The sequence below is a fragment of the Athene noctua genome, chromosome 27 (assembly GCF_965140245.1).
Source record: "Athene noctua chromosome 27, bAthNoc1.hap1.1, whole genome shotgun sequence".
Taxonomy (NCBI): Eukaryota; Metazoa; Chordata; class Aves; order Strigiformes; family Strigidae; genus Athene; species Athene noctua.
The window spans coordinates 5176593-5462790 of NC_134063.1; the positions used below are offsets into that span (position 1 = coordinate 5176593).

Here is a 286198-nt window from a genome sequence, read left to right on the forward strand (position 1 = left end):
CTCCAATTTCATTTGCTCTTTGCAGCGAGGACCGGCACAGCCGGGGTGTACCACGCACATCCTGGAGCCTTGGAATCATTTATGCTTAATCACATCACTGGCACATCGCTCTATCGCATTCAGAAACCGCAAGTTAGAATGTAATTTCAGCAGTTTATGAGCACCAGTAAAAGGCTGCATCAGTGGGACTATTACGTGCAGATTTTTCAATGTGTTTGTAGTGCCTCAGCTGAGGATGTCCTGGAATAAAGCAGAGATGGAGAGCGTAAACCCACAGGTTATCTTCTGTGATAAAAGGAATCTGTGAGAAGCTTTGCAGTGCGAATTACACCAAGCTAAGTCAAAGTAGCAAGTGTTCCAGCTAGGAGGTTTTTGTGGGGCTGAGACCAGGTCTCTGCAGGTCCTCTGTTATCCCTCTTTGCCCTTTAGGCGCTTGTACGTGGCATCTGCTCTTTGCTTACGGTCCTTCACGGCTTTTCTGTGATCTAAAAGCTCAAGGACCAGCACGGTTTGCCTCTGACGGCCCAAGTCAGCCCCTACCTGGCCCTGAGCGATGTGACCTTTTTTCCCCAGATCACTGAGCACCTTGTTGTGGTTCCCTGTGGTACACCCAAAGCAGATGCCCCGACCCGTTCTGGCTCCAGGGAGCCACAGAGGTATTTCCCGGTGACCGGTGTGTCGGCTCCCTTCCTGAGCAGTGGGGGTTTCTCTGGGTGGGCAGATCAGGACACCTCAGATGGTTTTCCTGTGCCAGACTCATTCCCTGGAGCACCCCGGTGTGTCCATTGGTGAAGGACAGAGCCTCTGCTGCCTCTGTCCTCCCCTTGTGTGGGGAGCGGGAGGGAGCTGAACTGGTTACTGCTGCTACAGACTCGGCTTGAGTGTCTTCTCCTATATTTTAACTTTTTCATGGAGAGATGCAACGGAAATCAGGAGGCAAAGATGGCAATGGGATTTTCTGAGCATTTACACTTGTGTTCCTTGACCTTTGAAAGGAGCTGTGGTAAGACTGTCACCGCTGCTGTAGTGTCATGGTGGACTCAGTCTCACCGTAAGCCTTGTCCTTGTGCTGAGATTTCATTTTGGATTTGCTTCTCTAATTGCCTTCCTACTGTATTGGTTTGAGTTGGGGTTTTTTTTTTGGAAGATTTACTTAGTTCCCAGCTGTTGTTCCAATTCTCTTTGTCACTCACCTTCCCGTGCTCCGTGTGGCATTTATTCCTGATCTGGAAGGGGTTTGCATCTCAACACAGGGGAGGGTCACGCCAGCTCAGAAAAGAACAGAAATAAGAGACTGGAGAGCGGTGATGAGAGTGATTAATGTCACAGAGACAAGAATAGTAATGCTGAGGGTGCAGGAGACCAGGTAGGCATAGGGTGGAGGTAGGGAGGCTGATGAACAGAGCTTGCTTTTTTTTTTTTTTTCTCTCCTTTCTATACTTCCATGATAAAATAAAGTAAGCGTCAAAAATCAACATATTAATTAACATAAGGTTGATGAAAGGTGTCTGTGCTGTGTTGCGTGGCTGATCTGTAGAGCGCAGTGCTACAAATTATCTGAGTCCAGGAGATTATGATGAGTCAAAAATCATTACTATTCATATAACTGCCTGGAGGTACTCACGTACATGAGACATGATTATAAACCAGATTTTTTTTTTTTTCCTTTCTCCTTTTTTCCTGTGCCATCAGGGTTGTTGCTGTTTGATGTTTGTTTGGCTCCCCACCTGCTCCATCTATCATGTGGAATAACAACATTCCGAAGGTGATGTAATTCCCTGGGTTCACAGCTCACCTGATGTTTGATCACGGTTCTGTGCTGACTTGCTAATTTTTTTTTTTTTTTCCTCTCCTTTTCTTTAAGCTTGAGCCAAAATGCTGGTGGTGGTGTCATTGTAGTGGGAGAGATGGTTTGTGCTGGTACAGCCGATCTGTAGAGAGGAAGGAAAAAAAAAACTAAACCTGATACACGATGCTTCCACTGGCCTCCAAACCCTGTGTCATGGGCAGCCTTCCCCTGCTTAGCTCCTCCGTGTCTTAACGGGGACGAAGAGGGATGTTCAGTCCAGACTGAGCCTGCCCTTGAGTAGCAGCCACTGTCAGCACAGACCTACTAAAGACTACGGTTCAGCTTAGCAGGCTCAGCTGGACAAAGGTTTTTAAGTCTCACGTTGGCACTGAGAAGGCTGCTAAGATTTCTAATTTTGTTGTCGCCCCGTTGTGTTGCAGGTTACGGCAGCACAGGGCAGCGGAGGAGCTCTGAGCTGCTTCCTCTTGCTGGACTGTTCCCCTCGGCAGCGTGGCGAGGAGCCCTCCATCTGCCACGGCCCCGAGCTCCGAACGGGACCTTCGCCTTTCGCCACCGCCTGCTTTGGGTAAGTCTGTTTCTGCGCTGAGATTTTTTTTTTTTTTTTTTTTTTTTCCCCCCCCCCCCTTGCCTGCAGGCTTGGAGCCCTCATCCAGAGCCAGGACGGCACCTGGACAGGCTGAGCAGGGCAGGGGATGGATCTGCTCCTTTGGAAGCCACGGCCCCACGTCAGGGAAAGCCGGCACCTGTGGCTGGGATGAGCCTCACTCCTGGCTCCCCCCATGCCAGAGTCCTGCTGCTGAACGAGCAGGAAGCTTGTGCCTGTGCCACTGTGGCTCTTTGGCCCAAAGCTCTCCGAATGAGCTCGTTTCTTTACAGCCACGTTTGGCTTGTAAAGGTGGCCTGTTTTTAGAAGGAGCATGAGCACAGCAGAGGGAGAGCAACCTGCTACCTGGCCGTGGGCACCAGCCAAAGGGTTTCCGCAGTGGCTGCGTTCCACGGACCAACTGCTTCATTCCTTGCCCGCTCCTCCCAACAAAGAGGTTTGCAGTCAGGCCTTTCAGACAATCTTCCTTTAATACAAAGTCAATATATCTACATACACAGTGGTATGAAAACCACTTACTGTTTCAGTTTGAAATAACAGTGTGAAAGCAACAGCACTTTGCTCTCATACAAAGAAAAAAACCTCCCCCCTCCCCCCAACTTGTCCAGTAAGATTTTGCTGCAACATACTTAGAAATTTGGGCAACTTTCACACAAATAAGAATTAAAATCTTGAAGAAGCCTTTCGTTTCTTTTTTTTTTTTTTTTTTTTTTTTTCCTTTCAGTTAAAGACAGGAAATAGGTTGTTGTGGGGTTTTCTGGGTAGCACTTGATGGCCATGATTACCCCTTCTAGAAAAATAAAAAAAGGAAAAAGTCCCAGGCAAGCAGTGTTCAGGGCAGTGTGTCTTTTCCAAGACATGCTGTCCTTTTCTGCAAGAAAACTCCTTATCAGTCACATACACTTGCACGAGTGTTGTATCTACAACCCAGCGCACAGACAGACTTGGGCTGTTACCTACAAGACACCTTTGATGTTAAAAACCCCCCCTGTGTGCGCTGGCCTGTGCCACGGCTCCGCCGTCAGAATTTCTGTCTTCAGTCATCGTAAGACACTGGTGTTGGTGTTTAACCTCCCAGTTCAGCCCTGGCCCTGGCAGGAGCGGGCAGCACGGCCACGGCTGAAGGGGAGGGGGTTGGCACTGCTGCCATGTCCAGGCCTGCCTTCCGGAGACATGTGATATGTCTGCGATTTAAAACAAAAGAACCCAAAAAAAAAAAAAAAAAATCCAGAAAGGACGTTTTGTTCTTACATGAGCAAGTTAAACCTTTTAAATGGTAGAAAAGCAATATGTAGAAGTAGCAATTTGCACTGCATTTTTATATATCACAGCCATTACACGTAACATTTCTACAGTGAAAAAATAGACTGTCTTTGAACATAATATGAACAAATAAGCAAATTTTTCTTTTAAATTCATTGACTGATATTCTTTGTCTTTTTTTTTTAAAAAAAAGGAAAAAATACACTATTTAAAAAAAAGGTAATGTCACTTGTTACAGTTACATCGATACTTTAAAGAAAGCCACTCACAGTCTATGCCATTGAACGCATCTCACGTGATCTTTCCCCGTTATTTATACAGCTAGGGCATGTTCGTAGCTGTGCCAGTGAGCCTGGGGTGACGTGGTACCGGGACAGTCCTGACTCTCTCTGCCTGGCTCCCGGAGAGCCGCTGCGTTCAGCAGCAGTTGGTTATTGGAAATAAATTTCTCAAGGGTGCTTGTGGGGCTCCTCTCCGAGAGCTGCTCCCGGCGCGGGGGCTGGCACAGCTGCCTGCAGCAGCAGTGGGGTGGTGTGAATGTGCAAAGAGAAGGGGAAAGGGGCTGCCTTTTGTTACAGGGTGTCCCACCGCTGCTCTAATTAATGCCTTTGTGGTCGCTGGATGTGCTAAAGGGGGAACAGAACCAGCAGTCAGCGACCCCAGCCCAGGGGAGCTGCCAGCTCCACCCAACCCACCCGCGTGCGAGGGGAGGGGGCCACACCACACAGCCAGGGCGGGGTGTTGTTATCTCTTTCTCTATAATTTTAAATATCCTAAAAAATAAATTTTGGAATTAGAAGAAATGAGGAATGTTCCAAGTATTCAAAATGTGAGCTATAAAACCTCTCGCGTGGCAGGGGCGTTCGGTGAATGCTGTTTGCAAGGTGCCTGTAAGCCCAGAATCATCCCGATGTTGATACTGAGGTTGTTAAGACTCCAGCTAGAAGAACTCCTGACCCTAAGTTTGCCTAAGTGTTGAGATTTAATTCCTTTTCTGATCTTTTACAGAACACCTTCAATTCTGCAAGTGACTTCCTTTAAAGACTGCCAACTATATTAGTAAATAAACTGAACTCTAATGATGTAACCAAAGTCGGTTTCCTTCCCTTCTCCAGCGGTAACGTTTCGCAAGGTGTGTTTTAGCTTTTGGAGCTGTTTCATGATGTCCATACGTCGTCCACAGCAAACACCACTTGAGGTAACAAGAGCAGTTCACCACTTAAAGCAGTCCTTCAGCAATCTCCTGAGCTGCCTCTTCACGGTCCAGGTTACAACATGGAGTTCCTGAAGGGGTGTTCCTTTCGATCCTTCCCCCTGCTCCCCAATGCATTGTCCAGATGAAAAGGTACTTCTTCTGATTCAGTTTTGTAAGTTCAAGCACTCCTCCTGGGTCAAAAGAGGCCTTCCAGGACTTAAGTGGTTGGTAAAGTCTGCACAACGGATGGCTTTTTATGTTGCATAGTGATCAAAACTTCCCAGATACTCCAGAGCTGCCTGGTAACAGAACTGGTATTCATCCTGCAAACAGTAGAGAACCAGCTTCAGAGGTTTGAAAAAGCTCTTTAGGATCCCTGCCCTGCTTTCCAGTTAGGACATACCTGGGCAGGAATCATGCGCAGACTCTCTTTTATTCTCAGAGCGCCACAAACTCCAGGGAAAGGAAATCCCTTCCCTTTAGAGTCTGTGCATCTCAGACACCGACCATCCCACCCCAACCTGGCCGGCCCTGCAGCCAACCTTGGGCTGTGCTGAGGCAGGTGAGGCCCCCACACCTCAGAGGTGGGTGGAGATAAGAATCGGGGCTGGCAGACCGGGATGAAATCCCAGAGATTGAGACTTTATAATCCCAAAGATGAGACTTTATAACAAGAGGACTTTTTAAATATTTTTTTTTTCCCCATCAGCAGTGCAGCCTGGGCAGCCAAGGGACAGGCTGCAGCCCCCTAAATGGTGACAGAGGATGGGTTCCCCACTCCACCTCACCTCTGTTTGCACCATAGCAGGTCGTTGTGTTCGCAGCATCTTTACTGTCTGGAAAATATCTACAACACCCTCATAACGCATTCTCTCCAGGACGATACTCAATGTGATGAACACTCCAGTCCTGCCCACACCAGCACTGTAGAAATGGGAGGAAAAAAAAGGATATTAGTGTTCCAGTGCTTCTCTAAATGCTGAGGTTATGGTATGGTTGAGCTGTGTCTTATGAACAGAAACATGTTAGAGGTGGAGAGGCTCAGTCAGTCCTCCAGGAGGAGGGAAATAGTAAAACTGCCAGTATGTGACCCAGACAAATCTTTGAGAGTGGAATAATTAAAAAAAAAAAATTAAAAAAAAATCAAAATCTTTGGGTAGTAGTAAACAGCATCCAGTGTGAAAATTCCTAATATGTAATTGTTAGGCTTTTAAATTAATTTGAAGAATGCATTTATCCTCTCCTGCCTTGGGGTAGGGAGGTACAATTCTCACCATCAGCAAACACAACCCAGCAATGTCAGAGGAGTAGAACTGGGCTAAGATTGGTAAAAATACTTCTCATTCCACAGGTCAAACATTAACACTGTGGTTCCCATCTCCTTCAGCATTTCATATGTCTCCCCTGGATATACAGGGTCAAAGGCCTGGTGGGCAGTGCCCAGGTCTGAAGGGAGATGAATTTGGTTGGCAGAACCCTCCCCCTCCAGACACCCCCAAGAAATAGGTGTCTGCCAAGATGGGGTGGGAAAGGAGAGAAATAGATGTAGGATTTTAATTCTTTCTGCTCTTTTGCATCCTCAGATGATCAGATGTTGGCATTTGCGTGTGCGTACCTGCAGTGGACAGAGATGGGGCCATCCTGGCCAAACTGTTCCTTGGTCTTATGTACCTGTCCAATGAAATCGATAAAACCTTCTCCTGATTTTGGCACGCCTTGTTCTGGCCAGTCAGTGAACTGGAACTGACGAACAGTTCGTGACTGACCATCCTGGGGGAGAAAAATCGGGATATTGAAAACATCCTGTATTGGTGGTACGGAATACAAAAGGCAAACACCACCCCCACCCCCATTTTGTTGCTGTTCATTAAGGGGCATAAAAAGTTGAACCAACTTTGTGTTATAATCAAGAGAACATATATGTATATATAATCTAGATCTATAACGATGAAGCTGCTCAGGGTGCAGCTGAGATCTGTCAGCACAGCTCTGTACTCCTGGCAGGTGTGCTGAAAGCCCTGACCACTGCAAAGCCCGCACAGATGCAAAGGAACATTCAAGGTGAGGTTATGGCCTCTCTATCAATCTTGAAAAAAGAGTTGCCACAGTGTCAGAATTACAGCTGACAGAAAGATAAATCTTGTTCTACCAGGACTGATGAGGCATCTTCCTTCTCAACCTTGCAAATAGAATCATCTGGTTCTCCAATAATGGCAACCTCAAAAGCAGAGGACTCCTCTACTTTGAGAGTGAGGGTTACATTTGCTAAATAAATTTCAGAAGGTACCAAAATGTTCCTTCAGAGGAGAAATGTGACACTGAATCCAGGATGACTTGAGTGCGTGTGCCCCTGTGAGAGCGGTAAGGGCGGCTCTCAAAGCCAGAGGAGGAGTGGTTTTTTGTAGGGCACAGAGTATCCTTCTCAAGTCTGGGGGTTTATTTATTTATTAGCTCTTCAGGGAGATACTGTTTTCTGCTTTCATCTCATATACTGAAGATACATATATATATATATATATATATTTAAGATATACTGAAATACAATCTCTGTTTGTGTGCCCTGTGCCTCATCACAACTAAATTCTCCTCCACAGATGATAATCCCAGACTTTGACAGAGAAAGTGTTTACACCTTGGTCTTTCTTACAGGAGACAAACCACACCAAAGTCTTGTCTTAGGGAAGGTGGCTTCCCTATCCCCTGGGTTTGAATCCCTCCAGCCCCCCCAGCTACAGCCCTCGGGGGCAGAGCCTGCCCCTGCGCGGCGCCTGCTTACCCTGGCATCGGTGACCTTGAACTCTCGCAGGATGTACTGAGGCATGTTGTATTCTGCCATGGGATCGACTACAAAGTACTGGTAGCGGGCAGAGCGCTCCGCTGGCCAGTACTGATGGCACTTTTCCTGCCACGGAGGAAGAAAAGTCTCTGTTAGCCCCCGTGCTGCAGGCACCCCCACCCCGGGCTGCGTGCGGCGCAGACTTACCCGACCCATCTCGCGAAGCTTCGTCAGCATCACGACGATGGTGGAGTTGTTCTCCCACAGCATCCGCCAGAAATCCTCTGTGGTCTCTGCCAGGGGCCCTTGAGTGGCAATGTACGCCTTCTGCTGCCTGCAGGAGAGCCCAAACCCCAGGGGTGGGTCAAGAGGGGGTGGAGAAGTGCTGGGGCAGAAGCTTTGGGAAGCGCACGCCCAGGCTGGAGTAGGAGCACAAATGGAAATGGTGGGGAGGAACTGGAACAGTGCGAGGTCTAGAGGGGTGTTTGGTGCCAATGGTCAAAGCAATGTCAGTGGTGAAGCTTTCTCTAAATATCATTGAGAAAGAATCCAGATTGCTCTAGCCTGAAGCTCTATATTCCTGGAACTAGCATCCACGTTTTCTGGGCCTGGGCAGCACCAGGAATTGTCCTGCCCGGTGTGGTGGTGCCCCGGCCAGGGGCACCTGGAGGCGAGGAAGGTGCACGTGGGGCTGCTTTGTTCCAGGGGAGGGCTGCAGCTCCTCGGGCTGCAGCACATGGCATGTGTTGCCTGTGGGAAGCTGTCAGAATTGTAACATCCCCGAACCACAGAAGTAATAAAAAGGCTAATCTGTTTTTAGAAACCTCCCAACGGCAAAATCCACCCCTCACTGACACTCTATGTTTAGGACCTGCAGCTGGAGAAGGGTTTGGTTCGCTTCAAGGGATAAATGATTTTAAGACCGCAGAGAATAGAGCTCATCACAAGGCTGCAGCTGAGCCTGTGGGTGGGCTGCCGGCCATCAGCACGAGGACACTGGCCTCCAGCACCTCCCCACTGCAGCCAGGTGATGGGACAGAGCACAGACTGCAGGGTTAGGCCTAGCCCAGCCCTCAGGACGTGGCATCCCCGGGCTACCCCCATCCTCCCCGATGCAGCGAGGGCCCCGGCACCTGTAGCCATCGATGAAGCTGGCGTTGATGTAGTCCGACCCCTCCACTCCTCTGATGGGCTGGAGGCAGACCCGTGTCGTCTCGTATGGCATGATGTTGACAAGGCGATTCTTGAATTTGTTGCATGGGAGGTTGGCGCTGATGAACCTGGAGGTGTGGGCTTTGGAGTTGGCGAGTCGCTGAAGGCAAAAGCAGAGCCACAACCATTTGGTCAGCTTTTTATTTCTTTTTTCTTAAGCCCTAGGCCAACCCACTTAACTCGCCCTCCATGTTCCACCGCACAGTTCTGCCTGGTGCTCCCTCTTTTTTTTTTTTTGGGGGGTGGGGACAGAGTCTGAGACCATTCCCTAAGCAACAAGCTCAGAGGAAAAAAAAAAAAGTTTAAAAACCCAATCTAAGGAGTGAGCAAACTCAATCTCGATTTGAAATGACCAGACAAACCTCCTGCAGTGGCAGGTAGGTCTCCCCTGGGAACTGCAGTAGCATAAGGCAGAAAAGTAATTACTTCTCTAACGTGGAACCAAAAGAAGTTCCTATCAGCCTTATAAAGGCTTCCTGTCTGCTAACACAGACAGAGCAGGGCTCCTGTGAGGAACGCAGAGTGACCACTGTCCCCATCCAAGCACCCACCATTACCTTGAACTCCAGCTCCATGCCTGTCACGTGCTCCCCGACTTCAATCTGTGCCAGTTTCTGGATGTAGGTGTAGAGGTTCCTGGCTGGGACCTCCGTGTTGCCACAAGCAACAGCCTCAAGCAAGGCATCGTGTATAAAGCTGTACTGGTCTTCTGTCTGCACCATGTAATTGCGCTGTGACCTCATGAGCGTGACGTGCCCGTAAATGTCCACCGTCTTCTCATGTTTTATCCTCTCGAGCATGGCGTCGATCACAATGAAGCAGCCTGTCCGTCCAACGCCCGCACTGGGGGGAAAAAAATTTAAAAAAAAAAATGAAGTGATGGGACTACTCTGCCACTGAAGGAAGATAGTCCAGAAGGCCACCCACGAGTGAGGAGCTTTCCACTGCAGTAACACAGGGGAGAGACAGATGCACAAGGCAGACAGTGAACGCCAAAGGCACTTGGTGGCTGGGATGGACCCTGGGCCTTGTGAACGCGGCTACTGATGGACCGAGGCAAAGGAAATCTTGGCAAAGCAGCCAAACGTGTGCGTCCAGCTGTTTCAGAACTTTGTTGTATTAAAGGAACTGGTGCTGGTGAGCACTCACCTTGGTGTGTTGCTCTTGACAGTTTAAAAAAGTTGGAGGGTTTGGACAGTTGTACAACAGGCCCTGGAGGACAGCGGTGACATCAAAGCCACAGCAGCCCTGAGCCAGTGAGCACCGTGCTGCGCTAGGGCCACTAAAGCCTGTGCTGGGACCTAAAAAGCTGTTTGTCTGAACCCCACCTAGGCCAGTGCTGCCCTAACAGCTGCGAGAGGCTGCTGGGTCAGAGCCAGCAGAGGGAAAGGTCCCCTCATCTCCGGTGTCTGTCTGTACGCAGCAGCACTCAGGCTTAGCCCCAGAGTTTGCAGCATGCAGAGGTTTGCTTTGTTCAGCTCAGTTTAGCAAAAACTTCCCAGACCAAGTTTGGTCTAACGTCACCCGAGGACAGGATGGAAGATGAAAAGTTGCCTCTGGTGACGTGCCTATTGCCCCTTCATCCTGGTCTGCCCCGTTTCTGCTGCCTCTTCATCTGTGACATCCCCGGGACGGGAGCTCTCCTGGCAGACACACAACTATGACAATTCTAGGCAGGGGGCTCTAGGCTTGAACAAACGCCTGGCACAATCTAAGGGCTTAAAAAGCACGTTTAATCACTCAGATCTTTCAGCAGCTGAGAAACTACTGATGTTGTAATGAGTAACATGCGTCACCTCTTTTCCTAAATGTTTTTGTGCATCGAGGTAACATCAAACTTGTGTGTAATGGCATTTGTGAATCAGCAGGGCTCTGTGGGTCTGGGCATTGGCCGCTGCTAATAAAGGGTTTCCTTTTACTATTCCAGTGCAGTCCCTTTTTTCATAAAGCCCTCTTGAGCTCTTTTAATTAGACTACCTAACACCTGAACCAAGCAGGTGACTGAAGCTTTGGCAAGAATTTAGCAGCTGATTCGGGAGCCGGTTCCTGCGCATTGTGAGCTGACAGCTCCCTTTATTCATTTTCTGAGAAGTGCACGATAATTGCCATCTGCAAGGTTAGTGATAAGTTGCCCACTTACAAAGACTGTTTAAATGGCATCCTCTAGGAGAGGCAGGATTAGCTTCCCCCAGCAGCCTGTAAAATTCAGATCGCTTTCCTCAGTGCCGAGTAACCTGCAGGTTCCTCCACACCCTCCCGAGGAACACAGGGATTTATCTAAGTTGAGGCTGCAAGCATTCCTCGTCGGGTTGTAAATTGAATTAGGGAATGCAACCTACCCATAGGGGCCTTCAGTTTGTCATTATCAGAACGGCTGCAGCACTCAAACCCCCCCCCACCTCTTTCAATCACTGTCAGCTCTCCCTTTGACAGCCGATGCAGCTCTGCCTCCCAAACACCTGACGCAGCAACACCACGCAGCTTTCCAGGCCACACTCGATCTCTGTCCTTTCCCCTTGTGACAAAAAACAGCCCCTGCACACAGAACCAGACACTGGCACAGCACGGGGCGCTTTGCTTTTGCCATTGCTAACAAGATCCGAGTGATTTGGTGGAAACTAAACCACTCGTCTCAGGAAATTCTGCGCTCGGTGAAAATCCCAAATTTCCTCCTCAGCTGCTGCCTGGGGAATCCACTTCACAGGACTCGCTAGGAGACTGCAGGTCAATCAACTTCACCCTCAGCTTGTGCCTCCCTCGCAGGGGTTGGTACCTGCAGTGCACCACGATGGGACCAGCGTCGGGGGGGTTGCAGGTTTTCACCCGTCTCAGAAAAGCCAGGAAGGGGGTGGGATACTCGGGGACCCCGTGGTCAGGCCACGCCGTGAACTGGAACTGGCGGACCTCCCGCTTCTCACTGGAGCCGTTCTGCAAAGACAAGAGAGCACCAAGAGCAACGTGAGGTACCAGCACAGGGCCGGGGGCTGCCCGCCGGGGGCAGAAGAGGAGCGGGAGGAAGGTCACCTTGTGAAGGGAGAACGTTCGAACGCAGAACGTGGCCAGTTCGATGGTGTCGAGTAACGTCACTTGAATCATTCCATAGGTGTCTGTACCCCGGCCCGGCCAGTACTGGTCACACTTGATCTGGAAGACAGGAGGCATTGCTCAATGCTGGGGCAAACCCTGTGCCACGGGGGAAGCTCATTCCACAACTGCCCCGAGGTGGTTACAGGTGAAGCTGGCCGGGTCACAAAGGGGAGGGAAGGTGCAAAAGTCTTTCCAGAGCACCAGGACAGGGACAGACCCGCCTTGAAAAGCTCCGACTGACTAAGCACAGGCTTTGATGCACCACATCAATCATGGAGACAATAGATTGGAATGATCCTGAAGATTAGAGTGAATGTACTGGGGCTTGTTAAACAAGAGAACTGAATGTGAAACGTGCCACATGATTAACTCCGAGACAGACCTACAAAGCATGCAGTGGGATTGAGTGTCCTCTTCTCTTGGAGTTGCAAAGGAGGCTGCAGCTTTCCAGGGTGAATGGTTTGTTTTTTTAAAGGCAATGAATCACTGAACTTTCAGGGTGCTGGCAAAACAGGCAGAAATCCCCCACTGACATAAATGTGGGTTGCAGATCAAAGGGATTTGCTGTTTCCCAACCCTACCCTCCAATCCCCCAGGATTATGACTAACTAGTCATCCTTCTCGTGCATCTTACCCGTGATTTCTCCTCCAGCTTAGTCATCATAACAATAGTAGCTGAACGCTGCTCCCACACCATCCTCCAAAAGTCTCCAAAGGTCTCTGGCAGAGGCCCCTGCGTGGCGATGTATGCATTCTGCTTCCGGTAGCCATCAATGTAGTTGGCATTAATGTAATCGCTGCCCACAATTCCTGTACGAAACCAGCAAAAGCGAGTTAGTGAATCGCGCAGGACTTCAGAGTTGGAATCATGAGATCTCTGCAGGAACGTCAATAGAGATAATTCCCCTACAAAAACACCAGAGCCTCCATGGCTTGGTGGGTTAGGATCACAGCTCTTTGTGAGTCTTTCCCAGCTGAAGCTCCTGCCTCCAAGGTCTGCATTGCAGGGAGACAAATAACTTCTTGCAAAAATTAAAGAGACAGAATATCAAGCCTTGAAACCATGGTCTTCCAACTGGTGTTGCTAACAGGAGCAGAAGTCCTGGCCTAGGGCTCTTGCTTGACTGGTCTCAAATAGGACAAAACCAAGTGCTTTTTCCTGAATGCCCAGAGTAAATGCACCTGGTTGATGCACTGCACAGTCCATAGTCTAAGCCCAGGCAGTGAGCTACAGCTGGACAAAGTAAGGAATAAAACCAGGCTTGATTCAGCCAATAAAGGCTTTGAAATTGCAGGCTTTGACTTGTTTTAAATTGTCTGCTGTCCGTTTTAGGAGTGGGTTTTTTCTCCATTCGCCTGAGTTACAGGCTATTGAGTTACAGCTGCTTGCCTGTGTCCCTGCTTGAGGGGTTTGATACGAGTGGCAGGAGGTACTGCCAGAGTGAAGAGGGTGATTGGGACGTGGCAGGAGAAAACTGCTCTGAAGTTAAAATGGACACTGGCAAGCAGGGATGTTCAGGTTCAGCTTTCGAGAGCCTCCGAGATTGGCACAGAGGATCCGCGCTGGTTGGCGATTTGGCCTGTTCCTAATTACAGCAGAGCGGCTGGCAAGGTTGGCAGGTTCCTGCTAACCCATGATTAACTCGGTACAGAACGCTTAACTCCTGTCTCGAGGGGAGCCAAGGGTGGGGAGCAGCACCAATATGAAATTGGGTTGCTAGTCCTCAGCCTGCTGCAGCAATAGGCATTGCTGCTTCTGCTGGCGAGGTGCAATCCACGCTGAATTGCCTGCCAGTCCTCAAGGGTACTTGGTAATTTCAGCTGCTGGTAGAAATGGCTTTTGATTAAATTTCTGGAGGGTTCCCTGCCCCCATTCCTTCCCAATCTGAAATTTCAGGAGGGAAGGCGGCTGTGCAGCAGCAGCAGGAACGTGATCAAGGCTGAGCTTCCAGAATTAATCTCCTCTCCAGCCCCCTCGGGTCCACTCTGTAATTTAAAATGGTGGCCATGAGCTCCTGCAATGTTTCGCTGTGTGACAGGCCCAGTTACAGAGAAGTCACGGAATTAAAGCCACTACTTCTTCCCAACCAAGCAGATGGTGACAGTTTGCAGCCTTGACAAATCCAGATTTAAAACAAAGAGAAAGCAACAACTAATTCCTCCGACTCCTTTCATCTTCCAGCCCTCAGCATAAAATACAGCCTGGTAAGAAGGAACACACCAGCCAAGACATGTCAGAACCTCTCAGATGCTTGAAAATGAAACCTTGGCCCGTCATACTTGCACCACGGGTCCCTCCCAATGCCACCTGGGCAGAGCTGGGACTGCTGCCTGCATCCAGCCCTGTGCTTCTGTTTTCCTGAGAGCTGAGACCAGCCCGAAGTGTCCTTCATTCCTACAGTTGTGCTCTTCTCCTTTCCCTTGAATAACATGGCAACTTTTTAAAGACTTTTCTTTCCTTGGCTCATGCAATATTAATCTCAGAAGAAAACCAAGCCAGAACACAGTCATCTTCACAATGAGAAATGTTTAAAATCCTTTCATGGCAGACAAGACCAATCCAGATTTGTGCAGCTTTCTGGCAAATCACCATGATCTGTTGTTACTTCAGGAACAGTTCTTCCACTTCCCTGCATCCCTCAGAGTTACCTCAGCAAAGGGAGATTATTCTAGCAATTCCCTTGTCACAACTTCTAAATTAACCTTTCCATTCACCAGGGGGTTATTAGGACATCCCATATCCTCTCTGCTCAGATGATCAGCTCTTGGCAATGCTAGACTAGCCTTAAATGCTTTATCCCTACCGCACAGCCCCACACAACCCCAGACGATGAAACCTGACTATTATCTCAGCAGCAGCAACCAAAGCAGGTGCCCTGTTAAACTCCATCTCCTCTCCACCAAAAGCCCCTCTTATCCTAGTGTGCACCAGAGCAACTCTGTCAAGAGCCACGAGTTGTGAAATTTAATGTAAATTTTCTGACTGCACCACCACTCACATAGGAGGCTCAAGAAGCAATTTATGACCTACCAGGCTAACACTAACCCCTTCTTATTCTTGCCCTTTTAGGGGCCAGGACTGCAGCAGGAGCTGCACATCAAGTAATCTTCATGTCTGTACAACTCAGCAGCCACGTGTTTGCTATGTTGCTGACACATCTGTACAATCAGCCCTGTGCTTGCTTCTCATTCAGCCGCTGTACAGATACACTCCACACCCATTGCCACCCACTGCCCTGTTCCTGCTCTCTCTAAAGCACTATGTGGTCTGAATTCTTCCCGTTAGTCAGGAACATATCGAGCAGGGATCTCCAAGTAAAGGGAAGACAGTTTCTTGATAAACCAGCCCTTGAAATAAGATTGCAGCTCCAGGGAATATGTCAGTCACCCAAATTAAACAAATGCCTGGTTTACAGAGATATCTCCTTGCTAAACTCCCCGGGACATGCTAAGAGAAGAATATAAACAGGGAATAACCTAAGGGAGAAGAGCACGTGCAGTAGCACCAGCACTAAGGTGCAGGAGCAGAGATGCTACAGTACCTTCAATGGGCAGCAGGATGACACGCGAGTGGTCGTAGGCGATCACGTTCGCGTAACGGTTTTTGGGCTTGTTCACTTCGAGGTTGGAGTGCTCCCAGGTGAACTGCTGGCCAGGGTCGATGGACTGGAGGAATTGGGAAAGAAAACGCAAGAGTCAGGGAGGGGAAAAGCAGCAGATCAAGCTCTGAATACCTTGTTCTGCAGGGGACAGATGCTGGCTCGGGAGATCTGGGTGAGGAACGCAGCATTCGCCCTTTGCCTCCCTCAAGAACCGATCTCTGCCGTGAGCAGCCGCAGCCCGACGGCCCAGTGTGCTCCCAGCCCCCCTGCCCTGGCCCCCAGCGTGGTACCTGAGATAATTCCCCCTTTGGCACGATGCAGTGCAACCCGGTGGCAAAAGCATCAGTGCCATTTCAGGCTGCAACAGGGGATCGTACTTCTGCTGGGTTAGTTACAGCCCTGCGCTCCCAACCCTGACAAATGGCCGGCAATTGGGAGAGAACAACAGGAACAATCACATCAGGATGTATTTATGAAATGATGAAGAGGCTAAATCTGTGCATGGTTAAACTAAACAACGATTAAGAAGGCATAAATATACCAGTGTCTTGGTGAGCACTAATACCTGGGGAAGAAGATATTTAAGGTAGGACAAGGTTTATAACCACGTGTGCAAGCGGGACACGAAACATCAGGAGAAAACTTGCTGTTGTGGGCAGCAGGAGGGGACTGGGCTTCTCCACGAAGAGCAGAGATGACACGACTTGGGACCACAAAGACTCAGTGCTGAAGGTCTCCCAAGTGCAAAGCGGGAGAAAGCCCCAGGGGAGCCTGGCAGGGGCAGGCACCTGCCTGCTCCACAGGGCAGGACAAGTGCAGCTCCCTGGACAGAGAAGGGGTAAGGACCTTGGCCCTAAGAAACTGAATCGACATGGCTTTTCCCTAGAAGGGATGAAGGAGTCAACAATGCAATGCACTGGAGAGAAAAATCCTCTTTGCCTGTCCTGGTGATTTATGCCAGGTTTGGTGGTTGGTTTTTTTGGTGTTTTTTTTTTTTTCTTTTTATTTCTCTCTAAAGTCCAGCTGTCCCAGATATGGAAATTAGGTTAATTACGTTTACCTCTAAATCCTCAGCCAGAGAATTAAATAAAACAAGGGCTTAATTCCTTCATCATTTTGCGGAGCCCTAGGGGTTTGCCTCAATTGGAGGCTTGGCAGGAGCGTGCTGAGTTGCGTTTCCCATCGCTCCCTCTCCCTGCCCGACCCTCCTGGCTGGGGACACACACACACACACACAAGGTCCTGCAGATGCCTGCCTGGATTTGGCCCTTTGAGCTCGCAGGGGTCAGCCCTTACCAGGCCCCTGCTCCAGCTGCCCTCCCCTGCCCGTGCTGACCCCAGAGCCCCCGGGACAGAGCTCAGCTCCAGCGCTACAAAACCACCCGACACCAACGTCCTCCTGCACTCTCGCTGCGGAGCATTTCTAACTAATGGGTATTTATACTGTTGTAATGTGTCTGTTTGCTCTCTATCCCTCTAATCTCGCCTCGCATTCATTTCATTAGCGATGTTTGTTTAGCTCTGGCTCTCCCACTAGAGGAGGTTGTGCTGGAACGAAGCCAGGGCACTTGGGATATTGCATTATGCAAATCAGTCTTTGAAATCTGGATAGAGCAGATTAACAGGCTGCTGCTCCCCCCGTGCCCCAACGTGGGGTGAAAGACCCCAACAGAGCAAATGTGCCTTCTCCAATGTGCAAACCCCCCCTCCGTGGGTGCAGGGCTGGGAGTGCAGAGCTGCTTCACCATGCTGATGTTGGCATGCGTGAAAACATCCCAGAACCAGTGCTTTGTTCAGAAAATACCCCCTCGCTCTCTGCCTGCAAACAGCACTAGGCAGCCTAGACTAGTTATTAGTCTAAAAATATCAGGGTATTTGAACACCAACAAAAAAATTCAGTCCTATGTTCAGTGTGCGATGAAAGGCACCTGCACACCGCCAGCACACGGGAGCAGGTTTGGGCACACACAGAGCCCTTCCCCTCTGCTGCCACGGCTGCCACACCACACAGTGGCACTGGGAACCTGCCATGCTCTTCCCCGTCCCCCCCTCAGTCTGCCCTGGGACTGGCCTGACCCCTCAGCCCCGGCAAGGTGGGAATTGGGACAGTCTGGGGGAGTAATTTGAAATGCAAGTGCAGCAGCCACAGCTGGTCACCTGCAGGAGCCTCTTTCAGTGACCAAACATTAGCAGGAAGGAGAAAAATGAGAAAAAAAAAAACCTAGACAAGACAAGAAAGGCACAGATCATCCTGTTTTTCTCAGCGTTAGCTCCATGGCTGCTGCTGTCAGCTCTGGAGGACTTACTGTTCATTTTGTTTAACTTCAGCTATCTAAAACTGGGTATCACACTTCTTGGCTTGGTCTCCTCCATGTTCAGCAACAAGACACCCCTAAGGACAACTCCCCGTCCGTCTGTCTGGCAGACATCTTCTAGAAGAGCATTCCCCTCCACGAAGGGAGCTCAAACCCTGCCCCAAATCCCCACTCTTTGGACAGAAATGCCTCATGGAACAAGCCTCTTTTTTATCATCTAGAACTGAACCTAGCAAGGCACTGAGCAAGTACTTTATTTTCTGTATTTAATTTTCTACGGATAAATTGCTTTTTTATTTCAACTAACCAGATCCTTAAAACCAAGCTACGTTTATTTGGATGAGGGCCTGTCTGAATTGCCTAATTCCCTGCCTCTGCAAACCCGTGCACAGCACTCACTCTTGCTCATACCTCATACTCTTGGGACAATTTCAGGTTATCATTAGCTTTGAGATGCTCTGTGTGTTCAGCCAGCTCGGAAACGGGGATTGGTGGGTGGCTGAGCATACCTAAAAGACAAGACAGCAGGAAAAGAATCTCATTTAATAATAACTAAAATTCATAACCGTTGCGCATTTTATAAGAAAGAAGAAACAAGAAAAGAAAAAAAAAATTACAATGTAAGATCTGCAATGAAAGTAGGGAGGTTAGAAGAGAAGAATTCAGGGCTCGAAATTGTGTCCTTGGAAGTAAAAAATAAAAATCAAGGAAATAAATTAAAAAAAAACAGTAAAATGAGAGCGTTCCCATGATGGCCCCATTTTCAATGTGTAAATCAGAGCAAAACAAAAAGGAAAATCCAAAGAGCAGATGCATGTTAGCAATTCCAATAGTGGACTTAAAATGAGCAAACGCTGCCAGAGGAACCTACGCAGCAAATGTTACAGCACCCGCAATGATCATAAACAAACTCCAACACAAAAGAAGGGAAGGGGCAGGGATCCAGCCAACCATGGTGATGTGGGGCAGGGGAAGGGAATGCAGATGTGGGGAAGCAGGGGAGGCTTTTCAAGAATTATCCTTTGCACAACACTGGCTCTGAAAGCTTCTTGGTGAGCTCATGGACGCTGCGGTTTAACCTTCACCGCTCCAGGAGTGCGACCAGGTATGGAAAGTGTCAAGCACTGGCTCCTCTTCCTGCTGACGGCCAGCGGAGGACGCTCCTGCCGGAGCACAGCCCGCAGACACCAGCGCTGCGCTGCCCTCGCCCTCCCTTTCCCACCTACAGGGCAGGTGGTACCGACCCCATCGCAGCCCCCGCTGGGGAGGTCGATCCCTTTGTGATGGAGAAGCAAAAGATCCTCTTGCCCCTTCTCAGTCTGGGGGATGGGAAACAATTTGCTGGGGAGACCGATGCCTCATGACCCTGGTTCACCCGCTGTCCCTGCCATTCTCACCAACACTTAAGCTGTGCTCGTACTGAGGCTGACAGAACAGCCAGAGCACAGACTCGATCTTCTCGGAGCTGTGCTGGTAGCGGGAGGGCCACGCTGCACCAGACTGGTCGGACTGAAGGCACATCTCGGCCACGAACGGGGCTGAGCAGTGAAGGCAGACTCAGTTTTCAGTCTCACGCGTGATTTGTACGTCCTGCTCCGAGAGGGGCAGCTGGAGCTCTGGAAGGAGCAGGGATCCTTCCCGTCCTATCACCTCGAATAGCTACGCCACAAATCAAGGTGGAAAAGCGCTCCGTGCTTTGCTCATCTGCATTGGATTATGTTTTTCCAAAGGCTTCCCATGCTGTCTGTCAGCCGACCCCGCTACGGATGAGAGCGGCCAGGCGAGGACAGCAGCATGCCAAGAAGCCCTGGGCAGTGCCCCCAATGAGAAGGACAGGAGTGGAGAGGAGATGGAAGCCAGGGAGAATTTCGAGCCCCGTGGGTGTTGGTGTGTGACAAAGCAGCGGCGGTGGCAGCAGCATGGTCAGATACTCCGAAAACTCAGCACAGAGATGGCAAAGCAAGCATGACATCCTCAGTTTTACAGTGAATTCTAGAGAGATGCTGCTTCCCCCAGGCCTGGGGACAGGACGAGTCTGCCACAGAGTGGGCATTTGAGCCACCACTTCAACAGGTTTCTCCTAAGCTAACTAGACAGCTATTTTCAGCACAAGGAAGTCTGGCTGAAAATAGAAGCAGGGCAGGGAAAAGACCAAAAATATCTCACAAAAATAACCCTGAAGTATTCCAGAGGCTGCACTGGCTCCGTTCTGCTCTGCTGAGGACCAGGGCAGAAAGTCTCTCCCAGCTCATGGAGGTTCTTGTTTTCATGGAGGTTTTCATGGAGCTCATGAAAAGCTTCTTGTTAATCTTTTGCTGTCCCATAGCCCACTGCACCTGGAGAAGATTTCTCCTTTGCTTCCCACCCCAGACTGGAAGGTGGCTGCTGTCCACCCCAGCAATCGATGCAGACTGGGGGTGCTGGGAGGAACTGGTCCTCTCTCTGCCCATGTGGAACAGGAAGGCCACACTGGCTGAGATGCCACAGATTAGAGACCAAACCAAGTTAATAATATAAACACTCTTCTCCGTGTCTGTCCTTCTGCCTCTGAAAGCAAGGGCTGGAGAGGGCAGCAAACGTACCTTCAGCTGTAGCATTAGAGCAAAGCCAAACCCTACTCAGAACAACTTCTGACAACTCAATAAAGCATCTCCAGATCTCTGTGGGTCACCCCCTCACTGATTTCTTCCCCCCCTGGGCTGGGAGGCAGCCGGGCAGCTCTCGGCCCAGCTGCTATCACCTGACTCTGCTGCAAAAAGCCAGAGATTATTTGCTGAAGCGTGCTTAGAAACAGTGCTGTAAATGAAATCCCAAATGATGAACACGTAGGTTAAAAGGAAAAACAGCCACAATCAGAAAACCTAGTAATAACAAGCAAGCAAGCAAAAAAAACCCCAGATTCTCTTTGGCTTAGAAGTCATGGAGCAGTACGTGTCACTCTCTCTGAGCAAGTGGGCTGCATGGGAAAGGCCCACTGTGACAATCTGGAACGAGAAGTCACATTCCCCTTGAAGGCATTTCACAAGTTTCTTCATAAGGGCTCCAAGAAAAATCCTCAGCGTGACTGGCTCCTGAAAACCAGCTCTGTCTCTTTGCTGGGGAACATCCCGCCCCCACCTCCAACTCACTGCAAACAGACACTGCTGAGAGCACATGGGAACTTGCCCTGTTCTGCTGCTGCTAAAGTCACAAATCTCCTTGTCGGATCAATTTCTAGGGCTCTTTATAACAAAAGAAGAATGGAAATCTCTGCATCGATAAACATTTTCCTGGTCAAAGTGCCAAGTGCATGGGAGTTCCCATCAAGATCCAGGGGGAGTCTGATATGAAATGAGCCAGGAGTGGTACTTCCCAGCGCTGCTGGGTCAGCTGCAGCAGCGTCTCTTTTGTCTGCTTTAATTCAGTATCTCTGTTTTAGACAAGAGGGCAAACGGCTCAAAGGTTCCTCTGCTCAGTGGCCTCCTGGCTACCTGCAGGGCTGCCACTCAGGGAGACCTCCTGCAGCGGGGAGGGTGGCAGAGGGAGCGCTGCCGTGGGCCCGGGTTCGGCCAAGGATCAGGTTGGCTTGAAAAAAACCACAGAAAACCCCTCTGTTACAATAAGGGGGTTGAGGGGAGGTGGCAGGTGGGCTGGAACAGTATTGACAGGAGTATTCAATACCAAAGAGATCAATATTTGGATTAAACTATTCTGAAAAATATCCCAGCCCTCAAATCTCTGAGCACAAGCAGCATCTGGGATTCTTCATGTTTGTCAGCTGAAACCTCACATCTACCTCCCTGCCCAGCATTGGAAAAAAAAATAAAAATAAAAATCAAACCCAAAACCCACCCAGCAAAGCTGGGATCTTGGCTCCTAATGGGGATGAAGTCTTTTAGAGCCAGTCTCATCTAACATTTCAATCACTTGAATCTCTCTAATCTTATCACAAAAGACTTGATTCTCTGTGCACCAGCCAACTCGCCAGAAACGTCACCCTAACATCTGTTACATGGGCCAGAGCCCATTTATCCTTGCAAAATCACCACGGCTGGATGACACTCTGCATGAAACCCAGGGGGTGTGGAGATCATGGAGAGGCCTCTGGTCTTTGTGCTCCTGGAACAAGTTGATGCCAAGGAACAGACACCTGCCACAGATGGGGAACGGCCCTTTTCCTCGCCTGACATGAAAAGGTGCCTGTGTGGCTCTCTCCAAAGAGTGAGGGGATCGTCAGCTGCAGCTCTGGTTTTCCCTTTCCCCACGTTAGGAAGCAACAAACACAAAAGCACAGGCACGCACACACACAACGCTCACACACTGGTGCACAAAAGATTGCTTTCTGCCCGTGAGCAAGTACGAGGGACATTTAGCCAAGCTTCAGAAATGAAACACCTCCGACAATGGGGAGAAAAGGAAGCCTTGGAAACCCAGGTCTTTCTCCTGGGACAGCAAAAGAGACACAGAAGGACAGACAGCGTCCCACACTGCTACCAGGGGCTCTACTCTGCTGCTGCTGCTCCCCTTGTCTTGCAAAAGGCCTGTTATTTGATACTGTAAAACTGGAAGCGCGGTTCAGACAAACAGATGGCACAGAAAAGGGATGAGATGGGCAAACACTGCAGGAATACATAGATTTCAGAAACAAAAAAAAAAACCAAACCCAAAACAGGAACAAAACAGAATTGGAAAGGAAAGCGACAGAAGAGAAAAAAAATAATAATGAGGGGGAAAATGAAACCAACAGGAACAAAAACACACAGGAACTAACTTTCAAAGTCAAACTCAGGGTCACTGAGAGGGCTGCTCAGACCAGAATCTGCAGAAAACAGTAAAAAATAAATAAATAAAATATACACTTTTTAAAAAATTTCATGCTAATAAAAAAACCAAAAAACCAACATAAATCTAAAGAGGAAAAGAATGTTATTTTTTGTGCTGATTAGGCTAGGACAGGGTATCTGAGATGTCCTCTGCTTTCCCCTCTCTGAGCTGCACAGATGCTCACGCACACTCCCATTCCCACGTCCCCCACTCTTTTGTTGCTGGGGGCACGACAGAAACTCTCTGCTTGCTGGACTCTAGGTCACCTGGCTGGAGAAGAGCCTACAGGCCCTCTTTTAAACCACAATACATTTAATTCAAATGACTCTTAATTCAGACAACACCTACGGAGTCTTCCCCTGCAAACTGCACCACAGTCTCTCTCCATCATCACCAACACACTCCAAGCTCTGATTTTCCATCCACTTCCATTTTCACCCAACTGTTTGCAAAATTCTGTGGGAGGCAGGTGACCAACTCTTCCAAATCCTTTCAAACCTTTTACTGCTTTACAAACTATATAGCAGATTAAACTAGATAAACTCTTTGGCTAAACTTAAAAAGAAAAGATGGCAGCATCTTTCTGAAGTTAGACCGGACAAAGCCAGGCAGTCTTTGGAGATCTGCAGACCCTTGCCTAGCAGAGCCTTAATGGCAGGTTTGCATGTTTTAGCTACTTTTTACAGCCTCTTAGACCAAGAATTCAGAGGCAGAGCATGACCAAAACAGCAGGGTCAACAGAAGACAGACTCACTCATCCATCGATCACGTTAACTGAAGCTCACAAGCGCTCTTAGCTGACTCTGCTATCCTGTGGGGACAGGGAGAAATACCCAGTAAGGGAAACACATGAACCACCACTTCCAGCTGCTTCTCAGCACCCAGGCTAAGCTGGACGGCCACAATCTTTTATCTTTATTTCTATCTCAGTGTAGGTTTCACATGGGGGAGCGCAGCTCTTTCTGTTGGGTCTCACACCACCACCTGGAGCACCCAGAAGCCAACCAGAACACCCCCAAGGGGAGCTCCTGTTTGCACCCAGTATGTAACACTGAGCACACACAAATGCAAAATGCTGCTGAGCTGCAGTTAGGGACACTCAGAAGACCTCAAACACCTTCAGACTCTCCCGCAAGAGCACTGCTAAGTAAGGGCTGATTTAGGGACCTAACTGCTGCTGAACTGCTCTGCATTCAGTCCCTGCACGCTGATTTGAACCTGCACCCACTCCTCAGCTGAGATTCAGTTGTTTCTAAGCCTGGGTTGATACCAACAGGTTGTTTCTAGCTCTTTTTGATAAGAAGCCCTCAGCTCAGTGCTGCCTTTGTGCTTCCCCAAAGATCCCTGTCCTCTGGGTACCTACCGACTTGCCAAGCTCATCCTAAGTTAACTCAGACAACGCTAAGGACAGGACTGGGATGGGAAGGGGAAACAGGAGCTGCAGAAACATTACTAACAAGCACAAAACAGCAAAAAAATACAAACAAACTGAAAACAATAGCCAGCCCCCAAAAAGCACAATAAATTCCCTTCCAAATCCTCAAGCACCAGGAACTCGGAGGCGGAGGCGTGTGCCAGTGCGAAGGCACTGCTCAGCATCCCCAAGTGTCTGTCTGCGTGAGGACGTGCCCGGGCCGTGTCAGGGGTGGCTTGCAGAGGTGCCATGCAGGCAGCTTCGACATGCATGTACATGGGGACACACGTGTACAGGAAGGAGGGTGCAGCGAGCCTCTCTGCCCGGGGGTTAAGTGCAGTTACTCGCTTGCTCAGCAGCCGGTCGCAGCGACAGCACCTCGTCTGTGCGAAGCAACCAGCTGCCTTTCTCTCTCCACACAACCCCCGGGGCAGGCCTGGCTCCTACCAGGAGTGTTTCAGCACGTAGGCAGAAAGTGCCCGTTGCAGATGTGGCTGGAGCAGCACGTGCTGGGTAGCCTGCCACGCTTCGTCTCTCAGGGCGAGGCACAGGGCTGCGTGGCAGCATCAGTGGCCCAGCAAGTTCGGCACGGCCACGGCACTCCCAGCTGTGTGTTTAGCCCAGAATGCACCAATTTAGTTGGGTATCCAGGAAAGCCCTTCTTCCTGCCTTGCTAGCGATGGGTAGAGCCTGGGCAAGGCCCGTGAGGTTCCCAGCAAAGGTTTCTTTCAGCTTAGCATAGACAAGGCTTGAGGTTCCTCGGCTGTGTCCTAGGCCAGGCCTGGGTCCCCAAGGCAGCACTGCAGCAGCCTTCACGCAGGCAGGAGGGGGCTAAGGAAAGGGTAGTTGCTCTGCTCCTGCCTTCCTGGTGAGAAAGGCTGGTTAGCAGCCGGTTACCTGGGGTCTGGAAGTTGATGCGCCTCATTTCCACAGGGTCCTTAGGGTGGTGAGGGGTGATTTCAGCGTTGTTCAGGAGGCATTTTGTCCGTGGCTCTGAATCTTTCCGTTTGCTTTATAAAACAAACAAACAAAAACCAAAAACAAGAAGACAAAGCAGCTTAGCTCATGGGCCTTTTAGTCTTTTCAGCTGCTTGGGCCGTGTTCACACCTGAGCATAGTTCCCACTGAAATCTGGGCCAGATGCAGCCAAGGACTGAAGGTACATAAAATGCATCAGAAAAGGGATGGTGTTTGGAAGGTTTTGTCGGTGCTGTATTTGATGGGTTTACAATGGCCTGGCAGCCCCTCAGCAGCTTCCTGACAAGTTTGGAAGTTCCCCCTTTCTCCTAGCAGAAGTACAGACAGGCACAGGGAGCAGGTGAGGTGCTGTGAGCTCACACCTCAGCCTCCCTGCACAGACAAGCCTCCACTGAATTCTGCAGACCTCTGCAAGCAGAAACCTTCCAATTCCGGCCAAGCCATTTTCAGCCTGAAAGAACCAGAGCCAACATAATCATTTGGAAAAGTACAGAATCTCCTGGCCATGACCTTGGACATAAAGTACTGATATTGCTCTGTTGGCTTGTTTAGGAGCTCTCAGTGCCTTGCTGCAGCGAAGTCAGAGCAGTGGTTTTCAACCTTTTTTGATCTGCAGAACCCTAAAAATCTGGGTTCAAAAACCAGTGTAGACACATCATCTCCCACCACAGCTGTGCCTGCTGAGATCTGTCTCACCTCCTTGCCAGAAGCTGAAGCCCAATCCAACCTGCCAGCTGAGCTGTATATATAAGTGCTTCCTAATATATTTTGCTCAAAATGGGTTAGGTTAGCCAACGTAGTTAAAGTCTTTGCTGACCTGGCTCATTCTCCTTGAAAAGAATTTGGAAGCAAAGCCCAGTGCTGATCTGAAGATGTGATAACCTCTGGCAAGGGAACAGTGACAAACTGTTGGGAGCAGAACTTCTCCAGCAGGCAGAGAACATGCACCCACACCCTGAGGCTTGCAAATATTGTCCCAGCTCCTCTAGCAAGATGGCTGTAGAGCTCCTCACCTCTCCTGCTTGGGTTGTGCAGGAACCTCCAATAATATGCCTGCAGCAATAATGGCAATTACTTAGGCAGAGAGGAGGTTATTCAGTACATTTTTAGCTTTCTCTTAATGTCATTAATAGCTTAGAAGAAGTGGCGTGAGCCCTGCCAGCACTGCATGGGGCAGCATTTTGGAATTACACCACTTTGCAGTCTGGGAGTAGTTTATTTTTGCCTCAGTTCTGAAACTGCTGTTAATAGTTAATTGGCTAAACCCATCAGTTACTTCCAGTGAAAGCTCTTCCAGCCTTGGAAATGGTTTGAAGTAAGTCTCATTTTTGCAGTCATAAACGAACTCTGTTAGAAGTCCCTGGGTGATGGGGCAAGAGCAGCTTTTGCAATGGGGTGAGGACAGCTCAGCTGGTGAGATTCTGCTGCTAGTACGCCAGTGGCTCAGGGACAGCCTGTATGGAGCAGCCAGACATGGAGAAAACCTGCTTTCACCTCTGACTGCAACACAAATGGGTGTTTCTCTGCTCCATTAACCCAACATTTTATGAGCCGTTTACTGTCACTGCTGCTCAGCTTGAGAAAGGGCCATTATATTTAGGAACGGACAAGCAGGAAAAAGCTGGGCTTTCTTTGCTTTTTCTGCCCTGATTCAAACATGGTCCTGTGCCAGGCTGACACAGGGTTTCTGTCAGGACAAGTCTAATGGTAGGAACCGTATAACAAAGCCCCATCACCACAGACAGTAAACACAGCCTAACACACAGCAAGAAAGAACCTAAGGAAATGGCAAATCTGGAGCTCTTACCTGTCTGGCTTGCTGTCCAGGAAAGCAGTAAGTGGAGAGAAGACAAGACAAATGTTCAGGTTAGAAAGGACTTGCAGAGGAAAGGGGAAGCATTTGCTCAGCTCTAATCGTGGTAACATAGGTGGAAGTAGGACCAGCAAAGATTACCCATTTAGTGCTAATGAACGCCAAGAAGGACCACTTGAGTCCCTGACCCAGAGCACTGGTGTGCCCAGCAGCTTCACACATGCTGGGATGCACATAAGCAAACACACCTGAGCAGATGGAAGATGGAACAAGGTTAAGAGAGCTCCCTCCATCCTGGGTACTAGATGCCTCAGCTAAGGACACCTCCGCATTGGCCATAGCTGCCATCCTGCCTCTTTTCTTGATCCATTTTGCTCAGCATCTGCTCCCTCTCCTACCCTCTTCCACTGCACAGCATGGCCTGTGTGTGGTCAGGGGCCCTGTTCTTATCCATGTACCATGAGCTGCTCAGAAAGCCAAGAAAAAGGGAGAGATTTCCAGGGGTTGTTCCCTCCTCTCTCCTGTAGACTCACATTATACCCCTGCTCTCATCTCCCAGCTCCAGCTGCAAACCAGTCCGAGAACTATGGAGGTCTCTGCTGATCCACAGCACAAAGGTGCTTTCTCTGCACTGCCCTCACCGCACACACACACACAGAGCACAGAGAGGGAGCCCCAGGCTGCGGCTGTGAGCAGCTCCTCTGGAGGAGACAGGCACGAGACCTGACAAACTCACTGCACACATGCCACAACAGACAAGCACAGCTTTACTGAGAGGGCCGTGGATGGACTGTGAAGCAGCAAAGGCCTGCAACCCACTGCTGATCTCTCCTGTGCCAGCCAGACCCTCCCATTTCAGCATCTTGTGCCTCGGGCTCCTCTCTCTGGTGCTGATGGAAGGATTTGCCCTCAGCTGACAACAACAGGACCAAGGAGGAAATTCCCTTTAGGGGCTAGAGCTGGGGACATTCGGGATGGTCACAGATCTGGGTAAGAAGCATCTCTTACTTTTTGTAGAGTAGAATGGCAATGACAATGCAGATGATGAACACCACGGCCAGGACGGGCCCGATGACCCAGATCAGCCCTTCCTCTCCGTCAATGATCGGCTGCGGATCTGGGTTGTCCAGCTGGATGGGGTCGGAGAACGGGCTAGCAGCAAAGGTCTGGAAGACATGAAAGATGGTGGAGCACAGTTCAGAGATGGAATGGGAACTGAAAACAATGGGCAAACATACTGGATGCCACAAGAGAAACTGCGACAGAGGATGTGAGCTCCCTGCAGCAACAAACAAAATAATAACAGAGAAAATGACCCCTTCAACCTATAGAAAAAGCTTCTGTCTGTGAGCAATCATCTGACAGGTATCCTCCTCCAATGCTCCAGGCAAGACAGACCATTGAAAGATCCCATTCACATGAAGCTGTAGACTGCCTCGTGCCTGTGGCTCACCTAATCTTGTAGCCAGGAAAGCGCTTTTAGAAAACCAGTTGATTATGTCTCTGCTCCACCACATCCCTGAGCCCTCTCCACTGCCACAAACACTTTTTTCAAGCTCTCATGTAACCATCTGGATTTTGACAGTCACATGGGATTACAAAGAAAGAGGGAAGGGATTAAAACAAGAATTAATGCTTAGAAACAGTCTGGTCTGGCAATTGAAGAAAACCCAACTCTTACAATTAAATATAAATTAATAAAATGCAGTATGTCTCCTCCGCCCCTTCTGCAGTGAGCTGGGCTCTTGAGGAGAATCAGAGGCACATTCAAACCCATCAGAGTCCTAACTAATGTGCATTGCTTGCTTCTTCTCATGAGTACTATTATCTCACAGAATCGTCTAGGTTGGAAAAAACCTTGAAGATCATCCAGTCCAACCATTGACCTAACACTGACAGACCTCCCCACCCCAGGAAGGATGTGTTCCCATCTTACACAGAAACCACACAAACTAAAATGCACAGAGAACGGGCATGGCCTGGTTTGAGTAAAAAGTCCTGGACCCGACAAGAACAGGAGATCTGAACTCTGGGTCCTTGAGCTCTATCAGCTCAGCAAAACTGAAATACTGCTGCACACTTGGGAGCTGCTGTGAATCCAGGCTGTTGTGAGTGACTATGCAGTACCTTGTTCTAAAGCAGAAATTACCACAAGCTGCAGTAATCCGATTGAGAAACCCATTCAGAAGCGTGTCAGCCTAATCCTTTAATATCAAATATACAACTAAATATTTATTTGGGAAAAAACCCTCTGAAAACCCTTAATTTCAAATAGCTCCCTGCTACAACTCCATAGGGGGATTTAAAAACAACAAAGAATTAGACTGCTTCCTATTGTGCATGAGGGAGGAGGCAGGTAAATATTAAAACAGTTGTTTTCATAAAGCCAAAACAGCATCAGCACTGGTGTGGAAGTGGTAGAGAGCACAAGTAGTTTTCCATGAAGAAAAGCTCCCCTCTCTGCTTGGCGGGGAGCTGAGTGATGACCAGGATGTGCAACAAGCAGGATGTCCAGGGTCACTGCTCTAAGGAACGAAAGGACAGCCTTTACAAGAAATTACTCTTTGTAAAGGGGTTTGAACTAGGGATCTCTGAACTCAAGTGTAGTCCTGAGTGGAGAGTTCAGTGCTCCCCATTCTGGACTCAAATCTGGAGCCACAAGCGTAGCAAGTCCTGGCTGTGATGACTGGCAGAACGCAGCAGCAGCGCACAACTACTCGTGGCATCAGCCTGTCTGCTTGGAGAAGCACGTATGCTGCACGCAGACACGGGCACAAACAGCTCCAAGAGCTGCATGGAAGGTCTTTACAAAGAAAAAAAACAAAACTCAAGCTCTGGCATCTGGTGGGAGAGAGTTATGGAGAACGCCAGGAGAGCACCAGGGCTCTGGCAGCTCATGAGGGAGCAGCTGCTGTCTCCGGCTGGTAACGGGGACAGAGGGGCACAAGCATCTGAAGAGGGCAGGAGAAAGCAGGTAGCACTTACAGCCTCGGGTTCCTGGAGCACTGCCAGGATGAAGATGACATATTTCTGCCCTGGCTCCAGGGCTCTGTTCTCGAAGTTGTCGTAGTGCTTCATGTCCCCCAAGATGAAGTGGGAGGGGAGGGAGCGAAAACGGGCAGCAATGTAGGGCTTGGGGAAGTCCAGCTGTCGGGAGTGACGCAGACTTCGGCGTCGGAGCCTGGCAATGTCCTGAACGAGCTGGAGGAAGCAAAGGAACACTCTGAGACCTGATGCCTTCAGCACCATCAAGGGAGCAGGAAGGAAGGAGACCCAAACCATCCCACTCCTGGCCACACCTTAGCTACTCAGAACGTGGAGCACAGATACCCCAAACCACCCTTCTCAGGCTCTCTGGTCACCATTCAGCTCCTGCTCTCCCTCTACAGCTGCCCTCAGTTTCACCCACACTCACCTCCTCCAGGTCCATCTCCTCAGGGCTGCCCAAGGGGTTGAGAAACTGTCCTCCTCGGGACTTCCTTAGAGGCACCACCACAATGTAGTAAGCCCTAAGAGTTGGGAATAATCAGAATAGAAGGAATTAAATCTCCTTCTGCAAGCCACAGAAGGAAGTGCACACACTGATGTGGAAGGCCAGGTTTGCCCAAACAGCCCCACTGGCCCAACCCAGCAAAGCCCTTTATTTTTAATTTAGCAGTTATTGCAGCTCCTGGAACGAGCCTGGATTTAGTGGCAATAGTGGCAATCCCGTATGACATGTCTCCTTATTTACTCCCTTTGCATTTCTTTGGCACCCCCTGTTAGCTCTGGGAAGTGGCTCCAAAAGACAAGAGTCAGGCAAGGCCAAAAACAGAGGGAACAGACCCCCTGCCACCGCCCTTGCTGTGTGGACTCCAGCCCTCAGGGCTGACCCCCCCCAGCATAAACAGAGCACCCCACATCTGCAGTTTAACAGAAACCTACTGGACAGGCACAGAGCTCTTGACATCTGGGAGAATCACCACCACGTTGCCATCAGCATCAGGCTTGTGGGTCACCTCTGGCTTCTTTGATAACATGTCAGCAGCAGTCCAGGCTGCGACGTTCTGCTGCAAGCCACCCATGCTGTTGCCCCGGTTCATGAGAACAAAGTTGTAGAATGTGCGGGGTTTCAGGTTGGTGATGAGTTTCTTGGTGGTGCGGCCATCCACATCGACATTCAGCCCGTTGTATTGGATCTGTGAGAGGCCAAGAGGCAGCAAAGTTGTACCATGAGCAAGGCTGATACGGCTCAAGCAACCAAATTCCTTCCACCCTGTTGCTCTGGTTTGTAGAGAACACGGCTCTGCCCTGCTCCACCCAGCCCTGCCAGGGCTGGAGCAAACATAGGAGCAGGAGTCATCTGAGAGGGAAGCTGCCTCTCTCTTGTGCCCACTGCAAAAGAGGGTCCCCAGGCATAAGGCAGTCTTTGAGACTTCTCTGGGCAGAGAAATTTTTATCCGGGAATGGGTAAGTTGTGGTAACTCGCCTAGGGAGGCAATGACCTGGTATAGTAACCCAATGATTTGAATATAACCCAACAGCCCTGATTTTCAACCCAACCACTTGATCTAGTGATTAACCAATATCCGCCCATATCTGAGGCAGGAATCCAGAATTCGTGCCTTTTACAACCTCTTGTTCAAACCAACAGAGAAGACTCCCAGGAAACTGGGAAGGAACACGGTTCTGACTCCTCCATTCCACTTGCCTTGTATGGGGTGGGAGAGTTGTAATTCTCAGGAAACTCCCAGCTCAGAAGGACAGATGTCTTTGTCACCATCTTCACCTTGAAGTTTTTGGGTAAAACTGCTGAGAGAAGAGTGAGGAGGAAGGGGAGAAAGGAGAAGAAAAGGCAGCAGAGGGAAGGATGAGCAAGAAAGAGAAGGAAGAGAATGTCAGGCACTGGCAAAAGGGCCTGCCAGTTTGGGTCTGGCTGCTGCTGCAGGGATGGAAGGGCTTGCTCCCTCCTCCACACTTTGCTTGAGTTTTGCCAAGGTCCATCTCCCAGTGCTCCCTGTCCCCACGCCTAACCCCAGGGAGGGGTGAGGGAGGGTGCGTGGCTTTGCCCACACACTTATGGGTCTGGGTGGCTGCTGCAGGAACGAGGTGCTGGCTTTCTGAGCATGCTCAGGTGAGGAAACCCATCCCAGGTCACGTTTTGAGTTTTTTTTTGATTTTTCTGTTTTCTTTTGGCTGTTTGCAAAAGCTGAAGAAAATGCTCTTCCCACCTGTACAGCGACTGGCCCCCCGCTTCAGGTGCCAGTGAAAGAAGGGTGTCCGGACTTAACTTAGAAGAAAGTGGTAAAAGGGACTTACCTGGCACAAGGCAGAGAGGAGCTGAGGGACTGAGTGTGAAACCAGAGTGCTTTGCATTTACTCACGAGCCTGGCTGAGCCTGGCTTGACCTCTCCAGCTCTCTGCCTCCTGGCACCAGCCCCGGTTACAAGGAGAGAGAGGGAGGAGAAACCGGTAAGTCCTACCTTGATCCAGCTGGAACGTCCGATACTGGACGGTCGGGCTGTACGGCCCAGGGCCTTTACTGGTGTGAGCACGGATTTTAACATCATAGGCGGTGTTGGGTTTGAGGCCGTTGAGGGTGTACGAGTTCTCTGGGGAGGGGGGCAGGTCTTTTTCCAGCGGGTTGCCGGGAGAACCGGCCTCCCGGTAGGCCACGGTGTATTTGATGATGGCTCCATTCCTCTCAGCCAGCACGGGGGGGAGCCAGCCAAACTGGACCGACATGGAAGTGATGTTGCTCGCCTCGAGGATTTGGGGATAACCCTTGGGGATGTCTTCAGGGGTGGTGAGTTCCTGCACAGCTTCCTCCCCAAAGCCAGCCCGGCTTTTCACGGCCAGCTTGAAAACATACGTGGCGCCTTTGTGGATGCTGGGAGCCGTGTACTTATCCTCCAGGGCCGAGAACTCCAAGGTAGCCAGGGGGTCGACATCCTTGCGGCCAAACTGGAGGCGGTAGCCCATCACCTGGCCTTCCGCATCCAACGGAGGCTCCCATTTCACCAGAAGAGTGTTCTCCTCTGTTTGGTGCACAGACAGGATGGGCTTCCCTGGGACTGGGAGAGAAGAGAAACACCTTCAGTCAAACGTGGGACAGGGTGGCTGGTGAGGAGATGCAGAGACTCCAAAGCTGCAGCAACAGGTTTCTCAAATCAGTGGCAAGGTTTCAGCTCGACTCTGCGTACTTTAGCGTATCCCCTTGTGAAGCAAGCTGCTGCTGCCCACCCACGGGACAGGTGGATGGTCTCTATCAAGTTTAGGAAGCGAGGTGCACTGCCAACGTTGTCAGCTGTGAGGTACTGACACATTTCTGGATTTATTTTCTTCCCTTTCCTCAGGATGGGAAGGCGTGCACAGCTCCTCCCTTATCACTGGACCACACACCCTCCCACAGCTGGGAAGAGTCCTGACTCCCAGCCTCCTGTCCCAGTCACCTGAGCAGATGCTTCCCAGGGCGGGGAAGGAAAAACGCTGGACTCCCCCAAACTCCCTTCCTCTCTCTCCATTACACAGCACAGCTCAGGCAGAAAGAGACTGGAACAGATTGGCTCAGGCTGGGAAGTCCAGAGCAGCTGAAGGTGAAGTAATGAAGGATGGGCAGGGAAGTCTGGGCAGCCCCAGGTCCTGAGCAGCAGGCACGAGGCCAGCAAAGCGAGTCCGGCAGGCATCTGATCACCCAGTTGGGTACAGAAAAAAGGAAGCACACAGAGAGTGGAAAGAGCCCAAAATCTGTGCGAGGCAGAGGATAGGGAGAGCTGCTGCTTACTCTGTGCTGTTTCTCTCCTCTGGAGGAAGGGAAAAGATAGCTGGGTGTTGATATGTTTTCAGTTAGCTCCTTTCTTAACCTGTCAGCTAGTTCCTCCAGATCTGGGGGATGTTGCAGGAGCTCAGCAGTGCTGTGCCTCTGTCTAATGAGCCCTGGCACTGCCCGACTGCTAAGCAAGCCCACAGCCTCACTTAAACGACATGTGTACGCCCAGAGGTTCCTGAAACTGGAGAAACCAGAGCATTAATTCCAGCAGCTCATGCGTCATTTACACTCAGCTCCACTATTAGAGATCTAATTTCCCTCTCTCCGCCTTGGTGTTCTGATTGAACAGGAAGAAGAGAGAGAATGGAGTTCGGAGAGATCCCAGCCCACTCTCGCAGCACGAGCCTGGCTGAGGGTCGGTGGTTTGGAAAGCTGTAGTGTGGCTCATGAAGCGAGCAGGGGGGAGGGAAGGGCACTGCCTGTGTCAGGGATCCTGGCAGAGTCAAACTGGGGAAACCACTCTGCCTGCTGCATCGACTGACATCTGAACAGGGGAGTGAGGGGTTGTCTCTGACACAAATGCTTTATCCATTTCAAACTGCCACAGAATGTCTGGGGAGCAGGGCTGGGAGAGCCTCCCCTGGAAATGCCTAAGAAACACATTAAAGAGAAAAACAGTGCCACTACCTTTATGTTTCGTTTTTTATCACAAATGTTACTATAATCAGCTGAGCTTGAAAATATTACATTTGCACAACAAATACTCTTTGGAAGAAAGGTGAGAAGAAAGCCCTGGGAGGGGGGAAAGTGTTTTATTTTGCAATTGGTTTGGACAGTAAAGGAGAAAACTGGATGTATTACTGTATTTAAATTCAGCCCCTAGCCCTGAATGATAAAGAAAGAAATCTTTCCTCTCAGAAGGTATATAGACTCAACACTGCAAAGAAGATAAGAATGTTACAGAGCTATTTGAAAGATTTTTTTAAAAATAGCTATTTCGAGTTGGGGGAAATTGAGTTTTGGGTAATAGCTACTGTGCTGGAGAAAACATCCCTCTGTGACTGATCACCTGCACTGCAAATCCTAATGGGGAGAGATGAGGAAGGCTGACAAGAGAGAGTGACACGGGAGGGAAGCAGAGAGAAAGGCTCTGGGAGAGAAAAATGGAAAGTGTAAAGAGCCTCAGGAAGAAGGAAACGAGGAGAGCCAGGGAGCTAGTGAGAAGAAACATGGGCAAAGCCGCAGGGGGAAGGACAGGAGGGCGAGTGAAGGAAAAGGCTTCTGACAGCACACTGACACTACAAGGCGTGAGGACAGGAGCCTGGATGCTGACATCCAAACGTGCCCTGCTCTAACATCTGCAGGAGTTGGTGTCCTGGAAAGCAACCTTGTTCTTTTTTGTACTGTTCTCTTAACTAGGCAGGAGAGGCAAGAGGGGAGAGAAAGACTGAAATCCCATTCACTTGTCTGAACACAAGAACATAAAATGAGATGAAGATGTGAGTTAGGGCAGGGAAAAGGCAAGGGCAGTGGCAGCTCCAGCCCTGTTTGTTCCAGGCCAGGGCCCCTGAGCCCTCTCTGTCCTGTACATTCAGCTGAGTGTCTGTGCTGCCTCCAGAGCCGGAGCAGAGGTTTCCTGGTTAATTATGCAGTGCTGACCAAAGGCCTTGGATCCCTGCAGAGGCAGAGAGCAATGTTCTTCCAGAAGCAAGGGATGCTGTCAGTTTGTGTAGCAGCTATAGGCAGGGTGAAGATGACTGCCCCAAAACTAAGAAAAAAATACACAGAAAGCCAGGGTTGGGCTAGTCAGTAGACAAAGAAAAGAAATGAAAAGGGGAGAAAGCCATCATCTGACAGCAGGAACAGAAGAAAGAGCAGGAGTGAAATGGGGTGAGAGAAGGTAACCACAGTCCAACAAGAGATGGGCTGGACCAGGCACAATGCCAGGTCTCGGCATTGTGGTCTCCCTCCACTGCACAAAACCCTTCCCATACTGCGGAGGAGGGGTTCATCCACAAGAGCAGAAACCACAGGAAGGCAGATGCTGAGAGGACCGGTGGAACGGGTACCTCTCTTTTCTGCCTGCCACACAACTGTCTGGAGGAGCAAGGGATACCCCTGTTGCCCTTTGTCATTCCTGTGTTTAGGCCTGCCATCCTAGCTTGGCACCACATCCCCTGCACTGAGGCTGACAGATGCTTTGCCACGAAGAATAGGTCAAAGGGAGGAATGAATCTGGGTGGTATGTGCAGACAGAGCCCAGGTTCTAGAAATGCCAGTGAGGAAAGGTCAATATTGTCAGTACTTTTCCCTCTGCTAGTCCTGAGCAAAGAGAGGACATATATTCAGACACGATGCTAGAAGAGAATTGTGGGCAGTATAAGCCACCCCTCTCTGCCTGCTGCTTTTCAGATCTTTGCAAGTCAACACCATGACAGCAGACCTCTGGCTCTCCTGTTCCCCGGGGTACCTGTGTGCGCCAACCATCAAAGCTACACAGTCCCTCCACAGACCAGGCAGAGATTTTTACTTCTGGTGCACTGAAATTTATAGCACAAGAAATTACAAGTAATGAATTCATCCTCCGTGGCATTTCTGGGCGTGTCCGAGCTTTCTGCAGCACTGGGTAGAAAATTATGTCATTTAGTGAGGGTTATATGTGAGGAATGAGGGGGCTTCTGCCTTACTAGAAATAATTTTGTCTTCAGGGCAGCCTGGCATTTGTGGCAAATCTGTCCTTCATGGGATGAAAGAAGCTGAGTCTGGAGAAAGAGCTTCTTGGCTTTAGGGAAGTGGGGAACTCCAATGGTTCAGGAAAAGCCTCCTACCTGCACCCTTCGTGGTGACCACTTTCGGTTTGCTGCGAGCACCGTCTCCCTTCATGGTGTAGGCAGCTACGGTGATGGAATAGGCAGTCTCAGGCTGGAGCCCAGCAATGATCATTTCCTGTTTGTGAGATTCCAAAGGAGAATCATGTCAGTATTCAGGTCCATACACACGGGTAGATCTCTGCTCCTTGCAGGAGTCTCAGCCCTTTTCTAGCATGCAGGAACATTCACTGAATCTGAAACCACAAGACGCTCCCGGGCAACTGGTCAGATGTGGCAACTGGCAGGAGGATGAGAGCCCCGTTCCCTTAGTGAGAGGCCCACACACCCCGGCTGCAAAGAGTCCCTCTGTAAAGACAGCGTGTCTCTGCAGGGCCTGGGTCAAGGCACTCTCCTCCAGATCTACCTTTCACGCATTCCCTATCTCAACACAAACTGCTTCAGCCATCAAAACACTGTTGTGCTCTTCAAAGCGTTCCTCTTCACTATGCAGTCTCAGAGGAGGTCTCAACAGTTTTAGGGAGATTACATTTTTTTTTACCATTACCCCCCTCCCTTCTCTCCTCAGAGATATTTTTTAATGCCTTCATAATATTAAAGGGATTGCTTTAACGCCAAGTGCAAGACGACATTTTCTGCTCGTGTGCTAAAGCTCTCTGCTAAATCCCCAACACCCTCTTTCCTCCATCCTCTATCAGCCTCACCACACCTGGCTCCCAAGAGCTTTTGTTAGCAGACTGGCCTCAAGAATAGCCCTTCCCCATGAAGTATTCGGCCCTTCAAAGGGCTGTGTTGTAAAAGGAATACCCGTGCTAAATCAAACAGGATGAAAGCATATGCAGCAGGGTTTTCTCCAAGGCCCTGAAAAGGAGGGAGATGTGAATGTTCTGCATATTTTATGGCCGCCTTCTCCCCTCACCCCCCACTGCCCCTTTGTGCTTTCAATATTAAATCTCAGGGCAGCACTTCGGAAGAATTTGCTGGTCCTGAAAATATCTGTATTGCCCCCAAAGCTGAGCAGGGAGTGGAACAGCAGAATTTTGATCAGCAAGTGTGGAAGCCATCAGCTACAGAGAGAGCTCTGTCTTCCAGAGAAGTCAAGAAACCTATTCTGCTTTCACACATGCCACTGAGTTTTATTAAGATTTTAGGCAAGAGGCTTTGCCTTTCATGTGACTCAGTTTCTCCATCTGTAAAGGAGAGGCCCCTTACTTTTGTAGGGTATTTAGCAATCTCTAGGAGACATGAAAACATTCAGTTTAGTAGTGCATTATCTTGGGACCCTGCCATTTCAAGAAGGAAATGCCTTCTCCTACTGCTTTGTAGCTGTAAGATCATGAAAACCATTTAGCATTTTAGCAGAAGTAGCAAATGCTGAACAGCCAAGTTGATTTTAAGGTCTGCTTCAAAGGTAGAAAGGCCAATAGTCATTCAGTGCTTGGTATTAACAGGTATCTAAGAATCTTGGCCCTTTAAGGGCACAAGGCATTTGTTCATGCCCCGATAGGCGCTTTGATTACCCAGTGCTTTTCAGCCTATGTTTTTCAGACACAAGCCAGAGGTGCTTGCAGACCAGCTCATCTTTAAGCACGTGTTCAAGGTAGTCCCCAATTTTACGTCCCATCTGCTTCCCCCTGGAGGAGCAGCAGACTCAGCCTTCCCTCAGAGCCGGGGGGAAAACCCTGCAGGATTGCTGCGTGCTGACAAACTACACAATCACAGAGAGTTGCAGAGCAAAGTCAAGAGGGCGGGGACAATGCATGGGAACACCAACAACAGGCTTTAAAACAGGCACGCTGCAACTGCAAAAAAATAAAGGAAAAGGAAAATATCACACCACAACAGGAAGTGGGAGAAGGGAAGGGAGAACCAGGATGGGAGGATTTTTACTTTTTTTACTTACGTATTCAGCAGTGTCATCTGTTTCCCACTGGGCAGAGAACAAGAGAGGTTTTGCACATGAGAATACAAGAGGGGAAAGAAGGGAAAGACAGAGACACAGCATGAGGAAGGAGTCCCTGAGCAAGCAGCCACACAAGGTCAGAAGTTACCAGGCCAGCATGAAGGAAGAAGTAGAGTGGGAGAAATTAGTAGATTCCACTGTGGCCTTTGTCTGTCTTAAAAGACTTCCCAGACACAGGGAGGATGGGTGCTATTTAGTTCAGTGCTGGGACAGCAGTTCATACTCTTCCACAATAGCTATTGTCTGGGAGTGCAAATGAACTGCAGAAAGACAACATATACCTTGTCACAGAGACACTCATCTACTTTCTCCAGCATTACGTTGCTTGGGATGAGAGAAGGCGGCTGGAGCACCCACCCCCCTCAAACCTTCCACGGGAGGAGATCGGAGCAGGAGGCGAGTCCTTACCTGGGCATCAGCCAGCATGATATCCTTGATCTGGGGCAGCCCCCTGGCCTCGCCGTTCTCCATGCGGACATAGTGGACCTGGTAGCCACGAATCTGGCCATGCTGGCGGTTCTGGACTGGAGAGCGCCAGAACACTTGGATTGCAGTGGAGTTCAGGACCTCCACCTCCACTTTCCGAGGCGGCGCACTGGGCACTGCGAGGAAGGCAAGAAAGGACCCAGAGTCACTTTGGGGGGGTTTCTATCTGGAGCCTGTCACTTCCCTTCACCTCTGGGACATTCACACACTGAATCTACAGCCCTGAAAGGTGGGGGAGACTTCACAGTCAAGCTAGACACCCCATCATCTGCCACGGCCTTGACTCCGTGAAACAGGGAAGCAGTTCTGGGGGATCTAATCCAGATCTGGCTCGGAGATATGCATGGGAAGAGGTTCATCCCACAGTCCAGCCATTCTTCCACAGGCCTCTTTGCCCCCAGTTTGCTCAGATGGAAGAAACCATACAGTTCCAGAGCAGATTCTGAGGGCAGTGCCAATTCTAATGAGCCAGAAAAGCTCTGGTCCCGCCTGTGGGATGGACCACCTGGTCCTTGGGTGGAGAGGATGAGGAGGGGAACTCGCCCGTGGAGTGTCCTTGTCTCTCAGGCAGGACAGGTGGGTTGGTGGTTACAGCTGCTGCATAATCTCAGGACACAAACCAAGAGATGTCTTGGATGGAATTTGGGATGAATTTTTGAAATCACTATTATTAGTAATAATTAAGAATAATTATACAGCTTCATCTGCAAGAAAACCATACTTTCTCTGAGCAAGGCATTCTATCAGTTTGGCTGTGGGCAGATGCTCAGGGAAACAGGACCCACACTGGGGACAAACCTCTTGCTTTTTAAAAAATTCTTTTTACTGGGGAGGAAGAAGTTTGGGAGTTACTTATGTTATTTACTTGACCTATATTAATTGGGGGTCCTAGCTCACTCCCACAGTGAGGGTGCTCTCCCTTCATGCACACATTCACATTTCTTCCTGGTTTTATTTTACTGTAGAAATACCAGGAGAATTCAGGTCTTGTTCCTGTTTGTGCTAAAAGTTGCTGAGCTGGGCCACTGAACTGGAGTCTAAACTGCTTGTCGCTGAAGGTTTTTTGAAACTTTAACAGAGATTCCTCCTTTCTAACACTAACCGAAATTGTGACTTAAAGAGGAGCTAGTAACAAAGAATGTGTGGGAAGAACTCTTAGTATTTTAAAACACTTTCTGGCAGCAATCATCTCCTCTTCTCTGATTTCATTTCCTTGCTGCCTCAGCTGCTTCCTTGCTCAGTAAGAGTATCTTTTCAGGAAAAACCATGCAGAGGCTTGATATTTAAAAAAAATCCCTAGAAAGCTAAAAAATCCGCAACCCTAGAGGAGTGAAGGACAACCCTACAGACCCCATTTCTCAGAGGGGCTCGGGGAGGTGGCAGCAAAGGGCGTTGCACATCTTGGACCGGAGGCTGCGCTGAGACCCCCTTTGGGCTTTGCTCTTACACCACACGAGCCATGAGAAGGGACTCGACGTGTGTCCTCCCCAGCGCGGGAATAGCCCACTCCAGGGACACGTATTCACCAGGGGACTCAGGAGAAAACCAGAAAAAGTGCAATTACCATCTTCATCTGTCCGGACGATAACCGGCGAGCTCTCCGGGCCCGGCCCCACCTCCGTATGAGCCACGACAGTGATGCGATACTCTGTCCACTTCTCCAGGGACTCCAGTAGGATCTGACTGGTGGTTGGGGGGATATCATTCACCTCCTTAAGCTCCGTGTCCTCAGAGTCCAGCGCTCGATAGTAGACGCTGTAGCCAGCCAGGATGCCATTTTGGCTTTCAGCCGGAGGCGGCCGCCAACTTACCAGAATGGCGGTGGATCTGGTGCTGACGCATTTTACGTCTTGAGGGGGGGCAGACGGTTCTACGAGGGGGGAAAATTCAGGAAGGAAAGGGAAGAAGGGGGGAAAAAACAAAAGATGGGAAAGATAAAAAGAAAAAAAAAAGGAAAATGATAACAAAAAAATCTAAAATAAAACGTACAAAAATTTGGTTTAGGAAGATAAAATTAAAAAAGAAGAGAGCTTTTTGTTGTTGTCTTTTTTTTTTTTTTTTAAATGAAAAGAAAAAAAAGCCAACGGAAATGCAATGGGGCATTAAAACTGAAATGTTATAAAGCAAAGGACTAAAACAGCAAGCGGGCTAGCCAAGAGGGGTCCTGCTGCTTCTATTTAGTGTAGCTGGCACAAAACTAAGCCCCCAGCTTTACCCTATAAAAGACCTTTCCTTTAGCTCCTTGTTTTACAGGAGTCTGGCAAACCCTGCCCTGGCTGGTAAAGCACTTGTTTCCAAACTGCAGACTCTGGGATCTTGAATTTCTTTGAAGGGATCTGTTAAAAGTAAGTAAGAAAAGCAAATCTTTTGCCAGGAGGCTTATATTTAAGAGTCTGTACCTCCAGATGGAAGTTATTAGTTGTCCACAGACTGAAGGAGGTGAAAACCACGGTGGTAATGCCCAAGATATTGCCAAGAAGTGAGTCCACAGCGTGTTTAGGCAGGAGGGTTTTAGAGAAAAGACTTGCAAAGGAGAGAGGCAGTGGGTTTGACAATGTATTCAGGTACCCAGTGGGGTCTTCAGAAGTGGCAGCAGCTCTAACTCCCGTTGCACTCTCAAGGTATTTCTGAAAGCCCTGGGAGGACACCTTGGGAACTGTGGCCGTACGCAGCCGCATGTTCTCACGGTGGCAGCAGTCAACTGTCTAAGGGCTGATTTTCAGGAGACGGGGAAGGTGTAAACCACAGCTTTCTAGAGCAGGGCTGCTCACTTCGGTGTTTACTGAGCTGCAGTTGGTAATTTTTAGCACGGTCTGCTCAGTAGGAAGCAGGACGCTGACACCAGCTCCGTCAGACACTACGTGCCGGGGCGCACGCTGCCATGCCACGGCCGTGCCTTGAGATACAGGGAGAGCTGTGAGAAACACAGGCTTGCTGATGGACATGCCACGGGTCGGAGACCTTGGAGAAGTCCAGACAAAGAGCCTGCCACTTCTGTACCCCAACTGTAACCTGGTCACTTTGGGAGATCTTAGGCCAGACTTCTTTCAGTCACTAATTACAATCAATCAGCCCAGGTAAGCAGAGAGAGGGATACATTATCAAGGCAACTCTGCCAATCTAATCTCACCCGAAACAGTCAAACTGCAATAAAGAGCTCTTAGCACTCTGCGGACACTGCCAGAAACTGGGGTGTCCTTTTAAGCCCCCAAAGCATCATCTGCAAGAAGCACAGAGGTAGATAAATGCTGGTCACCATTTCTCATTTCTCTGTCGCTTTTTAATCAACAGAACACTCTTTTACAGAGGAATGATTTTTTTCAAACCTCTTACTCCCATCCCTGAGTCACAAACAGATGTTTAGGCGCAGCTTGCCTTGAGGACTCTGCTAAAACAAGTCACACTTTGCCAGGTTTGCACTGGAGTGAAAGCCACATGCTTTGTGTACGCCTCCATTAACAGAGGCGGGTTTCACAGGAAGGGTAAATACAGTTCTTACACTGCAGTGCTGAGCACTCTGTCCAGTAGGACATTTTGGGTGCTGTTATCCTACTTTAATGCGTTCTTGCTACATTTTGGCTGTAGTTAAAATGGCAGAATGAAACCCTTATCCTCAGAGATGCCACTGCAGAGGGTGATGATCCCTGGCCATGGCTAGCCACGCAAAATAATACAAACTATGTCAAACAAACAAAACCAAAAGGAAAAAACTGGAAAATAAACATAAATCAAGCCAGCAATTTGAAACAAAAAAACATCAGAAAGGAAATCGTAATAATAAAATAATACTGATATAAAAAGTGACTCCTTCCAGAACATTCCCAGTCTGTTTACCTACCTTCCACGCTTCAACTGCTAACTTATTAGACTTTCTTACAAGAGAACAAGAGAAACTGAGCTACGAGGCCAGACCAAGCTCCTGGTGGGTTTCTGCACATGACTGGCTTTTAAAATGCCACCCTGCCCCACTGCTAGCTCCCCCGACTGAGCTCCTGCCCCCCTGCCAGCAGAACCCTAGCTATTGCAGTAACAGCAATTTGGGACCCCAATCTATTCCCTTTTGCTAAGCCACCTGTACAGAGACCAGAGAGCAGGGCAGAAGATCCCCACTGACGGATTTCCCTTCTCCCTATAGCTCTCTCCATCTGCTGTGATTGATGCAGCACCATCTCCAGAAAGGAGGTGTGCTGCTCCTTCCCACAGCCCAGAAGCACCCCAAGTCTTTTTCAGGGCATAGAGGAAAAGACTCAACCCTCTTCCAGTGCCTGCCAGGAAGCTGTTCTGCTTCTTTTTCCTCCCCATCAGGGGCTGGCAGTATTAAAAGCCACCTTTCCTGCTTAGCAGTCCAGTCAAAGCCACCACGGCTGAGAAACCCACTGCAGAGAGGGTCTGACCTGACCTACCCTTTCCATCCTGCAACTCATTAAGAAAGCCCCAGTAAGCAGAGCCGGAGCTCCAGCTGGCACTTGGGTTCACTGTTTGCACTGGCAGCTGCTGCGTGGTCACGCTGGCTTGCTCACTCACCCTCTAGGCTCCAGCACAGGGACCTACGGAGAGGCCCTGGAGTGAGGCCTCCTTTTGGGATGGTTTGTACTTTCTCTGGTCAAAAAGGCAGTGGGGGGGGATGGGTGATGGGGGAGAAGGCCCAGATCCCACCCGGACCCCCTCCCCGTCACTCTCATCGACTACAGCACCTGGATGAAAACAGCCATCAAGTGCTGCCTGGCCATAGTGGAGACGCATCTGGGGAGTTCATGGCACTGTGAGTTTCCTTCACAATCCAGCCCAACCTGCGTGACCCTGGAGACGTGTGTGTGTGCACGGGGACAGCACCGAGGAGTGGGAGCTGTAGGCAGGAGGCGAAGTACCAAAGTACCAAGCAGCCCAAAGCAGGGGCCACGAGCCCACCTCTGCAACATGCCCCTTTGCTGGACAGGGAGGCACAGCACAGGCAAGAGCCCCCCCAGCCAGGAGATCATCATCTTTGTCTGCTGGCCTCAGTTTTCGCCAGGCAGACAGCTCTTTGGGAACCCCTCCCTGCCCTCCCACGGGCTCCAGGACATACGTGAGTGTGTGCAGATCCACGCACGTGTGTGTGAGCCTGCAGCAACAGGGTGGACTGTATTTGTGAATCCGCTTGAGACCAGCCAGTACTCACCTGAACTGCATCTTTTACATGCTTTAAAGTTGACTGTCCAAGCCACAAGAATGACCCTTACTGATCTTGTACAATACAATGTTTTTTAACCCTTTAGGTACCATAGACTTTGTATTAATTTTGTTCACTTCATAGACTGTGAGGAAGGGGGAAGGGAAGGAGAGCAGAGCTAATGGGTGGGGGAAACATCCTTTCTTAGGAAGGAACAGAGGGCAAGAAAGCCCCGTTGTTCCTCTACACCTGCACGTGCAGCCTCGTAGCACCCACCCTGACACCCCATCTGTTGACACATGCTTTGCACTCTGAAATTTTGGAGTAGGAGAGTTGCCAAGGAGCCCTGGGAAGGTCATGGCTAGTTAGAAAGGGCAAACCAGCTTCTTCCAACCATGAGATTCTGTTGTTTTGACAATCTACGTCTCTGGTACTTGAAGAGTTAAAACCCAGCTACTTCAAGAAGAAAAAGATACTTTACCTTTAGTTTAATGGATTTTACTTTGGTTATGATGCTCAGGAGGAGCCACCCTGACAGGGAGGTGAAGGGTGTTGTGCAGAAAAAGGTGTGCAATGCAGGGAGGGCTGCGGCATGCAGGCACATGCTTGCCAGCTGAGCTGGAGGGGGAGAGCACCGAACGCCTTGGCAGGCTGCAGGAGGACGAAGGAGGCTTTGCTGTTGCAGAGACAAGATGCCATCGTGGTGTGAAACCGCCCAGCAAGAGACAGACAGACAGAGAGCAGGGAGCTGGTTTCATCGGGCTGCGCGAGCATGCAGGCAGGCAAGCAGACAGCAGAAGAGAAAAGAAAGAAGAGCCATGGAGCGGGCCAAGGAGGAGCTGAATGGAAAAGGAGCTGCAGAGGGAAGACACAAAAGCCTGTCCCGAGCCAGAAGGTCTGTGAGCCGAAGGATGTCACCCGGACCAGGGAGAATTGACTCGTTCCTCCAACAGCCAGCCAGGAAAAAATGTTTCACCGTGTTACAGGACACTGACAGCTCCCAGCTGATGTTCTTAAGAGCATTAAATTAATGAAACTATCCCTATAAAAGCTGAGCTACAGAGAAATAAACCAGGCCTCATTCTGGGCAGGTGCCAAGTTAGAAAAAGCCCCAAAGCCTTCCCCTTTTCCCAGATCCCCTTCTCTTCACCCTTTAGGGAAAAATTTTCAGTGCCACTAATCTCTACTGTCATCAGCTCCCACATGCCTCCTCCAGCCTGTTTTTATCAAACCAAAAAGCACAAATCCCAGACCCTCTTTTCCTCCCATCCCCACAAATCTCAAGGAGGGAAATCCCTTGGAAAACAGAAGCAGAGTGTAAGTTTGACACTTATTTTTCAGGTCCTTTCAGTCCATTTTCCCCCACCCCACAGTGACGCTCCCTCTGACAGTACCATACTGGGATCAGAACCAGCAGATTTGCAGCAGTCAGGAAAGGATTTTCTTTCGATATGTAGAGAGAAGTTAAGAAAAAAAAAAAAAAAAGAAGGAAAAAAGGGGAAAAACATTTGAAAGAAAGAAGAAAACAAAATATCTTTGAATGGACTGGAGGCCTGAGAAAGCCCGAGTAAGGAATTCTGTCTATGCAGAAACAGACTCCTCTTTCTTCCCACTCCTGGGGGGAGAGAAAGAGAAGGAGAGAGACAGGGGAAAGAGAGAGGGAGACAGCAGGACGTGACAATTAAAACGGAAAGATGGGGCAGGCGCCCAGCCGAGAGCCCGCTGCTCTCTCTTGTTAAGGACTCTGAGAGATGGGAGCAGGCACTCTCTCTCCTCACACTGGTGACCAGAGCCATTTCTGAGTTAGTTCTGCTCCCGGCTACTCCAAACTGCAGCGGAGTGATTTAGTAGAGATGAGAGGAGACAGAAAACACAAAGAACAGCTGCCACAGCCACTCATGCAGTGAAAAAACACCTCATTTAAAAGCAAAGATCTGTGAAAAGCCCAGGTTGAAATATTGCCATCCAGGGTTATTGTCCCCAGGGCAACAGCGAAGGGAGACAATCCATTAAACTAAAACCAGCACATTTTGGTTGCATACGCTCCATCCTGGTGTCATTAATATCCCCCCCGCCAGCCTCCACATGACTCCTCTCTCCCGCTCTGCCGGAGCCCAAATGGGCCCGTTCCCAGTGCTTGCTGGGCCAGCAGGCCTTCCTCCCCGCGGCTACGAAGTCGCTCATGGAAAAGAGCGTTGAGGACTGCTTTCCCAAAGGCTGGTGAAAACGTTGGGACTTTTGATTAATCACCTTCCCTTCTCCTCTTCCTCCCGATTCCCCCACTGTCTCCCTGCTCCATTGCTTGTGCCCCCCTTCCGGAGAGCTGCTGCTCAGTTTCTGCTGGTGGATGGGCAAGCTGCTGCGGGCCGGCGGGGTGCTGTCCTCCCCCTGAGCATGCTCAGCACCAAGGGCCAGTGTGGCCCATCAACGAGGTCTTCACCGCTCCCCACCCCATCAAGTGGACGGTGCTATCTGGTCTCCCATCACCCCCCCAAAGCATGCACCAGCTCCACAATTCGTTGGCATCTGGGCTATCTGTGGCAGCGAAAAAGGAGAAGGCAGCAGGTCCCGAAGGCCCCCCCCGACCTCTGCCCTCCTCCCCGCAGAGGGAGCCCAGACGTGTGAAACGCTGCAGCACCGCCAACGTCCGCCCCACAGCTCCGTACCCCTGTGCCCACCATCTCTGGCTCCCTGACTGTCTTCCCCTCAGAGAAGGGTGGGAAAAGGAGAGACACCTACTAGACTGCAAGGTGCGCTCTCTGACCTCCGGGGTGAAGGCGCCCAGGCCCAGAGCCGAGCGGGCGGCCAGCCGGAAGACATACTCAGTGTTGGGCTTCAGTTCTTCCACGGTGAAGGAGGTCGTTGGCTCGAAGTTCTTCAGCACCTGAGATGGGCGAGGGGGAAGAAAAAAATAAAAACAAACAAAAAGGAGCAGAGGCGAACCCTGCCCAGAGACACCTGCCCTACTCCCCTCTCTCAGCCACCTTGGGGAACGGAGGGCCAGGATGCTCCTCGGGGCCCCAACCTTTTGCGCTGCTCCTCTCCGGACTCACCTCCCTGCTGTGGTCTCCTTCCTTATAGAGGAGCTCATACTTCACTATGATCTCCTGGCGGGGAGGGCTCCACGACAACACGATGCTTGTCTCCGTCTTGGCTTCTGCTCGGAAGTTCATCGGCTGCCCAGGAACTGACATAGAGAAGGAGCCGATGGGGCAGAGGAGGCAAGATGAGAGACAGGAGAAACCGCATTAATTTGGGTAATTAGAAGACTCCTACCCTGTTTTCTTTAAAGCCTGTGTGTGAAGAGCACATCAGCAGCAAAACACCACGCTCAGGCCCTTCCTATAAGGCAGTGGAGGGTTAAATCCCACTGCAGGACTCGAGCATGTCCAGAGTTACAAGAGATGGAAGAGTCCTACCGGATACTGGAAGTGCAGGATACAGCCTTTCCCACTAATCCCCAGTAATAAAAGAGTCTCAAAGTGGGAAGCCCATGAGCAGCCCATAGGGCTTCCTCATCAACACACCACGCCACAAGTAGAGCACCCAAAAGCAGGCTGGGTGACAACCTGCGATTGGACACCTTTTGTTCTCAGCTCAACACATCTGCTGTGACACTTAGGGCTTTGTTTTCCTCCCCTTTTAGAAAAAGGCAAAATAAGGCTCATTCCCCACGCATCTTCAAGAAGGTAGTTTCTGGGTACTTTGAGTTGAGCTTCACCACTGCCTGGGCAGTGAGTGTTTTTAGGTCTATTAAAGACTTTTAGAAGCTGGAAGCAGTAAGATAGCTTGCTTTGAAACACGGCACAGCAGAAATGGATTCTCTTTGCATAATTGCCTGCCTCACCCATTAAGCAACAACCTTTCTGAGAAAAAACAGATCAGAAATTATGCACCAGGCCCTCTGGCTCCAGCCACTGGACCGAGCGTCCTCATGGAAAATTATTTCTATTTTAACCAAATGGAACCAATAAAGAAAAAGATGCTCTGGTGCCACAGCAGCCACAGTTGGTTAATGCTATAAGCCAACACCTCTCCCTCCTGCAGCCCAGGTTAGTGACACAGATGCTCACCTCCTTGCTGTGTCTTAACCTGGATGGGGTCAGAGAGAGGCCCGTCTCCCACAGAGGTGAAGGCCAGGACCCGGACTGTGTAGGTTTCGTCCTCGAGAAGGCTGCCCACCGTGGTCAGGAGGCTGTCATCCACGTTGTGCTTCTGCCAGTTGCTAACGGGTTGATCAGGCTCCATGGTATAATAGACACGATAGCCACGGATCTGCCCATTGGGCTCCACCGGTTCCTCCCACTGGATAATCATGGTGGTGCTGCTCAGCATTCGTCCCTGCACGTTACGGGGGGCACTGGCAGGAGCTTGTTCCCCAGTGCGAGTGACCACTGACTCACTGGGAGGCCCCTGCCCGATGCTGTTGACTGCAGAGACCCAGATCTCGTACTCAGAGTTGGGGCTGAGCCCCCCAATACTGTAGCGCGTGGTGGTGATGTCCTCTTTGATCTGATATGGTCCATCCTGGCTTTTAGACTTGTATTCAATGACATAGTAGGACACAGGGTCTGGATTTCCAGAGTCCCAGGTGATGGTGATACTTGTGGCTGTCGTCTCTGTCACCACTGGCGTCCCAGGAGCCTTGGGGAGTGCTGAGAGAATCAGGAAGAACAGACATTTAAAAAAAACCCACATACGCTGAAATGGTGCCTAATTGGGGTAGTTAGGGCTGTAGGAGCCAGAGGCACAGCACCAATCACAGCGCGGCAGTTCAGCAAAGTGCCGCTGAAATATTATGAACCTAGTTAGACACTCTATTATCCTCCTTAAACTGCTCCATCAAAAGGAAAGTGTTCAGCTAAACATCTGGAATCATTAGCACAGGCTTCAGCTGCACATCCGCTGGCTCACACGGCAGTAAGGAAAAGCAGTTTCGCAGGAGCTCCTTTCTCACGTCACCAGATCTTCCGAAGCAGCGCGGGCAGCCCGGCTCCAGCACTGCTCAACCTCTCCGTGTTTAGTGTGCAGGTAACAGTACAGTGCAGACTGCGCTCTTCACAATTTAAAAACTAGAAATACTTGGAGTGCTTCCTCTCAAGCCACAAACGCGCATTAATATTCGTCTCCCCTGTCCCTCATCCAGCAGGCTACCTTTGGAGCTTGCTGGAGACTGCGTGCTAAATGTGAGACACCTTTAACAGCAAGCTTTATGTGTTCTCTTCACTACATGCTTTAGACCCTTTCCAGCCTCATCGTCTCTATACTTGAGCACCTCTAAGGCTCTAACTTCTCCTTTCATCTTCTGCCTGGGAAAGATTGCAGATGCTTATTCGCAGGAACATAAGGGGGAAGAGAACACAAATAAAATGACAAAAGGCAGAAGGTACCAGCAGGGCAAGATTACCCATCTGAGGAGACAGCGTAGTTGGAAGCAGAAGCAATGTATCTTACATAGCAGCTTTTTAAACTGATAGGATAAGATGGGAAAAAAGGGGAAGGAAGGAAATACTCAAGAAAATAAAAAGCACCTCAGTCCATTCCCAGGCATCCTTCTGCTAACATGTGAGCCCACTCCCTGTGCAAAAGCTCAGGATGAGCGTTATGTCGAGAGTCACTGGTCCCTGCTCGTTTCTGTTGTCAGACCTTCTTCAGTCAGATACACTGATACAACAGGATTCTTTTTCTTTAGCCCTCCCCTCCTCCAAAGCATTTCTCCTCCTCTCCCCCACCCGCCCGCATCCTCTCCCACCCCCTCTCTCCCCAGATCCCTCGTGGGCAATGCCATCACTCAGAGCAGACACCAGCTCATACAAAGAGCTCTACACTCACCCAACCACAGGGGCATCCTGCTTGGGTTTTAATACTCCCCTGCCGAGGACAGAATAGATTGAAGATTGCACCCGTGCTCCTCTTGGCAATTGCTAGCTGGAAGCTGGGGTTATTCCCCCTCTTGCTGAGGCAACAACGGCCACTAAGATGCTGGAACTAGGCTCTACTGCAAGGGCACACATGCCAGAGATCCTCAGGGCCGTGGCTGAATCTCCACCCTTGGAAGGGGATGGCATGCAGGCTTTAAGCCATCCAAGGCTCCTTGCAAACTGCCCAGCCAGCCTCATATCCCAGGACAGAAACAAGCATGCAGGGGTTTGAATTGCAGTTTTCTCCATAACAAACAGCTCAGTTGTTCTAAAGCGAGGACAGATCTCCAGCCAGCTTCCCCTTCGCTGTGGATTTCTGGGAGGGGGGGATCCCCAAAGGCACATGCACAGATCCCAGCACGTGGCACTCGTGGTGCGCAGGTTCGTTTTCTGCTCATGCTGACACACCTACAGGGGTACCTCCAGGCTTGCAACACCACGGACGTACAGACATGCAGTCAGGCACCCACATGCCCATCAGCCACGTTGCTCCTCCTCCCATGCGCGCACACACGCGCGCACACACACTCATGCACAACTCCATTTTTACATGCGTAACTGCATCCCCACGCTCCTCACGTGCACATCAGGCCCAGGCTCAGCCCATGCAGACGCACAGACACAAGCAGAAAGGGGTCCCCACACATCACACAATGACACCCCCACGCATGCACCGGTGACAGCTGACAGCCACGACCACGGCCCTACAAACGCTCCCGTGCGTCAGCGCGACACGTGCCCGCGTTGGCTCTGCCCACGTGCTCAGACTCTCCGACAGGACCGTGCAGCCACCACGTGCCCTGCACATCGACACACCCGTGCAAGCAGCTCGCACGCTTGTGCGTGCCCGCTCCTACAACCATGCAGCCGGGGAACCCACGCACTCGCTCACGCAGGCGTGCTCACACTCTCTTACATTTCACCGTGATCTGAGCAACGGCTTCTATGACTCCCAGACTGGACATGGCCACACACGTGTAGTTGGCTGAGTCCTTGACATCCGTGAGCTCCAAGACATTACGGCCCACGGGCATGTCATCTTCTGGCGTCAGGTCCTCTGCTCCCTGCATCCACTTGACGTATGGCATGGGCGAACCCACGGCCACGCAGGTGATGTTGACGTTGCCACCGGGCATGATTTCATGGCTGACAGGTAAGATGGAGAAGCGAGGGGCCACACGGCGAACTGTGGACGAGACGCACAGAGGTAACAAAAAAACAAAACAAAACAAAAACAAAACCAAAAGAAAACAAAAACAGAAAGAAAGAAAAGAAAAAAGAAGAAAAGGGAGAAAAAGAAAAAAGAGCAAAAGATAATTTAAATATAGATGGGGTTTGTCATCATTTATTTTCTTCCTTCATTAAAAACAAAACGAAAAACAAATAAATTAAAAAATCAAATAACAAAAACCAAAAAAATTAAACTTCAAATAAATTTTTACTTCACAAACAATATATAGAATATAGACATAAAAGCGATATTTCATAGCAACAGGGTTCCATTGATCAAGATTAGACCCATCACAGCACAGATAAATACACAAAAATTTATTAGCAATTTCTCATCTTTACTGGCAAGAGCTGGCATGGGGGGCGTCGAAAAATCTCCTCCACAGCCGCTGGGGCCCCCAGCTCCCCGCTCCGCGCCCCGGGAAACCTGCTCCTCCCCTTTTCCAGTGGAGTCCAACTCCCCTGTCCCCTTCTCCCACATCCAAACGAAACAGCCCCTCCACCACCACGGCCTGAAACGGTCCAGGTGCCTCCCCCGTCTCCGGAGAGGGGCCCCCTCCCACCGGCCGCTGCAGAGGTGGGGTGGTGGCGAGGAGAAGGCTGGGATGGAGATGGAAACTTCTCAAGATTTTGCCTTGTTGGACCCAGAGAATTCAACAAAGAGAGAAGTATCACATCCCCAAACGCCAGAGAGACACCACTTGAAAAGCAGAGGGTAAAAATGTGAGAGAGGGAGGAGAGGGAGTCCCCGGAGCGGGACAGAATTTAGTTAGTGTCTGCGTGTGAGAACCGTCCAGGGGGAGGCAGTCCCCCTGGAGCGAGAAAGAGTGTGGAAAAGATGAGAAACTCTAATGAAATTTTTGTGGTTTTCGGGTATAGAAACCCTAACGAAGCCTCTTTAAGATCTGACACGGTTCCATCGATAGATGCAGCTCTCAGAGTCACAAACATCATGCAAAATAGGTAAAAAAGAGAGAGAGAAAAAGATAGAAAGAGAGAGGAAAATGCAGAGAAATATTATTTATGGGCGGCTAGCAAATGCCCACATGGATACTGAATAGAAAGAGAGCGACAGAGAAAGAAAGGAAGACAAGGAGAAGGAGAACAAGGAGGGGAAGGGAGAAAGAAGAGAGAGAAAGAGAGGGGAGGGAGGGGGAAACCCACTTTAATGCTGCATACTTTTTCTAGCTGATGTGACCCAATGTGGTGGCTCACATTGTCACATCTCAGCCCTGGCGGAATAATAAATAGAATAGAATTAATAAGAAAAACAAGGTAATGAAACTTTAACGTTGAGAAAACAGTGACATGTTCTGTGCATCTCCTTAGCAGAGAGGTGGATGCAGCTTCCAGACCTTACACAGTAAGAACATGGACGCAAAGGGGAGGGTGCGGTTTCCTTGGCTCCATTTTCTGAACTAACTGGGCTGGCTGGCCGAGGTGGGGGCTCTTAGTTAGGGGTGAAAGCAGGAGAAAGGACAAAGGAGAAATGTTAAGTGGATCAGAGGGGCCTTGGGGAGGGAGCTGAGGGCAAGGTCCCATATCCCGCAAGCAAAGACAAAAGGATACGGACCCCGAGAAGTTGCAGGCACAGCAGCAGCCTAAGGAGAAAGGAGCGTGGGATTCCTTCAGCTTCAGAAACAGGTAGGGTGAGCGAGGGGGCAGGAGAGAGAGCAGTGCTGGGGGCCTGAAAAACATCTGTCCCTGCTGTACTATTCCCAGGCAACCTCTCTGAAAAATCAGTGGCAATCGTATCCATGCAAAAGCAATGCAAAGGCCGTCAGAGCTTAGCCTGCCGTCGCTCTTCCCAAGTCCTAGTGCCTTCCGATGTCCCCTGGAACTGATGTCTTGGGTTTTTCTAGTATTTATCTTCCAGCCCCCTTCCCTGCCTGCCGCTCAACATTACGGACCTCTTCAGATGGGAAGGGAGCTGCCAGGAGAGGCAGTGGCTGTTTTCCATTTAGTGGGACTTTTATTTGGTAAACGGAGGCCAAATAGAGCCCCTGCCTCCTCCTGCAAGCTGACAAGGAGATGTCGTCATGGAAAGGTGGGCTCTTCCCACTGTACTACCAGATCCTTTTCTGCACGGTTACCAGTACCCAGGAACCAGTACGGAGAGGCAAGGAAGAGAAGACTTCCAGATTTGCAGCATTAGGAGCTCAGAGATGTCAAAGGAGAATTCCTGCATGCATGGATTTGCAAAGAGCATGGATAGCATGTCCTCACCTCCAAGGTAGCTGGGGCAAGGACTGGAGTGTGGCAGGAGTGACTGCAAACTCACCTGGAAACTAGCACTAGTAGATGACTTTCTGCTTAGAGGAAGGTGTAAGGAGAGTACCGTGGTATTTGCACAACCTCAGGCACCAGCACTGGCTTGAGAGACCAGGCAACATGCTCCTTTCCCCCTCCTGTCACACTGCTATGGAAAACTTTTAGCTCTAGACACAAGGGTACGTCCCTGTTGCCTACTCCATCCTTCTTGCCACTGTCTGCTTCAGGAGGTACCGCATTTCAGAAAATGGAGCCACGTGAAGACCACACTGGTCACAATCTGAGACAACATGGAGAGAACTTGAAAAGAAACAAGTGGGGTCAACATGCAGACAGATCTGGGGTGGGGATGACTCTTTTGAGGAGGGGCTGATATGTAACCTTCTGGAGAGGGGAGGCAAGGTGGGAAGAGGTGAGGAGAAATGGGGAGACATATGCCGGACGAGATCCGGTCAGCAAACAGCATCAACAGCAACAAACAACGGCAGGTGGGATGCAAACACTGAGTTGTCATGGAAACAGAACAAGACAATTAATTCAAACCGAGGCTAATCACAAAGAAATAAAACTGAACTAAAAGAGAAAGATTAAAAAAAAAATAATAAAAAGGAAGAACAAACCAGAATTTAATAACTGAAAAGCATCATTTGATGTCTGGTGGAGCACTGAGAATCGGAGTCTGAAGGGAACAGACTGCTGCTGTCTGCATGGTTTTGGGCAGGGAAGGGAAGAGATCCACTCACAAAACACAAGCTCGGGGCCACGGAGCTGGAGCTGTGCAGAGCACGCTCACAAACAACTGCGAAGCAACTCTCCCCACCCTCCTCATAGCACCCAGGGGTTTAGGTCAGCTTGGTGGGGTCTCAGGGCAGCATTACTTTGTCTGGTTTATCAGCATTTGTCCCACTTAACTCATGGGAATCGACCAGCACATCTGGATGCCAGCCCAAAACAAGGCGCTTTCTGCGAAAAGGGATAATTTGGATGAGGGTTAGCAGCAGGCTAATGCAAGACCAAAATCAGGCAGTAGCACTTCTGCCGTGCATCCTGGTTTAAAAAAAGCTACACACTCCTGTGTGTGCACAAATATACAAACATCCACACACCAGTCTAGGACGTGAAAATAATTCCAACGTTAAATGCTGGAGAGCTCAGAGTGTCCCTAGATACATCCCTGCTATGGCTCAGGGCTGTGACAACTGCATTTACTGGAAGAGGAAATACTTATAGGGTTCATCTCTGGATACCAAGAACCATCACACTGCTGATTGTTTTAATTGCTGTACCACTCCGATTTGGCTGTTGACATGAGATCTGTCAAGCTGAGCATCTCTGGGTCAGTGTTTAGGTCAGGGCCTAGGAGAAGGAGAGCAGTGGTGGGAAGAAGGATTGAAGTGCAGCTAGAGACTGAATCAAGAACAATTTCAGCTCTGGGTCCAGCTGGGTTTCACACATTGCAGCTGAGTGAAATTTTACATGTGAAAAACGCAGCGAAGAGATTCCTTCCACCTTGCTATCCAATACATTCAAAGGACGAGAAAGAAAAGAAGAACTGTCCTCTCTGGAAAGGAAAGGTTGGGATGGGGGCATCAGGGCTCAACTTTATAGACACTTATCTAATACTTTTACCCATTTCTAGTTTCAAGAAGCACCTTCCCTGAGTTTCAGGGAAGTCTGGTTCCATGACAGCTTTGTCAGACCTGTTTTACGAAGCCAACCTTGCATGCATACACATATGTGCATGCTCCATGTGCATGTGCAACATCTCCCAATATACACACACAAGCAGGCACACACAAACACACATTTTTCAATGGCCAAAAAACTCTCAGGAGCTTTTTTCAAACAAGGATACAGCTTGTTATTGATAGAACCAGATTTTAGAACTGGAGCTGGACATCTGTGATGCAAGTCAAACTACTTCAGTGCAGAGAAGCCATTTCTTAAGTGCAGTTAGTTATGAGTCTGTTTAATATTGTCTGTTGGATAAGTATTTCAACGGGCAAATCTGCACCCCAAATTTGGCTCAACATAAGCTTCATTAGAAATGGAACAGATCCATAACTTTTCACACCCTTGTAAAGCCAATTGGTTTTGTTGCTGCTCACGGATGCAGAGATTAACCCAGTTTGTGTTCTGTGAGTGGCATTTTCGGTGCATTACTCTTTCCAACAAGAAGGTACCAATCAACATCACTAAAGTTCCCCACCACCACCACTCAGTTAAAAAGAGAGCTGGGGTCCACAAGGTGAGAGATGTTTTTGAAAGGGACAGATTTACAGACCTGATCGGAAGAGACACTGGGAGATCCAGGGTTGACTTTTGCAACACCAGAATCCATCCTTAAAATGTGTTCCCAGGACGCTGCTAGTGAAAGAAATCTGAGGACCAACCAACCAGTTTGTGCTGAGGAAACCCACTGATTCCACTTTTTAAGCCCCTTCCAGATTAGCTCAGGGAGAAAAATGTTGGAGAAGGAGTGAGGTGGGGAAAGGAGAACGTACTAGACAAGAACCCGTCACTTCAAACCCCGATTCACATTAAACCAACTAAAAGATAAACGTATTTTATATCTTAAAGAAGAAATTAATTGAAAAAGGAAACAAAAGAAAGTGAAGTGACTGGTTGAAAGCACCAAACAAAACCAAATGGTATTAAACATTTTGACACTCAGCAAGCTGCTGCTCCAAATGAGGTGAGAAGGCGGACATTATTGGCCATTTTGGTGAGACAGGAGTCATTCCGTCTTGCTCCAAAATGAGGAGGGGGTAGGGGAAAGGGTGCCAAAATAATGTGCAGCCTCTACATTATTAGTGAAGCTTAGATTACACCTGTCCTCCCCTCCCAAAAGGTGGTCCGTCCCTGCCCCTGTGCTGTCCGTGCAGCCGCCTCTGCCTTCTCCCTCTCCCATTCCAATTGCAAGTTCATTCCGCTGGGGCGAGACGCTGTTCGGGTTTGGATTTCCGACCTCCGTCCCTCCAGAGGACGAGATACTTCCCTCCTCATGCCCATCTCCTTCCTAATTTCCTTCACGGTAAATAAAAATAAATAAGTAAATAGGTAGATAAATAAAGAATGAGACCAAGGCTCGGATTTGGTCTGGAGGAAATCCATTACCTTCCCAATCATTGTTACTTTTCCACTTAAAAAAACACATTAGTTGAGTGACAGGCTGGCTGAACATCTCTGGTCTTTTGTAATTCCTTTTTTTTTTTTTTTTTTTCTCTGTAGCTTTTTACAGGATTGAATATAAAATAATCTGAACCCAATTGTTTTTTCAAGCAGCTCTGTAACATTAAACACAGGCTTTACGACTTTATTTTTGTGATTTTAATTTGACAAGGTGTAATCTAATTTTTTCCCCTAAAACAAAGAGAACAGCGATGCAAAAGGTGTAAGAGACACAGGCAGGCAGAGATTTCGAGATCAGTACAGCACAGTGTTCCTGCAAAGTGCCCTCTATAGAGAGATATTCATATATATATACATATATATACAGTTTTGATTTTTTTTTTTTTTTGGGGGGGTGGCTTTTTGTATCCATTTCCATTTCCTGATACCCTTGAGAAATCCTTCTGCAGAAACACAGCAAAGTTGTTTGTTTGCTTGTTTGCTTTTAAACTAGAATTTCAGAGCTGAGGACACCCCAAACACGGACAGGGCGCTCCCCCACCCATGGAAGTGCTAACACGCTTTAAAATTGGCACAGAACTCTCCCTCCCTGAACTCTAGCCCCTGGAAAATGACACTACAGGGGCAGCTGTACAAACTAGTGGTGGTTCTGCCTCCCTCCTTTTCCATTAAAGGATTTATCAATGCTAGTCTAAAAAGGTATTAAAATCCCTACGTTTTAAAATATCATTGTTTTGACCTTGTAGCTATTTGTTAAATCTATAGTGCAAGTGAAATGATTTCCTTCTAACCTCTAAATGGCATTGAAACCAAAAAGCTTAGCAACCATTCCACTTGCCTGTTGAGGGATGGGCTGAGCAACCAGCAGTTCTGGTTTGATGGTCAAATTACACACGAGCCAAACTGAACCCAAGAGCAGGCTACAGCCTAAATTATTTGTTAAATTAGTCACATTTTAATGTATTTTGAAGCTTTATTTCCTGAGGTCCTAGGCACACTATTTCTGCATTTTCTATGGGTTTTATTTTAATTGATTTCAATTAGTTTTGCTATTACGTGTTTAGCCCTGGCTTGTTTTCATCTTTGGTCTCTCAGTGAGTTGAGGTTTTCCAGAGAGCTTTGAAAAATATTTGAAATGTTCTCAGCAGGACCTGGGCTGCAGAACCTGATTCTGGGTGACTAAGCACTGCACTTGACTCCCACAGCAGAAGAGGCAAGGCCTAAGCAGGCACAGCGAGTGCACTGTGCTGTTTTAAATGCCTGCTGCACCGTTTAAAACTCCCTGGGCTTGAAAAAAGCAAAGCGACAAGGAGCTCGAGTGACGGGGAAAAAGGATTATCCCTGCAGCACCACAACTGCTGCCTTTTGTAACTCCTGACGGGGCACCACCATGTGAAATAGGGGAAAATTTTTAATTCTGGTAAATTCAACCATGACAATTTGCCCTGTGCCAACAGCAGCAGCTCGGCATCCTCAGAGGTTGCTAAAGCACAGCCCACACAGCTCTACGGTTCATTGTTCATTCTTCCTTTCCCTTTGTAATATGGAAGAGCACGCAGAGGCAGTCAGTCCTTACTCACAGCGCTCTATCTTGAGCCAAGCAGCTGGTTATTTGGATCAAAAGAGAGCAATCGAGGTGGAAGTCTGAAGCTTTCAAAATTAAGAGAGCTACAAAGCGCTCCATTTCAAGGGGGCAAAACAGCTGTGGCTGATCCTGGGCAAGCAGATGTATGCCCTCTCTGGGGGAAAGCCTGGACCCCGCACGTGTTGACTCACTGATGCTTGGAGAAAAATACTGTCAGGTATGAGCGATTCAACCTGGTTTTATCCACCGAAGTGGAGTAAGCATCACAGCACTTTTGGGCAAGACTCAAAGCCTCTTCAAAAGGGCAAAAATGTTTCCCCTTCCACTCTAGCCGAAAGAAGGCCATGCAGCTCTCTGCGTGGAAGCTACAAACCAACATTTGCTTTCTGATTAGCTATGAGAAGTGCCAGGCCCTCAAACCAGCCTCCCCTCTGCTGAGTAAGGCCTTGCTGCTGTGCAAGGGGAGGAGTGATGCTCTCAAACACCAGCAGTGAGACAGACATCTCTCGATCCACAGGACTTGGAATCTGTCCTTTCCTGCCAGTCGCTCTGGGCCAGAAGTTTGATAGTATTTGTGTCCCTAGGGATACAGAGAAGCCTCCAAAGAGACTTTTGAAAGCCAGATGAGTTGTATAGCTCCCCCAAAAAATCAGCATCCCCATCTTAAGGTGTGCTGACTTGTCCAACAGAACTGTGTCTTTCTTTTCACTGACTACAGGTGAAATCTGGACAACTGGCTCAGACCAGAAACTTTCATACACCCTAGGCTGGTGGCAGAATTCATCTTACCTACTTCTGATCTGCTTTTGTGGGTCTCCATAAAGATACTTCTGCATTTGACTTTGGAAATTCCCTGTCAGCAGACTCTGTTATTTTGGACCATGGCATGATCTGATCTGTAATAAGTCAAACCCTTAACCAATAATATCAAGGCCATGCCCATAACTTCTAGCAAACCATATGAGCTCTTTTAGCTAGGTATCAAGTCTCTATTTCCTCACCCAGTGTCATTCCAGCCTATCAAGACTACATCCAATTTAGCTTTAGTTTACTGTTGTTGATATTATTATTATTTTTATTGGCTCTTAAGGAAGAATTTAATCTTAAAACCTTCTCAGATCACAAGAGATTCTAGCAGCAGCAGTGCAGTTTGGACAGTTAGAAATACTTTAGAAAAGGTAAAATAAACAAAGAAAAAACAATGGTGTATAAATCCCTTTTTAATTGCACCTAAATCCTGAAACTCAAACTCCTATTCATGAAGGAAAATCCTGTAATTAGTAGTGATTATCACCTTTTAGTCCTAGGCAGGAGGGAGGTGGGATGGGAATACCTCATGTCAAATACTATTCCTTCTCTCTTGCTCTTTTTAAATAGAACAAGCCTTTTTTTTTTTTTTTTTTTTTTTTTTTCCCCTTTAAATAGAGCATTGGGGCTGGGGCATGTATTTGGCTATTGTTGGCATCACAGTTAGAAGAGCCACAGCTGGCCGCTTCAGAAAGACATTATCAACAGTGCAGCATTTCGGAGTGGTACCCTTGTATCTAAGGGGAGAGGGGGAGAGACTTGAAAGGGGGAAGGGGGAATACCAGCACTGAGGGTCCGAGCACTGAAATCTCAGCATTTTAAGAAAAAGAGAAAGACAGACAGAGAGAAAGAGAGAGATAGAGAAAGAAAGAGACAGATACTGTGTCAATACTGCACTGGATTTCTCAAAAATCACACAGCTTTAATACCTGTACACTAGGAAAGCCACTCCTTTGGTAGATTATTGAGTAGTGAGGACTGATGGGCAGAGGGAAATGCATAAACAGGGAAAGGAAGGGCATTCAATTCCGCAAAGGGCAAAAGCACCAAGCACCAATGGTACAACTAACACACTGCAAAAAACCCACCTGTTTACTATCCCATGTGGCTCACCCGCTCGGGATGCACACATGGGAGGCAACAGAAGCTTAATGGGGATAAACAGGGAGATGAGAAGAGGGAAAAGAGGCATTTTCAGCTAGGATGTAACTTGTCAGATTTCTTGTTGCTGTTCACAATAGAGATGCAGCTGCCAGATGTGTCCCGGCAGCCTCTTTTGTGTCTACCACTGCTGCACTTCTCTTTCCACGCTCCTTTAGAAAGGAGGGCTCTACCTCCTCTGGACCTGGCTGGTTTTTAAGGTGCCTGTAGCCAGGCAACAACGGTTCAGTGACAGGGAAGAGCGAGCATAAAGGGGGAGAGGCAGAGCCATGAGATCCAGGTACCCCTCTGCAGAGGGTGGCTGGTGGCTGCCCTTCATTTCCGACTCTGGAAGGACGAGGCACTCCCCTCCTGCAAGGGAATCTGCCAAGCTCTGCTGGTGAGACCAGGCGCTGCCTGATGATGGGGCTCTCCACGCACACATGGGTGCTCAAGGAGAGACAACTGCGTGTGATTCAGTAAGGCAGCAGGAAGATTTCTGTCTCTGCCCATCCCGGGCTGAGAGATCAGCTCCCACACGCAGTGTCTTCTGCGTTACTGGGGGGAAATGGCCTGTTGCCAGTGAGCAAGTTCTGCATTGCTAGGGAAGCCCTTCCGAGCAGGGATCAGGGTTTTTCTTTGTGTGCAGGATGTGGAACAAGAGCCACACCTCCAAGAAATATATAAATAATAACGTGACCCAGGGTCCGCTCTAACTCTTGGAACAACACCCTGGCTTCTTACCATCTTTTCCACTTCCCAGATCCCTCCCTCCCCCCAGAACAAAGGCTCGTCCCAAATAGCAGGGCTTCCATGGACAGGCGTTAGAGCTGTGTGACTCCTTTCCTCCTGGAGGGATTGAGGAGTTCAGTTACCACCGGGTGGGCAGGAACACTGGCTTCTCACAATGCGTTTGGAATAAACTACAGCACAGCATAACCAATCGAAACTGAAACAGGAAATCAAGAGAAAGCAAAAAACCCAACAGAACAAAAAATTTGGAAAGTAAATCCACTTCAAATAAACCAGAATTGTAAAAAAGAAAAAAAAAATTATACATATTTATATATAGAAAAAATAATTCATAATTAATTTAAAAAGTGGCATGCAAAGAAGATTGTTACATTCTCCTATCATGCATCAGGCCCAATGTCCAAACGGCAAGGTAACCATGACGACAAAAAAGTGCAAGAACTCAGCAACATTACCAAAGGATGCATAGAGAGGCCCACAATGCAACTCAACTCATCTCTGCAAGACCCGGGAACGGGCGGGTCTCGCTCATCTTAAAGATTTCTTGCTTTTTCTCTTTTTTTTTTTTTTTTAAATTTTTTTTTTTTTATTTTTTTCTCTTAAGAATGTAAAAATGTGGGTAAAGAAAGTAAAAAAGAAAAAAACCACACCAACCTTCTCGTAGCTCTGAGGGATGTTAAGGGGGTTTGATGCGGAACACAATGACATGAGGAGAAGAGAAAAATAGGGGAAACACAGAGAGAGTAAAAAAAGGCCTTCTCAAGGCTGTCAGCTGCAAATTGATTGTTTTTTTTTTTCTCTTAACCAAAATAAAAAGAAAGGAAAAAAAAATGAAGATAGTAACGACCCTCTTTCCTGCCTTCCTAACTTTCCCCCTCCCATCCAGCTAGGTACCTTTTGTTTAAGAACAACCAAGCTCGGTACAGAGGTCAGACTGTGAGCAATCCTAATTCAGAATGAGCACCCGGCAGAGGTGCCAACCCCAGAGAGGAGCTCTCACTTCTTTAAGTCCATCTGCTCTTTAGAGAAGGGGGAGTGGAACATGTACCAGGCAGAGAAGACCCGATACAAAGGAGATCCCAAGCTGGAAATCTGCTCCCCCAGCCCGTGCTCCCACCAGCCCCCACACCCGGTTCTGCTTCCACTAACTCCACAATGGGACTGAATAAGGAAAAAGAAATAATTAGAAGAAGAACAGAAAAGCAAAACAAAACCAAAACATTTCCTTGCAATGTTAAAACTTACAACTCCTATCCCAGGTGTTCTATAGAGACAAGCATGTTATGGGAGAAACAAGTCAATTGGAAACACAAGAGTGTTCAAGACTCTTTTAAAACAAAAAACGGGAAGAAAAATGTGCATGAACCTTCCCTCCCACCAAAGCAAATCCATTTCAGAATTTTTTTACCTTTCCACGATATTAACACACAAGAAACAAGGAATTAAAACAGCATGAAAAACACCCAAACCACAGGCCGAGCTTGCTTACACGGTGTTTTCTGCACTCTCTCGGCCGGCTAATGCTGGCTTTGTTTTTCAGGCAGGCCTCAGGTAGACACAGGCTAACGTGGATAGGAAGAGGGCTATCCACCTGGAGCCGACGCTTAGCCAGGTGTGGAGACAACCAACCCCATGGTTACAACCTTTGTCTCCTGGGTAGTTTCCGAGTGGCCAGAAAGGTAGAGGAAATTTAGAAATAAAATGAAAAATCCCCACATTTTTTCCTGTTTTTTTTTTTTTTTTTTTTTTTTTTTAAATGAACCCAAAATGTTCCAGCTAAGCTGTCTGCAAAGGATTTAGCCCTGAATTAATATCAGATCCAGATTTACATTCCCAAAAGAAGAATTTCGGAGCCCTGGTGACAGGGCAAATTTCAAACGCAATTTTCCAGCTGGCCACAAAAGGCTATTTAAAAATTTAGCTTGGAAACATTAAATTATTAAAAGCCTTCTCTCCATGTGCATGTGATTTAGTGAGCGTGAGACACGAGAGAGAGAGAAAGAGAGAGAGAAAGGAGTGCACACAGGAGCATGGCTCTGCATTTCACTGCAGAGTTAACGTGAGTGTAGGTGGGAGGCGCTTCCTCTGTCGATGGGATGGAAATGGGAACAGTTTGCTGGGATGTAACTTTTCTTTTTTCCTCCCAATAGCATTTTTCTTTTTTTTAAAAAAGCGAGAAGGACCAGCCCTGCTCTCTCATTACCAAAAGGGTTTTGCTGTGGAAAGATATTAAACCAAAGCTACACACAAAATATTACAGGTCAGAGAGATTAAAATAAAATAACAAAGAAAGCAGAAAGGCTGTTGCCCCACTGGGTGTGAGAACATCGAGGGGGCATCAAGCAGAAGCCAATCCCCCTGTCATCTGTTCCCCCTGCTACATGGGTGAAGGAATCTGTCACTGCGGCAGAGATGTCTGCTGGCCATCTCCAGCTTTCTGTGAGTCTGTGCCCACGGCCAGCGTTCATGCCCAAGGAACCAGTGACAAATTACTGCTGGCAAAGGGAAAACCAGCTGGGATTTAGGCGAGAAGTGAGAATGCACCCTCCTGTTGCAATCTGGTGAGATCCGGGGGACAGAGAGCTCAGTGGAGGGGGCTGAGAGGGTCCTCCCCTCCTCTCACACCCACACCAGTAGAACTGAGACCTTCCCACTTCCAGAGAGCAGGGATCCTTTGGGAGAAAATGGGATTATGGCCTCTTTGCAGCCAAAGCTGTTCACTCCCCTCTGGGCTCTGCAGGCTGATGCTGGCAGATTCTTGGGCACGCTATTTTGGGTGACACTTGACTTCACGGTGGGTGCCACAGCCTTGTGCTGCTGCTCTGCAACTCTGGCGTGGTGGCTGGAGCCACCAGCAATGGGGAGGAAGTCAGGGTGCACCAGGATCCAACCCATTAACACCAGTGCTTCCCCTGCGCTGAGGGACAGGCTCGAATCAAGCAGCTGGGACAAAGGAAGGCCATGGGGAGGGAGATATTTGCCAGCGTTGTGAGCCGATGCGCTCCCTACCTCTCACGTAAAGGTTAGCAGGGGAGGAGTAGCGCACTCCGGCGCTGTTGCTGGCGACGCATTCATACTTCCCCTGGTCTGTCTCCTCGCTGCTTTCAATCTGCAGGCCACCTGGGAGGAGAGAAGAAGACCGCAGCAAAGACACAATCATCACCATTTTTGTTTTGAAGAGAGAGCAACAGCGTCAGTGTTTTGCTTTTTCCTCCCCCTGGGCTAACACACAGCGGGGCACTGCCTGGGGGTCTTGGGCTGTGAGCTCTGGAAGCACCAAGCCCTCTGCTGCCGTCAGCTAATGTCTGTGCTCAGTGTTACAGCTGGACACGTACCCATCAGGAAGAGAAAATTTAATACCCCCCTCTACACTAAGTGTTACTCTCGGTACTGAAATGATCAGCCAAAGTACCACCTTTGTGGCTTCTGCAATGCAGGCGCTCTGCACCAGAACTCATGAAATCAACCTCAATAATCTATATTACTGGGATCCCCAGAAATCCATCAGAGGCAGTTGACTTTCCCTTGCTCGATTTGAAGCAGTCACCATAAAAGTGAAAGGCTTTGTCACCCAAATCCCTGGAGCATTTTTATCAGCGCTGCCTTTGTTTTGTGCCTAAATACCTGATTCACAGGAAGCCCAGGGAGATAAGTCAGTGTGAAAAGCACCTGACTGATAGGGAATACTCCCAAGGGAAAACCCTGTAAATACTGCATGGGAACTTCAAAATTGCCTGTGTGGTTTCCACTAACTGGGCCAAAAGGATTAAGGTTTTTCTTAAACCTGTACATTATTGCAGCCCACAAGAATACACCCAGAGTCCATACTAAACACTCCTGTAAGCAAACATGCAGAGATATGCAGCATGTAACTACATGGAAGAAAATTGCCTCATTTACCTCAGAAGGCTTCGTCCCTGCAAAACTCCAGTTAAAATACATACTACATAAATAATTCAAGAGGCTATCAAATGTTTTATGTATTAGAAGTACATGATTATACTACAGATACAGACAGAGCTCACATGTGGTAAGACTCTTAACTCCCATCTCTGGAAAAAAAACCTAAATATGAAAACCAAACAATTCCATCTCAGTGCAGTATTATTGATAAAATCTCAAGTGAGAAAAGTGCAAATGATATCATTGTTGGTTGCAGATACAGCCTCTTCAGGAAGGAAAAACCAATGTGTTCACATGAAGAGGACAAGGAGCTCATGTTCCTCTGTGTGTGCATGGGTGAAAAAGGATGCTGTGTGGGAAGACGTGAGGCTGTGAGAGTATTTATGACAGGGATGGGGTGTGATAGTGCAACTCCTGCCAGCATCCACTGTGCCTGGTAGCTCCCGAAGGCAGAACAGAGAACTAAAAAACAGAAAAACCCCACCCAAGCCACTAAACCAAATTGAATTCATTTCAAAAGGATCTGTGGGTATTTCAGCATAACAGGAGTTCGAAACCAAACAGACTGAAGCTTCACACTGAGACACCAGCTGAGCGTACTTCATACTGAATTACAGCTCGAGCATGCTCCGTTGCTGGAAAGCTCCACTTTGGTGGAGAGCTGGTCAGTGAGTTTTCCTAGAAATTTCTGTTCATTTGGACAAATCCGTGGGTTGCTTCCACTGGTTCCAGACAAATTTTTTTTTGTGTGTGTGGCTCATGAGCATTGCTTATCTGAGCGTACACAAGGGGAGACGAAGCCACACTGCAGAGCAGGAACAGAACCACGAACTGCAGGCAAGCAGCCTCGCCAGGGGAATACGGACTCACCCCTTTCATCTTGACTACTGCAGCTTTGCTGGTGAATGCAACGGTAGAAATTATACTGTAGAGAGGTCAATGAGTTTTCAGCACTTGTCGGGAGCCAATAGAGATGATGTGTGAAAAAGTAAATCTCACCTACAGCACCGCCTGTTGCTTTTACCAGCAGAGAATTACGGACTTTTAAATTTGCCAGTGTAGATAAAAACAAAGCAAGGTCTTCCAAGAGGTACACACAAAATTCCTGCTGACTTTCAATGACAGCTTGAGGTCTAGTATCTTTTTGGCTCCATTAAACGGACAGTGCAGAAGCTACTTACCACAGGTATCTTTCCCAGAGAAACCTAAGGGTAAGAGAGTGGGGAGGAAGGGGAAGGAAGGCTCTGAAGCCAAACAAATGAGTACGCAGAGATGGTAAGTGCTGAAGATCTGACTGAGCAAAGGATTGGAAAACTTTCATCATCATCAGTGGCTCAGGAGCACTTTGCAACAATCAGGAGAAGGTCCTAAGTATTTACCAAGCTTTGATAGCATTTCATGCTCAAGATAAACTTCAGTCCTTCACAGTCCTGGAGAGATTAGCTCTTAAAACTCTGCCATAAATCTGAGGCAGCACAGCCTGAGATGTTATTAGAATAACAGTATCAGTATTACCAAGTGCACCCAGCAAACAAAAAAGGACATTATAACCATATATAAAATAAAGACAGGTGTAAAAAAGAAATATCCAGAGGTGAAGCAGGACAAGAAAACATAACAACAACAACAAGAAGAATCTGTATTGAGCACAGGTCAATGAAACAGGAACTGAGTGGAGAGAAGTGTTTGGAGAGTGGGTGAGTGAGTGAGTTGGGGGTGTCTTACCTCGGATCGGTGTACCTTCTGCAAAGAAAACAAAGAAAATACGTGAAAAGACCATAAAACCCCAAATACCTGGACTGCCCGTGGGAAAAGGACCTGAGTCAAGGAAGACAGTTCCCAGTAGGAAACTTCCTGTTCTACCTCATCTTAAATTAAAGGGACAGACTGAAGAGGGCTTGGGGTACTTAAGGGGGGGATGCCCCTTTTAAAGCAGTCCAATTCAGCTGGCTGTTTACAGAGCCTCCATGGCACTTGGCTTGAAAAGTCTTAAGACTGGCTCCATTTTGTTGCTCAGAATGCAAAGAAAATCTTCAAGCTCTCAGCTAACATTACTGTTTGCTACTTGCAGAACATATGATGAACCTGCGTTTATCTCCATCTCTCCTGGGGAAGAGGGTGGGTATTATGGCCGTATTAGCCCAGACAGGGACAGGGTCATCCAGGTACCTTGCATCACATTAAGTGTTGCAGGTTTGATCCCACCTTTGCTAGCAAATTCCCAGTTTCAAACTTTAGTTACTGGCACAGATGTGCAAGGAATTCAACACATGACCTTATCAGGACCTTCAGGTATCCTTCAGCGGCTCCGTCCAGAGACTGAAGCCAGTGGCTCTGCACTGAAGAAGGCCCTGGCTACTGTATGAGTGCAAGGGCCACCTCATGGAACTGCTCTGGAGACCTCCCTGATGCCAGTGCAGGAGCGGGCTGTATGGAGAGAGAAGAGTCCTGCTGCACTTGCCTGTTGACTGCATCTCCCTTGGGTTATTTTTTTATTCAAACCCCCTCCAGTTGTCTCTAAGTGCCTAATGTAAGTCTCCTGCCTAGGCAGGTCTCACAGATGAGAGGAAGTGACATTGTGGCTGGTGAACAGGGCCACAGTCAATGGTAAAACCACTGTCCCCCCATTTGACCTCCTGAGGTTGCAACCATCTTCCTTTGAAAACACGGCAGGTCCTTTTGCTCACAGTGGCATTCAAACTTGTCACACAGCTTATCAAAGAAGGGGTTTTAGTTGGTTGTTTTTACCCCAATCCTGAGAACAGGGCAGATTCCGCAATTACAAGTATTGCCCCTTACTAGGGAGAAATGCAAGAGCTTCTCTGCAGTGGTTAACAACGCTGTCATTCTGCAGCACCTCCCAGCCAGAGCTTGCATAGCATATTCCATGATAAATATCAGCCTTACACTCCTTTTCCCCAGTGAGGTACAGCAGCATTATTACACCCACTTTACAGATGGGGAAACTGAGGTAGAGGTGAAGCAACTTGCCCAAGGTCACAGAGGGAAGTCTGTGGCGGAGGCAAGAACAGGAGTCAAAGCCTCCTGTGAGCCAATCTTCTGCCTTAACCACCAGAAAACCCCTTCCCTCCTTACCCTTCAGCCCTGCTCATCCTTCTTGTGCTGCGGTTCAATCCTCCATTTTCAGGATAGAAGGTAAAAATATACAGATACTGATTACAGTTCACCTTTATTTGTCAAAGGTGAGGGAAGAGAGGTATTATAGTGTTAGGATATTAGAATCTAGTTATATTCAGCTTCTAGTTAAGAGGTTAGGTTATCTGCTAGAGAAAAGTTAGCATCTAGTTAGGGTTAGGAACTAGCTAAGGTTAATAAAGCAGGCTGGTTAGCTATCAGGACAAAGGTTGGAGAGACAGCACTTGAAAGAGGTGGGAGGAGCATGTACTTGGGCAGATCTCCACACAGGAGACGGCAGAAAGGTTTTAAAAAGCGAGCGAGAGAGAGAGAGAGACTAAGCAGCAAAGGGTTATAGTTCAATTCAGTGGAAATAAAAACAGCCTCTGATACATCCTTCTGTCTCAGAACTGGAGTGAAAATCTGCCATCTGTGGCACAAATCTGGAACAAGGCTAATGGGAAGAGGGTAGAGAAGGGGAAGAGACCCCAACATCACCCACCTCTATAAAGCTTCTTTGGCCTTGGCCTAGGTTCACTCTAATTGACAGAGAAACACGCTGGAAGTTAAAGCTCTGTAAGCATAGATACAACAGCAACCGTTACCTTCTTGTGTCACTCTAGGTTAGTTATTCCCTGCTCCCTCTAAGCATTAGCGTTGCCCCTGGAAATCGGCTGTCAGCAGCTCTCGGAGACAGACTGTCTTGGAGACAGTGCTCTTGGAGAGCAAGATAAGCCAAGCAATGCCACCTTAGTCTTTCCAGTTCTAATTCTGGCACACGGGACACAGAGGTGAGGAGCAAAACATGTTTTGCAAGCTGCCCCACACCAGGGATGGAGGGGACAGAATTTGAATTGAAATGAGAATCAAGTAACTTGCAAGGAAAGAGCGGTTTGAACGGCGGCAGGGACACAGATGGTAGATTTTCACTATTGGAGTTTCACATCTAACCAGCTTCATATTCAATATAGGGGCAGCAGGATGGTGCTAGAAGAGGATCTGAAATAGATTAATAATTCTGAAGAACTCTGACAGGTCCTGTAAGATTTGATAGGGAGTTTGGGGAGGAGGTATCTGTGTTCAGTACCTGCCTTGCCTGGTGTCCCAACAGTGCATGAGCAAATGCACGAGCCTAACCACTCTCTGGGGCAGAATAAGGGCACCAGCTTTGCAGGAAAACTAAAGGAGGAAGAACTTATGTTGGACACTGACTTTCTGAGTGAAAAGCTGGTTTTGAGATGCATCCAAACTAGTCATACTGCCATCCACAGCCTCCCAGGATCTGGATGGAGATCTGCTTATTTAGGGCAAATTTTGAGGTTGCATGAGCCCAGCCAGCCAGCTCAGTGTTTAGCAGCAGAGGCAAAAGGCATCTTAAAGGACTTGCCTCTGGATTATAAAGGACCAAGATGGTGCCAGGCAGAACAGCACGTGCCAGGTGTCCCCCTCTGTCACAGAGGACAGGATCTGCTCTTCCACCATCCCTTCCTCCGGCTTCCCACACAGCAAGCTGCCTACGGATTCTCCAAGCCTTGAAAACAGGGAGAGGAGGACAGTCACCATTGCCATGGTAATGACAGAAAACACATCCCCACCTTCTGTCAGGCCACGTGTGAGAACATGTGTGTGCTTTGCTCCTCTCCCGAGGGCTGGAGAGAGCTTTCTATTCTAAACAAGCAAGCAATCATCAAGGGTCTTCTGCAATTTTAAAATGCCGGATCTTGGCTGACAGCTGCAATTGCTACATCTCTAACAAAAGGGGACTTGGCACACAGAGGAAATGTGATGTGAGTTCTGCAGACAGGCTCCTGGCTTCTCAAGGGACAGAGATGATCTGGAAGAGGGGGCCTTTTTCTTTTGCTTAACCCTTTCCCATAGCTGACGACCTGTGATTTTCAGCTTCAATCTGAAAACGTCGCACCCCCACCTCTCCCTTCTGAAAATGCCAATAACCCTGTTAGATGTGAAACTCCAAGACCTCCTGCAGGTGTGAACACAATTATCACAGTTCCAGGGTACAAGCTATTGTGTAATTGGGGAATTCCAGGACAACTGTTGCTAAGACACAAAAAAAAAATCTATCCAATGTTAGGAGGTTCATATTTAGCTGTTATCTCTTTATACAGATATATTAATTAGGATTATTATTGTTTTTGTAGCCTGCAATACCCCTGCAGAATTTCATTAAGAGGGAAGAATATCCCTACTGAAAGAGTTAGTAGAAGAAATGCATAGCATGCCTCTCAAGAAGCTGTTATAAGGGAATTAGTTTAAAGGGCAAGGGTTACAAATCTGGACATTAGCAGGTTTGGGGTTTTTTGGTTTGATTTTTTTTTTTTAATTGAACAAACTTACCAAAGGTCTCTGAATGTTAAAAAAAGTGAGGGGGGGGAAAAGAAAAAGAAGTTTGTTATAGCCGGTTATTTAGAAAACAGAAGACACACACAAGACACAAAAGGTTTTAGTGTTTCTATGATGTTAGGCGGCTGCAGGCTGCCTCCTGTTAATCCCCCCTAGGTGGCACGGCTGAGCAAAGGACATTGCCTCCTGCTTTAAATGTCCTGAGACTGCTTGCATCAGGGTTAAGCTAAAATATCCGTTTCTCTTCCACCACCAAGACCACTTAAACTCTTAGACAACCTGGGTCTCTAAGGCTGAGACGTTCACATGTATCTAAGGGAAGCAGGCGCCTAGACGGAGGTTCTTCCCATTCTCCTTTGACTGACAACTCAGCTTTTCATTCAGCCAAAACCCCCAAGCAGTAATAGATTTCCAATTGCTTGGGAAGTTCATCTGGAGATGGAAAGGAGAAGAAGTAATACTGGATAGAGAAAAGCTACTGTGGTTAATGACGTATCGCCTGTTTCTCAATTATACTGAAGACCCATAACATAAATGGGTCTCTGGGATGATGTGAGTATAATGACCATGGTCTCAGAGGTCCACTTATATTGCCAGCAAAACATTCAGTTTTAATATAAATGAGAACCAAATCTGGACACAGCTACCCAATTTTGCAAACCTCTGTGCACGACATCTCACTTGTACCTCTTAATGAGCTAATATGCATGTTTGCCACTAACTCATCTATTGATATAAATTCAGTTCTTAACACCCTCCCTAATAAAGCAGCACGGCTGCTGTCCTGAAGACTTCATTTCCAGGGTAGAATCCGGGTGACTGTCCTGTCCTGCTGCTCTCACAGCCTGTCCCAGTCTCCATCAGGGCTCAGTGTCTTCAGAGATAACATGGGCACTGGCTTCTGTGCTGAACCTGTTCGCACAAGGTGCAGCAATGAAGCTGGGATTTAGCACCAGGGTCACTCCCATTCACAGAGGGTTTGTCAGACACCCGTTAGCTGGGTGGAATTGTTAATCCCCAAGAACCTGGGCTGGAGTCATACGGATGACCTGTGGGTGAAAGACTGAAGCTCATTAGCCGTGTCCTGAAGCATCCAATGCCCTAATACACGCTAGTGCCACACTTCTGGCAGGAAAGTTTGTTTTCTGGAAAGACAAATTCTGACTTTAGCAGCACTTGCATCATCAGTGCTCAAACAGGCATCGCCCTGCACATCACACTCGGGTTACAAATACACACTTGAATCTGCCCTGCCTTGGTGTTTAAAACTCCTTTTCCACTGATCAAAATACGAACGCAGATGATCCTGATGCCAATATGTTCTGCATTTTCACAGGCTTGTGGATCACAGGACGTGCAAGTTTTGAAAGGCTATAAAAGCAGATGAAATAGGAGAACTCAAAGTCCTGACTGTCCAGGAACCTGCACTCCCTTTCACACAAGCAACAGGTTTCTACCCCTAAGGACAACAGGGATGCTTCAGGGTTTCACCATTTACTAATTCAAAGCAGCTCTAAATGACATTAATTCTCAGCAGGTATCTTCTGATTTATCAGAAAGGTCAAGAGTTCATGCTGAGGCTAACCAATTCACTGGAATAAAAATGCAGCGCTCAGGTGGCTTAAAAGAAAACACCAGATCAAACCCAGTTAAAGAGTATAAAGGCATTCTAGCAAGATGATAAATGTATTAAAAATAATCTGCCTGTGCATTACTCACACTTCAGATCATGGTCACAGAGCACGATATAATTCTAGTTTACCTCTCATTATTTATGCTGAGTGCTTTTATTTTTTTTTTTAATTTGCATTTGCCTCAGCTGTTATGATAAAACAAGGAGGTCAATCTCATCTGTGTTTGTGGGATTCAACAATCCATTCTAATTCAACAAAGCAGTTTAAGTATCTGCTTGTAAGTTTGCTTCACTGAGTAAGCATGCATTTATGCAGGTGTATAAAAGCTACACTGAACTGGAATTGTACTGAATCTTTTCCACTGGTGGCCCACAGAACTAAAAGTCTTTTTATAGAATCTTTGCCAAACAAGGCAAGAGAAAAACCAGGCCGTTACATTCTCTGATGTTAAGATCCAGCATTACAGTAGTTAGAACTGATTTCTTCAGAGCCAGCAGAAGTCTGGGCAGAAGCAGCCAGATATCACTTGACTGGCTGACTTGTAAAATGTTTAATATGAACAGAGCAACCCCAGTTGCTTCACTGAAGCCTCTGCTTTCCCATTGCCTGCAACAATGCCATTCTTTTGCCAAAAAAAGACTCTTGAAAATGCTCCATCTCTCTTGGCCAAAGGAATGTTCTGAGTAGCTGAAGTGACGCTAGTGCTTGCTAGGTCCAACCACACAGACACGTTTTCTCTAGGCTGGGTCAAAGCAGTCAGTCCAAGCAGTATTTGAAAACGATTATTTCTCAGGTTAGTTTTTGTCAGAAGGTAAAACTCCTAGAGCTTGTTTTGTATTTGCAGCTATCAGAGAGAAATTAGGGATTTTTTTCAAGTTGAGAAATGGAAGTGCTTTATCAGTATTAGTCAAAAACAAATATACCTGTGCTCTCACTGCACACACACACTCACACAGTGAACTGGCAGATTTAACAAGTATAAAAACAGCTCCTGAAACATGACTATTAAGAGATGTCACACTGACACACACACACACAAAACAACACACATAAAACAAACAAAAGAGACAGATGGACAAGCAGATGGGGAAAGACTGAAAACTGACAAGAGCCACGGTGCTGGGGTACATCTGTTCATGGAGATCCACTCCATGGGCAGTGCCGCTGAGCACCAATGGGTCACTCCGGAATGCTCACAACTGCTCTCCAGCGATGACTGCAGGGACTTGATGCCGGAGAGATCCTGCAAGAGCTGTTCTTCAGTGCCAGCTTTGAAAGGCTCAACTTACACCAACAGGATCATGTTTTGACAGTCAGAGGCTGCCTGAGCTGTGGACCCTATACCAGATGCATGTGGCCTAAAATGCCATGTCTGCTGTAGTGGTTTGCATTCTTCCTCACCCAGTTCTTGGTCTGAGGAAGAAACCCTCAGCTCCCATCCAGTCCCCAGTTCCCCCTGAGCACCATTATCCAGTGAACTAGTTACTGCGTCTCCTGGACAAGAACCAGCTTCCTTGCTGTGACTCCCTTTACGACAACTGGGCAGTAGGCAAGGCCAGGAGGATGGGTTGGAGGAGAAAATGCTCCAGCCACTCCCTGAGTAGGAACGTGAGTCCCAAACCCAAAGAAAATCTAATGCCCCAAATCCACACCAGTGGTGCCTGTGCCTATCAGCCCCCTCTTCTGCTTCAGAAACCTCTGAGCAGTCTCTTCACGCCTCTATCTAGGTCTCAATTCATCCAATCTCACGCAGAGACCTTACCTGATCTCAGTTGTTTTATTCTCCCATTGCTCGCGCTGGGGTCGACAGGCAGGAAATCTTTAAACCAAGTGATCTCTGGGTCCGGATTCCCACTGGCTGCACAGAGCATTGTGGCTGTTCGTGTCCGCTCCACCACTTTCAGCTGGGGCCCCATATCAATGTTTGGGAAGCCGGGAGGTAACTGGTCCTCTGGTGGTAGAGAACAAAACACAAGTGGTTAAACACATACTAGGGACTGGGGCAGCTGAAGGAGCTGTTCAAGGGAATACACCAAAGAAAGCATCAGGCAAATTTGCTGCCCGGCACTCTGGGCAATGCAATTTAAAACAAGGCTACAGTAAATGGCCCATAGATGGTTTGTGAAAACACATTATACAGTAAAATTTAACAGCTTGTCCATTTTGTGTGACTATTCTAAGGTCTCACAGGAAGATTCTACATTTAAATGCAATCTATTCAAACCCTTTGGGGCATGGGAGTAGTCATTTCAAAGTTTCTCCAGGTCTTGCGCTGAATCCCTGTCAGGTAAGTGACTTGCACTTACTGTTTAAAAGGAGGGGTTCATCTTCCTCCTCCAAACCCCACAGTACCAAACTGCACATGAGAAATAAAGAGACCACGTGAAAAGGCCTGTCAAAGACACTGTGGAAACTAGGACAGAAACGAGAGGAAAATATCATCCAGCTGTAGTTACCAGAGGGGACACACATAACAACAATAAGCCAAGTGCTGTCAGACAGGGTGTGATTTTAAAATTTATTAATTCAGAGTGCTGCTGCCCTAGAAGAAGAGGGACGTGGCACCAGCACCTAGAAGACAAGCTCAACTGAGCTTCCTGCTTCCTCTCAATCTTGCCTTTGCCTTCACTAATGAGGGCGAGGAGGGCAATCCTAACTGATGCTGACTAATTTGTGCTAACTAATATAAAACCCCAGTGCCTCCCCCATAATCTTTGTCACAACCTCCTAACTCAAGTGGAAGAGAGCTGTCTTACGCTGGCTGATACAGCTCCAGAACGTGGCATTTCTTTTTGCCAGAAAATCAGTCTTTGGGGGAGGGCAGCTGGAAGGAAGATGCCGGCACCAGGGTGAGACTTCAGAGGGACTCTCCATCATTTCAAATGAGGAGTGTTGAGGAATCGCAGCCTCAGGAATCTATGGCATTGAATCCACCCCAAAAGCAGGTGAGGGAACATAAAGGATTTTTAAAAGGTGGGTTGTAGAAAAAAGTAACATACATCACCATCAGCCCCCCACTGAAACCAAGGGCAGCTCTCACATGGCAGCAGAAATGAGCTGGAAACCTTTGCCTTGGTCGGGAAACATCCCGGCCAACTGCAAACACAACAAGAGCTCGTGCCCTACTGCTGGCGCGTTACGTATCGGAAGGAATGGAGCCAAACTACGTATGGTTGAACCCATGGTGGGTGGTGGAACAAGGCAGAAGAAACCCAGTGGCCTGGCTGTGGTGGGTGCCTTTTCCTGTAAGAGCAAAGCAGCGTCACCAGGTCCCAGTACTGCTCTACGTGAGCTCCAAACCCACATGGTTTGGGTAAGAGCTATTTCACACTGCCGTGCCTCATGTTCAACTTCTAAAAATCAATGAAATCATGAAGGCAGAGCTGAAGGTTTGTGTGATGCTCTGATACCTGAGGCCAAGAAACTCTTGTCTAATACTGTTATTAGCAGTGCGCAGCTACTGCGGAGAAGAAAAGGGTTTAAATGCCTCAATTGCGTGTTTAAAAACGTGCATTGTTTCCTTCCTCTGACCATTGTTGGAGAGTTATAAAGGATCTATTGTGACTCACTGGAGAGCGAAATGTATTAACCACACCTCTCCTCATCTATCAAAAGAATCTGACCACAAACAAAAACACGTTACCATTTTATAACTGCTGAAGTAATACAGATCTCCTAGTGTGGACAGACTTACAGCTGGATAAAGGCGAGACATTTTGGTGCATCTGAAGCACCTCTAAACCAGGATATTGCTTTCTAAATTAGAGACATAAACATCTTTTAACCAGGGACTCCAACCTTTTGAGATCTCAGTTCACCAGGCTGTGCTTGGGCGTTGTAGGAGTCTCCAAACAGTGTGTGCTCTCGCAGATCATGTGTGCTGCAAAACCCCAGCACCCTCCCCGCTAAAAAAAGTGAGCTCAGGACAGAGGGGCCCTGGGAATGGCTTTGCCTTTGCACAGCTTTCAGCCAGGCTTTTAACGTCTTCTCTTCCCTTCTGCTATTTAACCAGGCGGTGGTGTGTTGTTAAGGAGCCGCGGAGCTGCTGCCGCATTGGCTGCAGATGACATCATTATTGATTACTGCTTTTATCCTGCTCCCTGGTGATGCCACTCCACCTGGCTCAAACCCGTGTCCGTTAATTTCATCAACCAATTAATCCACAGAGAGAATAACCCTCCTGACTGCCAGGGTGGGTGTGTGAGTGTGTATGTGTGTGTGCACGTGTGAGTGTGTGTGTGTTGGGGGAGGCCTGGTACAACTATTATTACTGAGTGTTTCTAATTAAACAAAAATGTTAATCTTGCAGCACAATGTGCAGAATTCCTCTGAGTTTAATTAAAACAACTGCGACTAGAGGCGTGATCAGATTTGAGGATCAGATCAGCGGAGGAAGCATCTCAGAACATCACATATTGCACTGATTCAAGTGCTCAGATTTCCTTCCTGCCAGGAAAGTGAAACTGCCTTCATCCCCTAACAATTGGATTCCCTGTAATAACGCAATTACAACCTCAACTCAATCCCCACAAGACATGCACACACATGCCCTACCACCCTCCCCATCAATCCCCAAACATCACCCCAAACCTGTTACCAAAAAAATAAATGAGCAATGAGCTTGCGTTGTGAATGTGCTTTCGAAAAGCAGCCCAGGCAACCGCAAGAACAAAAGAACCAAGACACAAGCTGAAGATGCTTCAAGGGCACATCTGGGCAGCTGCCTGCTGTTGAAAATCGTGCTATCTTACGCAGGCAAATGTTTTCACGTGCTGCACTTATTAACAGAGCACCACAAACACCTTGTTCATACCTGCTCTTTGAGTTGTTTAAAGACACACACCCCCCCGACGCCAACGAAAAGCTGGTGAATTACCTCAAGGCCACTGAACAAAGTAGGGTGAAGAAGAATAGGGGAGGAGGGAGGCAGGGAGAGGAGAGTGTTCATTTATAATAAATCCTACCAGAGGACATGCCTTGTGCTGGGGGACACGCCTCGGACCAGCCTGGGCGCAGGCACTGACACACAGATGGTCAGACAGAGAAAGCAAAGGTCACCGGCTACAGCGAGGGAGACCCCGGTGCTCGCTGCCTCCTTGTCACTCTAGAAGGTGGCAGCTCAGTGTTTAGATAATTAGCTGTGCTGGAAATGAGGATGATAAAGAAAGATAAAGCGGGTGTTGCTGCTGCTCTTTTTCCCGCAGGGTGTGCACAGTCGTTTAATAATTTAGAGGAGAAGGAGGGTGTGAGCATGTACAGACGTGTTATGTACTGAATGCAGAAAGCCACAGCGAGGATGCTGCTGAAGTGAAGAAGAGGAGTCATTTTTTGCTCTTCTCTGGAGATATGCGGCCAAGCTCATGGATGCTGGCTGGTCTCTACGCAGCCAACTATCCTCACTTCAGGGTGGAAGAACCAAGAACACAGAGATGAAGCAGCTTGAGTGCCACCAGTTTTAAGCAGAATCAGGACCAAAATCCAGCACTCCTGAAGCTTATCCCCGTTCTTTTCATTAAATTTATGAACACTTACAGATGTCCCCTCTCTAGCAGGTGCCCTGGCATTGTGCACCTTGTGAAATTACATCAACAAGTTATTTCCATCAATGTGTATGTACCTGTGCCTTAGTTAACTGTTATTACAGAGCCAGAGATAATTTTTATACATGGAGTTGTCTCAGTAACATGTTCCGTCTGTTGATTCCATTTATTTTGATCTGAAAGTTTTACTATGAAAATAGCAATACCTAACAACGTCATAAAAAATTTCCAGGCTTATACGCAATAAATACACACTGAGATATGTGTGTTGGACCCCATAACAGTGCAGGTAATACACTGTCTTCCCTACAGTCATGTATCCTGATGTATCCTCCTTATAAAGGCATCTGAGTTTAAATTGCTTTGACATTATTCATAAGTTACAGAACTAATCTGCTTTCAACGTTGCCTGATTTTCAGGTCACTACAAAAAAAAAAAAAAAAGCAAAACAAGACAAGTTTGAAACAAGATTGCCAAGAATTTTTCAAGTGGCAAGGTAACATTTCAGAAGGGCCAGCTTCTCTTTAAGAAGAGCTCCTGTGGGACTCGATGATATCTGCTGAGCATCTAGGACTGATTTTTGTTTACCTTTTGCTGATCTAAAGCCAACAATTACAAAAAAACAACAAAACAGCAGGGATCTTGCTAGAACTTTATACATGCCCACACCAGATGTCCTCTTGGAGTAGGAAATGTGTGAGGAAAATTTCAGGCCAGAATTGTTAGAGAAATGCATGAACACTTCATAAAAAGACATCAACAGGGAATCACTAGGAAAAGAAGTTCTGAAAGTCTGCCCGTAGCAGCCTGAATCATACTCCAGTACTAAGTACCACAGACCTTACATGTCTAATAGCCAGTTTTCCTCAATTTTGCAGAGTGCAGCCATCATTAGGATAAGATAGCACCGGCCAGTATGTGGGCAGTGATGTATTGGGGCACAGTAAATTTTATTCCATTACATTTAAGTGGACCAAGCACCGGCTTTTATGGGATCATGCTGCATTTCCTAACGACTCACAGAGGGTAACCTCCATGGAACTCTATCAGCTTCACCAGAGCAAAGAACTAAGCCAGTCTGGGCTCTGCTTGAAACCCAGCTTGTGCCTCCCAGCAGGCAGAGAGTTGCGGAGAGGCTCCCCTGTGCTCTCAGCCCACTCAGCTGCTGACAGCACAGGACAATCCTTCGCAGCATGAGAATCTCTCTCAGGCTACTAAAGAAGCAGAGGGAAAGTATAACCTGTATACAAGAAACAACAATAATAATAAAAAAATATGTGTATCTTTCTTGGGAGCATGGAGCTTAAAGAAACTATACCAACTGGGAGCTGGGGTGCCTGTACCAACTAGCTTCCTTTCTGCCTAAGTTATAATGAAAAACAACAGCAGCTGGAGTCAACACTAACTGGAAAATGCTTCCTCCAACCACTTTCTTTGCTTTTCTTTGGGCTCTACAGGAATCAGGTTTGCAGGCACTACGTCTAGCCAGCTGTGGAAAGAACAGCAAGTCTCCACAGCCCTATCAAAACTCACCTCCCTTGAGAAGCAGAGCAGGAAGGACAAACAAGCCAGCAGAACTGGTGTTCAGAGACTTTGTGTAAGCTGAACGGTGTCCATCACAAGCTCTGCTTCTCAGAAGCTCCCAAAGGTTTCCTCTCCTGCAGCTTCCTGTTTTTAAGTGAATGCGTGTGGATTTCTATCAGGGTCTGATCCAGGAGTAGTCATGTGCATAAGCAGGATGGGGTTTACTCTCAATCCCTCCAGCAGCTGCATCTAGTAGGGAAGAATGTATTTTTTTTTTCTCTTCTGTTCATGAGACTGCTCTGGTGTTGAGGAAATCCTGTAACTGTTCACGCATGTGGATATGGTGAAGGTACACACATGTACGTCTAACTGCGATGACAACAGCACAGCCAACGGGCCGCAGAATTACTACAAAGCCCATCCTGCAGAGTTTGTAACAGCTGGGGCCCAGGTTTCCATACTCCGCAGCATGCCAAGGTAACAGCTTCTGCAAATGACAGCTCACATTCATCTCCAAGCTGTGGAGCAGCTCCCATCTTTATGTTAAGCATTAGTTCTGAAAGTGAGAGAAGAGAGACGGAAAGGAGGAGGAGGCCTTGCAAGGAAAGACAGAGAAAAGACAAACAGGAGAGTGGGTGAATGCAGAAGTGGGGAGGAAAAGGAGAGGAATAGATGCCAGCATGCTAACTTTGTCATTGTGGAGATCAGTGGATTTGTGCTTGGTCCTTTTAACTTTCCCAGCACTTCAAAATGCAGATAAAGAGGAGACAATCTTTTCTGTGTGAAAGCTAGGGAATGATTAAGGATGGCATAACTCCAACTGAGCATGGAAGGGGAGGATATGCTATAAAAACCTCTTCCTTGATGCTCTTCACAACGTCTTGGCCCAGGCCTGCAGCTAATTACTGCTCCCCCAGATTTAATGAACTGGGTACCCTAGGTGTTCTTGCACGGGCAGTTAACAAAGGTACCGAACAAGGCCCTGTTAGGCAAACAGAACAGGAGTGGCTTGTGAGAGCAGCACAACACAGGAGCAAAGCACACAGTGATAATGTTCTGGTGGGATCAGCAAAGTGCGTAATTAGTCAGGCGGTGGGGAGACGTAGCTCCTGTTCTGTCATCTGTCTCTCTAGCTGACATGTGGATGGTGCTGATACCGGAAAGAAGAGCTGCAAAAAGACATGTACAAAGAACCTTGGTCCCTAAGGACAGCCACTGAGCTCAGCTCGTCATTTCCCATACATTGCAGCTTTCTCTTGGTGGAGAGCGCCTTAAAAATGCTGTGGGAATCCAGGGGATTGGTCAGGGCAGCAGCTGGAGGACAACCTTCTCTCTTGCCACTGCTTGTAGCTAAATCAAGGGGTAGAAACTTTGAATAGGATTGCAGGGGCACTTCTCCCAAACTGTCACAGCTCCCAAGAAATATATGGGAATAAGTGTGAAGAACAAGGCTCCCAGCCCTCCGGGATAACCGCAGCTAGACACACTCTTGTCATAAAGCGCTGTTCCAATCTCCTGACAGATACATCCCACCACATACTGCTAACAGAAGGTTAAATGCCATGCCAGGCAAAGGAGCTACACAAAGATTTAAGTGCACCTACACAAATCTGTCAGGCATGACTGGACCACGGGCCTGCACGCTCAAAGGCAGCTAGCATCCTGACAACACAGAGCCCTGCAGCAGAAGGGATATTCCCTGCTACAAGGGGAGGTCAAGGGCTTTGCCATTTGCCCTTTATATCTGGTCTTTATTTACTGCTACACGTTGGAGATTTGCACACACATTTTGCTCTGCACTACTAAGGATGTGCTCACTGTCTGTTCAAACAAAAGGATTTAAGATGCTTTTGGAGGGAACACACTGAAATTGCTGAAGAAAAAGCAACCAGCATACAGGCGGAGCTTCCACTTGGCCTTATGAGGATCACACACTGCCTGGAGCACCTAAAACTCTTGTTAGCCATGCTCACTGAAGAAATAATGGCTCTTCCTGCAAGTACTCCTACTCAAAAGCCTGTGGCTTTTCTATAGCACCTCCTGCTGATGGCTTCATCAGTAGCCAATGCTCCCAAGCCAAACTCCCTTCAGGAGCTCTCAGGCAGTTATCCACCACAGCCTTTCTGCCAGGATCACTTCCATTGCCCTGTGGTCTGAACAGAGAACATCACGCATCTTTTCCCCTAAAATGGGTCAGTTTTAGCAAGCAGCCTAGCTTAGTGTTTCACACAGCGATTTTACAGATCTCCGGGGTAATAACAGTAAACATCCAGAGGCATCCACAGCAATAGCATATTGTTCCCTCCCCCACAGCAAGTTCAGAGAGCATATTTCAAACAGATGACATGAAGGAGGCATCCATGTAAACATCCTCTATAGTGGGGACAAGTGAAAACAAGAACCAGAACAAAATGAAGAGGGGAGCTGTTTTCTTGGAGAGTGCATGGAACAAAGGACCTCTGGAAAGAGGGAAGGTGCCCAGAAGGGCAAAACAGGTATCCTGCACAAGAAGAGACTGGTGCTACTACCAACTGCATGAAAGCCCAGGCAGATGCCCATTAAGTGATTAATCTCAGCCCATTAAGTGATTCCTTAATGAAGAATGGCTTCTTGGGTGTCTGGATCAATGGTGCCACATTTGAGGAGAACGACGGGGAGGTTTCTAGTCCTGCTCATAAACCTGGGAAAGGAATTTTTATTGGAAGAGAGGGAAGACTGTAGAGTCATAGGGTAATTCAGGTTGGAAGGAATCTCAGCACATCATCCAGTCAAACCTCCTAAAGTGGTCCAGTTTTAGCTTTGTTCCTTACATAGCAGTTTTATGACTTCCTGGGGTAATAACAGCAAACAGATCGGACAGGTCAGAACAAACCAAAAAAAAAGGAGGACACTGTGTCTTGGCCACACAATTTTTTAACAGCTTTCCCACTCATCTGACAGGAGAAGCTGAAGGGCCCCTTCTGCCCCGTGACGCTGACACGTGGCAGGCAGGCATGCTCTTTACCTCGGAGGACGGTGAGCTTGGCATGGACGGTGACCTCCCCATGAGGGTTCTGAGCAACACACTCGTAAATGTTCTCATCCCGGGGAGTCCGGAGGGGCTGGATCCTCAAAACAGCACCTGCACTTTCATCAAATTCAATTGTCTGGGGGATAAAGAGAAAGAGAGACACACACATAAGCAGAAGGTTCATTCCTGCTTCTAAAGGAGGCACCAGCATATACAAGCACGCACACTCCCACACTTCAGCAGCTGCCCCACGATCCCCTACACATAACTGACAAGGTTAACTTGTCTCTCCACTGACCTCAAGGTGACAGAGAACTGTCACACACCAAACCCTGCCTCCAACCACTGACCCACCAGAACTGCTACGTACATCTCAAACGCTCTGAAAGAATGAGCCACGGGGAAGGTGTCGGGGGGGGGTGGGGGGGTGGGTGTTCAGTGTACAACTCTCATGAAGGAAAAGGAAACAGACCAAGTGAGAAGAACAAAATAAAAACGAACCCCCGCCTTGTTCCTTCATCTGCACGGGCAGCTGACACCACAAAGCTCCTCTCAGCACACAGCTGCCTGGCAGGGCTGAGTCCCACAGCGAATTCCACAGGATGACCTCCCAGTCCTTGCTCCTCCACTCTCATTTCTATCTAAACAATGCCAATTGCTGGGGTCTGGTTGCCAGCAACTGTAATGCTTACTCCAGGCTGTCCCAGGGTTAAAATAATGAGCCATGGATGGGTATGAAAGGTGCATTTACAGAGCTGAAGTACCACAAGCTTAGTTGGGGTTTCTAAGGGAAGGAAGAAGGCAGCTTTATATTATATCCCAGGAGGGGAAAAAAACCAACAAAACAAAAGAAAAAACTCTAATAATGTAAGCGAGCCAAGTTCTCTCTTGCTTTGGAACAAACCCGGCTGTTGACATGGCCAAGAGCTTGCATTTCACTCCTGCTGTTAAAACTCCTCCCCTTCCAAAGCTCCCTTTATTATCGGGTTTGAGAATGGCCAAAGAAGAGCACTAGCTGCTTTGTGTCAGTCTCTCTCTCTTTATACAGACACAGTTTTCAAGGACATCTCTTACCTCAAACCTCTGAGAGTTCACTTTCTTCCCTTTCTTGTTCCAGGTGACCCGTGGCTTTGGGTCTCCAGTCGCTTGGCATACAAAGGAGGCCACCCCTCCTGACACACCAATTTGGTCCACAGGTTTTTTAATGAACACAGGAGGACCTTTAAGAAAAAAAGAAATATCATCATTAGTACAAGGAAAGACAAACTCTAATAATCACTGTTTGGAATTAATAGTAACATTATCACTGCTATTCTCTAATGATCCCAGATGAAATTAAATCTGTTGGCCTTTTAGGAACAGTCTTTACCTCCAGTTTACATATGAAGAAACTAAGCACTTAATGCTTAAGACCCTGATCCTACAAAGAGATTTCAATGCGATGATGTTGCAAAGCCTCTTTTACTTCTCAAAAGTGGACTCTTAAACTGTTTTATACAATTGCCTTTCCAAAGCCCATCTAATGATCATGATCAAAAGCTGGTAGAGCTGAAAACAACATCTAGGAACACTGAACTGCACTCCCCAGATCCTAGCAAATAACCAAAGCATCAAGGAATGGGGGGGATTTATAGGAACATACCCAAGGCAAGGGCACAGGGTGGGAGAAGGACCATGAAATAAATGAAGCAGGAACTTGGCACATAAGAGATCTTGAGGATGATGGTGTGATACAGGCTGATGCCTGTGGCTTTAGGATGTGAAACCTCCTTTGCTTGTAGCACCTCTGTTTTCATCTGCAAATCTCTCCTCTGGCCCTCATTGGTACATTTACACAGGAACAGGTATGCCATCCCTTGGAACAGGCAAGTTGACAGGATACAGCCCATAAAACAGGAGTTGTGATCATTTCAAAACCATCCGGTTGTCAAGATCAAGAGGATGGCAGCCATGTCTGCAGTATTCTCCTGCAGTTCCCCCTTCCTCTCTTCTCACCACCAGACATCTGAGAAAAACAAGGAGTTCGTGCTGCGGAAATGAGAAGCCAAAAGCTCCTCAAACTCCTCTCATAACCAGATGCTCAAAGGTGCAGTGATGCCTGAACAAACACACTCAGAGCCTGGGGCAGCATTTTAGCCAGCCTGGACCCAAAGGAACAACACTTGAGCTCGTAGCACCTCTCCCTCACCCCCTGCCTCTGATTTCCATCCACGTCTGCCTTCAAGAGCACCTCTGCAAGGAGGGGGGAGGATACTGGGATGGGCTTTCTGACCAAGGAAGGTGTCATGGGCCTTCTCACGAGAGGAAGATGAGGCCAGGAGTGCTCGTGCAGAGCCCATACTGCTTCTACCCTCAAGGGTATCCTCTTTCCATTGCTCTAACCTGTTTTCCCTGCAGTTTCCTCTCATCTAGTTAGTTTAAAATTTATTGAAATATTTAAATCACAAGGCCACAGCTGTGTTCAAATAAAATCATTCAGATCATAAAGTTGCCGTCTGTTATTCTTGAGAAAAGTAGACCACATGACTCTGAAATGTGTATATTTATATGTACATACTCAGAGTCTATAAAATAAGATGTAAACAGCCTACCAAAAAGCTTAAGAAGAGGGCAAATGGTACCTAGAGGAAGTCTCCAGGGTCTTTTAGGGGTCGAAAGACAAAAGGAAGCATTCTCCCCTTCCCTGCCTGGTGTGGCCAGCAGTATATAAATAAAAGCCACCGAGCAAGCTCATGTGATGCAATCAAGCATTTGTTTCCATGCTGGAGGTAAGTACTATTTGCTGGAGCTGTTTACGTCCCACCGAATGCTGTGTGTACAAAGCATCGGATTTATAAATATCCAAATCTATATTTAGAGGTCAGAGTTTTCTTTGCAATGTTACAGCTAAAGGTTATCAAGCAAGTCCCACTGGAGGTACTGGCACTGGGGGATCTGTCTTCCATTTGAGAAAAGCAAAACAAAACTCTACTTCAGGCTAAAATATAAATGCTCACTCTGCCCGCAACCTGACTTCCTTCCTCTCTTCTCCTCAGTTCAATATCTGAAGAGTTTGCAGAAGTCAATTCTGAAGGTACAGCCAAAACCATCCAGGGCTTTTAAGAACACTTTATTGATGCAAGTTCATTTCCTAAAATAAAAGCCCCTAATAATCCTTAATGTCACATATACATTTAAATGGGTGCAGGCAGTATGACGAGAGCACAGCTGAGGAGAAAAATAAGGTTCTATTTCTGTCCTGAAGAAAGGGACAGTGCTCTAAAAAATAGTGAACTTGGAGTCATTGCTCAGCATCCCTTTTTGGGGACCTCTGTTGACTCAGTGTGTGGTAAGAGGGAAGCTGAGCTGCTCTGGGAACACTGCTTTCCTGAGCTCACTGCAATGCTGAACTGCCTACGATAAACTCACTCCTAGCGAGAGACAAAAGAAAAGAAACCAAACACAAATCCCTCTCAATCTATTCGATTTTGCTACTCACTTGGAAAATTCGTGAAAATCAAAGCTAAATTGTTGATTTTAAAATTGCCCAAGCCTCTGAGCTCCAGACTTTTGATTCTTCCCCTCTGCCAAACCACCCATTGCGCTCCCCACCTATGCACCCCTAGTCACTGCAGCACTTGTCACTCCAGCCCACGCCAACCGCAGAACAACCCTCTCCCCTCTGGGAAAGAGAAAGCCAGCGCTATCGCAGGCAAGGTGGTGATGATACAAAGCTGAAACAAATTCCTACGTGCTGCGTAGGACTGCCACAGCTCTGCCGTGCCAGGTCCAGCTCGCGGAGAAACATGCAGTTAAGAGTTCAGTCTTCAGCTCTGCAAATCGCTTTGAAAGACTCCAAAAGCAGGAACGAGGTGCCATGTGAAAGTGAAACACTATCAGCCCACTCAGAGGGGCTTATGTGTTTCCTCTCATTTGCCAAGATTACAGGACCTCCGTTTTAAATAAGTAAATAACAATCAGAGACAGGCATTTTCCAGATGACATACTTGCAATCCAAGAGATTTTATATCACTTCGTGGAGAGCTGAGAACAAGTCAGTCTTGGAAAGACTGAGTTTGAGTTCCATCTAGGTCCCATGGTCAGAAGAGGTTTTTCTTTTTCCCTTTTCTCTGCATGCAAAGTAGCAGAACATGTTTTTTTTTTTTCAGTATCAAAACAGGAATGGAAAAACCTGGAGCTTAAAAGAATTTTCCTACTACAAGAGGCTTCCTGCGGGGTCAGGGTCTCCGGAGAGAAGGCTGAAAAGACCAGATGGCTGCTGTGTACCTGTGATTCTTCTCTACAGCTTAATGGAAAGCCATCAAGTCAAACCAAACCTTTCACTCCTGCCCACCGCCTACGCACTTCCCAAAAGCAACAGCCGGGGCAGGCGACACGCTGGACAGTTGCCACAGACTGTAAGGAAGAGACACATATTCACCATCCATTCCGTGCTCTGTAATTGCACCCGCAAAGACGATCAGCACACACATTGTCTGCCCTCCGACCTAACCTCTGCCACCCGTTCCAGACAGCTCTGCTCCTGCCCTGCGTCCCCGACTGCTGCTGAGGGCAGCTGATGGGACAATGCACTCACCCTCCCGGTCACCCCTATGGAGGCAACCTCCAGTCGGCTTCGCTTCCCAAAGCACAGGCCTAGAGAAAGATGGCTGGTGCCAGCATCTGTTCAGAAGGGACATGATGCACATTTGCTGTTAGGATTTTTTGAATTCTAAGGCAGGTTTTGAGAGGATGCTGCGAGGTGATAAGGGTGCGGGCTCCTACTCATCCCCCGAGGCTCACACACGCACACACACACACAGGAGGAGCACAGTGTGACATCAGCCAATGTAAAAGGGCTGCACACCAAGGCAGCTTTCCTCGCAGAAGAGGAAAATGCTGCTGCCTCACCTCTCCCTCCTTCCTTCTTTCATGTGACACCAAAGCAGAAAAAGTTCTTCAACTGCAGTCATGTAAAAAAAAAAAAAACAAAAAACAACCAACATCTCCCTGCTAATGATACGCAGATGACAAACAGTCTGAGAAGCTTTATGGCAAGGAAGCTTGAAAGATGTAAGAGTGGGGAAAAGGAGGGGACATCTCGCCCTTTAAACCCAAATGTCCCTCAGGAACTGCTGCCATGGTGAATAGCGGGTGATGGACGAGGAGCGAGAGCGACAGGCCAGCCACCATATGCCTGTCCGAAACATCAAAAGCCAAAGACAGAGAGAAGGATAGAGAACCCAGAGGTGGTTTGAGGGGTGGGAGAGAGGCAGGAGCTTGAACAGGCTTAACATATCTGAGCTGACAGCTGAAGGAGACTGGGGTGCAGGGGGGAGAAAAAGAAAAAGCACAGTTACGGACTTGTGCCATGGATCCTTCTTCCTTGCCTCCAAGGAAGCAAGCCTGGTCTCCAGGCTGAGATGGCTGTCCCTCCTGCCAGCACTGCAGGCGGGCTTCTGGAGGGACAAGGCCGGGGTACATTTAGCCTTCACAGACCACAGGGTAGGAGCAGCTTCCTCTACACTACCTCACTATGCTCCAGCCACAAAATGGGAAAGACAGCCTCAAAAGTTGAGGGGAAAGCTCTCACCAGATCAGCTAAGGCAGTCCCTGGCAGTGCAGAGGGCTGTGTAAAACCAGCATGGCAGCTGCCAGCCCAGTTCCCAGCTCTCCAGGTAGTTTCAGAGAACGCCAGCCTGAGTTAGCCCAAACGGGGAGGAAGGAAAGAGGTGGGTCCCAGTGGGGAAATATTGACTTCCCTGGGCCTTCCTGAGAGAAAATTGATTCTCAAAGCATTTTGTGCCAGCCTGCCAGATCAATACCCTGACATCCTCTCAGCCGCCCTCAGCCAAAACGCGGTGGTGCTGGCTCAGGAATACGGGACAATTTGGGAATGGGGTTGGCCAACAAGAGCAGACTGAAGGCAGCACCCCACCTCTCCAGCCTGGGCTGCAGGAGCACACGCACATGGCCACAACTTGCCCGACATCGTGGAGCTCTTGAGGTAAATCCCTCAGCCCGCCAGGCACAGGACCGCCAGCACACAGCCCTCCACCTCTCCGCCATGGGGGAAGAGAAGATCACACACACTTTGCTGCCAAAATGGCTGAGAGACCTAACTGTGACCTAAATTGCTCCTCCCTCCTGAGCTACAGCCTGCCAGCTTTGGGGCAGGCCCTAGGCAGAAAGGGGCTCCCACAGGGAGAGGGACAACATGTCCACCTTGTCCCCTTCTACCCACTCCCACAGGGGAGGCCTGGAGGCTCCACTGCCATAGTAACAGCCTGTCTCTCCCCCACAGGCTCTAAGGGAAAGGCCAGAGGATGGTTCCTGACCACGTTACTGTATTATCTGCCCCAGTTTTGGGAGGGGATGGCAGTGTGTGTGTGAGCTATCCCTCCACCCTGCAGGCTCTCCCTGAGGGGGCTGCAGAGAGGTGCCTCCACATCTCTGCTTCCTCCTGACACCCCCCAGCCCTCTCCCCTCACCCCCAGCCCCACAGCGGGGACCTGCTGCTGATTTTAGATGGCAAAATTTCACCTCTGTACTTTAACACCCCCACTTCTGCAGCCCACTCCTGCCACCCCCAGGAAAGCTCCTCAACAATGGACCACAAATAAAGACAAATCACTTATTCTTTCATCTGGCCCCAGCACAGAGAGCAGCGTGAGCCTGGCTGAAAGGGCCCCTCGCCCACAGCAGCAGCAATCCATGGAAACAAAAGAAAGCCAGCTACAAAACGTGTATTTTAAAAGGTTTTGCTTCCATTTTTGGTGTCCCCGGTTCCTGCTGTCAGCGCTCTGGTGGAGGCCCACGCATCGGTCCCGCTGACCGTGGCGACGGCACACGAGGAGCCGGGTTTCAGCTCCCCCATCACTGGTGAATAAACACTGATTATCCCCAGCCTGGGGAGCGGAGGGGGCTCGCTGCTGTACGCACTGTACCTGAGACCCACCGCGGAAACTAAAGCAAAAGCAAGAGCACAGCAGGCAGGCCGTTTTCTTGCCGTTCCCCCAGCTCAGCACAGCCTCCCGAAACGCGGACGGCAGCCGTCCTTTTGCCCACTGCTCCTGGTTGACCTTCAATAAACATCCCTGTGGTGCTGAGCCGGACATTTCCCTGCGGAGCTGCCCACCGGGAGAGTGTGCCCATGCTGCAAGAGAGATTAAGCCAATGACAATCTTTATCCTAGCTCAGAAATACCAAACAGATCAAAATTCACCTTTTTTTGTGCATATATACACACACACGCATACATGCAACTCTACCCTTCAAGAACACAGGCAAAAGATGAGACCATTAAGCCACTCATGGTCAATGTTATTTTGCTGTGAGTGTTAGTGCACCCCGATTTGCTCACCCAGGCTCCAGATGATTCCCATAATCAGGATTCAGATTTCTGGCTCTGACGCAAATTCGGCTGACCTTGGGCACTCACCCTTCCCTGCACCTCAGTCTGCCGCACACAGCGCAGAGGTGACAATCCTCATTTCTCACACCTGCCTGCCTGCCTGTCTTGGTCTAGACACTACAAGCAATTTGGAGCAAAGGATGGGCTTGGAACAGATCTGTTCAGCACTCACCACCCTAGGTGGTATTGCACACAACTACAGCCTCTAAATACTGTAATACAAACAGAAGAAAATAACCACCAAAAAACCACTAGAGGCCAAATTCTGAGATCTTCTCCCACATGTACTTCTTGGTGGGAGAAAAAGGTAAAAAACAAAAGCCAGACAAAGTTTTGCAACCTTCCAATAACCAGCTTGTGTTAGCTTGGACATCTCTCTCCATTTCTCACACCCTACTAACTTCAAGAGCAACCAGGAAGGAATCCCATGGCATTCTCAGCGGCATGCCAAGGGTTAAACTCCTCTCTTTCTCCTCTTCCTCCTCCCCCTTCCCTTTGGTTTTTGGGCTAAAGCTTTCTGCTGATCTAGTGAAACTCCATCTCCGTTTTCCACAACTGCTGACAGGCTCACAATCCGAGAAGGAGCACAAGGTACTCCCCCAACTACAGCCCTGGGCAGTAGTGCTTTCATCTCCCCTCCTAAAAACCTCGCCAGGAATGCGAGATCTGGGTCCGGCCGTGTACCGGAGTGTTTGTTTGCTGGTTCAGGAAATGTGTTTTACACACATGTGCTGCTGCGGTCTGCCTGCGTGCAGCAGATCCATGCCCTGTGTTTGAGGGATGGGGACGGGAGTGCTGAGCAGTGGGTGGGGACAGCCTGGGAGGCACAGCCAGAGGAGCAGAGGAACGGCTTTGTCACACCAATGAAGGGGGGAGCTAAAGACGAGAGCAGAGGGTAGAAAGGATGGGAAAATCAGTGGGGATAAGGAGAGAAAAGACCAAGAGGGAGAACGCAAGAGAACTGGAGCACGATGGAGAGGAGGGAGGTGTTCAGAGCCAGAGCAGGGAAGTGAAGATTAGATAGAGGAGACAAACCACGGAGCAGATGAAAACAGGAGAGAGCAGCCAAATTTGAGACAGATGGAGAGTGGGGAGCAAGAATGCGATGTTTGGAATGGGTACGTATTTCAAAGCAGCGGCATTAGGGAGCGGGGGAGCTTGCAAGAGGGGTAGAGGCAAGAAAGATGGCTCCGTAATTTACATTTTTCTTCATGAGAGGAGTGAGAGCTGCAAACTGGAAGCAGGACTGATGCAGGCTGTGGGGAGGGTCTCTATGGAGACATCCAACAAGACTGAAAACACCCCTTGGAAAGGTCCTGCAGAGACTGTGGTCCCCTTGAAATCCAGGGTTTTACTGACAGATTTTGCACTTTTTTTCCCCAGGGCTGTTTCTCAGTGCCTCACAAATAAAATTAAAATGAGGGTTTTTCTGACAGAACAAACAAACAGGGAGTGAATTATATTCCATTTCCCCGTCAATAACTTCTCCCCAACCCAGTCGTCTTATCATCATAAAAAGTCCATTAAGCAGTAATTGGGGAGGCAGTAGAACGCTGGGCTGGTCCATGAAACAGAAGCACGCTCGCTCCCCAACTGGCCTTTTCTGGGAAGGTAGACAGGATAATTATAGGCTTCAGACAGAGACTTCCTCTTACTGTCAGCAGCTCTTGGCTCCCTTCAGGGAGATGGGACTGGCAAGGTTGGGGAAAGGAGGGTAAAAAAAGATCGAGGACGTTTTTTTAGAAGTGAAATGCTATTCCCCTGCTGCTGATCCACCAAAGCCCTCACCTGACTCAGAAAAGCTGGGCTGTAGGCAGGTGAATGCAGGCTTTTCCCCCGTTGGACACAGGGGAATGTCACTTGAAAGATTACTCCTTCTGCTTTCTTCTAAGGCCCCAGGGAAGGAAGGACAGCAGTGAAGGATGCAACCCAGCACAGGATTTAACATAAGCAGCAAATGGTCGAGAAAGATTAAGAACTCATTTCATATACCTTTACTACACTGGCTGTCCAACAACCCCAACACCCGCTCCTTTCTGACGCCCGCCTGAGCTGCCAGCTCCCACCTTTCCCCTCAGCCAGGATGAGGCAGCAGCCCCTTCATAGCTAGCACCATGCCAAGCTGTTCTTGCCATGAAGCTTGTAATTTTGGGGATCTGGCACATCCGTGCAGCCTTCAGGCTCCTATTTGCAATGCACTTCGATACAGACCCTTTGGAAGAGGAGGTACCAGCCTGCAGCAGTATAGGCAGGATGGGACTGAGGCTACCAAAGATCTATTCCTAGTTCTGACACCCAAGGTGAGAAAAACTACATTATCCTGCCTGCTGGAGGGGAAGCAAAATCCCTCCTTCTGGTCTATTTAAACTGCTGGTTTTCAGGGATGGGACTGTGCCTTATTGCATGGGAAGAGCAGCTAGTAGGAAGTCACCCAGTTCCAGCAGGACTCCTCCAGGCCACCATCATACACCTGTAGGGATGGAAAGGATCCACCTCTCTCCATAGCACAGAGGGTGTTTGTCACAGATCAGCCCCAGCCCCAGTGATGGGCACCCTGATACAGCCAAGGAAAACATTCTAACTGTGACTGATGCACATGTATGGGGCACACTGTAATGATGCACATACACAGTAAGCAAACTACTCTACAGGACAGGACAGAGAGCTGTCTCTGTTCTACAGCGAGTGGGATGCTACCCTGGACCTTCTTCTGCCCTCCCTCCCTAACACAGGAAAACTGCTATCTGGGGCCTCACGCCACATACTGTGCACACACCAGAAATTACCCACCCTGTGAGAGCTGCGGCATGGTGGAAGCCCGGAGCACCACGTGGGCTTTAGTTTAATGAATGAGAAATAGGGGATTAACACTGGGGGTGAAGGGATCTGTATTTTGGGTGTAAAGGACAGCAAACATGGCAGGCAGCTGGTGCCCAGCATCAGAACAGGACTCTGCACATAAGGCAAGAAAGGATGGAGAAGAGGCAGCATTTAGCAGTGTATGGAGTATGTGCATGAGGGAAGGTGATAGAGAAAATACAAGATGGTGTTTGCTTTTCAACACATTCTGTGGCCCCTCTCCACGTGCCTCAGTTTCCCTACCTCCCTTCTCTTACCAATTCCTATGGAGAGCATTTCAGGTGTAGGAACCACTGCTCTTTCTGCTTACTGCCTGCACCCAGCACAGGGCAGTTCAACCCTCGCTCCCCAGTACAAAGCAAACTGGGGGGCAAAGGAGCAAGGAGGTGGTAATACAGATGGACCTCTGGCCAGGATTCTCATTCACCTTCTGGCACTACAACACAATACCAGGAAGAAAGTTGCTCCTTGTGACCAGCAAGAGCTGAGGCAGACAGGCAATGCTGTCATGTAAGATGGCAGCCCCGGGATCAGCTGCTGAAGGGCCAGCAAGCACAGGAGCACATGCAGCCTCAGCAACGTGGCAGGCCAGGACCCTGGGGGTACACAAGTGCTTTCAATCAACTGTAACAACATCTCATTTCATATTTGTCCACAAGTCCTATAACAAGCCATAATAACCCAGAGCAGAGCAAGAGCAAGAAACTCAAGGAGCTATCCTGGCAATTTAATGAGGGCCCCTTGTCCATCAATGTCATGACAGCAATCCCAGATTGTTTGCGTCAGAAACTTAAGGCAGAGCTCTCCCTCCCCTTGCCATGTTGCTAGAATAGCTTCTACTCATCGATACTGGCATCCTGGAGAAGCTCAATTCACCCCCTACCTAGAAGAGACACAGCTAAAAATGACTTGGCTCTTTACTCAACTTCTGCTGCTCTGTTTGAGCCACTAAAGAATCAGAGTCTATGGGGGATATCAGAACACGAAAAACCACCTCCTATGGGACACGCCTAAAAGAAGAAAAAGCTGAATGAACAAGGATCCCAACTCCCGGGGGGCCATGCCATCTTAATACAGCCCAGCAAAGGTCCTGAGCCACTGAAAAGTGACAGCAGAGTCAGCAGCAATGGGAAAAACAAACTGCTACAAGCTTCTGCATCTCATGGTCTTTCAGAGAAAGCACATAGCTAGTAGAAGCCTCAAGGATGTGATCAGGGAGATCAGTCCTGATTCTTGATTTAGTGATATGACAAAGACTTTTGCAAAAGGTAAACACATAGTGAGGTCCCCTGCCTTGCATCGCCCCCTCGGAAGGGGCTGCAGCACTACAGCAGATGAATGATCCCAGTCAAGGTTTGCTAGGTCATACACGCACGTAGGGATCATTTGGGGATGGAAGGCACAACAGATAAATAAAATATCACCTGATGAAACTCTGCTCTTTTACTCCTGTAAATAAAAGCTATATTACTTCCACTTACTTGCTGTTGTCTGCTTCCTTCTTTCAGGCAAGAGAGGAAGTCTCCTGGTCTACAGGGAAAGGGCAAGGTACAATTCCTAGTGCACAGAATTTTGGGTATTTTCAAAAGCTTGTTACATCATTCCTATCTGACCTCTGGTAAGAGACTTCAGCCCACATTTTCCATGGAACAAAAGGAGATTCTGGGTATAGAGAAGCTTGAAACACCTTACCCTGGGTCTTTACAGCATATTGTGAGCATGCAGTGCTTATCAGTATTGGGACTGAGATGTCAAGCAAGCTCAAGATGGGAGATCTTGAAAACAAGAAACCAAGACCTAATAAAGCCATGACTAATGGATGAATACAACCTTTAACAATCATGAACTTCGACTCCTACCACATGAGTCATTACAATTTTTGTCTCTGAACCACAATACTCATCATTCAGATTTGTAGTGGGCACATCAACACAAAAGAAGCGAAAAAAGGAGAATCCAACAACAGTGCTGAGAACTGACAGCAGTGGGAACCTAATAACAAATTCAGCTTTGGGATAACCAGAGATTCAGTGAGCCAGAAAAACAGTGCAATCCACGAGCAAGAGAGAAATGGAAGCACGGAAAACAGCAAGGACCCCTTAAATTCTTCTATCAGAAACTGATGGAGGAAGGTGAACTTTTTTTTTTTTTTTCTCTAAGAGGACAGGTTTCTGTTTGGTTTTCAACACCTGCCAAGAGATGCAAAGGATGGCTTCTTATCAGAAGGCTGCAATGCAGCCCCTCCAGGCACCAGGGCAGAAGATGCCTTCCCCGTTTGGGTGAAGACAGTCCCTCAAGTGGCAGCTACGGGAATTAACCACAATTAGCAGATCTTATAAGGAAAGGAGAGTACCACAGCATTCATAAAGAAAAAAAACCCCAACACACACACACCGAAAAGCCTCAAAGCCAAACAGATCCTACCTACAGAGACAGACAAAGAATAACGAGAACTGAAGGATCTTCCTGGCTCTCTGGGTGATCACATGAGAGCGAGTCTCAAGGTGATCTTTAATAGCTGAACTGAAAAAAAACCCGACACCAGCTTTTCAGAAATTCATTCAAACAAATCAAAGTCCAGGCTAAAGATTTGTAAGTGCTGGCACTCTTAACAGCATGCTCAGACTAATTTATGAATAAATCCATGAGTTCTAACGGAGGTAAGGGAGGAAGAGGACATAGTCAAATTAATTTGACTTTATTAATTAAAAAAACCACCAAGTTTCATCACCCCACCACTCTTTTGAGGTTGTGTGAGAGCGGGGGGAAGTTATGCTCATTAATTATGCAGAAAATGCAAAACTATCATCCTCTGAATGAGTTTAAAATAAGGAGAAACCCTTTCAGAATGGGGAGAAATTACTCCCCAAGGCAGCTGAAATTTCTCTTGCAACTTCAAAGGACAATAAATTATTCAAATCGCTCGCGCCACTCCGCACGCTCTCTCACTCTCTCCCCTTCTCAATTTTATGCTCCTGAGTCAATTAAAGGTATGGAGGACTCAGAGAAACTTTGCAGAATGCTAAACCAGTTGCAGTTCCTTCTATTTATTTTTTTCTTTTTTAAAGCTTTGCTTTTCGTCTCAGCCTCAAAAGGAAACAAAAATGATTCTCTGCATTACAGATGAAACTAGCGGCATTGGTTTTAAGCAAGCTCGTATGAAACAGCAATGTTTCATGTCTGCAGCAACCAAGATGGGACATGCTAAAAATTCTCTATGCAACGATACCATGAAAACAGGTCAATCCATACTCCTTCATGTCAACTGTTTAATCATCCCTTGCAATATTCCCTTTCAAAGTCTTAGCAGTAGACATCCAAAATATATTTATAATGCTCTCTCCTGGCAGTCTGCAGGTCTAGGTTAGCTGTGATCTCTTCCATAGTCACGCTGGTATCTGCTGTGCCCTTGGACTGAAGAGGCGGCTCCTCTGCCAAACTGTAACATGACTATTTAGCGTTTGCAGTGTGAGAACCCCGAACCAAGATTAATTACAGCAGACAACAACACAGCAAGAGAAGCCTTTCCTCAAAAAAGCAAATCTAGACAAGCAAAAAGAGGGTAGGAGGGTTGAGAAGGTGCAGTCACAGATCGAGGCTGGTCCCAACTCCTGTTCCAGTGCCCAGCCCACAGCCCCTACGATGGTTAGCTCCACCACATGCAGCAGGTAGCATGAAACGTGACTATTTTAATGAACTTTAACAATCAAAGAAAATTAAAGGCAGCTGCAGTGCAGGAACATCACAGCTTTCTAAGGTGGGAACTGGGACCAGTTATGTTGCAAGAGAACATCCTTGACTGGAGGGGAAGAGTGGCACAGAGTAAATAAACTGTTCTTTGGAGATTGTGTCTCACAGGCCAATTCGAGCCCAGATTCCATCCCACGCACGCTGAAGAACGACATTCCTCTGGTCGGCGTCCTTGAAAAACACTCTGCTTGCCTTCTAAGAATAATATTGGGCTTGCCAGGCCACAAAAAGGGTGGGAATACCCTCACAGATTCCCTTTAGTGACCCAGGAGATTTGTATCTAGTTGGTCTTGAAAAGACACAACCACCGAGGCTGTGCCAGATAGAGGAAAAGCTGATGTGACCCAGAGCCTTCGTGAGACACCAGAAAGATCCTGTCCTTCCTGGCAGCATATACAAGAACTGTCTGAGTAAAAAGGACACCCAAGGGGAAAGTCACAAAGAAATAAGTACTGGCTTCTCAGCCTAACGCAAAGTAGAAGCTCCAGTTTTGGCACCCAGGTATGGTGAAGACATTTTCTCTATCACAAATACTGTATAAATGACGTTTTCGCATAAGCCCCTTGTTTACACAACAAACAGATGCTCCTTTCCCCTAACTTAGCCATCTAATGAAGCTGAGCAGCAAGAAGCTCTGGTTGGGAAAAGATCCTTCACCAGGAGACACCCATGACTGGGTCCCAAACACCCGTGGCTGCTGCTGTCCCCAGGTGCTCCTCAGCAGAGATTAATCTAATAAGGATTCACAGTGTGGGGCACAGCTGAGACCTGGGAGGTGACAGCCCCTCCACCCCCAAGGAAGCTCTTTCAAAAGATGATTTATTTCTTCTCCAGGTCCTATAGAAGACACAAACTTTCCAATCTGAGGTATCGAAAAAAAAAAGACCAAAAAAGGAAAAAAAAAAGGAGATACGTCACTCAATCCAGGCAGGCAAGGTTTAATTTAATCAGGCACTTAAACAAGGTGACACAGAAGCTTAATTCGGTGTCCTTGAGTGGAACAACATCTAGTCCAGAAGCCTCAGCAACCGCAGGCTGTATTGCAGCTGGCAGACAGAGAAGGCAGCAAAGGAAAGGGCAGTTCAGAAACAAGGACAGCGAGGTGTCTGCTTGCCCACAGAGGCAACTGGTGCACGGCAAACACAGGCAGCAAGGGAGCGGGGGGAGCCAAGCAGGGATCTCTGCCTCTGGGAGGACACAATTCAGACGCTGCCTCCTCCAGCACACTGTTGGACTCCACTCCCTGAAGGAACAATGTGCAACACCAAGTAGAAACTATCACCTACGAACTGACTACACAACCTCCTATATGTTCCTGCCTTAACTTCTGCTGCCCCTCCAGCCCACACACACCGAGGGGAAAAAGCCCTTCTGTGGCATCCCCCCAGCTCCGCATCCCCCAGCAGGTACACGCTCACGTACCCGAATTGCTCGTGGGGCAAATTCAGCCTCGCCACATTTCAACATCTTCTCTCTCTCGGGACAGCGCTGCTGCGTTGTCACAAATCAGTCTCAACCACTGAGAAATAAATAAATGGAGCGGCTTTCTCCCACGGTGGGGAAAGATTCACTCCCAAGTGATGTCGCCTCAACACGTCGATCAAGCCCTAAGATGGAGCCCCCTCAATTTTTACTACCATCTTATCTGACAACTGCTGTCTTGGCCAACAACTGATCACAGCTCGGACCTCCGGAGCTAAAAGCTGCGAGCTCTGCTGCAGAGACTAATCCTCTGCGGGTGAGAGCACGGGAGGGACCGTTCCGAGGAGCCAGCTACATCCGTAAGTCGCTGTGATCTGGATCTCAGCGAGACAAGCCGTGCAGCCAGCCACCAGCTCCTCCATCTCATGGCACGGAGCACACACGTTCCACACAACTTTTTTAATTGCTCCAGCTCCCAAAACACAGCGTCACTTTGTGAGGCCGAACATGAACCGACACGAGCTCCTCTCCCAGCCCACCGCACACATTTTCCATCCTCTCCACAAGCCCCACACGCGTGGTGCAACCCTTGCTGCCATCTGCTGCCAGCCTCCACGGATGCACCGCAGCTCACGGAGCACGAGAGCCCCCCGCACACGTGTGCCCGGCGTGAATTACTGTGTTCTGCAAATTAACGATGGAGCAAGGGCAATTAAAAGGGAAGAAAGCCAGGGTAATGCATCATAAAAGGGGCTTTATTCTTTTATTTTGTCAATTGCAATTTAGATTTAATTATTTATGGTAATACTTCAGAGTGTGCTAGTAAGCGTTCTATAACGTGATTTATAAAAGGAAGGAAACCTAAGTAATAAGTAAGGCTCACTACTTCATCTGCTATTAAATCTCTGCCGGGGCGGAGAGAGCCACACACCAGCCTTCTGTGTATGCAAAGTACCAATTAGCAAAGCGCTATTGTAAAACGCAAAGGTTTAATCAATGGGAAAAATCCACTTGAAAACAGCGAGCATGCTGATTTCAGTTATAAAAATTACCACATTTCTATACAGTAAGTGGCTTTTTATCCGCAACTGAGGAGCACTTAAAGTGGGCACGTAATTCCTTCGGGTAGTGCAGGAGGGCAGGAGTACCTGACCACTGCCCTATGCCCCAGCCAAATGCAGCTGCACTCTGTGGGCAGGAAAACATCCTGTCCAGCTACAGGCAGCGAAACCAGACCGACTTTGAGTAGGCACAAAATGAGATGGTTTAAGGTTCTCACTGCAGAGATTTTATGACTCGGGCTGGGTGCATGACCGGGAAACAGCAAGGCTTGGTCCTGTGCCCAGGTACGTCAGCAATTTGGGAAACTATTCCCCTCCCTGGACCCATATCCAGACCTCATCTGTCTGTGCTGTCTGGTTTTCTATCAGCTCTAAGGGGCATGAGACCTGCCTCTTCAGCTGGGCAGCACACCAGGACACAGCTCTTGGGGAAGGCCTCCCCCAACTCACTGCAGTAATGCCGATGCATGTTACTCGTACAACCAGCTGAATCCTTAACAAAATGATAATACATTCCATTTAATGAGAGGCCACTGAAAATAATCATGGAGTTAGCAATTTCCAGTTCTGTGGCTGCCCTTGACCACACAGAAGAAACAAAGGAAGTGTCCATATGCAACTGAAGAAAAAGAGAAGAAACAGGTCTGCTTTATACCTTTCAATTATTATCCTCTTCAGCTTCACAAGGAAGAACAGCAGGCAGAAAGCAGTGTGGTGCTTTGGTTTTTTAATTTAAATAGCAGTTTCCTTTAAATAGAATGTTCCTGCCACAGAAAGATTTAAATCACTGACTGAGATCAATTAGCCTAGGAAACAAGGGAAGTATTTTAATGGTCCTTTGATTGCAGAGGCCGCAGCTCCTCCAGCGCTGCACTGGAAGAGGAGGCAAGTTCAAGTTTTCAGCCCCACACTTTGCTGCAAGGGGAGCCATGCCCCTGCGAAGCTGGGAGGGTGGTGGCCTCCCCGGGCCAGCGTCCCAGTGGTTTCCCACCTGTGATGTGGGTTTCCCACCACGGCAGGGACAGCACCCCGGCACTGCCCCGCATCGCCCACCCTGGGGGCTGCGAGGCCTTGGCAGCCCCCCTGGTGAATTAGGGCAGGAAATCGGGTCAGCGTCGTGGCAAGCGCCAGCCAAATGGAAGCTGGCCAAGGGATTACGTGAGAGGCAGAGTGACAGAGCCCAGGGCCATCTGATGGGAGAGGACATTGTCAGAACAGAGTGACAGCTCCTCACACGGTCTCTGCAGTTGTGACAGACAAAGCTGTTTGTTTGCTGTTTGCATGCCTCAGTGGGGAGCACTGCAGACCAGCTCGGATGCTGCTGTCTGGGCTGGCGCAGGCCAGGCCTCTCCTGGCAGAGTTCAGCAGCCCCTCCAAAACCAGGAGCGATCAACTCGTCATCACTAGGCAAACAGCACCAGCCACGGAGTTCAAACAACTGATGGGTAACAGGGAGCATCCCCAAGGGCAGACAGGTCAGGGAGATGCCGACATGCTCTACAGGCTGGGAGAAGAGACAACGCCTGGTCCAACTTCATCTGCACATCAAGCAGATAAGAGCAGCCCTGCCTCATACACCGAGTCCTGCAACATGCAAAGCTCCTGTATGTACATCTGTGAGCAGCAAGAGGAAGAAAAGCACAAAACCTCACAGTTCTGGATCCAAGGACACTGCAGAGCTCCAGGAGAGAGAAACTTGGCTGCTAGCAGCAAGGTGTCTGCTGAGCAGTGACAGATTTCAGCAGGCCTTGGGCCACACAGTTGGTGCCTTCTGTGTCTGATGAGCATCAGCCCTTCCTGAGGGCACGTTTCTACCAGAAGTGCTTCGTAGCAATCAAGACAGCATGTGGGATCTCCCAGCTCTGCTGGAATCTCTGAGCAAATCTTGCCCCACAGAAGTCAGGGACAGACAAGATGCTCTTTCCTTTCCAGGAAAACCAAAACCACAGAAAAACTGAAGACGCACAGCCATGATTCTGAGAAGCCTTGACTCTGCAGAGTGCCTGCTCCCGGCGGGGAGCACGCAGGGCTTGCTGTACAACAGAAAACAGGACCCCAGTTTTCACAGGCACTCAGACATCACAGCAGATGAATCAGGGCTCTACTCATGCAGAGAGGCACCTGTACACACACGAACTCTCCATTTGCGCCTGCAAAGCTGCCTTGCTTGCTTTGAAAACAAGAGGACAAAGGGATCTGGCCAGGAATGTTACAGCAAACCAGTTGTAAGAATGGGACCCTGAGGCCCTGACACTGGGTTTTCCACTGTAAGCCCCCCTTCCCCTCCTGACTTTACTGCACAAAGAACCAGGAATGGAGATGTCTGCTTGCAGTCTCCTGCTTTTGCAGGAGCCAGCACAGGCAGCAGCCTACATCCCACCAGTTGCCCGCTTCCACAAGCCAACAAGGCCACCCTGAGCCCAGGGGGAACACAGCAGCTGGCTTCAACCATCTACCCTGGGTGCTTATAAAGAACCCACAAGAGCGTGGGCTGCAACATCCAAGTAGGACCCTGGATAAATACTCGAGAAAAAGCCTCGTGCCAGGCTCCTTGCTGCCAAACACCACACTGCTCCTGCTGAAGACAGGCAGCTCAGACTGAAGCTTGGCTATGTCTTTATGAACACCAGCAGCACCGTCTGAGGTACAGACTGACCCACAGCTACACACCAAAATAGTGGCCCTACAGTGAACGTCTCAGAGCCCAGCTCACTTCCTGGGCTTATTAAATGGAAAAGAACAAAAGGAAACATTATCTTTCTGCACATGAACGTTTCTCCCCGCAAAGAGGGGCTAAGCATGAACCAAACAAAACTCAGGACTGAAGCAAGGGCAAATATATCCCCATTGCCTACTGCAGAGAAGAGAGAAAGCACTGTTCAAAAAAAGTCTCCCAGCAACAAAAGGCTGAGGATCCATTCAATCCCTGGTGACCGCGTCATCTTAATAAACGCTGATAACGAAGCGATTACGTTAAAAGCTGTCAAGGGCTACGCTGACCAGAGCAGCCCTCTCACCAGCTTCAAGCAGCTTTGCTGGGGAGGAAAAAAAAAAAGTCATAATTCAATGAGCTTGGAAGAGTCTATTCCCCACTGATCCCAAGTGATCAGCCTTCATGTCGAAGGAACATTACATTCAAGCCGCTGAAGATTTTCACTTTTTTTTTTTCTTCTTCTTTCCCTTTTCATTTTTTAAAGCACGAATTGAAAGGCAGCAAAGATAAAAACTGTGTTAAACTGAAACTGGTTCACTCAGGGGAAGGAGAAACATAATACTCTTTCTTCAGATGCTGTTTTGAATCCAGCCCCAGCAAGTAACATGACAACGGTCACCAGTGTCTGACAGATGCCTGAAAAGCAAGAGCAGGAGAGGACAATATGGGCAAGCTGGGTGGAGATGGGGCTGGGAGAAGGGGGAGGAAGGCTCCAGCAAGAGCTGTCAGGCAGTTCCCTCCCCTTCTCTCCAGCTCTTTGGCAGTCTTAGGGGCAACCTGAGATTCAAAGCAGGCTGCGAGAACCTGGCTGGTCTATGTCTCTCTAAGACAGGACTGGGAACAACAGGAGGCACTGGTGGAAAGCTAAAGATGTCAGAGAATTAAGACACATGATCAGGTACTGAACACTTCTTTAACACTAAAAAGGAGAGGGGATATTTTGCTGGCTCTAAGCATTAAAGCCTGCTCCTGCCGTCCTTCTCCAGGGAAGGTGAAGCATGGGTGAAAAAAAAAGAGCAGGGGAACAGCAGAGTCACTTACTTTCAGCTAAGCAGCCTATCAGCAGCACGGAGAGGAGGTTCACGAGGGAGACCAGCGAAGACATCCCAGGGCTGGGAAGGATCCTCATCCTCTGCAATGGCCTTCAGCCCCAGCTGGGAAGGCTCTGGGTCAGCAGGACTCACAGATTCTCCCCAGCGTTGTCAGCACCTGCGGATGCACAGAGGTGAAGGGGAGAGCACTTAGAGAGAGGAAGGAGGGCAGCCGACGTCGCAGAGGGAGGGGGCAGCCAAACAGAGCCCGGAGAGGCAGCGGGGTCCTGAGAAAGCGATTGCTGTGCACGGTCCCTGCGGGGAGGCCAGGCAGCCCTTGGCCTTGATGCCATGGAGGACACAGCCAGCTCCATCGCCAAGAGGGCTGGTGGGGGCACGAGGCCAGCCTGCTCCAGCCTCCCTGCCTCGGCAGGTAATGGCGAATTTCTGTGCCCGCGCTCACACAAAGGGAAGGAAGGGCGCAAGAAAGAGAAGTGTAATCGGGAGGCACCAACTGCGCAGAGCCCGTGTTTAAAGTTTAATGCCCGTTGGCTTCTCTCCCCTCCCCAACACGGGAGGAAGGCAGCGCTGGCCCAGCAGCACACGAGCAATGAGGTGTGAAGGGATCTGACCCGACAGGGCTCTGGGACCCTCTTAAAGGGCTATTTTTCCACAAAAACAGAGGGCAGGCAATGAAAAACTGAAACCTCACACATGAAAAACCCACGGAGGAAGAAAAAAAATCCCCCAGAGAGGGAAGATGAAGCAGGAGACGTTTCCCCTGTGTCCCCTTTTGTCTGCTGAGGATCCGTGCAGTTAGGCGAGGGACTTCTTTCCTCCCAGGCAGGCTTTGTGTAGCAGCACTCACCTCAACACGGCAAGCCTGAGCCTCAGCCCTGGAGTAAGTGTAAGTGTCCCAGAGCCCCTCTTGCAAAGTCAAATGCACGCTGGCGAGTCTCCCACTATGGCTGGGACTACAGCAGCTGTTCTGCATGTCTGAGAGGCCCTGCCCTGCTTGGTGCCTCAGTTTCCCCACCTGCAGCACACAGAAGAACCGAATTACTGAGCTAACACAAAACTAGAAACCTGAGACAGGGGGTACCACAGTTGATCCTGACAGACCAAAACACACAGCGATCTAACACAACCTCCAAAGGACGCAGGAGAGATTTTCTCCTGATCACTTCTGCCCTGGACGTGGCAGACCGTGGCTGCAGGACAGCACCAGTGTATTACACAGCTGCTCCAGGGGAGAGCAAGCTCAGCACCAGCCTGCTCCCCTTGCCCTGCCGGCACATTTCCATGGAGACAACTCCTGGCTCCAAACAGAGCTGCCTGCTTACGGCTTTATCCTGATCCCTTTGCAAAGCTGGAATGGCATTAAGGGAGCTGTATTCTGAGCAACTACCGCAGTCCTGTGTGTCAACACCGGTAAATGCTTCCTTCAGTAATAGAGGCGAGCTTTGCCCCAGAAGGGCTGAAAATAAGAGTGAAAACTGCAGCCACCACCTCCTCGTCGGGTTGGCAGCTAAGAGGTTCCTCCATCAGACAGACTCCGAGCACCAGAATAATGGGCCAGAGTTGTGTGAAGGATACGTTCAGATCTGTACAGATTCCTTCCCGCTATCAGTTACCCCAATTAAAAATCAAAACCAGGGTTTAACAGTTTTGGAGAAAAGCCAGGTAGGAGATATTGTACAGTGATCAAAGGCTTTAAAAGGACTAAGGGGATAGTGAGGTTGCTTAAGCTTTCTGATACACATCATCAGGGTATGAGACCATCGGGACAGGCAGTGTTAAGGGGCATTTTAATCTTTTTCTGTCCCATTAACTCTCCAAGGCTGAACTGCACAGAATTAAAGGAAAGCCAGGATAAACAAGAAGTCCCCATATGTACTTGGCCCTAAAGAGCAACTTTTCAGAGAGAAGCTTTGGACTTGCACTTTGAGGATTAGAAAGCCTCTGCTGTGTGCTCTGTACCAGCCTAGATCCATCATGCTTCAGTGCTGGCTGGCGAAAACCAAGCATAAATACCGATACTCTCACAAAAAAAGAGAAAAAATTCTGGATTAAACCACTGGGAATCTCTTCAAATGTTTGCTCTAGACGCACTTAAGAGAAACACACAGAGACTCCAGCCAGACTTAACGTGGGGTTCGCAGGGTTCCAGGGCGCAAAACAACGCGTTGGGGTTTCTTTTGTTGTCAGAGGCAAGCAGAGACCGGGAACATTATGAATAGCTGTGATAGTAACTGTTAATTAAACTGGGGATGTGGTATCAATGCCAGCACAACAAATGGAACCAAGTTGCTGTTCGCTGCCTCTCCCTTCTCCCTGCTTCAGTCATGCAGCACCTCGTTCCCAGCAGCGAGGCTGGAGGGGGAGTGGGCAGGAGTCAGCGAGTGCAAGCATCCTCCCAGCCATTTTAGTTCTCTATATTAAAAAAAACCCCAGGGCTAGCTCAGCCAGCATTTCAGAAACTCTTGTTTTTCTTTATCAGAGCAATACCCTCCCACAGTCCCAGTAAATGCCACAAAACATCTCCTTGAGCCTCGTCTGCTCTGCAAATGTGGCACCAGTGACCTTCCACAGCTCGGAGCAGCCCAGAGGCTGCGCTGCCCTGCACAGAACGTCCCCAAAGTCCCCCCAGCGATGGAGCTGAAGGCAGGCACATCAAGGAAATATGTTCCACCTCCTCCAAAGAGAGGAGCCTGGTAGCTCTGCTCTCCCACATCTAGCAAAGCTTTTCATGCCATTTAATGGGCTCCCATAGGGGAGGTCTTGTCCCACATCTGGTGTGGCTTTTCATGCCATCTAATGAGCTCCGATAGAGAAGGTCTGGTAAAAGGGATACAGCAACAGCTCCAAGATTAGAGAAGGAAATGCCAGAGGGTGACACTTCCGCTCCGGTGCTAATGTGCTTTCCGAGCCCTTGACGGAGACAGAAAGTGCTGGCAGAGATATTAGGACATGTCAGCTTCAATCCAGCAACTCATCCTTCAGAGCAGGTACGTCACTGGCCGTCTCCCCCTGGATAGGGGATTTTCAGGTCAGCAAGATGTGCACCCACCTGGTTCCCCTGCGAATATAAAGGAGAGACTGGGACAGGAGTATGCTCTCCTTTCTTGGTAGCACCCTGGCAATAGGGAGACTGGAAACAGACTCTTACCCACTGCACGATTCCTGCCTACAATGCAGAACACGCAACATTTAGAAACCCAGCTACCATGCAACAAGGCTCTCCTGCCCTCCCGACAGTGCTGAATTCCAGTGGGAATTGCTTTGATGAATGCTCAAATCACAAGGGTTTCGTCCCCCATCCTCTCCCCTCCTCTGCATGGGCACAGCTTACCTTGTCTATGCTCTTCAAAGCAGGTCTGCATCACTCCTGCCTGTCTGCCGAGCACCCAGCCAAGCTCCTGGCACCACACAAGTAAACATAATGGCAGTTTTCCTGCGCTGCTTCACGGACCTGCAAACCCTCACTAAATTCTCTGGCACAGGATCTCCTGCAACACAAGCAAACCACCTAATAGACCTCAATCCCTGCTAAAGAATGCAATTAAGTGAAGCCATGGCCCCCAGTGGGGTCAGATTTGTGCTAGATACGGCCACATTTCAGGAATAAGATTAATTCTTACAGTAAAAGAGCTCCTGTAAGGCACTTGTGCCTAAAACTCTTGTGCACTGCCTGATCTCTAAGTCTGTACTTGTGTGCATCTTGTGAGCGCTGAGCACATGATCGTGAAAAGCATCATTAAAAATAATAAAACTGAGAACTGTTTGCAAGAAGCAGCCTCCCACTGTGGCTCCTCCAGCCAGCTCTGAGCTAGGGATCTCCGGGGACCCAAGGGTGTTAGGCACAAAGGGTAAAATGCTCAGAAGCACCTACATTTCTTAAGAGCTTAAGTTCCATTGAGAGTCAAAGGGACTTAACCTAAGCCGCTAAGATGCTTTTGAAGATTTTCCTCCCAGCAACTCCCATTTCAGAGGGTGCTGGACACCTAACTCCCTTAAGCTACTTTGGGTATCTGAGGGGATATAGGAGGGAGGGGGCTTTATCTCAGACCAGACTGGCTAGCTTGGTCCCCTCTGCTTAAAGGGGGAGCCTGTGGGAAATGCTGCTAGAAACAAGTTACAGACATTGGGATGGGTCAGAGCTATGCAGGTATTTTGCCACACGTTACTTTTTCTCAGGCCCCACGGAGCCAGTGATCAAAACGTTTGCTCCGCATTTAAAGAAAAATCCAGGAGGGAGGGATCACGCCTTCATTTCAGATTCACCAGAACATAACATAACTTGAAAAAATTCCACAAAAAAAGCATTTGGACTTCTCTTCTGTTTCACCTACATACGAAAAGGAGAAGAGCGATTTTAAAGAAACTCTCTGCAAAAAGTTCCACACAGATCTAGCAGATGATTAAACATCTTCATTTTCAGTAGCTGCTGCGGGAGAATTACTCCCATTAGACATATCAATCGAAGCAAACACCTTGCAGGCAGAGGGCTGCACTGAGGTCTCTTTTCCTTCCAGCAGCACTGCCTCAGTTTGTGCTGTGTATTAACAAAGGTCAGTGGGTCACTTCATTTCCTCCCAGCAACCTCTTTAAAGAAAGAAAGAAAAGCTTTTAGCACAACCACTAGCTCATTTGTCACCTCCCCTGGGGAGGGGAGAGATGAAATTTAAATTTGCCACCCCACATCTATCTTGATCCTATCTAAGACCCTGCCCTCGGCAAACCCAACCCCACCAGGGCTGGGATGGGGATGCCAGAGCTGGTGGCTCGTTTGATGTGGGCAGCTGCCTGCTTGGACCTGGCCCAGGACCCCTCCAACCGTGGGAGCCTCCCCGTGGGTGCTGGGGAGCGAGGAGATGCCAACGTGCAATGTGACAGCCCATGTGGCCTGTGCCTCCACACTCAGGATTCTCTGCTGGCAAGTATTAGCCTCTTTTCCTGGGGAAACAGCGCATGAAGACGTGAGCTTCAAAGTATGTGTTTCTGACACTCATTCCCCCTCCCCAGCCACTAACAGGCTGACTGGCCAAGGCCTATTTAACAGTGGGGGAGAGGCTGCAGCCATTGCAGTTCCCTATCAGGCACCTGAAAGCCAGTGCCAGGGCAGGGTGGGAGATGCTGCTGATGCCTCTGCTCAAAAAGCAGCCACCCGACCTCAAATCCTGGTTAGGCAGGAGAGCCCCCAAGGAACATCACCCAGAGAGCCGGGTGGGCACACAACAGCCTTGTTGCTGCTGCTCACAGGGTTAGCTCAGGGGAGAGAAAAACCAAAACAAACCTTCCAGCCACAAAAGCAAAATGTTAAAAGTCCGAGTGAGACTCAGTGCCAGAACCGTGCCCATCCTTGCCCCACACCAGGGAACGCTCTGCAGACCTCCCCGTGCCTGCTGAATCACGCTCACCAGACCAGCAAAGCCCCCAAAATGACTTTGCCTCTGAGCTGCTTTATCTCAGCAAAGACACCCCAGAGACCTGGGAGCCTGCTGCTGCTCAGAGGACCAGGCACATGGACTGCGGTGCTCCCGTCTCCCACGGGACCCACCTTCCCCACAGCGCTTCAACACACCTCAATAAAACAAATACAATCCCCGTCCACCACCAAAGCTCATCTCAAGACTAACTGGTAGCTTTAGGTGCCCAGCTCCAAGCGCTGTGCAGAAAGGACTGATCTCAAAAGACGCACAATCCCAACCAAAAAATGAGGTGTCAAATTATTTCCAAGTCAGCCCCTTCCCCTCCAAAGCTGCTGGACACAGTTTCTCTCTGTGCTCGAACACAACTCCCCATCCCACTTCAAAACACAGGCCATGGTCCTGGCAAACACAATTAGAGCTGCCAGTAGAGATCCTTCAGAGCTAAGCATGACTGTTTATCTATCAGGGAGTTACTTAGATCTTAAAAAAAATATTTACAAGAAAGAGGCAGAGTATTATCTTCCACAGGGAAACAAACACAGATGGAGAAAAAAGAGCTTTGATCAGGACTGTCTTGGTCCTATATGCTGCTTTTCATCCCCAGATCTCCAAGTGCTTTAATATGACATTATCATCCCTTTTTACAATGTGGGAAACCAGAAGAAACTGCACACTAAGACAGGGCTCTGAGCACGAAGTCATACTGTCTCTCACTGTGTTTGCACACATACACATACTTTTTTTTTTCTTCCTATGGCATTTCTGGTCGTCCCGTGCGTACAAAGTGCCCAGCACCACCCCCAAGCAATAGGCACAAGGGGCATTTTGGGACGCAGCAGCGTGTCTGTTGCAAGAGATGCTACTCCCTGCCTGGGGGCACGATGGCATGGTGAGGGTTAAGCCGTGGTCACTACAGGAGAAATGAGACAGGAGAGCTCTGAATTGTCAGGAGAAATTAATTTCCCCCCACCATGTTCCCTGCAGTGACAGCTCTGACAAGCGGTGATGTATCTGCGGCGGCTGGGAAGTGTTCAGCAGGTGCAGCGCAGCACGGACAGGGGCAGAGGGGACATCGCCACAGCCAAAGGCAACCAGCAGCGAGAGGAGGAAGAGGAGGAGGAGGAGGAAGCAGAGCTCCTCTGGCTGGGCTGCAGCCCCGTTAAGCCCAAGACCACACATGCTATGGGGTGCTGCAGCTACAGAGCAGGGGGGACCCCGAAGGACCACCCCTGCTGCAGTGAAGACAGAGCAAAAAGTCTGTGCTGGTGGCAGCACCATGACATCGCCAGTGAGGGGGAGGCAATGCTGGAGCGACCAGAAATCCCGGGAGCATCCTTCTGGGCCCAGCGCAGAGCTTCTCCTCTGCCTCTGTGCAGGCAGGGCAGGAGCTGCGCCCTCCCCCGGGATGCACAAAGGCGTGAGGCAGGGAAGAATCTGACCCGGGTCCGTTTCCCTCTGCCCCCATCCCCTTCCCCTCGCTCACACGCAAACACAGAGCATCCTTCAGCATCTACCAACAAACCATGGCAGACCTCTGCTGAGCGCCTGACAGCATCAGCGATTGTCAACAACTACATTTCCTTGTGGTTCAGGGTAATACTGTTTCTTTTTTCAGGCCTTTGAGCTTTTTTTATTTATTTAGGAAGTCATTCATCATTAGCCCCAGCTTAGCTGCCTGACAGACTGGGAGCTCCTTGGGGCACAGACTGCATCTCGTCTCCGTGCTCGCCACGCGCACGCCGACAGCGCTGGGTAAATAATCGTCCGTCAGCCTCATCTCACAGCACACCAGCCAGCCTCCGCAAGGGGAATAAACACGATCTTCTGCCAGAAAATAACGCTAAAGAAAAAAATCACCAACATCCCCCTCCCAAAGCACCCGCACCCCAAGCCTGGGAGCCGCGCAGACGGGTGATGCTGGGTTACTGCAACGTGCTCAAGACGTGGGAAAACACGGGGCAGCAAAGGAGCACACACCCAGCACCAAACCACTCTGGCCTTTGGGATGCTGGGCACACCACCAACTAAGATGATTATGTGATTTTAAAAAATACTCAGATCTTTTCTTTCTTTGGCCCAGTGTTTTCAGCAGGTAAGGATTACTGACCAAGTTTGAAGAAAAGGAATATATGCCCACTTCTGACCTACAGCAAATGCACCAGCCTGCAGTTCCTTCCTGTACACACCATCCCCTGCAAGAGATGACATCTTTTACAGTCATGATGGTCACTAGCAACATGCAGGTCTGTGTCCTGTTACACAAGTCCTTGCTCCAAAATTCTTGCCCTGGCAGGAGCACTGACACCTCTCCCTGTCACAGCCACGCCTTCTCCGACCTGAGCAACACAGTCATAATCATCATCGGACCTTTTCCAAGTCAGAGATATGAAGTACCACTCAAACACAGCAGAAGAAAAAATTAAAAAAAAAAAAAAAGAAAAGAAAAGAAAACTCAGCAAAGAGCCCAACCAAACAACAGCTCACCACCAGCAAAACTGCAACAGCTTCTCTCATGTCTGGAGTCCAAGCTAAGAAAAAGCATTTTTCCACCCCAGATCAAGTGAAGGTTCAGATCAGTGCTCCACCTTCCTGGGAAGGAAAGACTGCCTGGACCCAGATCTGTGTGTGCTGAGCGAAGAACATACGAGAAAAACACTGAACAATGAGGAATCAGTGCTTTTCTGACTTGCAGCATGGCATGAAGATGACCTGTACTGGGAAGAGCCCATCCAAGTGGCCCCCGTCCCTCCGAGCCGGTTAGTCCCTCCAGCTTTGCTCCCCTCACACCACATACCAACTTGGATGCTGCCGTGTTTTGCGACCTCCTTCACCTTTCAAACCGCTTACCCCCTCCGCCAAGTCTACACAGGGACTCCCCTTTGCTGTTAGCTGCAGGAGGGAGTGATGGTCTCCCTCTTCACCCCAAAACCCCTGTGCAAGCAGGGGGGTCAAACCCCGTTCCTGGGGCTGACAATGCTGCTTCTCGCTGACAGAAACCTCCCTGGCCTTCCTCCAGCTCCTACAGAGTTTTCTGCTGCCCTCCGAGGGCAACTTAAGCTGCTTTCTCACAAGACAGGTAGCTGTTGCTGAGGAGTCTTGTGCAAACCCTCCCCTGGGGACAACCAGTGGGTTCCCAGCCCCAAGACCATGGGGGGGGGGGGGCACTCACTGCCCTGCAGAGGTCTGTCCATCACTCCAGGGCAGGATGTGGCCAAGTGATGGAACCTGCCCACCTACTGCTGCTATGAGTTTTGTGTCCAAGCAAATCATTTTTCCCCAGCCTTCAGTCCAAGCAGAAGACAAAAAAGAGATGAAAAATCAGAAGGAAAGAAGAAAGTTAAAGAGAAGTTGATTAGGCACATGGGGTACTTTATCAGTTCCAGTTCAGAGTCATGTCACCAGCCCACTCGCAAGAACACCCTTCTCACTACAGACACCTGCTGATCGATTGCCTCCATTTGTTATCCTCGTCAGCGCCCAGGCTCCTCGGAGCTCTTTGTGAACCCCACACCGAGCACCCAGAGGGTGATGGCAGGACCCTCTGGGTACTCCCATGCGAGCTTACCACCCAGTGCAGGCACCTCTGCCAGCAGCATCGCCCCAGGGAGGGGAGCACCAACACCCCCGGCTTCATCCACATTTTGCAAGACTCCCTTTTTTTCCCCAGGTAGACACAATCCTCAATGATACGAGCTAAGATAGAAATAACCCCAGAAATCCCCAAACCACACCACACCACACCCCCCTCAGCTCAAAAACAAACCCCAAAACTCTCCCCAAATGGAAAACTCTGGAGAAATTCAGCTCATCACTGCAGACCCAGGCAAGGACCCTGCTCTCTCACCCTCCACTAACCCAGAGAGGCTCCCATTGTGTGACATGAAGTTGGTCTGGATTTATACTAAGACAGAGGAAAACTTAAGCCCCTGATTATCATTTTTAAGAGTCCCCCATGTCCAAGATATAGACAGGGACTGTCCTTGCTTTCTCATTCTCAAAGAGGCGGTTAAACCCCAGAGGCTGGAACAGCTCAAGCCCACATACAAGCAAGCCAAAAGCCTTGAGAAACAAAAATGCATTTCTTAGGGAAGAAATACATTTCCTTCTATGGCCTGTACACGACACGGCCACTCTCGTCTGCGCATCCCCGGGCAGCCAGGCTGGGAGATGACACGGCAGAGCTGCGGTCCCTGTGGAAGGACAGAGCCACCTGCACACACTCCGCTTATCAGCAAAACGCAAATGAGAGGAAGGAAAAGTAGCGAAGCAAACACACAAAGTTTAGCCTAATTACTATTTGGCAGTAAATGAAAATCATTGTGGCAACAGCGCAGCTGATGACCTGTTTTGTTTCCTCATACCCCATGAAAAAGGTTGAGTTGTGCTTCAATTAGGAAGGGTTTGAAGCAGCGGTGGAAACAGAAGGGTGAGTTTGGCTGCTCTGAGCTCCAGCCCAGCAGATCCCCCAGCAGCGAGGCCAGGGATCCTGAGCCTAGTAAGGCAGACAGAGCCTTGTCTTCCTTTGTCCGTACCATAGAGCTGGCTTTGCTGCCATGGCTTGCATCTTGCTGATTAGTGACCAGCAAGTAAAGCTTATCAAGGTTATCAGTAAGTGCTGTCCTCCCCGGGTTTTGCAGCAGTCTACTCGAGCCCTGCATGGGAGGATGTTCACCCAACCTCTGTGCACTGGGGACCCTCCACCCTGCCACAAGGATCCATCGCTGGCCAGCATACAGGGCAATGTGGCTTCCACAGCCACCAGCCCATCGATGCCTCCAGACATGTTTTTTCCACGCCAGGATCAAGCACACTGCAATCAAGACCAAGGCAAAGGCAGAGTGCAGCCCTTGGGCTCTGCGGGCACAGCGATGCTGTTTCTGGCCCTCACCTCTCTCTAGCTCAACCTGCCTTTTCCTTCAGTATCTCTCCCCCCACCATTTCCTTGCCAGACACTCCAGCCCTGCCAGCCAACACAGGGGGTTAAACTCCATAAAGAGGATTTGGTTTTGAGCTTGCAAGACAGAAGATGAGCAAATCCCTTTCCTTGCTCTGGCAGGAATCCTGCGTCTCAGACCCACCAGTCAGGGGAGATTAAGAAAGAAGGAGAGAAACTAAAAAAAACCCATCCATCACTCGCTGCCATGATCTCATCTGAATTTAAGAGCTAAGCTGGGAGGATGCTAGGTCACTGCTTGGGCTGGTAGAGCCCTGCAGACCAGCAGACACCAGAGCAGACTGGACAGTCTTAGGCTGCAGTGCTCAAGGTCAGCAACAGGGCTAGGAAGCTGTGCCCACGCTCCGTGCTTGCTTTCCCTTTGATTTAATTCTGGTCTGTCTGTCTAGGGAAGACTCTGGCTCCTGTCACAACTCTGTAGAGAGCCCCAGCTCTAGCTGGTGTCTCCAGGAGTTACCTTAATGCACTGAATGAAGCCCCACAAAACGCCCCAGCGGGCAGCAACACCCGAGTGGTGCAAACCAGGAACGCTTCCTAGCTGAGCAGCTTGGCCAGGCAGGGCTTTGCTGCAATTCTCATCTTCCATATGAGATGCAAAATTAAAAGGCTGCTAAATAAGCAGAAACAGAGAGTAACATCATCCTCGCGATACTCCAGCTCCTGCCTGACAGCCTGATCTCGCCCTGCTGGCTTACTTCTATTAAATATTATTTTCCTCCCTTTCTGCTCTGAGCAGCTGTAGCAGCGCGGTCCTGCCGGGCTAACAGTCATCCCACCCCAGAGGTAGCTGCATTTCATTGGTTAAGATAAAGCAACCCATACACAGCCTGTCCACACCAGGGAAGCATCAGAGGCAGCTTAAAACATTTATAGGCATTCAGAGATTGATCATATCCCTCCTACAGCAGGCTGTAGGAAAGAAGCTTGCGAGAGGACCCTGGGAGAACCTACCCATTACCCAGGATTCAAAAAGATTCCACATGATAAGCACGTCATCTTATATTTTACTTTAAACCAACATAAGGGGTTTTTTTGACAAGCTGGTGAGATCATCTAGGTGTCTTTTGTTACCAGTCAATCATCACAAAGATCAGGCAAAGAGATTTTTCAGAGCAGGCTGGCTGAGTACCCACGACAATGTTTTTGTAATGCCGAGCAGTGCAGATGCACCCCCCCCCCCCCCCCCCCCCCCGTTAGAAGTGGGCAATGAATTAAACATGCAATAGTATTTACTCGGCAGGTGAAGACCATGAGCATGTGACGGGGCTAAGCCTGGCCAGGGAGAAGGATGCTTTCTGTCCTCCATTTTCAGCAGGGCAAGGAAGAGCACTGCCTTATAAAAGCAGATTCTTTCACGCTGGATGCAGGAAGCTTTCCAGAGCCCACGACCCCTCTGCCCGCCCAGCCAGCACGAGCACTCGGTAATGACTTGTCCATCTTCAGAGGCACTGAGCCAAACAGGAACGGGTCCAACAACAAATCTCTCCTTCGGACACGCACAAGCCACCATATTGCAGAAAATGCTTTTATCCTTGCTACACCATCTGGAGTCCCTGGGAAATGCAACTTTTTTGTCCCCATCAATTACTGAAGGGAGAAATCTGCCGTCCCCTGAAAAGCAAAACTTTCTGCTTTCTCCCTGCACAAGGGGAGCAGAGATGGGTGAAACAGAGATGAGCCCCCTCTCACCACACTCGGGTTTTATAACACACCCCCCCCCCCTCTCTGCTTTTGGGAGCCGACCCACAGCCTCCCCCATCCCAGCTCGGAGCTGTCTGCACCACTCAGGGGTTCCACCCTGCTGGAAAACAAAGAGTTTCTTGCCCTTAAATTCCCTAAACCAAGAGGAGATGAGAATCCCCCATCCTATCCCTTTCACCAGAAGTGGGGGGCGGTGTGGACAGTCCAGAGGGGTGACATGGAGCATTTCCCAAGGGGAGGACATCGCGGGAGAGGCAGCGTGGGGCTGAGCCGGCAGCGGGGCCGCTGAACACCATCACTGCAGGGTTTTAAGGTGGCCAGGCATGCAACTGCCTCAAACAGCTTCCATACACAGGATGCTGCCTTGGGCCAGCAAGAGGGACTAATTGACCTCCCAACCTCCCTTCTGTCGTTACTTTCTATGATTTTACAACCTCTCTAAACGGTTCATTTATCCTGAGCGAATTGCTGCTGCATCCTGCTCATCAGCCCGTTGTGCAGCATCTTACTGTGGCCATGCGCTGCGAGGGCGAACCCAGTGCATGGACAGACATGGGGAAGAAAAACAGAGGTGGGAGGGGGTGCCCCAAATACCTCCTGCTGAAAAAAAAAGTGCTAAGAAGCATCTTAAATCCCTCAACTTCAGGCCCATTTGTTGGTCTGAATTAAAGCCCAGACCCTAAAGGCAATACCTTGCAGCCAGGGCAGCTCTTGCCTCGGAGGGGTCAGTGTTTCCAGCAACAAGGACACCAATTAAAGCTTGTAACGATGGAAGCCCAGGACCTTGCAGGACCCTGAGCAGCCTTCGCCTAGTGCTCTCTCTGCTAATAACCCGGTGCCACGGCCAAATGATGGGTGCTGGGCTGCCTTAAATATTTATGAGGATCGTAGATCACTCCTTTCCTCTCCGTAATGATCCCCCTACCCCTGCGAGTGCATTAAGGCAGAAAGGACTGGTCTCCTCCCGGCGCACCTCCAAGAGCATCCAAGAGCATCGGCACATCTCCGGAGCAGCAAGGCAGGGTGCCAGGGCGGGATTTTATTTTGTTTTTAAAGCCTCCCCCCAACCCTTTCCCACTACAGCCTCAGCTCGGGTTCTCTCGTTAATCTAATTGTTCTCCTAATGAAGATCTGCAATTCCTCAAACATTAATTACCAACGGCAGCAGCAGCAGCAGCTGTGGAACAAGAGCTCCCTGTTCCTAATAATATGCTTCACACTTTTGCCTGCCACAGCTCAATTTAGCTTTGCGTGATTTGGCTAGGGGGAGATAAATAATATTCCAGCTACGGGGCTCTGCAGACAACCCCAAGAGGAGGCAACGCTCTCCCCATGCCCGAGGTGCTCTGGAACATGGCAGGTCCTCGGCCAGCTGCTAATAAACCCCTTTTTTATTCCACCTGCAGCTCCAGCCTCTGGCCTGGGGCTGTTCCTCCATCTCGGCACCATCTCCATCCGTTGCAGCTTCTAGCAGGTGGAAAGAGCCCTGCAAACACCTGGACCCACGCCAGCTGGAAGCAAAGAGAGGTGCTACGTCCACCGTCCCCATCCCTACGCTACGCACCACGGTAGTGCAAATAAACCAGCAAGAAAGGGAGAGCACGGGTAGGGAGGAAAACAAACACCAGTAGGATGAGCTCAGGCGAGTGGGAATGAGTCAAGGGATGGAGGCAGAGAGAAGGTGGAGAGCAGCTGGAGGGAGGGCGAAGCTCAAGCCATTATTTGTTTCACTCACAGTAAAATGGAAAAATAAATGAACGGGAAGGGTAGTGGTGGTGGTGAAACTTGAGTACAATTGTGGGCCTGGGGGTAAAGGCTGGTGGTCGCAGGCAGCAGCAGGGACAGCTCGGGGGCTGCGGCACAGCTCCTGCCACCGCTGGGCTCGCATGGATGCGGGGGGTGTCCTGCACCCCCAGGACCCAGAGCAAGCTCCCATCGTGCCCACAAACCAGCAATGGCTTTGGCTACAGCTACTGGAGATGAAAGAAAAACCAAACACACACATCCAGAGCCGGCAACGATACTGTCACTGCATTTTGGGGGGCAGCTGATCTCTTCCACACCCCTCACCCACAGTGATCCGTAACGCAGTCGTGGAAAAACGCCGCCCATGTTCACTAAGGTCAACCTCCTCCAATCTCAGCAGCATTGTCACTGCTGGCCCAAGGGTGTGCGGGGGGAGCGGGTAGAAAGACGTGCCCAGGCAGAGGAGAGCTGCCAGCCGAGTCCCTTCTTACAAAAGAGACTCAAAACCATGGGTTAGGAGAAGCAGCTGGAACGACTGGAGCCAGCAAAAGCTGCAGCAAGCCCCTCTCGCCAGCACTGTGTAGCCAAAAATACACAAGGGGAACAAAACAACACACACACACAAAAAAAACCCACCCGAAAGAGTTTTCAGTGACAAAAGCAAACAAATAGATTTGTGAATAAATATTGATTTGACAGGAAGTCAGACAAACCCTTCCAAAAACACACACTGGCACGGGGTCCCTCTCCCAGCACGACGAGCGGCCGTCATCGTTCTATGGGTGCCTCTGCACGGTCGGCAGCTTGAACGGCTTTGCAGGAGTTTGGTTTCCAGGGGGCACCGGTCTCCCCTGTGCTGGGCATCACACACCAGCATTATCTTGAAAAATTTCAAGATATAAATGCACGGGCCAGGTGGCCGAGGAGCCTGCACTGGGCAAATCATGCAGCACAGTGTGCAAAAGACCCGCTAGTTGCCCCAATCTCTCGCTGGGAGGTGAGAGGTGGCCAGCTCTCTGGCACCATAGGCTCAGTTTGGGCTAAAGGAGTTAAATCTTTCCTTCAGCCAAAGCGCGGGGCTGAGTCAGAGACCCAGAGTCACGGGGGCAATGGGATGCTGCTTCACACTTGCTTTTTCCTGACCGCAAACACATCTGCACATACCCCGATCCTTCACGGACACACACACAGAGGCCTTTCATCCCAGGAAAACCCCCACAGCACTGTTGCTTTGCAAAAGTTAATTCATGTGCCCATACGGGGAATTTCAAGACTTGCTTTCCACTACAAAGCAGCATCTCCAAGGCAGAGATGGGCACTGTTTCACCAATAGCAACACTGGGATTGTGGGGTAAACTCCAGACCCAGCGCACAGCACAGACCTGCCCTTCCCCTGCCTCGCACAGCCCTTGGCATTGGGTTAGTGAACCTCCTGCTGAACCCCACTTTGCCTCTCGCAGCCCCCCAACAGCCACACCAGTGCAGCAGAAAGCACCAAGCACCAGCATCGCTCATCTTCGGTGGTTTCCCACTCGACTCCCAGCATCGCTCTGCTCACGGCATCCAACGGAGGGGTCAAGGTGGCAGATTTCACCTGATTCACCCCAGAATCATCATGCTAGGGGAAAGAAACCCCACCACTTTCAGGGGTTTTCAGGTCATTGCAAACTGGCTGGAGGTCAGCAGAAACACCCCGGACATGGTCTAGGTGCTGCATCCCAGAGCTCATCAGGCAGCAGTTGCGGCCGGCGCTTGGCAGACACGTGATTTCAGGGTGAGCATCTCAGCACGGATCCTGCACACCTCCAAAAAAAGGTTTTCTTTGTTCAGCTTCCTCCCAGCACAGCAAAGAAATCCCAGCCCCGTGAACGCCATGAGGGGCCGGTGACGCTGATCACAGCTTTCCTGCTCATTTCTTTTTCAATGAGTGAATTAGCAGGCAGCCAGCTGACTTGAACATCCCCTTATCTCTGCACCAAGCTCGCTGCCGAGGATTTGCATAATTTTAATCTTTCCCACCAATGAGCATGAAAAAATTAGTTTTCCACTATTTTATCTTCTATTTGTGTTCAATAAACAGAGCTGGCGGCTTTGCTCCAAGTATTTATACTGGGAACTGTGAGGAAGAAGGGGGGGGAAAAATCCCACATCTCCAGCACTGGGCCAGGTGGAGGGTTAAACTGGAGGAGGGAGGGTGGGGGAAGGCTCTGCAAAACTGCTTCACAAACTGCAGCTGGAGACAGATTCGAGAATGAAGCCCAAATTTCCTTATCCAACCCCAGTTGTTTTCTTCAGAGCCCCTTTGCTATCTCCCAGCCCCAACAGCCAGGCTTCCTCCCACCATCAAGGCCTTTGATTTTCCTCTCAAGCAAAGAGTTTTTGGACTCGCCCTGAATACAGGCTCTAGATCCCAAGAGCATCAGGACTCTGGGCAGTGGGAGGGAGGTGCCTGGACAATGAGGTCCCAGTTGGAGAAACCTCCCTGTCTCTTAGCAGGGAACCGTGCAAACATGGGGACAGGGTTACCTCATGTCCCTGCTCACGTTTCTGCACCTAACAAAGGTTTCGGCTCTCCCTGCTGCAGGTACTCAGCTCTGCAAGACCAGTCACGCTCAGCAGCACCCGGCAGATTCAAAGCGCTGCCCTTCACCGTCCTCCCGGGCGCGGGTGGCAGCAGCCCAACCTCACACCCTTCTCTTTGTTTGCAGGATCCTCCATCCAAATTGCTCATGCTTTGTGGAAGGAGGGAGGGGAGAGGGAACCACACAGAAAATCACGGCCGCCAACACAGAGCTTTGGGTGTTTTTAAATTTAACGCATTCTTTAAAAGAAAAGGACACACCAAAAATTAAGCTTGTCCGTATAAAAGAAAGGCACTTAAAAAGAAAAAGCTCCTGGTTTTGCCCTTTCTGCTGCAGAATGACAGCATCGTTTTTGGCAGCACAGAGTGGCGAGGGATGCACACCAAGCCCCATATCCCACACCCATCCACTTCTGGATTACACATCTGAAAGGAGGGAGGCTCTGGAGAACCAGAAAATGCAGAGAAAACTGAGGCTCTCCTCACATGTACCCCACTCCTGAGCAGGGTGGAAGGTACAAGCATGAAAACACATTTTAAATTTCTTCTCTCCTATGAAGCCCAGTGCAGGTCAGGGCACCCACCAGCTGGAAGCAGGGGCCAAATTTCCACCATCTCCAGTAAACCTGGTCCAGTCTCTGTGCCCAGGGAGGTCCCAACGAGACACCTCCAGAGGCAGGTTTGAGGGGAACTGCCCCCCAAACTGCAGGGACTAATGGCAGTGGGGTGGCTCACGGGACTTCTCCTCACCTATATTGGGCTGGGGGCCCCCTCAGACACTTGCTGCGGGGTCCCCCATAACACTGTGGAGAGGATGGGTGGGCAATGAGCCCGGGGCAAGGCTGGGTGCAGCCACCTCTCAGCAGGGCAATGCCTGGCAGCCTTGAGGAGCCGCCGGTTTCTCCCTCTCCCTCTGCCCAGCTCTTCCCTCTGATCCTGGCCTCCACACAGCCTCTCCCTGCTACCAGCTAATCTGCACCCAGAGGTGCAATTACCTTCCATACGTTCTCTATTTACGCTCTAGGAACCATATAATTTTCTAGACCAAAAACATAATTAAAGAGTTGGAGCTCCCTGGAACAGAGCCCTCTCTCCTGCCATCATTCTTATCTTCTCTAAAAATACCCCGGCACAGCAGCCCTGTGCCAAGGGTCAGCTCACAGCAGGGCTGAGCCGTGGAAAGAGGAACAGCCCAGCTGTGATGGGTGTCCTGCGAGGGGAATACACCCAAAAGTACCCACTTTGGCCCCTGAAAGGGGCTGCCCCAATGGAAACCCCGTGCTCTGCACCCAGCCCTGCTTTGCTGCAGTCGAGGCTCCAAGGGGTTGCCTATGCAAGGAAAGGTTAATTCAGATTTAACTTTTAATGCGGTTTATCTAACCAATTTTAAAGCCTTGGGCAGATAGACTAATTGAGAATTAAAGGGACTTTGATGATCATTGCTCTTCCAGCAGAACCAATCTGGGGTTGCATCCAGTTTATTCCAGAATAAACCCAGCCTTCCAGACGAGCTGCAAAGGCACATCTGCACCGGGGAATATCAGGTTCCAAAGACACTGGCTTTTCCCTGGACAACAACAAATCAAGCTGTGGCTGTGGTCTGGCATTTCAGACCTTTTCCAAGCAGGGAGTTTCCCAGGTGCAGGAGGAGGTGCTGGCCACGGGTCTCGGGCTCAGCTTGCTGCCCCTCCAGCCACCAGCACCAGCTACCAGGGAGCAAAGCACAGCTCTCGAGGTGAAGGAAACCTGGGGCGAGAGATGCGACCGGGGAACGGGAGGAACCCCAGCTCCACAAACACACTCCTGGCTCTGCACACTCACCCCCACACGCCTCCGACCTCCCCACGCTGCGTGCACCTGGCTGGCAACGGCACCCAAACAGCTTTGGTATTTGGCTGCGAGGGCTCAGTTAGGCTGGAGACTAAAGAAAGTGGGCAAAAGGCAGCCAGCACAGCAAAGCGCTCTAAGCCACGCATTTTGGGCCCATCAAGTTCCCCCAGAGATGCAAAGCACTTGGAATTTCTTTTGGCATTTTCCTCTGTCTGCAGCCACAGCGTTGTTCCAGCCCGAGGCTGAGCCCCCCAAAGCAGCTGGTGGCAGACAGCAGCCCTCAGCCACCCCAGTCCACGTCTGCACCACAGGCACTCGCACGCTCACGCCTCACCATCTTTAAACACGGGGATAATACCCTGCTCTGTAACAGAGCATCACAAAGCCCAATTCACAAAGCCCAGGACAGACCATGCTGTGGAAGCAGAAGCACTGTCAGCCCTCGCCATGCTCCTGCTCACATGCTCATTTTGGTTGAAAACAAGCTCAGAGGGGTTAATGACAGCCATACCCAAAAAAAGCCCCTTCAGACAGAGGATGTGCACCCACAAAGTGCCTGTGCACCCCAGGGAAGTGCCGTACAGACACATGCCAGAGGCAGCCATGTGGGTAGGAGCCAGCATCCACGCGGCAGTTGGGGGCTGAGGTGCCACGGCAAAGGGCAGGGTACAGGCCACGCTCTAACTTCTCCATGGAATAATGATCTCACATCCTTTATGCAGCTGAGCATGACCAAGGCCACGCAGCAGGGAAGTGGCAGAGCCATACATCCATCCCCCAGTTTCCCCAGCCCTCTCAGATCCTGCTGGCACAAGCCTCAAAGAAGATGAAGCTCCCACCCATGAAAGTGGTCAGTCCTTCCTTCCACCCCCAAAAAAGCAGCAGCACTGCAGCAGGGTGCACAGTGCCCAGCAGCTGTGGATAACCAGACCCACGCCTGCTCAGAGCAGGAGGATGGAGACATGCCGTGAGACCTGCTGCTCCCTGGGCCTCCCCTGCCCTCGTGCTCCCTGGGGAGAGCCCAAGACACCGCAGATGCACAGGCCGACAGACGCCGAGGCAGCACGGCCTCCACAGGAGTCAGGCGCTTTCCAAGAGGCGAGACGCAAAGAGAAACCCTCTCTGCTCATTAAACACAGCACCAACGAGCAAAGCGAGAGCTCGCAAAGCCCCGCCAGGGCCACGCACCCAGCATGCCCACCCCACCGAGCCGTGGCACGGCCAGCGGGGAGCTGGGAGCCGCTTCCCGGGCGGGCAGCTCTCCATCTGCCCGCTGGTCCTGCCCTGCTCAAGTCTGCACAGACACGCGGGCTAAAAGCTGGGCCCGGCTCCCCCGGCCAGAGCAGCTGCGCTGGGTCCCGTCCAGCCGTTCCTCTGCGATGGCTCGGGGTCGGTTGGCGGCAGACCCCGCTGGCTGCTGCTCCTTTCCAGCTCCAATTTGCTTCATCTGCTTCCTGCGTGCAAGGGCCGCATCCCCCAGCAAAACCAGACCCAAAACCCGACCACTCCCACCAGGGCTCTGGGGGAAGGAGTGGGGTCCCGCAGCTGCTGCGGCATCGCACGTGCGTGGGGAGGCGGAGGAACAAGAGCAATAACATGGGGGGGGGGGGGGGGGGGGAAGAGAAAAAAAAAATTAGAGAGAAGTGAAAACCAACTATGAAACAGCCCTAGGGGAGAATCACTCGCCCAGACTTGCTGTAATTACACTCCTACTGCCGAATACAAAGCTCTTGGCTCAGCCCTCTCATAAAACTGGGAGAAGGAAGGTGAAAGAAATTATTTTTTTTTAAATATCCTGAGGGGTCAAAACAACCTTTTAACTTGTCAACTAACAAGTTCAAACAGGACTGCAAGTATGCTTTCCATAGCTTCCAGGGAGAGACATTCAGACCAGTCATCTGAACTCAAGTCCTCCAGGCCTTTACGGGTTTTTCGACAGCCAGAAAAATCAAGGTAAAGGTATTGGCAATCTACCCCAAAACCACTTCCCGGCAGAAGCACCAGCCTGGACACAGCACTCCAGCACACGAAACAGAGCTGCTGAGCTCCAACCCCAGCTCCACCACCCCATGTCCTTGGGCAAATCACTCTGCCTTTCAGCGCACTGGTTTCCACATCCTTCCCTGTAATTATGCCCTTCATCGCCTGCTCTTGTTCTCTGCCTGCGTGTGCCGCACAACTGCCCTGCCAGCACAAAGCCACACGGCCCTGGCCCGGGAGGAAAGCTCTGCCATCCCCTCTCCCCCCGTTCACATGCACCTTTGCAAACGGTTCAGCCAAACCAATGCAAATCCCCAATAAAAACACTTACTTTGATTTAAGAAACCTGCTCCTCGCAAACTCAGGGCTGGCATGGTTTTAGCATGAGCTTGTTAGAGCATCGCCCAGAAGCCAAAGTACATACAGAGTTCCCATGAGCTAGGCAGTGAGTGAAAAGCCAAGGGACCCCACAAGTTTTGCCTTCACTTGTTAATTCTCATGAAAATCTAAGTCTGCTCTGATATAACCTTCTCCTGAGACTGCTCAGCCCATACACAGCCTCCAAGTAACAAGTAAGCCACCCAAAGGAGAAAAAAGCAGCATCCACAGAGCCTTCTGTGCTAACTTCAGTAAATACAGAGCTCCTCCAGTGCCCCTTGGCTTTGTGTGCCAGGTCTGTACATCAAGCCTGACACCCTACTGCTGCTGCTGACGAAACCAGCGGCAGAAAACCTTCTGAAAACTCACTTTTATTGCTTGAAGTGCTGGCAGCCCTCTCCCCGCTGGAGCAGTCCTCATCGTCATCCTTGAAGATGCCCTGATGGGGTCCAACACAAGGCAGGGGAGGTTTGAAAGTTCCTCCAGCACAGGGGAGGCTGAAGGATGCTCCTCTTCTTCCGACCTCAGGGTTATTTTACCCTTGAATACACCAAAGTAATCCTTCCCAGTCAGAGACTGGATGGGTCCACCAGAAGAAGGACAGAAGCTCCTGGAGGAAGGACCCTCCGGCTGCTGAGTCTGGAGGTGCCTCCCTTGAGAGCCCCAGCGGCGCTGCGCATCCCTGCTCTGGCACACCAGACCTCTGAAGGAGTCACTAGTTTGGCCTAAAGGCAATGGGTTTTATGGGTCTACCCTTGGTGCATCTGCAAGTCTGTGGGGATATGTTTTCAGCGCATCCAACAACCAATCTGATTTTCAGATTCCGAAGTGATTAGAGGAGGGATCTGATGAGGACTTTTCTGCGTTTGTTTTCTGTGTTTTTCAGCTTCGTACACAATATTTACAAGTGAAAAAAGGTATCTGAAGAAGCAGCTTAAAAACACGTGCATTTCTGTAAATCCTCCCACTTCCAAGATTGTATCAACAAAAGAAAGGAGGAGGAAGAAAAAACATAAATAGGAGTTTCGCACTGACAGGGTCCCTTTGAACAATTTTCAAAGAGCTCCACTACCAGTTTTCCTATTTGATTTTGTTTTTTTCAGAGTATCTAGTGTGTTCCTCCCTGTACCAAATGACTCCACCAGTTCAGGTCCCTTTTCTGAATTGCTCCTTGAAGCACGTCTGGGTCAGCAGGGTACCACGACAACCGCTTCAGATGTCTGCCCAGGACCATGGTTGTGCCAGGAGGTATCCCAAGGTTTGCTCAACGGACGAGGGATTGCACATTGACGCTAAAGATCCAGGAGTTATTCCCAGCACAGCCACAGATGTGCAGTGGCTGTTTCCCTACAATGCAGAGATTGTCCTCCACCAAGGACATCCAGCATGGAGGAGAGCTGAGCCTTTCTTCTGGGTGTGACCATGATGAGTGAAAGCAAGTCGAAATCTTGAGCATATACCAAATTTTGGCAATTATAGACATTTAAGGAATCCGAGCCTTTTTCTGGATGCCATAACCTTATTCTTAAACTATCATTTCCAGGTATTGACCTACTACACTCAGTGCTTGTAAGAACAGGTAAAGCAAGAGTCCCCAGACCCCATCACAATCAAGAGGCAGAGGCCATGGAGAGATGACTCCTTACAATCAGTCATCCACTCCTGAACCAAACAATTTGTACACATCAAAGCCAGGAAATCCTTCATTTAGTAACCCAATTCTAAAGCCAAGAATTTTATACACAATTTTTGTGGTGCCGGGGGGGGTCTGTTCCATGTTAAGGGCTTCGCCCCGCTGACAGCAGCCTGGCAGCTCCAGCCTCACCCCACCCAGCCAGACACAGTTCAAGACCATTTGGAAAAGAGCTGCTGTAGCACACATGCCCCTGTTCTAAGCAATGCTGAGTCGATACCACCATCCTCCCTCTTTGCAGGAAGCAAGCAGCCCTTAATTCTAGCTACTATGCAGCACAGACGGCTCTGGGCAGGGGTAATTGCAGGAAAAAAGCATCTGCTGTCTGATCTAAAGAACCCAGGTGTCCCTGGAGGTGCTACCTGCCATCCTCTGCTCAGCTACGTTTCTCCACCTCCAAGAGAAAACCAAGTGTGAAAAGAGGAAGGAAAGAGAAGGTTTGCTAAGCCCAGGATTTAGGACTTTGCAGAAAACAGAAGAGGCTGGGGCAAATCACCCAGCAGCCAGACCAAGGAAAGTAAGAAAGAAAAAGGCTTGTTTTCAGGGAAGCTCACTCCCAGCATGACTACACCAGAAGGTCCATGCCCTTCTCCCTCCTCCTGACACAACTTTCAAGACCCAGGTTCCTGTAATAGCTACAGATCTTCCTGTCCATCCTCAGAAAAAGAAAATAAAAATTAACCTGCACGAGAGGCAGCCCTGGGACCCACACAGCTGATGCTGCAAGTGACAGAAAAGTCCAAGGGACAATCAAGTTTCAGATTATGACGGGAAAGAAGAAGCGCATATACGCAAGCACAAACCGTAAATAAACGGGAAATAAATCCCATGGATATGGTGACAGCAGCCCCCAGACAGATCTTTACAAATTGCCTTTTACAAGTAAATAACATTATATCAGAGTTTATGGGCTTGCCTGAGATGGGCACGGCCAGTGCTGTAAATACTGCAACGGCATCGATTAGGCAAAAGGCAAAACCATACCGATCTTCTCGGTGCCCACAACACAGCACTGCTCTGCAACACAGAGGGAGATGGGGAAGAGGAAAGAAAGATGGTCCGGCCCCCCCAAGACAGTGGGAAGCACTGCTGGACAAGGGTGTTTTCCATCCTGCATCATGCCACAACACACATGAATCAGATCCCTACTTTACCCTTCCCGTGGTGAATGCACTGGCCAAATCATTCTGCCTCAGTTTCCCCCTGGTGCTAAATGAATAGAGAATGCTGAAGAGCTACTTCACAATACCAACTATCTAATTCAGTGAAGATGTTTAAGTGCCTTGAGATTTCTGAAGGAGCTGCTATAGGGAAGGCATTAATTTAAATATCTAGTGGCACAGAACATAATGCCAGGCAGATTTTCTTCCATTCTTTTATAATAGCTTAATAATCCACAAAATAGTTTCATTGTTAATACTCCTGTTGTGTATTTTATTAGGGCTTTTTAGGCTGTAAAGTAAGGTAAACACTCCACATTTCTCTAGCACCTACCAAAGCACTTCTCAGAAATAATTACTTAAGCCTCACAAACACCCGTGTGGGGGGACCCCTCCTATTGAGATACGAGTGCAACATCCCCCTTTTCACCCAAAGCCACCCAAGATACTCTGAGGTTAAACAGCAGCAAAATGCACTCTCCTCCCTCCTCCCCCAGACTCTCCTTACTCCTTACTGTCTCTCCTCTTTAAAGAGCCACCAATTCTTACAAAGAGAAGGAGCAGATTCCCTGACCCCATGGCTCTGCAGAGACAGGGGCTGCCCCTCGCCCGACGGTGTGGACAGGGCACCGACTCCTGACCCCTCGCAGACGGCTGCGGAGGAACCAGCCACGAGCAGACAGTGATATATCTTCTGTCGGGAGAGGAAGAAGACAGCAATTTATTTATTTTTTTTAAACTATGAAAACCCTGTGGCTATTAAAGACTGTCCAGACCCAGAGAAATCACAGCACGCATCCCCTCTGCCTTCTGTTCCCTGCGCCTGTAAGGCTGCCGATGCTCCTGTGGCTTTCCACCTCTCCAGCCCAGGGACACACCAACCCTGCACTCACTGCGGAGCTCCACAACGTTTTGCGTGTCTGCCATCACACTCGTCCCCATCCCAAAGATGCAGAATGGAAGGAGCAGAGGAGGCAGCAGCTTCTTCAAGCTCCTGGAGGATCCCTGAGGCCTAAGGGGGAGATGGAGGCTCAAGCACAAACCTCAGTTTAACACGCTGTTATTCTCCTTTTGGGTCAAGTTTTAGCTGTCTGTGCTTGCAAGCTGGGAGGTCCCATGTCTGATACAATACAGCCGAGAGGGTGGGATCTTCCAGGGCAGAGACAGGCTGAGCTAGTAAGGACAAAACAAAAGCTAGTGTACCATCAATTAGCAAACTATCCCGAAAAGCACAACGACACCAGTGCTGGAGCAGGAGAGGAATGAGAGATATTAAATTTGTAGGTAAATCTGAGCCTAAGACAGGAGAAAAAGAAAAAAAAAAAAAGAAACATGTCTTATTTGGTCCTCTTGGGGGGGAAAAAAAAATTTTTTTAAAAAAGAGTAGACTTCTAAGGTCTACACTGAAAACCACCCATCCCCCCAAGAAAATATACAGAAAGAAAAATGCAAGATCAGCCAGAGTTACTGATGGAGAGGCTCCAGGGTATAGCCAGTTATTGAAGTTTTGCAACATAAAGCTTAAATTTTTATATTTTTTTTAATTTTTTCTAGAAAAAGAGAGGAACAACGCAGCTCCTTCCTCAAAAGTTAACAACTGTGCGACATCATCTCTGCATTGTCTCCCTGTTTTATCGCCACAGTACAGCGCTGAGCAGATTCCACCCCAGGGCAGACTCAAAACCACAGGGCCATGGTTTCTAATTATACCCTCTATTCTCAGGGAAATGGTTTATTTATTAGCTCTTTGAGCTTCCCTTTCATTCATTCTCAGTCCCAGTCCCGGCAGCGAGGGGCTCTCGACAAGAGGAAATTTATTAGGTTTTCTCTATTCTCCACCTTCCCGGCTCTGTGCTCTCCCACCCAGCCTCTCCCTCCTCTCCCCATTCAGCATTACAGGCAGTCTCATCACTTTTAATTCAATAACTCGCAGTATAATTACTCCGTAATAACACTATTATCTTAACATTTACTCAGCAGCTGTGATCCCCTTACAGCAAGGCGAGGAGGGAGAGGAGAAGGGATTCTCCGGGGAGCAACGATGGGGAGAGACGCCTTTCCTGCAGGAGACCCAAAAATAAACCCCAGCCGGAGATGGAGATGCTGCGGCAAGGAGTAAGAGAGCTGGGTGAGTGACGAGGAGCTGTGCCTGCAGCCCTGCCCGAGTCCGTCCATTTTATCTCCCTTTCATCAGAATCTGGCAGGTTTTGCACGCGGAGGAGAGAGACCGCAGGAACGTTGCGTACGCAGCAGCCCCGGGTCTGCAATACCATGAAAGCCATTTAAGCAAACACTGAGCTTCATAACCTCCCCCAAAAAGCCCTGCCAGTCGGTAAAGGAACTAAAAATGGGACTAGGCAGTAGCGAAAGGCCTACAACTGTTCTCAATGCTATAGGAAAAAAGATCGTCTCCTGTAAAAGTCTTCTATTTATATACAAATATTTACCGCTTACACATTATCTCAGCTAGCACTTGCTACAAAGACTGGGTTTCATTTTCACTCCAGCAACCCCTCAGAAAAAGGGTTTCCACATTTCACAACAGTACATTCGGGAAACAGGGTAAGAAATTCCTCTAAAGCCATAGACTAAAACTCAAATACCTTGTGCAGCAAATGAGGCAAGGAATAGCCTATTAAATATCAGACACAACCAACTCCAAAAGCTTGCCTAGAAAGGCAGAATTTCAACCTACAAGCCTTACCTAGCCCTTACAAAGAGCTTGGGTGTTGGCACCTTTTGCCTCCTTGCTGCGGTTTTATTTTCTATGATATTTAAACAAACAAGCCCACTGCATATTTAGGCAGAAATGTTCCTACATGCACCATAGAAAGAGCAAGTTACTACAGCCCCTGCTTAAGCCAGCACAATTTTGAAGCCTGCGAGGTAAGGTCAGGTTCATGCAGATATCAGATCCTGAAATCACACCCGAAACTTGGTGCGAATACCAGCGTTAAAGAATAATTCACACTATAATGTATCTGTTTCATACACATGCTGCGGCAAAGGGGTAAACACAGTTTATTTTGATTGATTATCCATCGTGTAATGCAGAGCTATAATTCCATCAAGCCATCAAAGCGATTCTGCAATTATATAAATCATGGGAGGAACGTGCGAAAGGTTTGTCGTTAGAAACTCAAAACGGAATTTCCTCATATTATATTGCTGCATATTGGCATGTTTTTTAATAATACAGTCAGATTATTTTGGTTTCAAATTTGTTTACATGCCTCTCTCATATACCAATTCACTGGTTACTGCCGATGACAGATCCCATCAACATTTAGTAAGACATTTTATGCTTCTTCCACTCTACAGAAAATTTCCAAAGCAAACTAAGACTGAAATGCAGACGGTGTGATGAAAATCACACCCTGTGCCATATAACCCAAACCCTTAGAAATGGTTGAAGCTCAGTAATTTCAACCATGTGTAATTCACACGGAAGAGACTTCCTACTTTCAGCTGGGATATGATGAAAGATGCTACAGGGAGCCCTTGATACAGCTCAGGTTTCATTATTTATAACGTTATCTAAACCCTTTACTACTGAATAGATCTTGAGTGTGGACATAATTATATGTATACGCATTATCGTAATTGAATCTACAATAAAGTAAATAATACAGTTTATGACACATTATTCAGACATTGTTATCGAGCTTTTACACCTATTTAGTTTAAATTTAGTAGAAATGACAACCCCAAGCTCTTGTACATTCCCGATGGAAGCAGCTGCTTTAGGAGGTTTAACTCTGTATACTCCCTCCTCGTTCCTCTCCTACGTGAGTGCGATCCCAAGCACTGGGGCAGAGGAGAGCCCTTGCAGAATTCCCCGAAGCTCATCCTCTTCCAGCCCAGAAGAGGAGCAAATCCCAAAAGCTGAGCAAAAGGCACCAAACTGGTGTCAGTGGGCTCTGACCTGACCGTATCTGCTCATCTCAGCTGCAGAGACCATCCCTCTCTGAGATACACCCCAGTTAAAAGAAAATCGTTACAGATTTGTAAGAGTTGATGGCAAAACTCTCCTCGTCTTCAATGACAGCAGATTTCGTCTCACTGCTCAGCTCTCCCAGCCCAGCAGGGAACTGCACAAGGAAAACACCACTGAAGTCACTGATTATTTGCCTTTGTGTTTTTTTCTTTAAAGATTAAAATAAATCCAACCACTCTGCTTGAATTGCTGGCCCTAAATCAGTATTCATAATCTGTCTTTTAGAGGTTTTTTGGGGGAAAAAAGGAAAGAAAAAGCCATGCTGAGCCGTGTACTGAAAAGCCACCCAAGATAAACCAAACAAGCACTAAACATTGTGCCATTAAGTGAGAAAAGACTACAACTTTGATGTGACACTTGGCTGTTTGCTGGCACTATAAACTACTGCACACTAAAAAAGTTTGTTAAATGCTCCATAAACTTTAACGCATTGCTGAAACACTTCAAACCAAGAATTTTATTTGGCTATCCACAAAACCGTGCTTCATAACAGGCAAAGAACAGCAAATGCATATTTTTCCCTAGAAATTACAGGCATGCTTTAAGTTCTAGAGTTCAAAAAAGTGATATTAATAAAGACAGATTTAAGAAATCCCTGAGAAGAAAGCACCCACGCCACGTTTGCTTTAGGAGGACAGCTGAAGCCTCAAACAGTGATCGAGTCTTTGGGGTTCATCCCTCCTCTAGTACCTCTGACCTTTATATTTTGAGAAACAACTGACTCCTGGGCATCAGGCAGCACCAGGAGAGCAGCAAAGCAGTAGAAGAGCTCTGCAAATCACGAGGAAAATGGCAGAGTGAAGTCCACGCTTCATCTCGTCTATGTATTTGCCTAGACTTGCATTTCCAAAGCTGTTCCGGGAGATCTAAAGCAGGGTACCAGCCAAGAAGCAAAACTAATCTTTTTTTTAAAAAAATCCCCAAGCGTTTTAATATTAATGTTCGTTCCTTGCCACAAAAACTGTGTCTTTTGCATGATTTTGCCATTTTTTCCCCAAAAGCAGGAGGGAAGACAATCAACTCCCCAAAGGGGCAAAGAGGTGTGAAGCACCACATGAGCCACCCAGAACTCCCATCACCTTGATCTCCACCTAAATTTCACACTGGACCTGAGACACTTCCCAAAGGAATTTTTTGTCCAATGAAACTTGCTGAAAACCCTAAAATCCACCAGCTGGCTTAAGCATCATTGGCTTTGCATAAAACCTAAAGCCACTTTTAACATGTCACTCATCTTCCCTATTAAGCCTAATGGAACCTGTGTGCTGCGCTTAGGGACAGACACGGATTGGAACAAGTTGCCCAGAGGCAGAGAGAGACCAATATCAAACCTACACCCTGCACCCCTGAACTTGCACATCGAGATCACGGATGCAGGGGACAGAGGAGGACACAGCCACACATCCTCCTTGCCCAGCCCCCTACAACATCCCCAAGCACGCCGGCTGTTGCTACGGGTTTACAGCAAGCAGTTACTCCAGCGCTGGCACAAGGGAGAAGCAAGGATAGAAATTCATTTTGAATCACAACTATACCTGGGGCTAAATCATTTGGATGGTGCGATTTACACATTCCCACCTCTCAGGGCAGTGCATAAAGCACAGCGCAGGCCCATCACTCATTTCAGGATATTGCTCTGGAACGTGCTGTCAAGTGAGTGTTTCATGGCACACGGGTGAGGCTTGCTGCGAGGAACAGGGCGCACTCAGCAAGTAGCACTCGGTGCTTGGTGCGACGCTCCACCTTCCGTAAGAGAAATGGACTCCTGATAATGGACTACAATTCCTTCCCCTCCAGGAAGGCAGCGCTGCAACCATCAAACACGTCAGGCTGGAGGCAATGGTGATTCATCTAGTCCAGCACACCGTCGCCGGCAGCACCCAAAAGCAGACGCTTCAGAGGAATTACCTGTCTGGGTGAAGCTTTTTCCTAGCTCCAAGCCACCACTGCTTGGCAGAGGACCTGAAGCAGGACTGGATCAGTCCAGTGGGGCAGGGACCACAGAGAAGCGCTTGCCCTATGGCACCCTGCAGCATCCAAGACACCAAATCCACTAACGCTGGAGAAAAAGCGGCAAATAACGATGTTTCCACTCCTCGACGTGTACTCAATGCACCAGGTACCAGGCGTGGATGGCAGGAAAGCACTCCAGGGAGAACAGGACCTGTCCAATACTGCAACAGAGGGGCTGGGGAGACCGGGACCTTCCTGGCTACTGGGGCCCATCTCCAGCAGGAGTTAGCCCGCCTGAACTTCTGCAAGCTTTCCTCCTGCCTGCATGCTTGGGGCTGTGGCCTTCAGCCCCAGCACAAACACCAGGTTTTGGTTAGTGAAATAATTCTTTGAATTTGAGCAGCTCCCATTTCACAGAACAACACAGCTGTTCGCTTCCCTGCTTGCATTTTTACAGTGAGTTCTTCCCTTCTCTCCCCCTCCCCCACATTTTTCTGCCTGTTGCTCCTAAAGTTCAAATAAACACATTTTCAGGATGGTAGTTGTAACTTTATCCCTTTTTTTTTTTCATTTTCCTTTTTTCAGATCAGGGTGTTAAGGCTTTCTGACTTCAGGAACCTTGAAGACACAAGACTTGCCGCACTGCCATGGCCCTTAGCCACCACTTTGTTCAACATAGAGAATAAATCAAAATTCAAAAGGCAGTTTAATAGCCCCGACATGGCTACAGCAACACAAGGAAAGACAAAAGATCCCCCAGTCCAAAACTTCCAGCACCTCTCAGGTCTCTCATGCTTTGCAGTACCTCTCTCATCTCAGTTCCAAAGTCCTTCATTACAATTGAATTTCCTGCTCCTGCCCACCTCCAATTTTCTCAATTTCTGCTGGAAAGGGGGAAAAAAAAAAACCCTCACCCACGAGGGTTTATTTTACAACGCAAGCACAGAGCTCCCTGCCTGGCTGGGGCTGTACCTCTGCTGCACATTGCCCACGTCTGGCAGGTGGAAAGGAGCTGCGTGCGAGGTGGCTGCACATCCCTCCCCACGCCAAACAAATCCAGCCCTGAACAAAACCGATGTTTATGACACACGTGTGAGCACGTGTAGCCCCAAAACATGAATCAAATGCCCGAACGTGCCTCCTGGAGAGTGGATCTCCCTGCAGCAGCATTTCCAGGAGGCAAAGCCAGCAGACATTAAATCTCCTGGGCAGTTTTTACACGTGGATTTGATCCTCAAACACGGCGCTGGTCAGGGATTGGATTTCACTGTGGCTGTTCCCTGAGGTCCCCATTTCAGCCAGTTCCTGGTGGCCGTCGCCGCTACGCAAACCCTCCTGCTCCTACAGCAGACAAGGGACAGGGTATTTCCACTCACAGACACTCGCTGTCACAGAGAGCTCCTGGAATGCGTGATGCATCCTGGTGATATCCCCAGGCTGGTCCTACCCCACGCAAAAATAGCGATTTTCCCCTTCCCAGGCAAGAGTGTGCTGAAGTATCTGCCCTCAGGAGAGGCTTTTAAAAATCAGGATTTTCTTTCCTACTCCTTCACTCAAGGAGATAAGGGGCAGAAGATATCCCACATCCCCCTCCTCCAGCTCCAGTGGCTGCCGATCCCCAGCACAGACCATTTGGTGACCACGGGGAAAGACATACGGGCAGGGACATGCAAACCACCCAGATCCTGCAACAGAGCACAGAGAGAGGCTGCCGCTTGCCTCCTTAAGTAAAGTTTTAATTTAAGATGATCTCTGGGGAGAGAAGAAGGTTATTGAATCCATAGGAAGCAGCAGGGACTGAACCGAGTGACCCTGAGGCCAGGCACAAGCAACTGAGATTCCCAAGGGTTACAAAGCTGGGGGGACAGACCGGCACCAGATTTGCTGTGGATTTTTTTCATCCCCTGCTCTGGACGCACACACATTTCCCTTGTGCTGCCTTACAGAGCAAACAAATGTCACTTCTTTGGGAAAACTGTAAAGACTATTTTCTTCCCAACCCTTCTCCCTCTCTGAATCTTCCCCCCTTTGCAGCTTGCAGAAAAGTGCCCCTAATCCCCAAATTCTACCTGCAGCAAGAGCTGAAACCTTACCCATCCCCTCCCCCAGCCCTTCAACGGTACTAATCCATCAAATTCCCTGGCCTTGCAGCCCACCCCCAGGCCCGACAGCAGCAATCCTGGCACCAGATGTCCACTGACAAAGGCAGCGCCAAGCATCAAAAAGCAATCGCCCCATCACCCCTGTCCCGATGGGGCCCCTGGGCAAAAAGCGAGTTCAAAGCGCAACAACCCGCCTGTGCAGGCGAGCATCCTTCTGCTGCTGCACACCCTGGGCACCAGCGGGGCCACAGCAACAAAACCAAACCACATCGGAGCCCTCCGAAGGGTTACAATTCCCCCTCTTGGATCAGGGATTTAAAACAGGGGTCACTGACGGAAAATAAAAGGGATTTTATTTAAAAAAAATTAAATAAATCAAAACCTAAGCAAGACATCTGTGCTCTGTCCACACGACGGCTGAAGCAGCATTAGCAGCGACTTTGTTTAAATACGACTGTTGCAAACCTCTTCCCAGCATCCTCCTCATCGCCTGCCAGAAGGATTTTGCTAGCCAAACCACGCTCCAGATTAGCCATCTGGATTATCTGTATTTGCTAAACCCGACTGCAAGACCGGCCTTTAAGACAACACACCCATCTCCAGGGATTTGTTCACAGAAACAAAAGCAGAGAGGGGGATAATCTCCACTTCACATTCTCAGTAACTTTTAAAATCCACTGATTTTTTTCCCCTTTTTCTTCTGTTTGTGAGGGTTTGGTACTATTGCTTCCGGTATTAGGGCATGGTACTTACATCAGCCTCCTCTGTCAAGTCCCGCTGGGCAGTTTACAGTCTCAACTCCCATCCTTATTTCACAAATGCAATTTCAAGCTTTCCCACATTTCCCGTAGAGAAGCGGGAGAAGCAACATGCTGGCAGGCACAGACCGTCCTGACAGTGTACCGGAGGGACAGGCTGTGCATGCAAAACCCTGCCTGAAACCCATCCTGAAAAACCCCCGTGTTCACAGAGCCAGCCCAAGAGCAAAATCCAGCAGCGCCCTACCGAATGAGAGCAACGCCCCGTTTCTACAACTAATTAATTGCACCAATCTCCCCGGTTCTGCTTTTGAAACAGCTCCAGCTAATGGTTTCCCTGATCTGTACGGGCGCTGCAGGATGAGCATCTCTCCTCCCTCCCACCCCTGGCACCCTGCGCCGAGGGCACAGCCCCTGCCCTCCCCGGCCACCCGCGCTCCCACCTCCTCCACGACATGCGACAAATCCTCGCAAGGCTCGAGATGCCAAGGCTTGGGGGAAATCTGAACTGTCATTTTCCCTATTACACCCAGGTTTAGTGCTGCTGTTACAGCATCATTTTATTTATGGTATTACTTCTGTCATTATAATGATCCTACATAAATTCCACATACCGATTCCGTAACAATACTTGCTGCTATTATAATAATGATCCCATCTGAATGGCACAGGCATCATTATCAGAAAATCTGTTTGCAATAGAGAATCAACTGTAAAAAGAGGCATTACGCCCAAATGAACTATTTAAGAATTACCATAAACAGGGGGCTAGCCTCATTTCCCTTAGCTGCAAGGTGCTGCTTCCTGCCTTATTGTAAATAGACAGCAAGTCAAAATTAGCAGGGAAGTCATCCCGTGACTTGGGAGCCGACGCCGAAACAGAGCACCGTGTGGCTTCCTCGCATGAATAAAACCTACCTCCACACAGATTTTAATGAAGAATTTTTGCAACGCACTTACTAAGTGCTAATGAGAGCACTAATCAGTACATGGAGAAATTGAAACACACCCTTACAAACCCATAAAAGAGTTATCCATAAATAGAAAGGAAGGGCAGAACAGCTTCTTTAAAAACCCAAACTCACCCAAGCGCACGTGACCTCATACAAAATTAAGGTGGCAGTCACTTCAGAAATGACATGAGATGCACAGGAAAAATAAAGGTGTTGTAGGGTTCAGTTCAACAGACCTGCATCCCTGCAGCAGCCTGTGCACTTTCATAGCTCCCAGGTGCCTCCTGATTCAGAAGGTTTCACCTACCGCAACACTTACTACTCCTACAAAATAATTCTGGAAGGGCAGCTACTCCTTCAAAGAGAGCTTCTAACAGATGTTTTACCACCATCAGCATTTGAACAAACACCATGTCTCACACCTTTCCACAGTCCCTAATTTTACCAGTTCATTCTTCACACCTGCAAACGCAGCATGAAATAAATTCAAATGTAACAAGATTCCACTTCCCTGGTGCCACAGGACACGCTGCAATCTCTGTCGAGTCCGACAGCAAAGCCTTGTATGGGAATAAAATATACCTGGGGTTCAAAATCTCTTCAAACAGAGGGCAGAGGATGGCTTGAGGGGAGTGGTAGTGGGATGGAGTGCCTTTCATCTCCAGGTGACTGGTTAAAAATTCAGCCCAGGTGAGCAGCATCTACAAAGTCGTTACTACACAAGGGCTGCACAGAAGCCAGCATGAAATGAGTAAGTGGCTTCAATCCAGCTCTTTGCAGACCAGTGTCAGACAACTTGTCACTCCTACACCTGGCACTACGGGGCAGCCCCCAAAAAGGCACCGAGGATAGGATTGTGCAACCTCAATTTTCTCCTTTACACGTAGCCGGGCGACACCGGCACTGCTGGGTTTTTTTTGGCCTGTGCCCACACACAGCAGACAGGGACGCTCAAGCAGAAATCAGAGATACTGGGTCTATTCCTGGCATTGCCGCCGACCTGCCGCCAGAGCCTGGACAAGCCTCGCTACTGCTTCTGCCTCGTCTCTTTTTGGCCAAACAATTCAACCGGTGGCACTTCAGCGCTTTTCACTGGTCGACCCTAAAACACTTTACAGAAAGGAGTTATGCATGGCTCTTCCCATTTTACAGACAAGGAAGCTAGCAGATTGCCATTTCCCCAAGGCTGTTTTTCTGGCACGCTCCTTAGAGATTAAATCTAGTGAAATAGCTTTGCTGCACAAGAATCTGTACCCACAGGCCAGATTCAACAGCGAGGGTAAAGAGGGTGTTTGAAACTTGCTGTGATCAAGGTTAAGAAACATAATAAAACACCATATCCTGCTTTTCCAGCTCTGCAGGGTAATGAGGGATTTCCTCATATACCTGCTGCAACTGTCACCTTTGCAGGAATTTAGTACCTAATACTAAATTCACTGTCTTCACACTGAACCTTCAGACGGTTTATTTTGGTACCTCCACCACCCAAAAAAGCGATACACATCTCTTCCAAGTCAAAAGCATAATTGGGTCTTCTCTGGTTTCAACGCCTTTGAAAAATCACTGCTTTGTCTTTTGGCTGCAGGAGGAGGTTGCAGAGCAGTCGGACCCTGGAGCAGGAGCCCCAACACTCCCCCACTCCCTCGTTTCCACTCTTGACTGGCAGAAAGATTTGGAACAAGCACCCGCACTTCTCCTGGAGGTGATGTACCTCCTTCCACACTAAGGATCAACGACACGCTCCCAAGATGATAAAAGATACCGATACTTTCCCTTCTTCTTGGCAGGTTCCTGGAGCAATAACACAAAAAGGATGGCGAGCGTTATGGTTTTTACTCCAGGGATGAAAAGCGGAAGAGGGAAGCGCAGCCCCGGAGCTGCTGTCCTCTGTGCAGACCCCTCCTCCAGCTCAGTCCCAGGTGCAGGACCACCTCATTTAGCCGGCGCTGCTGTCTGAGCAAGCCTTACTCACCATCTTTGAGCCAACATCCCAACACACTCCTCCACCAGAAGTGAGAGGGCGGCCTGAAAGGCACCAATCAACTCCAGATGCTCATTATATTAGAGAAAACACTAATCCTGAAGAAACCGTTAAAATAGCTCGATTAGCTCAAATACAGATTCTTTACTTCCTCTTTTTTGGTGGGAAAAAAAACAACGAAGCCCCAACCAACAGTTTAAGTCTGTAAATAAATATTAGCCTTGTAAAATACCAGGGCTGACAAGCACCTCTGCAGCCAGAAACAGAGCAGCGGTGGATTACAGACACGCACCCGACGAACACTCAGCGAGTTACGAGAGAAGAAAAATTTCCCAGTACAGGTGGTTTGTTATTCTCAGAAAGTCTCTTTTCAGCAGATGTTCCTCTGTTCTGCGTGTGGTGATCCCAGTGCGCTTGAATTTGTGATTTCTCCTCCGCTAAGTGACGTTAGAAAAGGGAAATGAAAGGATAGCGAGATGCAGCTATACAAAGCATAGGCTAGAGAACCCTCTTTTTTTTTAAGAGATGAACCATAATGTTAATGTTTGAAACTGCTTTTCATATATAGTAATGATCAGCTTAATCTTTACATTTTTTTCCTTAACTGCGAGAGAGTTCTCCGCCAACGAACAATATAAATTTAAATCTAATTTCAAGTGTTCCTTTAACTGCCTTGAGTCAGACCAGCTGCTGCAAATTCAAAGTTAGAGCCTTGACGTAAAAGTTACCTGCAACATAAAAGTATTTTGCCTTTGCCAAAGTGAGAGAGAAATCATAAAGGGATAAAATATGGCTATTGCTCAGGAAAGTTCCAGCTACGCGGTTCCCGTAACAAAACGGAACATTTTTTCCCCTCTTATGTTTCTAAAATTATACATTTTAGACAAATCTGCATCTTGAACTTGAGCATAGTATAACGGCTAGGAAGCAAGTCCCATATAACCGAGAAAGCGAGTTATATTTTAATCCTAGGAGCCAAACACAGACGTTGTGCAATGTTTACAGTGAATAAATTTTGTACCTTACTCAAAAGCTCAGAGCCCGTGTCCTGCTCCGAGCTGTGGAGAGCATCGTGCAGGCGACTGCTACAGACCTGGGCTGCCTTTCACTCATTAAGAAATAAAAGGTATTTCTAATATGGAAAAAAAAAAAAATGTAGTAAAAAGGTCAATTTGGAGAAAAGGGTGAGCTGGAGAGCCGGCCCTTTGAGAGGCAGGAGAGCGCTCCCAGCACGAACAGGGGGGTGGGTGCTGGATGCGGATTTTACACTTTGTCTCTTGTTTTGCAGCAAAACGCTCCCGTGAGACACTGGCTGCAGAAAAAGGGGGAGAAGGAGGGGGAGAAAGAGGGGGAGAGGGGGTGTCCTCCCTTCCCAACTTCCGACCGCCCCCCCTCCAGCCAGCGTTCGCCCCTCTCCAGAGCAACGCTCCCCACCGCTCCGAGCTCGCAGATAAAGCCCGGCCGAGAAGAGCTGGACAGAACCGGGGGGTTCACCGCGTATCCCCCGCGGGAGCGGCGCGGCGGCCCCCCCTCACCCCGGCTCCCCCCCCGACCCGCAGGCCCGTCCCACACACGGCGCCGGGAGGGCCCGGCCGCGCTGGATGCTCCCCTGAGGAAGGTGCTACGGGGAGAAGGGGGGTGGTGGTGGTGGTGTTTGTTTCCCCTTCTTAAAAATGGGGGGAAAAAAATTAAATCTAAATCAAACCGACTGTCTCGAGCCTCCTTTCGGCGGCGGGGGGGCGCCCCGGGGGACGATGGCGCTTGGCGGGGCAGGGGCAGGCACTTACCGGGAGGGGAGCGGCCGTCCCACCCGCGCCGGCCTCGGCACGGCGGCCCGCGGCGCCTCCGGGCCCACGGGCGCCGCGACCCCGCCGAGGAGCCCGCCGCGGCCCGGGCGGAGGGAGGCGGAGCCGGGGCGGGGCCGCGGGGCCCGGCCCGGTCGGGGGGAGGCTCGGGGGGGCAGCGCGCCCGAGGGGGGCGGGAGGCCCCGGGCGGGGGAGCGCCGCGGCCCACCGGGCCTCGCCTGCGCCCCCTCAGCGCGCCCGGCCCCGGGTCACCCCGAGAGTTGCGGATTCCTCCCCCGGAGCCCCTGGAGCTGAGCTTTTGGGGTGCCCCCCCCCCCCAGCCTGGCCTCGGGGTCCGCCACCCCGCTCCCCCCATCTCCATCGTTAAGGGTCTCCCCAAAGTCCTGCCTGGCCCTTTGGGGTCCATCCCCTCACACACAGCCCCGTCCCCAGCTCACCCCGTTCTCCCCAAAATGAAACAGCAAAACCCTCCCTTGCCCCCCCCCGTGCCAGGGGAAGCACCGCTGCTCCCCCCAGCACCCCCCTGAATTCACCCGCACGGGGCAGCCCCTCGCTGGCAGCGCCTGCCCGAAGGGGAAACTGAGGCACCGCAGCCAGCACCACCACCCCCCCCAAACCCCTCCAGCCAGCAGCAGCCAGGCTCTTCCCTCAAGCTGAGCCCCCCCAGAACCCCAGACATGGGGGTTTGGGGGGGTTGTGGTGCTTTGAGTGGTCCTGTGCCAGGCCGGCACAGAGCCGAAAGCAAAGGGGTGCAGCTGGGATAACCCCCGCCTTGAGATTTTTGGCAATATAAAGCCCAACACCACTCATCAGGTCCTTGGGCCTGGCTCTAAGATCAAGATAAACTCTCCCCTCCAAAGACTTTAAAGAAAACCAACAAACCCAAAAAAACAAAACCCAACAACAAAAGCCACAACCTTCTTCATTTATTTTTCATGGAGCTCCACAGGCGTGCAAAGCTCTTGCAGCCATCTGTAAAGAGAGAAGGTAATTCCTAGCCTGAGGACTTTATAGTTTAAATAAGACATAAACGCAGGAAGAGAGGACAGGGAAGGGAAAGGCGAGAGGGGGTGTGCAACAAAAGGGTTTCTTCAGAGAGAGATTAGGATATCACGATTGCTACGTATACATCTTTACATTGAGTCCATATAGGATTTCAGAGTAGCTCCGTTCTCTCCGGGCAGGAACAAAACACTCTGTACTTGCTCTTTTCCAAATCATACCAAGAAGCTGGAACCAAACAAAACCCCCAAACAAACAAACAAAAAAAAAATCGCAACAACAAAATTCCTTCCCTCCCCTCCCCTCTCAATTTTGCTTAAGTTTTTATTTTTTTTCCACACAGATATTTTGCTTGTTTTTTTGGTTTTTTTTTTGAAAGCTTGGGGTTGAATATCCTCGGTCATTTGGGAATTCTCTGAGCCAAGGACCGTAGCAGGGCTGAACGCAGAGAGGCTCTTGGCAGGCCCCAGCGCGGAGAAGGCTGCGCTGGAGCATGTGCCTGGGAGAAGGGGGGGATGCGGGGGGCAAAGGAGGCCACATACATTTTTAGAAGAAAAAAATTAAAAAAAAAAAAAAAAAAAAAAGCACGTCACCAAAGCCTGCCTGGCGCGCACGCCAGCGCTGGGGGCTGGGAGCGGGGGAGCGCGGGGAGGAGAAAGCTGGGTGGATGGAAGTGAGGATCCAGATTGAAAACAGATGGGATTTTTCTTGCCAACCTGACATCCGAGACCGCGGGAGGCGGGGTAAAACTTCCCCTTCGGAGAGGCTGGCAGCCAAGAGATATGATGGGGGGGGGGGCGAAAAATCCCACTTTGGTTTAAAATCCCTTTTCACTCCCTCTCGCTGGGGCTCCCTGGACAGCAGAGAGAAGCCCGCTGGAGCTGTTTTAATACTTCGAGAGGTTTGATTTTACCATTAAGTGTCTGATTCATCTGTTCCTGCCTGCTGGAGCTAAGCCCAGCCTGGCAGTTAATACTTGGCCTAGGAGACATTTTAGGGGCATTTTGCACCCACTCGGATCTCTCTGCACATGCACACGAGGGAAACCCACATTTGTGCACAGAAATAACCCTGTGCACACCTCTGCTCTCCTGCTGTGGCCGGTGTCAACCTGCAGCCAAACATGGGCCACAACCTCCATCCAGGGACGAGCTGAGATGTGGCAAAGCCATGCTGGAGTGTGGCTGCAAAGATCCACGTTTCCACTTAAAGGAGGCACCATAAACCATTGGAAGACCTCAGATCTCTTGGTTCAGCCCCAGGCACCTGAGCAGGTAGCCTCCAGCAGCCCAAGCTGCCCAGGTTTTAAAAAGCTGCAAACAAATGGATGCAACAACCCCCGAAGTCTTTCTTAGTGGTGATTCACCCAGCAGTGAATTTGTGGCTGGTTTGGGGCAGGCCTGAAGCAGCTCCCACTCTGGGTCGTGCCTCCCGCTTTGCCCCTCCATCCACGCACCCCACGCTTCGCTGCGAGAGGAACCAGCGGGTGCAAATCCTAGAGAGGTGGCAGAGGGGTCCCCGGGGACACAGGGGCCACACGAGTCCCTGCGCTGAGTGCCGCGTTTTGGGATAAAGAATGCTGCAGGGCAGCAAAAGGCTCAGGGTGTGCACAAGCCACTACCCGACGTGGCATCAAGCGACTGGCAAAGCTGCCCCTCTGGCAGAGTGTCCCGGGCCTGGCTGGGACGTGGGGTCCACGTTTCCCCCCTCCCGGGATTTCACAGCTACTTTACAAACCAGAAACAAGAAGTTAATGGTGCGGGCTTGACCACATATTTTCCAGGGGCTCTGGGAGACCGGCTCTCCACAAGCCGGCTAACACACACTCTTTTCATTCAGAGCTTTAAATACCCAATTGTGTCTGTTTTCAGCACGCTCATTTTTAGCATTTTAATGATACGGTCCCCGGCTCTCACCCTCCTTGGATTGGCCACAGCATGGTGGGGTTGTTTTTTGTTGGGGTTTTTTTTCCCCCCCCTTCTTTTTAACAATCTTGCAGCGCAAGAGGGGAAAGGGAAGGGGGTTAGCAAGAGGTCACACATTTCTCCTAACCCAAGTGTTTTTCCAGCAGGCAGGGGGTCCTGCTGGGGACAAAGACAAACCAGCCCCTTCGGCTGCCTGTTGGCTGCGAGTGCTGCACCTTCCGCTGCGGGTCCCCAGCGCAGGCGCGGGACGGGCGCGCTGCCCTCCCCGGAGTGTTTTGGGAAGGTGCATGATCCAGACATGCTTCCCACGAGTGGCAGCGGGCAGCAGCACCCGTCCCCACGCCCCGGCACAGCCAAAACCTTGCGCAGCCCTAGAAGAAAGGGTTTGGGCTTTCCCACTGCAATTGCTTTTCCTTCTTCCCCCGTAGCCAGAAACTTCCCTGGGCCCCGTGGAGAGGATTTTGTTTGGCTGCACCACTCTGCAGCTGGGCAGAAGACCCCATCTGCAAGCAGGACCTGGCACGGAGTGTGGATCGCAGCACAGGCACAGCACCTGCTCCCTGCCCAGCTCCCCGAGTCGCGCTTGGGCACCCAGAGTGCCTGCACCCGCCTCATGTCCCCCCACTTGTGCCCTTGGCCTGTTAGAGCAGCTCTGTTTCTTCCACTGGAAAGCTCCCAAAAAGGCTTCAAGCATGTCAGAGCGCAGCTCAAAGACTCCACCGGGAATTACAGGGAGCCCTGAGACTCAGAAGGCACAACAGGACCCCCAGAGCCCCACATCTGGACATGGCAGAGCCACCCTGGATGTGGCACCGCACCGTGCCACCCCCCTGACACAAAGCAGCCATAAACCAATGTGGCAGCTACCACTTTCAAAAATCCAGCTGCAGAAAAAGCCCAGCTCGGCCACCACCTCCAGAGCCACTAGCTACCACTGCCCGCAGTGCCCGTTGGTCATGCCAACTGCCGACAGAGCTACGGAGGCAGCAGGAGACTCGCGGCTGCACCAGAGAGGAACCAAAGGTGCAGATCTTGCGCCGCGTCACCCCCATCCCTTCGCAAACATCCACGTCTCCCCCCTTCCCCAAGCACACCCAGCCCTACTTGCTTTTGCACGTGCCACTGTGACCCAGCTCGTGGCCCAGCCCAGCTCTGAGAGTTGTCCTCTCCGCTTGTCCCCCCCAACTCCACCTCAATATTCAGCATTCTCCCCACTCCCTCAGCCCTCCCAACACACCATGTCCCTGTTAACTGCCCTTCCCAGGGTGCTTCAACATCAGCCGCTCAGTGGATACTTTTTTTTTTTTCCGCCAAGTAATATCGAAATGATATTTATTAAATTTGCTCTCTAAGTCCCTCAATCTGCTCCATAATACAGTGAATCTGCGAGGTGGTTTCACTGATCCCGCCTCAATGAGACCAGATTAACGCAGATGATCCCAGCTTTGTGGCTCCCTCATCCCAGGGAGGGTCAGAGGTTGTGCAGAAAAGGCAAAACCCGTTGGCAGCGCCAGTGTGGCCGAGCCAGAGGAAATCATGTGGCCTCTAAAAATGATTTCCGAGGTTAATTCCAGGTGGGAAGGAGAGAGCACTCAGTGTGGACACACAGCAACTTTTAAGTCTTCGGAAAACCTGTTTGGCTGTTTATTTCAGCTTCTCTTGCTCTTATCTCCCTCCTTAAGCGCATTGATTGCACCTGCCCCCGCCCCACTCCCCAGCAAGAAGCCCATTAAATCTAAAGTTAGCTCCAGAAAGGTTCATCAGATCCATTATCTTTGCATTCAGCTAAATTATGAAAATCATTAAGATAAGGAAGCATGGAGCCTATTAGTTTCCTGGAGAGGATGCTTTACATTTTTTTCCTTCTGCTTCCACATTTAATTACCTTAAGTTTCACAGTATTTAATTCCATTTATTAAACCTTTAAAACATAAACCCAAAATATCAACAACAAAACCCACTGCTGGTCGCCTTTAGGAAGGGCACAGAGCCAGGGCATGGAGCAGCATCTGCCCTCCCCGTTCCCCTCCCCGCTCGGGTTGTGGAGAAGCCCCGATCCTGCATGGACACTTGCTGCTGAGATGGAGCTGTGCTCACACGGGATGCATCCATGAATTAAAAAATTAAGGACACGGCCTGGGCTCCATGCAAAGGGAAAGAGAGCAGCGCCAGCCCAGGGCCATCCTGTGGGCTCCCCCGAGCCAGGCTGGTCCCCAAGGCAGCTGCTAGGAGCTTTGCTGCAACCCTGAGGGGATGACAAAAAGCAGCAGGGTTGTGGGAACTCTGTTTTTTTTCTAAAATTGCAGGAGCACAGCTTAATCTTCAATGCCACCACACTCGGAAAGGCCCGGCGGGGACAGCACTCCCACAGGTACACACACAGGGATTCTTGCTCAGTTATTGGTGTTATTTTTTGGACAGATGCTATTTTAGGAAACTGATAGCAGCCTATGGAATCAGCAAAACCCCCACATGCTTCAAGCAAGGTCAATCTGAAGCATTAGCGTCTCTCTGGCTGCATTTTGCTTTCCCAGAGATGCTATTTAGCAATCTTGGTTACTATTAGAGCAGCATCTAAAACTCCCTTATCCTGTAATGCCGAACAAGCTGTAACCATCACACCAGGCTGTCTCTTTGCCATCTAAACAGGACAGAGACCAAAGAGTAAAAACAAACGCAGAGACACAGGCAGGGAGGAGCTCAGTGCAGGGTCACCCACCGTGCCACACGTGTAGGGGAAGGTGCCAAACCCAAGCCCAGCTGGTCCCCAAGCCTGGCTCACCGAGACCACGGCACAAGGGCTGCAGATCCACGTCCCTGCGAGCACTCAGTACCCTTCCCAAATACAGCATATCTCTAAACACCCCCTTGCAGGAGATCTCAACATTCTGACAATTCATGGACCAGTAAAACTTTTCCTGGGAAGCTGTGGACACTCATGGAGCCCCTTATGAGCTATTCATAGACCCTATTCCCCAGCACTTGCAAGGCACAATTTGCAAACACCGCTGCCCTCAAGGCCTGTCTCATCACGCATCCAAACAGGGCCCCCACAACTCCAAGCAGTGCAGTTTCTTCCCATCGACGTCTTTTACACGTTTAAACCTCAAACTTGGCCTGCATTTTGTATTTGGTTTTTAAATCAGGAATCACTCTGGAAAAGTAGCACCAGGAAGAAAAAAAAAACCAAAAACAACTTGCTAAAGTGTTCCCCAGCAGCATATCCACATACTTTAATATAAAAAAGCTGCTGTTAATTTAAAAAACAAATGTTTAAGCAATCAAGCATGTTTATTTAATTTGTCCTTTCTGTGCCAGGGAAGGCCCGAGCCGCTCGCAGTGCCTGCCACACGGCCTTATCGAGAGCATCCATGGCGACGTCCCCGCGAGCTGGGGTGGGAGCAGCTTGGAGCCCCAACACAACTCACCCTTTGGAGGGGAGGTCAGCTCCTCCCAGCCCTCAAGAGATGGTCCCTTGGGGTCGTCCAGCCTCAGACCCACCACCTTGAGATGAAAACAGACATCCAGAGCCTAAGGACAGGACTTCGGACTCAACCCATTGCTTGCTTTCAGCACGAACCAGATCATCTCTCTGTTCCTCCAAGAGCAGTGGAATTCTAGTTCATTTGCCATCACTGCAGACTAACGTATTTTCCATGAAAAAGGCCATGTATTGCTCTACTTATAAAGAAGGTGCAGGATGCATAGACAGGTACAGAGGAACCTGGAGCCCCAAAACTAACCCAGCTGGAAAGGGGCAGCTGCTGCCTCACCACAGTGAGACATCACTGATCTTTCCATCCATGGGCTCCCAGCAGCTTAAAAATACAACTTGCACTCTCTTGAAGTGCTCTGAACACAGATAAACTCTCAGTTTAAATATTCATTGGTGCCACGACAGGACCCACGAGCCATCCAGTAAGTGGGCTGGGAGTTTCAGCCACCATCATGGAGCACCTTCAGCTCAAGGGCCACTTTGTGCCGTCCGACGGCCACATTCCCCAGTTAACGCCAGCCATGGAGCCCACATCTCTTACAGCAAACAGTAAACTCCGAAGGGACTTTCCCCCCCTCTTTCCCAAAGCCTCACCAGCAGTGAGGTAAACCCAGATCTGCTCTCCACAGCCACCCACAAGCTGGGGCAGCCTGCAAAGGTTCATTAGCAGGAGGAGCTGCATTCCGCTGGCTTTGAACGTGAAAGCAGCCCAAAGGGGGGTATTTTGTGGGGGAGGAGAATATTCACCACAAAAAAACCCAAAACATGGAGCGGCAAACGCTGCCTTCAGCCTCCCTGATGCCAAAAGGACTTCTACGGACAAGGTTAAGGACAGACCGTTACCTAAACTGGGGGGCAGAAAGGTTTTTCTTCTCAAGTCATCTCTCAAGAAGCCTCTGTCCACTCAAGCTGCAGGATATGAGCGTTCACCTGCTCAGCTTTCCCTCTGGCCTCCACAGCGGCATATTTGGGGTTGGCTCTTACACTCATGGCTCTTTAACCTGCTGTTTACATCATTAATATTCCACCAAGGCAATGCAAGACACACAGAGTACTAAACCAGTAAATAAACAGCCCCATTTCCCAGCTGGACAAACCCTCCATCTCTCTTGACGCGAGCTCCTGCACCGTTATCATCTTTGGCATGAAATACCCCTGAAATAAACTGGCCTGGAGGAAAGTTTCAAGGAAACCCAACAGCAGCAGCTGGATGGCAGCCCCCAGAACTGCAATGAGCTGTGGATGTCCCTACTGCAAGGCTGTAGAGGGAGTATTTTGGATGCCACTGAACGGAGATAACACACTGGGTGCCCATGGGGGTTTGCCCTGCAGTGACGAGACCCAGACACGAGAACACTCCTTCATCCTTTCTACACCATTAGGAGGAAGAGGATGCTCCCATGATGCAGTGTTTTATTCTCAATGTCAGAAGCCAAATGGTTTTTTTGGTTAACCTTTGAAGGGCAAACACAGAGTAGCCAATAGCCCTAAGGAGCCAGGTAATGCTGGCTGCGTCTTTGAGCAAGTTATCATTACCCAAGGAAAGTTTGGTCTTCTCAAGTCCATGGTTGTGTGAAAACCTTATGAATTCACAATGAGGTGAGTCCTGAGCTCATGACAAAGGATAGCTCTGCGTGCGCCCATTTCACAGATGAGAATGTTCAGGAATGAACTGGAAAACCAACATTCCCATGATCTGCAGAAAAGCAGGGAACGGAGCCTGCTCCTGATCATCCTTCCTCCAACAACCACCTCCGCATGTGGTGGTCTCCACCAGGCACACACTAGGAGCAGTTTCTTCTGAAAAGACTCAAATTCACCAAGAAACAGGCAACAACCACAGGACAGCAACTCCATGGATAATCCAGATTTCTGGTCGAATCCAAAATACCTAAAAGGACGCAGTTCTCAGAGCACAGGCAAGTCCCCAGAGAGGTTGGAGCACCCCATGCCACTCTTCCCAACGCTGGAAAAGCTCACACCAGATTGCAAATCAGTATCTCCTTTCCCACCATGGCACCATCAGGATCAGCAACACCTTGGAGAGGGAGCAGGACTGCAGGACTGTGAGCGAGCCCGTCATAAGCAGGAACTCAATTTTGCCCATCATTATCGTTGGCTTTAACAAATAGCTTCTGGGGATGGCAGGTACTTTATTAATTTTTCCCCTGTGCAGCATGCAGGATGATTGAAGAAATCACTGGCCTGTTGATTTGTTTGCCTCCCTGGCCCAAAATAACTAGCTATTTATTTTTAAACAGCAGGATGCATCAAATCCTCAAGTCGAGACGATGGAGCTGGGAGGATGTGCCACACACATGGCACCCGCGCCCGGGCAGAGGGTTTCAGCCCCTTTCTTCACGTTGGGAAAAAGCCAGGTCCAAGTCTCCCACTTGCACTTCAGACACAGACAAACTGAATAAAGGGATTTTCCGCTCCATTGGGTTTCTTCTGGCAGCCACATTCCTAGTGATGCTGCTGGATTCGTTGCCCATCGTGCCTGAGCTTTGGTCTGTGTGAAGCCCAGGGAGGGTTTTGGGCACCTCAGCCTCAAATGCAGCCCCTGGCCTTCGCTGAGGGTGGGGGTGGATCTCGTGGGTGATGTTAGGACAGAAAAAACTGCAATGTGCACACTGGGAACCAAACAACCTTGGAAGGTACTTCTCCCTCTAACAGTTCTCTTGCAAAGCAAAGGCACGGGAGATACCAGGCACAGGCTTGTGCTGCAGCACCTTGCTGAGTCCTCCAACACCCTTCTAACACCTCAGCAAGACATTTGCCACATCCCTGAGCCCAGCTCGGGTACCCACATCCCCACTGCAGATGGAGCTCCTCTCCTGGCCAAGTGGTCGCAGTTGCTCATGCAGGACGATTCAGGGTTTGTGTTTCGTCCTCCCATGGGATTGCTCTGGGCGCACAGGCAATGCCCAAGGCAGCAGCTGATGCACGAGGACTCTGAGACTGAAAAACAGGTTAATCAGCCCTCGTGAGGAAACGCCACTGCTGTCAGCCAGGTGTTTTGGGGGTGATCTCCCGGTGGGGCCGCGCAGGCAGGAGGGAGCATCCAATCCAATGACATCCGCAGGACAGGATGTCCCCTCCACAGCTCTGCTTTGTAAAGACACCCCTGGGGTTCAGGGGAAGGAGTTTCTCAAGTCACACATCCCCAGCAGAAGTTACACAAGGCAGCTTTGATATCCCCATCCTGTAGGCCCCTACAGATGACCTTTTTTGTGTGTTTTTTTAAGCACCATCTCCATTCTTTGTGGTTACTGCGAGTGTTTTCCATATGAGCAGTGCTGGAGAGTCTTCCAGAGCCTGCAGCCATCCCACACTGGAGCCTGCTGAGCAGCCAAGTGAGACCTGCAAAACCCCAACACAGGCTGCGAGCTGCCACAAGGACCACGTGGGCAGGAAGGGATCTGCCAAGGACTTAGAACCACTGTTGGGGAAAAGCAAAGCTGAGAAAGGCGGTGCAGATGGAGGGGGCTGCAGCAGCAACGTGCCACGGCCAAGGGGACGCAGGGACTGAGAGCGAGAAAAGCCAGCTCCAGTGCTGCCAGCATCACCAGGCTGGTGCAGGGTCCCCAAAGTCCCAAGGCAGTGGTGGCTGGCTCCCCCCCACACACCCTCCCATCTGCTTCATGTAGAGCCTTTTTTTCTTTCTTTAGAAAAAAAGAAGGAAAGGAAGCGACTTCGCAATTCTCCAGGGACCCAGGACTCCTCGAGCCCATCCCCAGAGCAGGGTTAAACTGCATTAAGTCCAAACAGAGCCCGAAAGCAGAGGAAATGACCTCTCCCTGCACACACGCTTCCTCCCACTCCCCGGGGAGAGCAGAAGGGACCCCAGGGTGCATCTTCCACCTGCCTCACACACGCAGCACACACACGCCATACGCAGCATGCTCCCTAAAAGCAGGTCCCGTGCAATTGTCCACTGCACGTCAAATCATGCCCGGGCCAGTGCCTGCCTTCCCCCCGGAGACCGAGGCCTGTGCTCAGGGCAAACACGACGGCCTCGTGCCCAGGGCCGTGCACGCCGAGCCTGGCAGCGACACACAGCCGCAGGCAGCGCTGCCCCGTCCAAACAGGCCCGGGTGTGGGCTGCAGTCTGCGTGGTGCAGGCAGTGGCACTGATCTTGTTTTGCCACCGTAGCGTGCTGGGGTAAACCGGCACCTGGCAGCATCACCTAATGGATGGAGGCAGGTAAAGACTCTGCTTTCCTGGCTTGGGAGAGAGAAACAGCGATTGCCACCTCGACCAGGCTGGGCTGCAGCACCAGTAGCTCAGCTGTCCCACTCCTGATGCAAAGACCCATCTCTTCCAAGAAGACCTCCAGAAACGTGCAGCAAATATTACACACGGCTCCCTCCTCCTCCTCACGTCCCAGCCACGCTTTCCCTCCTGTTCCCACCCTGTCCATCAGCCGCCGGCTGGAGAGGGGCCCTGCCAGCTGACAGGTGAAGCTTCAGGTTAACAAATCCAATTTGTCGGACACAAAAAGCCAAAGGATTTCATTTCTGCTGGCTTTTTCTTTATGAAATTGCTCAGACATTCAAGACGTGAAATGTCACCGTGTCACTTGGTGGCAGCTGAGGGCACGAAGCTGGAAAGGTCAGAAGCTCTCCGAGAGCTACCCCTGCTCAGCTTGAAGGGAAGGGGGACGGGGCAACGTCAGCCCGTGCTTTCCCCACCTACAAGCCCAGTGCTCCCAGTCCCACGAGCTCTCAGCAGAGCACAGAGGGATGTTAATGACCAGTGTTGGAGCACAAGCACCCACTCGTGACTGCAACAAGCCCCTTTTGCTCTCCTTGGTGCCAAAACCCTCCATCACACTCCTCTCGACTGATGGTCCAGCTGGAACCATCGCATTGCCCTGAGCTTCCTCAGCTCGCTCTGAGCACCACAGGGAACAGAGGGCTCGTTCTGCTCCTGCGCTCACCCGAGGCAAAAAAAACCACAGCCACGATGCTTAGCCAAGCCCTCGCATCATCAACAAGCATGATGGCGGATCTGCCCTAACAGCCGAGAAAGGGCCACGCTGCCGGCTGCCCCACAACAGAGCGGAAAATCCATTGCTAATCTCTCCCCAGAGAAGAGTTCACACCCCTGAAGGGTTTGGTTGTAGGACAAGGCTTGCCCAGAGACCCAGCAGTGCCCCAGGCAGCTGCTTCTACCCAGGGGAACCAGAGCCTGGTTCCCAGGTGCCTCATAGCCCCTGGGATGCTGCTCCATTTTACTGCTGCCAGTAGAAGCAACAGTGAACAAACCCAAAGGGATTTTCCTAGGACTACTTGGGGCATCTGCCATTTGGGTAGGACACAGAAGCAGAGCCCATCAGTGTCCCACCAGGAGCAGGGAAAGCTCTGGCATGTGCCAGTGAACCACACAACAACCACCTTTGCTTCCCCCAAGCCGGGTCTCAGAGCAGGGATGTGGGAAGGGTTTCTGCTGCATTATCCCACAAGCGATGCGCAATACACCCTGTCCCCAAACCAGAGGGACCCAAAAGCTGCGTCAGCACAGCAGGAGCCAGTTGTAGAGGCCACGGGCAGTGTTCCCCACCGGGTCACACCGTGGGGCAGGGAGCGAGTGCTGCAGCTCCCAGGCACTCCTCCAGCTGGGAGGGAACCTGAGACCTCCCCAGCGGGTGAATTTACTGCTGGGAACATACAGTTACAGACCGGCCGATACCAGCCGTGAGGCAGAACAGGACACCCCGCGGCGCAGCGCCCAGCTATGCAAGTTATGAAAGCTCCTGAAAACAAAACCGGTTGGTGTCTGTCCCCAGGGCCAGAGCCACAGAACCCACCGCCAGCAGCTTCGACACAGACACTGCTCCAGTCGCGTGTTTAATTGCAGGAGGCTGGGGAGAAGATGAGCTGCTGCAGGTTTCTGTGCGTCAGCCCCAGCCTTATGTCAGGGATGTTGCTGCCCCAAAAGGCATCTCTGCTCACCCGCACCCACGGGGGTTCAACAGCTGCGGTCAGCTGCGGCATCTCCCATCCCTCTCACCAGGCCGCGGGATGCTCTAGGGACGCTGCACTGCTGATCAAAGTCTCAGGCTCAGTGCAATGCCTGAAGAGAAGCAGAGTGATGCAATGCAGGAAAGCAGGAGCCCACGCGGGGATTTCACAGTCCTGTCCCAAAATGTCAAACTCCCATCCCAAAGCGCAGCACGTACAGGTGGGAGATCAAAAGCTGCTTCTCACACTGCCCTACCACATTCTCCGGATGATTCCTGGTGCCAGCAGCGGGGACCGCTGGCCTCTCTGCTCAAGAAGATGCAGAGCAGGGGTTTTTGTCCAGTTTACCTCCACGGCACATGAGAAAAATCAACCAAGAGAAGCACTGCCAGGAGAAGCCCAATCCAGGCAGCAGTGGGCAGCCAGAACCCAGGAGTGGAGAACAGGGAGACACGACTTTGGTGAAGCCTGGCTAAGCAGCAGCCGCCTGCCCTGTGGCCAGTGCTGCAGCACTCGTGGAGGTCAGACGGAGCCTGGACTCTCCCGTGGCAGCAGGGAGCTCCCACTCCCACGGCACGGGGCTCCACCAAAGCTTCCACGCATCCTCCTGGGAGGGGGCGGCCGTGGCACAGAGCCCCGCCAGGAAAGTGGCACAGCCGGAGAGGGGGCAGCTGGCATGGAGCCGAGCAGCGGGGCTACCGGCCCCCTCCGCCGCCGAGCCATGCGGGCTGTTCCCGCACCCGGCGTCATCCCCCACGCACCCGTCTGCTGCCGCCCGCTCTCGCCACCTCATCCCATGCTGCCTGCCCCAGAGCCTCCCCAAAGCAGGAAAACCATCCCCGGAGGGGTGCTGCTTGGCAGCGATGTGGGTTTTCCCAGCTCTTGCCCAAAGCACACGTCGAGAGACTCGACAGAAAGCAAGCGTGCACTCACGGCATCAGCCAACTGCAAGCACAAGTGTGCCAAAGGCGACCTCTGTCCCGTGCTGTTCTGCTCCTGCACGAGAAGCCAAGAGATGAACGTACAGACAGAAAGGGACGGACAGACAGGACTCCATCCGACGCCACTGCTTTCAGCACTGCCTTATCAGAGGGCACTGAGAAAGCAGTACAGCCATGTTGTGACTTAAATAACCCCAAGTCTGGCAGTTATTTACGTTAGCAAGATTTCAGGATATGGGGGTTATTCCCTCCTAAAAGACTAATCAGAAAAGATGTGGTTTTAAAATAAAGCAACTTTCGAAGAACAATCCAAGTTGAAAGTCTTGCTTTAATTTTATTCTGAAGATTAAAGCACAGAGCTGAGCATTCTGGGGACCCACCATGAATCTGGCATCACAAGCTTCTCTGAAACTTCCTAGAAAAGCCTTCAGTCGAGTCACCTGTAAACGCTCCTCCGGAGAAGGTTTATAGGGCTGGGAGGAGAGCAAGGCTCTCTGGGACAAGCAGCACCTGAGACACTGCCAGCCAGCCCCTGCCTCGAGAGCATCTGTCCTGCAGCAGTCAGGACAGAGGATGAAAAATTGAGGCACAGACAGGGATAGGACTCGCTCAAGATGCTGGAGAAAGTCAAGGGTAAGCCAAGAACAAAGCATGGCGCTAGGAGATCCAGTTACGAGACAATGCAGCCTAATTACAGCCCAGCTCTGGGTGGTTTTTAAGAGCAAAATACAAGCCTACGTGCTCCGTGGGCCGAACCAGTGGGCTGGGGACAGTGGCTCTGGGGCACAGACCCCTCCGGGGCAGCCCTCTGCCTTGCTGCAGAGTGTTTTGCAGAAGGGCTCTGGGCAAGAGCTGAAGCACTTCTCCCCCAGCTTCCCACCTCCTCAGCACGCTCGGCACAGGCTGCGCCGGCAGCACGAAGCACTCAGGTGCACGACAAGCTCACCCCTTTGAGGAGGCACCTGAACACAGCGCAGACGTGACCTGTCTGCCCCTGCCACTTCACCAGTCCTGTTCCCCAGCTCCCCTAGACACACAGCAGAGACCCAAACCGTGTCACCCTCCCTCGATGAGGGGGGACAATCCAGTAACTACAGCACGGGATGAGGTGGGATGTCAGGGGACAATGTCCCTGGCGGGTCCTCACCCGCAGCTCCGTGCACACACCTAGATGAGGAAGACCCCTGCCAGCTGCAGGTGTGTTTACCTCTGGGCACAAAAACTGCATCTCCCATCTTCATCCCTTCCTTGCTGCTCCTCACCCAGCCCAAAATCCAGCTCCTTGCCAGCCCTTGCATGCTGCAGGCCCATGACACCCATCTGGGCACCCACTGAGCCCCCACAACCCACACAACACACTCCCCAAGGCAGCCGGGATGAACAGCTGCAAGGGCCATTAAATATTTTATGCACCGTCCTCTCTTATTTCTAAGAAACATTTCAGTTCCCTCCCACCTCCCTACATATCTCTCTTTTCAGAGCAGCCTTACACCTATTTTTAGGAGGTCAGGACACCTTGAGGCCGCTGGATGGGTGCTGTCCCCTGTGTCATCTCCAACAGGAGGAGGAGCAAAGGGATGCTTGTGCTGCCCTGCCAGGGCAGCTGCTCAGCCGGGGGATTTTCAAGCTGCTTTGTAGAAGGAGAGATGGATGGATAAAGCCTTGAAGCTGTAGTCCCGCTGTCTGCAGCTCGGGAGCAGATGCTGAGAGCACTGGAGGTCTGTGGTTGCTCTCAGAACCCAGACAGCCTCGCTGGGATCCCCTTACGGGACCACCAGCAAAGGCTTTAGGGCACGTAGTCCAAGAGCAGCCCCAGGGGTCAAAAACATCATCAGTGCTCCCACCCCGCAGCACCAGCCAGGCTTCTGCAGGTCAGACTACTAAAAATTGAGGACAGGGCTGCAGGTGGCTGGAGTTTTCTTCTCGTTCCTCCCCGAGGAAGTGGGATAACGTCGGAAGGACAGACAGTGACAATGGCTCATCCTCAGACCTCGTCGCCACCTCCTGCCCTGTGTCCAGCTCCACTCAGAGAATGACAGCAGGTTCATCCTCAGCCTTTGAGGGTGTCACGTTATGCTTTGGGTTCCTGGAAAAAATCAAATCTTCTTATCAGCATGGTGCAACAAGTCCTTCCAGGAAAAAGTGAGCAGGGAACTCACTCGGCTGTCCTTCTCAGGCTCTGAGCAAGTCTCAAAGCAGGGCCATCGGGCAGTGTCCAGCGATTCCAAATTCAGGGGAACTTTCCTCCTCCTGACAAGTTTTGCAGCAGGACAGAAATAGGCTGCGAGTCTCAGGCCCTAGACACCAGAGAGGAACAGAGGTGACAGGAAATCCCAAACCAGAGGAGAATTCAGCTTGTTCTGGGTCAAATGCAGAGCAGGAAGCAGAGGCACCAGCAGAGGTGCAGCCCAAGAGGTCAAGTCCATACAAGGCTTCTGGGAATTCACACTTCAATTCTGATGCCAAAGGTTGAAACCCCAGAAATGATCAGGAGCCGGCTCCCAAAAACCTCTGAGGTCTTGCCCAAAAGGGGCTCAGAGGACGATTAGCCAATGTCTCTCTGAAGCGGAGCAGTCTCGACGGCCACCAGCTCCCACCACTGCTCAGATGAAAAAAAAAATAAAATCCATCCTGGGCACAACGGATGTCACCTTCACTTTGGAGTGGGGAGCTGAGCTGAGCCAGGACACATGGATCCATGCGGCCATGCCAGATGGGGAGGGCAGAGGCACAGCTCCGGCAGTCAGAGCACTCCGTGAAACAGCAGCAGCCCTTCCTCAGCGGCAAAACCAATTAAGAGAGGAACAAGACGAGCAGCACTTTGATGGATGCTCCCCAGCTGCCGGCAGCACAGGGACACAAGAGGCCACCGTGCCGGGCGGGGAGCTGAGGCCATCATGGCCAAGCTGCATGACAGGGGGGCCGGGAAGGAGGGGAGCAGCACTGCTCGGGCCCCGAGCCCCCCAAATCAGCCCGCAATCATCGCACAGAGCCTGCTGATGCTGAACTGCTCCCAGGACTGGTGTGGGGTCCTCCACACTCCCATACTTGCTCTGGACGTCGCAGAGAGAAGAGTAAAACGGCTCATCTGGCCTGTACGTGGCACGTGCTTTGCCACACGCAGGGCCATCCCCACCCCGGCACCCCAGGAGAGCCGGTGTAGAGCTGCAGCCCCTTCTGCCAAAATCCAGCCAGGGCAGCAGCAGGGATTTACCCCTCGCAGGGTGGAAGAGGCACGGTGGGGGTTAAGATGCACTGGGGTGCTGCCCGAAAACCCCCAGCCACAGGCAGGGAGCAGGCAGGACAAGGGCTGCATTCAGGGATACCTTCAGAAATCCCTGGGCAAGAAAACACTTTTGGGTTCTAACAGGGACACCAGGTTACATCCAAACTGCCACCATTTTAGAGCCCTGAATAGAAACAGCCACACACAAATACCACCAATATACCTGGGAAAAAGAGATTTGTTTCTTGCTTTATTTATCAGCCAGGCAAGCGATTCTCCATGCACAGACAGGGGTGGGAGAGCAGGAATACATCCCCAAGACACCCTCTCCTGGCTCCAAAAATGTATTCGCTATCCCCAGGCGGCTTCTGGCAGGGTGGAGAGATCACTCTCCGATTAGAGATGTTTATCAGTAAGCTATAATGAAGGTGGGACACTGACACTGTGATGAATATTATATTTCAGGAAAATTTAAATGAAATGATCCATCATGCCCAGCAGAAGATCAGCAACACCTTCTGGCAAGCACCCGCACCAAGCGGAGCGGCTCCGCGACTGAGGCTCGGCTTCGGAGACCTGCAGTCACCTTGCCTCGCTGCTCCAGACGAAAAACAGCAGCGATAAAGAAAAGCACTTCACATTTCCAAGGGCACATAGTGAAGCAGCAACACTAACCGGCTCGCTTGCAAGACAGCTGCAGCCTTCTCCAGCACGGCAGCGAGACATCCCCCTCGCACAGGCTCCGCCGAGCATCGGGACAACCCACGTTTCATCTACTCGAGCGAGTTCAGGTCCTGGCGTTCAGCACATCCAGAAATAGAGTGCCCTCGGAAACAGGACGGCGTTCGTGCAGGATGCAGAGGGGAAGGGTTATGGAGCGGCTTTTCCCTTAAGTGAAATATTGCCACCGGCTCAATGGAAGCAGGAGGTTTGTCCCTCCTGGGAGGAAGCTATCAGAAACCACTCTCCCTCCGAGCGTGGCTAGCCCATGTTTTGCGACCTGTTGCATTTTGCAATTGGGCAGAACGTTGGCAGAACGCAAAACGACATTAGAAAGCAAGAGCGGGTGCGGCGGCGCGCAGGGCAGAGACACCAGAAACACTACAAGCTGCTGCAATCCAGACACGAATGCATTACACATTCATCTGAATTTTAAATACAGAGCATTATGACTGGCATCCTCACAACTGCCACAGCAGCCTCGGCACTACAGCTTTTATGGTAATTCTCAGGGAGTTACCCACAAGGCACTGCAGAGATTTTCTTGGCAGCCATCCTAAACTAATTTTTATAGGTTAGTGTACAGTTATACATAAACGTTTAAGAAAAATAAAATGGCGACTCAGAGGGAAGGAGCCAACTGGGAGGTTCCTGCATCACTTTGCTCGTGGCACATGATTGTCCAGTGCAAAATGTCACAGGGCCAAGGTCTGTGCCGCTGCCGGCCACCCCATGCCAGGGACTGTGGGACAGAAACACCAGTTGCTTGATGAACTGGTTTGCACTGGGCAAACCCTGTGCATCGTCCACCACGATACCCAGTCCTCTGCACTGCTTCTGCACCGGTACCCCTCTGCCCTTGGCAGGGTGTTCAGCTCAGGCAGGTCACGCCGAGGCAGGAGATGGCACTGCCACCACCTGCCCGCTCCCGGGTGGCCCTCGGGTGCCTGCCTGCAGGTGTGGGTGCTAGCCTGCGGCACTCAGCCCCCAGCCTCCCCTTCTCCCAGCTTACCCAGGGCGGGTCAAGTGCCCCTCCAGCTGCCTGGAAGGGACAGGAGCAATCCCAGGGGACAACAATTTGTTGGTGGAAAGCACAAGCATCCAGAGAAACACCTCTGATGTGCTTTGACACCAAATCCTCCCTGCCACCGTTCCTGCCTGCAAAGGGCCACCCCTCCATCCCAGGCACGTCCTCTCCCGCGAGGAGGAAAGGACGGTTTGGCCCCCACCTGCCCCCACCTCGGAGCTGCCAGCAGGACACAGCCCGGCCCATCACCTTTGCTTTTCACATATCCTGAGCCGCCCCGGTCAGGGGTGACATGGGAACTTCACGTGGCGACTGGAAACTGCTGCTCAGCTTCCAACTACCCTTTGCAGCCGACGGAGGGAAAGAGTCGAAGCCGCTGCCAGCAAGTGACAGCAACATGGTAAACAAAGGAAAGAAGCAGCAGGAGGGAAACCTTGATCAGTGCAAAGCCAGAAGCAGCACCCATCTATGTTTCACAGGTACCAGAGCAAACACTCGATGATGTAAGAGCTGATAATTGGTTTAAAAAAAATGAATCCTCAGTTCCTGCTGATTTTGCGTGCATGCACACGCATGTGAATTTGCAGCACAGCAAGCAGTCAGTCTGTCCATCTCTGCTGTCTTCACAAAAGCAAAATGGAGGGAAGCATGATCAAGACTTTTAAGGAAAGAACCTTTCACATTTAAACCATCTGCAGAATTACTCGTAACACTGATGTGGATACAGGGACACCACAAAGAAGAAAACAATTAAGCAACAGCTCAGAGGGAGAGATGGTGAGATGTAAGAAAAGCACCACAAAGAGACAACATACTGAATTTCAGACAGCTGCTATTTTCCCCGAGACAGGATTATTGCATTTTGAGAAGCCACCAGAAGCCAGCACACCGTGCCCTCCCTCTCCCTCCTGCTATTTGCGACCCCAGCTCGGTGGCTGCAAGCAAAGGGGATCGAGAGCACTTTGCCTCCCGTCTTGTGCCTTCTGCACCCAGAGCACGTGGTTACCCCACATAACCCCGCACTGCATCACGTGTCAACTGCCCACAGAGTTGAAAGGGGGGAAAAAAAACACCCTGAAAGCACCATTATGTAAAAATAGGGCATTTCTGAAGTTAGGACCTGGTGTATCTCAGGTCATCCCTCAATCAGGCGTGTGAATGCACCACCTCCCAGGAACACAGCAGCAAGCACCTGAGAGAGCAAACCATTCCTAAAGTCTGAGCAGACCAGCTTACCTGTTGTGCTCTTCGACTGGCTAACTAGGGGAGACTTGACACTCAGAAGCAGGACACCAGATGCCTTCCCACAGCCACGGCCCTGCAGACCACGTCTGAGATGCCCCAAGACTGATGCGGAGAGACGGCAGCAGGAGAGGCAGGGCCACAGGCACAGCACTCCCCACGTAGACTCACATGCAAATCCTTTGCTACTCAAACCTCAATGGGCTTAAAATCCCCTTGGAAAGAGACACCCTTGTGGCAAAGCACCCACAGGACCCACCACATGCTGCAAATCCATGTCTGCAGCTGCACCAGCCATGATCCGAGTCTCCTACCTGCAGCCGCGCTGCCCGCGTGCTCCCACCCACCTCCCAGATCACACCATTAAAAGCTGCTCGACGTTCAGGTTTTCTCCTCCATTAGGATGTCCCCAGGAAGGTGAGGGCATCTCACTTGCTTGAGAGGTCCCAGCCAAACTGCAATCCTCTGGTCTGATGTAAACCAGCACCATATAGAGCAATCACCTACAAAAGGAGGCTGTAAACAAGTGATTCAGCTGCTGCTTTGCAAAAACAGCCCCAACACCACAGCAGAATGAGACCTCAAGGAGCTGGGCAGAAACAGCCACAGGCTTCCAAACCTAAACCATCCCACAGCTCTGATTTAATCTGATTTATGCAAACGTAAAACCAATTTAGGTGTGCACATTGTATGAGTCGCCTGGCCCACTTTAATTTGATAGGTTTTTAAACCTGTTTAGACAAACTGAGATCTGCTTTCTAATCTAGAGCAGCTCTTAATTGTGCAAATGTTGCCAAGGAACTAGAGCATGGATGTTACAAGAGATGCTATTTGTATGACAACGCTCAAACTGCAACGCTCTGAGCTACAATAACGCATGGAAGAGGGCAATGCTGAGCACCACGTCTCTCTGCGCTGGCCACGTCCGTGCAGCAGAGCTCCGAAATTCCTCCAAAGCTTTCCAAAGCCAAGATGCACAAGCCCAGGTGAGTCCCAAATAGCCCAGGGCCACAGCAGGCAGGCTGGCTGCACTAGAATACAGTAAAGCCTGGCTTTTCTGGGATAGAAAACCCCAATGGGGCCAGCAAGTCCCAGGTGTAGGGAGAAATCCCAGTGTTGGGTCCTGGTGTGTGCCCCACTCCCATGAGCTGGGCTGTGGTCACCCTCATCATCACCCCTTTGTCTCCAGAGACGAAGCAGAGCATCCCTAAATGCCTCTGAAGATCTGCACCTCCTTTAAAAAGCTCCAGGGTGTGCTGCTCACAGGCATGCGTGGGAGCCACGCTCCTGCCCGCCAGAGCTGGTAGGAGGACAGGAGCCAAGAGGCTTCACAGATTTTTAAAAAAATAAATAAAGTTTAAAGAAACTCACACCTCCCAACCAGCTTCTTATCAAGGGATGTCAAGAAGGCAACGCAGGCTGAAAATTACTTTTTTGGGTGATGCTGGGACTGAACTGGGACACAACCATCTGAATCTCTGGGTACAGGACACGCAGGGCTGCAAGGGCTTGTTCAGACGAGCAGCAGCTCTTGCAATGGAAAAGCCAAACTCGACAAATTACTATGCCAAGACAATGATACCCAAGTTACAAAAAAAAAAACCTCCAAGAGAATTATGTTGGATCAGACCCAGAAGTCTGGAGGGTTTACAAGTTGAAGGATGAAGGGGAAAAAAAAAAAAAAAAAGACAATTTCCAGTTTCCTAGGCTGATGTTGAAGACGACAAAAAAGAAAAGAGTCAGACAAGTTATAAAGCAAGCAATCAGAAAGAGAGGACAGGATCAAAAAAAAAAAAGTCTAACGGGGCCCTCAGATTGTTCCAGCTTATTGTGTAATAAACTTCGCAGAAAGGAAGCTGGCCTCAGCTTTACTACTTCAGGGCTCACAAGTTTAAAATTGACAACATTTTTTTAAAAATAACACTGTTCTGTCATAGCCAGAAGCTTCACAGCCTGCCCAGCCTGACTATTCTCTTCAGCTTTCAAATATCAAAAAAAAAAAAAAAAAGTTCTGGAGATCCTGCCCAGAGTCACCAGCCCAGAGCAAAGCCCAGGACTCCTGACCCCGCTCCCACCGACCTCTGAGCTAGTGGCAGGAAGCAAAAAGCTTCACGAATGGAGGGAGCTGGGCCAAGGGAAGGGATTATTTGAAGTAGAAAGTTAGGCACATTTTTTACACTGTTGAAGCAATATTTAACCGAAATCATTTGCAAAATTTCCTTTTCTGAGGAGAGAGCTATGAATAATATGCATGTTCTTATCAACTCATATAAGAAGAATTTAAAGCTCAAAGTTCAGCAACTGTGGATTAAACTACTTAGCAGCACCTTTTTAATGCAACTGAATAACCTCTCTCCTTACCATAGGCTCGCACTGACTCGGGTTAGATCTGGCTTCACTTTATCTCGGTATCCTATACACGCAATTTTGTTATCTCTGCAATGCAAAAGAAAAACTGTTTTAGTTGGGAACAAGAGAGGGTTCAAATAAAATGCATACGCGGTGGCAGGCCACAGGCAACATCTCACTTCCATCACGGTGACTCGCCACCCACACAACCTCATCCGCCACGTGGAAAAGCGGATAAACAGTTCAACACGCGTTTACAACCTCGAGTTATTCTGCACCGAGGCGAGGAGCTGGGTGGGACCTTCACCCCCCTCCACGCCGGGCTCAAGCCGACGGAACCCTGGGGGCACGGCCATGCCGGGCACCGCAGCGGGCGTCCAGCCAACCTGCTGCCAGCCCAGCTGACCCACCGCTGCATTTAGGGACCCTGAAGCAGCCTCAGGCGGGACAGCCTCCCACCTCAAAGACAGCCTGGAGGCCTCTCAGTACGGCCCGTGGCATGCAGCTCTCCTGCGCTGCAAAAAACCACAAATACCCCCCCCTCCAGCCTCAGTTTCCCCAACGCGCAGCCACATCATCTCCTTGCTGTCCCAGCTGGCTGGACCTCAGGTGTCACTTCACCCTCATTGCCACCTCTCCCCCCAAAGCAGAATTAAGGGTCTAACAAGAACCCACCCTCCTGGAGAAAGAGCAAAGGCACATTTTCCCTCTTCTCCTTAGGCAACGTGTCGCACTGGTTATTGTTCAGCATCCAGACAACAGGCAGAGCAAACCCACTCCCCTCGGGGCAAGACGGAGGAGACACCCCTTTACCAAACTCCTACTTACAAAACCTGGTGAGCATCAGGGACTGGGAGGCACGAAGGACCTGACCCCATCCCGCCAGCGAGGCTGATGCCAGAAGACGACCACAAGAAGCCTCGAGGAGCTCCTGCCGCCCATCACCTCCATCACCCCACGCCCAAGTGTACCAACGGCCCTGCTGCAGGGGACCCCTCTCCCCCCCACGGGCAGCCGCCCCGTTACTCGGTGGCACGGCTTCAGCTGGAAGCTCCTCTCACATTACTCAAAGTATTTATGCCTTTTTCCCCATTTGAAATATGGGCCCTTACCACGCACAGGAAGGAGGAGGAGAGTGCCAGCAAACTCGTTAATTTATAAGCCAATCTGGCAGGGAACAATTAACAGCTTTCCCACTGCCAGGTTGGCAGAAGGAGGGGTGCCTTCCCCCCCGGGGGGGCAGGGGGGTCCCCGCCGCGGTACGCTCCCTGCCCTGCCGAATCCAGCCGCCGTCCTGCTCTGGACCCAGACACGACCTTTTTCACCCCCACCCACCCGAGAGGACAAACAGCCTCGTCCCCCACAGTGGGACCCCCTTCAGGTCACACCGCCAGCTCCCCCCAGCCCGGCACAGGCACACGATCCCCAAAAGACGCTTTATAGGGGAAAAAAATAATATATAAATCCCTAATATTTTGCTGCTGGGGACACAACACAGGTCCCTGCCTGAGCGGAGCTGCCGGGCAGCGCTGGCAGCCGGGAGCTGCGGGAGCGCCAGCGAGGAGCACCCCCTGCGAATTTAACCGGGGATTGTCCGGGGAGGGGACGGGAGGACACCCCCTCGCCCCCGCGGGGTCTCCAGTCTCGGAGGAAAGGCTGGAAACACCCCCCCCAACCAAAACCTCTTTTTCCTTCCAATAGCAACGAGCCCTTTTGCAGAAGCGAAGCCTCTCGGGGACTCAAAGCGGGCAAATACCCGAAGAGCAGAGATGTCCCCCACCCCCGGGGGGTACAGCACCCACCGAGAGGCACCACCCGTCCCCACAGCACCCAACACCCTTCCCACGGGTGTCACCTTTTCACCAGCATTATTTTTTTTCCCCTCGTTATCCCGTATCTACACCATTTGCTTCCCCGGGAGGGACTGGAACAGGATCCTCACAGTGAAACACAAACGCTATTAATTATTACTCTTGGGGTTTTTTTGGGGGGGTTGGGGGGTGTCACTATGTCACAAGTTTCGGCTTGGGGACACTGGGGCTCCAGGGCCAGCTCTCACCCGCCGCAGGATGGCCCCAGGGCTCAGGATTTCGGCTGAAATCCCCGAGGGTGGATGCAAAACGGCCGCCGGCTGCCAAGCCCAGGGGTCCCCGAGCCCAAGGGGGGGGTGTCCCTCGGTCCTCCTCGCGGGAGGAGGAGGCTTGGTGCCACCAAAAGCAGAGGAGGGGACCCCAACTCCAACGGGGGGATCTCGGGTAGTTTTGGGGTGACCCGGCTCCCTTCCTCGCTGCTGTCCCCGTCACCGGGCCACCGCACAGCCGCGGGGGGGAGCGGGGAGAACCCCCCTTCCCGGCTCCGGCGGTGTGGGGAGGACACGGCACCCCCGGGGCCAGCGGTGTTTGGGGTGGGGCGAGGGGGGCACCCCTGGGGGAGGAGGGTGGGGGACACACAGCACCCCGGAGGAGCCGGGGGGACACACAGCCGCGTCCCCAGGCTGCGGCATCGCTCCCGGGTCTCCTCCGGCACCCGCACCCCGGGGACGCTGCTCCGGGAGCGACAGCGGCTTCGGCACCGGCGCATCCCCGGCGCACACCGGGAAGGGGAGAAACCACCGAGGGGGGAACACGAGGCCCCCCCCACTGCCCCCGGTCGCCCCCCCCACCAGCGCGGGTGGTCCCACAGCGCGAAGGTGACGCCAGAGCACCCCAAATCCCAGCGCGGGGGTCAGCGCCCAGCGCCGAGCACCCACCCGTCCGGTGGGACCGCGGACGGGAAGGGGGACACGGGAGGGACACCGGGGGGGGACACGGGGGGGGGGGGGGGGCTCCGGGACGGGGCAAGGACCGGCACCGCACCCCAGGACCCCCCCCCCGGCTCCACCAGGGTCGGCTGCCCCCCCCAGCCGGTACCGGGGGTCGAGCGCGCCCCCTCCCTGCACCCCCGCTATAGCGCGGCTCCTTCCCCCCAGCGCAGCCCCCCCTCCCCGCACCCCTCCCATACGCCCCTGGGGACCCCCCCCGCTACAACGCGACACCCCTCGCCCCGAGGCAGGCAGCCTGCCCACACCCCTCCCAGACGCTCCCCGCTATAACCCCCCCCCAACACGAACCCCCTGCACCGCCCCTCCCGCCCAGCGCCGCTACACCGCGCCCCCCCCCAAACACCCACCCCCCCCTATAACGCGGCCCCTCCCCGGCGCAGCCCACCTCCCCCCCCGGTACAACGCGGCCCCTCGCTCCGCCGCGCCCCCCCCCGGTTACACCGCGCGCTCCTCGGTGCCCCCCACCTGCACCCGCGCGCCACAGAGCGGCCGCGCTGCGCCGCCCCCCCCCCTTCCCTTCCCCACCCACCGCCCCCCGCTATAGCGCGCCCCCGCCCGTACCTGCCGGCGCGGCCACCCGCTCCCATGCTGGCCGGCGGAGGGGCGCGGAAGGACCGCGGCCGCCTTCCTCCGCCTCCTCCGCCTCCTCCTCGCCGCCGCCCTCCTCCGCCTCCGCCTCCTCCCTCCGCCTCCGCCCGGCGGCTGCGCTGGGGCCGCGGCGCGGGGACACTGCGGCGCGAGCTCCCGCCCGCCGCCGGCCACTCGCACAGGTGATGTCATTCCCCGGCCGCCGCCGCCTGACGTCACCGCGGGGCGGACCCGCCCCCATCCCCTCCCCTCCCCTCCGCTGGGCGGGGGGGGGGGGCGAGGGGCGGTGACGTCACCGCGGAGGCGAGGGGCGGGGCCGCGCCTTAAAGACCCCGCGTGGCGCACGTGGGCGCGGAGCCGCGAAGGGACGCGGAGGGGCGGGCGTGGCCCTGGGGGCGTGGCCCTGGGGGCGTGGGCCGTTTCGATCGATTTCCCATCTTGATTATATTTCGCATTTGAGGGAATATTTGCAATATTCACTTTATTTGCCGCCACCGGGACATTTCTCATATCCAGCGTCTCTCCCTTGACGCATTCCCGATGTTGCATCAGTTTCCCGCAAAGCACGCGACGAGTATTACCAATACCCACCCAATTTCTCACACTCAACACGTTCCCCCTAGCGAATATACTCTATTCAATCTGCTTCTCGTATCTGATGTATTTGCCACATTTCATGTGATGCCAATATTCCATATATTCCCCATATTCCTGAATGCACGCTCCCGTGGAATATAGAGTTCATATATTTGACATTTCCCACCTTCAGAATATTCCTCATGTTCATTTCCCATATTTAAGATATATCCCATATTCAACATATTCCCCATATTTCATATATTCCTGATATTCCATCTATTTCCCGCTCTATCTCCCACATTTCATATATATTCTATATTTAATTTATTTCCCACCTTCAGATTATTCCTCATATTCATTTCCCATATTTAAGATATATCCCATATTCAACATATTCCCCATATTTCATATATTCCTGATATTCCATCTATTTCCCGCTCTATCTCCCACATTTCATATATATTCTATATTTAATTTATTTCCCACCTTCAGATTATTCCTCATATTCATTTCCCATATTTAAGATATATCCCATATTCAACATATTCCCCATATTTCATATATTCCTGATATTCCATCTATTTCCCACACTCCCACATTTAATATATATCCTATATTTACTTTATTTCCCACATTTAATACATTCCTAAAATTCAATATATTTCCCATACTATATATCCCATATTTAATATATTCCCCATATTCCATATATTTCCCATACTCAATATATATCCCATATTTAATCCATTTTCCATATTTAATACATTCCCCATATTCAATATCTTTCCCACACTCTAATATATCTCCCACATTTAATATATAACCTATATTTATTTCCCACTTTAATACATTCCTGAAATTCATTTCCCATACTCAATATATATCCCATATTTAACATATTCCCCATATTTCATATATTCCTGATATTCAATTTATTTCCCATACCCAATATATATCCCATATTTAATATATTTCCCATATTTAATATATTCCTGAGAGTCAATATATTCCTAATATTCAATATATTCCCCATATTTACTATATTCCTGATATTCAATATATTTCCCACACTCTAATATATCTCCCACATTTCATACATATTCTATATTTAATTTATTTCCCACAATTAATATATTCCCCATATTCAATATATTTCCCATTCTCAATATATATCCCATATTTAATCTTCCCCATATTTCATATATTCCTGATATTCAATATATTTCCCATACTCATTATATTCCCCATATTTAATATATTCCCCATACTCAATGTATTTCCCACATTTAAGGCCTTTCCCATACTTTTCCTATTTCCCACCCACCGCAGCTCCCGCCGGGACCGTTTGGCCCCACCCTGGTGGCTCTTTGCATTTTTAACCCCCCTGGTGCTCCTCGGAGCCTGCAATGCCCCATGATGCTCCCAGCCTTTGGTCACCAAGTGCAAAAATTGGGGGGGGGGGGGGGAAAAAAGCGAAAAAAAATGGCAAAAAAAAAGGGAAGGTTTGGGGAGAACTGGGCCAATGGCCGGCAGTTCATCGATCGCGGGAGGGTTTGGGCATTCTTCAAAGAGGGAAAAAAAAAAAAAAAAAAAGGAAGAAAAAAAAAAAAAAGAAAATTAGGAAGAAAGAAAGAAAAAGGCAATTGGAGGAAACATTTTTTTTATCATTTTCCTTTTCTGAAGCTCCTGAGCGTGCCGGGGCCCAAATCCATCCCGGCGGCGGAGCAGGCGGCCGCTCGCGCTGCGAGGGCAAACACCCGCTCCCCCATCTGCCTCTCCGTGAACTTTCCTTGATCCCCTCCTGCGCCTCCTAATACTGACCAAATGTCACCCGCACGCCGACTTTTAACCATTCTGGGGAAATCCGACAGAAAAATGGTATTTTTCCATTTCGCTCCGCTGCTCTGCCTCGGGGCGTGGGCACCGATACGGGATTTTGCCCGTTTTTCTGGATGATGAGAACCGCTTGCTGGTGGGCCAGGAGGCTGCTGTGGCTCTCAGGCCTTGGAGATAAAATTGTGGGTGTTAAACCTGCTCCGTTTTCCCGGATACACCAGGGAAACACCGTCACCTCCCAGCGCCGCTGTCAGAGGTGCGGGCGGAGGTGCCGCGCGAGCCGGGAGGGTGTCAGGCAGCGTGAGGAACCTTCACATTGTTGTGTTAAATTAATTTTCCTCTGCGAGAAAGGGGCTCGTTCCAAGAGAGGAGCCTGTAGAGGCCCAGAGAGCTCCATAGGAGACCACCAAGACCTGTAGGTGTCCATAGGCGTCCATATAGACCTGTAGGAGTCCATAAGAGCCCGAACAGATGCAGAGGGGGGTCTATAAGAGCCCAGAGGGGTCCATAGGAGCACCCAGAGATCCACAGCAACTCGTGGGGACCCACCTGACCCATAGAAGCCCATAGGAGCCTGTAGGGTCCCATGGTGGTCCCTAGGAGCCCATAGAGATCTGTAGGGTCCATAGAAGCCAATACCGATACATAGGGCTCTATGGTAGCCCAGAGGGACCCATAGGGGTCCATAGGATCTCGTGGGGACCCACAGAGACCCATAGGAGTCTGCAGGAGCCCATAGGGACCCATAGGACCCCACAGGGACCCTTAGGATCCCACAAAGATCCATAGGAGCCCATAGGAACCCATAGGACCCCACAGGGACTCTTAGGACCCCACAAAGCTCCATAGGAGCCCATATGGACCCACAGGGACCCACAGGGCCCCTTAGGATGCCACAAAGATCCATAGGAGCCCATAGGGACCCATAGGGCCCCACAGGGACCCTTAGGACCCCACAAAGATCCATAGGAGCCCACAGAGACCCTTAAGACCCCACAAAGATCCATAGGAGCCCATAGGGACCCATAGGGCCCCACAGGGACCCATAGGACCCCACAAAGATCCATAGGAGCCCATAGGGACACATAGGACGCTACAAGGTGCCCCCCATTCTACTGTGGGGTCCGGCCCCACCTCCTCATCTCCTGGAAGAGCCCCAGGCTCTGCCCCGGACACCTCTTCCCATCCTTTCCTGAAGCATCTCCTATAAAACAGGGATCGATTGTTTGATTTTCTTCTGCATCCGGGAAATATCAGCTTTCCCCATCAGCCCGAGTCCTTTCCAAACGGCTGCGGAGCCTGGTGGCAAACACCGTATCGCCACGGCTCCCGCGCCCTATCTGCTGCATCTATGCTCTTAATGGATGTATAATACTTTACAGTAATTTCCTCATTTGTCATGCAATCAAATCCTTTGATCAGACACGGGAGAAATGTAAATATCAATTATTAACCATCCCATTCTGGTCTTGCTTGACTGGATTTCTTTTTTATTATTATTTTTTTTTTTAGGAAGGAATTGATTTATTTGCAATTCAACCCTCCAACATATTTTTAATTAGGATGCTTACATTTCCCAGGTTGTATTTTTGAAGGGAGAGCGATTTGATCACCAGAGCAATCGATGCATCCATGTATATTTTATAGCTGAGAGACAGTTGTGAAGGAAAGTGTAAAATAAGTGGGGGGTTTAAAATCCTGTGCGTAGAGGGCTGCTATACCATGGTTTAAAATCTCACTGGCCAAATTTGCTGCTGTGCAGTCATTTATAGCCCTTCAAAGTGTGCAAAGCGTTGGCATGAAATGGAGAGGTGGCCAGGAAATTTCTGACAGAATATTTTTCCATCTGCAAATACTTTTTTTTTTTTTTTTTTTTTGAGAGTGAAGCATTTTGTATAAACAAGTTGCCTTAGGCAAAAACGGCTTTGGAAATAAAAATAATAACAAAAAAAAATTAGAAGAAGAGTGAAACTCAGCTACTTTCTTTTTGCCTTTCCATTTGGAAATGGGTTTCCACTCAAAGTTTGAGAAGTTTCTCGTGTATATACAGCCTGAAAAGTCAGGCTGGGGCTGAGACACACATTTCTCTTCGCATTTCGATATCCACACTCTCATGACATTTTCACTGGTGCCAGATTTGCAGGAGGTAATCCCCAACCTCCCCCCACCTCCCCCCCCAATCCCAAATTTGGCTTAAAATTCAGGAAACAGGGAGCATTCTCCTCTCAGCCAGGCTGTTTATTTGCTTTCTGGAGTTTTATTGAAGCTCCAAGAGTTGCATTTTGCAAGCTGTCTTCCTCCTGAAAGCGAGCAAGCTGCGCCTCTTCCTTAATCATCTGCTTTTGTTTGCTTGAAGGAAAATACCAAATATCTCATGACTTGCCATAGAGCCGTGGATGACTGCAAGGATGCGCAATTCCTGGGTGTCCTTGTGACTAACGGGTGAGTTTTCAGGTGCACGTGGAGCCTGCAGAGATATGCCCCCAAATCCTGCTTGATTTTTTTTTTTTTTTTTTTAATCGGTCGATCTGCGAAAACTGATGACATCTCACAAGCCCAGAGGTGGTCGGTGCAGAAAAGCTTCTGTGGCACCCCTGTGGTGTGACACAGTCACATCTTAATGTCATCTTCTCATCATGTTGTACCAAGACGTTGTGATCCGGCCCATGCAGACACATTTTGTGGGTCCTCTTGAGGCAGGAGATTCCTTTATCCTGTAAACCCAACACCCACATCTAAAGGAAATCAAAAGTTTGGCCTTGACTTTGACACTCAGTGTTTGTGCTGGAGCCAACTTTGCTCCCAACTTCTTTCCCAACCCATTTTTGTTTCCACTGGGTTTTAATTCATTTCAAAGCCAGGTGGAACGTGAGTCTGCTCCAGCAGCTGTAGCTGCCGTGCCCAGACACGGTCACCGGTGGGTTGTGAAAAAGGCTATTGAAGCCCCTTGATGGCACTTGAATTCAGTTCTTAAATTAAAGCTGGTAAAACAACAAGTTAAAGAGCAAGCAGAGTGTGTGATCAACGCCAGCTTGTCGCTGGTCCAAGGGGCAGGTGCCAACCCGTGAACCCCAACCCCTGGGAGCGGAGCCCCGGCTGTCGCTACCGCTTCTGGCAGATGCCGAGTGTGTTTGTACCTGCTTGGGAAGACATGCTGGGGGATAACCAAGTCTGTCATTTAGTTACATCTTCTGTTTAATTTCCATTTTCTTCCAGAGCAGATCAGTGGTTTCACTGGTCACCGGAGGAATTGGGCAGGGAACGACCAGGCCCCCAGTTTCCAGAGCCTGCCTTACACCCTCCTGGGGAAGGTCTCAGCGGCAGCTGAGAAATCACTCCAAAAAACTCATCCCAGGGTCTTCCTTCCTGAGGCAGAAACTCATCTCCAGATCTAACTTAAAGAGAGGTTCTCCATTGCTCCTGTCCCACCAGAAGCTGGCTGCTGCGAGGCTGTGATGGAGCAGCAGGAAGGGGTAAATCCGAGCTCACCGCTGCTGCCAGGAGGCTTTGCTCTAGCTTTGTGCTCTCTCCTTGCTCCAAAGTCCTGTTGTTGTTTTATTTATTTTTTTTTTTTTTTTTTTTATTCCCAGAGAAAACTGGTGAGGAATAAATTCCTCTATAATCACGGCGATGGAGGGAGTTCACGTGAACCCAACCCTCACAGGGCTGCACGCCGGCCCCAGCTTCGGCCCCCTCGCTGCCCAAACGCAATGGGGCTGCCAAGGTTGATAAGGAAAAAATGAAATTCCTGTGTTAAGCAAACAGAACTGGGGGATGCGCTGCCAGGCTCAGCCCTGCACCAAGGCTTGAGCAAAACTGCCCCTGCTCAAAGGCTCCCCAAAAACCATGTGTCCATGAGACATAAGAGGCAGCTCCCTGGGCTGCAGGAGCACATTTATGGCACAATTAGTGATCTGGGGTAATGCACAGTGGAGGCAAATGCCTTCCATCAAGGATTTTTGGGGGTGTGACGGTGCCTGGGGGCTGCAGGGTGGCATCTCAGGTGGAAGCAGGTGCAGGGTTTCACCCAGTGCCATCCCCAGACTGGTTTCCAGCAGCATTGCTGGTGCCTGGGGACCTCATTTGGGGTTAGAAGATGAGCACACATTGAACACGTAAGACACGCTTTGGCAGTGTCTGCTCCTGCAGAACAATAGTTACTCTTCATGTTAGTTCAGTTACAGATCAAATAATCTGAAAAATTCACAAGTGGCTGCGGATACAAATTAACTTAACAAAACATTTTGAAAACGTCGCAGTACTGGGGAGAATTCAAATGCGGCACGCACTGGCGGAAGAGAAAAGCCAAGTGTCTGCACCGGAGTCCTCCCCATCAACATTTTCCCCGCGTCAGATAACACAGAAAGCAGCTAAAGCTGGATGAAATATAATAATAATGCAGTCCAAGATGGAGCGATGCCATATGGAAGCCCAGGGAAGTTTTCACTGCTCTTTGCTCCACCGATGTTTTTCAGCTGTGTCATTGGTACTTTGCTTTATCAAGAACATTACGGGCTGAATTCTGTCTTTGCAGTGAAAAATGGCAGGCTGAATTTTGCTCTCTATTGCACCAAAGTCATTGGTGTTGCAGGAAGGTAAAGGACAGAGGTATTTGGCTTGTGGTCACCATTTCATAACTGCAGAGCAAAAGCTATAAAATCTTGATGAATCTTTTTAGCTTCCAAGCTTAAAAACGGCTCTTGGTGCTCCAGCCCAGCTCGAGTGCTTTGGATCAAGACAGCAGCATCCTCGTGCCCGGTGCTGATAGCAACTTGTTACACACAGAAAGCAATCTGTTGGGGAAATAAGCCACCAGCTGATTTCTCTCTGATTTCATTTCCAGGAGGGAGATTTCCAGCTCAGCTGCTCAGTGGGGCTGGAGTTCACCCTCTGCTCCACGGTCGCCGAATTGAGATGGGGTTTGGTGTGGGGAGAGGAGCCCGTGGGATAAATATGGAACAGGCTAAATAAGGAAAAGCTGCGTGGGATGCTGCAAACAGCCTCACTGTGAATGTAACCCACTCCGTATGTAAGGTCCAAACTCACACCCACGCTGCGTTTGGCTTTCCCCACCACGAGCCAAAGCTGATGTGAAACTGCACCGTGGCGGGTGTCCTCCCAGGGCGACTTCCCAAACATCAGCCAGACCCTGCCGGACCGATGAGGGAGGAGGGGAAAAGCAATGGCAGGAATTTTCCCTCCTTGCTGCAAATGAATTTGCCCTTTTGCAGTGGGAAGGGTGGCTGGGTGCTGGGGCGGGGGCTGCACAGAGGTGGCACATCATGGCTGGGCTGCCCTGGGCGGACGCAGACAGCGCTTTGGGGTGTCTTCTCCTGGCCCTGGGCTGGGTTTCCATCCATGAGTTATCCCCTCTTCTTCCACGTCCAGCTGCTAAACCAGGCTTTATCCTCACCTTCTGGCTTCCCATGGGTTTGCCCCCATGCCATACACACCTCCTCCAGCCCAACGCAGATGGATCCCTGCAGGCAGGGCTGACCCCCACCAGCCCTGCATCCCTTTCCCCACTGCACCCCAAACTCCTGCTCAGCACCAGCCACCCCCGTCCCACCTCACCTGGGCTTGGGGTCACCCCACGGAGCTGCCAACAAAAAAAACCCCCTTTGGACAGCAGGAGCCATCCCCACTACTGCTACCACCGTCACTGCAATCGCTCCTCCCCAGCCGGAGCAGGCAGCAGAGGCTTTTTGTCCAAATGAAATGAGAACAAAACTGGTTGGAATAGTGCGGCGAGATTAGTCATTAGTCATTTCACCTTCTTTGGGAGCCGCTGCTAATTGAGACACTCAAGCATTGCTGTCACCTGGAAGCTGACTCACCCTGGCCCCGGCACTCAGACCCCCTGTGCCGGCGGGGCTGTATTTATGGGTGTCACTCAGCCCGTCTCCGCTTTCAGTTTTGTCCTCGTGAGCTCTGGGAGGTAAAAGAGGGGCAAGACAAAAGAGACAAACAGCTTCATAAATTTCAATGGGCCATGGCAGAGCATCACGGTACGGCAGGACACAACCTGGGGCTGCTGAGCTGGAGGAACGCACGGGGAGGAGAGGGAATCCCTCTCTGCTCTCCTCGAGAATCCAGCCCTGAGGGCTGTTGTTAACCCACTGCCCTGCTTCTCTTGGCCAGGGAATTATGGCCAGTCGGTGCCTGGTATTTCTACAGCAGGAGGAGGGAGATGTCACCACGTTGGGTGCCTGGGCGCAGCCCTTCATCCTGGCTGTTTGCTGACTTTGCCATCTCCAGTTGTCCACGGCATTGCTGCCCACAGAGAGCAAAGCCTGAGGTTTGCTGCCAGTGAGCCTGGCAGGAGAGGTCCTGCTCTTCCGGCTCTCTGTTTGCAGCTGCGCCAGTGGGCACCCGGCATTGGCACCTTTTGTTGGCACCCATCGTTGGGTGCTGCACTTGCTGAGCCAGGGTCAGCCCCGGCGCCAGCCCTGCCGCAGGAGAATGGCAATGGGATGGTGATGCCCTCCCGGGGCCAGAGCCCTTCCCAGCCATGCTGGGGAGAGTCTGCAGGCTGGTGTCACCGTAGCTGGGACCGGAGAGAGCTCAGGGCTCGTGGCAAGAGGCATCAGGAGGAAAAGCTCGTGCACAATGCCAGGCTCGGGCACCCAGGCCAGAGTAGTGTCACCTCCCAAGAGGTGGCATCTGGCTGAGATGGCTGACGGGCACGAGCAAGCGATGCTTCACCGTCACCATCTCCAGTGCTCCTGGCCCAGCAAAGCTTCCTCGTGAAGCTGGTGACTCTTTGGGGAAAGGTCCTTCAGAAGGAAATGGAAAATGATGCCTGAAATATAGATGGGTGCATATGTGTGTGCGTGTGCTTATGTCCTGTAGGACCTAACAGGGGAATGACCCCTCCAGCGTCATCCTATGGGTAAAAAAATCTGGATCTGGCCCCAAGATGGCTCTTTGCAGGCCTGTGCCCCATTGGAGCATGTGAGTGTTTTCGGGAATTGCTGTGCTTGGGGCAGCGAGAGGAGCTTTTGTTTGGACTGGATTACATTATCCAGAATATAAAATAGAAAACAGTCTACTAAGGCTGAATGAAATGTGCCATATGGAACTCCGGTGATCTCTGTGCTGAACAAATGAGGTCTTAATGCTCTGCCTGTCCTCAAAGAGAAAAGAAAAATTTATGCTTCTTCCTTCCTTCCTTCCTTCCTTCCTTCCTTCCTTCCTTCCTTCCTTCCTTCCTTCCTTCCTTCCTTCCTCCCTCCCTCCCTCCCTTCCTTCCTTCCTTCCTTCCTTCCTTCCTTCCTTCCTTCCTTCCTTCCTTCCTTCCTTCCTTCCTCCCTTCCTCCCTCCCTTCCTCCCTTCCTTCCTTCCTTCCTTCCTTCCTTCCTTCCTTCCTTCCTTCCTTCCTTCCTTCCTTCCTTCCTTCCTTCCTTCCTTCCTCCCTCCCTCTCTTTTCCTGTTGTCCTCTCCCAAATGAGAGGTTGGTACCAAACTGCTGGAGATTTGGCACCGTGTCAGAGAAGCCCCCGGCCCCCGCAGCACAAGCCCTGGAAACAGGCACCAGCACATTCACACCCTGCAGCAGAGCGAAGGTTTCCCCATCCTGGAGGAAGTTCCCGCATCCCAGGGACCTGCAGGGTGGGAGACTGGACCAACCTCTTTGTAAACAGCTCTTTTTCTAATTGAGTTTCTCCCCCACACACGTCCCTGAAGCTTCACTCGCGCATGGGGGAAGTGGAGTTTAAATGGGAATCTCTGGCTTTTATTTGCCTGCCAGTGCAGGTGGGTGGGCGAGGCAGTTTGGAAGGATGTTTTCCTTTCGTTTTGCAGTCTCATTGGGCAGCTATATTTAGGTTAGTTTCTAATTTTCTGGGCTTAATTAATGAGCTGAAGTTTTCCCTCACAGGCACTTGAACAGCTTGGGAAGTTCAGCCTGATCACTGGGCAGGAAAAAAAATGTCTGTCCTCTCTGCCAGCGCTGGGAAGTGACCTGCAGATAACCTCGGTGGAAGCATCTCCACAAACTCACCAGGACAGGCCGGCCCCGACCCTCGGGCACCCTGTGCACAACATGGGCTGGCACACGCGGTGCCACACGCCGCAGCAACACGTGCTGCACCCGCCTACCCCCTGACACGGGGACGTGCTGCGCGTGTTCGTGGCATCCCTTGGGGTACCACTCACACCCATACAGGGATAAGCCATCACAGGCGTACACGATGCTTCCACTGGCTTATATGAGCCTACAGGCACCTATAGAGGTTTCACTCATTTTTTTTTCTCTCTCCCAAATAGGGCTCGGCTGCATCCTGGCTGCACATGCCCTGTGCTGGGTACAGGCAATCCCGCTTCACCCTGACACACGGCCCATGGTCATCGCTCTAATCATGGAAAAGGGTTTCAGAGGGCGGACGACTGTAAATCTTCCGAGTTTTAAGCCCCTTTCTCGCTTTGGGTTGCCACCTGGCTGCTTGCCAAATGGCTTGGCTGATTTTCCCACGGACGTGCCAGATGCTCTTGGAGCAACTCCGAAGGTGATTTGTCTGTATTACCTGGGCAGCTTTTGAGTATTTAACGAGGGTGCTGTTATAACCCGCTGTCAAATGCAATAGGGTGCTCAGGGAGGTGGATGCACCACCCAGCTCATCTCTGGGGTCACCTAGTCGGATCGGGACCGGGGAGCCTGACCAGAGCCCTCCCTGCCCTGTGCCCTGGGATTTTGGTTATTTTTTCCCAGCTGAGCTTTGCCTCGCAGGACCTGTGGGGTTAATGCTGCAGAGCTCCTGCCTGATGAGCGCTGTCAGACATGCTCATCTGTCCAGATGTGTCAGGGCTGAGCGGACCCACGTCTGCCAGATGTGTCCCTGCACCCCTCTACCACCGCGTCTTGTCAGGTGCACCGTGGTGGGGGGAGACTCGGGTGCTGTCCCTTGCACCCTGCATCACCCACCCACCCCTTGGACAGTCGTAAAGTCCCGGAGCAGCAAATGGGAGGCACGAGGCAGCCACAGAACTGCTGGAGCACAGAGTTTAGGGAGCTGGAGAGGAGAAATGTCCTTCCCCCAGGGGAAAATTGAGCTAAGAAAGAAGGAAATACAATCTGGAAAGGTTGTTGTCTGGGTTTTCTTAGTGTTTTTTTTTGTTTTGGTTTGGTTTTTTTTCTATTTTTTTTTTTCAGTAGCCTCCTTCTCTGGGGTTAACTAACAATAAATAGCACATTTTGATCTTGCTTTCCTCCTAGCCCCAACCAGAAGCACATTCTTCCTTGGCACCTACGTGCTCATTTACAGCAGCATAAAACTGGCGCAGAGAGAGCTCGGGCTGAGCCCTCCCTTGCTCTGTGCCGGCTGCCCTGCAGCTCTCACCCAGCAACAACTCACACTGGTCCCAGTTTGCTCATGGGGACGTAGCAGGGAGAGCTCTTGGCTGTGTTTCCCACACTGATAAAGCACCGGGCGCGGGGCATCAGGGTTAGAGAGGAGAGAGGAGAAATGACTGGAAACAAGGGGTTTTCTGCGTGACAAAGCTTAATGCCACAGATCTCCCAGCCCCTCATGTAAACACGCTTACTCCGCTTCGCTTCCCTCAGGACCGGCACTGTCTTAAAATAGATCTAGCTTAAAATATCACCTTGCCTAACCCCAAGCAAATGTGTAGGTTTTCTTTTCTAGCAATAAGGAGGTTTTTTGTTTCTGCTGAGAACTTATTCAGCTAGAACAAAGGACCAGGGAGAGAGGGGTGATGGCACTGCAGCTACAAAGCTGTTGGGTGGCCCCAGGCTGCCCTGCCTGAGCAATGGGCAGAGGCTGCAGCCACCCAGCCTCTTCTGGGCTGAAATCAGACAGATTTGTGGGCAAGGAGGGTGTTTCTGGCACAGAAGGTGCTATAGCAGTCAGGTGAAGGTGCTTAGAAGCAGCTGAGAGGGGAAATAAATAAAATAAAAGCATCAGTGGAAAGCAGGGCAATGGTAACAGGAGAGGAGGACATGGTGATCCCCTGGCACAGGCTGGGGAATGTGGTGCTGAAGCACCCAGGGGGCTGTTTCTCTCGTGCAGCTTTTAAATTTAATTTCCGAAGAGTGACTATGGTGCATGGGGGAGAAGAAGAGCAGAGCCAGATCCTCTGCGGGCTCCCATTTAGCCCAGCTCACACCCCAGTTCCATGCACCCACAGGGTCTTTCTCATCCCCCTTTCCCACGCGCGGTGGTGGGTGCAGTCACCCCCTCGTCCCCCCGCACCATCCAGCCTTGCACAGCACCCATATTTTTGGGGCTGTCCCTCCTCCCTGCCCAACTTCCAGTTCTAAAAAGAAGCTGAAATCGCTTTCTTGCTGGTTAAAGCCTTGAATTTGCTGATGCTGGTGCATCCCTTGATGGTGTGTGCCGTGATGTGCCGGGCAGCACCAGGCCCCCACCCTGGGGCACCCTCCCTGCCAGGTGGGAGAAATCCTGCACCCTGGGAGCTGCAAGCAGAGATCCAATACCTGCACCCTGAAACGGAGCCACCGGATGCCCTGGCCACAGAAAAAACCCCACATTTTATTAGGACTTTGTTTGTATTACATTTGGTTTTCCTTTTTTCCCTTCCCCGCCCCCCAGGCCCTTCCCTCACTGCCACATTTTGGCAGGATTAATTTGAGATAAAGTTACCCTGAGTGACGGCCTTTGCTTTTGTGTTCTCCTTGTCTATTTTCCGCCTCGCTAAACCTAGAAAAACTCCAGAGAAATTCTCCAGCTTCCAGCCTTGCCAGGGGGCCCCGGCTCAGCCGACACTCATCTGCCGTCTCCACGTTCAACCACGGGGAAAAAAAAAAAAAAAAAAACCACCTTCTGACAAGGGTTATTTTTATTTCTAATGAAAAGCGAAGCCTGCTGTGCACAGGTGGAGTGGGACGGATGACAGGCGCCGAGGTGTGCACATCAAAATGATTGAAGGCTCACATTTCCCAGGGGAATCTTTTATTTGGGGGGTGGGGAAGGACCCCCCCAAGCCCCTGGTGTTTGGTGGCTTTGTAGCAATAAAATATCATCTTTTTGTTTGGAAGAAGTGAGGGGTGGAGGGATCGTGGCAGGCAGCATCTCCCTGACGGTGCAGACCGAGGCTTTGGCTTGTGCTTTGCTCATGCCCTGAGTTGGCTCATGCCATGACAGATGCTCTGGGCTACACGGATGTAAATATGGGATTCAGGGTTAAAAAAATGCAAGATGCAAGAGGATGACACAAGGGCTGGGGCTCGGTGCCTCCTGCCAGCAGCAAGACCTGGCTGTCACCCCAGCGGGGTCCACGGTGGGTTTTCCTCCTTGATGCCAAGGTCTACCAGACACCCAGCTTGGCCTTGGTGGGGTCTAGGCAGGGGATGGTGACACGAGCTGGACCAGAGCTGCTGCCAACACACTCACCAGGCTCCATCCCATGAGTTCAGCCCATTATTGAGCTCCGTTATTACTTTTTTAACCTTTGCTTCTGGACTGGAGGTAATTATTTCTCCAGCAGGGTGGAGGTTATTAGCATAACTGCTCCCGTTGTTAGTTTAGATTAGTTTGGGATGGAGAATGGCAGATAGAAGCCTTTGCTCGGAAGATGGTGTGGTTATGAGCTGGAAAGGGCGGCTGGAGGAGAAGGCAGGAATAGTCTTGAGGCTGCCCTGGGCTGCTGGAGGGGACAGTCCCACTCCTTCCCATGGGGGTGGGTTTACGGTGAGATGTTGTCCTTATACAGAAACACAGACCCAGGGGACAAACCCCCTGTTTGCCAGGCTGCCGCGCTCACCCGCTCCCTGCCTTCAGACACGACGCCGTGCGGAGCTTCTCCCTGCAAGCCCTTGACTCCACCAAGCCAAGCTCCGGCTTCCTCGTGCACCCCGGGAAGGTTTTTCCAGGTCACTCCAGATTTACACCGCTGTGCCACAGAGCAGCCCCGGCGTGGGAGTCGGAGCGTGTTTGTTGACACTCTCCCACCTCTGAGCAGCATTATGCAGCTCCAGTAAATGCCCTTTCCATCTTGCTCTGATCATTAGCTGAGAGTATTCCGCTCCAGAGCTTTGCTATAATGAAAGGCACTGAACTTCGGGATCTCAATTAACTATAGCAAACGCTCTAGATCCTAGGAAAATACTTTGCTCAAATTATATTGCAATAATAATATGTACGTCCATTTACTCCTCTGGAGCAGAGCGGGCATGCGCCATGTATCTCAATTTTGCTTCTCTCTCATGTCGTTAGCTTGATCCGTACATCTCTTTCCCGCCCAATGCACAGAGTCATTCCTAATTCCTGGGCTCTTCTGCCACCTCACAGAACAAAATCAAACCCTAATGCCGCATGGCACTCCACCTCTCCCTGATAAATAAATTCCAGCTCTTAATGAATGATACCAAGTCATTATAATTAATAAACAGATGCAGGCACCCGGTCCTTTGGCTGCTAACTCCCTTATTTGCAAAGCTGTCACTCCAGCAGTTGAGATCTTCACAGCTGGAAGGTCACGCTCCAGGATTGGGGGGTAATTTGGGGAGGAGGGTGAAGCAGGATCTGCAGCTTTTAAATAAGCAAATGTTTCTTGTTGCGTGGCCAGGAAGGAAGCAGCGGTGGGGAAGTGTTTGGGCACCTGCCTGGTCCTCACCACCACCCCATCAGCCCATGGCAGGGGGTCCTGTGGGGGCAGGACCGGGCGATGAGTTTATTTTTCACAGATCTCTGTAGAAGTGGAGGGGGGGATTGCGGCTGCGTGGGATGTGATGTTGCCTGCGTGAACGGGGCCGACAGAGATGTGCTGGTGCCGTTATCCAGCCAAACACTGCTGCCTTCCCAATCTCGCCCAGCCTGCAGGAGTCTAATAAAACAAGTCCACATGTTACAAAATCAATTTCCTCTCTATTAATTTGGGTCTCTTAAGATTTATCATCATCTTTCATCACCAGATTAAAAGCAATTGGCAAAGTCTCAAATAACCTTTTAATTCTGAGCTGGGAGCCAAGATCCAGATACTCGGAGCCATGTCCTTTAGGGGGGCATTACCCGAATGGGATGGGGTCGGGCACCCCAATCCCAGCCCGGGGCACAGGCACATCCCTACCTGTCCTCCCCGTGGTGAGTCTCAGCATCGCTCTTGGTTGGAGCCAGGCAGTGGCTCATGATAGAATTAATTACAGTTCTTCCTCTGCCTTCAATCGAAGCCCCGCACTTTGATATTTATGTTCCCAGTTGTGGATTGTGGCCTTGATTCATTAAGATTTGCATAGTAATTGTTTTCTTCTAACGATCTGGGAGGATGGCACCGTAGGGAGATGTGTCCTGCACATGCGGGCGGGCGGGCTGGAGAATATTGCTGAGCAGCATCATGCCCCTCGAGCCTCACCAGGGTCAAATTGGGGCCAAAATTGGAACAAAATGGGGCCAAAATAGGGCCAAAGTCTTCTGTACCCCCATCCCACTGTTCTGAGCCTTGTCCAGGGCAGAGGATTGGGGTCACCTGCATCTGCCACAGGTGCCTGGAGGGAGCGGGTGCTGCTGGCATCACATAGCTGGAAGGGACCTGCAGCTCTTTTTTCATTTGCAGAAGTGTTTTTTATGTTAAAACTCACATTTTCCACTGGACAGACATGATCTGCACATGTTTCCTGAATCGCACATTTGGTTTTGATGGACAAAACTAGCCTGAAATGATCAAAACTTCCTTTCTGGTGCTTAGAAAGAAAAACTCCCTTGTTTCTCCAGCTTGAGTTGAGAACAAATTCATGTGCAAAGTGGTATAAAAGACAGGAACCATTTCAAAATGACGGAAATATCTGGTATTACTGAAAACCTCAGCCAGCACTGCCCTTTCCCCTCTGCCTAGCTCCCAAACCTCTGCAAAACCTCCATTTCCCATTGGTTCATGTCAAATGTTTGCCTCTGGACTGGGATGGGAGATCTGGGAGAAGACAATTCCCTTGCTGGAGGGGAAAAAGAAATATAATAACGAAGAAGAAAAGCTTGTTTCCTTGCTCAAAAGCAAATCCTGAGTCTCTGTGCCCATCGTGAGAGCTCGGGGAGCTGCCGCTGCCTCTCGGGAGCAGCGCGGGGCCGGTGCGAAGCGCCTGGCTCCTGTCCCAGATTTGATGGCTTCACTCCCACCCGGCCCTTCATCCCGCTCCTCATTATATTTGTATATTTGATGATCATTTAACATTCATGCGGTGGCTGGGTCTCAGCGGAGAGCAGCGTCTCGGCAGCACGGATCTCTGCAGCTCAATCACCAAACAGCCAATTTCTGCCCCAAAAAAACATGGTTGGTTTCTCCTGACGGCAGCAAAGGCCGTTTGGGCCAGCCTGGCCACATCTCTCCAATCGTCCGTGAAGATCTCATTGCTCTCAGCCCGCCGGAGCGAGATTTGATACGTGCTCCTCACCCGCTATCTGATCTCAGCTGTGGTTTTCTTTTCTAGTTTTTATTTATTTTCTTCTTTTATTTTTTTTTTTCTTAATAGGAGGGTTAAGTCTCTCCGGGAGCCCGACAGCATGACTCTTAGGCTGCAATTTATCTATCACTATCAAGCCCTGCTCCAGCCCCACCACATCACTCCAGCCCTATCTGTTTCCAAGTCAGGAAACGCAGAGAGAAAAACTTTGCAAAAACCCAAAGTGGAGAAAGCCACCGACAGCCCTCCAGGCTGCTGACAGAGGAGGATGTGATGCACATCCCCGCTCTCTCCGTGCAAGTACATGGACACGGGCACCACAGTGACCAAATGCTCCTGCAATTTGTAATTTTTGCTCTTCTGCTTTGCTGAGCGAGGTGTGGAGTGGCTGACGCTGGGGGTGCAGGTTCGTTTTTCTGCCTGCACCTCATGTGCAAAGCATCAGAGAAGCAGATTCCTTTTTTACATTTGGAAAAGTTGTTTATTTTTGAGTTTTTATTATTGTTTTTATTATTTTTTATATGCTTGATCCAGGCAGCCCACAGTGACATGACCACGGGGAGGGGAGCAGAGACCATGAACCAAAGAAGGAGCTGCTGCTATAAATGCATCTGGGGCTCACGTCCACACACACCCAAAAAATTATCATTTTTATGCTCCTAAATTCCCAGGAAAAGGGCTGGCCGTGCTTGAAATGCTCCCCAACCTCCTCAGATGTGGAGGGGAGAAAACTCCAATGGGTTGCTGGACAAAAATTTATCACCCCGAGGTGTCTGCAGCATCGGGATGGCAGTCCCCAGCCCTGCCACCCCCCCAGTGCTTTGGGAAACACAAACCAGTGCTGGAGAATGATTTATGGGGAGAAGCAGCCATTATCAGTGCTGCCACCTCTGTAATTAAAAGAGTTGCATGGCTGGAGAGGGGAGGAACTGGGCCTGCTGGGGGAAACAGCAAATTGGAAATGTGGAAATTTGTTGTTTCCACTGCTTGGTTTGTTCTCTGGAGCCTGTGGTAATGAGCACAAATTAAGACAAAAAACAAGGGGAAAAAGAGGCACCTGGGGTTGCATTGCATGTCTATTTTTACATGCAATAGGGGAGGAAAAGGCAAGTTTAGGTGGAGGAAGAGGTGGCCTGAGCATCCCTTGTTGTGCAGCAAAGCAACGTGCCCGGCAGCCCACGTGTGCTGGAGCAAGCTGGAGGAGCCCCATCTTTCTGAGAGCGGCAGATCGGGCAGGATTGCTGGGATGAGGTTTGCTGTGATGCGGGTGGATACAGAATCATAGAGTCACAGAACAGTTTGGGTTGGAAGGGACTTTTTAGGGTCACCTAGTCCAACCCCCCTGCAGCGAGAGGGACGTCTTCCACTACGTGAGGCTGTTCAGTCTTGATCCGGCGCTGCGGTGGATGAGCCAGTTCTGCCATGAGCATCCTCCTTGGTGATGGAGAGGACAGCGGTGGGGCAGAGACACACACGTGTGCTGGGGACACGTGTGTGCGGGTACGTGTGAGCTCCAGGTTGTGCTGAGACCAAGCAAAGCCCAAGACCTGGAGGACGGAAGGAGGCTGCGAGCAGGGAGGCTGGAAGTAAATGACTGCACAGCTCTGAACTGACAAGAGACCATTTAAATCCAAAGCAAAGGTTAATGATATCCTGACAGTGCCAGAGGATTCGCAGCTTCTCCTTCTCACAGATCCAGAGTGGGAAATTGCAGCTGAGTGACAGCCCTGAGAGCTGGAGATAGCAGGGACGGGGTTGGGACGGGACATAAAATATGCTGGGGACAGCAGCAGTATTTCAGCTGACAAACCAAAAGGTGTTGTGTGGATGACAGATGTTTATTTGTATACTTTTATGATCGAAGGGAAGTAATTGTGTTGGCTTGGCAGGTTGAATGACAACTGCTTTCAAGGTATGTGCCTCCTCCTTTGGGCCAGCGTACAGAGAAAGGGCCGGAGTCCAGCTCTGCTTGGATGAGCAGCTGCAGAAGAAAGATGATGATGATGATGACAAAAACGATGATGGTGATGACGATAGTAATAATTATTACTATTACTTTTTTTTCCTCATCTCTCTACAGGGATTTCCTAATGGGGGCAAAATCCAATGAGACGAAGAATTCCTGGGTACCACCTCACCCGTGGGAGCCATCGGGTGGGGGTTTTTCCCTCTCTGCCAAGGCAGAGGAGTCTGTTCTCCTTTTGCTGACCCTGGGAGCAGCTGACAGGCTGCCCGGGAGCGCTGCCTGGCACTGGTGGCTCTGCAGAGCAGGACAATGACCCAGCCAGGTCGAGCAGGGAGCCAGCATGAGGATTCCCCCCTTGCAGGTGGCACCAGACCTCAGCTCACATCTTAAGGGTGATCGAAGCTCCTGGTTCAGCCTTAAAAAGAGCCGCTCTGGCTCCCTCCTCGCAAGCCCTTTCCAGAGCCCTGTCTGCTTTTCCCCAAGCAGCCTCCTGCTCTCCTCCCCCCCTCATTAGAGACATGCACCGAGCACTTTGCAGCTTCCTAAGCTATTCCCAGCCAGCATCCCATGGGACCCGAAGCAGAAATGCCTCTTCTTTGAAGGGTCCACACCAAAGCCTGAGGCTGAGCTTTGAACCTACCATGTGTTGTCACCCAGAATAATTCATGTTAAACATTTGCTTGTAGCAGTGCAGGGACCAGAGCTCCCCTTGCTCCTGGGTTGTGCTGGAGAGCGGGCAAGGGGGTAAGAGCATCTCCAGAGTATTTGTGGGGTGCCCATATGTCTGCAGAGCCCCTTGGGAGCAGCACCGCTCGTGGGATTAACAGGATGGGGGCATGGGGTGGGTCCTGAGTCCCTGGAAAAGGGCTGCATGGACCCATCCTGCACACGGGAAGCATCAGGCTGGGAGCAGCCACCTGCCATCGACAGCATCGTGTGCTTTGTTTTTTGTTTTTTGTTTTTTTTCTCTGTGGGTATTTGTGATCACAAAATTGATGCTTTAAAAAGTCGAGTGCAAATTTAGAGGGAAAACAAAACTATGGCTTTGAGCAAACACCTCATCCATGCTTTATGCTCCCTGGGAGCAAAGGAGCACATTATTTCTTCCTCCTCCTCCTTCCTCTTTAGAAATAAAAGCGAATAAGGAGTGAAGGCAATGGGATTTCAGATGTGATTTAGGGACAGGCTGGTCCCACCTTGCAGGGAAGGAGGAGGAAGGTGGAGATGGGGACAGAGCTCTGCAAGCAAAGGTGGAAGACGGACATTTATTAAGGCAGAAATCACGTTCCACTTCAGCATTTAAGAACCATCTGGCTGAGAGTCCCAAAGAGATGCAGGATGGGGGGAGCTGCCCCATGGAAGTGAATTGGCTGCTCCTCACCACCCCCCCCTTTGGGATCGGCTGTGGGAGCCTCATCTTCATCCTACTCACTGTGAAGGCACAAAAGAAGCTCAGAAAGTCCAAAACGAGGGACAAGGCGTGCATCTTCATGCATTTCTCCGAAAACAATCATTTTGGCAGATAAAAATACACTGGCAAATCTGTACCAAGTGCCTTCCACAAGTCGTTGGGGCTGGGGTTAAAAAATAAATAAATAATAAAAAAAAAAGCAGCAGAAGCAGAGGAAGAAAGATTCAATATTTCTATTTGTTCTTATCCAAATAAATTGAGATGTATTTGTGGAAGTGTCAGAGAAGCCCGCAGGAATGAAACTATAAAATAACACAGCTGCTTCATGAGTCTATGACAGACAGCATAGATTAATGTACCAGCGTTTTTATGGTCTGTTAACAACTGATATGGGTTTTAAATATATTATCTCCCATTGTATTGTCTGTCATTTTAAAAACTGCTCATGTCTATTGTGTTTGCTTTTAAGAGGTGCTTATGGAACTATCAGCCAGTCGCTTCCCGATCTCTCCTCTTCTCTCCTTCCTAGATATATCATTGTCTCACCCTCTTTCTCTCTCTCTCTTTTTTTTTTTTTTTTTTTTTTCCCTAGGCAGGTTTTCCCCAGCACTTTCATGGGCAATTTATTCCAAAAACCTATCCAAGCCCCCTCATGTTCCTTAATTCCAGGAGCTTTAAAAAGCTTTTCCACCTTCACACTTCGTTATCTTTGAAATGTGGATGAGCTGGGGAGAGGGGTCAGGCTGGAGCAGTGATGGGGACAGAGCGGCTGGAGGGGGTGAAGGTGGATGCTTGGGCTACCCCAGGCTGTGACTTGGTCGTATCCAGGCTTCCAGGTATCTGCTCAGTCAAGCATGGAGGAGAGAAAAGGTCTGGGCTGGGGGAACCAGAGGACAGTTTTTAGCAAATGTATTTGGGAAGTCACGTAGGGTTTTGAGGTGTGGTGAAAACCCTGTGTTGGCTCTCAGTGTTTGATAGCTGAGCAAAATTTGGGTTTTCTTTTTGGCTGAGACTAGGGGAGAGCAGGACCATGAGGGACAGGGCTCCTGGCTGCCCCACCAAGGAGGATTTCAAGCCAGACCCCCCTCAAACCTCTCCAGTGAGTCCCTCTGCCCAGAAAACACTCCCAGGCAGGAGTTCCCCATGACTTTGCTTTCCCCATCTCCTCTTGGCCACTCATCCTGTCCATGTCACATCTTGCAATGGAAGACTTGTGACCTCCTCCGCTGTGCCTGGCCAGGCTCCCCTTCAATGCAGCATCATCTGTCACTGCTAACGCCCCTCCCAGCCCACCCTCGACCTTGCGCTGCTCCTTGCATGGAAGACGCAGTGAGATCAATGACTGCAGATGGCTCTGCCACAGATGGAGCCAGAAGGAAACATCTGGACCATCTTGCTGGCATCTGGCATGGAGCAGCACTTCCAGCCAAGCGTGGGCACATCAGCGGAGGAAAACGCCACCCACTGCCAGCTCAACTGGTCCCACCGTCCGCCCAGCACCCTCACACCCACGGAACCGTATCAGGACCAGAGATGTTTAAGACCTACACTGGCTCATCTCCATCCCCCATCTTCAGCCCACACAGCCCTAAAAATATCCTTTTCCTCCACCTCACAACCCTTAAAACCAGGCAGCCCCAAACCAGCCTTGGGGCTCCCATGGGGGTGTTATGGGGGGGGGAGCGAGGGGTGGTAATGGATGTGTGCTTGCGTCCATAATTTTCTCAAAAGGTTTGAATTGCTATATTCGAAATTACATTAGATTGCAAGAACAAAGATGCCCTTTTGATGATCTGCAGCAGCACTGGAGATAATGAAAGGAGAGGAATCTCGATAAGGATGAAAGATAGCTTCCTTCGGCTTCCCCTTGCTGATAAAGTGCTGCCCAGATGAAGAGAATTTAGAATAAAAACCACCACAAAAGTAAAACAAAGTAAACACGGCCCGGTGTCTCTCTAACGAGATAAAATTATGTTGTGGAGAGGAGACAAACAGGACAATAAAGAGAAGCACACAAGGTAACGGGGAGAAGGACAGCATGGATTTGAGACGGGAATGGGGAGACACTGGGAGCAACTATGAGGGAAATAGCAGCCAGGAAACGTGCTAAAGGCGTAAAGTTTGGGCTCCTGTTTCACCTACTGCCATGGCCCTTTGCATGAGCAGCAACGGGAATGGCCCCTTAGTGCTGCTGAGAAGATGAGATCAAGGAGAAGGTGATGGCAGGGCCACCTCCTTGGCATGTGTCAGCCCTGGGTGGGAAGGGGAAGGCGCTGAATTCCTCTATCAGCTGCTGCTAATTGGGTTTAAAAGTGCCGTGTCTGGCTGCAGAGCTGGAAGGGCCTTTTCGGGGTGGTGGAGCAGCGCCCAGGAGGCAGCTGAATCCTGCAGAAAGTGGTGGCCAAGCAGCCCAAGGGAAGGGGACAGTGTGTGTCTGCTGGCAGAGGCCGAGCCCTGTGCCAGGGCCCCAGGCTTGCTCCTGGCTCTGCTCAGAGGCTCGTTGCAGGTTTTGAGCTGCCTTTGACACCTTGTTTGGGCCCCAGATGTGCCCAACCATCTCTGGACCAGCTCAACGTGGTGCTCAGCCCTGCCGGCTCCGAGGGATGCAGCCTGCAGTCCGCTCTGCGCTGCCATGGCAACCAGGGATGCAAAACTGCTGCTTAAAACACAAAACAAACAAATCCTCCATGCCATGAAATTCAAAGCATCCTTCTCACCTTGTTCTTCCCAAGCTGTTCTTTTCTCTTGGGATCTGATCGGGAGCAGGTGCTGCCTGGCGGCACCCTCTGCACCAGAGGTGTAAATAACTGTGGTGTTCTGGGTGCCTCCACATGTCCATCTTCCGTATCTCAAGTAGGTACTGTTTTGAGAATATTTATCAAAATAGCTAATTTTTTTCAGCTGTGTTTTGCACCTTCCTTGGTGCAGGAGTGCTGATAGTCTTGGCCATTGATTGTGGCGTGCTCCCTGCCTCAGTAGCTCAAGGGGGAAAAATAAGCCCAAGAAAGGTGTGAAGTGGCCACATACACTAAGACTGAGCCATTCCTGTCCGTGTCCCCATTGCAGCTGTAGCACCAGGGTACAATACTCCATCCCTGAGCCCTTCCTGATGGCTTCAGGCTGCTGTTGGGTGTCCCCATGCCAAAGTACCCTGGGAGTGTGCGAATGTGTGTGCAGGATCCTTCAGCCCTGTGCACAGGGAGGAGCTCAGGACAGGGACGCTCCTGGGGACATCATGCAGCATAGGATGGTTGTATGCCATGGGCTTGGGATGTCTGCTGTGCCTTGCTGGGGGTCTGGCCCAAATCCAGTGTTTATATACATGGTGACTTCTTGGTTGCTTGAAAATTGGTGTTTATTTTCCATCAGGGGAAATATTCACCTTTTCATCAGTACTCACTTACTGGGTCAAAGCCCCCAGCCTGGTCAAAGCCAGACTGTGGTTGTCATCTCATCACACCTGGCCAGGACCTCCCAGCAAAACTCAAAGGTACGAGGCTCCAGGGCTGCACTGGGAGCTGGGGCAAGAGAGATTAAATTAATATGTTACTCTCTTGGGAATCATGGCAAATCCCTATGAAAAAAAAATCCTAAGAGACACTTGTAATATTCAATGGGGATAAAAACCAATGAGTGTCCATAGAAATGATACTGTAAGGAACTGCAACACATCTCTAGGAAAAGCATCTGCAGAAATGGTGTTGGTTCTATCAGATTTAATTACCTATATCTGAGTACCTTAAAACCTGGTTTAGTGAATTGAATATGGACAGCTTGCGTTTAATTGAGTGCACCTTTGGAAACAACGGCAGCACAGCAACGAAATGAGTGCTGGAGCCAGAGCATTCATCAGCCTGGAAGAGGGATGCTTTGTGGCTGAAGGACTCTGCGGATTTTGAGGAGTTTTTAGGGAAAAACCTCCAAGAGGCCACGTGGAGTCATCCCATCTTCATTTTGACAGTGGAAGGGTGATTTCTCCAACCCAGATACCTTACTTGGGGTGAGACAGGCGGCTCCAGGGGATCTGGAGTGAGTCTGGAGGAGGCCATGAAGATGACTGGGGAATTGAGCACCTGCCCTGTGAGGACAGGCTGAGAGAGTTGGGGGGGTTCAGCTGGAGAAGGGAAGATGCCAAGGAGACCTCAGATCAGCCTCCCAGTACCTAAGGGGGCTGCAGGGAAGCTGGGGAGGGACTCTGCATCAGGGAGTGTAGGGATAAGGTGAAGGCTAACAGTTTTAAACTGAAAGAGCAGAGATTTGGGTGAGATACAAGGAAAAAAAAAATCCTTGTGAGGGTGGTGAGGCACTGGAAGAGGTTTCTCAGAGAAGCTGTGGCTGCCCCCTCCCTGGAAGGGTTCAAGGCCAGGCTGGACGGGGCTTTGGGCAACCTGGGCTACTGGAAGGTGTCCCTGCCCATGGCAGGGGGGTGGGACTGGATGATCTTTAAGGTCTCTTCCAACCCAAACCATTCTACAATTCTATGATATCCTCTGACAGCAAAGGAGCCAAGATCTCACTTTTGGGGGCCAATGGGGCAGTGTTGGCGTAGCACTCTGTGGTCTTGGTTTGAAGTTCTCTGCTGCCAGCCTCTTCGGTGGCATTGGGCAGGTCTCCTTGGGGTGGGAGGGTTTTGGGGTCGCTGTGGAGATAGTGATGATGCAGAAGAGAAGTGTGATAAATAAATAAAGGCAACTTAATAGAAGAAAAGTTCTGAGGAGATTATAGTTTAATCGTTTGATCTCCCAGGTAAATATTAACACTGGAAAGGCATTCGTTTTACTTTCTCCAAATACCTGCAGTGTTTCCAACCAGGCAGGATTTAAACCTGTCCCTATCCACGTCTGAGATCTGCTACCTGTCATGTCCTGCTGGGATCAAAAGCAAACAGATGAGACGTTGGCTGGTAGCTCGGGGAGATCCCAAACCAGCCCTCAGTTTCCAGGATTCACATGTGAACCAGTTGGGTTGGGGCACAGCGGGTCAACCAAGGTCCATGTTCACTTCCAAGAGCTGCTTTGTGCTGGATCCTCAAGCCTCGGGAGTGCAGGAGAAGGGGAGGTTTGCTGCACCCCGACTTTCTCTGCATCATGTTGCACCAGGATGTCCCTGTTGCTCCTGCTGATGCCGCTGGCATCTACCCCAAATTTTGTACCATGGAGAGGACGACACACAGACCTTACCCCAAGGGATCTGCATTGTGGGGAATCCCTCTCCCTCCTCCCCACTTGCGAAAGCACAGACCCAGTTACAAAGACCTCAAACCCCTACAAATCCAAAGCAAAGCGATCAGCAAAGCGATGAGCGAGAGATGAATCCTAAAGAGAGGGACTGAAAACTGCTCCTGGAAAGAAGTGACACCTCCTCCAGTCCCTGTCCCCTCCTCACCCAACCCTGTGCTCCCATCGCTGTTAATGGCTTTTATCCCAGTCATCAAACGGGGAATGAAGTTACTGAAACCTTTCCGCGGTGATTTTTTTTTCAGACTTGTCTTTCTGAAGTCCCTGCGTGCTAGAAAGCGTGTAAAAATACAGAGGGAATAAACAGCAGAAACTGTCTAAACAAGCCCAAACAGATTGGGAACTCAAATCTCGCAAACCGTATGCAGCTTCACGCTTCAAATCACCTTAAGTATTTGTAACGCGCACCAGGATCGCCTTTCTATCATAATTAAATATGTCTGTCTCCCAGCAAAAGGAGAGCTTAGGGGAGTTGTCACCATCCTTAATCTCAGCTGCCATTCCTCAGCAGCGCTGTCAGGGCAGCAGCAAAATGGGTTTTTGGGGCTAAAAAGTGTCTTCCAGGATAGACTTTGAGAAATGTCCCATGTCTTTGCATTCTGCTTTGTTAAAAGCTGGATGGATCCAGCCTGGAGAGGAGCAAGGGGCTACTGGAGCAGGAGGTATGTTGCAAAGTTGGGTTCAACAGGTTCTTTGGGGCATCTTTGGGTGCTAAGGAGGAGAAAAAGGGATGGGGATGTGTCAGGGTGGGGCGCTGAGCCTGGTCCCTGCCCACCTCTACCTATAGACACCATGTCTGGTCCAGGGGAAGGAGCCGTCCGTATCCACTCGTGGGGGGATAGTGAGAGGAGCTGGGGGCCGTGCTGGTGCCTGACCAGTCGTGGCCCTTGGTAAGAGGAGCTCCTCAAAACCTCGCACCCACCTGGCCCTGTCGCCGGGGAGGGTGCCCCATCCCTGAGCGAACACCCCTGACCTAACCCCGTTAAAGCCTCTGTCTCTCCTCCGCGGGTGTAGATGGTCTCATCAGGAAGATGCCTCCGCACGCAGCATTTTCATTGATAAAAATGGGGCTGCTTTTGCGCAAAAATACCAGTGTGACTCCACTGAATGAGAAATCAATAGGAGTCCAACATTAATTAACCATATCTGCAGTGGGGGCAACCATTTAAGAAAAGCTGAATGAAGCTTTTCAGCCTGCAGCTGGGGCAGGATCCATCTCGGTGTTGGATGCCTCCATCTCTGTTTCCTTTCGCCATCCTCCACCATCGATTCCTCCCTCTCGCAGCTCCCCTTTCCCTCCCTCCATCCCCACTCCCACTGGGAGATGCCGGTGAGCTTTTCCAGAGCAGGATGGACCAGAGGGCCCCACCATGAGCTGCTGAAGGTCAAACTGACTGCTGGGTTCTGACGGGTCGGCCTCCAGAGAGTAAACAATAATTAACCTTAAATTAAAACTAGTTGTAATCTTTGATTACCCGCCTGGTTCTGCGATGTGCCAAAGCCCATTTTGTTTCTGGTTTCCTTGGAGATACAACCCGGTCTCCCCACCCCCTTTCCAGCTCTGCTCTGGCTTTTTTTAAAGCAGGTTTGAAAACAGCTATTAGGAGAGCTTGTTAATCATCATACCAGGCTGCTAATAGCACTCTGGCCACAGTTAATCGGAGCAAGCCACAAAGATGTTGCAAATGCTCTCAGTGGATGTAATTGCCCCCCTACTCCTTCCCCCCACTGCACCCCCCCCTTTTCTTTTGACAGGAGCCTCTTATCTACCCAAGTTGAGAAATTTGGATGCATGACACCGCTTGATTTGTATTTATTTATTTATTTATTTATTTATTTATTTATTCTTTTGGCTTTGCTGGAGGTGACACCCTCACAGAGTCGGGGAAGGGCTGCGCTCCGCCGAGCCCAGCTCAACAGCGGCAGGGCTGGCACAGGGGGTTGTGCAGCAGGAGAAGGGGATTTGGGAGCGTGGGGCTGTGTGCTGGGGAGCGCAGGGCTCGAGCTGGAGCTGAGCCATCTCATCCCGGAGGACTCGTGGGCCTTTACCAGCGGGTTACGGCTGCAGCCGCCTCCTTTCTCTAACATCACGGGAACTTCTTTACTCATCAGTGCCCCGTACTTCAGATGCGCTGTCAAATGCACTTTTAGCAACCTTCTCACCAAGAAAATACGTAGATGGAGGGGAAGCTGGAGATAACATACATTTTCCTGGGCTGGCTTCATCACTGGGGCATCCTCCTCCTCCTCCCTGGAGCTCCTCCAGCTTCCTGCTGCTGGAGGTGGAGGCAAGTTTGGCCTCCAAAGCCTCAAATTTGTAAATCAGTTCAGCATGTTATTTTTTTTTTTCCAAGTTAAGCAGTCGCTTAAAGCCTTTCCTGTACAAGGCCGAAGCATCAGGCTGGTGCTGTAATAAATATTCCCGCTGAGACCAGAGGTGTGACGTTGCCTTGTGTGTGGCTGGGGTGAATCAGGAGTGGGACCGGTGGGGACAGAGCCCCCAGAATCCCTGTCCCCCAGCATCTCCGGCTGGCAGCAGGCGCTGTTTTGCCCTCATCGATCCCATTTAGTGGGGTTTGAACTGGGCGACCCACCTGCGTGGGTGCTAATTGTGGCTCTGGCTGTTTCTGCTGAAATGACAGATAGGGGACAATTCTGCCAGTTGACAATAATTGTTCGCCTAATTACAGCAATGACATTTACTGGAAAGCCACTGCAATCCCATTACCTTCTTATGCTAAATTCTACGACTTTAAAATTACATCCCCTGTCTCCTTCCCCTGGTATGAAGCCCTCTGGATACAGACTCGTTTACCACACAGCAGTATGGATAGTCCTTGGGTGCCCTGCAAGAGCCACTCTTCATTAGGGGTTGGGTGGGGTTTGGGGTTTTTTTAGGAGATGGGGTGTATTGATACTTTTTTTTTTTTTCTCATCCTGCATTCCTTAGCCCTTCACCTGGATGGGGGATGCTGAAGGATGCAGCCCTCTACGGAGATGACAACACCCAGGCACTGCCACCCTAGAATTAACCCATCGCATTAATCCATTGCCCCCACAAAATAACAGGGACACCAGCCAACATGCAGAGGGAGTTTTACAACGATATTTTTCTTTCTGTATTGCAGGTAGCCTGCTCAAGCCTGTGCATCCTCATTCTCCCCCATAAACAAGTGGAAGGTGCCTGTGAATAATTAATTTTTAAGACCCTTAATATTTCATAAACGGTTGTAATGAGCCCGTGTTCTGTTTTGTTTAGCTGTTTATGTGTCGTTAAGTAGGGAGGCTGTGAACAAGATACTTTAATTTAATGTGTTGCCCTCAGAAATATCTTTTAATAAATAAAGCACTATAGTTCTTCTCTGGAGAGCCAGAGTTTGGTTAAGCTGGATAAATGATGATGATGGTATCTTTCAATAGCTGCATCTTTACCCTCCTCCTCTTCACATGCTTCACACTGAACCAGCTCAAGGTAATTATTTAAAAGGAGGAAAATCCCAATATTCAGAGTTGGGAAACCTAAAGTAGGGTCATGTGTAATGTCAGAGCCACGCCCAAAGCTGTACTTTCCTCCCAGGCCATCACCTACCACTATGGTCACATTTGAGATGGAGCAAGGAAAAGGCTGAAATTCAGGCACAAAACCACTGCGGAGAAGCAGATCCCTCTGTGATTTGGAGAAGTCAAGGAGGTTGGCCCATCTCCAATGCAGAGAGGAGCAGAAGCACCATCTCCTCTTTGAATTATAGTCCTCCTTATTTTTTTTAAAAAAAAGGAAAAAAAGCATCTTTCTCTCTCCAGGACAACTGCTGAGGGGTGATCATTTTTCTTTGAGAAACTGAGGCTCCCTTGTAAAACTTATGGAGATATAAGGTCATTTGTCAATTCAAGTCATTCTCTTCCATACATAAAAAACATGGCAAGTGCAGCTTTTGTAAAATCTAAATTGAAAGTAAATAGCAAGCGGGCAGTTCTTGGTGATAAAACCTCCCATTCTGTAGATTTCTGGTACAATATTTATTTTATCCTCTTTATAACTACAAGGGCTGTCTCTGTGTGTTATTAAAGTAATGCATTTGCTTAACCTGCACTTAAATTCCCTCCCAACCTTCCCTGATTGTACATCTCACTGCTACATGTTCCCAGCCTGCTGGTCTCAGCTGGACAATTATATTAACTGCTTCTATTTGCAATTACTATGAATCATAAAGCAAGTCTGAACGGATTGTTTTTCTTTATTGAAAATGTTTAAACTTAATGCATCGCAAATGTCACAGCCATGGGACTGCTCCTCAGCTCTTCGGGAAGTGCCTGGCTGCCTTCGGCGGATGATGATGGAGCATCACGGATGAAGTTTGTCATTTCCTCCCTTCTGCCCACCTCTTCCCCTCCAATACGCTGCACAAAACCACCCCCCTTGCAAGCAATTCCCTTGATATCTCTACCCGACCAGGGGCTGGGAGGTGATAAAGACATCTAGCCCCTTCCCCAAAATCCCCACAGATGCTGGCGATGAGCCGAATTGCAGAGATTTGAGCCTGAGCTCATCCTACACCTCTTCCCCTGGGCTGGCGCAATATTGTGCTGCAGAGATGTTCTCCGGGGAAGTTTGGAGAACGCCTGGGACAAGCATGAGGTTTGGGGCTGCCGCTGCAAGGAGCAGTCCCGCTGCTTCCCATTGTTTTTTCTGGATTTCCTAAACTCTACCAATCTCATCTGGGCTTTCCCTTCCCTGTCGTCCCCAAGGTGCTCCACCCTGAGATGGTAGGACAAAATCTGGAGGTCGCTGAAGCTCCTGGCTATCTTTGGTGTCTCTTGGCGCAGAGGCAAGTGAGTTCCGAGGGGATGATGGATTTTGTCCAGCAGGAATTGGATGATGTCCCACAAAGCACTCTCATTCCCGCAACTCATCTTGCAGCCTTCGGCTGTACTTTGCTTTTTTTTTTTTTAATCCAGCCAGGACAAATTCTCCTTGTGCTGTGGGTCTGGGGTGGTTGATGTCCCCTGGATTACAGTGGTCTGACTGGTGTAGGAAAATGAAAGTGACGTAAAACCATGGAAAATTGGGGGGAAAAAGGGACATTCCTGGTTATGGCAGGACAGGGAGAGCTGCAGGGCTGGGGAGTTGGGCTTGGAGACAGGCAGGTTGTGCCAATCCCCATGACTGACAAGGAGCTGTGCTTGGAGAACAGGCTAAATTAGATGACTACATTTTGATTTCTTAATTAATATGTTTTAAATGTCACTGCAGGGTGGTTTGTGCCAGTTAGCTGAGAGAGCCGATGAATTGAGTACAGATGGGCCTGACCCAAATCCTGGCATCCCACAGCTCCAGGAAGGTTTGGATTTGGCTGGGACCTGTGACTAACTTGCTCTGTCACCGTTGTCTTTTTGATTTGTGGAGCCCAAAACACGAGGCTGGTGATCCAGCTGTGGAAAAAAAGAATTCGTAGTTCTCTTGGGATGGCGGCTCTTGGGCACAGGGCTGGGATGTGTGTGGGACATGGTGCTCTCATCTCCTGGAAGATCACGTGGGAAGCCCTGGGTCGGGCTGAGGATCTTTGCAAACCCTGGAGAAGGCTTCAAGGTTTGTTTTTCTGCATTGAGGATCTGCATTTCTGACACCGTGCAAGACTTGCAAGCCGAGGTGGACCCGCGCCAGCTCTGAGCCTTGCCAGCGCAGTGGGTAGAGCTGCCTGCTCTGAGCTCACTCTTGCTTATGCCATAAACTGGGAGTATCTCCAAGGACGTGGGAGAGGTTGGACAGTGGAGGGCTGGTTCAGGATGAAACAGAGCTGGCTGAAAGCCAAAGCAAATCCAATTTTCCTTCCACCCCTGAGACAGAAATTTGCGGAGTTAAGTTCAGATTCGGCACCGTGTTTTGGTTCAGCTCAAACCGCTCCCTCCGTTTTAGTCTCGGTATCATCAAAGTCTCCTTAATAAGATTTGTATCTCCGACACATTCATTTTCAGCATGTTGTTAATGCATCCAAAATGGCAACGTCCTACATCCCATAATAGTTGCATTTTTAAAGAATTATATGCTTTTTTGTTGTTGTTGTTGTTGTTTTTAAATGACTTTTCAGGTTCAGGCAGAGCAAGATAACAGTAGAGATGAAATCAATAGCACACAGAACTGACAGAAAATTACCCAGGCTTAATAAACTTCACGCATGGCTTCCTATTGCAGCTGTATATCAAAAAGAAAACAAATATAGATGCTGTTCTGGAGAGCCGGCGAGAAGTTGGTGCTGTTTGAAATAAGATGGTTATTAAAAGGGTTACAGATGATGCAGCTTTTATCTTTTTCAGGTGGTTTTGATTCCTCCTATGCTCTTATTACATTCCCGATGCTTGTGGTTTCTATCTAGATCTCTTCTTTCCCCAGAAAGTCTTGCAAGAAATTACTCTCTTTCTAATAACTGTTTTCTCCCCTCTTGGCTGAGCTTTACTCGGATGCACGGCCCCTGTGCCCAGCCCTGCTCTTGGGTATTAAAGGCAATTTTGGGGAGATTAATGCTAATATTCACCCAAAAAGTTGAGCTGCCGTCTCCTTTTGGCAGCTCTGGCACCCTCCACACAGGCGTCAGCCGCAGAATTAGGTCCCTCACCCCCTTCCTCGGGGAGATGTGGGAGACATCAACATACCAAAGCAATTAAAAAATAATAATCACAGACCAGTAGCAGAGGAAAAAGCATAAAAAGTGGGACTAATTTTATGACAAGAAATGAGGCTGTAAAACCAGGAGCAATTAGACCACAAAAGCAATTACAGCATTTTCAAAAGGCTCAGTGAAATTTATTTACTTCTTCCTTTTTTTTTTTTTTTCCTGGGAGGCTTCTGGGGAAAGGGGACTTTTTTTTTTTTTTTTCCTCCCCCCCCAGTGCTGACAGAGACCCAGCACCAGGAGTTTCCTTTTTACCTCCAGACATTAACTCTGTGTTTCTGAGGCTTAAGTTTTTGGTGGAAAAAAAGAATTCAGGTGCTTCTCCCTGCAGTGCAGCAGCACCAGCCAGCCCTTAGGGCTCGGACCAGTTTGTGAAGGTTTTGGTTGCCTGCTCCTCCCAACACCTCCCCAGGCAGAGATTTTAGGTGGTTCTCCTCCTGGCGAGGAGGGATCACGGGGGTCAGAGAAGACATTCAGAGGGAAGGGTGATGGGGGGAGGAAAAATCCTCTGTGGCTCCCCAGACGGTGGGTTTATATAATTTTCTTTTGCACTGTGTGGGTTTGGGAGCCAAGGTGTTGAGCTGAAGCTGAGGATATCTGGATTAAAACCCTGATGTGCCCCAAGTCTGTGGGACGTCGGGAAAGTCCTCTGATGCAGCCAAGAAGGGAAACTTTCCTCTTGGAGGTCTCAGCATTGACCTCACCTGGAAGCTTTGCCCTTGAGCATCCCATCACCTATCTTAGGCATCACATCGCCTAAGTTACGGCACCTAAAGTGCGTCTCTGGATCTCACCCTAAATTCTGGAAAACTCAGTAAGTGCTCACATGTTATGATGATGAGTTGCCTATAACTCTCTCTAAACACATAAGTGTACATATCTCCATATTCACTTAAAGGATGAAGCCAGCTGACTTGAATATTTATTGCTGCATTATTTATGCTGTACGGTCCCGTAGCCCTGAGGTGGAGCAGGATCCTGAGCCCAGCCATGGGGTTTCATCGTCATTAGGGAAATGTGAAGCCCTCGGTTCTCTTTCACAGCCTGTGATTAACTTGTGGGAGCCTCCAAATTACTTAGTCTGGTTTTATGTTTCCCTCTTCAGCTCTGTTAAATGAGGCCACTTAAACGCATCCTGAAGAGAAGTGGATGGAGTGTCCCTGCTCCCGGTGAGGTCAGTAAGGGAAATCGAGGAAAACCTGAATTCCACACATTTTAGTACCTCGGTGAGAGTTTTTTTCTAGGATTGCAACTTTATTCGACTTGAAAAATAACTTGAAAACACCCTGTGCTTTTCTTTCCTCCGCTGTAAAATGGGTCGAGCTACGTGGAGCAAGGAAGACCTGGCTGGTGACATCCACAGGGCCCCCACGTCGCTGCTTTATTACCCCCGTAATGTCCACGTCCACCTCGGTCAGCAGATTGCAGGGACTCTTAATGGCAAAGAGGTAACGTCAAATCACCTTGTTTATTATTGTTAAAACCTGCCCTCTGCAGCACAAACCTGATGTACTGACTTTGGCAGTTGTCCTGCCGGGTACCTCTCCCTGCTAATAAAGATGATGAGGTTGGAAATGAAACTCCAATTAAGAAAGCTGGCGATGCTGTAGGAGAGGGTCTTCCGGGTGGACACAGAAGAGTGGGTGTCCCTATTTCAGGTGCTTCAATGATAGATACTGAGGTATTTTGTAAAGGAAAAATTCCCCTAAATTTACAGCTGGGAGCTGAGGCTCAAACTCTTGCTCACAGCCAGTGAAGGACCTGTTCCGTTTCTTGATGCCCAACCTAAATTTGTCTGAATCTCTCCTGATTTCTCCGGATGATTTCCTGGTTCATAACTAGAAGGAAATTAGGTTTTGAAGAGCCTGTAGCCTGGGATTTATTCTGTTTCTGTTCCCTTTGAATCAGGAACCATCAATAGTCATGGTGTGTCACAGGGTATCTAAATTACAACACACCATTTCAGCTGCCTAATTGGATGAATGAATTTTAGAGAAAATTAATGAATGGTGAAGAGCTCTTTTTTTTTTTTTTTTTTTTTTTTTTTCCCTCTCCTATCCCCGTGCAAATTTCTGGCGATGTAAATCAATTGTCTGCGCTTGAAATTCATGAAGCGTTGAGGGGATCCCCACAGCTTTCCCAGCTCCCTCGTGGCTGCCTTGGGAGCTGATGGATAAATACAGCCAGCCAAAAATGCTGATTTGCTGGAATAGTTTTGCAAATGGTTCTTCGGGGTGTTTTCCCTGCTCTGTTTCCAGCCCAGAGAGGGAGGGTTGTATCATTTCCCCCAGGACCCTGCATCGGCCTGAGGATGGGAGCGATGGTGGTGGTGGGGTGCATCGAGTGCTTGTGCTCAGCTAATTGCTTTGGGTTTTTACTTGGTGTAAAGTAAGAGACCAAGTATATAAATTAATATGTGTTATATATGTGATAGATATAAAAATATAAAAAGTAATATACCAAGTATATAAACTATAAATACATCTGCATATGTGTGTGTATATATACACACACATATACAGGTATAGAAGTAAATTTATATATATTTGGTGGAGGCTGGAACTAGATAATCTTTAAGGGCCCTTCCAACCCAAACCCTATGACTCTTTATCTATAAAAAAAAAATAAATATACATACAGAAGTGATGGGCTTTTACTCTATCCATGAGGAGTTAACGTCTCATAGCTATAGAGTTCCTGACCTGCCCCGGGACTTATGTACCTGTCAAGGGAGAGCAGGAGGGGGGCTCTGGACGATGCTCAGTGCTGCTGCAGGGGCCATGGATTATTTTTGGAGTTTTTCTTCAGGGCACATTTTCTCCTTCATTTATTTCATCCTCTCTCCTGGAGAGAGGGAGACAGTCTGGAGGGAAAGAGAAAATGGGATGGTAACGGGGAAAAGAGGGCAGGTATGGGCGGTGCCGGGGAGAGGGGTGTGGGAAGCTGACCTATTTCTCTAGTCATATATGTATTTATGCACAGGGCCAGGTGTACTTATTTCCTCTCTGATTTAACGAAGGAAAGTAAAACAGGACCCAGATAACTGACCTGGTTTAAACCACTTTGCAGGATTTAACAAAAAAAAAAAAAACAACAAAAGTCCCTCTGGATTTAAGAAACTTCAGCTGAAGTTTTACCAGTTGCAGCACATTTGAACCTCACCAGGTAACTTCATTTGGTTTCCTTAATGAACGCGGCGCAGCAGGGTTAATTCTGCTTTCTGTGTAAAAAGATTAAGTAGTAGTTGGGTAAAACACTTCATCAGTGAAGTGATTTTCAGGATGTACTCACTCCGAAGGCACAGATGTAATACCTGCTTTTAAATTCAATTAGCTCTGACTCAGTTGTGTTGCCTGAATACATTACCACAGCTTGAGACAGTCAGTGTTATTCTTTAAAGCTTAAAAAAAAAAAACAAACCAAAACCAACCTATTTGGAGATATCCCTAAATGTGTTTTAATTGTCGCAGTATGTCATGTGCCTTAACAGCTCCTGATATTCCCAGCCTGGGTTTCTCCCTTTCTCCCAGCAGTGATTCCCCATGCCAGCACGGAGCCACAGGGGATGTGGGATGCTCCGGGGTCCCAAAAGGGGAACAGATGCAGCGATGGTCAGATCTCTATTCACAGCTTTTTTTTTCCTCTTTTTTGACACCCTCATGCCTTGCAAGCTCTGATGTTTGGGGGTTTTCTCTCCGCGCTTGCCGCTGACCTGCCACGTGCCCCAGAGCAGGTCCCTGCCTCTCCCACTACCTGTTTATTAAATTTTTATACGACATCAGAGGGAAAGGCTATTTGAAAGCTAAATTAATTAACGCCTGTAAAACACTTTGAGATCCAAGGATGAAAGGCGCAATAGAAACGCAATTTATTTTATAATTATTGAGACAACCCTGAAAGACAACGAGCTCCTGTTGGCATGGGATATTTCATTTTAATTAAATCTAAGGCCATGACACTACGTTTCCACACGATGATGTGCAGGAACCTCATGGAGATGATGTCCGTCCAGCAATGCATTACACTGCTGGTTGGCAACGGGGCTTGGGGCTGCTAAACTGGGACGACTGGGCCGTGGCAGCCTGGAGAGGTGTGTGAGGAAGGGATTTTGGCAGTGGGTGGAAAATAAGGGCTAAACCCCACTTTTTCCTGTAAAGCAAGGAGGAAATAGTGGGGAAGCCTGCTCCTCCATTTGTGATGGGAATAGGCAGAGCCGTCACATGCCTCTGGATTGCTGGAAATGGAGGTGAAAAAAAACAATTCATAGCAATTTATGAATTTTTTTTTTAAAAAAACAACAACAAAACAACCAAACAAAAAGTGTATTTTAAGGTTATTCAAGCAATCCTGAACATCTGGCTTTTGTTGGCTTTTTCCAACGCATCCATTCATCGTTTGCCTGTTTCTCTCAGCTATAAACCATCTGTTTATTTTTGAAGTGAACGCACTCGTGCGTGGGCTGCCGTACTCTCTCTGTCTCCCCTTCCAAATATTTCTTCAGGGATTTGAACGGCTTCTGGAGACCACTCACCCTCCTTCTCCTCCTTCCATCTGCCCATGGTCACCATGGATGGGTTGCTCTGCGCGTGCTGGTTTTGGCTCTCACGGTTAACACCTGCCCTAATAAGACAAGATCTCAGCCTGCTCAGGCAAATTAGCTACCCTTAGCCAAAAGGTAGTTAAAAAATTTAACTTTTTAATTTAAAAAATGCCCCTGAAATGCCCCATTCTCTGGGGGCCAGGGAGCTCTGCTGTGCTTCCCTCTTGGGTGTGTGTTGGTGGCTCTGGTCTCAACTTACATTCATTTTTGTGTCCCTGCAAGGTCAGAGGAGCCTGAAGAGCATCAAAATCATCAGTGCTGCTGTTGAGGACTTGTGCCAGCTTCTCTGGACCGGCCATTTCCCCACCCTGCCTTGGTACATGCAGTAGTCCCATGGCTGAGCACAGTTTTATGGCAATGACTCTACAAGACTCTGGAGAATCCACACATGATACAGGTGAGACCTTAAAAAAAAAAATATTTAAAAAATCACCAAGGATGCAAAAACCTTCTAGATGGGGCTTACAGTTTCTCACACCCAAGCTAAACCCCCTGTGAATCCAGACCAGCACTGGGAGTCTCCATTGGCCAGTGGACACATCCCAGTGGCGTTGCTGGTGGGGGCTGAGTTAGGGCTGTCCTAATGGTTTGGGCAGTGATGGGGGGTGGCTTCCTGGAGATGTCACAGCTCTCATTTTTCTCAAAATGTGTAGAAATGAAGACCGTAGTAAGAAAAACTGGATTTTGGATAAAAAACCCAGGCAGACCCTTGTTCTCCAACGAGAGATCACTAGTGGCCACACTTTGGTGCAGGATTCATCCCAAAGTCAATCAGTTGGAGGCTCTCTTGACATAAGTTCCTTTGCACATGGCAGATCCCAAAAAAGCCAAGCCCATTGCCTGGTTTTGTGTGAAGCTGTTGGCACATACTGGCTGAAACAGGGTTTTTGAAGCACCCACTGCTTTTCAATCCCCGAGACAGGTCCTGGCCCCACTGAGTTCCCCACAGGCCAAAGGGGAGCTGGAATCACCAAACTTAAGGATTGTTCCTTAAAATGTTGCGTCCAGGTTTCATTTCTGAAGGGCCCCTGCCGGCTCCTTGCCTGACGTCTTGCCCACGTGCAGAGATGATTCCTCCTCCTTGTTTTCACTATAACGATGAAGCTGAGATCCAAATGCTGCTCTGCAAAAACCTCCAAGACAACCTCGACTCCAAGGAGGGAGGCACAGTAGAAGAAAAGAGAAGTGAAATCTTATTTGATTGCTGGGGAACTAAAGGCACGGAGAAATTACGTGACCTGCCCAATATCATAGAGAAAATCTTTAGCAGAAACAGGAACTGCGGTTGGATCTTCATCTCTTAATCTAAATTTCTTCTTACAGTCAGGCTGGGTTTCTCCTCCTGGGTCTGAACCTCATGAAAAACTCCAGGTCCATCTTGATGGAGCGAGATACAGTCGGGCTTTTTGAAATCACTTCCTCCCATCATCGCTTAATTTCTTCAGGCTCCTTTCTGCCAAAGACAGCAGGATCTCTGGCTGCTGTGTCTTGGCTGGAGGAATTCTGATTAAAACTATTTTAATAGCATGTTATTTTTGAAAGCCTTATGGGCTCCGCACGCTGCATACCAGATCAGAGCAAGGGCAGAGCTTCCTGCAGCGAAAAAGGGGCGCGCAGAGGCTGGAGAGAGACTCTCAGTAAATCCAGCCAGAAGTGCCGCTTCTCCTAATGAGTCTCCCTGGGTTTTCTGGCTCTGAGAATCCTATAGCACTAAAGACGAGGAGAGAGACCCTGGTAGCTGTGCTTATCTTAGCAGCAGGCACATTGGCTCATTGATTTAATGCAGCTTTGCTCCATAGATTTTTTATTTGTAGCTGGTGCGGGTCAATCGGGGGAAGCACGAGACAACAAAGCCATCTTGGTTGGGAGAGGTCGGATGGAGACGTGGCAAAGTTTGGGATAGTGATGGAGGGGGCTGATGGTTTCCAGGAGAGACCAGGAGCCACAGGGATGAGGCCTGGATGCACCGTCAGTGACCACGTGTGACAGTAAATCCCATCTGCAGGGACACATCAGTGGGGCTCAGCCGCTGCCATGTCTCTACCCATGGGGACCCCCCGCTCATCCCAGGGGTGACACTGGTCACAGGGGCAGCTTCGGGCCCTGGTTGCAATTAGCAGCTACTGCTTGGAGCTGCGTGAAGGATTCAAAGACAAACATGGCCCCTCTTTGTGCCTGAGCTCATGGCCAGGGCGCTGCAGCTCTGGGTTTTATTCCCCATCGTTTTCAGTTGTTTTCTTGCTCCTTGGGGATGCCCTGGGGCTGCCTGGCTTGGTGCTCACAAGACTCTCCTATCGCAGCACCCACCTGTCCATCGCCCCATGGATTTTGGCTGGTCCAGGCGTGGTGGGGATGCAAGGACATGCCCTGGGCTGTGCTGATGCAAGGAGAGACTTGGGCCCCCCAGCACTGGTGTAACTGGGGGAATGGGTTGACTCATCAGCTGCTGCAGGGGGCATTTGCTGGGAAGCAGCAGCTTTCTCCGCTGTGGAGAATCCAATTAAGCTCTTATTAAATTAATTTGCTTTTTTTTAATTTTTTTTTTCCTGTCCCTAACTTGCTTTTAGAGCCTTGGGCCACAATTTTTCTAAAGGAGCCTCTAATGGTGGTTGCTTTGGTCCTGGCAGAGACACCCGTTGGCTTCGGTGCTTAGGGGGGGACGTGAGTGCTCAGTTCTGGGTGCAGCGATGCGAGGGACGTGGTCGCCCCACCTCCAGCAGACATGGGTGAAGAGAAAACGTCTGGGGTCTGCTGTTGCAAACACAGGTGATGGTGATTCTCCAAACAGGGGTGTTGAGTCCGGGAAGTCCCCGGTCCCGCTCGGGTGTAGCAGGGGTGTTTGCACCCTGACTGTTGTCCGATCCACACTGTGGTTTTTCTTCCACACTCTCCGCTTTCAGTCATTTTGGACCTGGGCAACAAGCTGGGGGCAGTTTTCCAGGAAGAATTAAATCCCCCCCAAAGCAGTCTGTAAGAAAACCTTCCCACCAGCTCCAGGTTTAAGCCCAAGAGGCGCATCGGCACCTCCCGGGAGGAGGTGTGAAGGCTGGAGAGGGCTCTTGCAGAGTCCAGGTGATGGATGAGGGATGGCTATTCCTGCAGCCAGAAAGGTGAGGTGGGCTGAGAGGGGCCAGCTGGGGTTACAAAGTCCTCCTGACTTTGCTCCTGCAGTGATTTCCTGCACTTGGCTTTTTTAATTTCTATTTTTCACCTGAGCACCTCAAAAATCAGTTATCAATATTAACACCAGCAGAGGCATTTGAGAGAGGAGGGAAATGAGGGAGAGCGTGATAAAATAAGAGCCACCCCAGCAAGACCATGGGCTCTGCTCCCTGGGTGCCCATGCAGAAAGCTGGGGTGGGGGGCTCTGGGGTCCCCCGACCTGCAGAAACACACCCACCCCCCATTGCACATTGCTTGGTCCCAACACCCTGAAGCAGAGGTCACTTTGAAAGGGGCCCAGCCCTGTCCCCAACTCGCCCATCCTGAGGGCTGACTTGAGCCCCCCCCTCCCAGCTTTCCCCTCTGCTAATGCAATTGGGAGAGGAGGATTTGGGTCCAAGCCCGGCTGGCCGGGACAGGGTGTCCCCAAACCCTAATTAAAGCGTTCAAAGCCTGGCTGGAGCTTTGCGGGGAGAAATATTTGATTTATGATATGAGTCAATGATGTTTCTCTGCCAAACTGCATAAAAGGTACAGGCTGATGAGTCAAAGGCAGCTCCATTTACATAATGGATCTGTTGCCTGGAAAGGGGAGGCAGGGATGTCTCTGTTAACCTCCCTGGACCCCGCAAGGATGGGCCAGCAGGGAAGGCCTCAGAGAGAGATTATACATACACATGTATGTATATACACACACACAAATATATTTAACCCGGCATTCGAAGTGAAAATGAAAAAAACGAAAGCTTTTCAGATGTAAGAACAAGCCTTGGATTTACCCACCAATAATCCCCGCGGACCCTGTTGCTGCTGCTCTGACATGCCGCGTGGGAGTGCGGAATGTGTATCAAAGGGTGTGATTTAATCTCCATTTTTAAAAAATGTAATGATTTTGCATCAGTCTTATGATTCCTGAGTCCTGTCTAATGATTTTTTTTTTTTTTTTTTTAAACCAGCAGCACTGTGATGGACCTGCCAGCTTTTCTGTTGTATAAAGATTTCTTCTTTAAATGACAGGAAACGTGATTTCCCCCAATATTTATATTAATTCCATGTCATTATTTCTTTATTTCTGGGCTCCAAAAGCATGAAGATTTGTGTTTCATAATCCATGCAGGAAGGCTGAGTTGATATATTGGTTGCAAATGAAGAAAAGCACGTGTGGCTCTTCCCTAGTAGGTTTAATTTTATCCATCTGGCTCAATCATGGTAGCAGATTAAGTAAAAATTTTCACTGGAGTTGCGTTGGCATAACTTGCCTTTTTTTTTTTCTTAAATATTGAGGTAGTTCCTGGTCTGGGGAGCAATCTAACTCAGTATTTCTTGCCTTTTCTTTTTTCTGCCAGTCCCATGGGTCACAGCTGGGCATCCTTGGCTGGCAGCTGAATTCATAATCTTGCTTGAAAACCAAATCCTGCACCAAAACCAGGCTTTTTTAATCCAAACCCGTTGGATCTGCAAACCTGGGACTTGGTCCAGCATCAGACTGTAGGAGGAATAACTCTGCTCCTTTTACCAGCAGCACCGCTCGCTTCACCACTGCAGTTGAGGGAAACACTGGAAATGGTAAAAAATGATGAAAATATCCCCTGGGCTATCCTGGTCCCTGTCTGTCTGTCTCCAGTTTGTCCTTCTGTCCCCTGGGTTTCACAGAAGGGTCTGAAAATTCCAATACACCTTATGAGTAATTTTATCAGTGGCCACTATTAGAGCATGTTTTATTAGAGCCTGTTTTACTAGAGCATCCCAATTTTGGGATTTCCCTCCAGGCTTTGCACAATCGTTTTCCCTGAATGGTTAAAGCATGTTGTTTGGAGGAGTCTGTGGATTATAATATGAAGCTTGTTATGCATATTAAATTAAAATATTTGTTTTAGCATCGGAAAGCCAAACCTGAATCGTTTAATGCCGTGGCAATAAAATGATTCCACACTCCCAAAGTTGAGGGGAAGCAGGTGGTACCTCAACCTTCTCAATGATGCTTTCAGCAATCCTGGCACTGTGTTTTCTGGTGGGGGGGTGGCACCAGAGGGGTCTCACGTCCCACCCAGGGGGTCCCACCCCTCTCTCAGTGCTCCAGTACATCAGTAACTGGTGCTTTGTGCCCTTTGCATCCCTCCCAGCGCAGCAGCCGGCAGCAGTCATGGCTCCACAGCAGTTTATTGCCTTGCTAGGGGGCAGGGGGATTTTTTTTTATTATTCCAGCTTCCTTTCCTTTCTCATTTTTGCTGAAAGCACAAAAACTTGTAATGATTTACCTTCTGGCCCAGCGGACAGAAGCCTGCAGGCAGCCGCAAATCAGCGGTGGGACAAGAGTCCATTTGGAGCCGGGCCATGGCCGCAGGACGCGGCTGGCCAAGGGACACTGTGCCCAGGGACTGTGTCTCCCTGAGGGTGACGAGGTGCTGTGGGGTGACCAGAGTGCCACAGGGTCCTCACACCCCCTTTTTTTTCAAGCTGTGATCACGTCTCTGCATCTCTCTCAGTTGTACCCGGTGGGTAATTGCAACCTGGGGCAAGGGCTGGTGATCAGGATGAAGCTATAAAAATAAAAAATGTCTCCAGTTAGTGCCAAGATAAGCCTGACCAACCATCCCCTGCTGTCATTGGGCCAAATATTCAAGGAGACTTTGGGCATGCCAGAAAGCAGCGACGAGCCGCAGCGTGCAGAGCTCCCAGCTCGCTCTGAGGACACCGCAGCACCTGTGGGACGTGGCAGGATAAGCCCTGCTGCATCTGGGATCTAAAATGACCCTGGGCATCGCGGTGCTGGGCTGCCCCTGTTTGCAGGGCCGGGGCAAGCGCTGCTGGAGATCCTCATGCATCAGGGAGAGGTACATGGACTCGTGTTGGGTTTATTCCCCTTCCTTTCTTCAGCTGGAAAAGCTCGATGGGAACACAAGCCTGCAGTGGGACGGGCAGTGGTAATTAGTGCTGAGCAGGGCTGGCCCCAGAAGGATGCTGGGGATCAGGGTCCCTGCACCAGAGTGAGGGAGGCGGCCCAAAGTGTTCTCATGGTTTTTAACCTTCACTTCAGGAAACACAAAATCCCCAAAGTAATATATCTTAAAAGCTTGGGGAGGGTTTAAAGGTGAATGCAATAAGCCCTCGCAGACAGGCCAGGAGGGAGCTGGACGTCTGGTGTGTTGGGGGATGGGTTTTGCTCAAATCGGGATGATTTACCTCAAATTCCTGCTTATGTCCAGAGATGCAAGAGGGACCATTTCTTGGCACCACCCTGCAGGCGAGGTATCGAGCCGGACGTTTTCTTGCCCAAGAGCATGCATGGAGCCTGCCAGAGGGGATTTTTCTCTGCCCATTTCAGTTCTCTCAGCAGATTTGGCAATTTCTTTATTTATCCGAGCAGTGTGCAGCTGCTGCTGCCCTTGGCCTTCGAGAGCCATGAAGCCGGAGATGCTCGGGGGGCTCTGACTTAGCACCAAAACCACAGAGCCGAGGAGATTTAAACCTTATTCTGGGTCAGTATAATTCAGCTCCAAGGAGCCTCTTTCTTTGTATGAATTCTCAGGCATCCCCATCACCCTGTTTTCCCCAATTTTCCTGCCTGTACATCTGTCTCAGGCTTCCCTGACATCCTTCCCCAACTCATTTCCAATCTGAGCAGCCAGGAGGGAGAGTCGGAGTCTCTTGTATGAGCTGCTACACGTTGGGAGTTAACATTTGTGCAGTGCCAAGAGCCGCAGGTGGGACCAGATCTGCATCCACAGCCACCAGTCCCTAATTAAATCTTAACAAGTGGTGCTGGAGTCATTAGTGCCCATCCATCTCCCCCAGCCAGGCACCAGGACCTGTGGGAAGGGGTGAGTGAAGGAAAGCCGAGTCCACTGTTAACTCCTTAAACCTCCAAATCTGTGTGAGGCATTTCTGCCCCTGCCCTGGTTTTATTTCCCTCCTGGATGATGCATTTTCACATAAACACCTGGGTCGGATCCTGCTGTGAGGAGCTTGGCCAGTCCATAGAGCTGATGGGATACGTGGACCAGGTTTGGCTTCTTTAAAAAAAAAAACCCTTGCCTAATATGTTTTTAAGCAATATGAGGGGATTTTACTGCATTTCTGTCTTCATTTCAGTGCTCAGGTGGAGGAGCAGGGTCACACTCTACTCCACGTTACACCACTGCTGCAGTCCTGCGGGTGAGGATGCCTCTGGCAGCTCAGCCCCTCATCCCAGGCTGGAGTGTTAGAAACCAGCCTAAGCCTCGAAGCCTTAGATTTAATGTGCATTGCAAAATGTTTGTTATAATTAATTATGATAACTCTGAAAACTCTTCACATAAATAGACAGGCCCTTTTCTTCCTAATCTCGTTCAATTTAGCTGTCGTTCCATAAATTTCACAGTTGTTTTTGCAAAAAGCTGCAGAGTTTCCAGTAGAGCTTTTCATTCTCGTGATTTATTTATTTAGTAATCACTTTTTTTTTTAAATCATTTTTTCTTTTAAATGAACTAACTTGATTCTTATGGCAAAAAGGAAACCAGATGATGAAAACTGAGCCAGAAACCAGGTGAAAATGCATACATACAGGTGCACATGCATGGGTTTTGCCTTCGTTAGGCAGCAGCAGAGGAAGTTCTCACCCACTAATCCACCCAAGTGTCTGCAACTGCAACTGAGAGCAGGATCTGTCCTCTCTGCTCAAGGCTGAATCCTCCCAGCGTGTTGCAGACGTTGTGCTTTCAAGCTGCCCCATCTGAAATGGAGACATTTTTCCTCCTTAAGAACCAAGACATCAAATAAATAAAAACCCCATGTCCTTTACTTTTTCACCCAACAAGTACTGCCCCCCCCCCCCCCCCCTTCCCCTTCCTTTTAAAATGGCTGATTAACCAGCCCTGAGCTGGGATGGAGCAAAGATGCTCCCTGTTCCTCGCCTCGCTGTCCTCATGCCTCGTTGCTCCTAATAAATCACCAGCAGCCACAGGAAAGTGGGGGTTAACAACGCGTGACTCCGTTCTCCATCTCCCTGTCCAAGGGCCTGAGAAGTGAGGAATGGCTGCGGTTTGGCTGAGGAAAGAAGGGAGGAAAAAAAAAAAAAAAAAAGGAAAAAAAAGGGAAATAAAGGAGGTGGGTGGCTGGGGTGTGGGGGATCCTGCAGTTGGGACACCCGAATGCTGTGGTTTGTCTCCACAATGCTCTTCGCTGGCAAGATGATCTAACAAGTAGTGAAAAAAGCAGAGACTGAACAAATATCTCAGTGACTGAGCTACCTGGAAAAGAGGCTAAAACAACAAGAGACAATTATAGAAGTAAACAGGGACATGATTTTCCTAATGTAATTTCAGTCACTTAGAACAGTCCTCCTGGCCTGATAAGTGAATCTTTTACTTCTGTTTCAAGCTGCCTTTAGCCACAGAGATCCCTTATCTGTTTCTGCTGCTTTTATTATCAAAAGAAGTCCATATTAGTTCACTTTTCTCTTGGAATTCAAGAAGAAAATGTTTCCTTCCCGACAATTTTATATATTTATCCCTTTGGCTAAAGCCTTTGATTTTGAAAAGTGCAATTAGCAAGTGGCGGGTGTGCAGTTTGACTTCTAACCGGAGAAACTCCCAGTGCAAATGAAAAGCAGGCCTTTGATGAAACGCAACGTTTCCTTTCGCCGTCTCTCTGTAATTTATTCCGACCCATCGACACCTGAGCCAGTGTGCGGGCACGCACATGCAGGAGTATATAATAATAATAGTGTCCTTGTCATCCACAGCCCTCTAAGCACAATATAAAGCAAAAGCAAATAGTGCAGAGCAGACTCATGAAATTGCTGTCCGGTTTAAAGAGATGTTTCTTGAACTCCAGAGCTGCAGATGGGCAGATTTTTACTTGCCTTCAGCTCCAGTTCTGTGTTGCTTCATTTACCAAAATCCTCATCCTGCCTGATGTCCTGTATCCATCAGTAAAGTTAACGTGTGAATAATACAGCTCAGAGAATGTGTGTGTTGTCCCTGATTTAAGGATGGGGAAGCTGAGAAGCAAGTCGGGTGGTACCCAAGATCAGGTCCCACAGCGTGTGCCAGCTGGGAGCAGGTCTGGTGTCTCCATCCTTAGCACTGGCTGGTTTGAGATCTCGCAGACAGACAGACAGCCCTCTGTCCGTGTGTGTCCTGCACGGAGCCTGCCACTGCACGTTGGGAAATCCAGAGGAGTGTTTTGGGACAGCAAAACCTGGGCTCAGTGTGGCAACAGACCTCCAGGCCTGAGACTTTATAAGGGCTCATCCCCTTTTTATTCTGGCTCCCAAATAGCGCAGCTCTGTTTTATCCATCCCACTGCTACAGATTCAAAGAAACTGTTCTTTTTGCTAAATTCCTCAAGGACTGCCATGGAGGAACTGGATTGAGGACAGGTCCTGTGCCCAGGCAGGATTCTCAGCTGGACCATGAGGCTATTGAAGCCTGAACATCCCATTCGCTTTGGAAAGGTTGTTCAGTTACCCCCAGTTATTCACCTGAAAGATGAATCCATCAATCCCTTCAAGCAATGACATGGGCCTGATTCTCCTCCTAAGCTGGCATTAGTCACGGTGAGCCCATGGGGTGGGCTGGCAGAGCCAGGATTTGTGTGTCTGCCCCAGGATTTGTCCCTTTGCTCTTGGCCTGTGTGACTGCAAGAGGCCGTGGGGCAGAGACCTGCCTGCTGTAGGTCAATGTAAACGGTCAAGTCTCCCCCAGGACGCCCGTCTTGCTCGCTCACCATAGCCACGTTTAGGGGGATGTGCCTGGTTTAGACCTTTGCCTCCCGGATGGGTAATTCGGAGGGTGAGATCTCCCTGCACCCACACAGAGCCAGGCTCATCCCCAAAGCCAGGGCTGGCACCAGCAAAGGGACTGCCAGGAGAAAAACCCTGACAGTGAGGGATGTGAAAAGCTCCCTGCTGAGATTACAACACAGTGTTACCTTCAGGGAGAATGAGGGTCCTTTGATTTAGTGAGAGACATGTGAACACGAACCGACTCAGGCGGGGAGATGCATGTCGGGTGGTTCCTGTCTGCGGCACCACCGGGGACCTCTCCGAAATGGCTCTAATAAACCCCGTCTCCACGATTCCCAGCACAAGGGGGGAACTGCTATGGACGAGGTCACCCAGGATGATTGAAGGATCTCTCCCAGCCTTAAATCCAGGAATTTATTGAACAACTTCAGAGCAGCCAGTGCCTGTAGCTCCTGTGGGGTCTCCCTGCAGGCAATGTCCTCGAGTTGTTCCCTGTCAACGCTGTCAACTTTATTTGCGACACCTACAAATTGTCTGGGGCTGTATCCCTGAATCTCGCGACGCTCGGTGACAGCTGACACCTTGTACCTGGGCGCGGGAGATCTGTGCGTGGGTTTTGTTCGGGCTTTCCTCCAGGAAAGATCCCTTTACCATCGGAAAGTGGGCGCGAGCCGCAGCCGGGCAGCCGAGTCCTCAAATCTCCGGCAAAGCGAGATGCAAACGGTGATTCAGCGCAGCCGGAGGAGGAAATGCACACCCACCCCTCACCAACACCCGCTGTGCCTGTGCCCGCAGTCCTTCCTCCACACCCCCCGGCCCTCTCCTTAGCCCCGCTCAGACCTTTGCCCAGGGCTGTGGTTCCTCTCTCCCCAGCTGAGCGTTAGAGCACGGCGTGGAAAACGTGGGGAAGCCTCCTGCAAACGGGGTGCTGCCGGGTGTTTGCTGGGGTGTCTGGGCAGGCACAGCTCAGCAGCTGGATACAACACACCCTTGACCGAACACCCACTCCTTTCCTGTCACAAAACCCACCTTTTTTAACCTTAAACCACCCCAGTGAAGGCAGCCAGCAAAGTGACTCCCCAGTGCCAGTGCTGCCGCAGAGGTGGGGATGCACACACATGCGTGCTCATACACACACATGCATGTACACGCGTGTGCACACCCATGCTCACGCACAGCTGCGTGTGTCACTGCAGCCTCCTGCTCTGCAGGCTGCTCCTGGGAGCCTGCAGGCTGCGAGACGGAGCCGTGCTCCCGGGGGGGTGTGAGATGGGTACCACAATGCTGCCGTCACGCGAAGGGAGAGACAGAACAGCAGCACGAGAAGGAGCCAGAGATAAAAGGATGGCGGCAAGGAGGAAAGTATGTTGTTCCTTAATTGAGCTGGAGGAGGAGGCTGGAGGCAGCTGGTACCTCCTGCAGCTCTCGGTGTGGTAACGCTGGGACAGGGCTCCCTGCTCCCTCCGCTCAGGCAGGCGTCTGGGGACTGCTCCTGCTTGACTTTCAGGCAGACACCCTTTGACGGGGGAAGAAGGAGCAAAATCAGAGCACTTTGTCACCTGCACAGTGCTCTTCTGTCCACTGTTTCTCGAGTGCACTCTCATTTCTTTTTAAAAATGAATCCCATCCTTTTTACTTAGAGGAGCAAGAAGTGGGTGTACATCCTGGGTCCAGCGTGAGATGAGCTTGGGGGAATTTCCGAGCCGTGACTGAGCTCCTGCGGGTGCTGTTGGCAGCAGGATGAGGTGTGGAGCCTGGTCTGTGTGCCAGACCCTGGCCATCGCTCTGCTCAGCACCTCAGGCCCCTTCCTCCAGCCCTGATGGTGGGGCTTGGATTGCTGCAGCCGTTCTCTGAGCCCAGGGGAGCTCCATGGCCAAACACGATGCTGCATGCAAAGCTCTGCACATCTCAGCCTTGCTGCGGAAGCAAAGGGGAGGCCACTGAACAGTTCCCGTGAGGTTTGCAATGGGCTGAATCACTCCTGGACCAGGGACAAGACAGCTGCGGGCTGGGCAAACAGTCTGTCACATACAGCCAAGGATTGGGGCTGCCCTGGAGTAAGGACTTGCAGGCAGAGAAGCCTCGTATAAAAGCTGTGGGTCCCTTTTGGCTGAGAAAAGACTTGGGGATGTTCCTGCTCCTTGGATTGGTGTCCCTCTTGCAGGCTGAGGAGCTCAGAAATCCAGAAAGGACAAACATTTTGGTCTGGGTTTACATCACACCCACCTTCAGCCTTTTCATCTCTACCTGAGTAAGACGCAGACCTTAGCAATATGCAGCTTGATCCCATTTGGTCTGCACTGGGAACTCCAGGTACTGCTGTACTATGATTGTTTTGTGCTGCTTTGGAAAAAAATAAAGCACTCCCGAAGTGTAAAATACCAATGACTTTGGTGCTTTGTATGAGGCCGCTGTAGCTTAGGTGGGAACAAAGGAGCTGGATTGTTTGCCTCCAGGATGGGAGAGCAGAGCTTGCAGTGGCAGTGACTCAGAAAAGGATTTAGGGGTCATGGGTGTATAACTCCCTCATCATGAGCTCCCAGCGCAGAGCTGCGGGAAAAAGAGAAGTTGATGTGATCCTTGATTGAGCTTTTTTTAAAAAAAAAAAAAAAAAAGAAAAGGAAAGAAAAGAAAAGCCAAGAAATGCTCCTGAGTCTGCACAGTGTGGAAAGGAATACGGTTGAGCTAATCTGTCCAGCCGCTGGGGCCAGCCCTGCTCGCTGCACCAGACAGCCCCAAAGGGTAAAGGGGCTTTGATGGTGGTAGGAGGCGAGCGGTGGGGTGGGAGGCTCAGAGTCCCCAAGAAGAGGTTGGAGAGCACTGGTGCAGAGGAACTGAACTCCTCTGTGCGTATCAGGCTGGAAACGGAGCCTACAGCCTGTCAAGCAAAATGCAGGAGAAGCCCTAATTGCTGGAAGCTGAAGGCAACCTTGGAGGAGGACACACTGCAGGGCAGCGAGGGCTGATGGAGAGCAAGAGACCAGGGATTTACTGTTGCTCAGAGCCTCCAAAATGAGATTTGGTATTGCTACAAACCAGAGGCTTTAATTCAGCTGCTGGAGGAGAAAAATAGCTGCGGCATATGCATTTGGGAGGAGCAGGGGAGAGAGTCACGGTGGCCCTTCCTGACCTTAATTCATAAATCCCTCCTGCCCTCAGAGAGAAGGCCATCCTGCTCTGCCCTCAAGATGTTCGTAACCCTTGAAGCTCTGCGGCAAGGCCGTGACTATAACTTATCCTGAGCTTCCTCCAGTTGTCGGCAGGAGTCGAGGAGAGATGGCTTTTCAGGCACACATCTGGCCAGCTGTGCTCCCAGGTGCTCCGAAAGGTGGCGGCTGGGAGGTGGGATTCTGGATGGGCAGCAAGCGTGGCGACGGGGTGTGTAGGGACTCCTTCCTGAGCCACACTCGCCTGACGAGTCTCTCTGAAGTGTTTGATCTGATCAGCAGATTTGGGATCAGGAAGGAATTTTTCCACATGTCAGTCTGGCAGGAATCACGGAGATTTTTGCTTCCCTCTGTATCATGGAGTGGAAAACATCTGGGCGTATCAGTCACCCATGACTGCATGAGACATGAGCATCAGTAACGCCTCGGGCTGCCTGAGACAGAGCCCCAGGGGATGTGCACAGCCCCTGAGCTGGGTTTGGGACCCACTGCCCCCGTCCCACGCAGGACTGGGCTGGAGATGCACCATCCACAGCACCTGGACATGGTGGGAGGTGGTTCACAGGACTGGAAAGTGGAGAAATAACCCCCCTGGACTGAAGTAATTAGGTCTAACTGGGATTACTGGGCTCTTCCTTAAGGCTGTGGGTTGACTTTGTGGATCCTGGGTGCACTAATTGGCTTGAACTGCCCCGAGCAGCCTCACGTTGGACCCTCAGCCACTCACCCAGGAGTGCTAGTTAAAGCCCAGGACTGGGTGGGGTGGGAGTGTGTTCCCTTCCAGCCCTGATTATCCTGTGGACCCCCTGGTGCTTCATCTCCTGCCTGTCCAGACCCCGGAGCTCCTGGAAACGGCCATCACCATGCTCAGGTACCCCACGAGTGTCCTGTATGTGTGTGCAAACCAGAGCATGTTTGAAAACATTGACCACTCACCATCAATATATCTGATGCTAAGACATTTGTTGTCTGTTTCCCCAATTTGATTTAAGCCAAAATCTGTGCTAATTTGGGATAAATTAGCCTTAATATTCCCCGTTCCCCTCAGCCCAAGTGAGTGCTTGCCTGCTTGGTTTTGGTGTTCTTGCGTTAGTCATCTCATAGCTCAATGAGTACTGGCAAACACGCAAAGCAAGGAATGAGCTAAAATTTCCAAAGCATCACTTGGAATAAAATGCAACTTGTTGGAAAAGGTCAACATGGCTGTTTTGACAGACTTCTTTCTTTTAAGCAGAAGTCTTGTCAAAACCAGCCCTCTCCCTGCAAACACATCTTGTTTTCTTATTTTCCGAATAGAAGGGTTTCACTGCAGCAACTCCTGACCCAACTTTCTCTGTGTCCTGCTAAGGTCCTACCACCTCTTCTTGGGCCTCTTGAGCTCAAATCTTTCTCCTCCCAAGAGCCAAGAATTCAGCTTCAGACTAAAACTTTGACTCATGGGGAGGAACCTCCTTTGTCTACTGGTGGGGATAAAAACCAAGCAGAGCCCCTGGGGTCCTCCAGGCCAAAGGAGAGGAGCTGCTCACGCAGGGTGGGGATCTCTGCTTCCCAGCCTGCAACTTTCAACTCCTGGCTATTGCCCCCTCTGCCACCCGCCCCCTTCCATGCCAGCCTCCTGCTTTTAATTACGTTGTAGAAAAGTCTCACAACTCAGCGATTCAAGGTGGCATTTGAGAGAAATGATTCCCTTTAGCATAGCTGACAGCTAATTTGTGTAAAGTTTAATTACAGCTAGCATTAATTAACTGGCAGTGTGTTGCGATACTGAAGCACGACCATCTGTTCTTTAAACTGCCTCCCCCAAATTTGAGCCCTAATAATCTCGGTGCCGAGGAGGTTGCTCCGGCGGACCTGGTGTAACTGCAGCCGTTGTGGGAGGGTGTCACCCACCGCTGGTGACGGAGCACCGAGCACTGCGGAGCCAATAGCGGCTCCGAGTGCTGCTGCTACGGAGGGATCAGCTTTGGAGAAGCTTTGGAGAAGGTGGCTTTGGAGTCCATGCAATGTTGCCTCCTGGGTTACGTATTTAAGTGGAGGGTCAGCTCTTACCTCCCCGCAGTGTTGGTGCAGAGGGGGGGTTCAGTCGTTTTGCCTGGCCCAGCAGCACGTGCCAGTGCCCTGCTGCACTGCATCACTGCGTGGGAGCATTTTGCTTCTTCTGTGCAGGGGAATTTGTGGCCACGTGAGATATGAGGGTTGGGAGAAAGGCTCCAAAGCAGCCGTTCATTGCCCTGCCGCAGACTAGGCTGTGCCGGCACCGCTGAATGTGCACCCAACATCCTTGCTTCCGTAAAAGCAAAGCTGGTAACTTCTCCAGCCTGAAAGGAGGACTTGAGCATAGGCATGTGGCTGCCCATGTCCCCTGGCTGTGTCCCATAAGGTGGGCTTGCAGCTGTTCTGGCATAGGTCTGCCCATTCCCTGTGCAGACACATGAATGGCCTTAGCATGTAGCCAGTAAAAAACGAGCACTGGGAGCTCGTTTTGGCATGTTCTGCCAAAGGCTGCTATCTGGAAGAATATTTAGTGCCAGGAGGTGAGTGGCACTGAGCACTTGGGTGCACACAGGTTGCAGTGGGCTACAGCAAATCAGCCCAATTCATCCTTCTGACGGCTTGGAAACCCTCTGGTCAAAAAGGAGATGGGGCAAAACTATACAACTAAATGCCCCAGTGCTTTGCCCTCAGTAAATCCTGTCTAACCTCAGTGCAGCTGCTTTGATCTCATCATGTAAATCTAGATGAAAACAAATACATATCCAGCGAGAGACGAGCTTGTCCTCCAGGCTCCTGGCCAAGCCTTCGGCTTGAGGGCTTTGAACAGTGCTTGGCAGCTGCTGGCGGGAGGAATTTCTTTGGTCAAACTGCAGCTCCCAGCTTGTCTCAGCTGCTGGTTTCGGGGTCGAATGGAGCCTTTCCTCCCTGTCCCCGAGATCTGGAGGTAACTTAGTCCCTGAGCTCAGCACTGTGGCTTAGGTCTGGCCTTCTTCCTCCTGAGCTGTTGAGTTCTGCATTTGTGCTGGCTCATGGATTGAACGGGGCTTGCTTGGCGCTGGGGATGGAGCCTCTCTGGTGGCCCATCACAAGGACGTCCGAAGCTGGTGAGCAGGTTTCTGTGGGGAGCTGATGTGCCAGAGGAGGCCTGTGTGCTGTGGGTAGGCGGCATGGCTGGGGGTACAGCAGGAGCCTTGATTCAGGCTTTCATCCCCACTCTGATGTGAGCTGCCTCTCTGAGCCTGCGCAGATGGAACCCATGGGAGATGCTGGGACAGAGGCTCTGCTGCCAACCCAAGTGAAATCCCAGCCACTTCATCTCTGCTACTTCCACCAGGTTCCTGGGGTACAGTTTGGTTTTGATGACAGGAGACATGCGGAGTGTAACGCTCTGACAGACGGGGACAGACGTGGTTGCCACCCAGGCTGTAACTAAACACAAGGAGGGATGAGCTCACCCTGGGCATGGCAAAGGGGAAAACCTTGACTTTGCTGATGTTGGTGGGGATCCTCCATGGACTCCCAGGTGGGACTGAGGGCGAAATCCCACCTCCTAGAAGCTGTTTACAGCTCTACTTCCACCCTCTTGTCATAAGAGCTTAAATCATGGTTAGAAGCAGTCACGTTAGCCCAGGATGCCTGCAAGTTCCCTGCCTGCTGGGGATGCAGAGTAAAATATTAGCTTAACCTCTCACTACAGTTGTTACACTAATTCATTTCACCATTACAAGTACACTGGCAATTCCCACAGCACAGATGATGAGAGACAACTCAGAGCTCTGCTTTTTGTACTGCTTTCCCCCCAAAAAAGTCCCTATTTTGCCAGGCCTTCTGCAATCCAGAGCTCGATAGCATGCAGCCATGCTAGCCAAGCCATTCTGCGCTAATGCCTGCTGCCAGCATCCCATGGGCACTCCTGGGATACGCTTCCCTTGAGCAATGCAACTGCACAGACTCGTTAGGACGACGTGCTCGGATACAGAGCAGCCCTGGGGAGGCTGCAGCGAGCACAGCGCAGGGTGATTCCCTGGGGTGAAGGGGATGGTGCATCCCTGGCTTTGCTCCTAAGGACTCCCCTGCTCGGAGGGGTCAGAACTGGATTGCAGTGGGGAAAATCTCTCTCCCTGTGCAGCGACAGGGGTTGTGGGCAGACCTCTGGCAGGCAAAAGTGTTAATTAAACAAATGTTTTCTAGTGTATAAGGTGTCTTTATGCAAAACATCCTTCCAGAAGGTTGTGGTTCTAGATGGAGTGCACCTTGCTATCGCTGTAATAAGCTGCAGGTGGGGAGGGGGAGGCAGAGGCTGGCAGGGCGTGGGGCAGAGCTCTGAACAGGGACCGTGGCCTGGTGGGACCAGGAGGAGATAACGGTTGTTCAGGAGCTTTGCAGGGTCCCACATCAAGGGGAAAATCAGCACAGCTTGCTGAGAGGCATCCAGTGGATGGAGCCATCCATCCTGACCATGCCACCATCTCCGAAGCCTCAGTGAAATGGGGAGGGAAGGAAGGGATAAATCCAGCTCGGGAGGAGTGTGGGCAGTGATTCTCGCCTTGGCTGTTTGTAATTAGTTTAATGAAGCGGTTTGTGTGATATTGTTGCCCTCTATTGGACCCAGCCTGAACGGCTTGGTCGGTGATGACGTGTCCATGTTAGGTGGGGAAGGGTCTGGGGCTTTTCCCCAGCTTTGAGATGGGAGTGATGCTTCCCCAGTTAATTGCATCAGGGCTCCTTGGAGAGGGAGTTCTTGCCCAGAGCTATCGTGAGCAAAGAGCCAGAGCTAATGCCAGACGGAGGTAATGAGCCTTGCCGTGGACTTCAGTGGAATTTGGATCAGACCATTTGCAGTCTCTGGGGATAAGTCAGTTCTGCGTCGTCTTAGTGATGGGCTGGAAACGCGCCCAAGTTATTTGCAGAGAGACTCGTAACTTGACGGGACCCATCTTAACACCCCCCTGCTGCCCTTTTTCAGAGCAGGAGAGGTGCTTCGGGGTGGCAATGCCTAGTATAAGATGCTCCTTTGAGCATCCTACATCTGCTGGTGGGGGCTGGAGCAAAGCCAGGAGTCCTGGCCAGGTTTCCCAGGCTGTACGGACCCCCCAGGAAGGCTGCTCAGATGGATGGGAATGTGCAGGTACCACTGCCGATGGGAAGACACCGACCTGCTGTGGGCAGGGCTCTTGCTCCCCACTACAGATGCTGGGGTTGAGCACAGGGTGGGTCTGGCTTAAACCTGGGGATGGCGGAGTTGTTTCTGGGGGGACCAAGGCACCACAGGAGGCTCAAGCTGGACGTCAGCTGCAGGCTGTGACGCTGATGGAGGCGTTCAGCAGGGTGGGTTTCCCTCCACTTGTGCCGTGGTTCCTGGGTGCTGCGGTGTCCCTGGGCTCGACAAGGCTCAGACATAGAATTTTTTTTCCTCAAACCCCTGGCAGCCCATTTCAGTGAAGTGCCCATGTGCTGGCCCTGTGGGAACGCCAGCCCAATGGAGATAAAAACCTTTTTAACAGATTGATTCAATATAGGTTTTGAACTCTTTCCCAGTGCAGGGAAGCAGTGGTTCACTTGCCAATGACAGGGCCCCACACGTGGAGCACAGCAGCACTAAATAGCTGCCAGATGGGACATGCAAGGTGCAGGTAGGGGCAAGTTGGTACCTAACAAAGTCCTCTTCTCTCTGTCTTTCCCTTTGCTGGCTGCTCCTGCACTGACACTGTCACACTGACGGGACGCTGAGGGGTTACAGCACAACTTGGCAGAGCTGCTCTGGAAGAAGAATGCCCCACGGATTCGGGGAAGCTGTGCTACCTCGAGAGCAAAGGTACCAAAATAAACAGCATCTCCCTGAACGCTAAATACACAGAACAAGGAATGACTTGCTTTTCTTTCTTTCTTTTAACTGAGAACAAGTAGGGAGAGTTGGAATAGCTGGGAGTGTTATAAATGATGACATGCCTTTGAACTAGCAGCTGGGTGAATGTCTCATCCCACGCTGTCTATGTTCATGCTCCCCTGTCATCTGCTTGCGAGGGCTAATAGAGATAAAACAATCCAAGGATGGATTTCCAGGCAGAACCGTTCTGCCAGGTGTCTCCTCACGCTGTAGCAAGAGACTTAAAAAAAAGGAGAGGGGGACAGTGCCAAAAACTATCTGGTGAAGTCAAGGGATTTAACACATGGGGTAAATCTGAGGCCTTGGGAAGGAGGAAATGGTTGGCTTGACCTCGCGCAGCAAAGGAACGTGCTGCCATCAAAGCCTCCCAAATCCTGCCCCAAAGAGGCATGGAAAATGTATGGCTTGTGTCAGAGGGTGAGCTTGGGTGCTGACAGATGACTCTGCAGTGCTGCGGTCCCACCTGGCTGGAGGGACCATCTGTGGCTACAGAAACATCATTTGCTTTATGTCTTGCAAAGACCTTTTTGAAGACTTGAATAAATATTTGCACGATTGTGCTCCTCGGGCACCACGTACCCACTCTAATTAGATATAATGTGTTTCATGGAGCTCTCACTCCTGCAGTGGGAATCCCAACTGTGGGTGCAGACGCTGGATCCCACCAAATCTGCCTGGTTGTGCTACTGGGGCAACAGGAGGGGCAGATCTGCCTCTGTCAGTCTCTAGGTCCCATGTCCTGGCATCCTGCTCATCACCAGGCAGTGAATTTGCCCGGGGAAAATTACTGATTTCACTGGGACCTGAGGATGCTCAGCCCCTGGCAGGGCCGCTGGATGACACTGGTTGCACTGTCTCCATGGGAGAAGGCAGTTGGTTCAAGCCTGGGAAAAGCAGCGTAACGGTGCCAGGAGGAAAATGGGTGGAGAAACCAGCAAGAGAGAGCTCAGAGCTGAGCTGTGCGCAGGGAAAGTCAAAGCAAGGTGAGCAGGGAGGCTTTGGTGGTGCAGGGGTGCTGCTCTGGGCTTGCTGGAGTGGCAGGGGAGTGCCCAGCTGTCACAGCAGCATTGGGCAGTGCTATTTAGACCAGAGCTTTCCTGGAAAGGTCAGGTTAAGATGAAGATTTTTATATCTATTTCACTGACCAAAGCAAACTCATTTCATACACTAATTAAATGGATGTCGCTCAGCCACTGCTATTGCTAGAATTATTTTTCTTGTTCCAGTGATGAATATGGCCAATTAAATCAACAGTATCTCTTTTCTTGCATTCATTTGGAGGAGAACAAGACCAAGCTGGCAGCAGAAAGGGTTTTCAAATCCAATGGGCAAAATGCTTGGAGTCTCCCCCTTTGGACTGTAGGGCTCTGGTGAGGTGCTCGGTGCCACAGACAGATGCTGCCTGTGTGTACTTTGTTCCCCCTTTCCCTTCTTAATCAAAATCTCCATCTTAAGCCTTGTGTTAGCCTGCCTCCAGTCTCTCTGATTTCTACCTACTGACCTTCAATTTATCTCTGTGCCAGCCTGTGGTGCAACTCCTTACAGTGCTGCACAGGAGCTGCACACTCGGTCCTGTAATGGGCTGGGAGCATCTGGCCCCTCTAATCACCTGTTCTGACGGAGCCAGGGCTTCCCACAGCCCCAGACTTGAAGTTTAACAAGGTTGAGCCCTGAGGGATAATCTTTGCTGTCCATCTGAAGAGGGTGGATGGTTTTCCTTAGAAGGTCTTAAAAAGTGTCAGCAGGGAGAATCAGAAAGATGATGAGGTTTCATCATATGAAGAGGTGTAGAAAAGACACTGTTCCTGTTAGACCAGCTCTGTGCTGCTCAAGGTGGTCTGGATTGATGCGCTGCTCCTGCTTATCTGGGTAAATGCTGTGCTGATGAATGAGGCCAGAGTTGCTTATCAAAATCAATCAGGACTCCAGTTAATTAGGGCAGTCAGGGCCAGGTCAGCTTTTTCTCTCTTTCCCCCAGCCTTGTGGTAGAGGGGCACAAAGGTCAGAAGAAAAAAATTGGCTCAGATCTCCAGCCTTAGACTACTACAGTAGTTTGCACTTAGTCAATAAACAGGAGTAATAAGGAGATGCTTTGTGGAATGGGTAAATAGGGAGTCTGGGATATGCCCCCATTCTCCAAACACCTCTGTTCCCTACCTATAAAGTGGTGATTTCTCATCCACATTCCCCTGCTTTCTCTCTCAGGAGACCTTTGGGTTTCATTCACACAGAAATGAGTTGCATCAGACACATTTTTCCAAGGTACTTCCCTCCTTGTATTGCCAAGCTCCGGGCTAGCTGCCCTCTCTGGGCATGGGAGGGCAGGGTCGCTCTCCCACAGACGGGGCAAGGGCAGTGAAGGCACAGAATGGTCTTCCAAGAGGTGATGTTGCTGCTACTTCTCTGCAGAGGCTCTTCAAAGCCTGGTTCAGTCTCCCTGGCTGTTTCTCTGTTCCTTCCTCCAGACTCTCAGACTTCTCTACAGAGCTGTTCACACCTCCTTATTTCTGGGAGATAAAAAGACACTTGTCTGAGTCAGCAGAAGACAACTTTTAATTTTATTTGTTTTTTGTTTTAGGAGCACTGTCACATACTGGTCTTGGCTCTTCAGGCAGGAGATGCCTCCATGGAGGATGCTTCCCAACACCTACGATGCCAGGCCAGTGGTACAAAGGTTCCCTCCTTCCCAGTGCTGCTGTGGCTAGTAGGATTTGACACCGGCGAGGCTTTTTACCCTGTTAATACAGAATTTCTGAAATTTCTGGAGTAGCATCTCTGCTGATTTCAAGACAGGGGAGAGATTTGTGGAGAAAGAATGTTTTTGGGTCAGGGAAGGAGTCTTGTACCTGATCACGCCTCATCTCTTTAAGGGAGGTGTGGAATCAATCTTTGTGATTAAGCGAGAGAGCAGGTAGCTTGAAGCCTCTGAGACTTTGCAGTCTGCTCAGGTCTTGGTGCAGCTGCAATGGGAAGAGCTGGATCTTTATTTTCCGAGTATGTCTGAAAGGGAAAAGTACAAAAGAGCAGAATTGTTCTGGTGCAAAACCAGACATGGAGGAAAAGTGTGATAACAAGAAAGAAACAGGAGCAATACAGCAGAGCTGAATCTTGCTCCTTGCTACGTCAGCATGGGATTGTCATGTATTTCCATCAGGGTAAGGTGCTGGTGTTCCCACTATGGGCTGGTCAGGCCTGGCGTTGCCAGCTGTAAGCATCTGTGCTGCAGCAGCAGCGGGTGCAACCAAGGCTGTGCGTGAGCTCAGAGCTGCTACACTAGAAGCGGATTTGGTGAGTCAAGCTACTTTTTTTTTTTTTTTTTCAAAGCACTGATCCCATTTCCTTGTATTCTTAAGTAGCTTCAATCCATCTTACTGCATTACAGAAACTGTTGATTGTTCTACTGTAGTGACTAATAACCAGCCATACTCTGCAGATTACCCCAGGGAGCTGGATGCCTGGCTTAGCTGTACCAGGCTGCCTGTGTGCAAAGACACCCTGGGGTAACCTGAGTTCTTAAGGCACACATGAAGCTTTCCATGAGCAGGAGAGAAAGGGGAACATCACGGGGTGGGGACAAGAGGCAGAAGGAGATGGGTTGGTGGGAGGGAAAACTGGGCATCAGAACCTGGTGTGGGAAATCTTGACCTGGAAAAGGAGGCTGCTGAGGAATAGACTTGTATGAAGGAAGGAACAGTTTGGTCCTAAGATCTATAAAGGACCAACTGTCTGTCCCCGTGTGCTTAAGATGTCTGGGGAAGAACAGGGGAGTTGGGTAGTGAAGCTGCTTGTGCCTAAAGCTCCCCGAAGCCCACTGCTCCTGTGTGAGCCCTGAGAGGGAGATGGAGCACAACTGCCAGAGCCAGTCCCCATCCCTGCTGCAAGGGGGACCGGCAGGCTTGAAATGCTGGTGGGCATGGACATCTGTGAGGAAGGTCCTTTTGTTGAAATGGAAGCACGTAATACCTACCTTGTGAAAAAAAAAACAACAAACAAAACCCTCCTGCAATGCGATGGTGTGAGAAGTAGGCAGTATGGCCCAAGGAGGGAAGAAGATTTCCATGCATGTTGGAACCTTTGGGTAGCAGAGGCTCCTGGCTCTGTGAGCAGGCATATTCTATCCTTCATCTCCATCCCGGATGGATTTTGGAGATCACAGGTGAGGCTCTCTGCTGCCGTAATGCTATTGATATCAACTGGGTTGTGCTGAAGGGAAGTTGGCGGTCTCCTTTTTAATTACAGTGTGTATTAGACTTGAGTCTTCGAGGTTGAAATTCCTACTTTTGGCCTGCGCAGCGTCTATAGATCACTCAAATCTCACTTAAACCCTCAAAGTAGTTCTTTAAATGTTGTTGTCGAGGCTTAGTGCCGGCTCTCTGGGGAAAATGTCTCCACTGGATGGTTGCCCAAAGGCTGCACATGGGGTAATCAGCCACCCTAATTGCTCCCAGTGATCTATAGCATTGACGTTCTGGTGGTGAAGTCAATAGTTCCCGGCGCTGGATCATCAGCTGCTTCCCTCTGGGTCACAGTCTGGTGAGTCTCCCAGCAATATACTGAACCATGTTTGGGCAGAAAAAACCTGCAATAAAATGTGCAAGAAACTGCAAAGACCCCCCAGATAAATGAGATCTGTTAAGTCGTTTTTTGAGGTTGTGCTGGAACCTGGTTATTGCTTAATAGAGTATGTGCAGTGGAGCTTGGTTTATGGGGTAGGAGCATGTTAAAGCCCCCAGGGGGGCTCCTGGCAGCTCATTTAAGCACAATGTTTGGGTGCTTCCCCAAGGCAGAGATTATCAGTGGAGCTTTGCCCTGTGTGGGTTGTACTGGTGCTTCCAGCCAGCACCGGTGCTCTGATTAAAAATGCCCCTGTTGGATCATCCTTGGCTCTTCCCTCATTAGGGCTTTCTGATGGGTTCATTAAGACTTTGGCTGCTCCTCCAAGCCGTTCCTGGCTGGACCCATGGGACTGCATTCATCTTCTCCCTCACCCCCAGTTAATCTTTTTCTGCACAGCATTTGTCTGAAATATTTCTATTTATCCTTTTTCTGGCATGAGATTGAAACTCTGCAGATACCTCTTCCCTTCTGCTTGAGCTCTGGGACACGGAGAAATCAGGGCTCCTTTCCCAGTAGCTGCTGTCTTCTCATCTCTTGCCTCCTCTGTGTGGTTTGGTGACAGATTCACTGCCATTACAGCATCTCTGCAGAAGCCATGAATCCTCCTGTAAGATTTGCCCGTACCACCTTCCAGCGTGGCCTTTTCCAGACCTCATCTCCCTCTGCTTCCCTTAACTTCTCTCCTGGTTCCCAGCCAAACTGCAACAGTGTCCCCGAGCTGCTGTAGGACATACAGCTCCATCACTGTCCCCACAATCAACAGCTCTGACCCAGCAGGACCCAGACCCCTCGCTCTCCTTTCCCCTCTTGTGTATTGTCTGTTGTAGTTTATTTTAAACGCTGGGATAGTGCTACCTCTAGAGAAGTTAATAATCCTCATTCAGGCTACGAGGGCTGCATGTCCCACCCTGGCAATAAGCTAACCTCGCTGCGTTAGGAGTGCCATTAATGCTGATGGAGGGTAGTGGATCTGACAGCTCTAGGGCTGGAGGTCGGGTTTGCTGTGGCACACATTTCAGATTTTCAGTGCAATAGGCTTTGATAACATTAAACGGAGTGAAGAGCTTCTCTCTTACCCAGGTTCTGTTCCTTTTTTCCTCTCTTCTTTTAAATTAAGGCAATGCAGTGTTGCATTGTAAGAAGGATCTATTTTTCTACTGACCCATTTCAGTAAAAATTCAGCCCATCTAGAGCATGTGCTGCTTTTGAAGATGGAAAGAAATTCATAGATATTAAGGGCACTATGATCATCTCATCTCACCTCATGCATAATACAGCCTGGAGAATTCCCCCCAGGACTCTCCTCTCAAGCCCAGCACTCTGCAGCTGGATGACACTGTGGCTTTTTGTGTGATTATCCAGAACCATCTCAAGGTCTGGCTCAGGGGTCTTGTTCAATCACTTCTCCTTCATCAGTAGGATGCAAGACACTTGCTGTGGGAGACAGCAGCCTGTTTTGGCCCATCATGCCACCAGCACGCAGAAAATACTGGCTCTTCAGCCTGCTCCCTGCGTGTTTGCAGCATCTGTGCTTTTTCAGACCTTGGTTAAGGGAGAATGAGGGCGGTGAGAGTGTGCCGAGACACTGGGAGTGCTACCAGTGTGTTTCCTTTGATTCCTTCCCTTTGAGGACCTGGGGTCACGCGTCTCAGTGGGCGCTATGGACCCAGGGGAGCTTTCAGATCAACTCCAGCTGCCCAGCAGTGGGTAAAGAAGCCATTTGTACAACTCAGCTAAGCCAGACCTGTCTTCAAGTTGCTGACAGGAGAGTTACCTCCAGAAGGCAATCAAAGTCACCTAAACGAACAGCTGATCACCACCCGAAGGACCTGTCTTCTTCCTCAGATGGAAACAACTGCCTTTGCCTTCTCAGAGCACCCTGAGGGGCCTTGTTCTGCAGTGGAAGTAATTTATGGCTTCCAGGAGGCTGCACACCCTGCAGAGGAGGGCAGTTTTCTTGTGAACTGACTTAAAAATAATTTTTCCCCATTTGTTCCATAAACGAAGTAAAACAGCTCAGTCTGAGGACTTGCAGAAAGACTTGTTTCCATCAAGTCCTTGGAAATGCTGTCATGTTTCATTCCAGGAAAAATTGGTTTGAAACTTCTCCACTGCCAAAAGAAATTCTCAAATTGCAGCTTCCTTTCTTCCTCCCACCTGAAGCTGTCTGGGTTTCCCTGGGGCAGGAGTGATGGATTCATGTCCACCCTGTCAATGGCCATCGTTTATATTCATGTACCTTTTCTCAGCCCTTTCTAAGATACAGATATCTTAAAGATACCCGAGTAATCTAGGTGCTGATATTTTCAAAAGTCACCAAGGTTTCTGTGTTGCAGAGACCACGCTTCTGAGTTATGCCACGTGATGTTTTCAGATGTTCTTTTAAACTCTTGGCCTTTTGAGTCTTAATGTAACCACTCAGAAAGAAAATACTCCAAGGCACTAGTCTTATTTGCTGGCCGTAGTTGTGTCATCTTGCTGCATGGTCCTAATAGAGTGATCAGATGGCAGCCCACTTCTTGGATGCTGCCTGTAAGAAATAGGATGGTTTACATTTAGAGGAGAGGCTTTGATTTGGGAGTTCAGCCTTTGTACAGCTGTGCAGGTTTGATGTCTTGGTCACGTTAAGAGCTGTTCACTTCCTTAATTTTTGGCATTTACTAAAGAGGTTTTATGCTTTTCTTTTATACGAGATTAAATGCTAATAGTGGTTTTGTGAGTGTTCCAGCTCTGTATCCCCATATGCAGTTTGGGACTTGGCTGGCTGCCCCCTCTGCAGTGGGTGTTAGAGCCACCCGTACCAGCCTGGGGAGCTAGTGCTGATTTCTGCTCGTGCTCTCCCTTCAAGCAGGATTGGAAATGTAGTCAGCCGTAATATGTCTATACCTGGTGTATCTAGAGAAGAGACGAAGATCTGTTTGCATCATGTTAGTACATAAATCCAGCTCCCCTTAAGGTGCTTAGGCACATTTGGATAATGACCTGGAACAACCTAGGTAGCAGGAGGTTACATGTACCTGTCACGTCAGCCTCTGTGAGCGTGTGAGATTGCCAGCCAGCAGGCAAAAGCAGCCAATTACGCCACGCTCAGAAGCATTTCATTCTTTTTTTCCATCTACCCAGCTCCACAAAGTGAATCCTGCTGTAAAGACCTCTACCTCCTGCTGGCATCACCTCCTGTCTGAGGAGATAGTGTTTAAAGTGCCCTCAATATTTCCAGCGCAGTTTTTCTGCTGGTGTAGTTAAAGGCCACGCTGTCCTCTGCAGTACCCTGATGCTCGGGGACAGCGTGTGTCAGTGCGCTGGGTGATGAGGGGGTGCTGGGGCCTTGTGGGCTCTGTTCTCACTGCTGATGAAAAAGGGGAGTTGCTTCCTCTTTAGGCTTTAGTGCCCCATATTTTTTTCCCTCTTTCTATTTGCCAGGCTAGGGAATGGTTCTTGCTGGCTGCAATACCTGGGGGACAGTTCTCACCAGGGATTTCTGGGCACTCCCCTTAAGTAACACTGGGAAGCCAGATTCTGTGTGTTTGTGTGTGTGTCTGTGTGTCCGTGCACATGTAATTTGGGAGGGAATTGAGGAAGCATCCAAGCAGATGTAAACCAGCTCCCATACCAAATGTTCTTAAATCCCTGTTTCCCTCCTCCTTTTTGCTTCTCCCCTGTTGCTCTGGCTCAAGGAGCTTTTGATATTTCCAGACAAGATTTCATGCCTTTTCTTTTTTTCATTTTGGGGACCAGGGGAGGGGAGCCAAAGCTGCAGTGTTAATTGCTTCCCAATAAAAGCTAGCCTGGAGCAAGAGCTGAAAGAAAGCACAGGGGAGATTTCCCTTGGTTTAATGATAACTTATCCTGGTCACAGCTCAAATGAAGCTGTTCTCCAGTGCATCAAACCCTTCCCTTTCCTCTGTGCTCTCATCATATTTCTTCTCTCCGACATGTTCGTCTTCTTGCCTTTCTCCAAATGTTTTGTCTTCATGGTCCTGTTTCAACTTGTTCACACCTTCACCAGCCTGCTCCGGCGGGATGTCACCTTGTCCATAGGTGTTCACCAGCTGCTTGAGGAGGGACGTGTCTTCTTCCTGGCCTGGGTGAGGAACCGGGTGTCAATGCAGGCACTGTGGTAAGCATGGGAACAGGACAGGATCTTCAGGAGGTTCCCTTCCTTGTACACTGCCATGCAAATCACACAGGTCTCATATTTGTATCCCTGTTTGCATATGTGAAGCTTTGTCTCGTGAGTGCTCTTGTACCAGCTTAAGCCAACCATAATTGAGTTGACAGTGGCATAATGACATAGTATATCTCCCTGAAATCCTGCATGATTAAAGTTTCCTGCAGCATTTCAGCATTATCTTGACAAAGACTCAAATAGAAATAGCATTTGGGTGGTAGAAATCTGATTGTGTGGCCCATTCTCACGTTGCAAAGGCCCTTGCAAGTGGAGGAGAACTGTTGTCCAGTAAAGAGTGATGGTATCCTAATCACCTGCTGGATTTCTTTGTCGTCAGCCACCACGGTAATGAGTTGCTCTGAATCCACATTATACACAACGGCCATACAGTATCCAGCCTGCTGGGCATGGTGCTGGGCACCTTCTGGACAAAAGAGAAATCATACCCCTGTATTAGTGCAATATATCTCTCAGAGGCCTTTTTCTGGTGCTGGAGGATTGCATGGCAAGCATTTGGTGGTATCATCCTCATTAAATACCCTGTCAGCCCTTCTGACGGGGGTCATGGCCCAAAGCATGCAGGCTGGGCTTTAAAATAAACACACAGAGAGCTGTCATTGTAAGCCTTGTAACCAAAGACTTCTGCAAGAGCAGCATCGTAGAAGGCAGCAGCATCCACAGAGTGAAGAAGTTGAAGCCAAAGATTCATGCTGAATGCAGTTGGGTATCTCTGAACACAAATTTCCAGCCTAGTACCAAAGGAAAAGTGTAAGAAACAATCACAGGGGTTTCTCACCATACCATGACTTGGAGCCACAGCAGGATGGAGATCTGTGGGTTTTCTGTAGGTTTGGAGGTTCCCAGGATAAGACTCATGTCTCTTTTGTCTGCAGCTGCTAAGCGACACCCTTACATCATCTCTGCAGATCTGTGACATCACCCAGTGACTGTTTCTCAAGGCTGGGTCATGTAACATTGCTGCCAACCTGCTTCAATCTCTATTCCCCTTCCTTTTTGTTCTGCTCCTTGCACGTATCTTCTGGTTTCGCCTCCCTCTGGGTGCCAACCCTCTCTCATTTTGCCAGTGATGTGCAGACAGGATAAATGAGCCTCCTCATCATCTACGTGCCCGCTGCAGACTGGAATGTTTCATGCTGGTGGCCAAAGCAATTCCTGGAAAATGTGGCAGAGTGGGAACAAGCTGTTAGGAACACTCTAGAACACTAGTCTGGAACACTGCTGGGGGGAGGCGTGTGGCAGCTTCGTTTGGTCGGGTGAACACACACTTTTTCCTTAAGCATGATCTTTGAACTGATACCAAGCCAAATAAATTGCTTAGGGTAGAAGGGGTTTCTGAAATAAGTCAGCCAGCAACTGTCAATCAAGACAGCAGCTAGCAGAAGTTGAAAGTCTCTTTTTGCCTGTGTGGCTTCACTCTGCCACTACCTAAACTTCCGAGAGAGCAGATCCACCTTCAAGGCCCCTGAGTGAGCAACTGGATTTCCTGAAGGGGCTGATACACTTGGGTCTTGCTGGGACTGAGCTTGCTGGACTCCTGTCCTACCACCGTGAGAGTGGGTGGTGGATGAACTTGGGAGGGCTACCATCAACTTTTGCCCTGGGGCTTTTCATCTTATTTACTTTTAAACCTCAGCTGCTGGAAATCAAATGGCTGAAAAAAGACTTCAGCTTCTAGCTATAAAAACGGATTTTAAAATTCTGGTTATGGTGAAAAAGCTGAAAAAGAAGTGGAAAACATAAGGCACAAGTGTTGTCCTCCCTCCCAGAGTGTTTGACAGCAGAAGCTCCCATCTTTCAGGCAATTCCCAACTCGTACGGTGGCTGCTCAGTGCTCAGAGGAATGCCAGCCTGAGAGAATGCAATATCTCTCCTGGCTGTCAGAATGAACTAGGTCTGAATATGCAATGAACCCAGGTCAGTTCGGAACCACAAATCCCTAAAAACCTGTACCTTTTAACAAACAGCCCTTTTTGTTTAATGATCCACTTGAGAGTTGCCCCGTGGTTTCCAGTGCAGTTTTGTTGGACCTGTAGTTAAAAAATCACTCGTGTGCTAGGCAACTGATTTGTTACTAGCCCCCTTGGGCTCTGCTTGAGACAGATTTCACTGGGAAAAGAGCTACAGAAAATGTCAGTAGACAGTGTGTGTGTGCGCCAGAGACTCCCAGCAGCTGTGATTTCAAATCGATTTTACTTTCCCCTCATCTAAAGAATTTTACACTTGCAGCGAGACATTTTGATGCATTTAAAAACAAAACAAGGAAAAGGTTTGGGGAGGGGGGAGAAGCCAAATGCTTTCTAGTAGAATGAGAGATGAAGAAAATGGAAGTACGCTGGGAGACCTTTTTGAGGGTGAATTTTTGGCTTGGTCTTAGGCTTCTTGTAATGGCATCCATCATCCTAGTGTTCTTTAAAATCTTTGCCTCTTTACTTGCACTCAGTGCTCTATTTCTGCCTCTAGATCAAAGCTTTATGTACTGGCAGTGACCTGCTGTTTGCATAAGGGGTAGGTCTGTCTTTGGGGCTGGACAAGGACCAAGATGTGGGACCAAGGACTGATCTCCTTTGTGCTCTGTGTGCTGTTATCTCCTGGCTGCTCCAGCACCACCTTTTCTATCCTAGAATTGGCAAGGCAGGAGCGAGCAGCAATCCTGGCCTGCTCACCGAAACCCTTGGATAAAAGGAGAAATCAGGTGTTTGCAGTCTCCAACCGGGACTTCCGTAACTCTTAGCAGTAACCCAGGGAGATGTGGGCAAAAGGATGAATCCTCTTCAAGAGAGGTTGGAGGGCAAGAAAGAGGAGAATGGAGTACAGAGAAGGCTCTGGGGAGTTAGGAAAGAGGAAAAGCTGACCTCTGGGTGGGGAGCAGGATCCCCATATGCCACGCACAGGCAGTGTGAGATAGCCCTTAGCCTCCTTTGCAAGCTCTGAGTGCTTTTGCAGGAGGAAGGAGAGGAGGGCTGAAGAAGGACTTTGGCCAAGATGGTCTTCGCTCAAAGAGCCGAAGTGGTGCCCTGTCTGCGCTGGTTACCTCCCCGCTTTCCATTTGCAGCATTGCTGTCTGCCTCCTCCATCCTCGGTGCCCTGGAGGCTTTTGCTGCTGCTGGCTGAGGCTAAGCCGAGCATCCCGCCGCGGCGTGGGGCTGTGCCAGGCTGTCTCCAGCCCCATGCTGCATTCATTAGAGCCAGCACTGTACTATCCTTCTCATCCTGCCCTACCCCGTTATATTCATCTGTTAAATACATTGCAGATGCTCCTGGACGTATTCTTGACCCATTTTCTCTGGAGTCCCTGCAATCTACTCTGTTGGAATAATTGCAATTTATTTAAATGTCAACAAGCCACACGTGGGAGACAGCAGTTGTGTGCAAGAACAGAGCAATTACAGGGAACGGGTCCCATTTTACCACTTGAACAGAGATCCAAGCTGGAAGAAAGGAAAAGACCATTTACCTCTATTAACTGATCACTTACTCCACCACTCCCAAAGTCCCCGTGTTCCTTTATACTTCTTCTTTGGGCCTGTCACTTAGTGCAGGAGCTGGAATATAAAACCAGCTCTTCCTTTTGCTTGTACTCCACAGAAGTGTCTGCACAAACCAGAGGAATTTAAAGCTGATTTAGACCCACATAACTGCTCGCAGAATCTAAGTCTGGTCCTGCCTAAACAGCTTAAACTGTACCAGAGACGCACGGGAGCCTGACTTATGTAGACATCATTATAACTCCAGCAAAACATGCATTATAGGCTCCAGATCCAACACTGATTTAACTTGGGGAATAAGTCTAGATGGCTTTTTCCCCTTTTTGCAGCATGAAAAGAGCAGCCTGGCAGTAGGATGATGCGAGTTTGTACATAATCAGACTTCTTGTCCTTTATCTGTATTAGGCTGGCGTCTGGGGTCCACAGGCAGTGGCACTGCACAGACACACAACAGCCTCTCCCTGCCCTCAGCAGCCAAAGGCCAGGAGCAGAAAAAGCTGATGCGGGGTTAAACGTTTTGCTCAAGACATCTTGGCAGGTATCCCCGGTTCTAGCTTGGTGCCCTTCTTATCAGAGCATGCTGCTCCTTTGGGGTCACGCTATAGGATTAGTGAAGACCAGGCTCCCAGAGCTGAAATACTAGCGATTTGCTGTGGAGGAAGATTTGGGGCCATCTAGTGACCTTCCAGTGAAAACCTTTATGCTTCCAGTGCTCCCAGTTCTTAAAAGAAAGCTATGTGGGACATGCTTCCTCCCCGCTGCTGACTGAGCAAGTCCCCAGCTCCGCAGTGAGCTGGCTGGAAGGCAGACCTGCACCCTGTTGTTAATGATTTCTTTGCTAGGAGCTGATTTAGAAACTGGTGCGTGTAACCACCTCCTTTCATCTAGGATGAAAGGGAAGGATGACCCATGTTTTACAGAATAGATAGCTGAAAGAGCCACCACCCAAAATGCGAGCTGGGTGGATGAGAAATGGAGTTGTGCGTGCGGAGAGGTTTTGTGCCTGGCTGTGTGCTGCTGTGGGAGAGCGGGTTTGTGGGAGGTGGCAAACCCTGCTGTGTGCACCGTCCCCGCCACGTGTCTCAGCACCGTGTGCTCCTCTGCTCTACCAGGTGCCTCTCCTGGATTTCCCAGGGGTCCAGGCAATCTCTGCTCTGTTATCACCAAGTACAAGCATGATAATCTGGGCCCTAATGCATACAGAAGATTATAAAGCAGTGCTTTATGGACCTGCTACAGAAGTACCCACAATCTGCTAACACCCACAATTAATAAAGGCAGTTGAGCAAATCTGGGCCACCACAACTTAGTACCCGTGTCTAGAAATGAATTCCAGTTCCAGCTGTTTGCCTTGCAACAGAGGGAGGCATCTTTATTAGATATAGGTGCTGGAAATAATATCTTGCCTTTTCTACTTTTGGCAAAGTGCCCTACAAACCTTGGACATAAAGCAAAAATATCATCTCCATTTAGCAGGGTTTTTGTTCTTTTTAACTATCCGCATGCAAAATAAAAAAATGTAGAGAACTGTGCTTGTTTTGTCAGCCTAGGTTTTGTGGTAAAAATTAGCTGGTAACTGTGGTGATTGGCCCCTTTGGAATAAACCTGTCTGTGTAGGCTTTTGGGAGGGAGAGCTTAAGAAACACAGTAAGAGGAGGAGGCATCCAGGGGCTTGGCAAGAGCTAGCCACTGCTTCTGTTCTGTGATTGTGGCCCTCACAAATCTGGTGTGAAGCAGACCTGTATGTGATCAGCTGCCCAAACTGGGCAGAGCCAAGGCTACATCTTCAGAATTCAATTTGTCCTTCCAGTCTGTATTCCCCACTCCTACATTTCCATGTTTTGGGGGTTTTTTCATCCTGTACTGTGCTCAAGCTTCGTGAGAGGCATTGGCTGGAGCTTGGATTTGTAGGGTGAGTGGAATACAGACCTGGTGGGAATGTGTATGGAGGGGGGGGTCTTGATTTTCCATGTGGGAGTTTGGGTGAACCTTCCCGGGTTACTCCTGCTCGCTGTTGTGGGCACCAAGGGAGATCAGCGCTACCGCAGTCACGCTGTACAGGCAGAGCGGGCAGGTCTTGCTCCCGGGCTGAGCACAGTGCCACAGGTCGATGCACTTGCCGTGGTAAGCATGGGAGCAGGACAGCAGCTTCAGCGCCTGGCCGGGCTCACACACCTGCAGGCAGATGGCACAATCTTCGGGGTAGTCAGCAGCCCCCCAAACCATGCTGGTGGGACACCCTGGCCACCATTCCTTGCTCTGCTCTTTGCCCTCCCTCCAGCTTTCATAACTCTTCATGCATCTTGCAAGAAGCTGGATCCCTGCTATCATGGTGACCAGGATGCTGGTGACCTTGCAGAGGGGCACAATCAAACCATGGTAAAGGAGACCTAGGTTGTGGGTGAAGCACCTGCAGGCATGACGGCTGAAGCTCCACACAACATCATTCCAGAAGCAGCACTCGTCCAGGAGGATGATGGTCCTTTGCTCAGCCTGGCAGGTCCTCCTCCAAAGCCTCGTGTTCACCTCCATGATGAAGTCCACCACGGGCCCTTTCTTGATCTCCCCATTACCTGATGCCACGTCCTCAAAGCCTGGCGAGTTTGAGGTGATCTTGTGTCCACCTTGCTGAGCAGGAGGGGCCTCGGCCCTGTGGCGCTGGGGGCTGAGGGAAGCTGTGTGGGCATGGCTAAGAGCAGGGCCACCCGCCATCTTGCCCGTGGAGAGGGGCAGCCCCAGGCACGCAGCAAGAGCCAGGCCACCCGGCCCACTGCTGTTGACATGGCTGCTGCCAGCCCACTGGAGACACAGGACCATGGTGGCCATGCGGAAAGGGGACAGGAGTAGGTGACACATGCTGGTGGCACGGGGACAGGGAGCTGAGGTGCGGCAGCCCCAGGCAGGAGGCTCTTGGCAGGCTCCTGAGGCAGCCCAGGCCGGCCGCCTCCTTCCAGAAGCTTCTCTTTCCTTCCGCAAGGTCCGCTGCCTCACGGGACGCCTCTGCCTTCCCCTCACACCTCTTCCTCAGCTCCCCATCTTCTCTCCCTCATGGCTGTTCCTCTCCCATCTTTATTTTTTTCCTTCCATGGTTGATCTCGGTGGCAGCCCTGACAGGGCCTTGCAGCGAGCACCTGCAGCTCTGAGGGAGTTGTTCACAGGGAACTGTGTTTTCCCCCCCTTGAAGTGCCCTGCGGAATTCGGGTGTGCGAAAAAGGAGGAGATTTGGGGAAAAAACCTGCTTCTGCCACTGTGTCATGGCTGAAAACATGTTTTGCCCTTCCTCCAGGCCGCGCCAGTGAAGCCCAGTCACAGCAGCTTTCCAGCCAGCTCTCCATGCAAGTTACAGCACAGTGGTACAAGCACGTGCTCTTCCACCTGTTTCTCATCTTCCTTTTCTCTTTTGTCACATTTTTTCATTGCTTTCCCTCCCCAATACCCTCTCCCATCCCATGATGTTCCCTTGGGATATTCACCCCTTGCAGGACTGGGCACCCCCGTTTCCCCATGGCCACTAGCCACACACCAGCTCCCTTTGCTTCTCCACATCTTCCCACCTAAAGTTCTCTGCACATTTGTTCCTGTAGCTCCATCCCTCTCTCTGGGGGTGCTGCAGGCAGATGTGTGCCCGCCCCGCAGAGCCGGTGGTACAACAGAGCCAGGAGCGTGGTTCCCTGGGGTAATCTGCAAAGTACAAGTTGTTATTGCTCACTACAGCAGAACAATCAGGGCGGGCTCTGTAATGCAATAAGATGGATTGAAGCTGCTTAAGACCGGAGGAAAATGGAATCGCTGCTTTACAACAAGGAGTTTAGTTCCCACAATCCACTGCTGATGAGTGATGAGAAGCGAGTAAAAACCCAGATTTGAAAATTACTGGATTCAGGGAGAGAGATGGTGTTGTGCAGCAGGAGCCAAAATCAAACTGGATCTCAGCTTGGCGTGGCCGCGTGCCAGATCTGGCTAGTGAAGGCAACTCTCTGCATGTGCAGCTCTTTTCCCAGTAGTCATGGAGAGGATCCTGACATGTTACACAGCTCAGGTGTGATTCGTGCCAGTGCAGCCCTTTGGAGACCTCCTTTTGCATGGCAGCTACACAGTAGGGCACTGACAGCCTCCTGCAGCCATCCCACCAGGGCAGGTATGGGGTTTCCAGGCTGCTGGAGGAGCTGCGGATGGAGCCTCTCACCACCTTTGGAGCTATGTGCCAGACCACAGCTGGCACATCCCTGTGGCAGGGTTTAATAGTTCAGTGACACAGAGCTCCTTTTGCAAGTGCCGTGCAGGTCTGTGCAGCTCAAGCTGCCTTGCTTATCCTTGATGCCGATTTGTCTTGGAAGAGGACTTGGAAAATCAGCATAGGCTGCAAAAGTAGTCCAGGAGCCAGCAGAAATGCTGTAGGTATCATGGGCTTCCTGCAACACAGCAAGGACTGGGATTTTCCCTCCTGTTGAGATGGGAACAGCCAAAAGACATCCCTTCTTGGACTGGAGAACTTGCCTCTTCAGAAAGGAGTTGGGATTTTAAATAAGAAATTTATAAATGAGATGATGCTAGGGTAAAAGGAAAGAGGGTGCTAAGAGAGGGAAGGGGTGCTGGCTGTGCTCAGCAATGATGCTCAGGCATCTGCACAGGTATTGCCATCCAGAAATAGTCATCGAGGAATAATTTCCCTGAAGAGTTCCCTGACAGTGCCAGTCGTTGGTGCTGGTGTCCTCTGCTGGTGTGTGAATGGGGAACACACCCAGACCGATGCAGGTGCTCAGCTGAATGGGCTCCTCTGGTGCTTTTGATTCCACATTTGCTCAGTCTGGTGTGCCTGTGTGTGTGTCGACAGAGAAAAGTTGCTCAGAAATAAAGAATTACAGCTTTCTTGGTTACCAGGGAGAACAAGAGGATTAGAGTCGTGATGCTTTTTTACAAATGGAGATGCTGATCCTTTGTGCAGAGTCAGACTTCCCACATTTCAGTCACAGATACGGGCTCTTCCAGCTAGAGAGGGGAATTGCAAAGAGGAAAAAGCAATGAACTTCCCTTTATTTGACAGTAGTGAAGACGATTTCTTCTCATGTGTTTGTAGGGGACTAAGTTGTGCAATAATAAGATGTAGGTTATTAAATGTTTCTTATTTCTTCCAACTTAATGTAAGTCTAGCTTTCCTCTTGCTTTGCCTAAGATGAATAGCAAATCTTCTGCTGTTATATTAAGGCAGTTTTAAAAATATAATAAACTAGTTATACATCAAGGGCATAAAAAAACCCCTCTAATGGCTTAGGATTAAGGAGACCCTTGTCTTGAATCAGTCAGTTATTTTAAATACTTTTCTGTAAGCTGCCAAGGCCTAGGAACATCTGGCAGGGAGGGAGCAAAGAGCATCTTGGTGATCTCTTCCGTTGGCACATCTGTATCTGGAAGGAACATCTGTTTGACCTGGAGACATGATGATAAGCTGTGGTAGCTCTGTCTGTGGGCATTCATCTATCAAAGAAAACTTCTTCCCTTTCCATTTAGCCTGTGTTCATGAGCAAGGGTTCACGCCATAATGAAGCAGTTCATACCTATCAGCCTTTGACTAGGGGCAAGCTGTACTTTATTTGATTTAAATTTGAACAGCCCCTACTTCAAATTCAGGCTTGCTCAGGTCTAGCCCAGGTCTAGCCATGAGCGTGCTCTCCCCTAGCTGGGTTGCTTGCGGGATGTTTGCACCGTGCGCCGGCTGTGAGCATGCAAATAAACTGACCCATTGCAAGTCAGACACTTAATTTTGTTTTTATAGCTGCGAGCAGATGTTGCATCCTCCTGAGGCAAAGTAGCTCTGACCCAGTGATGGCATATGTAACCCCAAATAAACTGTGGACAGTTTGCTTTTGCTTTCAGATGCCCTGACTGCTTGTTTTCACACCAGGGGATTTGTGTTAAGACTTCAGTACCAGACTCTGCTCTGAGCCTTGGACCTGAGGTGAGGAGGAGCTGGGGCTCCCAGTTGTCTCTCCAGCAGCTTGCTTTGGCAAAGGGAGGTGGGTCTGGTGTGCAGAGCGAGGAGGCAGGCTGCAAGCACTGGCCTGAGAGACCCTGGGATATCTCAGAGGGTTTCCAGGTTTGCTAAGAGAACAGATGCTGTCTGTCTTGCTCTTTCAGAGTAAAAGGAAAACCAGGGAGATTTAGCTGGCCATAAAAATGTAAGGTGAGAGAGGAGCAAACAGCCAGGTGCATGCATGTGGGGTTTTTTTAAAAATATGGATTTTCTTCAATGCTGAATTATCACACTTTGCAATAAAATTTGTCACGGTTTAATTTTGCTGGTTGTGAGTTCCCAAGGGGATACACTGTAAGAAACTGCAGTGCAGTTGGGCCCATAGGGTCAAGGCAGAGGTTTTTTTACAGAAAAGGATCCTCATCTCCAGGGTGAGGCTGGAGAGGGACCTGCCTGCACTTGGGAAGTGAACAGAAAGGTTTCTGCTATTTTCTTTTCCTGCATTGGCGCTCCCTCATTTAAAGACACAAGGTGAAGCCAGTGGCAGGCAGGCTTAAATTGACACCAAAGCATCTGCACAGAGGTGTGCAGAGATTTAACTGTCTTGGTATTCAACTGATTTAACTGCTGCAACTTCAGACCGTTAATGAGCCCCTGGGGAGGGAGCCAGGGAGGCCCGGAGAGGCTGAGATACCAGCCCTAATCTGGCCTCGACAGCTGAGCTCTCACCCACTGTAACAGGCAGGGGCAAGGCTGAGCCTGTACCCTGGCTCAGCTCCTTGTGTTTTTCTTTCTGCATCGGTTTAAACTGGCTGCTCTGTGCGTGAAAACCAGGGTTTCCTTGGAGCCAACATCAGTGCCAGATCCGTGCGCTTCTCGTGTCGCCGGCGCTGACCCCGCCGCTGCCTCCTCGCGTGCTGCGAGCAAGCATTTGCAATCTGAGAGCATCGCCTTCATTAGCAGAGGTCCACCTCCTCCCCTTTACCGTTTCACCCGCTGCTGTTGATTAAGTTTCTCTTTGCAGCTCTTCCAGGAAGCCAGGGGCCTGTTGTTTTGGAGATAGCCTTAATTTGTTTACTTGTGCATATGTTCTGTCTTGTACAATGATGCTTCACAGCTGGTCTCGAGCAGCCTACGGCACAGGAGAAGCAGCAGGTTAAGTTTAAACCAAAGGAAGTCGCTGAAAGCTGGCCTGACATGCTAATCCAAGTGTAGGCACCCTGAGATTGATGTGGTAAAACATGTTGCCGCATTGGTTTAGATAGCATCTTTACATTTATTATTGGTTTCCATCACAGTATGGACACAATAACGGTTTACTTGTGCAGAATATCAGTTAAACTTTAAGATTTCAAGATAGAAAACTCCCTGCCTCTGGTTTTACTATGCGAATGCTCTGAGAAAGAGAGTCAGGGGTTAAGCTTGAGACTTGCCTGCTAGACGGGACTTGCAGGCCTGCTCTCAAGAACCAGACACCTGCAAAAACTGACGGTTTCAGAAGTGTTGTCTGCCCAGGCTGTGCTCAGGAACAGTGTGAGCTACCATCCTACGGAGATGCTCACCCTCCCGTGAGGCTCAGACCCTGCTAATGCATCGCTGGGGTACCTCCTCCATGCTTTCACCGTGTGTCAGGATCCTGCCCTGTACCCCTGTAGAGGCCGGCTGTGCCCTTGACTCACCAGGGAGACACCAAAATAATGGTAGAGCAAAGGGATTCAGCCCCTGCGGTGGTCCTGGGGAGATGGAGAATGGCAGAGCCTTCTGTGCTGCTTTCCTGCCCCTATAATCTGCAGAATCCGTCAGACAAAAAGAAAAAATCATTTGGATATTTTACTGCTACTGTATAGCTGTTACTTCTTCCCCCCATCCCCTCTTTAGGAAAAAAAAAAAAAAAAAAAAGCCTTGTTTAATTTGCCAGCTTGCAAATGGCTCCTAAATAACACAGTTGTCTTTGGCTCAATCGATCAAAGGGCTCTGCCCATGAGAACGGTGACACTTTGCAGACTCAGATTAGCTTTATTTCAGAGGAATTGAATGCTTTTTTTTGTTTGTTTTTAAATGATTCTCTTTCCAGGTTGAGGCTGAGCCAAATAACTGAATGCATAGAATCGATATTTTGCAGAACTGATAGAAAATTAGCCAGGTTTAATAAACTTCATGCATGGCTTCCTATTGTACCTCTATACCAAAAGGAAAATAAATATATTGACTGGATCTGCTTACAATAGCATCTATAAGTCACTCTGAAATAAGCCAATTGCACAAATGATTATGCCAGGCCATGCTGATTAGGGTAGAAAGGGATCATGCTCAGAACATCCGGGTCCTGTTCGTGCTAATTTACTACATGACCTTGAAATTCAGGCCAAACTTTCGGGTACGTCCATGAAGTTTATTTTGCCTCCTGTCTCCTGGAGTTTTATTTGAGATGCTGAGGTAGATGCTTAATATCTCCATGTTTGCCCTTAGTAGCTCTGTGTTTGCCCTTAGTAGCTCCGTGTTTGCCCTCCTCGCCTGCGCCAGGTGAAGTTGCTGGGACCTGGTGGAACTCCTTTCCTCTGAGACAGTTCCTAATGGTCTTCCCAGGTTCATTTTTTTCGTCATGGCTTTATTTCTCGGTGGGTCCCCTGCAGTGTGGGAATACCACTACTCACCTCCCATCCGGGGCTGCTGGAGATTGGGGCTGATAAGTGCTCTGAGATCCATCTCAGAAAAGCAATAGAGAGGTAGGACTAGGTAAGACTCGAGTAGGGTTGACATAGCGCTTAAGAATATGGTGTAGTTGAGGACTGTCAGTGTGAGGTTAATGCTTGGACTAGGTGATCTTCAAGGTCTTTTCCAACCTAGATGAATCTGTGATTCTGTGAAATCTCGGGTTACTTGATTTTTGCATCTGCAGTTAAATGAATTATTTTCTGGGATTCGGGTAGAAATTGTAACTGTTTGCCTCTTGCAGATTTTCCCTTGTGACGTTTCCCAGAATCAAGGTCTCTCTGCAGTAAAATAACAACGGCATATGGAGCATCCAAATTCACTTGCATTCATCTTCATTTGCCCTGGCTGTAACGGACAGTGGCCACACAACCATCCTTTGGAAATTACCAATGCAAGACCATAACTGCTGCTCCATTGCTACTCCATTGCTACTCCATCTATTTGCAGTGGAGAAACAGTTGCACATAATTGTACCTCGTTTGAACATGTTGCTCTTAATCCTGCACGCAGCTGCCTACAAGAGCGTCTGGCACACAAAGGTCTGGCGGCGGAGCATGTCGGGCACTGCTGCTGTCAGAGCCAGACGGCGTCGTGAGGACGGACGGACGGACCAGCCCCTCGTGCTGCTCTCCCCAGGGGATGCTCAGTGGCGGTGGGATGGAGGAGCAGACGTGTCACCCTTTTAGAAGCATCTAACCAAGGTGCCCCTGGGTGGAGGCTGATGTGAGGTATGAGACTGAGTCAGCTTCTTGTCTCAGTGCTAAAAAGAAAGTGTCCATCTCTGGGCAGGAAAGGTCCAGGAATTAAACTTGCTCTTTACACCTGGAATCACCGGGAAAAGGGTTGATTGAGTCCTCTGGGATCTGTCCTTTTGATGTACAGTTAGAACTGGAGGGAGAATCAGGCCCTGTGGGTTTCTTTTCCTTTTCATCTGCACTTTGCAGGGCACATGGGGGCAACAATTCCCCTTTAAGTCACTCTGCCCCTGTCCCTTGTGGTTTTTACCTCATGCCTGAACCCGCTACAGATTTTTTTTCCTGATGGTTTGCTTATGTTGCAGAAAATAGATCCATGGCTGGTGTAAATCAGCACAGCCCCCCCAAACTTTGTTGGAGCTGGTGGAGCCTCTGGACCCTGTTACTTTTGTTGTGGAGCTGTAGGTGATTCTGCAGTTTGTTGAACGGAGATGGCCCCTCCTTCCCTGTAATGAGGTGAAAGCTGGAGCGGTTTTCCAGCCATGCATCTATCTGCAAGGGGAAAATAAATAGGGAGGATGAGCAAGCCATGGGTGAGTGTTATTGCTGGGGATGTTAAGCATATAACATAATTTATCGCTTAAGTAACCTTGAAACAGAATTCATTGCGATGGAGCTGCTACACTGGCACTGCAGTGGGCAGAGAGGCAAGAGGGCTCTGCTAGCGGGATGCAGTTAAGCACGCACCTGCCATCATTCATCATCCAGTTAACCCTGCAGCTAAACTTTGCTTCCAAAATACGTATTTTCCTCTCCTTTCCCTCCCTGTCCGCACCTGCCTGTCACCACCAGCCGTCAGCATCCCTGGCTGCTGCTTAAACCACCCGGCTGGATGCCGAGCGGAGGGGAGCGGCTGGGGGTTTTCTCACGTGCGTGGCTGCCCACTGGTGATGTGAGCGTGGAAAGTGAGATCAGACGGATGAGCGCAAGGAGCAGAAAGGTTTCTGTGTTGACGAACACCAGGGGAAAGCACGGTAGCAGACAGCAGGGACGGGTTTGCGAACTGCAGCCGAGCGATGTGCGAGCGATGGCAGGGAGGGTGCAACAGGGAGCAGGCGGGTGCGTGGGCACACACATGTGCGTCAGGGACGGTGCCACGCACGTCAAAAATGTGTGCGCTGATCTTAGGGGGATAAGAGTAGCGCCTGGGTGAGTAGGGCCTGATAAGCGTAAAATTGAAGGAGTGGGGGTGTTGGTGCATAAATAGGAGGAGGGGGTGGGGGGGTCCCTCCACGCGTGTGCAGGCAGCGTGGGCAGGGCTCAGGCGTGCTGCCCACTCCGCCACAGATCCCCACGTGGCCCTGGTGCAGCTGGTGGCTGCTGGAGCAAATTTGACTCCCGTCGCCTTGCTGCAAAAATAGCTGTTCCCAGATCTGCGTTTGAGGCAAATCTTGTGTTTATACCACAAAAGTGAGTGTGGGTTTTGATTTTTTTTTTTTTTTTCTTTTCCATTGGTTTTTCTGACTCTGCAATTCCCTGCTGCAGGAATGCTGATGGGCAGATGAAAAATTGACTCTTGGGAATTCTCCAGCTCGGCTTCACAGACCCTATGCATGTCTGAGCTGCTGTGCCCCGTCTCCAAAACCCATCCTCTGTCTTGTCTTGCTAGATGTTTGCTCTAGTTGCTACTGTAGTACTCAAGATAATAACAAAGCCTCTGAAATGTTGGAATTTCCCTTCTCTCTTTAATGAAGATCAAGGGGAGAGTTATGTCCCTGCATGTAGGATAATAAGCAGCAGAAGTTTACGTCTGTACACAGTGTGTGGAAGTTAGTTGTTATCTTTGTTTTTCTAGAGGAAACATGTGAGCCAGTGCTGTCAGGGTGATGCTGAGAGCGGCTCGATCGGGTTCACAGCTTCTGATTTGGGCTTCAGCAGAAAATGTCCAATTTGGTTTAACTGAGACTGTTCACAAGACAAAGTAGTCCTTCTGTTTTCTGAGAGTTTTCATTTTCCCAATTTGAAATGCTTTTAATTTGGGAGAAGAACAAAATAGTTACAAGTTCCCATACTGACTTGTTTCCAAATCCAAAGCATCCTTTTTTTGGTCTAATGTTTTGTCTAATTAAATAGTAAACCCTTTTTTCTTACATGTTGCAAACCATCAAGGTCTTTTTCAAACCCATTGGTGTTTTTATTACTCTTTGAAATTCTCGTGGAATAGAAAAAATGTTTCCCATCCAGCTCTGCTGTGTCAGTTAATGTGTGAGCAATCACAGTATGACATATTCACTGAGAAGCATATACAAATTGAATCTCTACGTGTGGTTGTCAGGAAACAAAACATGCTCAATATCTGTTTCAAACACAATTTTGATTTTTAGCAAAGCTTTTGTGGAAAGCTTAGCAACAAAGAAACAAAATTGACTCCTGCAATTTAGGAACAGGTAAACAAGATGTATAAAAATCCATGAAAATACTATACAGTCATCTCTAGGGATGATTTCTCTCATGCAAACTCATCCTTGGTGAAGGGAGGAAGGAGACCGGATCCCACTCCCTGGGATCTCAAACTCGACTGAAGTCATTTGCAACTAGATCAGTCTGGGGGATCATCACGGTCTCTGAATCTGATGGAGGCACCAGCCGAAGCTGCAGGGCTCAGCAGCAGTTCAAGGAAGCATCTTTCATCTCCTGGGTGGTCCTCAAGTCAGAACCCTCATCCCTACTTTCCCCCTCCTTTCTCCAACTAGGCATTTGCTGATGCCATTTTTTAATCCAGCCAGGGATCTGCTCCATTTTCTATGCTCCAAGGTAATTTTGGCAAGGCTGCTCTGTTCTTTCATGCCAGTTATAAAAACCCTCTCTCAGGCAGGTCTCCTTCCATGGGGCATTTGTAATCCTGTGAGGTTTCTATGTAATAAATCTCCTCGCCTGTCTGGTTTTTATTCTGGGGGAGGCTCATGGTGTAAAATCACAGCCCTTCCTCCGTGTGGAAGCAGCTGACAAACAGCTCTTCTGATAATTCCTTCCAGATGGGGCCAAGCCGTCGTGTTCCCGGTGCAGAGCTCTGCACACGTAACAGGCCCTTTCTCGGCTCTCTGGTCCCCGCAGTGTGGTGGAAGAGGTCCTACCACGGGTATTTCAGAGCTCAGAGAAGCTCCTGGGCTCAGCAGACCATGGCACATGCCGTGAAGGTATGTCCACATGGCAAATACCATCAGGCAGCAAAGCAATCCTGGACACATCCAGAGGAACAAACCCTTTGGGCTTCTGGCAGTCTCCATTTCTCCACCAACTTAGTAGAACCCCCACACGCAGTACTGTGTGGCTCCACTCTGTCCCTTGCCAATTCTCTCTGTGTGACCAGATCACGAGAGGCCGGAGGCTGTTGAAAATTGTCACGGGTAGCTCTCAGCTCCCGGTGATGGGACGAGGAGTCACCCGGCACCATCCGGTGCGCAGCAGCGCAGGCGAGCGCCGCACAACCCCGAGGAGCCGACGGTGGGCTGCTATAATGAAAATGTCACACCAGCTTAAGAGAGAATTAACACTCTGCCCCGTGGCTGTACCAGCGCTGGTGTGTAAGGCAGGACATGGCTGTGCTAATATAGAAAAAAGGGAATTCTTTACTCAGGCTGCAGAACATAAACAGATGCTGCTGTTTGATGATGCAGGACAGAAAGGACTGAGTCATCGAACACAGCCCCTATGGCCATGAGCTACCGGCCTCGTAATCCTCTTTCAGAAACCACGTTCCATCCTACAGTACTTAAGATTTTGGTCCCTTTTTTCTCCCATGGGTATCCTGCTGCAGAGCACTTGGACTGTGCTCTGAGGTAGGGATGATGCCTTTTGTGTTCTCAGCCTGCATTTATCCACATCCAAGCAACACCTTTTACCACCCTCACCTCCTGCAGCGTTCGCTAAGAAATGTGGGCAGGGGCATCCACCGCGGTGCCCACCCTCATTTGGCCAGGCTGCATGGGCCACATGCCTTTCTGGGTTTCAAAAGTGCTCAGCACCCCTCAGCAACAGCCCCCAGCACCCTGCATCCAAAAATTCCCACCCTATGTGACAGGTGCCTGAAGCAACAAGTGAAACCTGGCCCCAGAGCCTTTCAGGATGTCCCTGAGCATCTGGTCTCCTTGCTCTCACTTCTGTGCCATGGAAAAACCTCCTTTGAAGAGGGGAGAAACAAGGATGCAGTCAGTGGCTGGCACCTCCCCAAATATGTTGGTACATAAAACCTGCCCGGCTGCGCACGTTCCCCAGCTGTTTGCCTGAAAACAGCACACGGTGGGGTCAAGCTGCATGCTGTGGGTGGGCTGGGAAGAGGATCCAGCCTGTGAATAACGAAATTGGTAACAGAATATGAAAAGCTTTTTTTTTTCCTTCCCCCTGCACCCCCTTGGCACAGCGGGCTCTCACCCTTATCGTTTCTCCGCAGCTGAACTGAGCCGAGGCAGCTGCCGGCGCATACCCAGCACGCTGCTGTGGGGACCGTCACCATGTGCTGGGTTTGCTACTAGCGTGGGTCTTTTCAGGTTGTGAGAAAAGCAGGTCAAGCACACAAACGCGTGGCTGCCTTTCAGGCAATCTGTTTTGCGCAGTTCTCCAGCAAAGAGATTTCCCTTTATCATAGGAAGTTACTAGAGTGGCCGGAGCTACAAAGCAAGAATTTAAAAGCATCTATGAGTGTTGGAATTGAGATTAAGTCCTCCTGCTTTAGGGCACAAGCTAAACTCTAAAGGAGGGGACAAGATGGAAATATTCCTTTGAGCAGATTATGCTATAGCTTTCAAAAAGGGTTTTGATTTGGTAGGTGGGGTTTTGTATCTTTGCCTGCAACCACTGATACCATGGGCTATCAGAGAGGACCGAGGGGGGTCACAAATATTCGCTTTCTGCTGCCTACGAGACGTGTGATGGGAGGAAAGGGGATGCATGTGATTCATTCATTGGGATGGTGTGTCAGGGCCCAGCTGGGGATGTAATACATGGCGAGGGTCCTTTAGAGGATGGTTTTCATGAGATGGGGACCTCCCTCTCCCTCCTGCCACTGCACCTCTCCTGGTGCCTAGTCCTGGGTACCCAGCAGAGCTCCCAGAGCAGCCTGACTGCCTGCATCTGCCTTAGAGGCTCTGGGCAAGGGGAAAAACCTTGTAATGGCCTGAGATGCCCAGCTAGCGGGCAGGAGGAGACTGCAACCTCGTGGTCAGCATGGGAGGCTTGTCCTGCTCTGAATCTAGCTGTTCCTGCATCCCCATGTTACAGCAGGACATAAAATGGCACAATCTCAAGGCACTTTTCAAAGGCACTTCAGTAATTCTCATTATCCTCAGTGCAAGGACCACGGGCCAGCTTTCAGCAGCACTTGGCTCCTTTTCAGGCCAAAATTTCAGTCTTCTGTTAATGCTTTCTTTCAGCTGAAGGAAGAAGGAGGTTGAGTTTTGCTTGGATTGTCCCTGGCAAAAAGAGAAAGCGCCCACGCGCTCCATGTGCTTTGCAGGCTGATCCAAAGCCCGGTGGATACATTCCCTTTGACTTCAAGGCAGTTTGAATTTCGGCCGACAGTACTAAATGATATCACCGCGACACTGAATAGCTTCTGCTGCTGCTGGCATGAAATTCCAATGACCTAATGGGACTGGTAGCTTCTGTGATCTGTCTCGTTTGCTTACATCCCCAGGAGACGGTGTGTTTGATGAGCTCTACCTACTACCTGGAGATGGGAGAAGAGGCAAACACAGACATAACCCCAACAAGGTCCTCCTGAGCTGCTGAAATGCCTTCTGCCCAAGGATGGAGAGCTATACAGACTCATCCACGCAAATTCTTGCCCTTTAAAGTGTGCAGTTGTCCTCAGGCAACTTGAAAAGTGATTTTTTTAAAAAATTTTTTTTTTTTTTCCTACCAGCTCAACTATTGGAAATGTTTCCTCCCTTCTCCAAACCTGAGTTGTAACTTGGATGTTTTCGCTCCAGCAAATAACAAAACGAAGTAGCTGATTTGCAGCCAGGGTGTCCGCTTCTTGCAACGATGCTCCAAACGAGTCGATGACGTTCGTTAACGTAGGAAAGATTTTTTCTGAAGGGCAGCACTAAGGACGGCAGCTGCCTTGGTGTTCTTAGCTTTGCCAGCTCAGTTCTCGGCAGGTTTGTTGCTGTGGTTTGTTCCAGCAGTCTTCCAGGCACGTTAAATTCCTACAGGCTGGATCTTTCTGCTTGAAGTGATGGGATTTTGGCAGAGTGTTTTCTTTTGGAGCTGGAGCAAGGCTAGCTGGTGTTGGCAGATAGGACCACGTGTGCCACCCACGCTGCGATTTCAGGGTGTGGGAGCGGTGTTCGTCGTGGCTGGGGTTAGAGATGGGCCCTGTGCTGGTTTTCTGCTCATGGCAAGCAGGCGTAATATTGCCAGGCTGAGTCTTGCCTTGAGCCAGTGTGTGTATTTGTTAGCTTTCAGCAAAGTTATTCTTGGTCTATGCTGCTCTGAGGTGATGAAAACTAGGCCCTTCTGGGTATAATAATGTTTTCATTTTAAAATATTTGGAAGGCAATGCCAAGGATGACAAAAGCAAAGACCCCCCCCTCAAGCAAAGAAACTCCCTGTGTGCATCTTCAGAGCATTTTGAGACCCAGGCTGTGCTGAGAGGTGTGTGTTGGCATGAAGGCAGGGGGAACGCGGTCTGGGGGAGCTGTGGGCACCAGAGTCACTGAGCAGGGTTGGGGTGCATCCCGTTTAACACCATGCTGAGGTTAAATCTTGGTTATTTGGCAACCAGGGATGTGCAGTTGTTGGACCGAGTGACATGTTGGCTGTGGTGTGTCTCTGTCTACAGGGATTGCAAAGACAAGGCTTCTATAATATGGTTCTCCTGACTTGTCGTGCTGTCCCATGACTGTCCAGATGCCTCTGAGTGCCTCATCAGTCTCCCCCTGCCTCAGTTTACCGTCCCTTGCTACAAATTAGAATAAAACCTACCCCAGTAAAGCCATCCTATTGACTTCACCAGGGTGTTTTGAGAATTAATTAACAGTCGGCAGAATGTACTGAGATCATGGGATGAAAGCAGCTATAGATATGCAAAGCAGCATCATTATGCAAAGATAAAATTTAGAACCTTTGTAAAATAAGTGTTAAAATGAATGTATCTCAGCATGTGCCCAGCTTTGCTCAGCTCTTGGGCCCTCCTTTTCGATCACCTGATAATCCCAAGGGAAACGGGAAGAAAATGAGATTTATGGGAGAAGTGTGAAAATGCAGAGGCAAGGTCTTAAAATCAGATTAAGAACAAAGAAGAGAGAAGCTCTGTAAGAAAAGAAAAAACTTTTCCTCCTTATCTCTTGGAGGTCTATAAACCCCTGTGTACACGCTATAAACTGCAACCTAAGGAAAAGCCAGAATCGGGTTTCAGATTACACACTATTTATTTATTTCCTTTATTTTCTGCACTGGAAAGAAAAGTTGGCGGGGGGAGGAAATGAAGTTCAGGTATAATTTAAAAACAATAAACGTCCGAGAAGGGACACACTCCATCAACTAATTAAACATGTAACAGAGGGGCAATATTCCCAATTAACTACAAAGGTGTTCTTCCACTTCTAATTGCTGACAGTTTCTTTTGGTGCCTATGTGCAGATTAATTGTCTTCAATGGGTAGCTGGTTAGCTTGATAATGTAATGTTTGAAGTGGAGGTGGTAATTACTTTGATTACTTTTTTTTTTTTTTTTTAATACTAGTTGAAGGCTTGGCCTGGAGGTTGGAGTAGCAGCTAAAAAAAAAAAAAAAAAAAAAATGCAAGGCAAGGAAAAAGTGAAGTTTCTTTTAGGAGTTTTTAAACTGGTGGGGCAAAACCCTCCTGTGAGATAACTGGGCATCTCGGTGGAGATTGCAACAGCCCGGAGAGGAATTGTGCAGTCAGTGAGCTGCGATTTGGACACTGACTGGGGAAGCTGCTCACAAGAAAGTTGGAGCCAGCTCGCCGTGCATCTCCTGCAGTGCTAAATGCCACCAGCCGCGCTGCGTGACAGCCGCCCGCTCCCACGCTGGGCTGGCATCGTGCCCCTCAGCTGCTCCCTTCCACTGTCGGGAAGAGCCAGGGGAGGCGCGGGCAGGCCGCGGCGGCTCTGCAGGCCTGACCCCGCAGGAGGAAGGGCACTCCAGGGGCTGAAGCGAGGACCGTGCCCTGGGGAGGCTGGAGGGGCGAGCAGGCAGAGGTGCAGGCAGAGGTGCAGGCAGAGGTGCAGGCAGAGGTGCAGGCGGAGGTGCAGGCAGAGGCACGGGCAGGCGGGAGGCTCCGCAGCCGCTGCCTGCTCCAGGCGCTCTGAGGTGGCCCCGGCGCCCGCTGGCTCCGGCAGCAGCCGTGTGGGATGGATGCTGCGGTTCAGCAGCCACAGATGTTCCCTCCATCCTCTTCCCCAGTGCCCCGCAGCCTCCTGGCAGCCGGTGAGGAGGGAGGCAGCAGGGCAGGCATCGCTGTCGGCAGCCGGCTGCCTTCCCAGGCATCCTGCCTGTCACTTGGGTCATTCTTTTGATTTTTTTTTTTTTTTTCCCACTGGCGTGGGAAAGACCAAGGGCAGGAGGCTGAGCTTGCAATTCAAACCCCAGCTTCCCATCTCCCTCTCTGCTCTTGGCAGCTGAGAGGTCTCCTTGCTGGAGCCGAGGGATTCCCAGGCTTTTATCCTCTGCTGGCTGTCAGCTCTCTGGTATGAGATGAAGTCACCTCCTTGTTCCTCCTGCCCAGTCCTGCCACTCACAGCAGCCCGCTGCGGCCACCCTCTCCTAGGCTGGGTCCTGCCAGAGACCATTCCCTCATTTTCCCTCACTGCTGCTCTCTGTCCCTTTATCTTTGCTTTCTCTTCTCCTTTCCAGCTCTGGAGCTGTTAGCAGAGCTGAGCCGGGTCCAGGAGGAGCATGTGTAGGAATTGGATAAGGAACAGGATCCACTGGCCTGTGAGAAAGCTTGGCCAGCGCCTGTGCCAAGGCGATGCTCCGGCATGTGCCACGCGGAGGGGACAGCACCTGGGCCCAGCCTTGGGAGCTTGCCAGCCCTCTGATCCCTCCAGCCACACAGCCTTGTGCTCGGGCTCTCCCTTTCCCCTCCTGCCTCCTCTTCCCCCTGGGTCTCTCCTGCTTCGCCCTCAGCCAGACGAAGAGCCGGGCTGAAGGGCAGCATGTGCGTGCAGAAGGCAAGTACCCAAACGAGCTGCGTGGCTTTTTCCTCGAGAGCTGGATTGCCCTCTCATCATAATTAAATTGGGAGGCAGGAATCGATTTCCTTGTGGGCGGAGGCTTTGACAGAACCTCTCTATTTGCAGTAGTTTGTGAACGCTGCACGCTCGAGTGAGCCTGGCAATAGCCCGGCCGAGGCACGGTCTGACCCGTCAGCAGACGATGGAGACACAAGGATGATGGAGACAGAGGGGCTGGAGAAAAACATGGGGTTAACAGCAGTGCTGGCTAGGAGGGAGGTTTACCTTGAGGTTTCTGAAGCTGAGGAGCGATGTGTAACTGTGCCAGCCATCAGCAAGGCCAGCTGCTGCCCATTTTAATTCCGCAGCTGCCAGCAGCGACGGGGTCACTTGTAGGTGAGGCTCTGGGCCCCTCAGGAGGAAGCTTGCACCTTCCAGCAAGAGAGAGCTGGTCTTTGCTGCTTTTCTGGTAATTAATGCAAATAGGGAAACTGAGGCACAGTGTCTTTATTCAGTGTTTGCACAAGAAAACCTTCTCTGGTGCAGTTTTCTCCCTGATTTTTACTTTTTTTCCACCTTGCTCTCCCGTCTTGGGCAGGAGGGCAGCATGTCAGGGACTGCTCCCCGTGTGCCTTGACACAACCTTCCTGTCCTTCCTCCAGCTCTGCCTTGTCTCGCTGGACTCATCAGCCCTCTCAGATGGGAACTTGCAACATGGGCCCCCAATTTAAGCACACCCTAAAACGAAGGAGAGTGTTTTACAAAGCAAACACCAATAAAATCCTCTCAGCTATGCATCATCACACGGCTCTTTTAATGTCACAGTTAGGGGAGATGATTAGATTCTGTATTTGGTGGTTGGTGCTCCTGTATTTTTCAACTCCCTCTGCCTGTGAAGCTGAGTTTCCGTGGTTACCAGGTCCAGGGCTCTGAGCAGTAGAAAAATTAGAATCATTAAAAAAGAAAAAAGAAAAAAAGCCTGATCAAAATCATCTGAAATAGCTTATTTTGCAAATCAAGCACACCCAGTTTTAAGGTCTTCAGAAAACCTATTGGCAAGGTGTTATCCCAGCTCACCTCGGGGCACGGCTGAGGTTACAGGGAATTTTACCCAGCACTGAAGCCGCAATGATGTTGCCAGCTCAGGACAAGTATTTGTGTTGCAGAGTTTCTGATCAACAGAGTTTTTCAATCTCTTTTTCCTTTTTCTTTTCTTTTTTTTTTTTTTTTTTAAATCGATCTACTTCTTAAGGGAAAGCTATTTTGGAGTAAATTTTGCGCAACTGAAACAAAAAGAAGGAAAGCATGTTTGGAGCATTTCCAGCCTGTCCAGACAAGTGGTGGCCGGTGGAGTGGGACGTGGGCAGCGGTGCCTGATTAACAGAGCTCATGGCATGGATCTGGCTCCTGGAATGGTCCCTGAAGTCCCAGGCACATCCAGATCTCTTCATCCCAGCTGTCTCCCTGCTCAGCAGGACCATGCTGCCTCTCCCCAGTCATTTTTTTAACCCTTCAAAGCTCAGTTACCCTTGCAGGAGCAGTTTTATTTCCCAAGGGAGTCCCCTTGCACAGCGTGCTTTGCAAAATCTCCCATCCAAACCTCCAAACTGCAGCAACCCCCAAATCTCCTCCCCCTTGGCCCCAAATCCATCATCTTATGTTTGGGGGGGGGATGCAGGCGGCTGTGCTTGGCCGTACTCCTCCTCACCACGAGTGGGCCAGGGGCAGGAGGGAGGGCTCCTGCTCTCAGGCAGAGGGGAGGGAAGGTGGGGTGCTGGCAGCAAGCCGGAGCAGAGCCTGGGGTGCAGCGAGGTCACAGCCAACACCGCTTGGCTCCTGCCGGGGAAGGCACAAGTGAGTCCCCTCCGAGGTGACTCAGGGGCCCGGCCACCACCTTGCCCTCTGGCAAGGGGGAACATGGAGCTGAGGGTCCCCATGCCCACTCAAGGGTTTCAGGGGTGAATTTTGGGGAGAGGTGAGCAGTGTGGGCCGGGTTTAGATCCTGCAGCTTTGCTTAAAGCCCAGTCACTTGGATGAGAAGCTGGCTAGGTGCAGGGAAAAGCTGCTAGCCCCTTTGCTTCCATCATCAGCCCTTCTCCAACGAGCCTTGAAGGAGCTGCTGCTGCTTCTGTCAGGAGCAGCTCGGGGCTGTGTTAAGGGCAAAGCAGCTCTCCAGCTGAACGTGACAGAGAGAAAAGAGCTTTGTTTTAGCAGGCAGGACGCAGGGACAGGCTGTCCTGTGGCCCTGGGCCCTGCCAGGGCAGCCCGGAGTGGGATGTGGGGTACCAGGGCCAGCCCTGCGCCCTCTCCGACTCGGGAGTGACATCTCTAGGCGAGAGCTCGGCAGCTCCTCAGCCATTGCCATGGTTTCCTGGAGCATCCTCTCGCTGGTATTAAATCCCGCTGCTCCGAGAGTCAAAGTAAAGGGATCTTCTCACTACAGGAGCTCCGGTGGGTAATTTTTTCCTGTTCTCTTAGGTAGCAAAAAAAAAAAAAAACCAGGAAGGCTTTTTTATTATTATTTTCTGCGACATCTGCAGTCATGAATTGGGCCTATAAAACACTGTGTAGGAGACTGTTCCTCCTTCACTTGATCTCCTTTCATTCCCAAGAACATTTTTCTCATCAAAGCTTGCAGATTTCAGACACGCCATAAGATATTTTTAATCATCTTCTGTCACGAAGTTTCCAAGTTAAAGGAGCCTGTGCCATGCAGAGAAAAGTCTATTTATTCTCCCTTGTTTAAAATACCCTGGCAGTCATTTTAATTACAATACCTTTTCCCTACCCCTCTTGGGATGTGCAAATGTATTTACACAATTTACAGTAGAAGTGGTTTCCTTCCCCCGTCCCCTCACGCCTTCCCCATCACTTCCCTCTTTTCCCAATACGTGTAACGTGCACAGTTTCAAATATCACAACTTGGCAAATAAATATTACAAGATTCAATAAGAGGGAGCTGCATTTGCAAGTCTGAGGCTAATTTAATAAATGATGGCAGGAGCTTTAAAACATGTCTCCTATTTAAAGAGCACAACACCGATCTCTGGAAGGAACTGCAAAGTGGGCTAAATCTTTTAAAGGCTTTAAATGAATCCTTTTTGTCTAAAGCTTGGAAAATTAAAATCTTCCCGAGCTCATTCTTGTTGGGCTTCATCAGAGCAGACATAAGCCAAACCTACGAGTGGCACCGAGCACACCGCAGGCTCTGGGTTTAGCGTGGGACATGACGTCATGTTTTCAGGTTCATCCTTTGCAGGAGACAAGGAGGGAAAAAGGAATTAAAAACTGAGTGGAGGAAGACGTAAGTCCCCTTAATATTTATAGGAGAAAAGAGGTTGAAGTTTGCCTTGGGGCTCACAGAGAGCCTCAGGTGTGTGTGGTGGCTGGGGGGGCTGCTCTGGAGATGCTGTGGTGCTGGCTGTGATCCGGCCACCGTGGTGTTTGGTCCCAGTTTGTACTGATAACTGGGACCAGTTGTTGCGGGGAAGTGAGGTGATGTGTGGTAGGACCCTATGCACAGGTCAGGGCTTGGCCAGAGCTCCCCATCTCCTCACCATTTCCAAATCCCACAAATCACGGTCCACGCTGCCTTTATTTTTTGTCTCTGCAACTCTCGCAGCCTGGAGGACCCTCAGCCACCTTCCCTCCCTCCCTCCTTCCCTCCGTGCAGAAACCCAGCTTTAGAAGATTATAATAGACACTTAGGGCTTTGAACTCTATTAAATCTATGCAAGTAGGAGATGGTTTTGGCAGGTTGAATTGGGCTGGATTATACCTCTTTGGATCTTTTGCTTGTGAGCTATTTCAAAGAGCACCTTTTACCAGAGCTTGCTTCCTCTGGAAGCCTGAATTAGTCCAGTTAGGATCTTGGTTGGGTTTAATCAGAGAGGCCTACATGTCAGCAGCAGAGAAGTAAACAAAAATATTTAATGGACTTGGTATTTGTACATCTCCTTTTGCTTTACAGTGGCAAGTTGCATTGCAGATGAAGAAATGGAAGCACAAAGTGCCAAGATGTCTTGCAAGGAGTCCCTCCGGGTTAATCAGAGAGCAGGGAGGGCAGCACAGGGTCTCCTGCCAGCTTCCAGCCTGCTACACGCCCTGCAGCACGTCGGACGGACGGGCACACGCTGGATGTAGCCTGTAAAACTTGGTGTCACCAGCTCATACAGTGCTGGGCCTGGGAGGATTAACCTCTCCCTGTTGACATCCCTGCTGGGGAGAAACTTGCTCTGGTCTGGAAATGATTTGTCAGATTATTCCCACCTGCTGTGCGGGGAGGATCTTCCCCAGCGGTGTTACACCAGAGACCTTGTTGGGCAGATTCATGCAGAGAAGGAGACGAGACGGGGCAGCATCACCATGCGAATGCAGGAGGGCAACCGCGTTCTGAGGCTGAAAGCTCAGATTTAGCAGTTAATCCTTCTGGGGCTTTGGGAGGAGGTAACTGTGTGCCTCAGTTTCCCCATCTTGGTTTCACAGTGGCTATGGGGTTGCCGCCATTTCCTGGAAGGCTTTGAAGGGCTCAGCCACACACCCTGAGCCCCCTCAGCGCCCACTGGAAGGGAGCAACGTGCTGTACCAGTGGTGGAGGTGCAGCAAAGGTCTCATCCCACTGGGATGAGGAAGAGCTGAGTAACCTCAACTGCCAGATGGGAAGTTGTAGCTGGTGGTGTATTTGTTCATCAAGTATATTATATATGTTTATATATTTTATGCTTATTTTATGTGTACATGCTTCTTAATGTTTATACAATATTCATGAAGGGACGGGGCTAAAGCAAACCCTGATGTTTCACAGTCCATCATATGTTCTCCTCTGAGCTGGGGGCTGAAGTTTCCCTGGTGTGATGTCCCCACTCAGGATCACAACGTCTGTGGGAGATGCTGAGGCCCAGGCTGGGTCCCTGGGCCCAGTCTGCCCAAGCAGGGGAAAGCAAAGCACCTCCCAGTGACAGGGAGGACACGGAGGACTTCAAATACTCAACCAGAAGCCAAACACCCATTATTAGGGTGATTCTCTGAAAAGCCTCATGGGTATCGACAGCTCTCCACTACTGTAATGTGCCCAAAGGAACACTGATGGCCACCACTTCACCCTCTCTTCCTCCTGTGAAGTCGGATTATCCCCTTTCCTCTCTTCATGCTGGCAGAGTCCCAAAACACGTCCCTTCGTGCTTGATTTCTAAACTAGACTCTTTACTCGGCAGGGTGTAATTAAGTTAAAGCTCTGGTTTAAGCAGTTGAAGCTTGGAGGGGGTAGTGGGGTGAAGGAGGACAGAAAATATACATAAATCCTTATTCTGTGTGCTCTTATGCACAGTGACAGCTACAGAAAAGCATTTTATGGCACCAGTCACATCACATCTCAGCACGATGCGTGCCACCACAGGGAGACCCATCACGCAAGGGCAGCCTCTCTTAAAATTTTCAGGGTGATGAGCAAAAAGGATAGGGGAAAAAGACTCAGAAAAGACCCAAAAAGGCTGATGTCATTCCCTTGAAGAGAGAAGGCATCAGAGAGACGACAGCAGTCTGTCCTGGATGGTGGTCAGGACATTGAGGAGCTCAGTGACAAGCATGTAGCTCCATCCCAAGCCAGCCATGCTCCCTCTTGGCCACTGCCCCAAACCAGACTTCACATCTGGAGGAAAAAACCCACAACTCTTTTCTTTTCCCCTCTCCTTCTTCAAGTTCATACCCTGGGAGACCCTCCTACACAAGGGGAGGGGAGGGAGAGTGTCTCGAATGAAGCAAAGTTGCTTCATTATGGTGCACCTGGGTTGTTGATGCTGATTAATAACATCTGCTCAGTGACTAGAACTTCTGCAGGACTGGGAGAAGTTTGTAGGTACAGGTTGGGTGGGTGTTGCTGAGAGGCTGAAGAAATCCTCCTGGGATGGCGCCTGACCAGAAGTGAGGAATGAGCTGGGTTTTTTTGCTTGTGTTTGAAAATTAGACTAACACTATTGAAAAAGGAAAAAATAGTTGAAAGAGAGCTTGTAAGGAAAAGCAAACCAATATATACTAAGTATCTATCAGTAAAGAAGCCCTGAAATGCCATATTTGAAAATATATTTCTTATTTTGAGTTATGCTTAGTATTTTACAGTGTGTAAAATGAGGAATAGGAGCGCTAGCAACATGTGATCTGGCTGGATATCTGATATGTTAACTGAATATTTTCCTGCCCGCAGGGTCAGGCAGGAATCAAGATTTCAGCTGTTACCTGCAGTGTTTCCTAGGTATTTGAATAAAATTAATGTAACTGTGAAGGACTGTAACAGCTTGGACAAAAATCAGGTTCCCTTGCAGGGCTGTGCTGATTTTGGTGGCATTATTGGTGTGAGTGTCCTGTAGTGGTAGTGAGGAGGGTGCAATCTGCTCATTAATGAGTTTTGCAGCCTGAGTTAGTTAAGGGCTGTTCTGATTAGGGAATTTATGGAAGAAAATTGAGATCTTTGCTTCTGTGCTCTACAAATGAGAAAGAAAGTGATGGTCACCTTGTAAAGGTGTCATGAATTGCTGTTGCCTTCTTCTACAGCTGGTTGGAGCCTTTCCTACCAAAGGGAAACTTTATCAGATATGGTTTTTTGCTGTAGCCAAACTGTTTTGTGAAGATTTTCTGGGTTTGATAGTATTGACAAAATGTTTAGCTTTGAGGGTGTTCATGTTTGTGTTTTGGTGGCTCTTTTTTCACACCCTGACCAGAAGGCACTGGGGGGGGGAGCCTGAAGCAAAAAGCTTGAGGGGTTGAGCCTAAAATAGATGTTTTAACACAATCCTGTGCCACACAAGCTTTTGGTCTGCAGAAGGAAACAAATATTGCAATGATGAGAGGTTCTGGGAAGAAGCCTCATTCTCCTGAGCTGCTCTGATGGCCAAGGACCAAAGGCAGATGCTGCACTTGTGCTGTTCTTGGGTCAAACTGCCAAGGCGGCTCTTTCCCACGGTGTCACTTTCTGCCCCCTCCCCAGGAAGCAAAATGCCACTTTTTGCTTAGCAAAGCCCAGTAATAAAACAACTGGTTTTGTGGCTGCTAGGGTTTGATGCAGCCAGTACGAAACCTTTGGACTGAACATCTTGGAGAGCTGAGCTCCCTCCTCTGCTCCCACCCCATCTCCTGCTGTACTCTCAGAGCAGAAACTGGGACAGACCAAACTCCATCCCCAGTTTCTTATTTGATCCTGGCTAGGGCAAAGCTTGTACTGTGGACTGCATGTGCAGGAAACCTGCTGCTTGGATAATAATTTCCCCTCCAAGTCAAAGACATGAGACTGGAACGATTTCCAGTTGCTCACAGTTTGTGTTACGCCAGTGGGCTCTTGCAAGCCTCCCGCAGGAGCTGGCTGTGGAGTGGGGAAGGCTGCTGGATGCTCCACCACCACCATGTGATGCTGGATCCCAAAGGAAGGGATTTGCCCCCAGCAATCTTCCTAGCCCTTCTCCACAGGAGAGCCTGATGGAGCCAGCAGGGAGGAGAGTCCCCTCGGAACACAACATCCAGCTGCGGCTGGAGGAAGATGCTTTACAAAGGGATTTGAAGAAACGTTCCTCCCCGCGTTTGAGCCCCTGCTGTTATCTCGTTCCCACTCCGGTCTGGTGGCCTCCTCCGTTTGCAGTACCTGCCGCTCCAGCTTTTTCACATCTCTAATCTGATTTAGATAATAACCTCGCGGGCGAAATCAGCGCAGATGAGCCGTTGTGCCTCGTGCGTTGATTCGCTTGCTCCAGATCTGCTCTCCGATAGCAAGCGGGACTTGGAGCTGGGCTGCTGGCGGAAAGGGCCAGATCCTCCTCTCCCATGTGTACTGAGGCAGGTGAGGTCAGCTCTGAGCCTCTTCAAGGTGTTTTTTTCAATGCTCTGTGTAGCGAAAGAGAGATCAGGGCTGGCGATAGCAACAAACTGTTAATGCTCCCTGAACACATCCAGTAAATACCTTTTTTTTTTGTATGAGCAAAGGCGCCCACCACTTGCTGCTGCTCCAAGGACTGGTGGCACCATCCTAATCCTGGTCACTCCGTGCCTTTGCTAGAGTGTAGCTGGGCTTTCTTGAACAGGTTGTTTTGTCCCCTCAGCCATAAGGCTTGTCAGGGAAGAGTTTGGGGACCTTGCCTGTCTGTGGGATTTCTCCCCAGGGTGTCAGACTCGCTGTACAACCACAGTGGGACTCACCTCCACGGACCATCTGCTTTCCAGGCTTGATGTGTTGCATTTGGTGCTACACGCTTCCCTAACGGGAAAGTCTCAGCCAGAAATAGAACAGCCTTTCCCCGAGGCTCCCTGCTCACAGGGCCGTCTCATCGATACGGAGAGCATCAATCTCTGTGTGTTGGGAGGATCCCTGCAGAAATTCAGGCTTCCCACCCCGCCACCACCTTTCACTCCTCTTTGTTAATCCCATCAGCGCTGGGTTTGTGGGATACCAGCGTGCACAGGATCAAAACTGAGACCCATCAAACTCCTTTCACATGTGAGCAGTACAGTTCTGATGCCTCATGCTGGGAGGAGAGTTGTGTGGGCTGCAGCTGTGGTCCACGTGCTGCCGGAGCTGTTGTGGGAGTGCTCAGTCCTCCTGCCATGCCAGGGGGGAGGGATGGGGCTGGAGAAGCCCAGTGGGAACAGGGCAGCCTCTGGGGCAGGCAGCCCCTGCCCACACACCCGCCCCAGCCCTGCCAGCAGCAAAGCAAAGTGTGTATTTGGCCCTGGGGACCCGTGTGTCAAACTGAGAGATTAAAAGCCCAATCAGTGTCTTTTCATCTACTCCTCAATAACCTCCACCGTGCCATGACCTGGCCAGTCAGTGCTGCGTCTCCTCCCAACCCTCTCCCCTCCACCTCCTCCCAATGCCCTGCGTGGGCTGTTGATATATTTTTATTGATCTCTTATGTAAAGCTCATCCATGCCATTCACTCCTGAGTAATAACCAGGGCTCTTTGTTCCCCTGCACAATAGAGTGTCCCTCGACGGCCCCAGGGAGACCAGGAGATGCTTTAAAAGGTTAATGTCTCTGTTAGATTACAAATCGCTCTGAAGCGGTCTGCTGTCACTTGCAGGAGGTCGGAAATAATCACCTGGATCCTTTAACTTTAACTGAGCCTGAACGAGCTGTGCTCCCAGCGATGGGAAGACGCTGTGTTGGTGCTGCTACCTCTTGTCTATTGAGGGAATGATCATTTGACTCACCCGAGCATCCAAGCGATGGAGGTTTTGCTGTGTTGCTCCCCTCGTTTGCAGGTGGGGCAGCAAGGCTGAGACCCTTGCAGGGAATGGGGCACTTACACCAAGATTTGCAAAGGGACTCAGGGGCTCTTGAGGCACTGAAGTGTTGCTGAGTGACCCTGAAGGCTCTGCCCGTGTGTTCCAGCATCCGTGTTGTCCGCTGCGCTGCATCTCTGCTGCGTGAATCTGGTACAGTCACACACCGTGGCCACGGGTGCTGGGGCTGGTTGTGCACCCTGCATGTCATTAAGGGTCTTCCCTCCTATCTGATCACCCTGATCAGGGAGGGAATTGCAGGTCAGGGAATTAAGTCTCAGGGCCAGGAGGAGAAGACACGCTGCTCTCCGCATCACCACTTCTCCAGCAATTGAGATCGCAGCTGTGATTCTGAAAAATCACTGTTGCAGGAATTTTTTTAAAAAAAATCAAACTAGACACAGCTCATGACTTTGGCTTGTTTGGGAAAACAGCTGGACTGTGCTCTAACTTGACAATGAGAAACAAATCTGCTGCTTTGCCTCCTTTCACCTCTTTCCCCGAGCTCCCCGGTCCGGTGGCTCCCAGGCCTGGCATGGTGGGAGCAGGCTTGTTAGCATTTCATGCGATCACACTTTGTGTGTGTGTGTGTTGTGCTCTTGGTTGAGTTGAATCCTAATTTGTCTGTCTTCGGGGGATGGCAGACAGCTGCTTTAATGAGTTAACCGTAGGGTTTAAAATAACCGGCATCTGTTCTTTGTGTGAGCAGGGGCTCTCCTACCACAGCTCTGCCTTCCAAAAACAACCTTGCAGGGGAGGCGCGTGCTTGGGGCCCGCTCCCCGCGGATGCCTCACCCCCTGTGGCTCTGCTGCCCGGATGGGATGAGTTTCCCTTGGCAGCTCCTTCCATGGATGTTGCTCAGAGAAGTCTTCAGCCAGGGGTGAAGATGTCTCTGCAGCAAAAAGGTCTTTGCAGGGGCTGAGGATTATCCTGGACTTTGCTGGTGCAGCTTTGATGGCCTTGAGAGCATCTTGCTAGAAACACATACCTGTGGCTTGGTTTCTACTTGTAGTTTTGGACCCTCAGCCTGTGAGCCTCCAGAGATCCACGGGAAACCTCTCTTACCTCCCCAGCCCTGATGTGCATGTACTTTTATTTAGGGGTGTAGCGATGTCCACCTTCCCACCCAACAACTGCACGAGTTGACAGAGGATTTCCTTACGCAGCACAACCACCCTTGGTGCTCAGGAAGCCCAAGGCACCCCCAGATTCATCCTGCAGCCACCAGGAATCCCATGGACCTTCTTGCAAGTCCGGTGGCCAGTCAGCACCCAACTCTGTCCATCCGTTGGTCTTTGAAGCACTTCCTGGCCAACAGCAGCATCCTCTGCCCTGGGAATGGATGCGGGGAGCAAACTGGAGGTGACCTCTGTGTGTGACTTGGATCCGTTCAGTTGTAGGTGAAAGCAAACTGGTGTTGGAGCTAACCGAGCTGGGCCCAGCATTGCAAGGAGAAGGCCAAATCCTGACGAGATGCTTCCTGCTGGGAGTGGGCCCCCATGTCCCGGCTGCTGAGCCTTGGAGCCAACTGCCATCCGGCTCCCTCCTCCTCTCTTATTTATTGGGCGTGGGAGGTGGTGGATTTTTATTTTTTTTTTTTTTCCCGGATGCACCCAGCACAGCGGTCTCTGCACGACATCAAATTAATTAATGTTGGGCAGGCAGAATGCAATTAACTACCCTGGAGCCTGGCCAAGACAGGGGGAGCGTTTCTTGCTCCTGCAGGAAACAACCCAGGAGCTTTCCTGGGCAGGACCTTGCTTTCCCTGCATGGCTCAAGGGCAAGAGGCTTTGACAGGGGCATGTCCTCCTGGAAATGGTTCCTCAGGGCCCCTTTGCTGCCCTGCACCTGCACTTGGATCCCATTCCATACATGATCCCATCACTGCCTCTTCCCCCCCACCCAGCGTGGGGAGGTGGCAAGCAGAGGGAGGCAGCATCTGCAGGAGGTTGCAGCACAGTTGGCAAAATCCTGGGCAGAAGTAATCAAGCCGTGGTAGCGTTTCAAGGACCAACTGGCTGGATTTTATTTATTGCTGCCACTCGCTGAGAAAATGGACTCGGGAGGAGATTCCTGGGCTGTGGCTGCTGCGCGAGACGGGCAGCTTCTGTTAAATAGAGCATCGCCTGACAGAGCTGTGATTTAGCTGTGGCTATTTAAAGGGGTTTAGAGGCAGCCAATGCAGAGCATCTGCAGGCAAAATGGGCAGCTTTGGCAGTTTGGCTACTTTGAAAGTCAACTGAATTAAAAAAAAAAAAAAAAAAAGCTTGTGCAGAAATACACGGCAGTTGAGGAGGTGGCTGCGGAAGGGAACTGGTAGATTTGAGGGTCCAGCTGAACCCCACTGCTGAGCTTCATGTAACCCGTGTGGAAACCTGTCCCTTCCCCTGCAGTCCCAGCCCAGCCATGTGCTGGGCCATGTTATGCATCACCTCTTCTTCCTTTAGCTTTTTTGATTTTTCTTGCTGTCCATCTGTACCTCTGGATGTGCATAACAGCTTTGCATCTGGGATATGTGTGCTGCTACCTGAACCCTTCTTTCCTCCATGCAGAAGGAAGGTTAAAGCCCAGATGGCTTTGAGTAATAAACAGGGTTATAAATCCACATGGTGCTTGTGGTTTATACAAACTCATAAAGCAGCGCTTGGCAGGACACCTCACCAATGTGTCACTAATGAGACCACCCTCCCCTTCCACGGTGCCCCACCAGTCAAGCAGGGTTTGGGTGTGAGAGCCAGAGATGGAGCTTGCTGGATCTTAATTCCCAGCCTGGATAACCACCCTGTTCCCCGCCAAGGAGGAAAACCAAGATGCCCAGTTACCTCTGCTCAGCTCCATCCCTGGGCCAGGTCTTCCTGGTGTCTCTGGGAGATCCAAACCCCTGAGCTCTACAAGGTCTGTGGTGCTCATCTTCATCAGGATGTCTGTGTTTCATGGGCCAGTGGGTCCCCAGGAGCAACCCTGTACTTCACACATTATATTCCTCCTCCAGAGGGCAATTTAGAAGTGTAAGGATCAAGATTAAAATGTCAAATACATTCTTCTTTGTTATGCCAGTTAAATGCTTTGGTCTGCTGAGGCCAACCTATCTCTCATCTCAGGCTTCAACTGCAAACTCCTCTACACCCAGCCCCAGCGCGATGGGCCAGTTCTCCCATGCTTTTACGATAAAACAATTCAAGTTACCAGAAATGTTGGATCTGCACACATTTCATCCAAGGCAGAGCCCTCCTCCTGCTGCAGAGGTGCCTCGGCCAGCAGCCCTCTCATTTTTTTCCCCCCACGGCAGGTTATTTTCCACTTGTGGCACAAGGAGCTGCAGGAAGCCGTTATCTCTTGCATCTTGGCCAAAATTTCGTCTTTGAGAAGCTGTAGCTAGCAAGGGCTGGACCTGATTTTTAAAGCATCATATTTCTGGGAATATTCCCATCATCAAATAAGTTATTGGCAAGGTAAGCTATGCCAGAAGTCTCTGATCAGGGACAATTTATATGTGTTCAGACTCCTGTGCTAGCTGGAGTCCTCCAGCTGATTGCAGTGATTGTGCAGGGAGCTTTTCCTTAAAATCCCCATGATTTTTAGACATTAAAAGGAGCATGTATCTTGTGGGGTCAGCTTTCCCCAGAGGGAGACACACGTGGAGCCCTAGTCCCAGCCAAGCTGTACCGACAGCCCCGGGGAGCAGCGCTGGTGTAAATCAGTGTCACCTCTTACTCAATACAATCACGGCTACAAAGCTGCTAGAAATGACGTGAACACCCGTTTTTAAAGGTGGCATGATACAAATGGGTATCACTGTGGCTCAGCCCCCCCCCTACGTCCCCATCAGGCTCTCCTGGAGGTTGAGGGTCCCCTCGACACTCGGGAGTGTGGACAGGTCACAGGTTTGCCTTGGGAAGCCCAAGCTCCTGCCTGATGCCAGAGTAATTTTTTTATGTTCTGTTCTCCCCCAACATGAGACAAGATTAATTACAGCCATAAAAACAGTTGGAGCTTTCTAAATATTTTATGTGAATAAGCACACACAATATGAAGGTTTTACTTTTTACGTTTTTGTAAAGGACATTTTGTTTGTAATAACTAGGAAACCTGACAGGTGATTTTATTTTTAGTGCTCCTGTCCGCTCTGAAGGACTCCAAATGCAGAGAGGAGAGAAGGGCAATAAAAACCATGCTCAGAGTCCCAGGGAGGGGATAGAGAGCTAATGATGAGAGGATTAAAAGAAGGCAGCTACAAATTTCAACCAAAAACCCAATCTCAGTTGCCCTTGGGAAATCACCTCCCTTTCCTTGTTCCGGAGGAGATCTGGCCCTTGTTTAGCTTCGACTGGGAGCACTGGTGGGGTGGGAAGCAGCTCACGGGCAGAGGATGCTGAACGGCTGCTGATTCTAACACAGAGATTGCAGCCACGGTTGTAGCAGGAGCTCCCCAGCACCACGTGCGGGTGGGGATGGTTTGTGCCGAGGACACGTTGCACCCGCTCACCACTCCCAGCTATTCTGTGATCTGTGACTAGCGGAGGCTACGCCAGCACTGGAGGGCAGATGTCTGATCCCTATTCAGCTCGTTGGAATTCAACAGGAGCCCTGTGGGTCAGTGATTTTTCTATCCATCTCAGTGTCCATCTGCTGCTGGAAAATAGAAATAAGAAGGCACTAGTCTGTTTTGTTTTTTTTTTTCCTGGGGTGAGTTAACAGCTAAATCATCCTCTCAATAACGGAGAAAATTTTTGGGGATGCTTGATGTTTCATCAAGCTGCTGCCCTTGAAAGGGGCCCATGCTAAGCACGGCCAAGTGGGAGCATCCTGGACCGTGGCGTTGCAGGAGATTTTGCAAAGCTGCCTGTGATGGCTTTGTGCCAACAGCAGATCCCCAGCAAGGCACTGTGGGGAAGCCTCAAAGCTTTCCTAAGCAGCCAGGGAGGGTTTGAGGATTTGGCTTGTCATCTCTGTGTTTGAAAGACTAGATCTTGCTCACATTATCCAGAGAGACAAGGCTTTGCAAAGCAGTTCCTAAAGCAGGATCTGGTCCACCCAGGTAGGGCTCATTTGCTGCCTGGGTTTCTTAGGAGTCAGCCTACATCTTCCTCCTTGTTCATGCCTGGCTGCAATCCCAGGCAGAGCAGACTTGGACATCTAGCAATTACACCAGACAGCACTTCTTTCCTCTCCCTTTCTGCCTATCTCCAGCGATCCCAGCAAGTCATCCAATTTCCTGGTGTTACTGTGGCAGTGCAAGGCAAGAAGCCATTAGTGACTGGGTCTCGATGTGTTTCATTCTTGGTTTAAATATTGAAGAGGCTTCGAAACACCTCTTCATCCTGGCAGTTGACCTGAAATGGTATCTGTTGCATCGTGCAGCTGTTATTTTTTTGTGAGCTGTCATGGTTTCTGATTGCAGAGCAAGGAGATGCAGCGCTCCTGAGCCCTGACACGCAGCAGGACTCGGAGTTTGTGCTGAATATTTCATGCAGACAGAGGCACCAGTCTGTTTTCAATTCTGATTTTCTCGGCTTCTCAAGGTGCATAAATGATGCATATTGTTTAAGCTTCCTGATTTTGGAGGGGGGAGAAGAGTGACAAATGCCTTCGCCGCCGGTTACCTGAGTTTTGGGTGAAGCAGACCTCATGTCTTCAGCTGTCTGTACCATGTTGTAATCTGCCGGTGGCTGAGCCCCGGGCAGCCCTCCTGCATCACCCCATGGCAGCCACTGACGGAGGGACGTGGGGACCAGGGTGGCTCAGCACAGAGCTGGGACTCGGCCCCTCTTCAGCAGGATCTAATGCTTAATACCTGTAATCTCCCGCTAATTAAGTGCCGTTTCAGTCCTTCCAAGGCTTTATCAGATCAGAACGGTGCTGTTTTCATGATGGTTAATCTTTGCCGAGCGACTCCGAGTGAAAAACACCACTCTACACTTGCAGGGAAGGGACGTGGAGCTGCTATTGCACTAAAAAAACCAGTTTTATTAGTTTATTGCACTAAAAAAACCAGAGGTGCTGGCCCTGCTGCAGGGAAATCCCACAGTGCTGGGTGGAACAGGAGCTCCCGTAGCATCTCTTGCACCACTGCGAGCCCACAGCCCTCCCGATTTCCCTCAAGGCGTTAGGCAGGAGCTATTGCACTTGCCACGTGCTGTTGGTGTTCAGGCTTGTCCCCCTTGCTTCCACGGGCACAAATGGGAGCCCCGCTCACACGTTGGAGGGGTGACACTTGTTTTCCAACTGTTTTCCAATCCCTGCCCGGAGCAACGAGGAGCTTTGCAGGATGGTGACAGCGCAGTTGGCGACGGCAGATGATGAGGATTCTTCTCCGACAGCCCCTGCTCATCGCCCTGCCTGGACGTGGGGCCCTGTGGTTCCCACACCTGTGCTTTTTGGAGGTGATAAGGAGCTAATTAGAGCCAACCATAGAGTCGGTACTAATTGTGAAATACAGCCGCTGGAGCGAGCGCAGAGCAGCTGTTTGGGGGTAGAATTAGGGAGCAAAGTTAATTTCATCTTTGGCACGAAGCACATTGAATAGCTTCACTTTGGGGCCAAAAGGGACTCGAAAGCTGAGGGGTGATGTGTTATTAGTGCCTCGGTGTCTGTCTGGAGCTGAGCCAGTCCCCGGCAGAGGGGCGATCTGTGGCTGCCCATCCTTTCCAGGGGTGGAATTTCTTATTCATGGGACAAAGACTCCATGGTGGCAGCGTGTTGTCCAAACGTGAGCCATGTGTCCGTGCTCTTGGGCTGGGGGAAATGCCTGAGCAAGGACTGTGGCTCTGCAAGCCAAAATGGAGATCGAAATGTAATTTTGCCCCTCTCCCATGTCTCAAAGCAGCCCAACGTGACTTCTCAAAGCTCTGTGCTCTCCACCGATTTCCTCTTTTCCCACATTTTGTACCATTTCCCTGAGGCTGGAGCATCCACGTTCAACCATCTCCTCTTGCTGCGTCCATCCTGGCCACGATTTGGGGGAATCCAGGCAGAATCAATCACTAACAGTGTGTTGGGAAGCACCGTGCCAAAGCAGCAGCTTGCCATGGGTTTTCTCCTGCCTCCCGATGAGATATTGTCTATGGATCCTTAGAGAAGTTTCATCTCGATGAAAACCCTTTGTGGCATTTTCAGCAGCTGGAAAAGAGCGATTAGAGGAATTCCTGGTGTCATTATAGGCTTTTCTTTGTCAAGGCTCTCGTAGGGGGAGGCTGCCCACCTGATTTTCTCCTTAACAACTTACCTATGATTGACAGTACAAAGCAAGCCGCCACAAAATGAGACAGAAATTGGTTGTCGATTAGAGCTTTTCTTTAAAGGTCAAACAAAAGTTATAATGCAAACCTCAGAGGTATATTTTAGAAGTGATCACTGACAGCAAAATCTACCACGTTGGCCACAGAGCGGTGAGCGAGGGGGTGGCTGTGCCCAGGGCCACAGGGGAGGGGACATGGTCCAGCCGTGGGCGATGAGGAGCTGCCTCAACCATTGGGGATGAGCTGAGCCCAGAGTAGAGTTGGCAACGGGAACAGGCATGTTCCAGCCAAGCAGGGACCACAGGGGACTATTTTTATTTATTTTCTTGTTTCTAGTCATCCACATGGCCAACTTTTATTTCAGGCAAACTAAGAGAAAGCACACGTGCCCTCATGCATCTTTTAATCTGGAAAGGGTTGGGATTCAGTGACTGTATATTACTAAGAATTTCTAGAAATTCTGAGTTAATTACTAAGAAAATTCTTAATTACTAATCATTATTCTTTGTTAATTACTAAGAAATTCTGAGTTAATTAATGCCAGCACAGGCAGAGATCACAGAAGGTCCTTCAGAGCCACAGAGACCAACATCTCTCACTGCAACACCTGTAAGGCTGTTCCTGTGTCGCGCTAATGGCTTCTCGGTGTCTTTTTAGCAGATCAATTTTTGCTTTAAATGATTGCAAAAGTTAATAAAAAAACCTGTCGGTGTAAAAATGAAAGGTCTTGGCCAACATTTTTCCAAATTGTTTTGAGGGCTTTGACCTTTTTTTCTTTGTCCTCTCAATTCCAGGTTTGAAAAGCTTTGCGCTGGCTTGACATTTTGGGCAGGAGAGGGGAGAGGAAAAAAAAAAAAAAACAAATTTGCACCTAGATTTTCCCTTAAGCAATGAAGCAGTCAAAATGTAGATTTAGTCACCTGGACAAGCTCTGTAGTTCAGCTTTACCTCCTTTTTTTTTCCTTAGGCCATATCTCCCACTATGTCCTCCATAAATAATCTTCAGACTTCCTAGGGCCTTTAATACTAATTAAGTCTTAAAGTAGGCAGAAACGAGCTAAGGGAGACTTATATCACAGTTTCCTCAGTGGGTGTTGTAAGTACTTCGCTTCCTGTCTTCAAAGCATTTTCAAGGGAAGGTTTTGCAGCGTTTTGTAAGGACCAGATTTGTTTAATGATGGTGGAGTTGGGAGTCGCTCATCCCATTAGCCTGCGTAATCCATAATTGCTGGTTTGGGGAAACTTTATTGCTTTTTCTCCCCATTTTAAACAATTGAATGGGGTTTTTTTCCTGTTTGTTTAGGGAGAGTTGGGGGGTTTATTAAATCCTGGAGGAGGGTTGGAAGGCAAAAACTTGCACGTTAAAGCACTCGAATGGCTCTGGCTGTGCTATGTGGTGCTGGTGAGAGAGGGCAAAATGCTCTTATAAGGGGAAATCTGCCCCCGTGGTAGCATCAAAGCACGTGCAGGGACTTGAGGCTGAAAAACAACTTTTCCAGCATGTAATTCTTCATCTCAGAATGACCCTCAATAGCTGACGGGTGCAAACGCCTTGATGAGAGACATCGTGTGTGAATGAGGGAAAGGACCCTGAAACCTCTTTCTTTTCTTTCTCCCTGTGTTTTCAATATTTTCAGTGCTAAAGGCCCTCATTAAAATTTAATCCTCTACACTAACTCTAAATCCACGGTGTTGCCAGTCTCCCAGTAATCCCAGTGCCTATTCGGAGTCACAGAGCTGAGGTCCTGCCTGGTTTATTGGATTTTCTTTGAGCAGAACGCTGCAGTGACCACCTTCACAGCTGTGTTTTTCCTTTTTTTTTCTCCAAGCGGAGCCTGTTTTAATCTGTCATAGCAAGTTTAGCTTCGATGTTTGCAATTGCTTTTCGGAGAAGATAGTCTCTCTCTGTTGACTGAAGGGAAAAGTAGTGAAAATAAATAGTTAATTTAGAAACACCAGAGTCGATGCTGGGAGAGGTTTAGGCTAATGCCTGGGGAGAGCGATGGTGGTGGCAGGTCTGGAGGGACAGGCTGAGCCTTCAGATCAGAGTCAGACCACAAAAGAGATGCCAACATTCCCTAACCAATGCGTAGCTTGCACAAGGGTGGAGGAAAACATCGTTTAAAACTGACCTGAGATTTATTTTTTTTTGGTGAGTTGGAGAAAAACAAAATGGTTTGTTCTCCGCGTGTAAGAATTTCCATCATCTTTTGAAGCCACTTCCCAACTGGATATAATTAATATCTAGATGAAACTTTTCATGTCCTCACACTGGAAACATTTGGTTTTGGAAATGCTGAGGAAGAATTTTTAAATATTAAGATTATTTTTTAACCGAACTTGACCCTGGTTCACAAAGCTGGGATGTGCATTTTCTGGTCAATTGGATGCAGAAAAAAAAAAAAACCTCACCCAGACCTGGTTAGAGGATAAACAACAGGTAACAGAGGTGAACCGCGGAAGGGAAAATAACTGGCTGGCTTCATCCAAAATCCTGGGCAATCAATGAAAAATCTCCAGTGGGCTCGAGGCCACGGCCCGGTGAGATAGAGGAGATAAATAGGACAGGCAGATCAATTGTGGGCAAGAGGAAGGAGAGCAAACGTCACAAATCCAATATTTTAAAAAAAGAACAATGCAGAGTTAAAAGCTTTGGCTTGATGGATTTGGCATTACAATATCAAAGCTTTTGTCAGCACTGGGAAATATTTCACCTCAAGTTGATGCTCTTTGGCAAAAATAAGAAAGGGAAAAAGAAGATATAAAACAAAAAAATCTGCATTTTTTTTTCCCCGTGCAAAGGAAAAACCACCTGAACAGAAAGATTGCTTCGATCAAAAAGCCATGTAGCATCTTGCCTGTTCCCAGAGAGACTGTGGAGAGCACAGCCCAGTTGGTAATTTGAACAGAGCAGCAGATAAATACACAGATCTTTTAAATTCCAGGCATGAAATGGGGGAAACAGCGAGTAGCAGAGCTGAAAAGAAAGACACTAAGACACAGGTACAGGCAGGGCTACACATGCTGCTGTGGGCCAGCAGCACCCACCTCCCACCCTGTGTCTCCCCCAGCCTCTATCCCTAGGACGAGCAAATCTTGTTCTCACGATGGAAATGATTCAAGGATTTGCAAAGGATCCATTTCACTCGCATCTCACTCGGCTCTCTGCAGCGCACGAGCTGGGAAGCTTTCCCCATCTTCCTCAGGTACAAGTCTCCTGCAGATCTGGGGTAGGAGCTTGCAGGAGGAGGCACAGCAGAGGAGGCAGGCGTGATGCCGAGCCCTGTTTTCTCTCACCACCGTGTGCTTTCCAAAGGCAGCTTCCAAAGTGGCTCAATTAAGCTCCACGGTTGTTATTGATATTAATGAAGGGAGAAAGCTGGCCTCTGAAGGCTCGGCTAATTTCCATGTCTGATGCTTGTGTTGTTTGAATATTTGAGGAACTTTATTAAATTCTTAAAAAAAATAGAGACATCAAGATGGTCTTAGCTCTCAGTCAAAAAAAAAAAAAAAAGCAGGCGGTGGCAGGATGAGGGGAAGGCGTTATCTTCTGGACCAATCCTGTCTGGAAAAATAAACTAGTCATTCAAAGGTGGCAGTGTGGACCTGTTTAAAAAAACGAGTCATTTTCATTGAGGGGTTTGGAGATGGCTGCCAAAGTGACCTGGTAGCCAAAGAAGCCCTTAAACAACGTGCCCCATTTGGGAATCTTGAGCAGGATTGATTAAAACAGCCTGAAGTTCATCCCTTCCAAGCGTGGTGTGAGCATTGCAGATACAGCTTCAGACCAACCTAACCAAAGCCCTTGTCCCAAATTTCCAAAGCGCTGGCGTGGGCACGAGCCTGACACCTCTGCTAAAAGCAAGGTCTGCTCAGCTGTGCAGCGTGATGTCAAGGGAGGGCACAGTTTCAGCTCACTTTGGGGCTGCAGGAATTGAGGATGGGAAAGGAGACTCTTGCTGGCATATTTTATTTATTCAACTGCAAAAAGATGTGGTTTTCTTTCCTGCTGCTGCTCTGAGGTGGTGGAGGCTCCCCCAATTAGCTCCCAGCGCTCCAGCACACTCTTACCTCTCCCGTGAGGCTTTTGGTCAGGTTATCTGGTGGGGATTTTCTCTTTTCCAGCTTGTCAGAGGTGAAAGGTGCTGGTTTTTCTCTCATATAATGAGCTGTTTTGTGCATGTCAGCACTGGCTCTGTATTGTGTCTTCGTTCACGCCTTCATGGAGAATTTAGAAATGCGACATCTTGTTTCTGGTTCAGGCTTTCAAGCGTTTTTAATCCCTGCACGCAAACAATGCGCAGCAACAGGAACCGCTTTTTAAAATAAAGTGGGGGGGAGAAAGCAGATTTTTTTCTTCTGAGAATGTATTTGCAAATGGCTTTCATCCGTTCTCACCGTGCTGGGTCTGAACAGCAGCATGAAAGCAGCAAAGTGTGCAGCACAGGAGGAAGACACATAAAGCCAAAGGATGTGAGGGAGCCTTGTTATGCTGACTTTCGAAAGCCAGTGCCTCCAAGTCTTACAGATTTAAAAAAAAAAAAAAAAAAAAAAAAAAAAAAAGGTGTTCTGAGTAGTTTTCTTTATTTCAGGGCTGGTGCAGTATGCTCGAAGTTTGAAAGGACTTGAAAGGGAGATACAGGAAAGTTGGTGGCAGAGCTGGGGATGTTCTCCAGACCCTGGGCTGCCTGAGAAGTTCAAGTTGTCTTCTGAACCGAGAAGATCATCTCCAGTGGGATCTTGGGGTGAGTGAATGGTTCCTCTTATGGCAGCCAACACCATTTCCCTCTGACTTTAGGGTAGGACTTGAAGGGGGAAGGTTATAACGCATGAATTTAGCAAAAATACTCTTTGCTCTTGCTGAGTGGGGACAGATGAGCGGAAAGCTGCTGAGTTTCCTTCTCGCTGCACACTGAAAAGGAACGTTCTGTGGCCACGTATGCCCCAGCAGCAGCGGGGGCTCATCCCTCCTTCTCCTCACTGCGCCTGGGGCAGGGAAACCGGGAGCTGGCTCAGATGTGCCGGCCACAATGCTGCACCCTCCTCTTGCTCGCAGGTCTGGAGCCGTTCCCACCACTGGGATCTTGCTGCAGGCCAGGTCAAGGTTATTTAAAAAGGGTGAGAGATTTCCCCAGTGGGTCCAGGAGATCTCAGCTGAACTCCCCAAGAACATCCAGGACACCCACGTACTGAGCCAGCCCCGCTGAGCCCAGACACGTCAGGGGCATCCCCCGGGGGCTGGCCAGGACTACTTCCATTTTTTGAAGCCGTGCTCATTCAAATGAACCATCTTCAATTTTAAACCTTCTATATTTAAACATGAGGAAGAAGGTACCTTAGCAGGTTGCACTGGGAAAAAGAAAAAACGGGCCAGTTTTTTCCCTTTCTGATTTGCACCCATTTTGCATGGTATAAACGACTCTGCATCTCAGGTCGGTGGCTGAGGAGTCCCTCGTCGAGCCAAGGGAGGACCTGGCTGTGTTGTCTCAGCTCTAATCACAAAGCACACAGCCTCAGCTATTTTTCTTCTAAAGAGGTGGGTTTTGTGCTTGGAATTGAGCCTGAAATTAGCCTTTTCACTGGCGTGATGGTAGATGGTGGATGCGTATCTTTCTCTGAGTCTGCGGGAAGTGGTCCAATCTCTCGGCTTACGGCAGCATCCCAGAATGCCTTTAAAAGCACAAAAAGTCAAACTTTGTGTTAGCAGCTCAGCTGCTTCAAATAACACAGAAGGAGATAAGGGAAGAAAATAAACAAACCCAGATTTTAACAAATATCTTCTGCTTCAAGCCCATTCTGTATTTGTTGGCAAGGTGAGTGCACTTTCCAAAAAGCCTTTTAGGTTTTTTGAATGGTAAATTCAGATCTTGTGCTCACTTGAGGGGGAAATGACAGAAAGCAGGAATGGGGCAACAACACACACCCCACCCCACCTCCCCAACACACACATTTTAGTATAAATCTAATCATCAGCCTGAAAGTAGACATTAAAATTACAATATAGCTCTTGACTTTTGGTAATTAAAAGCATTTTGTGATGACTCGCTTGATTAAAACGAGATCATCCATTTAAAATGAAAATTCAGAATTAAAATTGCTTTTGTTGCACCGATTATTCTATTTTAAAACTCCTTGCTGTTATCACCCTAATAAAAAGCTGTCACTTCTTCTGTCAAGTAATTCACAACATGAGGCATTTGCATTTCTCCCCGACTTCTGTTTATTTCAGTAATTACAAATGGATTCTTCTTCTAACCCCTCTCTCCCTCCATCCTTCCCTCCTGTGCTCACCCTCCCCTCACTCACCGTCGCAGGGTGAGCTGCTGCCCTTTGCACCGGGCAAGCACGGAGGAATCCCACGCAGGGAAATTAGGGAAGGAGAAAAAAAAATAAATGTATGTATCAGCAGGGCTGGTGCTTTCTGTCTATGAAAAGCAGAGGTGTGTTTAACCCGCAGTGCCAGGGAGGCCGGGAAGCCCCCAGCATCACTGCTTGGCTGGTGGAGGGGTGCTGGCAGAGGCTGCCCAGTGCTTGGATCAGCAATGTGACAGTCACATTTTTTAACAAAAAAAAAAAAAACAAAAACCAAACCACACAACAAAACCACCTCTCTCTGTGCTGAATGGATTGATAATTCCCTGCCATTAATTGAAATTTTGATTGACTGGATTGAACAAGGAATGATAAAAGCCAGTTTCACTTAAGGATCATGGGCTGGATTGTGGGGGTGTGTGAGAGAGTGAGCCAGGCTTGGGGAAGATGGGAAATAATTTCACTTCTGCTGCTAGCCTTTCCCTGTCATGATTCAACTCTCAAAGCAGAAATGGAGCTAGGAGTCCTCCTCCTTCCCTTTCTCCCAACCCATCCACTAGCTGTGACTGCCCCCCAGAAGCTGGTCCTGTTGTTCCCATCCCCACTGCCCTCGCCTCCGCTCTCTGCCAAGGGCTGCTAAAGAGGGCTTGGGGGCTGTTGCTTGCTAAATGTGAAAGGAGGGAAGTAAAGGAGTTAATTGGTATGGATAATTAGTTAAATGGCAGCCAGTGGAGGAGGAGGGTGTCCCTGCTGCAGGCAGCTGGGCCAGGCAGGGGTACCGGAGCGTGTGAGCCCCCCATGCATGGCTTGGTGCCATCCAGCTCATCCCCAGCACTGCCACCAGCCTGCCCTGAGCCCCGTCTCCTCCTCTGCTTTTTGGCCAGTGAGTTTGCAGGAGAAACTGTGGCCACGGTCGTGCTGTGTCCATGTGGTCTGATCTCGGTGCTGCTCGGCTCGAGCCGGCGCTTGGACACGTGCCGCAGGGAGGCACGAGCATCTGAGGTTGTAGGATATTCCTAGCACTTGTGTGTGTGTGTGTGTGTGTATATTTATGTGCATGCCTATGTAATTGTATTGAGTATACGTGGCGCTGTACGTGTGGGTGTATAATATATAAATAAATACATATGTTTCAAAGTTCTGCGTTTTCCCATCTGAAAGCTGTCTCTGGCTTACAGCTCAAGACATAAAGGCACACCAGTCTCTCTCTCTCAGCTTTTTATCTCTCTTTCCATAGGCAGCTGCTCCCTCTCTCCCTCTCTAACCTGACAGCGTCGCTACATGAGTCTGTATTCCAGGGCTGAGGGTTTTCAATTTATCTGCACAAAGCACTTGTGCTTAATCTGGAAAGCGCAGGGACATTAGCACCGCCTCACCCAGGCTGCGCCTCGCAGCCAGCCAGCCCGAGCAGGGCACCGGTGCGGGGCTCGCTGCTTTTATTTTGGGGTTTTGGGTTGTTTTTTTTTCTTACTTCTTCCTTTCGGGTAAACTGAAGCCAAGAGCTTAAAGAAAAAAAAAAAAAAAAACAAACAAAAAACCAGAAAACCGGCATGCTTTCAAAGGGCAGTGTGCTACTGGTAATTTTTTTTTTCCTTCTTTCTCTCAGTGTATGTTGCTCTAATATTCCCAGTTTTCAGACACTGCATAACCCTCCTCCTCCACCTCTTCTTTCTTGTGATAGAAGCATCTTGCAAAGCTGTAAAATCTAGGAGAAAACCAAAATAACTGAGAAGATGAGGGGAGAGCAATCCCCTTGTGCAGCCATGCTCTGGGAACATCGCAGGTTGGCAGCAGGATGGTGGTGGGATGGTGCAGAGGCCACCCAGCCCTGTGCTTGTCTCTGAGCAGCCCTGCCTGGCACTGGGGGGACACGTGTGTCCCCTGGGTGCAGGTTCATGGCCAGGACTGTGCCCTCAGCCTGGTGTTGATCTGAACCGCCTGTGAGCTGGGAACTGCCTGGTGTGGAGGGGAAATCCTTGCACTTTTTGCCTTCTAGGTGTCCAGAAAGCTCCTGTCCCTTCCAAGCTTCTCCCTCTGGGAGCATCTCAAAGCATCTCAGTCCCTCAGTCAGTTTTGAGGTTTCCTCCTGGGTGCCACCAACCATGCAAGTTTGGGATGAGCAAGATCTGAACATTGAAATACAGGTGAAAGGTTCCCTGGGGCTTTTTGATGAGGGGTTTCCAATTCAACAGAGAAAAAATAGCTGAATTTGATGAAAATAATCTCTTTGGAGAGCTTTTTTTTTTTTCCTTCTGGTTTCCTGGGTGCACAGCTCTCGGTGATGGAAATAAGAAATAGCAACGAAAATATCAGCCAAGTCTTACATGTCCAGGTTAATAATCAGGTTGAAGAAGCCAAGATACAGCAAAGGCACCGTTATGAGTTGTGTTATGGGAAATGGGAGCACACGGTGTCTTGTGTGTTTTCTTTCAAAGAAAAAAAAAATCAAGATGTGAGGAACCAGCAAAGAGGATGAAGGGGGCACTTAGCAGGCTATGATTAATCTGCAACCTGCTTAATCGGCCTCGGGATAACTGAGAGTTGTCTCTGGATAATTGAGATCAATGGAGTATCATTAGAGACTGCTTTAAAGGGCTTCAAACGCTGAGCGAAGCAGGAGGAATCAGGGGAGCGAGGACAGAGCCCGGGAGCCAACAGAGGATGCTGAGCAGTGACAGGGAAAAGGCTCTTGTGCTGTACAGGTGATGCTCAGGAGGAGAAGGTGGTTTGTGGTGGTTTTGTTTAAGATCGGCACCTGTGACTTTTCAAGCACCTGACTTCTGCCACGGGGACGTTTGGGAAAGATAAGTTTTTTGCTGAACACACGCTACAGCTGTAATTCTCCCCATGTTGAGAGACCGGTGTGATACAGATATGCTGAGGAGTGTGTGCTTCATGTCACACGTTCATGGAGTGCACAAATCATTTAATGCTTCCCGCTACGGAGATGTGTACGCTCAGCCCAAGGGGTAGCGTGGTCTGGGGCTCTGGGGCATGCAGGTTCCTTCCGTTCTTCTGCAGCAAACCCAGAACCTCCTGCAAATAGAAGCAACTCATTGGATGCAGCCTTTCGTTGGTCAGATATGTCCCCAAAGCTCGGGGTTCATGGCTTATTAGGTGAGTCCGTAGTTACCCCTGAAGGGAACATCCAAACTTCACCTCAGTTTTGCAGGTACTGTATCTCCAGGTCTGGTCTATGTCCTCTGAGAGAGGCTGGATCAGGCATTCCCACGAAGGCCTTGGTTCCCTTCTGCCTAAACTGTGGAAAGAGAGAAAATGTTTCTAGTTTTTACCCCTGCTGTGCCAATGAGGTGAGGGAAAGAGGGTTGTTAATTCCAGAGCTTACAGGAGGAAGCTTTTAGCCATTGGTTCCTGTCCAAGCCCTGGCACAAGAATCAAATACCCAGAAAACAAGACCCCAGAAAGGGAGAAAAGTGTCATTTCAGATCAGGGAAAATCCAAGTGCTGCTAGGCACAAACAAAAGGCGATTTGGCAGCCGCTGACCGGGCAGGCTTTTTCTTTCTTCTTTTCCCCAGTGGCTATGGAAACTGCTGTTGTTTGTCTGCCTTCGCGAGGAAGGTGGGCGCAGCAAGCATGTGGAGCTCCCCAGGGAAAAGCCTTCGCAAAGCAAAATAAGCCAACGCTGGACCTTCACCTTCAGGGACAGGAGTGGCTGGGAGCTGCGAGGTGGTTGGGCAGGGGAGCGGGACAGAGACCTACGGCCACACGTGCTGATGCCTGGGGACAGCGGGTGGATGGGAACGGCTCCATCTCCCTGCTGACTCTCTAGATGACCATAGAAACGTGCTCCCAGCCCTTTATAGTGACTAAACGGGAGTTTTTATGTCTGGATGTTAGTATACTGTTGTCAGCCTCATTTGGCTCTGGGTGGTTGGGTTTTTTTAAGCCCAAAGTCCCTTTGCAAACTGCTTTTCTCAATCTCATCTAGTGAGGACTTTTTTTTTTTTTTTAATGCAAATCCCTTGACTCCAGAAGCTCTGGATTGAAAAAGGCAAAATAACTATCAAGAGACTGGAGCGGCTAGGCTCGGTGATGGACGTGGGAAGTTTGAGGTTTACAGATTAAATATCAGAGAAGCTGTCGTGGCTCCAGGGTGGTTTCGGGCGAGCGTGGTCCAGGTCGGTGGTGTTTACAGCAGGGCCTGGTGTGAGGAATTGCCCTCTGATTAGCAAAACAAGGAGCAGTTTGGGACTGTCCCTTCTCTTGCCCTCTGCGTTGTAGGTTATGAGAGGCTCCTCCAAGCCCCTGCATAAGCCCTTGCTCCAAAGGAAGTCGTTTTTCAGCTCTTTTGAGTGGTTTGCAAAGGTTAATGAATAAGGAATCAATTAATGGTTTCCTAGCCTTGCACTTTCTCTTTTCATTTAAAGGGTTCCCTTTTTGAAGATTAGTTTAATGTTAAGAATAATCTGGTTTTGCTGAGAGCTAATTAAATGTGGCACCATCTCTCCTTGCCCTGCTCTCACTCCTTAAAGCAGACGGGGGCTCCAGGAGCTTCTCTCCCCGGGCAACAGCGAGGAGCCAGCCTGGACCCTGCCTGCTGCCCGGAGCAGCAGAGGGGGGCTTCACCCCCACAACTTTGGTGTTGCAGCGGGAGTTGCCAAAGTGTTTTGGGGGTATTTGGGGTTTAGACAGTTCCCTGCCCTTTTTCTCTGGTGCTGGCTCCAGTTTGCAATGGTTGTGGCTGCAGCCCAAGGCAGATGCCCCCACCGGTGCTCTCAGACACTTGCTGCTTGGGGAGGGGTTGGGGCCCCAGGAATTGCCCAGGGTTAAGCTCACATGTGGGTGAAGGAGACAGGAGCAGGTTTCTTTCCTGTCTCAAAAGGAATCCAGACTGAGCCACTCAGGAGTAACTGAGCACTTCTTCAAAAAGCCAAATAGAGACCACGAGCAGTATCAAAGGGATGTGGGAGAGAAGCTCACGGCTGTAACCCTCAGCTGGATCCACCAGTCCTGATACTGGTAGGGCAAAACTGGGGTTGACCCCATTACAGTGCCCAACATGACTCCAACAGACACAGCTCACTTGGGATTTCTTTGCACCAGCACTTTAAATTCCCACTTTCCCTTAAATTAGACCCTGCTCTACCAGAGTATCTCCCCACTGAAGAGAGCCTAAAGTCCTCCTGATCTTCCGTGGACAACATCCATTTACCCAAAGCCACCAACGGCACAGGCAGCCACCCATCGAGTTCAACACACTTTGGCTGAGTTTCTCCATCGATCTGACCTGTTTTACAGGACCAACCTTGAAATAAAACACTCAGCACACATTAGCAGTGGTAGCAGTACCAGCACCTGAAAACTCAGAGTTCAACCTGGTGGCAGTATTTAATCAAGAAAGTGCTTTTATCTCCCTTGCCGCATTGGAAACCCAATCACACCTGGTCAGAGAGCTTTTTGGTTCGTGCTGCTCGGCCAACATTTTTCTCTGATTTATTAAAGCATCTTCCCCTATTACCAAAGCACTGGAACAGAAACACCCATCAAAGGTTTAAGAGTCTAAATGGGTGTTAATTAGCCCAGCAGGGAAGGCAGAGTTTCAATGAGGTTTATCTTTAAACTACTATTAAGTTTGACAATGTAAAGAGATAAATTTGGTACTTAATTCAAGCCTCACCTAATCAAATAGATGATGGTTGTAGCCCGTATCTGAAATGTAAATAATCTTTAACTTCAGGGGGGTTGTTTTATGGAACAGTATCGTATTGATACTTGCAACAAAGCCTCGCTGTCCTCTCTCTCGCCCCCACCACACAGCATCCACCACTGAATCCTTCTTAAACCGTTCTGCTTTAAAGGGATTAGGAAGAGGGTGGGACAGAGCAGAGCAGAGGAGGAAGGCAAGGGCCAGCGTAGCGTTTCGGTGCTGATTAGCTGCTCGTGGGGTGCAGCCAAAATCCCTGCTGAGCCAGAAAGGGTCCTTTGCCCCGGCGATGGCTGGGGCAGGTGAAGTCCCCTTGAGCACTGATGGCTTATTTTGTCCTGGGTGATTTGTAACTGTCTGAGGTGCAAGGAGTGTTATATCTTCTGCAAAGCATTGCATTGATCCTGATGTTTAAAACATGGAGGCTCAAGCTCTAATAGAGCTTTCAGAGAGGCAGAAAGCATCAGTTAGCAGGGAAAGTCACTTCCAAGTAGCCTGAGCCTGGTTAGAAGGGATATGCCAGACCTTTGTGCTGCTCTGGGGAGGATTCAGGTAGGAGGGATCATTGGCCATGGCCCCATGAGGGATTTTGACTCCTCTTCTCCCTGGGTACAAGTGTCCTGAGCCCTGGTTTGCACCAGGCTCCAGCCAAGCACCGTCTGCACTAGAACCATGCACTAATTTGGCTACAGTGGGGCAGAACTCAGGGTATTTTAAAAGAAAAAACTATTTTAAAGTTAAAAAAAAAAAAAAGAGAAGAAGAAAAAACAGCTGCCTAAACCCAGAGGAGGCCACAAAGATGATCAGGGGCTGGAGCACCCCCCTGTGAGGACAGGCTGGGAGAGTTGGGGGGTTCAGCTGGAGAAGAGAAGGCTCTGGGGAGACCTTAGAGCAGCCTCCCAGGGCTTAAGAGGGCTACAGGGAAGCTGGGGAAGGACTCTTTACTGGGGAGTGTAGGGATAGGACGAGGGATAATGGTTTTAAACTGAAAGAGGGCAGGTTTAGATTAGATCTAAGGAAGAAATTCTTCCCTGTGAGGGGGGTGAGGCCCTGGCACAGGCTGCCCAGAGAAGCTGTGGCTGCCCCCTCCCTGGAAGGGTTCAAGGCCAGGTTGGACGGGGCTTTGGGCAACCTGGGCTAGGGGAAGGTGGCCCTGCCTGGGACAGATGGGGTGGGACTGGGTGTGCTTTAGGGTCCCTTCCAACCCAAACCATGCTATGATTCTTTGAACCTTTCCAAAGACTCCCTTTCAGTCTCAAAATGCTGCACAGGGGCAACATCTTTGTCCAGCCTGCAAGGAAATTCTCCACTTAAGCATCGTGCTGGGGAGGAAAAGCCACCTTTCTAAAGCTCTATTCCTTTTCTTTTCCTTTTTCTCCTCTTTTCCCCTTTGTGTTAACCTAATCACTTTGCACAGGAAAGAAAAAAAAAAAAAAAAGGCAGATGGGAATTTACATGCAGCAGGATTTTCACTGGGACTTTTAGATATTTATAATACCTCAAGGAATAAAGAAAACCGTATAGATTATGGACTTAGAAACCAGCCTGTGCACTGCGTGTGTGTGCACGTGTATGGGCACTGAGGTATTAGCCACACACACAGAAAAAGAGCACACAACAAATTTATCTTTACAACTCTTAAATTATCTTTCAGTTGACACTTATTAACCTCCTGCCAAACTCATTATCTACATGAATAAAACCTGAGCTATCAACAGAAATAGCTTGTAAGGCTGCTGCCCATGCTCGGGGAAAAATTGATTGTGAACAGGCAAGCTGAAACAAGGCTTTTTGCATTATTTTATTTCACTCTAAAAATCTAAACCCTAGACCTTGCTGAAAGGGGCTCCCGGCACGATGCATGCAGAGTGCAACCAGCCAAATTAACATAGAGCGAGCTGTGAAATCCAGGCAGAGGAAATACATTTCCCTCTGATTTACAGTTTTATGGCTCAGAGCAAGGAGTCCTTCTCCCCCTTCCAGGCTGTGGTGGTTGCTGCGTGTGTCCTAGGGCCGGTGTGTGACATTTAGAGATCAGGAGTGGAGGGGATTTTGCTTGCTAACAAGGAGAACTATTTGGGTCTGGGATTTGCAGCCTTAGGGAAGGGGGAATATCTGTTACTTTGTAAATATCTGTTCATTTATCAATGGAAATAGGCATTTCCTCTGGCCAAATAGCACAGCCTCAAGGATTTAACTCCTGGGTCTGGACTAGCATTTTCCATCCTGCTCTGACACTAACCTTCTGGGTGACTTTGGGGGGGAAAAAAAGCATTAGAGACAATTTCAATACAGTTCTCACTAAGGGCACAACGAGCATTAATGCCTGTAAAGACCAAGAGATAGAGATTGTTCAAAGGAAAGAAGGGCTTTGCATTCCCCACCCTTCTGGAGAGGCAAAAATCCCCCCCCCTCAGCAGCTGCTTGTTGAGCTCTGGCATTTGATGGCTCCAAATTAATGGAATAAACAAGGCACCTCTGCGCAAAGAGCAATTAGAGGCAGCCGAGTCCCGCTCCTTTCCCCAGCTGCCTCTGTGACAGGTTAAAAACCCTTCGCAGCATCCGGTAGCTTTTGGAGCCTGCTCAGCGCGGCTCGGGGCTGACAGCCACGGTGAGATTTCCCCCGGTAAGGCAGCAGCCAATTAACCTGATGAAAAGCAGGGAGACGAAGCAGACAGGGCTTCTGCAGGGGCAAGCAAGGCCTTTTCAAGTGAGGGAGAAGAACAGACAGGGAGATACAGAGAATTTGGGGGTCTCCAAACCCCTACTTTGTCTGGACTGGTTGTTTGCAGGATCCTTTACCCCAGATACCCCTACGGAGAGTGGTATGTGCTACTCCTGTCCTTGGGTTTCCTACTCTTGGTTATCCAAGCGCTGTCTCCTCCCCAAAATGTATGTGCATATCCCAGCCAGTCCAGGGATGCTGTGGCTGTTTGATCCACATAAAACCACCACTGTGTATGTGTGATCAGTAGCATACCAGTGTCTGTGCTCACATTTCACACGTGATGGACGTGGCAGTCATCTTCACAAGCATCCTAGGTGACCTGGGTACATGTAGGGAGGGACACGTGCTGCCTGCAGGCAGCAGAAGGAGAAGAGGAGCAGGGAACAGGAGCGTGGTCATCCCCGAGGACCAAGGTAAGTGCTCTAGTGTGTGCAGGGCTGAGCGGACTAACAGCGATATAATAAGCTCGTTGCAGCTGGTCTGTGTGCAAGCTGCATTTGGAGCCTAACTGCGTGTAGCCAATCTACACAACTGACTGTGTCCCCACATGCCATCTGGCATGTGCGTGTGTGAACCACGTAGCAAATGTGGTTTATCTGTGAACTGAAAACGCTGTGCATCTTCCACAAGGTCAGTTAATGAAGCGATGCTAAAGATGGGAGAGAGAGGGCATCCCGATGCTGAATCCTCATGTGCTGCCCTTCGTGAGTTAGGAAAACTTGCTCAGAGCGTCTGCAAAACCAGATGAAAATCAAGACCCTTCTCAAGCAAGGAGCTTTCAGGCTGAGCCAGGGCTTTGTGGATTTCCCCTCGTTAGGCTCTAAATTACTTCCTTCATTTTCCCCATCACTCCTGGAGTTGTCTCAAGCCCAGGGGCTGCAGGCATGCGTGGGGCTGATCCTTTGCGAGCTCTGCTGTCTGGTGGACTTCAGAGACATGTGATAGACTCCGGCGCTGGGGCGGACTGAGGCACCATCCATCACATCCACTCGAGACAGCTGTCAGCAAAGCTAATCATCCACCGCCCCAATGATGTTCCCCCGACATCTGCCTGCCTCTGGGAAAGGCTGCTCCTTCCTCAGTGCCACCGAAGGGAATCGAGACAATTGCTGAGAGTGGAGGGAACCCGGCGGGAGGAGCCAAGCCGGGTGGCCTGGCCCCAGGGCTGAGCCCTTCCTCCTGCCTCTGCCACTCTCCCACCCAAGCAGCAGTTGGCAGGACCACAGCTCGCTGCTGCTGTGCCTCCAGGAACTGGGGTATCTGCTGGCGGGGTGAGCCCTTGCTCAGGCACAGGGACCAGCAGAGATTCATGTCCTCAGGAGCAATAATTGCAACCAATGTCATTTAAGATGTTAAGCCCAGCCCTGTGCTCCCCTCCGAGGCTGGGAGTGCCATAAATAACAGGGTGATACTGTCCCCTGCCACAGGAGAAACCTGTAGATTGAAGTCCTGGCTATTTTCATATCCAACAGCCTCAGTAAACAGCTGCCTGTCGCACCATTACACATCAGTTTGGTCATGACAGGTGTTCCCCAGGGACAGCCTCCCTTTGCTGAAGCCTTGGTGACTGTCCCCAGCTGAGCTGCAAGCATTTTGTGCCTCCCCAGTCCCCCTTTGCAGCACACCTGCTTCTGCACGGACAGGCACAGTGGTCTCCCAGTTGAGACACGTAGAGGAAACCAGTGGCTCTAGCCTTTGGGCAGCAGATCTCTTTGGGGGATACTTCAGGGTACCGAGGAGCTGGGAAGTGCCCGGGACTTGCCAGTGTTGTCCCAGAGAGCCCAGCAATGCCAGGAAGATGAGGATGGCACGGGAAGGGGACACACGTGGGAACTGCTTCTGTTCAAACCAGTGGGGTAGGGCTCTTGGTGACCCATGCCCTGCCTTCCCAGGGAAGCACCCCTCCATCCATTCAAGCAGAGAGGCAATCTGCCCTGAGCTGAACTCCCTGCTGGAGACAGATGAGACGTTGCCGCGTGTTTAATTCATGGCCCCATGTTTCTATTTCTGGTTGCTCTCAGGCCTCGCTGTACTAGGGAGGCACCTCTCAGGCACTATTTTCCTTCTGCTTTGCCTGAGTGTCTCCCATCAGCACGTGCCAAGTGCAGGCCGGCTGGTTGGGTTTGGGGTGATATGGGGCCACAGAAGCAGAGACAAGGACAGAGTCCTCCTGGATGGGGACATCCAGGTGCAGAGGGGTCACAGCTCCTGGGAGGGCTGCGTGGCCCCACCACAGACCTCTCTGAGCACTTTGCACCTCTCCACACGTTCATCCTCTTGGTGCTCTGAGTGCTGGGCACCGATTCCCATTTTAAAGACAAGAAAACTGAGACACAGAGGTGCCAAGGTCATGCAGGAGCATAAGTTTAAGTTCAGGTTCCCCTGAGTGTGAGAGAAGGCTGGGGGATGAGTTTTGACAGGTCAAATCCTGCCTTCAGCCTGGGCTCAACCTCATACGGGGTTTGTAGTACTGCAAGAGAATCTGCGTCTACCACTGCATCCACCCTTCCTCCCCGGCCAGTTCCTCATCCATAAGATTATTCTCTGGACAGAGCAACCTGCACAAGGGCAGGTAATTCATGGCTGCAGATGGGCTGTTGCATCACTGTCTGACCTACGGCACTGCAGTCTCTCCTGCCATTGGCTTCTGCAGGAATTTCCTGGGCCAAGGCAAGCTGCAAGAGAAATATATATATTTTTTTTTTTCTCTCTTTCTCTCCTGCAAGCTGCTTGAGAGCAAAGTCATTGGCATAGCATAAATAGGGAGCACGCTGGGCGTCCGCCGGCTAAGCTGAATCCCCCTTCACCCCCTGCCGTTTCCAATTTGTAGCCCATATTTTAATTCCCTGCCCCACTGTTCCCTTCCTGCTCTCGTAAAAGAGACCGTCCCACCCGAGCAGCGGCTGGCAAAGCAGCTGCCATTTGCAGCTAGATAATGATGAAGATACTTTGGTTCTCATTGGGGTTCCAACCGCAGGAGCTTGGCGCTGCTGGCACCAAAGGACAAAGTTGCTTCTCCTGCTTTTATCCCTTTTTTTCCCCTCTCCTTTAACTGCAGGATCGGTTTTATTTATTTATTTTTACATATAAACTTTGAATCCTGTTAGGGATGGAGGAAGGAAAAGGTTTGCAAAGTAGAAACTGTACCAGAATTGCTTGTAAAGCATCCTTGTGCCTCCTGGGGTGGTGGTGAGCAAGGGCAGATCCAGGCGTGATTTAAGAGCAGAGCAGTGGCGTTGCATCCTTTCTCCCCACCATGTGTTACAGGATTTGTGCCGAGGAGCAAGCCTCTCTCACTGGCAGTTTTGAAGTGCTCAGTGTTTGGTTTTTTTTTTTTGCAGGCAGAAGTCTGGGAGGGGAAAGAGGGATGAAAACACAGACGTCAGACAAGCAGGAATGGCCACGTGGTGGGGAATGTGCCGGTTGGAGCATCCTTTACCCTCCAGCTCCCTCCACTTCATTTCAGCTGCATTACAAGAATCGGATCCCCACCACCACAGGCTGTACCCCTGAATGTGAGGGGCAAAGGAAGGGGGAAACCTGCAGACTGGTGAACATTAAAAGTCCAGATGAGACCACTGAGGAGGAGAAGTCCTTCCCACAGCTCCTGGAGAAGCAAGATAACTCCCTTTTCTTGTGTGGTCAACAGAAGGCAGCTGGTCCTGTGAATCCTTGGTTGAAGGAAGAGAAAACTGTGGTGCTCAGCTCTCTGCAGCTTTACTCTGTCCTCTGGGAGGGGAAACAAGACGCAAAAGGTGAAGGGATCTGGCTGGGGTGATTCAACAGACAGTGTCAGACTACAGATTAATATTTTCCTCGTTTCCATCTCAGCTCCTCTAGACTATCTTTGCCTTAGACAGATGGACGGGCATCAATGGACACCCTCCCTCTTTCTTCCTTCTTCTGCTGGCTCATGAGTAAATTCAATAAAACAGTGGGAGATTTGTTAGGATTAGGGTCAAATAAAAAGTGAAAAGGCAATTGG

General features: G+C 49.8%; 1 protein-coding gene and 1 pseudogene across 12 annotated transcripts; both read right to left on the reverse strand.

The window, feature by feature from the left end:
- Positions 1-2865: 2865 nt before the first annotated feature.
- Positions 2866-164681, reverse strand: PTPRS (protein tyrosine phosphatase receptor type S). 12 transcript variants are annotated; one of them, XM_074928202.1, is made up of 38 exons: positions 164504-164681; positions 102233-102400; positions 83068-83213; positions 81988-82129; positions 73681-73869; positions 70279-70287; positions 66514-66531; positions 63895-64005; positions 61540-61551; positions 50884-51153; positions 48120-48701; positions 47100-47233; positions 46786-46930; positions 40462-40767; positions 38820-39013; positions 38352-38378; positions 36449-36566; positions 32335-32925; positions 31563-31660; positions 30797-31050; positions 30288-30381; positions 29858-30073; positions 27881-28038; positions 26867-26878; positions 24979-25091; positions 22615-22662; positions 18276-18373; positions 15490-15613; positions 12582-12757; positions 11885-12004; positions 11634-11788; positions 9418-9703; positions 8782-8960; positions 7856-7982; positions 7649-7774; positions 6488-6642; positions 5661-5796; positions 2866-5195 (listed from the first exon to the last, which is right to left on the reverse strand). In XM_074928202.1, the coding sequence occupies exons 2-38, from the start codon at positions 102318-102320 to the stop codon at positions 5127-5129; spliced, it is 5826 nt and encodes a 1941-aa protein (XP_074784303.1). In that variant the 5' UTR covers positions 102321-102400; positions 164504-164681; the 3' UTR covers positions 2866-5126. The 12 variants fall into 12 exon arrangements, with proteins under 12 accessions (XP_074784303.1, XP_074784296.1, XP_074784297.1 ...); XM_074928195.1 differs by lacking the exons at positions 26867-26878; positions 61540-61551; positions 66514-66531; positions 70279-70287 and adding an exon at positions 161134-161208 and having other exon boundaries at positions 31563-31663; positions 164504-164680; XM_074928196.1 differs by lacking the exons at positions 26867-26878; positions 61540-61551; positions 66514-66531; positions 70279-70287 and having other exon boundaries at positions 164504-164680.
- A 63932-nt stretch (positions 164682-228613) lies between these two features.
- Positions 228614-229633, reverse strand: LOC141970816 (E3 ubiquitin-protein ligase RNF167-like; annotated as a pseudogene).
- Between the last annotated feature and the right edge of the window lie 56565 nt (positions 229634-286198).

Bases quoted from the DNA above. Each gene is read 5' to 3' on its own strand.
- PTPRS (XM_074928202.1), bottom strand. From the start codon at position 102,320: ATGAGGATCCTTCCCAGCCCTGGGATGTCTTCGCTGGTCTCCCTCGTG. The intron at 38,379-38,819 runs GTAAGGACTCGC...TTCTCTGCCCAG, and splicing joins TCATGCTGGCTGATGCCCAG to TGGGAAACAGATGACACTGC. The intron at 28,039-29,857 runs GTAAGTGCTACC...CATGTCTTCCAG, and splicing joins TGCTCCAGGAACCCGAGGCT to ACCTTTGCTGCTAGCCCGTT.